The 252786-nt window shown below is 39.4% G+C and overlaps 1 protein-coding gene and 1 long non-coding RNA gene across 6 annotated transcripts; one reads left to right on the forward strand and one right to left on the reverse strand.

Annotated features, from left to right (window-relative positions):
* Positions 1-70803: 70803 nt before the first annotated feature.
* Positions 70804-235553, reverse strand: PTPN3 (protein tyrosine phosphatase non-receptor type 3). Of its 5 annotated transcripts, none has more exons than XM_069004158.1 (27): positions 235351-235553; positions 167016-167170; positions 155575-155682; positions 155374-155416; positions 154233-154311; positions 152800-152844; positions 151812-151864; positions 142809-142929; positions 138986-139073; positions 134134-134222; positions 128786-128849; positions 123520-123692; positions 118600-118734; positions 116928-117104; positions 106922-106945; positions 104834-105032; positions 103760-103837; positions 102720-102776; positions 96490-96646; positions 94621-94787; positions 91907-91997; positions 91585-91646; positions 90616-90762; positions 88391-88519; positions 82250-82395; positions 81433-81568; positions 70804-77543 (listed from the first exon to the last, which is right to left on the reverse strand). In XM_069004158.1, exons 1-27 carry the CDS (start codon positions 235475-235477, stop codon positions 77466-77468), a joined length of 2928 nt encoding a protein of 975 aa, XP_068860259.1. In that variant the 5' UTR covers positions 235478-235553; the 3' UTR covers positions 70804-77465. The 5 variants fall into 5 exon arrangements, with proteins under 5 accessions (XP_068860259.1, XP_068860258.1, XP_068860260.1 ...); XM_069004157.1 differs by having other exon boundaries at positions 155374-155431; XM_069004159.1 differs by lacking the exon at positions 235351-235553 and adding an exon at positions 196293-196444 and having other exon boundaries at positions 155374-155431.
* Positions 235554-235764: 211 nt separating this feature from the next.
* LOC138104880 (uncharacterized) lies at positions 235765-237552 on the forward strand. Its single transcript, XR_011148322.1, has 3 exons — positions 235765-236025; positions 237034-237129; positions 237289-237552. It is a non-coding gene; the product is annotated as an uncharacterized lncRNA (long non-coding RNA).
* The last annotated feature ends 15234 nt before the right edge of the window (positions 237553-252786 follow it).

The following is a 252786-nucleotide window of genomic DNA, read 5'->3' on the forward strand; positions in this document are numbered from 1 at the left end:
GATTGAAACAGGCACACATACCTAACATGTGCAATAGTGGCAAATGCCACAGTTTAATATTTAATTGTCCTATGATCAAACTGGTTTTATACATCATGGCATCAATTTATCACTCATTACGTTTTTATCTGACACCGAACACTGGGGGTTTATTTCAATACTAGTTGGTAGCGAGATGATGTCTGCCATTCTACTGCAGATGGGTAGCCATAATTTGGGTCAACCTTTAATGGCTGACAGAGATCAGCAGTCTGATACTTGAGAGATTTTGATACTGAACATAGAAGCAAAGTTCCACCAAACTCTCCTCAAGTGAAAAGGAAATTTTACCACTCTTATCTGGTCATCAACTGTGTGAACAAACCATCAACACGTGATGAAATATGATTTGGAACAGAAAAAACAAACATGAGAACATCTTTTTGTCCTAGTTTTTAGTGCTGGTTAGTCCTTTGCAAACTTATCTCCCATCAAGGCCTTGTATGAGGAAGCGTCTTCCCTGGAGTAAGTCTGCTGGAACTGTTCCCTGCTCCAGTGGACAATATGAGCAAGAAAAGGAGTGGAGATGGGGCATGTCCTGCCAGCCCACAGCAAGATTAAGAGCTCCCTGGATAAAGCATTCTTCTTGAAGACCTGAATTTTTTCTAAGTGTTGCATTTTTTGACAAGAAAATATGAAATCTTACCTTCTGTCAAAGTCACTTGTGAAATTCTGCAGCTCTGACTTGGCTGACACTGACTCGTTCAACCTTGCATTAATATCGCTTTGGAATACAGTGCTATTCTTGCCCAAAATATCACTAAGGCCAAAGGTGTGTGCACCTCAGTACATCCTCAAGAGCAGACTTTGTGTCTGAAGTATGGAAATAATCTAGAAATAAGCTTTTGGTTTGGTCACCTCTCCTCCACTACTTCTTCCATGATGGAGTTCTCTGTTCCACAGTTATCTTTGCTTTTTCTCACGAGCAGGCAAGTGTATGCAAAATCCAGTCCGAGCAAGATGTGATATTTGGACTGACTGAATATTTGCAAATGGACTGCAGAAGCAGAAGAATTGCTGCACACTGCCCCTTCGGATGTGATTTTGCCCCACAAGATGTGGCAAAATCACAGCTGAAGCCACAATTACAGCACAGAAAATACTGAGTCCACAATAAAGGCTATTCATGTTTCCAGGAAGCTGAGGAGAAAACCTTAGGTCCTGAGATGATGCACACTATTGGTGAGCATACTCACAGAAAGGGGGTATCAGACAGAGAAGGGGATTACATGGTGCAACCTGGAGCTTGCACTGAACACAGGTGTCTGAAACAAATTGCTCTGGAGGACCCAAATTCATCTCTCTACAGAAAAAATTTGGTATAGAAATTGTTCTCCCACCAAGGATGGCAGATGGGGTGAAATATGGATGTACTTGTATGATTTTAAGGAGGATCTGACAATTATTAATAGTTAGTCTTTAGATAGTACTTTACATTTACAAATCTCTGTACAAGCTGTAATTAATTAATGATAAGTCCTTAAATACACTGGAGTTGAACTAACACAGCTTAGAATGACTGATGCATGAAGACAGAGGAATCGTTAACCTTAATGAATCATGATTGGGACAGTGGATGGAATAAGTATTAGAAATAAACATGGACAGTGTGTGACAGGCTGACACAAGCTGTTTTGTAGTACTCCAGCTTCTGACTGCTTTTCTGGTGGATTGATAGCCATGGGGTGAGTTGAGGTTGCAGTGTGCAGCAATAAGAAGATACACAGTGCTTGGTCATGATGCCACAGGCACTGATTTTCTTTGTATACTGCCGGTGCTGCCAGGGCAGTTACTGATTCCTGAGGGTTTTAGCAGATGCAGAATCAAGTCTATGAGTAACTATTACATCACTGTTCCTGTCAGGCTTTTAGAAAGGGACATAATGTAGCACTACTAATTAATGTGTATAATTTTAACATCAGTAATGTCAACATAGCAGAACCTAAATGAAAGACCTGAATGAAGACCATCACCTGTTTGAGCAGATAACCGTGATGATTTTGTGGTATGAAATTACTTGAGATGAAACAGTTGCCTCCCCAGTCAGGCTGAGAGTGATTCTCCTCTGGGTAGAACAGCCCTTCAAAAGCTTTGATCATCCATTAGTTACAGGCACTGCATCCTCATAAAAACTCTGCAATTCACTGGCTCTGTGCCCTGTATTGCTTTTCGGAAATACCAGACACTATCTCAGTCTAATATATTTACAATTGCATTTTGAATATATCTAGAATGACTGGCAGACAGATCAATTTTTTTGATAAAAGTGACTTTTCCATATTAAAAAAAAAAGTCTGTCTAAGCAGTCTGCATTTAAATTTTTGTTTAATATATTTTTGTTAAACTTTTTGTGTCTGCTTCAGTGTTTATAAGTAACACCATTATTCCATGACCAGATAAGCACCCTTCATTTTCCATTAATTTTTCCCATCCTTAGTCCCTTCAATTGAGGCAAATGGCAGGCACATCTGATTCAGAGGTTGCTAGCAGAGGCTGCAGCTGAGTATCAAGTCATATGAACACTGATTACCCACCCTTGCACCCACAGGTGCCTGAAGGGCTCCTCCCAGCCTTGCTGCTTAAGCTTCCTTATCTCTACTGAGGCAAAAGCTGGGTTTGACTGACATCTGTAACCGACTTCAGAATTCTTGCAACAGCATGGAAGTCCTCAGGTTGTAAAAAAAAACCCTTTCCCAACTGCACAGTTGTTATTTAACTGTATAAAAAGCCATGGCCTACATCAGGACAGCAAGGTGCAGGTATAATCACACTGAATGCTGTGGTTAGGCATTCCTGTGTTTCAAACTTATATGCTATTACTATTAATATCATAAAGTATCTTGTATTATTCTCATTTCTTAAAGTGAGCTCCCACATTAAACAAATGTTTATTCTTTCAGTCATGTAAGATTCAGAGGCTTTGCTCCTTTGTGCTCACACAGATTAACTCCCCCCTGCAGAAGCAAACAAGAAGAGGACACAGCTCCTGCTATAAGTATAGGTAGCCTGGTAGCTATGGTAGCAAGACTTTGCTAGAGTGAGCCCTGCTTTGGAAATAACAGTGCACAGGTTACATGAAGTAAAATAAACACAGATTTGTTTACTAGTAAACTGCTGTGATAAATAGAAATGAAAAGGATTAGGTATTCCTTTGGGAAATGTGTCTCTTCTTCATATTAATTACACTGACAGTAGCTTATTAATGCTGTGTCAGCTTTTGTTTACAGTTTCTACAGAAAAAAAGAGAATTGCTACAACAGAATGTGAATATAGACATTTAATTGTTTGCTCGGTACATGTTTCAGTGATTATTTAAATAAACAAATGAAGATACCACCACCATTATGAGATAAAGCAGAAGAACTGAACTAAAATTATAACAGAAAACTGTCAAAGCTTCACATTTGGTGCTTGGGGAATGCATAATACATGTAAGATTTTCTTTGTGGAGTCAGAAAGTCATCTTACTCAGTTCACCTTTACTCTCATTTTCCCTGCTAAAGTTTGAACTTAAGTTTTTTGAGGGAACATGAAGAGCTCTACATCCTTGAGAAGCCACAGTTCTTGTTCTTTCGCTCAACTATAAAAATCATTTTAATATGTTATATTATAGGGATATAAAAAAATCTATATTGGTCCCCTATACGATATTTGTGTTCCATAGCCCCAGGGAAACACACATAACCTCCTGCCCTAACACAGGAGTAAAGGCCTGTACTAAGGTCATGCTGTAGCCCATATGGTCTGGCCAAAGTGAGCGAGAAACACAGAGGAAACTGCCTGGGTTTTATAAATAAAACAACTGCAATCTCTTTTGTTTAAGAGACTGAAATACCAAGGAGAGGGCTAAAGAAATGGGTTGTGTTTTAAACAAGAAAGAAACCTAATGTTTGATCAGATCTCTGTTCTAGTATATGTACAAAACTCTGCTCTTGCTTAATTTAGTGTGTAGCTGTATCAGCAGTTCCATCAGGACCCTCAAAAGAATAGTGGAAAAAGTTGATGTGCAAGTGTGTTACACCATAAAAACTTCCTTTCCAGTTGTTTTTCTGTTTCGTTGCTTAATTCTTATCAAAATTCCTCAACTTTTATTTTCTCTCTCAAGAGTTTGTTGCTTAGGTCAGTTGGTTAGAGCATGGTGCTAATAATGCCAGTGTTGTGGGTTTGATACCCTAATGGGCCATTCACTTCAGAACTGGACTTGATCCTTGTGGTTCTCTTCCAATTCAGTATAAATATTCTGTGATTCTGTGATCCTGCCTCAGTCCAGATGGGAATACCGGGGATCTCAGTGGCAGGTACTTCACTCACTAGACTGGGATCTTCAAACTGAACATGCAGTAATTTTATAGCAGCCTGCCCTGTCTGGGATATTAATCATGCATTGTTTCTAGGGGTTAGGTGCTTTGTCATGGAACAAAGTCTAAAAATATAAGTACCAGTAATAAAACCACTCTGGCTGGCTGGGACGTGCTGCTGAGGTTTACTGTTGGAGGTACAGGAAGAAGCTGCTGGGTCCAAAATCCATCACCCTGAGTTGTCCCTGGCATGTTTCCCCCAGTGCTCCCGGCATCACAGTGAGTCAGCCGCCGCTCCTCAATTGCCAAAGCTACGTCAGCCGCCTGGGGTTATTCTGAGAGGGACCAGGGGAGACGTCTGTCCCTCCCCACACAACTATCATTAAAAAGGCTGTGGCCCTGAATACAGAGTGGTGCTGCAGTGGAAAGGTGGCCAGGCCCTCAGGAGGCTCCAGGAGATGATGGTCCACAGCTTCATAGGACCTGCTTGTTCCTAATGGCCACCATCCTGTCTCCTGCCTGTGTCACAGGGTGTCCTGGTAACAGGACAGTGTCAGACATCTGGGGGTGCCATGGGAGGCACAAGATGAAGAAGGCATCATTCTTTGTCCAGGAATGGGCCAGTGTCCCAAGATCTGGGGTCCTGTGAAACCTTTGTGTTGTGCTGTCTGGCATGACACGGTGCACCTCCACCCCAGTAAGGCAGAGCACGTTGTGCTAACCACCATAAATAACTCACAGGCTGGTACCTCTGCTACCCAGGAGATTCAGGCTGATGCTTCAGAGGCTAGGGGGATGCCCACCTAAATCTCTGGAAGTCCAAGGGGCCTAAGTTTCATGAAGAAGTGGCCTTTCTCTAGAAACCCCCTTATACTGGTGAATACTCAGATACCTTTTGGAAAGGCTGTGAAAAGCAATAGAGGAGGGTGTGTGTTTGCACACATATACTAATAATGTAAAACAGATGTTCAAAACCCATTATTTTATCTCATGCAAACATTTATGATGTTCCCCTAGAAACAGGCAACCTTTTCCTCTTTGGCAATTAAATGCATGTTTGGCCGCATTCCTACACCTTGATAGCATCTATTGTTCATTACATAAACAACTGGGTTAAAGAAATAAATGAATTTAAATTGGAAATTATTTCTCAATTTTTCTTGTATTACTTGTCACATGCAGCAAGGAAACTTCCCAAAATCCTCTGTATGTTGCTGGTGTTGCATAATGTTTTGAGAGCCTTGTTATTTTAAGCACATACAGACATAAAATAGCAATATAGTGATATTGAATATTTACCATTTCTGTAGATGGTTTTATTTATAGAAGTCCAACTGCCTAATTTCTATTTTACTCATATTTGGGTGGATGTTCTGTCATAGATTAAAAAAAAAATGACCTGATTGTACGTCAAGCAGATGGCTTCAGTTCTTCTAGGTCTGGACTGACTTTTATTACTTATGGGAAATACAGCACGGGTTGTCAACAAGAGTTGGCTTGCCTTAAGTTGCCACACATATCCATAGCATATGGAAACAGGGAAAGAAAGGGATAATAAAGAATGCACACCAGAAAGTGAAAAAATATTAATCTAGCTAAAACCTCAGAAAAATCCAATCATTTTAAAGTATAAATCTTGACAAGTCAGATCCCTTCAATGCTAACATAACATCATCAATGACAACTGTGTCCTGAGTGGAGTCATTAAGGGGAATGCCCATAGAAGAATCCTTGTATTCTCCTTTCAGACACAGAACAATATGGTCATCAGGCAATAATCAGCCTGACAGTAATCACTCCAGCTACATGAGAGGACTTTTCACAGTGCAGTATGAAAAAGGCTGCCTTTTGATACTCAGTATCTAGCCTTGCTGTTGTCACGGTGACTGAAAAAGAGCTGTGCATAGAGAGGCATAAAAGAGAAGAAAAATGATAAAACTTTTTTTGAAGAAAAAAATCAGTTCTACAGAAAGAAAATACTGGTTTCAAATCATACCAATCATGCAAAAAAATTACTAGAACTGCTTGAAATAAAATGAAGTATTTGATTTTATCTGGTCCTGAAAGAACATAAAATTTAGGGCAAAGCTGAAGTCTGACATGACAAAATGTTTACAGAACAGTTTTCTTTATTCCAGTCAGCTTTAAATGAGAAAGTAAAGAAAATTACTTGAATTAAGGAAATGAGGGAAAATAACATGTAGTGACATTTTTGAGTGATTTATCAGCTGGGCCACTCCTCAGATCTCATAGCTCCTAGTCTGTAGAATTTCACTGTGTGACCAGCACGAGCAGGCCCTGTGCAGCAAGTTTCACAGGTATCCAGTTGTGAATCAGGTGCTACTGTGGTGCTACCTCATGGCTGGGTATCCTACCCTGTTACTGACCTAGTGCAGGATGATGCACTCGAAAAGCTGTAATGGCCCTACACCTTCCTAGAGAGGCATTTCCTTGGCTTCAGTTACTAACTTAGACTGAAGACATTGTGTTTAAGGCCAGTGCCGTGGCACGTGGATTTGAATGAGTCATGTGTGTGAGTAGGACCTTGTTTTATCCCTCAGCAGTGGTGAGGGGGAAGAGAAACAGCCTTGCATTTTCCCATTCATATTTTAAAAACCTAAGACACAATATAATAGACCTCATAGAATTAGGTAATAAATAAAAGGATAGAACTAATCTGTACATTAAAAAAAAAAGCTTTCAAAGTGAAATGCCAAACCTTATCTGTGCTAACACTGAAATCACCAAAGCAACTTAAAAGTATTCCACTTCTCTTTTAGGTACCATCTTGCTGATTTGTCTCTATCATATCTCATGTGTTTTTCAAAGAACTCTGCTCCAGGATGGACCAGTCTGTGGAGCTGCTGCTTTTAAAATGCAGCTTTTAATCTGTGATAAAAAACAGTTTGTGGGACACTGGAAAGCAAGCCATGCAGCAGGGAGAATGGTCCCCGCTGTCCCAGTCCATCTCAAGACCACAGTTCCTGAATAAAGTCCTCCAGGGCTGGTTTCTCTCCTTACATCTGCTGAAGAAGACAAGCCAAGATCTTTTTTAATGGCCCTGAACTGTGGAGTCACTACTGCCAGAGTGCATTCCCTCTCTGACTGAAGGAGTATGGAAAATAAAAGTGTTTGTCAAGTGCTGCATAAAGGCACACAAACCAAAAAATAACTCATTTCATGTACAGCACTTGGTAAATAGCCCATTAAACAATAAAAGAGCAACAAAAATTTATGTTTACTCATAAACTAGGTACCATCCACTTTGTGTGCCATCCACAGTTTCCTGGGAATAAAACTGTCATGCAACAAAAGGTTTTGTTATATGCATGGGGGGATGAGAGCCCTTCTCTTTCTAACATTGTGGTTCTTTACTTGGTGAGCATTGTTGAGGCCCTCCCCCTCCTCCATGTGGCCCTGGGAGAGGGGCCCTGGGGGGGAGGCACGGGGTTTCCCTGCCCCTGGTCAGCCTCGTTCCCCATGGGTTGGTTTGTGTTCCCCTGCAGGGGCAAGGACCCTCGGGTCCCGTGATTGAGCAGTTCCTCGGCAGAGCCCGGCCATGCGGCTGGAGAAATAAACATCTCTGAAACATCTAGCAAGAATCCGTGTATATATGTTTCTTTTCCACGGACCTCGTTGTCTGATACACGTGTTGAAATATCCCCGCTGTAACAAATGGTGGGGGAATCTGGGGAGAGCGATCCCCGATCCCTAAGGACAGCAACAGGATTTGTGAGTAAACTCTGGATTTCTCTTCTTGTTTTGTTTTGCTATTCCATTTCTAAACTATGGAGGAACCATGGAAAGACTCTTGGCTCTCAGAGCTGCATATGGACATTTATCTTCAACTTGAAAAGATTCTTGAACAACGATTTGTAAATTTTAGCTTAATTCAAGCTCAAAAGGAACTGAAACACTTCCTGGCATGGTTGTTTAAGAACTTTTTCTACGTTTCTTGGGATTTAATTCTTACAAAGACTTTTGGAAGATCGTTTGGACACAGTTAATTTCTGAGTCAAAATATATGCCGATGGAAGAATATTTTCTTGAATATTATTTAATTACCGAGACTGTTGAACAGTGTCAGCTGTGTCCTTGTGAAGTTAAAACTGCTTCAGGGACCGTGTGACCCAGGCCACGTGGACCGAGCTCTCTGCAAGCAGCAGTGAGGCAATTCCCGCGCACGGGCAGAGCGACGCGAGCTGCAGTCTTGGCAGCGGAGAGAGGTGCGGCAGGAGCGGGATGACCTGGCGGTGCCCGCCTGGCCCCACGCAGCGCGCGGTGGAGCCAGCCCTGTGAGAGGAGTGGCGTGTGGGTGGCGGCCAGCGGCGATGGGGGTGGAGCAGAGCCATGCCTAGCTGAAACATGCGCTGGAGCAGGGTGCGGAGGGGTCGTCGCTCGGGGGCCTGGCTGAGATGTGGGCGCGGCCCCAGGCAGCGGCAGCAAAGCTGAGAGCAGAGGAAGTGGCGGCGCACTGGGAGCTGAGTGGTGCGGCCCGGCCTGGCCCGTACGGCCCCGAATGCGACCCCAGGAAGAGCGCGCAGGCACGAACAGCCCCAACTGCCCCAGCAGCACTGACAACCCTGGCAGTTCCAACATGGAAGCGAGTGAAAGCAAAAGAGAAAGCATAAACACCGCGAGACAGAAAACAGCAGCCACTTGGAAAAAATCATCATAGCCAAGGTTTTAGGAATAGTAAAATGGTATAATGTTAAACAAAATTATGGTTTTATAACAAGATGTGACAACCAAGAAGACATATTCCTTCACAGAACTGCTATTAAAAAGAATAAACCTGAAAAATACATCCCAAGTTTAGGAGATAGAGAAGTAGTAGAGTTCAAAATTGTGCAAGGTAGAAAAGGGTTACAAGCAGCAGAGGTCACTGGGCCTGATGGTGTTTCTGTAAAGGGCAGTATATATGTTAAAAATCATAGTCATGTTAGACAATATCTCCATTATAAGCCTCCCCTACAGTCTCCCTTTCCTAATCCCACCTTTCCCTTTTACCCTATATCCTATTACCCCCAGTGTATTCCCAATCTGTTTTTTCACCCATGGTTTTCCTCACAAAACCATGCCTTTGCCAATTGTTTCCCCAAAAATCCCTTTCCAATGCTGAGTGGGGGATGAAGAGGGGGAGGGAAGAAATTAACTATTGTTGTTTAGAGTTCCCACAGGTACAAATGGAAGAAACCCTTCCCTGCCTCAGTTTCCCCACAAAGCATGCTCAGAGAGTCCTGTCTCCCTTCTGTCATCCTTAAGATGTTCCAGAGAATCTGTTTGGACATTTAAAAACTCAGGAGGGTGGCTTGTTTTGTTTTGAAACTGTTCTTGTTGTGTTTATCCAGTTGTTTTCAATGTTAAGTTTTAAATCTCTTTTTGTTAAAAATAAACGGGTGAAATGTTGGGGTCCCTCCCCCTGCCATGTAGCCCTGGGAGAGGGGCCCTGGGGGGAGGCACGGGGTTTCCCTGCCCCTGGTCAGCCTCGTTCCCCATTGGTTGGTTTGTGTTCCCCTGCGCGGGCAAAGCAGCTTGGGTCCCGTGATTGAGCAGTTCCTGGGCAGATCCCGGCCATGCGGCTGGAGAAATAAACATCTCTGAAACATCTAGCAAGAATCCGTCCATATAGATGTCTTTTCCACGGACCTCGTTGTCTGATACACGTGTTGCAGTATCCTCACTGTAACAGAGCGTCATGGCCCTTTAGCACTGCCTGCCATGCACAGTCACCTTATATATTGCCATTTTCTGACTCAGCACAGGACGTGCAGACAATGCGGCTCACTGAAGGAATAAATAATGTAAGAAGGTATTTTTCACCAAACTGAAAGGGAAATGGAAACAAGCACAGAGAAACAGTGCAAATTCACAGGGAACCTACATGTGACCATGGTCTTGCCAGGTGGCTGGCAATATTGTCCTCAGATAACCTGTGCTTAGTAGGGGCTGAAGCCATGTCCAGTTCCTTGGGAACTGAAATGATGTAAGGATGGATAAAGAGAACCGGAAAAGAGAGTCTAGTTTGATCAAAACAAACTCAGGTTACTTAAAGCACATGATTGGTTTTCATTTTTTGGCTGAAACAACTCACTGAAAATGTGTTATGTGATGACAGAAAGAGGGAAATTGCCATCTGCTGGTATCCAATACAGCCAACAATATTTTCCTATCCAAGCACCAAAACTGCTTTTGTGCCATATATGCTTGAGCAGCTGGCAATCGTAGCAGAGCAACAAGCTGCTTCAGTGCTTTGACACATGGTTAAATGAAAACAAAAGGAAAAGAAACAGTGAGAAGATATCGGTGAGTGGTTAGAAATTGGCAAGTTGTTGAGCACTGATCTGTGTCTAGACCCCAAATCCTTCATAGCAGTGGGTCAAGTGGATCTGTGGTTTGGTTTGCTCCTCTCAGAAATGCAAAATTCATCTTCCTTCCCATGCTGAAGGTATCCAGCTAATACACACTGGAATCACCTGCAACCCAACAGATACAGCACATCTTTATGCATATGTGTGCTTATGCTCCCAAGTGACTGGTATGAGGAATTGCAGCAATTTGCTGCTTAGCCCTGAAGAACATCTCCTCAGCTGCAGGGCAGGAGAACTGCAGTGTGCTCCTCACGGGAAACCATGACATTCACTGGTACTGTGACATTAGTTACTGAGAATGATCAGGAGGCCATGGATACCTCTGCAGTGTCATCTCTGTGTCTCCATTGGTGTTGGTTGTGAATGACATGCAGGAAGAAGGCAGAAGGAAACCCTGGAGAAGCAGCCTTTGCAAAGCCAATGGATAAGAAAAAGCCGTGTGGTTCTCACCTGGCACAGATGTTGGACCAGTAGATGACACCTAGTATGCCTTTCCTGTTTCAGAAACTTTTTTAATTTTTGGCCAATCTTTATAAGACAAACCTGCATGGTCTTGCTCTTTTTGATAAATGTTATAAATAGCATGTCTGGTTTTGTTTTCATTTTTAAACAATGCTTGTGGTTTTGCTAGCAAGCCTCTCTGAAGTTTTCTATTTGCCTCTGCTGCTGACATCTCATCTCAGCAGATCAAGAACCTGTGTCTGTGCCTGTGTTTTGGTATAACCAAAGTACGTATAACCTTCAAGTACAAGGTGAACTTCCAAAGCTGCTTCTTTCTCCAATTTTAGCTCTCTCATAATTTTTGTTTGTCTTTTATCCTTCTCTCAATTCCCCTTGTGACTTAATGTGAACTTTGAAATCACAGAATCACAGAACTGGTAGGGTTTGAAGAGACCTCTGGAGATCATTCAGTACAACCTCCGTGCCAAGGCAGGGCCACCTAGAGCAGGTTACACAGGAATGTGTCCAGGTGAGTTTTGCATATCTTCAAAGAGGGAGACTCCATAATCTTCCTGGGCAGCCTGTTCCAGTGCTCTTATACCCTCAACATAAAGCAGCTCTTCTTCATGTTGAGGTTGTGTTTTAGTTTATGGCCAGTGCTCCTCATCCTGTTGCTGAGCGCCACTGAAAAGAGTCTGACATTGTCCTCTTGACACCCACCTTTGAGATATTTACATGAATTAATGAGATCCCCTCTCAGTCTTCTCTTGTCCAGAGTAAACAACCCCAGCTCCTTCAGTCTCACCTCATTAAAGAGACGCTTCACACCCCTCATCATCTTTGTGGCCTCCACAGGACTCTCTCCAGTAGCTCCTCATCTTCCTTGTACAGAGGAGCCCAGAACGGGACACAGCTCTCCAGATGTGGCCCCCCTAGAGCTGAATAGAGGGGAAGGATCACCTCCCTCCACCTGCTGGCCACACTGTTCCCAGTGCACTGGCCCCCCTGGCCACAAGGGCCCTGCTGGCTCACTGTCAGCCTGTCATCCACCAAGACTCCAGGTGCTTCTCTGCAGAGCTGTTCTCCAGTAGGTCAGATCCCAGCCTGTGCTGGTACTTGGAGTTATTCCTCCCCAGGCGCAGAACCCTGCACTGGCCCTTACAGAACCTCATTGGGTTTCTCTCTGCCCAACTCTCCAGCCTAAAAATGGCAGCACAGCCTTCAAGTGTATCAGCCACTCCCCCCAGTTTCATATCAGCAGCAAATTTGCTCAGGGTACATTCTATTCATTTGTCCAGGTATCGATAAACAACTTGAATAAGACTGGAGTCAGTATTGGTCCCTGAGAAACACCACTAACTTCACCTCCAGCTGAATTCTGCTATGCTGATCATGACCCTCTGAGCTCTGCCATTCAGGCAGAGCTTGCTTATAAAATAATCTAAGCAAGTTTGGTCTCGGAAGAGACAAGCTACAAAAGGAGTGACCTGGAAAAAGAAACAACCACTTCTTTTTCTTGCATTTGAGAGAGGAAAACAGGGCCTGTTTTTAACTTCTTCAAAGGATGATACCACTTGTTGCTTCTTTTATGCTTTTGCAGGTTTCAGAATATATGGGGTTTGACTGTCACTGATCAAGAAGAAGAACAAGGTGTTAAGAAGGGTAGTTTCCCATATTCTTTTGTTCACTCTATCACATTTTCAGCATCCTGCTGCAATATGCCTTTTTCTGGCTGATGCATAGACACTGTTATGTACAGTTCTAAATTCCTTACTAAACATGAATAATACAAAGTGCAGCTATATCTGGGATTTCAATTACTACTGTGGAGAAATCTCCTATTGACACAGAAACTAAAGGGAAGCTCCCTGTGTCTAAAAAAATATTTCCATCTTCCTTGAAGAGCTGGAATAATAGAAGCCTTCAAAATACTCCATGGCCTGTCATTTGTGAGCCTCATCTGGGTCTGTGTTTCAAACACAGCTGGTGTATCTCCTCCTGTTCTACACTGCAGACTCCCAGAACTGTGGCTGTTGGAAAAGGGGTAGTTTGCTGATAGAATATACGGCAGAGGGGATTCAATTGCTTAAACATGGGCTCCTATTGCCTTTTTAGATGGTACAGAGGATCTTGGATAGAGATGGGACTAACCATGTTTCAGAGACAGGACTAGCAGGACATGACTCAAACCTCACAGGAGACCTCCACATGCCTGGGGAAACGACTGAGGACCAGGTAGGTTGTAATACCTAAAATGTTGCAGGATCTTTGTGAGGAGAATGGGGACAAGCCTTGTAGCCTGCACTATAGTCAGCCACTTGTTTCTTTCTTTCTAGAACTTACTTCCAATGTAGGTAGCAGGCAATGCTTTCTGTGTTACCCAAAGTATGTTTGTTTCCAGTAACTTTTTTTTCAGAAGCCTGTCTGTCATTTTGGGCTTCCCACTAGGACTTACAGATGTCTGAAATATCAGCATCTAACCCTAAATTACTTGCCCTGATCCCTGTAGCTCATATAGCCTATCTGTGCTCCACAAAGACAGGCACTGTCAGCTGCTTGAGACCAGAAGGAAGAATTGTTAACTGTAACTACCCAGCACTCTTCACCAGCTGTAGGAGAGAGAATTTGCTTAGACTAGACCCTCACTTCAGGAAGTTCAAAATTAAATTAAAGGTATCATCCAATTTGAATAAGACAAATATTACAAATAAACCCTTCTGTGTACCACTTTTATCCTGAATCCTGGTGTTTCCACAAGTTGCAACAGAAGTCTCACTCTTCAAAGGCAATCAAGCCCTCTCATTATACTTGGGGAAAGTCCAAAGTTCTTTGCCTTGCTAACTCCATTATAACCACTAATAGCAAATTTAGATACATCAGCATAAAACCTTCCAGCCCATTAGTTAAGGAAGATGCACTCACACCTCTGCAAACACAAATAACGCAACGCTGTCTCTGCAGGTGTTGATTAGACCTTGAATGAGGAAAACAAAATGGATCTTGGATTCCTGGAATGATATAAAGACCTTAATTAAAAAAAAACTCATCTATGAAGTGAAAGTTTACTTTTTATTTCTTGAGATGCAAATTACTTTTAGTGAGCCACAATAATGGCTGTTTATGTAAAGTGGTCATTTAGGCATGCTTCTTATGATTTTATGGTTTTCCAGACTATTGGAAGGTGACATAAGATATATGGAAGGTTGGGCAACTTTTAGTCTCCCATGTTTTTCTTTATTTACCAGTAGAGAAAGTGAAATTGTGAGAAGATCCTGAACAACAGGGGCTACTTTGAGAAGAGACACAGGGCTCAGATTCACGGTTAACCTCTACTGAATTAATACGTTTTACATCTGTTTGTTCCAGGCCAGGGAGGCACGTCCAGCTGGGCACAGTGGCTCAGCTCACACACTGGTGCCATCTGAATGCATATTTAAAGTCTCAGCCTCCCTGTATTGCAAGAGGCTGTGGGAATCAGCCGGATTCCTCATCAGCTGTGAGAGTGGGGCCTGGCATTCCAGTGTGGTGAGATGCCTTACACTACCCTTGATTGTTTAGGCATTTTACTTGAAAGAGAATTTGGGTTTTACACTTGTGAATAGATCTGGCCTACAGGGAACTTTTCTGCCACAAAATTATGATCCTGCCACAGAACTTCAATGCCTGTAGGAATCTCAGAATACTTTTCAGCCCATCTTTAAGCTATGAGGAAGGATCATAGAGCACTGCTGATAGATGTTGGTCTGCTAGATGATTCTCAGAGAAAATCAGTAAATAAAAATGTCCCGAGTAAAAATTCCAAATAATCATTGCTAAAATAAGAATAAGAAGGAATTAAGATGACATGATTATTCATAATGCATCATTTTTCAAAGAAAAGAATAAAAGTCTTTTGCCAAATATATCCCATTTCATGCAATGGATAAAATTCACACCTATACATTATATTATAAAAATTACCCACAGAAGTGACTTTGGCCCATCAGTTTGATCAAGGCTTTGGGTCACTCTAATAAGTAAATTTTAATTTAAATTTTTCACCAACCCTCTTCTTTTTTTTTCACATTAGTCTGCTGAAAGTTTCAATTTGAGTGATCCAGATGCTTGCATTTGCAGTAGGATGAAAAACAGCATGTGTAACAGAGACCTCCACCTGTCTGTGAAAAATCACCTGTACAAAAAGTCAACACACGTCTTATGCTGCACTTCTGTAGACTCCAGCTCCATAGGAGAAACTCTTAGCTATGGACAGGGAGATCTAAAGCTGAACAGAGTATACCCAAAAGAAGTGGGAAAGACTCTGTGGTGGGTGAAACACCATTCACTTCAGTAGCTCTGGATGGAGAAGTGAACATGCACAACTCAGTCAGAGGCGGAAGCACTTCACACTGCCAGATTATTTTTGAGAGAGGGTATTTTTATAGTACCTACCAAGTGAATTTGGCAGGATACAACACTGAACATGGCTCAATCACCTAGTTACCTGCCTAGCCTAACCATCTGGTCAGCTTTGTAATTTATATGTCACTAACTTTTAATCATAAAATATTTGTGCTAGGATGCAAAGGAAGAGAAGAAGCACATTGGTGCCCAGAGACCAATGGATGTGCCTCACCCATTTTTGGATTTAGTAGATAGAAACTCAATATGTTAACCCCTCTATAACCCCTCTCTCTAATAATAAAATTAATTATCCCTTGAGGTAAATATTAACCCAAGCTTTGTCCTATTCTTCTTCACTTCCTGGATGAGTACATCCTAATATTGCCCTTATTGTGTCATAGATTTGCCTGACACAGTCATTTATTTCTGAGGTAAGCCTCCTTAAAAACACACCATACACTTAAAAATAAGGCGCAGATTCCCGAGGGGGCTGGGCACATCCAGCACAGGCACCTCCACCGGCACGGCTGCAGTCATGCGCCCCTGGGATGGCCGCCACACGGTCTCGGCCACAGGATTATGGCCATCCTCTGCTCTAGGGGTAATGGGACCATACAAATGCTCCTCAAGAGCTTCACTGATTACAAGGGATGCACGGAGAGGTTCTATCACCAGTGCATGTTTGATCCTTTATCTCACACAAGATCTCGGACCAAAAACACCCATGAATAGTTCCAGGAGGATTAATATCAAAAAGTAAGTCTCAAGAAATATAAAAGAAAATTTTGAAAAGCCAGTTAAAAAAATGTTCTAGATCTCCCAGAACAAACACTTTCCTGTTTTGTTGTTCAAGGATTCCTTTAACTTCTAGATACATTTCTTTCTGTGACTCAGAGAGCCACATTTCTCACTATTCTTCCATAGCCCAGAGAGAATATCCAAACCAAGGTGAGAAGAGAGAGATCTAGAGTGGTTTTTACTCACAAATTTTCTGTCCTTAGGGATCGGTGTCTCGCCAGCATTTCACTACCATTTGTTACAGCGGGGATACTGCAACACGTGTATCAGACAATGAGGTCCGTGGAAAAGAAATATCTAAGGACGGATCCTTGCTAGATGTTTCAGAGATGTTTATTTCTCCAGCCGCATGGCCGGGCTCTGCCCAGGAACTGCTCAATCACGGGACCTGAGGGTCCTTGCCCACGCAGGGGAACACAAAACAACCAGTGGGGAACGAGGCTGAGCAGGGGCAGGGAAACCCCGTGCCTCCCCCCAGGGCCCCTCTCCCAGGACCACATGGAGAGGGGGGGAGACCCCAATAGTAATACCAAGCAGATAAGCAGCTGTGTCAAAATTATCCTCCTTCCCATGTATTTTTTTAAACACATATAGTACTCCCTACTATAATAAGTATTTACTCTCACAATATGGCACTGTGTCAATAAGACTTTACTGTACATCAGCTATGCTACCAAGTAAACAGGAACATGGAACTGAAGCCACCTGATAGCAGGCACTTACCTTTGTGCCAGCCACACGGAAAACATCTCCCCTAGCTGATGTGTATACTGTATCACTTTCTCCCCACCCCATTATGTTTCATGTGTCAGCTCTCAGCAGGCCCTTCCTAAATCCCACCCTTGCCACAGGCAGACCAGATTATTCCGCCTACCCATACAGTTCTGAGAAATCCAATTCCTCCTAGCTCAGAGGCAGCAGTGCTGAAAAACTGGCAGTGAAACAAGGGTAGAACATGAAGTATGGAATAGGGAGGCACTCGGTGTCAGGTGTAAGATTGGATGGAGAAGGGATCCAGTAAATAAACCACTTGGATATTCACTTATGTTCACCTTGGCCAGCACCCAGGAATCCACCCAGCAACTCTCTCGTTCCTTGTTCTCAACAGGGTCAGGGGAAAGAAAATGATGAAAATTCTTGTGGGTTGAGGTAAAGATAAGGAGATGGCTTGCCAATTGCCATCATAGACAAAGAAACCTAGGGATATTTAAGGTAATTTATTGCCAATTAAAATAGATTTGGTAGTGAGAAACAAAGAAAAAAAAAAATGAAAGCAACCCTTTCTTCCTATCCACACCCTGCTTTTTTCCCAGACTCAGCTTCCCTCCTTCATACCTGATTCCTCATTGTCCCGCCCCAAGCAGCGCAGAGGTGAGCTGTCCATGATATGCCCATCACTGGCTGATGGGCTCACCTGTGTGTGGGTCCAATGCAGACATAGCTGTGTCTGGCACAGGGCAGTCACTGGCTGCTTCTTACTGTGTTTTTAAGAAGATTTTGAACAGATAATACGCCCACCCTGTGTTGCTAACACCTTGGCACCTTACACCCAGTACACACTGCCATTGGTTTTACTTAGTGTTTTCAACAGCTGAAACCCAGCTTAACAAAGTAGGAAGTGGAAAGAAGTAGGGGATTGTATTGCATGGCTGTAACACAGTATTCTCTCTTTATGGACAATATTAGCTTATTCTGCCTTGCTGACCTTCACTGTCATTAATACCCATAATGCAAAACAGCCACTCAGCGGCCTCATACACACAACTCAGCTTAAAAAGAGTTTAGGAATTTGTCATCTGCTTTTTGATTAACCTTACTGCGCCTTTGCGATAAGACCTGTCATTACCATTACTGTTCCCTGGCACAGAACCCAAAGTGCCATTTGCAAAGATAGCTGTGTCTCAGTCAAGGCAGTGTGAAGCCAGAAAACAACACAAAACAACACTTACAAAGTGCTGAATTTGAGTTTATTATGTGCAACATATGCAGAATCCCCCTGAGTCCTGGAAGATGGAGTCCTCTTAAATCCCTTCTGATTTAGTGCCTCCGCCTCCAAGAGCAAATACAAATAACTATTACTTCTTAAATGAAACAGATGAGAATGTCTTGGCTTTAGGGATCCTGAAACACATACCCTAACTTTCCCAGTGGAATATCCACACTGGTTGGTTTTTTATTAAATGAGTGCAAACACCGTGATTTATATTTACAGCATCTGACTATGTAAATTTTTAAAATAAACATGTATTCAGTAGGAAAACAACACCTATCACTATTAATAGGTTTGCATGGTTGCAAAGCTTTCCGTCTAAGGACTTCAATCCTCTTTCATTTGCAGTCCTTATAGCTTATCCCTAGGGACCTTCCCCCTATGTAAACCTGAAGAAGGTTGGTGTTGGTCCATTTCCCCCTGCCACGTGGTCCTGGGAGAAGGGCCCTGGGGGGGAGACACGAGGTTTCCCTGCCCCTGGTCAGCCTCGTTCCCCATTGGTTGTTTTGTGTTCCCCTGCGCAGGCAAGGACCCTCGGGTCCCGTGATTGAGCAGTTCCTGGGCAGAGCCCCGGCCATGCAGCTGGAGAAATAAACATCTCTGAAACATCTAGCAAGAATCCGTCCTTATATATTTCTTTTCCATGGACCTCATTGTCTGATACACGTGTTGCAGTATCCGCACTGTAACAGGTTGGAGGCTTGGCTGGATTACCGTTGAGACTCATGGGCAAATGCAGTTAGGACTATGCCTGGATGATTTCGATTTACAAAACTAGGTTGGAAATATTCATCTGTCTCTGGAGGAGTGAACAGCAGCTTGTCACTGCTTTTAACATCCCCCTTTCTGCGTAGGGGGTAAATACATTACATTGGATGTTGCAAGGTGAGCATTTAGAGTGGGGAAATAGATTTTGTTTCTTTATAACATGTACATATCTGTACTCTTGCATGAGCTCCTGGGACAATGTTACTTAACTCTAGTGAAATATGTTTTCCATTTTTTTTCCCTTCTAGGTACATCCTAGATGTACGTTCACAAGTACTCCTTGTGTGTAGAATTTAGAAGTCTATGTACCCTATGCGCTGTGAGTTTCCTCTGTCCTTCTGGTGCTGTGGCTTTGAGTTGTAATCAAACAGTGCAACATGGGAGAGAGGATCTCACTTCCAGAGACAATGACTCCTGATTCCATCTAAATCCATCCTGTGTAGGCAATGCAGAGAAAGCATCCAGGCCTGACTGCAGATAATCACCCTCTAGCTTTCAGGAAATGGTCCTTGCAGAAGGAGGAGACTTCAGGATTTGTACACTTTCTACCATTCACACTGTGCTACCTCTCCTCTTCTTGCAACTCTCTCCAATGCAGATGGCTGTAAAAAACCCCACAGTTGCCCTTCTACTGAAATTTTACTAATTTGATGTCCTTCCCTGCTTTATTGGTGGTGGTCATAATGACTCATTTGCCATAGCACTGATATTAGAGATATCTGTTCCTAAAGAGAAGGAACTGCTTACTTGAGGCTTTTTAATTTTTCTGGCCCAGCTAAACCACCAAACTTGTTATAAAGCTTTCATGTAGATTATTACCAATAACATTAGCATATTAATTATTCCTCTGTGAATTCCCAAAATGTTAATTTGCCACATACTGCTAATTAAACAGGGCACGGCTATGAAACTAGGCAGAGACTACAGTCCCATATCCAACAGAGTTTTCTGTTACCTGACAAATAAATCAGCCTTCACTACTTTTTTGACACTGGACTTTTGAAAAGACTGCCTGCCTTTACTCACCAACACATAGTGGTTTGCTACAAATAGCTTGGCATCCTCAGGATTGTTCCTAGTTTTGCCCAATCAGTATGGGCTCCTGGATATCACTATATGCTCTTGTTTAACTCTTTCCAAAAATGGCTTGGTTTGGAATTAGGGAAGCAGGGAATATTATCCAGTTATATTATTTGGACAATGGATCGGACCATTAGTGATCAGGGATAAGCAATTGATTTGGACTTGACTTGTGTGTCGTGTTGCTTCCCAGTGCACTGGCCTCCAACTCAAAAGCCAGTTTCAGTTGAAGGTATGTTTGTGCCTCAGACTTCAATTTTATTTATAAATGTTTTATCAGTGAACTTGGGAGAAGAACCACTACTGCCATGATGCAGTGAGCTGGCATTGCCAAACCTCCCTTTTACCTTTCTGTGGAGGATGTGACTCAATGTCCAGTGGGACCAAGCATAATAGCTGGTGGCCTACAGAGCTTTGTACTTCAGAAGTGGGAAATTTCCACAGTCTATAACTGTCTGCATGTCCCTAAGTAATGTTTCAAGATCTGTGCTGGTCAGAAGGGTGAGAATCACACCTGAGGAGAGGCCCAGGCTCAGGTCTGAGACTCAGAGGTGCACATATAGCACAGTGTTCAGAGATTTTTGGTTCATGTGTTTTTAACTAATAGGTGCAGAAAATCCACACCTGCTTCTGATCTGATTCCCTTTTTTGGCTAATTACTATGATAGATTCATGTAAATATATCTCCTTAAGATTTGCTGGTTTACCACTCTATGTATCCAGCTAATTTACCAAATGAGCAAATTTTGTGACAAAAGCCCCAAACTGCTGTGAGTCTTTTCTGCAACATGCATTGCAGGAGATGGAAAGTTTGGTTACCAGCTCCATGTAGCAGAAGCTTGCACTGCATAACTTCTCACTCAAAATCTCAAAGCCTGATTAATCAGTCTGCAGTGGTAGGTGCATGTTAGAAGCTCTTCAAAGCCTGCTTTATCTCAAAAGATGGACTGACTAAGTTGAAAAATACCATTAATGGCAGCAAAGAAAGAAGATAACGTACTCATGAGAAGAGAATGTCACTGGGTAAACTTAAATGGCTAAAGTCTGCAGAACATAACTGAACAAACTCCTTGGCTTCCTGATCTTAGACAGATACAATTTTTCATAGAATCATACAGTCATTTAGATTGGAAACAACATTTAAAATCAGTGAGTTCAATCACAGATCAAGCACATGACACTAAACTGTGTCTCTCAGTGACATATCTACATGTCTTTTACAGACCTCCAGGGATGTTGACTCAATCTCTTCCCTGGGCAGCCTGTGACAAAGCTTGTAAACCCTTTCAGTGTAGAAATTTTTTCCCTAATATACAATTTAAACGTCTCCTGACACAATTTGAGGCCATTTTCTCTCCTCCTGTCACTTGTTACGTGAGAGGAGAGACCAAACCCTTCTTGTCTACAACCTCCTTTCATGTAGTTGTAGAGAACCGTCCTGAGCTTCCTTTTCTCCAGATTAAACAATTCCAGCTCCCTCAGGTGCCCCTCATTGGACTTGTGCTCCAGACCCTTCACCAGCTTCATTGCTCTTCACTAGACACACTAACCCAAAACTGAACACAAGATTCCAACTGCAGCCTCTCCTCATGCCGAGTACAGGGGCATGATAAGTGCCCTAGTTCTGCTGACCCCTCTATTTTTGATACAGACCAGGATGCCATTGACCTTCTTGGCCACCTGGACACATTCCTGGCTCATGTTCAGCTGCTGTTAACCAGCACCCCCAGGTTATTTTCTGCTGGGCAGCTTTCCAGCCACTCTGTCCCCAGCCTGTAGCACTGCATGGGTTCATTGTGACCCAAGGGCAGAACCCAGCAGCATTTGTTACACCACTGACCTCATTCCATTGACCCAGACTGTCCCATTGATACTGCAGATCCCTCTGCAGAGCCTTTCTGCATTCTAGCAGATAAACACTCCCACTCAGTTTAGTGTTGTCTGCAAACTGACTGAGGGTGCACTCGATCCCCTCATCCAGATCATGGATAAAGTTGTTGAACAGGTCCAGGCCCAACACTGAGTCCTAGGGAACAGCACTCATGACCCACTGATGTAACTCCATTCACCACCACTCTCTGGGCCTGGTCATCCAGACAGTTTTTAACCCAGAGAACAGTGCACCTGGCCAAGCCATGGACAGCCAGTTTCTCCAGGTCAATGCAGTGGGAAAGGGTGTCCAAGGCTTTAATAAAGTCCAGGTAAACAACATCCATAACCTTTCCATCGTCTGCTAGGTGAGTCACCTTATCATAGAAGGAGATCAGGTTGGTCAAGCAGGACCTGCCTTTGATAAATCCTTGTGGGCCGGGCCTCATCCCCTGGTTGTCTTGCACATGCCATGTGATGGCACTCAGGATTGTCTGCTCCATTACCTTCCCGAGCTGATAGGCTCGGAGTTCCCTGAATTCTGCTTTGAACCTTCTTGTAGAAGTCTGTCCCATTTGCTCCCATCCTGCAACAGGGACCTCACTGATTGGCCAGGACTGCTGGATGGGAACTGGCTCAGTGAGCACATCCACCAGCTCCCTCCACACCATCGAGTGGATCCCATCTGGCCCCATAGACTTGTGTGTGTGTAGGTATCATGGCAGGTAACTGATCATTTCTCCTTGGATTATGCTTCATTCTGCTCCCCATCCATCTCCCAGCTCAGGGGGCTGAGTATCCAGAGAACAATGGCCTAACTATTTAAGACAGAGGCAAAAAAGGGATAATGTATCTCAGCCTTTTCCTCAGCTTTTGTCACTATGTTTCCCCCCACATGCAAATTTTTCTTACTTTCTCTTTTTTTACTCAAGGTAATGTGAAGTTGTATTTAGACTTGCTGCTAAAGAGCTCTGGGATCCTCCAAAGAGAAGTGCTGTAAAAAGTTCAAGGCACTGTCAGACTGGGAATTATCTAAATCACGGGGAATTAACTAAAGAAGATAAAGCTATTAAACATTCCATAACCCAGTTGTTGCAGAGGAAATGCAGAGAGATAAGTATTAATGGGGTTTTTTAGAAGATAGGAGAGTGAAGAAATGAAATACTGATAATATGTCTTTTGTCCCTTAAATAAGAAAAATAGTGTGTCCAAAAAAAGCAGAATCCCTTTTTCTTAGAAATAAAATTGCAACAATTACAGAAAAAAATCCCCCACACATGTTGTTCTCTCATAATTCCTAATAGGACTTGAAAGCATGGTTTGAAATTCTGTATTTTTGGGAAAGATACAATAATCTTGACAAATTCATGGCAATGTTACATATTTGATGGAAGGATACCCAGACTTAGTATCATGAGCATATTGCTATGGCATATAGCTTTGCTTTGGCATAGCATGAGAAGTATTGCTTCCATTGGTCAAACACAGATGGTTTGATGAGAGCAATGGAAAAAAAAGACATGCACACCTAGCTCACATAAACTTTCTGTTGGTTGGCACACACAACTCTACTGAAAGAACAGAGAAGGACTCAGTGAGCAGAATGATATCTGAGCTAATCTGTCAAATAACAATAATTTTTATAAATCACCACAACAATACTGTATGTCCCAACTCCCTTATAAGTACCTTACCAGCAGAAAAACCAAGTAGAACAAAGCAAGCAAGCAGAACCCTCATGGCTCCATTACTGCTGCACCTGCTAAAGCCAATGCAGTCCTATTTTAAAAAGCATGTCTACTACAGTACTGGCTCACTTTAAATCAGTGTTCATATCCAGGTCTTCTTTTGGCTGCAGTCAGTATTTTACTGGCACCATAGAAATATACCTTTCCAACATAACCCTTACAGTTTGAAATGATGTAGAGAATCCTTATTAACACCTTATGTGCAAGATAATGGCAGTTCTTTGTTTAAGCCATTTATCTGAGCACCACGTTCCACTTCTTATGGGGGGATTTAGCCCCAAAGCTGCCTGAGTGCCTCTGTTTATCAATTCCAATATGTTTAAAAAAAAAGACAAAGAAAAAGTAGTGTATCTTTTCTCAGGTATACAACTGGTTTCAAGATCATAGCCAAAGGATATATTTTGAGTCAAAGCAGTGTGCGATCCTGCTGAAAGTCATAAACCTCCCTGGCTTTAAGGGTTCTGCCAGAGTACCCTTATTTAGCAACTATGAAAGCATAAGGTAAAGGCACTTATTGGGAAGCAAAGTTTATATCTGGCTCTGTTCAGCTGAAGTGAGCCCTTGGCTCAGCATGGCTAAATTGGTCTCTCTGCATGTCAGCCCCTCTCTGCCTGCTGGCACTGACATTGCTGTGCTCCTTAGTGCTGCTGCAGTTTTGCTGCTCATCCTTCCCCTCCTCCTCCTCATCTCCCTACAGCACGGGGAAGGCAGGAACATAGAGACTGTAACAGAGGAGATGTACAACTGCAAATGCCTCTAATCCAGGTTGTAAAAGGCACAGAGCAGCCCAAATCCAATTTAAGCACGATTCAGAATACAGGTCCTGGAGCAATTTGGAGTCTGTTTCCTTCTCTGCATTTGAAATCTCAACAGGCAACCAATTCACATTGGCATTAGCTGTAGCTTAGCTTGTAAACTGCCTGCTCAAGACAAAGGAGGAGCTGAATGAATTGTGGTCATGTAGTTGACGCACTAATAACTAGCATTTGGTATAGCCTGACAGTACATTTAGGGCCCCAGATTACCCTCTGGAGGTACCATACAAGGCTGCCAATACCAAACTTGCTGGCTGCACCTTGGCTTGGCCACAGCCCGTGAGCAAGCAGACTGTGTACAAGGAACTGACTGTACCTCTGGGATGCATGGTGCAGTCCTGATCCTTGTTTGTTCACACATGATGTAATCTGCTTTTTGGCCCTGCTCCCTGTGCTCCAGCTAGGGGGAAAAGCAGCTAGCAGAGTTTTACTTCTTGCCTTCTGATGCCTGAATGCAAGGTCTAAAGGCAAGCCATTCCCACAAGGCAGGGTTGGAGTGCTTCTTCCTGCAACCCTCTGTCACAGAATGGGGATGTCTCACTTTGAAAATAGTCCAGCCCTTGGAGCACATCTTTTCTGGAGCTACAGATGGAGGGAGAACAGCCTCAGCAGTTACAGAATGAATTTTTTTAATAATAAGTGAGAATATGTTAAGTTCTGGAATGGAGTTGGGGAATCTGATGACGAAGAGACAAAACTGACACAGAGGGAGAAGGATACAGCTAATGTATTCATAATGCAAGACTTAGCTGTCTCTCTTGGGACAAACTGAACATGAAACTACCCAAAGCAAAAGAAAGAAGCTCATTTGCATAGTAAGAATGGGAAGAGCTAAGTGTACAGTGGTGTGTCATACACTTTCAGGGCTCTGGTTGAAGTGTGGTGCTGTTTCCATTGGAAGTTGCCAATTTCAAGTTCTTTATGGAAGGGAAGAAAGAAAGAAGTGGCAAAAAGAGAGATATATCCAGGGTTTTTTATTGATTTCCCCCTCTACAGTCCTCAGCTTGCAGATGAGCTTCCTTCAGTGACATGTGCCTATTTCAAGCCTTACTTTTTGTCCAGGTTTGGAGTAACTTGGCAGCAGATGAAGCAATCAAGTGTACTTTCATTAATTCAGGGCTGAGCTGCCTTGCCATCGCCTCTAACCTTGTCCCCTGACACAGAAAAATTTTCCCCTCCCCACATGCCCTCAGTAGCACAAAAGCCTGCTGCTTGGCGCCAGGGAGGATTCATAAAATTAGAGTCTGTGTTCAATAAGCACAGTGGAATGGAAACAGCCTAGGTATATTAGTAACACTGCCAATATAGAACTCATGGAGAACAGCAGCTTTATCAACTTCGAAGCAAACAGCAAAAGCTGTCATCAGTGGAAAGGTCATCATGCTGTCTGCAGAGTGAGTGATGTGACAAGTCAAACAGTTTAGCATTTTGAGAATAGTGCCCAGGAGAAGACGATGTATCTGGTATCCAACAGTGCCGTTGTCGCTGTCTGTGGGCTTCCCACTGTGGAGCTGGCATCAATGACCCTCATTTTCCCGGGATGACACCACAAGAAGGGTTTGGAGAAGATGGTCAGTGACCAGGATAACACACTTGGGAGAGACACATCCCAGGCGAGCTTGCACATTGCAAAGCTGAGGGTATGTTGCTGTGGTAATCTGTAGGGACATCAGGAAGAGCTCACTTCGATGCAGTGCCTTTGCATGTGACAATAGAATCTTATGCCCACAAGATACTGTTTAGACCTACATTAGATCAGTTCATTACAAATTTCAATTCCAGCTGGGGCTGCAATCATGTAAATTGCTACAGATGGGTAATGCAGAGAGACTCTCCACAGGTCCATCTACACTGTGTGTCGACGGCAAGTTGACCATGAGTCAGCAGTGCCCTGGAAGCCAGGAGGGCCAAGTGTGTCCTGGGGGGCATCAGGCACAGCATCACCAGCCGGGCAAGGGAGGGGATTGTCCTGCTCTGCTCTGCACTGGGGCTGCCTCACCTCGAGTGCTGGGGGCAGTTTTGGGTGCCATGATATAAAAAAGACATTAAACTATTAGAGAGCATCCAAAGGATGCTACAAAGCTGGTGAAGAGTTTTGAGGGGAAACCGTATGAGGAACGGTTGAGGGCACTTGGTCTGTTCAGCCTGGAAAAGAGATTGAGGAGCGACCTCATTGCAGTTACAACTTCCTTGTGAGGGGAAGAGGAGGGGCAGGCACTGATCTCTTCTCTGTGGTGACCTGTGACAGGACAGGGAATGGCCTGAAGCTGAGTCAGGGGAGGTTTAGGTTGGATGTTAGAAAAGGTTCTTGACCCAGAGGATGGTTGGGCACTGGAACCAGACTCCTCAGGGAAGTGATCACAGCCCCAACCCGACAGAGTTCAGGAAGTGTTTGGACAGTGCTCTCAGGCACCTGGTGTGACCCTTGGGGTGTCCTGCACAGGGCCAGGAGTTGGACTCAATGATCCTGATGAGCCCCTTCCAACTAAGCGTATTCTATGATTCTGTGAGCTTTTCCACCTGTATAAAATGGACCCTTTCTGATCTGGTAAGATTGTACTCATCATTTGTGGGAGTACTCAGGACTATAGCAGACACCAGAGCAAGTCACAGAAGAATCTCTTTCTCTCTCTATGTGATTCAATTTTCCTCAGGTCATTCTCATTCTCATAAAATAGAATTCTGGTTTCTGTTCCACTTTAAAGAATCAAGCTAAATACTTCATGGCTCATGACACTCTGTGGCTTGTTTTCCAACTACTTGCTGTAACAAAAATAGGGATTTGTTTTGGGTGGGCTTTTTTTTGTAATTGTTGAAACCAACACGTCTAAAAAGTGGATAGACCAAAACATAAGTCTTGAAGTAATTATTGCCATAATAGCATTTGCAGTGTGCAGCAAACACCTCCCAGCTCTAGCCCATCTCTCCTGCTTGCATGCATGATTATTACTCTTAGCACTTTCAGGACCTTCTTCTTTTCAGCCTGGAGGGCACTGAAATACCCTGCCTTGGCACCATTTAGGTTTATTGATGTATTAGAAAATTGCAAAACATGTTATGGGGATCAATGAATGCATCTATTTCACATAGCCCATTTATTCTCTCCTAGCCAGTCCCCCACAGACTGTTCTCTCTGGAAATTATATTGCCAGTGAGGGCCACTATGCAATGCATCTGACGTACTGATAGTGCATACTCTCATTAGGCAAATCCCAAGGATAACTCAGAAGCTAATGAGAATGGTTACACATGCATTAACAAGGTCACTGATAAGAATATAGTCACAAATCACCTAATTAGGAGGGGGAAAAACTCCAAGCAAGCTCTTCTATATTTCGGTCTTACAAGCGACTCTCTGCAGCCAGCTGTTAGCTGTTGCTTCTCCTTCCCCTACCTGTACAGATGGCTGCCAAAATACCTCTCTCAGCCTTGAGGCCTGAGAAAAGAGGAAGCAGCAGAAACTCCTGAATTGTAGTATTTTGATCCAGTATGGAAAAACTAATCTGTGATTCTGAGAGTATCTCTCCAGGCCTGCTTCTTTTCTACCCTGAAAAGTTACTCACATCCACCCACTCCCCTGCCGAGTCAGTCTCATTCTGCACTCATTTTGTGTCAAAGGACATTGATGGGGGTGTGGCACTTGCTGCACTGAATGCAAACCCCACAGAAATTAAGAGAAATATTAATCAGGTTTTCATCAAATCAAACCTCATTATAAGAGAATTAAGGTCAGTGAAAATCAATTCTGGCACCATTAGGAAATTTTGATTTCTCCGGGTTCTGTTTGCTTGGCTAGAACCAGGACAGAAAAACAGACACCCTGGTATTCCCATGGGACGGAATTAAATTGCACTTAAATCTGATTAAGTGAATAGGATGGAACCTACAACTGACATTATACTGTCATTATACAGGAAATATAAAGTTGACATAATCCATTCCAATTTTATCAAATGCTCTACATTTCTATGAGGTCAAAATAAAACCCACATCAACTGCATGGAAACAAAACATTTCAATTTAACCAAGAGTTTTTAACGTAGCTGAATCAGCATCTTTTGAAATTAAAGAAAAAGAGTGCTTTTATAAAAGTTTTGGCTCACTAAAAAGTGATGAAAAATAACAAATGTTCTGCATCTGCAGCTGTGCTCTTAGTACTGCCTTACTGTTAATGGGCAGGAGATTTATTCTACTCCTAATAGTGAGAATTTACCTGTTAAAATATAAACTACTACAACCTTATTCTATTATGGGTTTATAATACAAATAATTTGTAAAATTGTGATAATGTAGTCTATATATAGGTACAATAATATGTATGTACAAATATAGAATACTATAAATACTGAACACACGTATTTATAATAGTTGTACAAAGCCTAGACCAAAATTCTTACACAAGTTATACTGGCTGTGTTTATATAAAAGCAGAATATATATGCTGACTGTAGGAAAGGACAAAGCCTTGAATGCAGAGGTATTATACAACCACAACATGGCCTTAAGATATAAATTTATTCCCCTCTCTATTAATTCACAAAATCCTGCTCACACTTGCTCAATACAGCAAATTTCCCTACTATCCCCCATATAGTGAGGCAACTTCATTCTCTTGCTGGCACTTTCAAGGTTACTCTCTGCCTGAACAAATGATACCCATGCTGTCTTTTCCTGACTTCGACAGAAATCATCTTGTCCTTCATGATCTGTGTGCAAATGTTTGTGCACTAATAAATAACAGCACTGCTCATTCAGACAGCGTCCTTCACAGGAGCGCTTTCCAACCCAGCAAAATTAACAACATCAAATGAAACCCCTGCCAACTGGGATATAAAACCTAAACCACACACTGACTGCCTGAGTAAGAAAAGAAATCAAGGTAAAGAGTAAACATGGAAAATTTATTCATACATTTCTGAGCAACTTAAGTGGAGATCTTTTGTAGCCTGGTAGCACACTGCATGGGGAGCCACGTTGAAATACAATCATTTTTGGGTGCCCTGGGTCAGATCCCCCTACCCACACAGGCACAGGACAACACATGTACTCTGGACTTATTGGTGGCAGGGATTTTCCCTGAGGGACAGAGGCTATTTCCTCCTGTGGGTAGTTAGGGACGCACAGACACTGTCCTGAAGTATTATGGTAAGTTTTGCTCTCAGGCAGCTTTTAAGCCCTGCCTGGAAGGCAGGCATGGGGGAAAGGAGGAGGGACAATGCCCAGAGCAGATGCATAAGGAGCCAGTTGCTGATTCTGCTCAGGTCCACAAGAGTGGTCTGGCAAGGCTTTCAACTCCTTCTGTAAAGTGACTGGGAGGGTGCTCAGCTTTGTATCGGTACCCCAGGGGCTGAGGCAGACAAGAGCCTTGAGGGTCTGTTAATGCACTCAGCAGCTCCTCCATAGTTTAGGTCTGACGCTGCTGCTGACTGCAACAAAGCCTTAAAACAATAGGAAAAGGAAGTTAAAAGCTAGCGAGAAGTTACCAATTCAGTGTTAGCACTATCCAACTGAAATCAAAATAAATCAGTAGTCTAAGAAGAGATTTGGGTATTTTCTTTTCCAATTTCAAAGATCTCTGTCTCTTGGATAACCAGTACCTTTAAACTACCAAGTACACAGGTTAGCTGGAAAATCTGTAGAACCAAAGATTACCTTTAGAAAAATGCCAAGTGCCACAGGTAGTGCTGCTCAGAGCTGCAGTGGATTGGTGGTGTCTCAGCAGCCAGAAGTCTCCACTGCAGCAAACAGCTGGGTGATAAACGAGTAAACAAGGCAGCCCGCACAAGACCCTGAGTGAAGCCCATCAAAAGGCAGTACTCAAAGGGAAACATGAACGACCAGCAGGTTGAGAAAGCCCAAAACAGAAAATAACAAACCACAGACAATCCTATTTCTGTGCCAGTACTTCGGTGCTAGTCTTGAATGCCCCTCTTTCCATTCCCACTGACATCAAAAAATGATACAAGATTTAAAATCTATAAAAAACACGTTCCCAACCTGTGACCCAGCTTTTCCAGCCACTGCCCCAGCCTCAGCAGCAGCTGCTGTCCAAGGGCATGCCCCCTTAGAGGCAAGGAGGGGAGGACAGAGGGATGGAGGAGGCAGCTGGAGGGGCCCTGCCATTTGCAGGGAATATGTCAGCAGCAGCTTGCTTGGCAGACTCTAAGACACCAGGCATATGCATACACAATTCTGCATATGATTACTTCTAGTTCAAATTAAAGATAAAATAAAGTAGGAAGTTCATCAGTGCAGAGTAGGACAAAGAGGGAGCAATCACGCCTGACAGCCACAGGTTTGTGGAAACTTCATGAACTGTTGCTCTGAGCTACTTGCAGAGGTTTGCACCCACGTCCCTTCATCACTACCATGCAGCTCCCATCTGACTTAATTTCTGGATGCCCCATTTATGCTCTGTAGTTTTAAAGAAAACAGAAGCATATTTAGGGGATAGGGTTCCTACTGATTTTGTTAAAAGACCAAACACTGTCTATTGGGGTTTGGAAAAAACACCGTTGTATGCTGGAAAATTCAGACTGTGATCTGTGTTCTTTCCTCTCATTATCAAAGTCAGTGTATGTGCCTTGGTGCTTTCTATAAGGGCTGCATAGTCAAAGCTTTTTGCCTGGTTTTAGAATACAGATGTCTAAGCCAAACAAAAAGTCTTCATGGTGCTTCTTTTTTTCTTTTTTTTGCTTTTCTTTTTTAACATAGATATTTTAAACAACATTACCTGCAAGACCAAAATAAGTAAGATGTCTCTCTTGCAGCTGGAATGCAATAGAAATTATAGATTCTGATTTAATCTGTTTGGCCAACTTGCCTGATTCTAGCTAATCAAGTAGAAAAAGACCATTAATAATAAAAAATTTGCAGCTAGAGCATCAGTCCTTCTAACTTACTATCTTCTCTTTTCCTAAAACAGTCACTTATTTATTCTGACATATATCCCACAGTTTGAAGGAAAAGATATTAATTGTTCCTGGTCCTGAAGGAAAATATATTGTAGACTGACAAACCCTTTGCCAGCAGGGACAAATTCAGACTGCACATTAACCCTAGGCCTGCAAAACACTGTTTAAAAAAGGGGATGTAATGTTCTTCATGTGTGAAAAACACCCTATTCTTCAAACTGAATCACATTTATTTTCACCGATGGGTCAATATTTTATCTTGATTTGCCATATTTAGTGCTCCCAGAATGAAAGTGGGTAAAATAGAAAATCTCCTAATTGTCACAGATTCTGTGTGAAGCCACAATGGCTGTGTGTCACCTTGATAAGCAGCTTATCCAGTATAAGAGACCTGCGTTCACAAATTAATGTAAATTATGTGAAAGCACCAAGAAGTGGAACACAGGGCTATTATTCACTGAAATGAGTGACTCACAGTATTGCCACTGGAGTAGAGCTCAGAAAAATCTCCCTACTCTTCAAAATCCCAGCTTTGGTTTCATTTTACAAAATACTGTAATTCCATTTTCTAAAGAAAGTAGATTTGGCCCTCAATTCATTGGTTTCACCATATTAAAAATGGATCAAATACAATTTAAATTAATATTTTATTCCCTTTTTTTCCCCATGGCCTTTCCTTTCTGGAGGTAGCTGCACTGGGGTGTCACTTGCAACAGCAGTGTCCTGCAGGCACTGACCCATCCAGGCTGCAGGAGAACCATCATGTGGTGGCAGAGCTCCTGCCAGCTGTGAGCGCTGTGGGAAGGGCCCCAAACCCATTGTATAATTCTGTGGCAGAACATGTGTGGCTTTGTCCTGATGTCATCTTGCCTGGCGGGTACAGTTTGTTGTGGGCTCCCTGCCCTGAGGAATACACAGTCTCCAGCCCACGAGGCATCTTACAGGTTTTTGGGCTAGCCTCTTTCACCCCAGTGCATGACAAAATGAGTATCCAGATGAGCTCAGCCAGGGGCTTCCCAGCATTGCACAGGACTTTGTCCACTGACCACCGAGCTCAAAGTTTGTCCAATACAAGCTGCACATTGGAAAAGCTCTTCCAAACACCAGGCCTCCAGCCAGACAGGTGCGAAATCCAGAGGATGAACCAAGGCTTCTTGTGTCTAACCCTGTACTAATTCCATATGGTACATATTTCCTGCCCCCCCCCAGATTAATTTTGCCTTTTCCCCTGAATTATAATCAGTAGGAAAATGCTCTGGTCACAGTAAAGTCGTATTTTGCAAATGTTCTGTTATTCATGTTCCACTGTCACTCATTAAAATCAAAATGCCTCGGAGCTTCACGAATGTACACAGCACTCAGAAGCTGCAGGCGGTTTTCTTCCCTCTTCTGTTTAGAAATTCACTAACAGCTGGTGAAGTCCCACCTTGAGTACTGTGTTCTTTGGGCCCCTCACTTCAAAAAGGACATTGATATGCTGGTCTGTGTCCAGAGAAGAGCAATGAAGCTGGGGAAGGTCTGGAGCACAAGTCCTATGAGGAGTGGCTGAGGGAGCTGGGGTTGTTTATCCTGGAGAAAAGGAGGCTCAGGAGAAACTGCATTGCCCTCTATAACTACCTGAAAGGAAGCTGTAGTGACATGAGGGTCTGGCTCTTCTGTCATGTCTCAAGTGGAAGAATGAGGGGAAATGGCCATAAGAGATGTCAGATTAGATATTAAGAATAAAAATACTCACTGAAAGAACAGTCAGGCATTGGAATAAGTTGCCGAGGGAGATGGTGGAGTCACGGTCTCTGGAACAGAAGAGGCATCTGGATGTGGCACTTGGAGATACGGTCTAGAGGTGATTGTGGTGGTGTTGGGTTGACAGTTGGACTAGATGATCTTGAAGGTTTTTTCCAACCTTGATGATTCTGTGAAAGACACACTCTTTTCTTTCAAGCTGGAGACAGAATTTAACTGCAAATTAGATAGTGTTTATTCAGCATGATTTGTCATGCTCTTGTGAAAAAAACCCAAGTTCTATATCAGCAAAAATTTAAACTCTATCCATATATGTAGCTTCTGCCTTCAATAAGAAACCTCTTCATGTTGCTCTCAGTCTTAAATGCTTCCACCCTTATTTTAGGATTCATATCCTAAGGCTATTCACAGCTTCTTCATGGAGTAGCTATAGATCAGCCTCTGACTTTACCTCCATTTTTTATTCCTCCACAGCAGGCCTTGCCTCTGTTCTTGCACTTGGACATGTCAGTTCTGGGTCAACAGGCTTCTTTTTCGTGGTTAATTCTTATCAACTGCACAGTGTTATTGTGCCTCCTCAGATCTTCCATCTGCCCCCCCTTTTAAATTTCTGTGTTATCATATTTAATTTTAACTTTATATGATTCAGCCATGAAAAAGAATTTTACAGTATAATCTATAAGACAGATATTTCACAAAATAAAAAGCTGAAATGCATTTCTCAGGAAACAAAAAAAAAATGTTCAAAGATGGTATGGTCTCTATTTAAGTTATTTGCCATTTTTAAAATGCTTTTTCCTCTGCGGCAAAAACTTCACCCACTCTTGTATTCCAGCCCACGGCCACTGTGAATAGTTTGGAGCACCCACACACATGTTCAACTTCCACAGGTCTAATCACAGAGTCCTTTTCACAGTGATTTTCAGATCAACATAGATGGAAAAAAATAACGAAAATTTAAAAATCAAGGTCAATTCCAAGTCCTGAAAATTTCCACATGGTTCTGCAGAAGTTGAGTCAGGCTCGACCATGAGATAAGTACTGTCACAGGGATGCTGTACTGTACCTGCCTCCCTGCCATCAGCTGATGGGACTTTCCAGTCTTTGATCTTTGTGCACAAATCCCTGTGATATTGCTGCAAACAGCTGACATCAACGAATCAGGCTTGCTATTTCTTTTTGATACCCTAAACTGTCTTATCTTTTTGCCAATGAATGTAATTTCAGACAAATCAGCTTAAAAAGTAATGGAAGTCACTCTCTTGCACAGTGGGAGGAGAAATGAAAGATAAGATCATTTTTCTCCTATCTGTCTTTATAATGACCATGAAAAAAAGCCTCTGAAATTAGTTGAATGAATCTTGGCACTTCTTTCTTGGCTGAGACCATAATTTCATGGTTAATTATTCTGTATCTAAATTCCCTTTGGTTGCAGCTTCCATGAACTTTTATTACTTTAACAATATTCCTGGTTATCAAAAGCCTCAGTTTCTGTTTACCAGGGCAGCAATACCCACACTCAGGATAATGCCTTGGCTTGACTTTGGACTGTCTAAGTTCAGGGTTTCTTTTATGTGTACAGCAAGTGGGGTTACATTTTCTTTCTGGTTGCATTGTAACTGTTGAGCAACATTAGTGTGGGAACCAAAGATTTTTTGTTTCTCTTAAGGGTACAGTAACTTAAAATTAAAATCCGAGGAACGAGTTTGGGAAGCGTCTGTCTCTTTGTCCATCACGCTCCCAGCTGGGCTTTGCCATTCCTAAAATTCCTTTTTCTCCTCTATTGGTGAGAGATGCAAATTCAGAATTTTGTGCAAAATAGAATTAAATACTCAATCTGGGAAAGTGAAAGTGTGGGTTTTCCCCTTTAATGTGTTTCAGATATATACAATTTGCAGCGGTATGGGGTTTTTTTAAATAAAAGTGCTTGGTAGACCTGTGATTTTAAGCTGTGTGTCTCTAAAACATTGCAAGGAGAAACATTTTCAGGTGAGTACTAATGAATAGATGTCAAAACCAACTTCCCTCAACAGCTAACAATACGAATGCTCCCCACCCAGATTGATTTTGTTTTTGAATTCAAGTTCAATGAACAAGAAATAAAATTTTAAAGTCCAGTAATTTTCCCTTTGCCTTATTCAGAAGTGCTTTTTCTCCTTGGCATTACCATTGACTGGGTTGTTTCAATGGGGAAAAAAGTAATTCTCAGGGTGGAGACAGTAATGTTGAGTAGCTGGGACATGATCTTGCTCTTGAATGTTGCTCAGGAAGGGCTCTTGCTGGTTTCAGATGGATTCAGCTCGTGGCTGAATGTGGATCTGGCTGAAGGCAGCTGCTGTCCTACAGCTCTTTTTGCATTTACAAGGAGCACCGATGAGTTGTCACATGCTGGTGTCCCCCCATCAGAGGTGGCTCCCATTTATCCATGACTTTGGAGGAAGCTGAGGGCACTCCATGCACTGTAGGTTCAGAGAGTTAATCAGCTTTCTGTGTGATTTACAAGAGAGTATGTTTATCAGCACTTGTCGCTGTCCCTACCGCGCACACTCCTGCAAGCATTTGTGTAAGAGCTCCTTGGTCGCTCATCAGGCGCCAGCAGAGATTGTTTTGACAACACAGCTATTCATGATGTTTCCTCCAAGTGGAAACATTTCACAGCAAAGTTATTCACGCTCTGGGTGAGATTTCTGAGCACAACCAGCGCGCCCAGTGGGTGCTACTTGAACCACTGAGAAGCTGCTCACTGACTGACAGTAAATGAGTAACTTGGGTTAAAGTGTGACACTGCAACAGGGCGGAGTAGAGAATTGAAGCTGGGCATTTTCCTCTTAGATGAGTTTTCTAACCATTGGAGAGCTGGCTAAGAAATATTTTCACTTTTTGGAGCTTAATTTTTCAGGTTTCTAGACAGGTAGAACAGGAAATATCTTGAAACTAACACAACTTTTTTTCATGGGATGAGGTAGCCTTTGTTCATCCAGTCTCTACATCAGAAAACTGCTTTTCAGGTGATCTTTTCAGGTGATAAGGAAACATACTGCATTGCTAATCTGACTGTGACAAAGACAGCCCAAGACTGATACAATAGCCTAGGAACACAAATATCAGTGTCCAGTGGACCAAACAAACGCATGCTGGGATGCACACATGCGCTTCCTGAGGATGCACCTTCTCACCAGTCTCTGTAAAAGTTTCTCTCTTTTGTCTCTATGCGAATATGATAGCTTTTTTAAGGTCATATGGTAGACCATGTGGTACTTTATAATCACAGGCATCTTCAGAGTGCAAATGGACATCAACAGCTCTATGCTCCACACTGAAAAACAAACAGACTCCAAGAGGAGAGAGCTAGCTAAAAATAGTTATAATAACAATAAAGTAGCCATAAATGAATGTTATGAAAACTAAAAGGAAATTATGGAAATCAAAAAGGCAAAATTCTGGAGCAGATCTGTAGAGATACTCATACTAGAGAAAAATTAAGCAAATGAACAAAAAAAAGCCCAGCGAAGCAAACGAATGTTAGGCTACTGAACTTCATAAAGTTAACAAACCATAGCCCTTAGTACCACAGAGCTCATCCTTTTGTTGGGTATACTGACCTGTTTTGACCAACATGCTTCACTGTCCTTGGAAACAAGCAAAATCCTCATTATTTCTCAATGTTATGTGCTTTTTGCTTATTTTTTTCTTTTTTACTATAGGCAATAAAAATGGGCAAATGAGTATTGCAGGCATCAAGTACAGGGATGGTGTTAAAAGTCAAGGCAATACAGAGAATGAACAATTTTAAGAGGCTGTCAAGAAAAATCATGCTTAGGAAAGGGAGGATGAGTATTTTAAACTAAAACTAAAACTAAAACTAAAACTAAAACTAAAACTAAAACTAAAACTAAAACTAAAACTAAAACTAAAATTAAAACTAAAACTTTTCTTTTTGACAAAGTTATATTGAAAATGGCTCTTTTTTTTTTTTTTTTTTTTTACTTTCTTCTCCTCAAAGATCCCTATGTTGGGGGCCCTACTGAGAATGAACTACTGGAGAAGACTCATCTAGGCTATTTTGGAATGGAGTGAGTGAAATGTTCCCAGTTCTGGAAGGTGTTTCCCCAAGGTATGGCCATGCAGGAGACCTTGCCAAGGAAGGTCCAAGTGAGCAGTTTTGGGGTTTGCAATGCTTTCCTAACCGGAGAGTAACTTGAGGAATCCCTACACAGCAAGGCAGACAGATGCAAAAAAGCTTTGCCATTGGTAGCATTCATGACCCTTGGGAGACAGAAAATAATATGTAGCAGAGAATGGTGGGCAATCCATAAATTTTCCTGTGTGTAGGGCTCCTGTTTAAGCAGCACTAAGCTGGATGGTGGGAACAGAACTAGAGAGGAGGTTGTTTTCAGTGCTGCAGAGTATCTGAGAGGATGCTGACTTGCTGAGTTGCTCAGCTAGTTCTTACAAATAGGAATTATTTTCCCATGTGTGCAGATTTCAGGCTCTTCTTTTCTTTCCTCATGAACACACAGACATACATATCATCATTGAAAGGCAACCAAGGAATGTGAGGTGAGAAAAATACTGCGATAACTTTTGGGTCTCTTCCCTTATTCTGTCAAAGGAAAAACTCACTCAGCCAAGAAAGGGAACTGATAAACCTTTGAGCCAGCCTAATTCATTCAGCCCATCAGAAAGCAAAGAGATATACACACACAGCCCCATTCATCCTGGTGCCCTCGCTGTACATTAAGAAGAGATGCATTCACTCTTTCAGGGGCTCTCAGTACATCCTTTCATTTCAGACAGTGCCTCATTCACCTTCCCCTGAAGTGGTTCTTTCCAGTAACATCAATCTAGGAGACCATCAGCCCTGCATACTTGTTAATTTCCAATTAAACAGCAACATCTGCATTGTATAGGAGGTAAAAATGCTGGAAGACTAAGGAGGCCAATTTCTAAGTTTAGCATTCAGAGGTGAATGTAACCTAATTTAAATGTGATGAAATTAGACCATTTGCCCTAATTTTCATGCATTTAGCATTATCTCTAGAATACTGATGAGGATAGAATGAACACCTGAGAGCAGCTGGCAGGCAGCATGGTCACTGTGCTGCATCACATTCAAGGTTTGATTTCAGATGAAAAGATAGAGTTATAAAAATGAGGGATAGAGGTGGGTTATCTGGCTCTCCAGCTTGTTTGGGAGCAGGAGAATGCCAGCATCCTCCCTTCAAAATCATATTGATTTCTTCTTTTGCTTCTGCTAGCCTGTTCTGGCTGGGTATTGAAATAAACTCAATACTGTTTATTGTTTTAGGGGAGAGGGTTGCTCTTTGAGAGGTGTTGGTGGGAAAATTGGGATGTGGGGGACTGTTTGCTTGCATTTTGCTTTTTAATTAAATGGAGGTAGGAAGAGGAAAGCATTGCTCTTTGAGTCAGTCCATAAGTAGCAAAGACACTACTACTTCCATCTATTGGTAGAAAAGTAAAAATTGTTCTACTTGCTTTCCAAAGACAGGAATTACAAGAATTTCTAGTGCCATCTATGAGTGAACATAGAGAATTGCCAGTATTCCTATCCCTTTATTTTACACACACACACACATATAAAATACAGAAATGCACATTGCTCATCTTGCCTTCTCCAAGTCCACACAAGATCTTTGTGAATAAAATCCTTTTGCAGCTATTTAATACACAGACTTGAATAAATCCAGTTGGAGCTAGTAAAACTTTAAAACTCATCCCCACAGTATGAGGTACCTTACAAACCAGCTGACATTCAATCTGTCATCACGATGCAAAGTTCTTAAAGGAAAGCCTAAAGGAGATACCTGAGCTCAAGTCTCTAAACTTCCTAAATGACAGCGATCCAGGGTCAAAATCTGCATTTGACCCATACCACACTGAAGAGGAACATTTTCCCACCACCCCTGCTATAGTTCAGGTTCTTTGAAACACATCCTAATTCAAAACCAGCTGAAAACAGCAAGATTCAAAATCCAGTTGTTGTCCTCCACTCACCCCTGGAAAGACAAGCACGATCCACCTGGAATTTCCCCCTGGATCTTACCGGCAAGCAATTTAAAACCTCAGAATGATAATTATCTTTTTCTGATTCTCTATAGGTTGAATTTAAAATGCCTTTGAATACTCATCATTAGAGACTGTCAGAAGCAGGGATGTGGGAAATCATATACTGTAATATTTCCTTTTTTGAGGTTCCGAAAACTATCAATATTAAAAAGTGCAACTTATGCCTGGGAGAGACTTTCTATTTTATTTCTCCTCACCCATATCTCAGTCTGTTTCCTGAGTTTTTCTCTCCAAAGAGGACAGTAGCAAAGAGAAGTGGCAATCTGGTAAATAAAGACTTGTTATATTGGATTCCATGAGAGAAAAACATTGAGAAAAGGACTACAACATATCTTGAAAAACCCATTACTTTCCCCTCGGGAGAAAGTTAGGAGTTCACATTTAGGCAGTATTCATTTGCAGAACTTTCTTAACAAAAATTTGCAACAGAAAGTATTGTAAATGTTGTCATAAAAAGTGCAACACCAAAAAAAATTTCCTGGTATTTTTTTCTACTATTGTTAAAAAAAAAAAAAAGGCAAGCAGAACAACAAGAAAACCAACACCAAAAGTGCCAGAGCCAGCAGTGTTTCCTAGGCTGAGTGCAATGGCACACAGGCACATGTGCTGTGGCTGTGGAAGGTCTGGCTGGGAATAGGAGTGACCCTGCAGCACACAGATGTCACTGCTGCCAGGGCACAGGGCCCCTTCCCACAGAGCGTGTTAGATCAGCTCCGTGCCACCGCTGCCTTCCAGCTCTCTGCAGGGATGCTGCTCATGCAGCAGCAGAGGCACTGGGGACCTTTTCACTGCCAGGTTTCACATCCACAGTGCCCTAGGTCAAGTGGGTACAGCCAGCCAGGCCAAGTGATGCCCTGGGCTTTCACATGGAAATAGACAGCATCTCATTACGCTCTGGAGACATGTACACAGCAGGAAAAATTGCAATGTCTGCTCTGGCTATGAAGTTATTTTTAGTTTTAGGGGAAGGTTCAAAGAAAAACCTTGTGGAGTATGACACAATTTCTATGCTAAACAGTAAAGTGTATTATTTGTTTTGTGCTTCTTTCAGTTTCTGTTGAAAGCAGAGGTCAAAGGAGACTTTCATTAGCTGGGGACTTGCATTTTCTTGATATCAGGTTAATGGTAAAAACGCAGCTAAATATGGATTTCCAAAGGAGCACTTAAACCAAAAAATGTCTCGCAGAAACAGAATCCCAGCAAGCAATGTACATAATAGTGCACTTCTCATCACTGGGAGGCATCCATGGAAAATGTGAGGGGACTAGAGGGGGATGTTACATCCATTGTATTTTCACCTAAGTCTTTTCTTCTGAATGAGAATATTTTATGTTAGTTTAAAAATGACATCTGGTTTCAGTCTGACCTGACTGAACTAGGGAGCATTTTCCAGAATCAAGCACAAAGGAGAGATAAAAATCTAACTACAGAATTTTCAAGGTAATACATTTTAGTTCAGAGAATGTGGATGTACAGAAACAAAAAGATATACATTTTGTTTTTTCAGTAACCAAATGCCAGCAAATTACTAAGAAGGGCATGGTACAGCAGAGTCCTGGACTCTGAGACCCGTGTTTCAAAGCAGGTGTAACACAGGTGGGTAAGGTTGTACTTTGTAAGGGTTCTACACAGGATTCTGGCACAGCCCTGTGAAACACACCCTGTCCTGCTCTCATCTTTTCCTTGTCCTTATAATCCTTCAAATTTCTGCGATGTGTGTCCAGAGTGTATGTACCTCGATTTTGTCTTTATTCCATCTCATGGAAGATCAGCTGGGAAAGTATGCAAGTATTTCTGTTATGGGCTTTCTACATATGCCCTAAGGCAAAAAAAAAAGTTCTTCTAACAAATCCATGTGTGTCAGTAATTAAAATATAACTGCAGAAGAGTATTTCCCCCACATAGAGACACTATTGCATACCTCATCTTTTTCTAAGCCATTTTTTACAAGACAGCAAAAAGTTTGATTTCCTTAGCCAGGATTTATCTATTTTTGCACCTCAAGAGTCTGTGTAGATACACAGTGAGAAGCAATGGCATAACTGCTTGTAAGTTTATCACAGGATGTGTTACTGAAACTTCAGCACATTTCCAAGCAATAATGATAAGTAGGTTTTTAACAAAGGTCCTTTATCTGGTCTGGTTGCCTGAGGAATTACCTTTCTTTCTGTAAGATACCACCATGAAAAAGACAAGGTCTGGTCCCTCAAGTGGAAGAGAACAAGAGCTTCAATTTTCTAATGTGCATTATTAGCCTAACATTTATTTTTCTAAATGTTGATAAGACTTCGTTGGGGTTTGGTTTATTTTGGTTTATTGCCTTTTTTTTTTTTTTTTTTTTTTTTGGTGGGCTTTGGTTTGGACTTTTCTTTTATTTTGTCTTGGTATTGGGATTTTTTGTGGGCTTCGGAGAAGAAGAAAGGTTGTACTTACTTTGGTATTAACAGGAGTTTGGCTATGTGGTTTTCATACAGCTGTTTGTGTGCATGTTAAACTGCATAAATAAAACCAATGAGAAAACAGTTGATTAAACAAAACAAAAAATAAAAAAACCATTTGAAAAAAGCCAGGAGAGGCCTTCAGAAAATACATTTTCAGGCAGTGGATTGTGAGTACCATGCACATTTCTTCGTGGGAACTGAGCTCAGAAGATGTCCTTTGGTTTTGTCCTTGAAAGTAGTGAGTCAAGGGAAGAAAATTTCAATTAACTAGAAAGCAGAAAGACAAGTTTTTAGAAAATTCTTCTGAGAGTTATGGAAATAGATCCTTATTTTTCTTTTCTTTAGTACTACACACTTTGTTATTGATGTAGACTTATAACAAAATTGACCAGAAACACAAATCTCTACTAAAAGAACCCAGAAATACAGAGCAAATCAAATTACCACCTTTAGCCAAAACCAAAGACATTAGGGGACCAGTTTGTTTTGGCTTTCTCAATAAAATTATAATAGTCCTTTCATATTTTTAATATGAAAATGAGTATTTTCACATTCATCTATAAATTAATGCAAGAACCCCCAAACTTTACAGATTTCATACAAAAGGCCTTCTTTGGGCTCAAACTGGTGTATTAACACAGTAAATATTACTGTATCCCGCAGCCTTAGGGAGGAGGAGAGAAATCCAGCAGGCAGGAATTGTGCAGCAAGATTGATTTATTTAATTATTTTGCAAACTCTTTTATAGACTTTTTTCTTCATAGTCTAATTGGACAAAGGATCAGCCACCCCTTGGGGTGATTGGCTGAAATCCTAAAACATCCATTGTCAAAATATTTTTCTACTATACCATAAACAAAGCTCTACAAGGTCGCAGGTGTTCATGGTTTAACCAACTTCTGCTAATCTCTTCATGAGAAAGAAAAGTATCCCATGGCTTAGAAAGCAGCAGAAAAATTCCTTGCTAACAGCATTTTTGTATCCACACTGGTGAGCTTTTTTCCCCCCTTCATTTTAAAGTAAGAAATCCCAACAAAACAAAAAGAAGATGCAAGAGAATTACTTTTCCCTCCAAATTTTTGGTGTAGATATCAATTTCATCCCCCTTCCCACTCAAGTTCCTTGATCAGCTCTACTTTTGACCTTTTATTTTTAAAACAAAGGGGAAAATAAGAAGAGAACTTGAAAATTCATGCAAAATAAATCTGCCTAATTTACTAATGCAAACACTGATATTCAGAATCCTGGAATTGACCAGCATATGAATTTGTTCCTGACATTGAAATTAGAATGTGAAAGAAGGGTACCTCCCCCACTTGATTGAGATTCAAATGTGTCATACCTCTGCACACGTCCTTCTCCTGCTCGGGCTGAGAAGGATGAGCAAGAGTAGTCCTATGAGTCAGAGTCTTCTCTGGAGAGCCTTCAACCACGGCATTACAAAGGCAGTGGTTTTGCTAATTCAATCGCATTGAGTGTTTGCCTTCAGCCACTAATGATGGCAGAACAAGTCATTCCTTTCATATTTTAGGAAATCCACCTTTCTCATCCTCAGTGGAGTCAGGCTGGGAAGGGGAGTTTGACCAACCTGTGCCAGTCTCTCCACAGTTTCATATCCTTGACTGCGCAGCTGTTTTGGCTCAGTCTCCTCCCACGGTGCAGAGCACTTCAGGGGGCTGCTGCTCTTGGCATGGGATAAAACCCTGGTAAATCACTGGTGCCTGGGCCAAGAACCTGCTGGCTCTTCTGTGGTATTTCCATGGCCCAGAGCAGTTTGTGTGGCAAGGGCTGAGTACAGCACAGGAGTACTCATGAGAGTACAGCTCACTGCCATGCTTGTGCCATGAAAATCTCTAAAAGTTAAGGTCCCTACACACATCTACAAATGGACTCATGACAGAAATGGATGAAACAAAGTCCTGCTGGTATAAATCAGAATGATCTTATTATTTTCACCAATACAGAGTTAATAATTATCATTTGCACAAGTTGCAAAACTGGCCTCTCGTGCAATTGATGACACAACACTGCTGCTGGGGAGGAAGAACACAAGTGTCCTCCCACTTCTTTATGAAGAAGCTCCATTCTTTAAAATGCTCAACAGATAGAGGTGACTCCTAGGAAGTCAACACTCATCATGTTCAAAGATCTCAGATATTCCACTGGTGGGTGATAGTTTTATTTCAGCTTCAGCTGTCAGTATTAGTCAATTGTAAAGCTAAGTAAGGTTGCATCACTTTCTCATAAGGAATGGGATGTTTTACACAGGTCTGCACTACTTTTTACTACAAGCTCTCCAGTAATTCTCAAGGTACACTTTGAATTTAAAAAGCTTCTCTACATCTGGGGTGGAGCGTGTTTCTCTTTGAATCAGGCTTGGCTTATTTCCAAGGCTGGTGCAGTTGAAAGAACAGAACCAGCAGCAAATAACTACATCCAGCTCAATTTGTTGTATATTAAAAGTTTGCTGGTTGTTTTCTCCCTGCAAACATATTCCAAACAGTCAAATAAAAGTTTTCAGGAAATAAGCCTTTTTATTGCTAGTAAAGCACATAGAAGTTGGAGTTGGATCTGTCTGCCATGAATGTCACCCCCAAGGCTATGAGAGCTGATTTTAAGAGATGTCTGGCACTCCTGCAACAGAAACTAATGCTGGGATGACTTCTTGGAGTCACCATCCTCAAATGTTTCCTTTCCACAACCCTTTACTGTGACAAAACAGGCAGCAAATCCTTTCATTTCAGCAACTTCTGGCTTCAGCACTGCTCTCTCAGCAGGATGTGAAGACAAGATAAAAAAGCCAGCAGTGACTTTGCCTGTAGATGGGTCAGAGAAATTTTTCATGAAAATGACTTTCATTTCATCTCTAAGATGAAGTTCAATGACTGCAACACAGTCAGGTCCCATGCTATTACACGTGTAAGTAAACAGCTCAAATATTAATATACAGCTGAGAAAAATCTCCTGTTTTTTTCCTTCTGTGGGTTTGGTTTGGTTTAGTTTGTTTTTTTGGTTGGGGTGGGCTTTTTTCTTTGGTTGGGTTTTTTTTTCCTGTTTTACTTATTTTATACTTTGTATTTAGCTGAAAAGGGACTCGTGAGTGTGTCTTCGCAGACACATGGCACTGGTTGCGCTGCTGCTCCAAGTACTGTACATTTTCCCTGTGATTTAATCCTCATAAGGGGCAGCCAAATAAGATTTCATATTTAGACTTTATAAGACCTGCCACCACTCTTTCATGGCCCATCCAGAAAAATTAGGGCACAGCAGCCAGCACTTCACTGAAGTAACACAGAGCAACACAGGACTGGCCCAGCCTTTCCCAAAGCAGCACAGTGTAGACCAAAGAACTTAACAGAAAAGCCATGTTTCAACAGAGGTAAGTTTCAGAAAACAAGCCTCAGATTAGATTAGCAAGTGCCCAGCTCTCAATAGCTGAAGGTGAAACACTCAGAGACTCAGGGGCTGAGCACTTGCTGAAACCATGGGGCAGCTGTGCCCAGACCATAATGGAAACCAGCAGAGGAGACAGCCGGCACTGCTGGATGAGCTGCCCGTGAGCAGCCCTGTTGAGCAGCCCAAGGAGAGAGGGGTGATTTATGGGTGCAATAATAGTGGTGCAGAGGGGTGAGCAATGTTTGCTGCCTGCCAAACTCCAGCAGGCAGCTTCCAGTGATCCAGAAGGCAACTGTTGGGGGTTTTCAGGGCATCTGCAGTATAAGTGCCCTGTGCCCAGGACTTCATATTCACAGCATAGAATGGACAGACTGCCCACTGTTTTCTGCCTGTGTTGAGCCCCCTGAGGATAGCTAACTGCATCAGAAGGAGACACAGATCATTTCCACCGGGCCAACTGTGAGCAGCAATGTGTGTTTGGAAAGGGATTTCAGATACAAGCTGCAGCAAAGGTGACCTTGCCCACTGTGCTGTCCAACATGTGGGAGCAGTCTCTGAAGAGCCCATCTGTAAAAGTGGCAGCCTGTGTCAGCCTCCTCACTCCTCCATGCCACAGCAGAACCATCGTGAGGATGCCCATTAGTTCAGGACAACATGCATTCATTGAGTATGTACGTACATTTTGCTTCAGTCAGGAAGGGCATTCGCTTTATACCAAACTGCTTTGTAACAGTAACTTGTACAGAACCAACCCACCTGCACTGAAAGGGATCTAGGAACGTGGAGATAAAGCTGAAAGGTCTCCTCTCAAAGACACAATGTCTGAAGAATGACAAAAGTATTTTTCTGGATCAGTGGAGTGGAGGTCATAGACTGGAGTGTTTTCCATCGGCAAAGTCTTCTCAGCCCACCAAAGAGCAGCATTTTTATACCTGTACCCAAATGCAAACAATGAAGTTGGGGAATTTTGACCTGAATGGATAGACCTGTTGCCAGTTTCTTCCCTACCATTATTAAGTGGCCAAGAAAATTGCTTCTTATCCATTTCTAGATGTAGATAGGAAGCATGATTCTGTCAGTGAACTTATTACCAAAAAAATAATTCCTTGTATTACACCACTATCTTGCAGATATCTCTGCTACAATCCTTTGTCATGTTTGTTTAAGTATTCGTAGCTAGCTCCCAGTTTGAGAACCATAGTAAGCTGCACAGTTATTAATTAATCAATATAAACAAACTGCTGCGTCTTGAATCCCTTAAGAGGAACAGAGGAAAAGAGATAGCAGCTATTTTTGCATCACAGTGACTCAGGGGTACTGCTCTACGTGCTGAGCAGTTTGTATTTTCCAGAGAACATCCACACCTTTTCATTTCAACAGTAAACTCCAGAGAAGTGCTCCTTCAATTGAGCACACACTCCACAAATTTCTCATGTAAACCTGAGAGAGGATATGTAAGAGTCACACACCTAAAATGTGCCTTGAATACTTGAAAAAGAGGGGTTTTGATGTGTGTCAAAATACAAGCTATTCAGCCAGGAATTGTCAAAGTGAGAGCTTAGATCTTACATGTTTAGCACTTCCACCTGGAAAGAGAAACACTAAAAGAAATTTGAAGACTGCCAGTAATGTGGAAAAAAACCCCTCTGAGCCAGTGTGGACAACCTGCAGTGGCTCAAGGAAAAGAGACATAACCTTATTTGAAGAAAAGGCTTCATGTGTTGGGAAGAGAATAAATTTGGACAGTACAGGGACAACAGCACTTTATTGCTGTGACTTCCAAAATTTGGAGAAATTACACAGGGGAGGCAAGCAGCAGGGGGCAGGGCTAGAGCTGCACACCTGCACGGTGAATCTCTTTGCTGAGGAGAACCCTGGAGGGACTGCAGCCCATGAAGGACCCACAACAGGATGAGGACCAGTGGGTGGCATGGATCAGCAGAGAAAAACCTGCTATGTGCTAGCCCAACTTCATGTGCCACCTGTCACTCCACCCAAAGGGACAGGGAGGGACTGAGTGCAACATGCAGGTAAGTAGGGACCAGGAATGGTGGAGAAGTGTTGGACTGAAAATCAGTTTGGGGAAAGGGGGAGAAAGACATTTCCCTCAGGGTTTGTTTTATCCATCAGCCCCTCATTTTTTCTCCTCAATAGCCAAAGTAATTATTAAAAGTTTCTGTTAATCAGAAATTAATTGAATTGAATTAAATTAAATTAAAATCCCTGAGTCAAGACTGCTTTGCAGTGAGGAGAGGTCTTAACTTACTTGGCATTTTCCCTCAGCCCTGGGCTGCTTTTTTCCTTTTTCCTTTTTTTTTTTTTTTTTTTTTTTTTTTTTGCAATCACCACAATGTGCTGATAGGGGGATATTTCTTCTTTAGGATAGGGGTGCTCAACATGCAACACATGATGCATATGGAAGGGGGCTGCAGGGCAATGAAAATGTTGGCCCTTCCTGGCCATCACTTCTTCTGAGGACACACTGCCCTTTCCCTGCCACAGCCCAGACCTACTTGAGGACAAGTGGCAAAGGCAGCTGTGCTCTAGTCTGTTTCTGAAAACAGAGTGTGAAAGGGGGCTGCCACCCTTGTTACTTCACAGTCTTGCACCTAGTTGGGAACAAACAGGGACTTACCTGTGCATACTCACCATCTTATCTGGCTGCACCACCCACACCTGGTGCGTGTGTATTTGGGAAATCCAGCCCCCTCAAGAGGCAATCATGAACCTTGCAATCACAGCAGGAGGCTGGGTGCATGTACAGCAGTGAGACCCTTTGCAGCCCATGAGGAGCAGCACTGTTGTAAAGCTGCAAGTGACAAACCCAGCCATCACCCACATGATAAGGCCCAAAGGGACTTCTGCCTCCTGAAAGAAAATGTACAGCTTTTGGTTCACAGAGAAAACACTACCCTTTCATATCTATAAACCATCATAGCTCAGGAGAAACTAATGCCTGCATAACAAAAGGATTACAGAGCATTCCTTATGAGGTCAGGAAAGTCCAGAGCATTTCAATCAGCTCTTTGATATTTGCAACCTAGGCAAAGTCCCAGGCCACTGGTTTAAGGATTAGAAAAAAAGTAACAGAAATATTTCTTAGACTGGTTTTGAAATCTGCAAGTGTTTTATGCAACAGAGAGATCAGGCTCCAGGACCAAGGCAGTGCCAGCAGCCTGTTCAGCAGCACAGGAGATGGTGTCTGCTCAAGAAATATTTGTATCTTTTGGGTGGGACCAGGGTTCCTGGATACAGAAGATAACAGAGCTGTGTGAGGCCTTCATAGCTTGCCATTAATACCTAAACACTGGCTTAAAAATGAAGCTGTATTGGTCTCAATTAAACATTACATGAGTGCTTAAAATAAAAGCAGACAGGAACACAGCGAGGTCCATAAACAGTTCTCCATTGTTTGAAATTCAGTTCCATTTCCAAGATTTGCTGATGACTCTGAGCTATTTTGGGTGCATTCCAGAGGAAACTGAAGGAAGGTGGAAAACCAGACAAAATGTTGTCACATTAAAGATACTGAATTAAGTACAACAATTCAGAAGAGACACCTCTGTATTTTAATAAAAAATTTAGTAACAATCTCTGGACAATCTGTCGGTGGCAAAAAAACAAACGAAAAAATCCAAAAGGAAACAAAATGTTACAGAAGATGGAAAGGCTTTCAACCAGCTCATCAGACAAGTGAGCTAGCATCTAGCTAATCATTCAAATTCTATATATTTTCTTTAGAGCAATATAGCTAAGGCAGAATTTGGAGATATCACAGGATAAGTGTATGAGTCCTACAAGAAGTTGGGCTGATTTAAACCACCTTTTTAAATAGGCTACTCCAGGACCTATTACATGAGGCTTTAAGTGTGACCATATAAAATAACAGCCTTGCTTGGGAGTGGTAGTTGTCAGCACACAATGAGAGATTTTTAAAGAAATCAAGTAATATGAGTAGTTGCAGCAAACTTTATGTCCCCAAGCAAAGCACCGAAATGCAGTTCTCTCTGTCTTCAGAGAAATGTAAGGCATCAGTGCTGCCTCAAGGTTTGCAATGCTAAGCTCTCTCTGACTCAGGAAGGTGCAGAGCACCCAGGATGCTTTTAGAGAGAAATTTAGTTTGTCATCTCTCACCCACAAAGGTAATGGCCATAGGGAAGGTTCAGCCATCTGCCTGGTAAAGTCCTTAGGTCATCTGGGATATGGCAAAGGCTCACAGGGAGGAGCACTCTTCAGGATGGGTCCCATTTAACTTCTGCATGAGTGACTGGAAAAGATGAATAACGTGCTCATAACATTTACAGATACTGATTAATTAGAAAATGAAGCAAAGAGATAATATGCAGCTGAAAGGCACTAAGAAAATAAAGTACTGGTGTGTGAGGCATACACACAGAGTCAATACACACACATTTATATCAATGTGTACATCAGCTTCCAAGCATAGTGAAGGGAATTATTTTCTGATTTACTGTTTTTATTGACATTAGATTCACTCTGTTGAATGGCTGAATGAAAACACTTTTCTATCAAATGCAACTATCTAATACCTTTCACTGCTGTGGAGAATACTGTTGATCTAGTTCTTTGCTTCCACAAAGGTGATTTCAGTCCAGATTCCTGATAATTTTTTTCTACATATCTTCTGTTTTACCTCTTGGATGTCTGTATTGTAAAAGCAGCATGTGAAAGCATTTCAGGTAAAGTCCAAAAGGGAAAGGGTAAAAGTACAAATTAAAACCTGTTAATTTTTACGTGAGAAATTGAAACTCTGGTTGAGATGTGTCCTGGGCATGACCTTGTGGTGAGAGGAAGAAGCAAAAGGGTGTGATTCCTGCAGGTGAACAGCACTTGCAGTGACTGTTGGAGCTGGATCTCTTTGCCAGACAAACACACCCAACGCTTTCATTTTCTGACTGGATTCCAGATGGGGCTGCCCGCTGGATGTGATAGCAGGGGAATTGCAGCCAAGGCATGAACACCTTCCCACCTGCTTAAGGCTGGCAGGATAGTTCTTTTCTTTGCAATTACTATGTGACCTGTGAAAGAAAAGCTTTTCATTTTACACGTCTGAACACTGGGAGTCAGGGCCGCTCACAGTCCATGCAAGGTCAAACTACTGAATTATTGCTTGTTTTCCATTGTTTCCTTCCTCTGGAAAAACAGCTCTGCTCCTTTTCATATACTACTTGAAAATCCCAGATTTGATCAGCTCTGCCAGGTATGTCTACACATGCACAAGGATGATGGTGTGAGGCAACAGGGTCACCTGCAAGCAGCAGGGAGAAGAACCAGAAACATTGATTTGTGCTGTGCACTCTCACTGACCACACACTTTACACTCTGGTACACTGGGCCAGGGAGGCCTCAGTGAGCTGAAAATATCTAACAGGTTTGAGTGGGGACAGATTTTTAGCTCTTGAATATTAAGGCTAACTGTGTTTAGGGTTGGAGGGTTTTTTTTCTTTTTTACATACACCAATCTGAAGAGCAAAGGCTCTTCAGGGAAAACCAGCAACCCTCACATACACGCACATATTCAGAATGGGTTGGACAAGTTGCTTCAAAGGGTTTATTTTCTTTGAACCTCTCTGCTGACAAACCCAGCCATGTATTCTATGTTAGCATTGCTCTGTGAAAAGTCATGTCCCAGTTTACTTGGGGCAGATTAATCACTCAGTCCTGCTAGGGCTGGGGCAGAAGCTCCCAGCAGCAGTAAGTGTGCTGCTGATCTCCTGCTTCTGCCCTGTTCCTCATCTGGGACATCACCCAAGTGACCTCTGTGCAATACAGCTCTGGTCCATCACAGGAAATGTAGGAACAGAAGATGCAGCTCTGCAATAGCCAGGTGACAAAGCCAGCTGACGTTGTATCCAGGGCAGCAGGTCAGATGGACTGTCAATGAAATGATACTGGTTTTTCTGGTGTGGCCTGCCCGGAGTCATTTAGCATATTGGGTGGCCTATAGCATGTCCTTTCCTACATCACAAGCCTGCTGTGCCATAAATGCAAAGAAGAGCCTGCAATTTCCCTGGCATCATTGCCACAGAAAAACCTCTGATGAAGTCAGATTTTTCTTAAATGGCATGTACAGCTTTACAAGAAAGCCTGACAATCTGACTATAAGAAGCAGAATTAGTGTGACTTTGTTAGCCTGTTTTTAAGGAGTCACAGCAACTGAAAGACATCAGCACGACACTCCTGTAACTCCTTGGGTGTCAAATCAAGATTCTTTCAGAAGGCAACATACAAGTACAAACCACCCTCCATTAGCAAAGAGAGCTTTGATAACATCTGTGTCTCTCCAATAGTTTCAGACTGTGGCAGGCAAAATCCCCAACCTTTGCTCTGACAGTAGGTGTAATTGCAGGAAAGCCTTTGTGTGTATCCATATTCAAGGCTTGGCCTTTCTGGCTGCTGGTGAAAGAACAGAAACAAGGTGAATGAATGGGCAGAAGCTCTGGGGAAAATCCACCTCAGCCAAGAGGAGTCGCTCTCCATTCCTGCCCACCTGCCTTCCCCTCACACCCAGCCAGGTGCCCAAGGACCTCTCTGTCCAGGTTTCAGGCATTGCTGGCTACTGATCTTGCTCCTTTATTGAGGTTATCAAGCACACCTGCAGCAGAGCAGGACACGTCCCTCAGCCCTTCCACTGGCATCCATAGCGTGGCATCTCACTGCAAGGCTGGTGCGCTGTTGTGACAGACACTGAGCAGCTGCCTGCTCTGAGAGAAAGGAAGGTGGTGTGTTTGAGTGAATAGATTTAAACCCAAACATTCAAGCCCAACTCCAGTAGCTCATTTCTGATACAATGGTGAGATGTCTCACAGGGATTCATGCTCCACTCTCCTCTGCCCCAGCCCATGATTCAGGGCAGTCTCTCCTGGTGCAGCCAGAGTTTAATTGTGGCAGCTGCAGCATTGCAGAACATCCCTGACCACTAAGGGTTTGGTTTTGTCTTGCCACATAAACAACAGCAGTCCAGGAGTGATATCTCCTATGACCACTGAAAAAAGCAGCAGTGATATTCGTGAATAAAACCACTGAAAGAAAAGTATTTCATGGCTAATTTGTAACACAAACAAAGGCCTTGTCTGCTTTGGAGTTTATAGGTCTTAACCACTGCTTGAACTCCATATGGACCTGGGAGATGCACAGGACCCCAGCAATGTGGTGGTACCCTACCTCTCACAGTTGTGACATGCCACATTTGCATCTTTCTTTCTGCAGGAGTGATTACAATCCATGCAACCCATTTACATTAGCCCCTTCAGGCTATGTGGAACTTGGTCAACTAAATATCAAATCCAGCTCTTGCAATTCTGCTTACCTAGAAGAAATAAAGCTGAATGAATGGAGGAAAAAGTAATCAGCTTATGTTGTTTTGATACAAAATATTTGAAGCTGATCTGAGATCACATATCTGGGTTACTACACTAGAATGTTGTGAATGTTGGGTATTGGGTGCCCCAGTAAAACCCTTAATAGGAAAAGTTGTGACTGCTGCTTGTTTTCAGCTGTGTGGCATCTGAAGTCTGAAGGTTCCTCTGCAGCACACCCTGGACAGGCTCAGGTAACTCTGAGATCCCAGTGCCCAGACCCAGCAGTTCCTACAGGCAAGAGACAGAAAAGAGAAGTATGCATCATACTTAATACAGCACATGCTGGACAACAGCTGGCCAGATGAATAATTTTCCAGAAATCATGGTAAATATTCTTTAGGAGGACTTGATGGGACTCGTACATGCCATGCACAATACAGAGTCTTGCTCCAGCTCCTAGAGCAGGCCACAGAGTCAGGGTCCTGGTCATTTGCCTGCCACTGCTGTTGAACCAGTCTTGGTCAAATCATCCATCTCTGCTGCTCCATTGTCCTACAAAACAGAGGGTCACTGTGCATTTTCTATGGCATTGGGAAACCGAAGGGATGTTATCATGTCTTTCTAGGACCAAAGCTCAGATTTAAAAAAAAAACAAACAAAAAAACCAACTCTTTAAAGATTTACTAGTGGAGATTTTGTTCTAAGTAATGAAAAATGTCTGATCAAACATAATATTCCTCTGCAAATATTAGTGTAATGAGGCAAAGAGAGCATGAAGTGAAACTGCTCATTTTTTGAGATTCTGCCTTCTTGTGGAGCAAGTGACTCTGAAGAGTTTAATTTCAATTTCCCCGTAATTAAAAGCATGTTCAAATAAAGCCCAGGACACATACATCTTTGCACTTGCAAATCTGTACAAGTTATGTGCAAATGTGACACACACAGACCTGTGCTATTATTTGAGCTGTGAGTCATAGAAGAAAGGAATGTAACAGCCAGCACAAGGACAGCTGAATGAATTTTCATCAGCATCCTTGATAATGATGTGATAAACTGTCAGCAGGGCTTCTTCCTGTTGCCCAAGAAAGCCCCCACGACCCACCAGAGCATCAGAAACCCCTGGCATAGCCCCTGCCAGGTCCCAGTGTAAGCACTGCCAGCCCTTGGTCGTGTTTGATGAAGGCAGCTTGCACATGAAGCGTGGGTTTCATCAGATGATCACTGAAACCAAATTTGCTCCTTGGAAAACATGCACACATTCCCACAGTCCCAGGAAACAGTGGGCTGCCAAAACAGATTGCCTTGGCTGACCTGGCCTAGCTTTCTCCTAGCAGAAAATACATCTTGAAGATCTCTTAGGCCAACTTGCCAACTTCTGCAAAGGTGAAAACCTCATGGCCTGTCCCCACCTAATCATTGAATGGGCTTACAACTGCCCTGCCACAAATGCTCATAGGGTGAGCAGCCAAGATGCTTTTACCTGTATTCCTGCAAAAGGTGACCACAGTGTCCAGCTACACAGCCCATGTGGGAGTTCCACAAGAAAACAGTGAATCTGCTCAATGTTTTAACTCTCTTGTCTCAAGGCTTTTTCTTGCTTCCTTGGGCATGAACCCTATCACAATTACAGTTTTATGAGTCAGGAGATGAAGTGCATCTGGCTGCTGGGGAATTGATAGGAGAAATAAAGGGCCTTCCTTGAAGCATAGCTAAGTGCCAAGCTTTTCATGCAAAGTTGCAGCCTGAAGTATGCTAACTACACTGCCCTTATAGGCACAGAGAAATCAGGCAGAAAAAAGACAATAAAGTGGTTATATGGTTTGCCAGATAGCCTTTTAAAAAAAGGGATAAAAGTATAAAAGCACCTAGGTTTTGTCACAGTTTTGCCACGGAACCATGTAGTAACCTTGCTTTCCAGAGAAGGTATTATCTTGAGATTTGGGAGATGGGTTCTGGTGCAGGCCGTTTCACAACACCCATGACTGGTTCCCTCCCTCTAGAAACAGCATTAGTCCATCCAGACCAGGTGTTCTACTTGAGCCTAGATGCTGTAAAGAGACCTGTGAGGCCAGGTTCTGATGGGGACCCCAGAGTGCCTGGGAACACAGGCACCAGCTTGTCTTTCTTGGCTCCTCCTAGCCTGCAGGCAGCAGATGGGTGATTAGGCTGGGATCTGCCATGGTCCTTGCTGTGCCTTGTCACTGGGGACATCACTAGGTGGCCCTGTTAGATTGTCTATTTCTAATGAGCAAGTTTTTAATCTTCAAAAAAATATTGTGCTGTTAGGGATTGCAGCTTTTAAATATTTTTTTCTTTCCTTATTTTTTTAATAAAGGACTTATTTTGAGAGAAGTCGCTACATGAATCTGGGAACTTGCTGGGAGGTTTATTCCCAGTATTTAGACAGAAAACCACAACTCTGGGCTCAAAGGAATGAACTTTCTTTCAGAACAGGGTTCCTTTGTACATGGTTTGAGACGACCTTTGCTCTAAAGTTAGTAAATGCATGTAAATAAAAGAAGATAGGCTTTGAGCAGCTGATAATCTGCTCTGCTTTAGTAGAAAGGTAAACCAGGGGTTTGCTACAGTTTGGCTCAGTGACAGGAGGAAAAGGACAAGGTTTTTTTTTCAAATGAAAAGGCTGGCACATTTGCAAGGACCCCTACCTTTACCTGGAATTGCACAAGGACAGTGTATCAGCTTTGCAATCCTGTCAAGTGTTACTTTTCCTCTAAAAGGTTATTTGTACTTCTGTGAAAGGCCATTGCTACACTGAGCTTTTCATTGCAATACTTTCCCTTTAGAAAAACCAAGAGTGTTTATACAGTGAAGCTTGTAACCACTTGTACAGCTGCAGCCTGAAGGCAGCTTGGGAGTGAAAGAGTTTGTAACTAGAAAAAATCCCACGATCACATTTCCCAGCACTGAGGAGCTGGACCGAGGTTCTGTGTTTCATTCCTTGTACAGCTGCTTGGCTACTCAACATTGTGAATTTTAAGGAGAGCACAGAATATCAGCACATTGTGCTGAGAACTTCTTTTGGGTCTGCTGGGAGAAGGGAGACATGAAAGGTCAGAAAAGAAGAAATGGTGCCTGGGAGAAATAATGGGAGCAGAGGAGGTGCTGCATGGAGAAGAGTGATGCAAGCTCTCAAAGGTTACTGATGAGTTATTTCCTGCAAGAAGCCACCTCTGCTACCAGAGTTGTTGGCGGCCCACCAGTTAAGGAAAACCCAAAGACCAGTTCAGCTTTTCAGCAGGGAGCTGACCTTCTTGCAGTCTGAACACCTGATAACTGCTGTAATTCAAGATTGTGCATGCTCCAGAAGACCAGCAGCCACAACAGAAGTCATGGAGATGAGAAAAAACAATGAGCAAAGAAGCCCACACCTCTTCAATTTATTCACCAGGCTAAACAGATCAAATCTTATCCCCAGCAAGGTGTCAGAGGAGAGGGGAGGGGAGGGAACAGAAAGCACATTTGTCTGGCTGGCACATTATAGCTAAAAAAAATTGTGCATTTTAAAATGCTCACTGTCTTTACATAGGACAAAAGAAAGCAATGGGTGGGTTTTCTCCACTAGCATCAAGTCAGCAAACTCACCAGTGACATTTGCCAATGTCAATGGAGGGGAATCTGTCCTGAACTGCAGAAATGGGGGTGACTGCTCCTTGGATACCTGTCATAGGTTAGCAAGCATAGTCCCGGAAGGGATATCCTTGCTAAGGGGTGCTTACAGCTTCCTCTGGGACCTGATAGAACCTATCAGCTGGCCAGTTTGAATATGGACAATTCTTTAAGCCACTTAAAGTTGTGACCGCCTCTGTGATACACACTTAAGAATAGACAAACTCCCCCCCAAGCTCTCTCTCGTTTCCGGCGCTGGCACAGGTGGCTGCAGGCCCCGTGCAGGGGCCAGCAGGCCCGGCCAGGCCCTGCTTGGGCCAGGCCGGACCGGGCCATGGCCAGCCTGGAGCCATGGGCCTGTTCCAGCTGTGGAACCCCCCCCCACTGCCTTGCCGTGGGCAGCCGGAGCGGCTCGGAACCCCCCCCTCCACTGCGGCGGAGATTCAGCAAAGCGGCACCTCTGTCCGGCAGAGGTCAGGTGACCAACTGCGATAAGCCACATTCCAGCTGCAAGGCTGAGGTGAGATTAACCCTTTCATTGCTGTGAAGAGCTGAAAACCTGAGGGAAGAGAGAGAGGAGATGCTTAAAGCTGAAAGTCTGTTGTGAAGCTATGATATATCAGAGTATCCTGTTGTAATTTCATGAAGATATGGGGGGTGGAGTGTTCAACTCATAAGCAGAAGCACCTGCGCTGAGATAGGCAGATGCTGACGCAGCTGTAATTTCATGAGAAGTTTGGACAGAGAGAGATGAACCAGATGAACCAGATGAGGACTTTTGCTCCAAAGAGGAAAGGAGAAAAACCTCAATTCCTAGAGATGCTTCCAGTGATAGTCTCAAAGATGAAGATGACCCTTTGCTCCCAGGGAAGGAGAAGGGCCTCTGTTTTTTTCTGAACAGCTCAACCTTAAAATTGTACCCCGAAAAACTTCAAGAGTGGACCCTCGAAAGCAGTTGCGGGAAAAGCTGCAAGTCGGGGGAAGGGACTCACATCGCAAGCAGAGAGACTCCTCTTCCTAAATGGACTGAACAATATTTGGAAGGGGGTGGCTGTCTCGGTGTGATACTGTTTTCATAGCACGAGCAAAAAGAGACTTCTCTTTCTAAATGGACTGAACAAGGTTATTATGGAAGTGGTAAACAGACTGAACATCTTAAGGGTTGTCTTTACATTGTCAGTGGGAGAAGGGAGGAAGGTGGGGGGAGGAGGAGAGTTCTAAAGGTGGTATAATTTTTTTTTCTTTTCTTCTTTTAGGTCTGTTAATAAACTTCTTTATATTCATTCAAGTTGGTGCCTGCTTTGCATTTCTCCTAATTCTTATCTCACAGAAGATAAACAGTAATGAGTATTTTAGACCAAACCACTACACTAAATTGGTGTTTCTGCCCGGTTACAAACCCAACCCGCGACAATACCAAAACAGCATCAGCCCCAGTAAGAGAACAAAGCCCAGGTTCTCAGAGCAGAACATTTCTGTTCTGAACATCCTGACTAACAAAAACATGAAAAATCTGGCTTAAGATCCAAAAAAACCTCTCCACTTTTTAGAGCTGGCCATTTGCAGGGCCTTCCAGGGGTTATTTGCTTGTTCTAGCCTTGCACTTGAATAAACTAAGCCATCACATCAAGTGGCAGAGAGTACAAAACATCTGTAAAACCTGCTGTCTGAGCTGTCTGAGAATCCCCTTTGCTTACCCTTTGGCCCAAGGAAGCTTTTGCAATTAGAAGTGGCAAGGCAATTTGGCACAACAAGAGGCATTTACCTCTTAGAAATTCTCATGATTACAGGGGATCAGGTGGTGTGTCCAGCCACACACAGGATGGTGACAGAGTTCCCTCTCAAGCACTACAGAAGCCACAGCAGTCACTAAAGCCAGCAGGTAGACTGGCTTGCAGCTGTAAGCTGTAGAGAGACATGTCACCTTTTAGCCACTGTTCTTAAACTTGAGCATGTGTCCCCTGTTACATGCCAAAATGTTACATGCAGCAGAAATAGAAATGAAAGGATACTGAATGCAGGAAAACCTCCCAGAGAAGAGGTTTCTGCTGCCTTTATCCCTTTCTTCAACCTCCCAGAGAAGAGGTTTCTGCTGCCTTTATCCCTTTCTTCAACAGTGGCACCTCTCATCCCAGGAATAAATTATCCACATATTTCTAAGCGCTGAGGCAAACACAAGGCCTTTTTACATCTCTCCCAGCCTTGCCTTCTCCATACAAGAGTTGTTTCCAATTACAGCCTGCTTCCATCAGCATCTCTCACTCTCCTTTCTTGCAGGAGACAAGTTAGATCCTGACTTTATATTTTCACCTTACTTGTTCTCTGGGCTGTGGGGGAGGAAAGGGAAAGAAAGAGAAAGTGAATGTAAGTGAATATCAAGAACCTGCCTTAGATAAAATATTCAAATCTTACAGTGAATAATACATGGGAATGGAAAACATTTTTCCAGCTACATGCAAGCCCAATGCACTGTAGCAGAATCTGTACCAACTTGGCTAGCAGCACCTTACAGAGGACTAAAGGAGGCAAAAAATTTTGCATAGACTCTGTTATTAACTAAATTCCCCTTCAACACCGCAGCAGCAGACACAGACACAGGCCATACATACACTCACAAACATGCACACACACACATTCTTTACACTTCTGCACCACCAGCATAGGTGCTGTGCTCACATGCAGCAAAACAACAGAACTTCCTCAGAGGTTTCAGCTGGAGGCTGGGCTGCTCTGTGCTGTGGATCAGCAGGAACGATCCCCAAGATGATTAATAGAGGTTTGCTTTGCAGCTGCCATATCACCACCACTCTGCACTCCTGTATGCCCCCCCTCTCCACTTTCCTGGTGGCCATAGCAACATCCCCAACACTGTCTTTGATGCCAGCTCTTCCCTCCTTTCAAGCAGCCTCCGCTCTAGGAAACGATCCTCGTGAGCAGCAAACCTGTGTTCTCCTCTCTCACAGCCTTTTTAATCTGTGACCATTGCCCAGCAGGATTCTGACATTCACCAGGTGCCAGTGGCCCTGCTCACCTCCTGCCTTCACCTGCACATCCCACCACTGACTGCTGCTGAGGAGCTTCCCAGGAGCGTAACACAGCACACACCAGGCTCAAAGCACTGCTGGCTTTACCTGCTGGCAGCATTTCGTAGGGACCCTCTTGGAGCCGCTTCTGCCCTTCTCACAGGGCATGTCCCTGGCCTTGCTGCAGCCCTGCTTGGTGCACTGGCCCAGAGTGTCTTGCCTCTCCTCTCTGTGATCCTCTCTAACCAGAGGGTTGCCTGCACTAAACACTGGCAAGTCCCTTCGTAAGAGCTGCTGAATTAACTTGGGCACCAGCTGCAGCTGGGAAAATGGCATCCCAATCCACTGGATGGGAAAATGCTTGTCTAAGGACATATTGTAACCTGGGCTGCCTGAGCATCCATTTAATGGGTGCCACACTGCTGTGGGAGCTGCTCATCTCCCAGTTGCAGATGTTTCCTTCAGTGTTATTCCCGTTTCAGACACAAAGTGCACAGAGACTGGAAAATAAGGAGCCCTAAGGGATTTTGTGAACCCCCCATGTGCTGCCTCAGGATATGCACGCAACCCAGCTGTCTCCAAGCACTGTGTGCATCTAGAAACCAGGGAAAGAAAGGGGGAAGGAGAAGGAACACAGAGCCTCTCCACTCCCACTCACAGGCTCTGGGGAACAACTCAGCACTTGCACAAACACAGGGACAAGAGCCTGCACTGCTCAGCAGTCAGTTCAGGTAATGGCCATGCCAGGCTGAAACTGCTGCTCTGGATCAGCTCTGTTCACAGCATTCCTCTTTCCAATGGCTGCTTGGACAAGTGTTCCAACAGGCTTAGCTTTCAAAGCACTTAACACTGTTTAAAAAACCAAAAAACCACAGACTGTCTCTAAGGCTTCCAGAAGCACACACACAGCTAGAAGGAAAGATTTTGTTTACTTTTTAAGCCCTACACTGCTTTAAGACATAATTCATTTATGCAAGGAGATAAAAATGCCCCTTATTGCAGGCCACCATATTTACAGACAGAACTAATCATCATTAGCCTTTCTGATTACTAAGTAAACAACTTGCTTAAGTATTGATCATAAATCTATGATATCGCTTGGATTCATTTTAACTCTGCACATTAATGTCAGCTGCTGTGAGATGCAAATACAATAGATTCACTTTCCAATTGCTTGTCAGAATATTGTACATGTGCTACTGCAGTATCCCAGGCTCAGATATTGCATTCCTCCCCTGAGGTCTAACAAACAAGAATTTCAAGAGGGCTGAAAATGAATTTCTAGCCTGAGGGAAAACATTTGATGAAAAAAGTCACATTGTTAATAGTTTTCATGGGAAATGAGATGAAAGTGCGGTTGAAAAAAAAATAATACTGGAGTGGTTTTAGCTGTAAGTGCCACTGAGGGCCAGATAAGAGCTGTACCTTGTCATTTTTTAGACTAGTCTCTTTTGCACACTGGGGCTCCCACTCAGGCTCACACAAAGAGTTCTTCACTGGGTCTAAGGTAGGAGGAAGACTGCTGCTCCCCGTGGGTAATGTCAGGAAAGAGAGCCTGCCTGGTAAAAGCTAAAATATAATTCAGGAAGCATTATGATATCTGGATTGACTAAAAATCGTTATTTTTATTGGAAGTATTCTTTCTCATGGTGAGAAGTTCTTTACTCCTGACAATAGCTAGCACTTTCCACAATAACTGTGAAAGTCCACTTTATCCAACAGAAATGTCAATGGAAGTCATTTGGGTCAGTTTTCAGAATACCACCTTGCACTTAAAAAGCAGCGAGCAAAGTAGTCTTCCTGTTTTATCCATCAGGAATCGATGGCAGACAGGCCAGGTGGGCTGGACTGCAAGTGGGTTTTAGTGCACAGAGCTGCTGCTCTGCTCATGGCTTCATCACCAGTTGAGGGAAAAGATGTATTGGGGCATTAAACAATCACTGCACACATTACCACATTGCCCCCTTGAAAGGGAGGCATGGTGGCTACAGAAATCCATCTCTGTGGTTCTTGGATTCATTAGGAGTAGTAAACTGATGTGCAAAAAAACCCCCAACAACACACCTTGTATAAAATCCAAGCAGCTCCAAAGTGCCAAGAGATTTCATAGGAGCCCCTGGTGAGGCAGAATACAGCTGAGGTAACCTGCTTCTCCAGCCTGCTAATTGCCTTGATCCATTTTCAAGGAAGAGGATAAAATGTCACGATGACATATTTTACTTGAGCTAATCAATGCCGTGGGCTGCAAAGCAAAAGAAAACAGCCCCATTAATTTACAATAACCTTCTTCTGAAACCTTTTGGGGTTTTATGCTCAGCTGCAGCTAAACAGAGGAAGTTAAATAACAAAAATGCAGAACCACTTGCTTTGCTTCTCAGCTCTGATGGGCGGCCTTCAGAGCAGGCACAGCTGCAGGCTAAATGCTGTGGTATGATCCAGACCAGACACAGCAGCTCCCTCAGGCTTCTCTGCCAGCTGCACTGTCAGTACCTGCATCAGTCACTGTTGGGCTTCCTCCTTCATCCTCAGGAAGCAGCAGCAGACCTGGTCCAAGGAGCAAGGGAGCCTCCTCAGTAATCTGCACTGAGCTAAAGCTGTGGCAGCGTTAGGGCTCAGGACAGCTGAAAATCTCAGGTGGTGAGCTGGACCTGTCAAGCCCTTTACTGTGTGTTTCTTCAAAGGCCTGGATGAATGAACCAAGTCAGAGCTCTTAATGTGGGCTGTTTTTTGTTAGTTAGTTTGTTTGGGGGGGTTGGTTTTTTTTTTGTTAAATAGGAACAGAGGTTAGGGTTATTCACAGAGGATGTCTTTTCCCCGCTTTCCCAGAACTGTCCTTTTGCCCTGACACAATGATGCTTTCCCTACCTCACTGCCACACTCAGAGGCTTCTCCCATCCCTTTGTATCAGGCTCCCTATGTGCTCCATAGCATCTGCACTGAGAGTGCAAAGAAAGCCAACAATTGCCTGGGATTCATATTTAGCAAAACTTACTACTTTTATTTTTTAAATTTATTTTAAAAATAAAAACACTCTGAGGAAAACTTCCCTTTAAAAAACAAACAGAGCAGTTGTAAAGGAGTTACGGCAATTGATTTCAAAGCAAATGGAATACCAAAAGCTTGATAGGTGATACCTGTGACTGGACTATTATGGAATAAGTCTATAGATGTTTAGAAAGGGCAAGCAAGAATAAAATAATTAGTTTGGTATGTCCATAAATAATTTTTTTAATATATATATATTGTTTTTATTTTGACAGGGCACAGGATAAACTTAGAAGTCTCTATTTAGTAAGGAAAATGAAAGAAGCAGACTGGGACACATGAGAGGTCAGCTACAGTTCATCTAACAAGCAGCATTGGGTATAGAGTTTTAATTTATTTTCTTAAAAAAAATAAAAAGCCGTTAGCTGAAGACTTTGGTAGCCTTTTCCTTTCCCAGCACAAAGCTATGAAACAGGCAAGAGATTCAAGAGCTACTTGGGATATGATGGGAATTATTTTCTGCAAAGTTAAAGTGAAGAGGGAGGTTCGGAGGATGGGTAGCTCTCTGAAGAAACAGTATTAAAAGCACACACACATGCTCTGCCAGTGCGGAGGAAGCATAGCAGGAGAGCAACTTGGCTCTGCTAGGAGCTATGAAACAGCCTGAAACTTGAGAAGAATAGAAAAATAGGACATAGAGTAAGTTATTCAGGAGAAGCGTGACGGAAGAGCATGAATTTATAAGGATAAAATCAAAGGCCAAAGACACAAAACAGGCCCAGAGAACGGCAATATTACCAGGAAAGTATGTAAATTAATACATTAGCAAGACCATAGAGATCACTTCTCACTGGGAAGGGAGCAGCTAGCCCTGAAGAACGGAGCAATTCATGCTACTTTGCACTGAAAAGGACACAGGTAGGACATGGATGGGCAGAAGAATAATACCCAGGGAAAGGGTAAAACAGCCAAGATGACACCAGAAGAGAACAAGCCATAGAGTACTCTGGAAAGGTAGAAAATGCCTGAAAGCTTGTTTAACTGGTTAGACCTGAGGAAATGCACTCAGAGTGCTCATCAGCCTATGGGAGAACATGTCAGAATGACCAGAAATTTTGGTTGAGCACTTGGAGAAAGAATGGCACTGGATAACGGGAAAACAGAAGACCAAAATGTTCCTTAAAAAAATTACTTAAATGTCCAATGATAACAGAGCAAGTGTCTTCAATTGTAATTCCTAGAAAAGCACTGGAACAAATGATCTATTTATATGTGAACATGCAGTAAGCAAACCTGTTACAAGCAACCAACTTCACCAACTCATTAATAAAACCCACATCAAACCAATCTAGTTTTTAACACATTGCCATACCAGAATATAAAATCTGAGAGAGGCTTGTGGGCTAGGTTTGTGGATTTTTTGTAATCCCCTACCCAGTATTTTGGGTTTGAGCTGGTTTGTTGTTTATTTTTTTCCACATCCAGTTAGGTTTGGAAAGGAGAAATAATTGGTCACTGAGTGAAACAGAGCAATCTCGGGGGACTTAGGTAATACAGGTGCTTAATAATGGGCCATGAAATGAGATCTCTTTAAATGTTTCTATTTATTTATGTATTTTTCATTCATTACTTTGTATGTCTGGCCATCCAGATCACTCGAGCTGCCTCCCCACCATGACACAGGTGCTACAAAGTATTTCTTTAAACAGCACAGTAAGGATAAGGTTTACAAGGAAACCTGGGTTCACAAATGCCAGATGAATGTAAATACACATTTCTGTGTGCACATGAAAGCATACTGCAGTGGCATTCCAGAGCTGTTTTAAAAATAATTATGTGCATTAGTCATGGGGTTGAGCAAGGAAAGGTTTTATAAAGGCAGAGTCGTCAGCCTCCATCCACACGCAGCCGAGTGTGGGGAGGTGCAGGCAGAGATCTAATATGTGAAGCCAGCTGATAAATACCTTACACCACTCAGCAAGAAAAATTAAGATGTGAACCATGCAACATACGTGAACTATCACTCCACATGGATAGGGGGGTCTCCAAGAACAGGGGCACAGCATGTCAGCTCCCCGGGCAGGGAGTGGTAAAGAGATTCTCAGTGCTGCAGCTGACTAAGGATGGACATGAAGGTCTAGGGAAGTTCTGGTGAGAGGCAGGAGACTGAGATTTCAGGGATCCACAGGAGAAACCTAGTGGGTGGCTGCAACTTTTTGCTGTGGGAGAAAGGGGCCAGCTTTCAGGCCGTGGTACCAGGCTGGGCAAGCATGGTACAAGTGGCAAATGACCTGAGTAGGGATCTTGATTGCAATAAGTGATTGGGACATAACAGAAGAAGATGGGAACACCTGGAAGTTGTGGACTGTGAATCAGAAATCTGGGTACTTGAAAGCTATCAAGACACAAAAAATTGTTGGTTAGATTCCTCTCCTCATTGGGTTACCTTGGCTCAATGAACGCCATCTAAATAAACCAAACAACTGTCAACCACTTTTTCACGGCCACTGAAAAAACCCAACAAACTAACCCCAACTCTCCAATTGTTCCAATCCCAATAAATAAGAGAAAAAGTAACCAACCTTTTCAATAAAAACTCTAAATTTTCCCCTTTTCCTTTAGCAACCTCCTACAACACATGAACATAACTAGTGGCTGCATTGCAGACACCATCTGTTCCAGCACAACAGCAACTCACCCACTTCTACCCACTCAGCATGACCAGAATTTAGCAGTGCATGCTGCATGTGCAGGGGAGGCACATGTGTTGTGAGTGGTGGAGGAGAGCAAACTAGGATAAGGAAGGGACAATCACTGCTATAAGGGGAGCAGAGTGCAGCTCTGCAATGAATCCTTTTTGAGAGGATAGTGACTTGGCCACTCTCAAGAAGGGTGAGAAGAATTCATCCTGGGAGAACCAAATGTTTCACCATCTTGTAAACTGCCTAGTCCTGATGCAGCCATCCAAGCCTATTGCTTCCTTGCCACCAGCCACAGCTAGCAATCCAATCATTTTTAGTGTGAAAATCTTCTAGTACAGTACTCCACAGAGTATTTTTCCACAGGTGGGGCATCCCATGGAATACGGGTAAATCATTCTGGTAGTCAGCCTGGGAATTCTGGCATCAGCCCTGGCATGGGCAGAGGACCAAAACTTGGCCCTCAAATTCTCTTCCTTCATCCAATAGTTTTGCTCTCTGGCCATTAGATTCTGCACCTAACCTTGGGAGAAAGATACAAATAACTGCATCTGACAGGACTGTAAAACAAACTTTGCTTGGCAACAAGAAACTTACAGTACCTTGTCTGTGGGGAACCACACAAAAATGTATCCTCTTCTGCTGAACTTCAGCTCTTGCTACTTCCCCCCACTGCCCCCAATATGGAATGTATGACATCTACCAAGACCTTTTTCTGCAAGAATTTTAAACAATTAGCACAATTCCATCAAAGAGCAATTTCTATGAAGCAACAGGAACACAGTGAGAGCAAGGTTTTGCCCAGGGTTTCAATTCTCTTTGCAGAAAGGGCTCTGAACTGTGGGCTTCCTCTCAAGGCACGTTGCCCATGCTGTACTTCCAGTTTCTGTGACCTTCTGCTTTCTTGCTTGCTATATTTGGATAATCCAGGTTCCATGCAGTATCATTCCCTTTGCACTTTGATGCTTTGGTAACTCCATCAGTTCATACAGCTCAATTTCTGCTCTTCAAATATCTGCTGGAACTATATCTGCTTCATTTCTGCTTCACTGAGAAGTTATTAAAGAAAGGTAGTTAATTTTTCCTGTATTTAACCCTTGTGGTAGGGGGATGTCACACCCCTATTTCCTTATATACCATCACTTGGTTGACTGCACATCTATAAATGGTTTTGCCTCTCAGCTGAACTAACCCAAAAGCTCACTGGAAATGAGATTGCATTTGATAGTTATTTGCTCAGCATCAAGCACCCCAAATGTATCAGATTATAAACTTGAATAATAATTGTCTTGATTAGGGCAAAAGGCATGATATATAAACCAGTGCTTGAATATACACAGAATGTAATCACTGCTACATAGAACATTTTATTTTCCTTATTCTCTGCCATCTAAACTCCCTAAAATACCAAGAAATCACTTTCCTAAGTCATTACCCTTAAAATAATCCTCAATCTACATTACCTTGTAATGACAAAAGAGTAAACAGTTTACACAGATGGCAATAAAGCAAGCAAGATTCAGTGTTACTTGAAGTAGTAAATTATGTATGTATTACAGAAATCTACAAAAGCAAAATCCTATGCATATAAATAACAAAACCAGGTTATATACAGATTTTTTTTCAATAGTTTGAATCAAGTTTTTACTTTAGTACAAAAACTACTCTGAGAGGAAAACCCCACTCCTTTTTTACATGTGATTTATATTACCTGTATTGCCAGCTTCTTTTCAGACTGACCCTTTTTATTACTGTTTATGGTTGAGATGTCAAACTGAATGTATGTGTTCTCTGCCTGTTTTTGGAGCTACTTGTATTATTCACTTAAATGTTCTCTTTTCTCTTTCTATATATGTGCTCACATACACGTCTCTCTCTCTCTATATACACCACCTTCCTATCCTGATAAAGAGATAATATTTGAAAGTAATGCCATTTAAACAAATCTTTAGGACTCCTGTAAGAGTACTTGCCAAGGTGGAGTTTCTTAGTTATACAGTTGAGGAGTTTTAAGCCAGGCCAGTTCTGAGCAGTTGTTGACATAGAAGGTGAAGTTGAATAACAGAGGCCAAACAGGAAAAAAACAGCATGACCTGCATCAGGCCATGAGAGAACAGATGACTTTGTAGGAGTGAAGAAACCTTCCCACTCCAAAGGGAGCTCAGACTGGCTGAGGCACTTCCTGCCACAGGGACTGAAGATGGAGAGTCTGTTTTCGTTAGTAAAAATCCAAGGGGAATGGGGAGGAGGAAGAAGCGTAGGAAGATCCTTGTAAATGGTTATCCTCCAGGCTTCTGCAGAAGGTCTAATAACACTTGGGTTCTGTAGGTTTTCTGCATAGCATCTAGGCTGTGTTCAGTCCTAACTTTCCTTCAGCTGGAAGTTCTATTTCTCCTCAGATCCTGCTTTACTTACCAAAGTATGGGAATTATTCACTGTATAAGAAAGAGTTCCTACAGAGGTGGCATTTTCCCAGCTGGGTGCCTTGAGACATTTGCCCATGCACTGACATCTCATTTGATAGAGCAGGCAGAGTTACTGAGGTAGCAGAGGTGCAATATCACAGTACTGTGAGCTGTTCTCACAGAGGACAAAACAACATACTCTATTCAAAATGCAAGTGTCCCCAGCAATACAATGTGAGGAGATTTTCTTGTAATAGTGTTTAAAAACTAAAAAAAACAAGCCCAAAACAAAAACCCCAAAACCAAAACACAAAAAACACCGCAAAACAAAAAAAATCAACCCAGCAGCACAGATGAAAATAATACAGCCCTAACTCTTCTGAAAAAAAAAAAAAAATTAACACAACCAGTCAGGAGACAACAACAAGTAACTTCATAAGCAAAAGGTATTTCATTTTTTGGCACGTAACCAGAAGGCTGGAGTCACCACATCCTTATACATAAGTATTATACATTGGCCCCATTTGAAGCCAGCGAGCTTATGCTAACTTGGAATCTGTAGAATTGAATGCAAAGCTAAAGAGCTACAGTACATTTCCATGACATTTGTATGAACATGCACGAGCAGAGTTATCCAGATCAGAGCTGAGGACTCTCATGCTCAAAAAGGACAAACTGCTTAGCAAGGAATAACATTCAGTATTTAAATGAGAATTTAACAGGTCTAAAAGAACAGGACATTTGTACTGACACAGAAAGCTCTGAGGGCCAAAATTACACTTAAGCAGGAGCAAACCCACTAACAATCAGTATTCCTATTCCCACAGCTACATCAGCTACTCTGGGCTACATCAAAGTATACTGTGAGGTTTGTCACACACGTTTCCATCTTGTTATTACCATCTGACACCCCAGTTCACACCATCATTTGTGCCAGTGCAACCTGACAGTCCCTGAACAATTAACCTTTGGGCTTGAGAGACAGCTAGTGCTGAGGAAACCTTTTCCTATCAGTGCCAATTATCTAATTTTTTAAACTGTAGCTGATGCATGGATGAACTTAAAGGTTCCTGTTATAAATAATGTTGCGTCTTTTGTGGGTGGGTGCTAAACTCAATGAAACAGGAGAAGTAAATCAGAGCACCTTTGCTTATAAATAGAGTGCTGCAGGTATTTGAGCTCCTCAGTAGCAGCGTCAGGCCACAAAAGGCCACACATGAGTGTACAGAGGAGTCTGGTCTTTTATCATGCTCCAGCAGAATACCAGTACCCCTTATCCCTGAGGGTGGACCTAGGAATCTGAACTGGCTCTGAACCCAGAGATCAGCAGCAGTGACCCCAGTCTCCCCAAATGCCTTTCAGTTATTCTCACAGGGTTCATTTCAACAAATTGTGAACTTTGAGTTTTGCCATTCAAAATGAAGGAACCAGTTTTCTTAGCAGATTGGCTTTTGGACATGCTACCTTTGCATATTTAATTTTTAGTACATGAAACCCAGTTCAATTACATTATACTAGGACTGACAAAAAAAAAGAACTTAATTCCAAATCAAGATTAAATCAGATATTGATAATTTTTATTATATTAGTTAAGATATTTTACTTTGTGTACTACAGGGAGGATAAACTAAACTGAGTCACTGCTTGATAATGTTTATATCACTGAACTATGGCATGAAAAAGCTATACATGAAAATTGTACATATACTGGTGAATACCGTTTGACATTTATAATCCCAATTGTTACAAATTCAAGCAAGACTGTTAAAAGTGAGGTTCTCTTGCCTGTGACTGCTCATTCAGAGTCTTTTGAGCTACATAAAGGCACTTCTTCCATACTCCTGGCTGCCTGGTGGAGAACCTCACTCCTCTGTGGGGTAGCCAGTACTATAAGAATTTTAAAGGATTGCCTTGTACAGAGGAATGGAACCCCTTGAAGCTTTGCATTAAGTCCAAAAACCACATGTAACACTCAGCAAGTTAAAGCCCTCTTCTCCCCCCTAGCAACCAGCTATTCAAGTCTTAACGATACAGCTACAAGCTTGGAGTTTACTTCTGCCTTATCTCCTCCAAAAGGCCCTTCTGCACCCTATCCTGCTATCAAGCTGTGAAGATACCAGTACATCTTTCCATAAAGTGCTTCATTTGGATTTCCAGCAAAACATTCCTCTCGATAGCTCTCTATGTACCTATAGGAGATTCTGCATGCATATCCCATGTCCGAGCTGTCCAGACAATTGGTTTGGCTTTGTGCTTCCTTTCACTGAGATTTCATTGAATTCATAACTTCGTCATAAAGGGTGATTGGCCTCAAGCTTAAAAAGACTAATCACTAGGCAGAGCCACGCCTTGTAAACAGCAAAAAGTGCTGGCTAACAACCATCCCAGTTCTTAACAAAATCCCAAATATATTTTCAGGTCAGTGCTCTATCCATCTGTTAGTGTTGCATTCAATGTGTTCTCTATTTTGAAACTTATAAACTTGCATTTTAATATGCATGCATACAGAAATAATTCAAGAACAGCATCACTGGGCTCCGATTTGTTGTGAAAACGTGACAACCACCATGGGGCAACAGACGGTGTAGAAGATTACTCAGACATGCCTGGTGAGTATCCTGAGAACACACGAAGTCCCAAAAGGAAGGATAGGCTGCAGATTTCATACATAAGAGCAAAGAAGAAAATCTGCACTCAAACAATTGGTTATGTGGTCTTGCATGACATGACTCCAAAGGTGTATTCACCTAATTAATCAAGATAATCCTCTTTCATAAAACTTGTTGCAAGTGAAATATTCCTAAGAATTTGTGACTTGTTTTATTTACTTTTTCTACTGTGGTATTTATGAAAAAAATTACACGCTGTATCTATATAGACCAGAAACTTCCCATGCAAGCTTGATTGCTTAGATAAAATTCAAGCTGCATCCACATGTGATTTCTTATATGATTTCTTTCCTATCAAAAAGATCAAAAATGTAATTCTTACTTTCTTTTTGAAGAAGCCACAGTAAAACCATATAGCCAAAAATCCTTTATTTCACCATTAGCCATATAACCAATACGCATAATGTGGTGGCTATATTTTTGTTCAAAACAGTTCCAAACCCCAAGAAACCTATACTGAAAACATTAATACTTTATTCCTATAAAAATAAAAAAGAAAAATTATACATTCAAGAGGTGTCTACACTTTTAAACAATAAATTAAACTTTGTAATATCAACATCAATTTACATTTCAAATGATTTAAAAGAAAAGTACAACGTAGGATACAAAATAATCTCTTTCCTTACCTTCCAAATACATCAAATACATTTTTTTATTCCTTAATGCACTGGCATCTAAGATCTTAGAAGAAAATATAGAATGCTACAGGAAAAGGAAAAAAAAAAACATTTAAGAAACCCCAGCCAGAGTCCCTGAATGGATATTACCTTCCAAGATTTTGCTGACAAAAATCACTGACAAAAATGCTAACTGAACTTATATGAAAATAAAAACTTAGTGACTAGAATAGTGAAATCTTCTTCAAAATTTGCAAAAAAACCCAAACAACTTCATCTTTCCCAACTGTTATGCAATTTATTCCAGTATTATAAACATATTTCCATCCATATTGCTTGTAATCAAGGCCAGTTTTAACCAATACATCATTTGTTAGAATGAACGGTGGGCAGATTTTTAAAGCTTTTATAGGACTGTCCCCATTATATACCTTGTGTCTCTCTATTAAGATTATACAATGAAGTGTGAAAACCTAAATAAATTATGTTTAATGCTCACTGCACAGGTCACTGGAACATAAGCATTGATACTTGGTATTTATTCTGCAAAATCTGGATTAGAATTAGACTTACATTTGCGTGCCTATACTAATTCCCCACCTACTTTCTACAGACAGTGATTTAATTCCTGTTAAACCCCAAGTTTTCAATCATGTATGCAAAGCTCTGAATGAGAAGGGCACTGATCAGGACTAACTCAAGTGCTGCTACACTCACCTGCTGCTTAGCTGAAGCAAATGAAGCCCACTGCAATTAACATTGCTACACTGAGCTTTTTTTTTTGGAATGAAGGGAAGGCTTTGATATTCCTGCAAACTCAAACAGATATGCCTGATCTCACTTTGCACTAGAATGCTCAAGTTATGTAATACAAGTACATCCCCACTAAGATCAATATAGGCTGTGGATTTACTCTGCAGGATTTCAGTCTCTTCTCTAAGGAAGGCAGCCCTTTCTCCTTACTCCTTGCAACCATCCCTTTCAAGAAAGTTGACAAACAATCAGGCACTTGGGCTCATGATGCACTTTGTGTGCTTTAGTGGCCATACTGCACACCAGCTGAGAGCCAATTTGCTTTATGACTAAATAAGATGCACCCACTTCTAGCAGCTAACCTTTTTATTTTTGCAGAAAAACTAATTTTTTTTTTCCTTTTAAAAGGTATGTTTTACACAGAACTTGGTAAATAGTCATTCCTTACTTTAAGATTCAGATTTTACCTGGAAGATGACTTCCTGATGCTTGGGAGAGCAAGCTCCAAGGACTATTTACAAAATGTTTATTCTGCAAAAGGCTAAAAGAAATATGATGCTACTCTGGCATAAGCTGGTAACTGATGTTAGGTCAGGGGTTTAATAGCTCTAACAAAGCATCTGCTTCCTCTTAAGCATTCAGGGTAACCTCACCAGTCACCCAGCCACATTTGGGTTTAATTTATGTCTCAGAAAAAGGCATCAAATGAAAACAGCCAAAATAGTTTTTAAAAGTAAAATATTTAAGAGTTTTTTAAAAATGTTGCTTAAGAGCACAAACCAATAAATGAGGAAAATGTTTAACTTAAAATTACTTTCTAGGTGGGTTTGACAAAAATTAAATCCCATGGCCAACAGTATGGCTCTTTACCAAAAAAATTGCTCCAAGAGAAATGATGTGTTTAAAACACAGAAGTGTTCTGCAAGAGGAAAAAATATCATACATTTCCCACCCCTACTTTATCTGTTAAAAGCATTTTCATATTCACAATGTTTGATATTTTTTTTTCTTTTAATTTTTCAGTTAAACCCAGGTCTTATCTGCCCTGAACATAACATTTCTTATATGCTTTTCCATATATCTTTATGATTTCTACCACTGCTAGCAGCAGTGTTTAAATTACTCAGAAAGGAGATCAGTTGAGACTGGTCTGAACAACATATTGTCCCTTCAGCAGGTGAAAAATAAACATCCTTTCTTAAGCAACCATAACATCACTTCACCTGTCTGAGACAAAGCCAATTTTACAGTTGTGGGAAAACTCAAAGTGATTTTATAAGGCAAAACAATGACATTGCAGGAAACAAAATCATGAAAGCCAAGTAAACAGAAGTTGAACAGTTAACAGTAACCTGAAGTGTTTCACTAATGTCTATTAAAATAAATTCTTTAATATTTTAAATATGACTTTAATTAAAGGTTAGCCTGCAGCTAAGCCCAAAATAACACACAAACTAAGAGCCTTATCCAAGTAGTCTGCAAGCAAATTAGGAGAGTCAATAAACTCACATTCTACTCTCCATTCCCACAGCCCTCTCTTGAGATGAATTTGACTTAAAAAAAAAAAAAAAAAAAAAAAAAAAGGACAATATTTCTTGGTCTCTTACAGTCCAAATAATCTGTTTTCTTCATAATATTATTGATCCTCCACATTTGCTCTTTATATGAGTGGTAAGAACTCTACTGCCACAGAGTTAGTCTGAGCTGAAAAATGGTTAAATCTATTGGTATTATGTGCTACTTCTTCCTTTTGATTCAGAAAAACTTACTTTTTTCTTTAGAATGACAGGTTTCAGTGACTGTAGATACTACTGTTTGAAGCTTGTACAGTGTTAAAGTACACTAAAACTAAATCATATTGCATTAGACTGCTATATTTAAACTGCTAATGCAAACTATGGTTAGACAGTCATTTGAGATGGCTTAGCACTATCAGTGTCAGAACTTAAATACAAGAAACCCATATAATCAAAACATTTTTTTATATAATGAATCATTCACTTGGCTTTCAACTGCCTTTGAACAAAATATTTAATGACAACTTTACCTTCTACACAGCTTCAATTAATAAATATTTTTAACCAAGTAGACTGGTTGCAGGTTACTAATCAAAATTCAAACATTTCCCAGCACATGTTCTCTGGAAAGGCTGGAAGAGTAAAATAAACTTGCACTTAAATGCTACATTTCAGGATAGAAAATAAAGCCATTATCAGTGAAATAACTATGTTTAAATTATAATTGACTGAATATGAACCACGTGCGTCTATTTTCAACATTTACGCATTTAGTCTGACACAAGAACACTCCCTACAGGGAAGGGCTTTTGTTGTAAAAGTGTCATACTCTACTTGTAATAAAGCCAATGCATAGTTCATCAGATAGTTCTGAACTAGAGTTCTTTTGAAATACATATATATTTAACCAAGTACTGCATAGTAGGAAATAGGAAGGAGAAAAGGAAAACCAACAGTTAAATAACTGAGTGTATACGAAGACTTATTGCTGAATTCATGGGTACATTTTGACTGCATATAATTTAGTATCAACACCTAAAAGACAGGATAATTAAAAGCAAACCCCTGGGGTTACAATTTTTTTTTTTCGGCAAAACACCACCACTCTTCAAGGTTTGGTTGTATTTTAATGATTTGTATTTCATACATCTGGTTACACAAAAGGCATTCATGGTTTAGGGCACTGTTTTTCTTATCTTTAATAAATAGCAAGATCTGTCCCTTTCACCTCTGTCGCAGAAGTGGTCCCCTGTGACATTTCTGAAGACACTCTGAATAGGCAGTTTAGTTACTTCCATATCAAATATAAAGCCACTAAGTTAAAATTTGTTTAATTCTGTAGTGTATTTCACAGTGATGAAAACCTCAAAGGTTTATTGCTCCCTCTTCATCCACCACCACACCACACATTTTGAATACTTATTTTCATGATAATGCCAGCACAGAGAAATCAAGGTTAAACTATGAAGGTTATACAGAAACTTGCCTTCACAGAATTTTCTGCCATTTGCCAATCACTTGATAATTAAAAACTTTGTGGTCACAAATTTTAACTCCCATCAAAACCCCCCCAAACTGATCAATTAAATCTACATTTTCATGATTTCTTAATTTTTGTGGAAACAAAAGCTGGCGTTGAGATGGGTTCATAATTATGCTTTCATTGCAAGATCAGATCTAAGGCATACTTCATTCAGTGCAAAGTCATCACACACTACAGAGAGAAGACAAAACCCCTTCAATTCTCCCCTATGGACCCTACAGGTACATGTGCAAAACCCAGCAAGACTGAAATAAAGATGGACACAATATACAAGATACTTATGTAGTTAATATTTCCTCTAGGTTAATTAAAAAAAAAATCTTATAGAGATTACTGTTTATACAGCTTTGAGTATGCTCTCCGTGGCCAGCAATTTCAAACAAGCTTTTAAAATCCAAGAGCTCCCCAATGGTATCACCAAACCCATCCTAGTTTACCAGAACAAGAGCAGCATTTGTTGTCACAATACGACCATCATCATTTAAATGCACACATACTAACCTAAGTCAAGCCTATACCATGTATCTTGAGACTGAAGTTATATGGGAAATACATTTACAGTGCTTTGATAAGTAGATACTCAACATGAAGAAACATAAATAGCAATTGGAATATAGGAATAACCTTGAACACAAGGAAACTCTGAGTACTTCCATGAAAGACACGGATGTCACAAACACACTCCAAATATTTTCTTGCAATTTATTTTCTTGCCTTTTTTCACTTCTTGACAAACAATTAAATGCAAGTCATGCCAACTGCAAGGGATGACTCTGAGACCTGGGCACAGGAAAACTTTAAAAAAAAAAAAAAAAGAGAGGTTTTAACAGACAGGTATGCACATAACAAAGAGGAGACTTTTGTTACCCTTCCAGAAAACATACATTCTTTACTGCCCACTACTTCTTTCATAAGAAAGAGCCATTAGATTTTCTTAGTGATCAATATTCTACCAGCAGCAACCAGCCTGCACTTGTGCAACACTTTTCCACACGGATTTTTCAAAGAAGCTTCCCAAGTAATAAGTGCATGTCCACTATCATTTTACATTTGGATTCACAGACAGATTGAGATACCTGATGCAATTTAGCAAGGTAAGAATGAACCAGAGGTACGGTCTTTTGCCTTCTAATCTATGCCCAATCAAGCAAGATGACAGTGATCCAAAATATTACAAAAAACTTCAGTCAAAGTGAAATTTGGAATGAAGTGTAAAAGGATGAGCACAAACCTATTCACCCTTCAACCTAACAAAGCCAAGAAGTTTTCCATGTTGCCAATTACCCTGCACATCCCAATTAAAACTCTTTTGATCAATAAATAGTAACCAGGCATCTTCTTCAGCTATAGCTAATAATGTAATCTTGGAGAAAGGACCAAGCCTGCAAAAGACAAGACAGAAATATAGCTCATCCTACATTCACTTTCTAGTTATTTCCTGGGGAAAAAATAATCTTCCAGTAACATGAGAGATGCACATTGTACAGCTGTGATAGTTTCTATAATGAAACTCCAGCTATAAATGATAATATCCACAATACAAACCATAATTCTAAAATACATCTGAATATGTGTGTGCATATATATCTCTCTGAAAAAAAAAATTATCTAATTTTCTCTTTTATACATATAAACATCTGGCTAATATGCCCCATAAAAGTCTTTCCTTATTTAGGACTAATTTTTTAAATAACAGAGTTTAAACAGTCCCTTAGAATATTTTTAAACACTATTAAAAAATTAATAACTATCTTAGGTTAATCAAAAAGCACACACAAAATAATTTAACATTATACAAACGTGGTTATATTGTTCAGAAATTCCAATTCTCCCATCTGAAATGAAATAGAGACCAGTGTACCTTAGGGTGAATTATTCATCAGTGTACAAATTCATTCTCTCTTTCCATGTAAATCTTCAGGTGAATTTAGCTGCATTTCTGTATAAGCAAGAAACACAGTAAATCTGCAGAACTCTTGCAAAAGGGAGTCGTGTTTTGCTGGATAAGAGTGCTTTTGCTGGAGGGCAGCAAGTCAACACTTTATCACCATCTGAACACTAGGAACACCTGTGCCCTTGTAAGCTTCACACCTTGAAATAGCAGCAACATATTTGATGGGTTCAGTAGTAATTTTTCTTCCAGTATTGGATTAGACTACTTTGCATATACAGTAATTCAAAAGTCTAGTACTTGTGTGCAACGTTAATCCACATTTACATCTGAGAACTCATAAATACACATGGAAACAAACATGACAGAGAATTAAACCTCGTTTTAAGTTAAAATGTTTTCAGTCCACATATAGAAACAACAGTGAAAAGTATAAAGGAGGTGGACAGCAGAAGAAAAAGGGTGCAATAACTAAAACTGTTACGAAGTAGGTCACTGTCAAAAGGGCAAGTTGCTACTAAAACTGATCAACAGAAGATGTAGACTGTACCATCTGCATAAAATGCCTAAATGCAGCATTATTTTCACATCACATAGAGTAGATGTGATTTCTAAGCAGCATATCATAACAGCTGGCATACTCACTAAAAGATTTACGGTAAGGGAATACTAAATTTCTCCAGCTCAATGTACAGTAGTTATGCATTAGCCTTTAAAGCTCTTTGTCAGCCTTTTAGTCAAGGTTACATTTCCATGGATATTTAGTATCCCAATAAGAACATTACCTTCAATAAGGATAAGAATATTCACCTTCAATGAACTTTTATACAATACAAGTATATTAAATACCTTCTTAAGCTGAATCATTTCAATAATAGGAGTTTTCTTTTTGCTATTTCAAAGGAAACACAAGGAACTTTGTAACTTCCAAAGTAAAGGGTGTTTTAAGGCAGTAAAAGATGTGTTAAGGTTTCCATGATTGTTTATGGTTGTCTATGTGAATAAAGCATATTACACACAATTGCTGTCATATATTTATCTATGTGACTTTGTTATACTGTACATGATTTAGCAATCTTCTTGAGAAATTTAAAGTGCCACAGTTCAAATGTGCTCATCTGTCTTTTCATGGGCTTCTAGTCCATTCCAGTTGCTTTCAGAAACGAGCCCTTGCTTTACTTAAAGAGCAGTTTTTTTCGGCAGAAAAAGAATTCATCCTTCACTGCTGTGCTAACTGGAATCCAGTGGTCGAACCAATCCCTCTTTGTAAACACGAAGAATAGCTTCACAAACAAATTTGTATTGACTCTGCATAGGAAAGAAAACACAAAAACATTTATGGATGTTCACTTAAACTGCTGATTAGACAGTACTGTTGAATTGGACTAACAGTCCCACAGCTTCCTTTTTTCCTGAGCAATGACAGGAGAGGAGATACAAGGATGGGAGGAGAAAATCCTACTCTCCTGTCTGTGTTCACAGTAAACAAAGCTGACATTTACTCTTCCTTAAAGGACAAGCATCAAAAATTACACACCAAGGAAAACAAAAAAGTCCCCAAAATTAAAAGAATATGTGCTTAATTTTCAGGGAAAGGAATTATTTATAAAAATTATGCGTCTCTTTCTGACTAAGTTTAACTTGATATTTACCTTCTTTATACATGTCATCTATTGCAGGGTTTTTTTGGTAGTTATCTGACTATTACGAGTATTCTGAGCTTGCCAATGCTGCAGTTACATATTACTGGGCACATTTAAGTTACGTGACCAAGACCTCATTTAAAGTTACCATATAGGATATACAGGGGCAGCTACCTAACTTTTTTTTCCAAACCATCTACAGTACTGTGGGCGGACTCACCTAATTTTCAATTTTTGATCAGACCACATATCTCCTTTTGTAAAAGAAGGGGATCAAATTAATATTTTTGAAGATCAGTACCCACATTAGTTCTTCTCTCCCCCAACATTTTTATCTCAATTAGATCTTAAAATCTTCACAAATTAGAGTTGCTCTTCTGCATTATACTATGACAAAGACTATGTCTTCCATGACCTTGTGATGCAACTATTTGTTAAGAACAATTAGCCTGCAAGCCTCTTCCTAAAAAGTGATACAAGGAGACATTATTAATAGAACTAGTGCAGAACTAAAAATCCTGGTAGCCTGAATAAATTTTTATGACTAACACAATCCTGAGAACACAAGATGATTGAAATTTAAAAGAACTTGCAAAGACCAAAGCATCCTCACTTCTTCTGTGAAAGTAATATTGTCAAAACCCCAAATGAACACTTTTCTCCAGAGTTCCATGTCATTTATTCAGATAAGCACAGCTTCACATTTTTTAAATCCCTTTTTCCATCTTTGAAATGTTCTCCCAGCTGCCCTTGTATTGTCAGCTCCGACCAACTCTTCAGAAGCATCTGGAAACATTCCCCCATTATCTCCCAAAGGGCAGGGCTAAAAGATAACATTTGGACTGTGAATGATCTTAGGTTGCCTTTAAAGACCAGGAGTTAGGAATGTTATTCTTGTCCATAACATAACACTTTTTCATTTAAGTACAGAAAAACTTGAAGGGAAACAGAAAGGTGGAAATGAGTTTTCTTCATCTCGATTTTCCTGGCTTTACTTTCAACCTTTCAGTCAATTACTCCCACCTTCAATATCACTTTGTTCTTATTTCTTAATTACCTTGACTTTTCATTGTTATTGTCATTTCCATATTTCTACTGCCTGAAAAAGCCAGATGTGGTATTTAGCTCTCTGTTCAATACTTCTGTTAACTTGTGTGATCAAGTTACCGAACAAATAAAAGAATGAGCACTTCAGCTTTGCTTCCTCTGACTCAATCTCTGACTACTTGTTTTCTCTGCTCTTATCTGTTCCATGTATTCTTACTGCTCACTCAGCTGGTAGCTAGTACTATTATGTACATCCTAAGCACTATTCTGCACTGTTTAGATACCTAATTTCTCTTTATTGGAACATAATGGTTAATCTTTCTTTTTTTAAAGAAAGGCCATACAGTTACACCAACTTTGTTCTAGCTTCATCATTTTGGTTGAAGCTTTTGTTTTGCTGTTCCTAGTAACCAAATTACTGGTCTTTGAGAAACTACAGCTTTCACATCATTAACAACAGACACTAAATTAACCAGGTAATAGCTCTGATGTGTCTATTCTTATTGAGTATGCCCTGCCTGATATTAACTCACAACATTCATCTGGTAAATTGTATCACCTTAGAATTGGAGCACACATACAATCCCCACAGGGCAGCTGAACAAGCTTTAGGCAAGGCTATTGAAACTGAACAATCCCCTTATTACAACTGAATAATCTCTAATGGCTTCTCCTAGAAACCCTAAGCGGGATACCAAAAATGAGCAGTGAGGCTAGCTGGAATTCAGGCATGGGAATGCGATAGACCACCCAGGATAGATGGAAATATTAACATTCAGCACCCTGGTATTCTGTTTTCTCACAGCTGAGTGCTTGCTTCTGTGTCTCATTTACAGGACAGTACGCCAATTTGCTCGCTGGCTTTTCACAACAGTATCTGCCTACTTCAGAAATAACAAGTGAATTTAGTTTCACAGTATTGCTGCTACAGATCATCCCTCTCCTGATTGTGCTGACAGCAAACTGTGTAACACAGCAAGCAAGGTAAAGAATCCTATTTTATATATTCGTTTTCCACACCAGGCGTCTGACCGTAGCTGTATTTCTTACTATTCTCTGTATTCTTCAGTTATGTCAAAATGTGGAGTGAAAGGAGAATTCTGGCTGATTTCTCTTGTAACAAAAGGGACTCGATCTTCTGGCAAACTGAAGTTTACTTCAGGTTTTTGCATCTGATTCTCAAGAAGAGGACCACCTCTAGAATGTTGAAGCTTGAACCTGCTTGGGTAATTATAGAAACTGAGGGGTGTAGGCAGGTGCAACTCCAGAAGTTAACACTCAGCTTCCTTAAACTTGAAGCTAGTATTCTTCATCTTATTACAACCTCTGTCATCAGCTCAGCTTCCACTTCAGCAAGGAACAGGCAGGGGACCACCCAAACAACTCCCTTGTCAACCATATAGTCCCGACCCTGTTCCAGAGAGTGCACTCCTGCTGCAATGGACACAAGTCCCAGCAGCATGCATGGACAAACTCTGCTCACTGAGTACTCTAATTGTACACAGGCAGCTGGAGGTCCTGATACTTTTATGCCCTTTGGTGATGCAAGATTTCCCCCACATCTAGTTATAATGCTCATTCCTGCAGTCATTAACCTGTTAATGAATAGAATTTGTCTTCTTAAGTTAACTTTTCTGTTATCAAATGGATTTGATTTCAATGCATTTCAGGCATTTTCTTTGGAAGATGAGACAGAAACTCCCAATTCAACTGTTTGCTTTCTGTGTCTAAACCCCCTTATTTTCATTTCTCATAGGGCATTTAGCTCTCCAAGATAACCCACACTTAGAATTCTTGTCATACAGTCTCTTCTAAAGAAAGATCAATCTCTCATCCTTCATCCTTGGTCTCTAATGTCAATAAGTTCATTTCCAAAGCTGACACAAAACTGCCCTCATGATCTCAAGTTATCTTTGAGCCCCTTTCATATTAAAATCACCATTTACATTCATGTTTCAGTTACAGATGCTACACAACTTGCCCTTTGTTTTTTCAAACTGGGTAGTGGCAAAATTAAAAAAAAATCCATAATAGGTTCTTACAGAATTTCTACTCTAAAGTGACCTATTGAAAAGCCACTTCCTGCTTTTCAAACCAGGCCGCAAACACTTTAATTTTACCTTCAGTTTAATAACTTCCTATAATGTTCTGTACTAGAATGAAAAGCAAAAATTTATTCTAGCTTCTTGCAGAGAATTTAGACAAAGGACTGCGAACAGATGATCAGTACAAATCTGACTTTGAGCATTCTAACTACTTGCTATGTATAGAAAACAATTACCTGTTCATGGCAACACAAGAAATATTTACAAATTAGGTAAGTACACACCTCACTAGCAAAGCAGCCTTTGCCACTATGCTACATTATGCTAACTTTATGAAGTTTGAAGTATAATGGCAACTGAAGATTCATTTTACTAGATCCTTTAAAAAAAATTTGGATCTGTTTTATAACTTGACAAGTGTGGTATATATACAGAAAATAATGCTTTCTCTCCATCACTTACTGATGTTTGCACCATCATGGCTCGCTGGTCTCGCATTTTCCGTACAATATCCAGTGGATAAACAGGTTGGTTCCTTTCAATTAAGCACATGGCTGTTTCCATAGTGACCAATACACCAGTGCGACCGATTCCTGCGCTGTGAAATGCAACAGGAAAATAGTCTATAAAATTAGGTTTTTGCAATGCACCAGATTCATATCACAGTCTTAATAGTAGGATGCTAAACAGCCTTGGAAAATACAGGAAGATCCTAGTAAAATTCAAAGAGAGTGCAAAGTTTATTTTTACAGCAACTTCAGAAATATTTTCTAGCAATTACTAAAAAGAAGTTTTTTTAATATAAATAAAACTGAAACCTCACTTAAAGTAAATGCATTTTTAAACAATTATAACTGCTCAAACTGTACTGGTTTGGTATTTTTGTCTTAAAAAAGGTAAGAGCTAAGTGACTGCTTTTATGACGCACACTTGAACAGCTGGAAAAAAAATTTTGCAGTAGCATTCAAAACGAGATTACAACAAAGATAGAGGATAAAAAACAGAGAACAAATTAAATTGCAGATTATCAGACCTGTGATAATTATGTGACTAAGCCATTTCACCTAAAGGTTGCAGGAGAAAGGGAGACAAAGTAAACTCTTCCTTTAGACATAACATCAGAGTTTCTGTCTTCAGCAGTAAAATTTACACCTAATTTTACAGTTTAAAATTTTTATCTAATTCAAGGAATCTTCTGTCTTGCAGATAAATGTTTCACATCAAATGCTTATTCTAAGGCTGAAGCATATCTATAATCAGAATTTTAAAACCCAAGTACCTGCAGTGTACAAGAACTGGCTCGTTCTTTATTCTCTTTGGCCTCATACAGGTCACGAACTCCAAGAAGTCCATGGAGTCATCAGGAACGCCATGATCAGGCCAAGCTACGTACTGGAGGTGGGTGACAGTGTGTTGTTGTTCTGTCTAAAATACAGTAAAGTTTTAAAAAAATGTCCAGTGTTATGACTCCTGTATTAATGTTTACTAGATACAAGTCATATTTTTCACAGCGAGTGTTTTCTGCAGATGTGGTAAGAGACAGATGGTATAGAAAATGTGATTTAAAAATTAAGTGTGAAGTATGGACATGTAACTCTTGAAAGAATTCATAAAACATAGCATTTTCTAAATAAATGAGGTATCAACTTTAACTTCTGCAATCTAAACATTTTAATTTTTTTTATTTATTGACTGTTGACCCATTATACTCTGACATCATTGATTCACCTGAGGTAAAATGCTACAAGACATAAGCATGATAGTAGTATACAATAGTTTAGAACTGGTTGGAAGAAACAACTGAGAACAGCAGAACTGTTGAGAATCATATCAATACAACAGGGGTTTAGGGCTCTACAATCTATTGTAAATGTCTGTGCGCACTTAGAGATTCAGGAATAATAAAGTTGCCTGCAACACTTGCTAAATCTGGTTTCTGTTAGAAAAAAAAAAAATATATATATATCATTCATACATACATGCTCATTGTACATATATGAATGACATCTGTACGATCCACAGGAGGATACATTTCTGTATGGAAGCAATATAATTAGTTAAAAGGTTCTGTTATACAAAGAGTTCTTTTTTTGAACCAATTATACATAAAACCCCCACGGTTTTAAGAAGTTCTTTCCGTTTAGCTTTTTGTTACCTTTGATTATGAAATCACTCAATCATCTTTGCAGTCAGATTGGGTTCAACTGATATGTTACAGATGTAACTAATGATTAGGGTGGGAAGGAAAAGTCCTAAGATGCTCGTGAGCTCTGCTGCATCACGCAGCGAGGATCTCACACTTTACAAACTGAGACAAGTCTTCACGTTCCTTTATTCCTTCCACGTTTTGCAATAGTTAAGCTGATACCTACATTTAATTTTTGTCCATTACCAGACTTAACATTTGACACCCTACTAAAATAAAACTCCTTTAGCACTGGATTAGTCTATCAAAGCTGGCCTTTCCCCAGTGGTGCACACAGGAATGTTTTTGTGATGCTAGTGACTTTAAATGGTTTTCCCCCTTTTCTCTTATGCTCACAACTGTTGAAATATAGGATTTGTTTTAAATGTCGTCAACTGCTTGTTTTCTCCTCCCACTTGAGGATGTTCCACTCCCAGGGAACAGGTTAGTAGGACACAAAAGATAGAATGAGTACTACCTATGTACTAAGTAGAGTCTTAGAAAATACATTTATTCCCTTCAAAGCAATTGCAGAAATTTACAATTGCCCACAGGGACAAAAAGAAAAACGACACAGCTCATACTTTGCTTCTTAAAGGCAGAGCCTGAGCAATCAACAATTAAAAGATCCAGCATAAGGCTCACATGGACAACATAATCTAACATTAATAACCAAGCTCACTGTAATACGAATTGCATTGGGATCTATCATCCATGTCATCAAAAGATGCACAATGACCAGGATCTCTGCAGGAAAAAGCATGCATGTCTTTTTGCTACCCAGCTCTGCTGAGCAGAAAAAGTTGACCTTGATCAAATGATTACTGTTCACATTTTTCTGAAATGCCACAGATTGAAAAAAATACAAAAACATGTCTAGAAAATGTCATTAAAAAGTCCTCCTTTGAAAATCTGCACATGCTTAATCAGAACCTCTTCAAAAGGGAAATGAGATAAAGCAGCAATTACAGGGAAGAGTTTAAGCTAATTCTCTTAAATCAGAGACGTTTGAATTACAACATCCTGGTGAAACAAAGACTTGATTAATTTGAAAGTTATCCAAGACTGAGGATCCAGTTGTCTTCCATGTGCTTCAAGAACTAAAACTATACAACCTGGACAAGTGCCGGTGGCACACCTGAGAAACACTTACAGTGATCTGTAGAAGCAACAAGTCATTTTACAAGCTCAGAACAAATGAAAGAATTAACTTAATTTTTACTTATCAGTACTTCAGGCTCAAATACAGCAAGCTGCATTAAGTTAAATAGTTTACAGACACTAGGTACAGAAAGCAGGTTACATAAGACTTATTCATAGTGAGAATACTTTAAGAACATGCACTTAGTTCTCAGAGCTGCTGCTTTTGCTGTAAGCATCTTCAATTTCTGTTATGTGCCCTAATCATCTTTAGAGACCAATATAGGTGTTAATTATTCCAGGTATGCCTCAAGATTCAGACTAGCTTTCTAATTATTTGTGGTTTAACATGATCAGTTTTGATTCTTTTATTGAGCTCTTCTGAAATGATTCAAAATGCTGAAACTTGACTATTCTGCCACTTGCTTTTCCAAAGGCACAAGTATTTTAAAATGCTTTATGTTTTATTAGCAATTTAAACCTAATGTAAACAGTAAATATATTAATTTATGTTAGAACTAGTTTTTCTATGTCTAAGCTTTTATGGCACATGCAGAAAATATCAAAGCAGTACTCTGATGAAGTCCAGATTTTTTAAAGCTATTTTTAGCAGGGTTTTTGGCTTTTTTTAAAACATAATATCTTGAAGTCTAGTAAAAGTCAGTTTTCAAATTCAGAAAATGTCAGCCAAACAACACCCCACATGGAAATAACTTACATTAAAAGACCATCACACCTACTAAAATCTAGCACTTATACATGAAAAAAATGCTAGAATTGTAGTTACTGTTCCACAGTTAGCCCTACAGTACATGTTCTGTTAGCAATACTTATTTTTAAACACTATTCCTCCCATATCCTGCTCCTTTGTACAAACCTGGTGAAGGAAAAGAAAGAGGTAACTTCTCATGATAGTCAAGTTACTCATCAAACCACTATTCTCTGCAACTCAGTTTAAATTTTTTCCACAAGTTTTCCCTTTGGCACTGAGGTTTTCAATGACAGTCATCCTAATGATGGATAAATGTATAATTTTTCTTCATAAAAATCAGACTTTATTAGTCCTGTTTTATGAGTCTTGGAGAAAGTGAGACAGCAAGAGCTGCTTATGGCTTGGCTGCTATTTTTGCGTAACTTGACCTTGTACACCTTGCTATTCCAAAATTATTATTATTTTTTTAAATTCATGTGGACTGATTTCAATGGAATTAATGTATTTGGCATTTCTCCAAATCAGTTTAAAAATTATGGATTCAAAAAAATTATCCCAAACAACAGACTCCAGTGACACTTCAGGATTATGTAACTTCCCCAGTTTACTGTCACCCCTTTGGCCAACATTTAGCTTCTTCATGGCATTGATCCACATTTACTTAATAAGGAGCTACAGAGGTCTAAGACATTATGTTTTTCCCCAGCTGTTTGTTATTGTGCTTCTGATAATGGTTATTGTCATTACAGCAAAGTTGTTCATCAAAAAAATCTCCAACAAAACTATGTACTTGTCCATACCCTTCCTGGGCAAGACATCTAACTGCAGCAGTAGCTTCATTGTCGTTAAGCTAACATCCTAGATTTTGCTCAGAAGCACATAATCTTTTCCAGTAAGTCTGTCCTTGGGGCTGAAACTCCTGACAAAGAATAGGCCTGTCACAGGTAATGCTTCAAACAGCTGCTCTAACACTTGTAATACAGCTGTACTGTCAAGACCTTCAGCCACAAAAATATCCATTGTTCATCCTTCTGCAGTTTGCAGCCTTGCTTATTATAATTACAGCAAAAGGCAAACTTCCTTGTTTCATTCTCCTTAAATGACAGACTCTCCCTGATTAATAAAAGATTTGTGTGCTCTCCAGAAAATCAACACACAGAGCTTATAATCATAATACTCATATAGAAAGAAGGAAATTTAAACTTGAAATGTCAACCTTAGTTCTTACTTTTCTTAAAAACCAAGCAATTGATTTTGCATTTCAATGTTTCAGTTAATGTCCTTTTTCACACAAGTTATAATATAATCTTCAATAATGAGATAAAAAAGATCACAATGTAGAACTACATTAACCCTGAAATGGTCTTTTTATCTTCTAAGCAGGAAAAGGTGTGCTCTTTGCCAGTATGCTTCACAAACATACCTTGAAAGCTGAGTCTTCGAGCTTTGAATGATCAGGGTTAAGGCCCTGTTTCTAAAGAGTAGATACTCTGGCAAGTGGCATTTGGCACTTCTTGGACAACTGGTTACACATTATTATGCTGCTGTACACAGTTGCCATAACACTTCTAACTTATTTTTGTTCTTTGGCTCTTTATGATTCAAAACCAGTGAGATTTAATGGCCAATCATACATTGCAAGGCATTTATCTTAAAGGAAGCTCAATGAAAATTTGTTTCAGGCTTCTTATGCTATTTTGCCAAGGATTATAAAGAAATATGTTATCTTGTTTTACAAAATAGTTCACTGTGTGATGAACTCTGCACGCAATTTCTTTCCTTTGGTCTGTTTGCTCTAGTCCTCAAAGTGTTCTGAAGCTTTTTTTAAAAAATAAAAAGCCTTAACCAACCTCCAAACCCCCCAGACTTAGTGCTACTATAGCTTTCATGCTAAATATGCTAGTATAGCTTTCAATCTTGGTCTTGAAAAGAAAAGGCAAGAAATTAAACCCTTCATTTTATGAGACTTAGAAAGGTTACAAATAATTTGAGTGACAGGCACCAACACTTTGTGTATATATAGTTGTAGTACTACTTTTATAAGCGTAATTTCTTCTGTGCTGCCATTCAAGTTTATCGCTTCCAGATTATTTGGCCAAAATACAGAAACAAGTATGCTGCTCCCTGACTGGGTGGTTTCTCATACCTTAGAAACAGAAATACTGTAAACTGTCTTAACTGAATGACCTTTAAGTACTGACATCTGACATCTCACATGTTTATGCCAGCAAAGGAAAACTTAATCATATTAAACCAAATTTGGATGCACTCTCAAGAGACTGTCAAGTTACAAAGGTATGAGACTAAAGGATTGGTTGTCTTGCTGTAAGAACATGAATTCAATGTTATATTTCAAAACAGATGATTCAATGTTATATTTCAAAACAGATACTGCCTTTTCCTTGCTTACTACTTAATATTACTACTAGCAATTCTGGTAACAGTAAAAGCTCCTTAACTATACAGAAGTTAAAAAGACTGACTACAAATTAGCCTTTGGTCCATATACAGTGATTTCTTACACATCTTATGATAGCACAAACCCTTTATCTTTTAAAAAAAATATCTCTGGCCATAGAATTTTGGAAAAGAGAGGAAGAAAGGAAACATATAAGAAATGCAGGTCAATTTAGAAACAAAAACCAAACTTCAAACCCTATCATTCAGGTTGTGGGAAGTCTAGATGTGACCTGAACACAGATTTCACAACACAACATGCTGTGTTTTGCCTTCTCTTTGCTTTTTAATTCACTAGACATTAGTATGAAAGTACTAGGAGCTATGGAATATATTATCTTTCATAAATTGAGCATATTTCAATTGACATACATATGGATTTTTTTCTTTTTTAAAATCTGACTAAGGACAATGAAAACGAACTGGTGAGATTCTGCATCTTCTCTCAAAACAACTTTATTATGCTTTACTTCTTTATTAGCTGTTCTAGCTGCATGTGCCATTAACCAAGTGACCCATAGTTCATCCTTGAAAGAGCAGATTTACTTAGGAAAACACTCTCATTATAAATTAAAGTACTTGTGAGGAGTCAGTGATTGCAAAACTATTTAGAGAAAAGCACTAAACTTCCTTATGATGCTTACTGCAGCACCTGTGCAGCATAATGTATTATAGAACTTCAAAAAGTGTGTCTTTGAAGAAGCTCTAAAGAAATAATCATGTTGATCCATATAATAGACACATATTCTATGTTAAAAAATATGTGTGTACATATAGACATACATGCATATTCACACACAGACATATACATTGTCAAAAACGAATCTATAAATAAAATAATAAATAAAATAAATATAATATCTACAACATCTATAAATGTATTCATTCAGCTCGTTTGGGGATAATTAAAGGCAAGGGGCATTTACCTCAACGTTTGTAATGACCATTTCTCTGACAACATAAGCAATCGTGCAGTCTTCAGAGTGGCATCTGACACGGAAGCAGCCATATTCCATTACATCTGGTGGATCAGGCCAATACTGGTGACATTTGGTCTGTAAAGAAAATTAGGCACACACCAAAACTGTTGTATACAAGCCCTTCTGTTTCAAGCCTTCCCTCCTATGTTGTGGTTCAGGGAATTCAAGGAGCAGTATAAATTCTGTTCTGGTTTGCTGGTGGAATATTTTTCATCCAAATTGAAAAATAACAGGACAAAATAGGGTAAATTCTCCATAAACTTCTGTTTTAGTGATTTATAATAAATATTCAGGTAAATTGGATGCACGATGCTTTGTCTGCTGCTTATCTGTAATTGCTAGAATGACTTCTCAAGGAATAATGTGGATCCAAAGATGGATTTATTCTGTCTTAAGAAAAGAAGTGCAGGGATTAAACTTGTAACTAACTTTAGCCATCTAATAGCAGGTTACAGCAAAGGCAGAGCCACACTTTTCTTGAAAATGAACAATGAGAGGACAAGAGGCAACTGTAAAGAAGCAACAAGGGAAATTCTGACTAGATGTTGGCAAAAAAAAATTCCACAAAGAAGGACAAGCAGAGAAACAAGAAGCCCTATGAGAATGTGGAATCTCCACCTGTGGAAATAATCAAAACTTTGATGTGACACTGCAACCTGCACAAAGTTCAAAGCTGTTTTTGTATGTAACTTCAATCACAGAGTAGCAAGAGCTGGAATTTTTGAAAAGTTAAAATTTCTTAATTTTACCTTTAATAGGGCTCAATTTTCAGAGGCTTAAAATCCAAATTATAACCATCGTGCCTGAAATTTTTACTGTGGTAATTTATCTTAAATACTTTCCCCTTCAAATTTAAGCCAAAATAATGTACTTATGTCTAAAAAAATGAACAGTACTATGCAGAAAAAAAATCCCATCATACAAATCTTAACACCATTGGAAAGAGATAGTCTGGAATGTAAAACCTCCAGGGACTGGGAAAAGGTTTGGCATTTGCCAATGGGGATATTCTTGACAAGAACATACATCTTTTTCTGTCTCTGAAAGTTCAGCTACAAACTGAGCAAATCTAAATAATTTCTGAAAGCAAACAAAGCTCATAAAAAGTGTCTGGTGTGCAAAGGTACCAGCAGGATGATTAGAAGATATCAACAATTGCCTTGAAGTTTCCAGCTCACTGGCTGAACTCCAGACTATTACTAATCTGTTTCTCCTCAATACAAGGACATGAATCCACCAATACAATCAAAAGATGAAGGGAGTATATTTATGTCAGGTGATGTTCAATGATGTCTGCTTCCATGAGCAGCTACATAACCTGACTGCAGTTAGAACCTATTGTTGCTTAACTGTCCTTCCTTACATCTCAATCTTTATGCTATTTAAGACCTCAAATACTCACTCCCTTGCTTTCTAAAAACTGGGTTTTGACTGGGGTGCCAGATAAACTTCACAGTGTAGGACAGATCACACAGGAAATACAGATAAAGGCTACAGTGAAGGCATACAGGAGTCATCACCTTCTCCACCTCTTAAAAAATCCAACTGTTGAGTTTTCAGCTTCTAAAACTTCAAAACCACTTCAAACCTTCCACGTAATCTAAAAACTTAATCTTAAAACTACAAAGGACATGTTAAATCAAAATACACCAGATTTTCACTATACTATTCCAAAATTCAAGGACAGACAGAATTTATCTAAACATAATTAGAAGAACTATCAGAGCAATTCTGGGAAAGAACCTGAGATGTAAATAAAAATAAGTAAGTTAAATTCTGATCTCTAGTAAATACCACAATGGCAGACTCCTTTTTACAGCTAGACTACAAGGTTTGCTCGACCCACTCAGTGCTTCCAGACATTTGCTGAATCTTTTGGAGAGAAACTGACACAGGGAGCCCAATACTCAGGGGGAAAAGTAACAGCACGTAGTACCTGTCTGATCAGCACAACAGAGTGAATGCAGACAGCTGGTTTGTTTGCAAAGCAGCATAACAAAAAGCAAAATGAGGACTAACTCTTCCCTCCAAGTAATTCAGAAAGCCTAGCCTTCAGAAGAATCATTCAACAGAGTAAGTTGGCCTCTTTTAGGGTTATTTAACCATAACAATGGAAAAAAGTTCAAAGGTACAGAACATTTCTTCAGCATACAAAGAACCCGGGCACTTACCCGTCCTCGTTCGGTGAGAGTTGTTAACATGATGATCAGTGACAATTTGTGGTCCCAGACTACTTGCCAGAAGTGTGCACATGTGTGTGGAAGAGGCCCCTGAGTAGCAATGTACCGGTTCACAATGCCAGCAGAAGGAATTTCCATCTACAGAGGGAAAGAAAAATCTTAAGTTTGCTCTCACTACTCAAGAACTATTTTAACTCAGCATTTCATTCAAACAGGAAGTTTTGAGGGACGATTAAGGCAAAAAGTAATAAGACAACCAAGATCACAATTAGTTTTGTGAAAAACTTTTAAATCATTAATTTAAAACAGACGTAAAGCACAGATTCTATAGTTCTAGATGCTGACCTATGAATAGAAGATTAATAGTGAAAATGTACTTGAAAACTTGAAACTGCAAAGTTTTCTAAATTTTCTTTAACATTTAGTAAGGAATGGGCAGGGTATATGCACCAAAGGTACACTAGCAAAAGCTGTTTATGCCTGATACTAAACACAGGAAGTTAATTGACTCTGTGATTTAGCTTATGTATCTGACACAAATATATACTCATTTTCCCCTCTTTTCCCTGACTCCCAGCCTACACTTGATTGATTAGGGAAGCCAAGGCTCTGGTTTATCTTCTGGATCCTTCATAGCATAGCTGATAGGCTGTAAGTGGTTCTAGAGGGAAAGAGGCTTACTTTTATGGAGACAACCTCAGCATTTGAAGTATATGGAAAAATAAAACAATTGTTACTGGTTAAAGACTCTGCACATTTCCACATGGTAGCACCCACTGTATGTTAGGATGGTCACTTGTTTCCCAACAAACACAATCTTTTACATTATGAAACTTTACATCTTTTACATTTCCAAATCCCCAAATTTAAAACAAAATATCCTTATTCCCTAAAAAACCCAAATTTAGTCTGCTTTAGTAATATAGTAAGTGAGTAGATGCAGGTCTCTGTATGACTTACATTCACGTAATTTGCATTAATGTAATCTTCATCTCCTTGCAGTATTATCCTTGTGGCATCATCTGCACACACACACACGCACACAAGAAAAAGGGAATAAAATTAGCAATTAAGGGACATGCTTCCCCTCTATTAAGCTAAAAAAAAAAGCTGAGGAATTGCAGAGACACAAACAGCAGAATACAAACCAGAATAAATTACCTTTTAGAAAAATAAAATGACCAATTACATGACTTCAATTATATAATGAAATCTTTAATCAGCAAGTTCAATACAGCAATTTTAAAAAGCAAAAGAGGCAGAAACTGTACTTAAGACTCACAAGGTAGAACATCTTTGTATCTGTTCTTGTCCATATTCTGAGGTACCTTTGCACATGTAACAGCCAATCCTGGTTTCTTTCTATAAAGTTGCTGCAAAGTAGAATGAAAAATTATAGATTTTGAGGATGTGATTATGCTATACACCTACGAATTACATTCACACAAATATATATAGACTGAAAAAAAATTCCTTATTTTCTTTAATATTTTTCCTATCCTTCTCCAGAATTCCCTTGAGAGGTTTTTGTATTTAACGTGACAAGAATTTCTATTATTGCTAGTCCATCAGGATAGCTAGAAGAATTTCTAGGAAAAAAACCAAAACCAAAAACAGCATGTGAGCATCATTGATAAAAACTGTTACTGTGCAAGTTTGCCTTTTGCTTATAAAACCGCAGACCAGAAGGACAACAACGGTTGAGGGTAGAACGAGGGACCAATGAATGGCATCAGAACAAAAAAATAGATGCAGACTTATTTTCTGAAATCAACTATGGTATAAAAATTTCAGAAAAAATTTTATTCTCTGGACTAAACCCATCCATTTCAATCCTGCAAGTGCCTAAAAAATCAAAACTTCAATTTATCGCAATCTCTTAACATTTGACTTCTTCATTTTTGGGCCAACCCTTATGTAGCAAACTTTAGCTGGAGTAAATGTGGACATATGAAATAGGGTATATACAATGTGTGTGCAACCAAAATTGTGAAGTTGGTGTTAGGCTAATTATTGGATTCTATGATCTTAGAGTTCTTTTCAAACCCTAATGATTTATGCTTCTAAGTACATCAAACAAGACAAAAAAAAGGTACAGAGAGGAAAAAACAACAACAACAAAACATTAAGAACTGTAATTATACAACTATAACTTTTGTATATATTAAATGTATAGAAAAGCACCTTAGAACTGAGTTATTAAGGTGGCTGTGCCAGAGTTTTACATCCTTCACTGAACACTTACCAAAGAGTCCACTATGTCTTATATGTTTAATGAAGATTTTGAATATTGTTCCATACATAAAATGGAATGAAACAAATAGGAGGCTAAAATCCCCTACTTTCTCATCGAGAGAAAAAGAGCAACACACAAAAATATTTATTCTACTGAGATTTACTGGACCATAAAACTCTGTGTCACAGCTCACTACATTTTTCAACTTATACAACATAAACAAGCCATGTGAGAAGAGAACTTGATAATATATGTAATGGAAAAGCTTCTGTTTGTTGTAAGTCAAGTTCCACTTTACTAGAGCCAGGTTGCAATTTCTGCCTTTTTCAGGAAGACAAGGAAGAATAATTTAAAGTCCTGTAACCATTCTTGAGCTTCATTGTTGCCTGGCAAACAGTCACTTGCTGTTGACAGACTCCTTAAATTCTGATTAAATGGAGGTAGATATCTGGAAAAACTTGATTATTCACAGTCTACTGGCTAATTAGTTACTGTTTTATTAAAATGAATGGAGAGTTTGAGAGTCACCAAAGCTGATGAGGAGACAATGCCATTACCTCTGGTTCTGAAGATCTCTAAACAATGAACTCGAAGCAAGAAGGCCACTAAGCTGTCCCCTAGTTTATTAGATGTCAAAAAGGTTTTGTGCTTTCTCTGTAATATCCTTTTATAAATAGTGCCATTAAAAAATGTTAAAATATAGGATCAAATATCATATGAATATCATAATATCATATATCAGAATATAATAAAGGATCAAATATCCTATGATGTTCACTACAGAAAATTTGTGCGCAAATTTAGTCAACAAATTTGACAATTAAGAAAGTATTGAAAGGTCAGTTCACATTTTTGAGTTACTGCTTCAATAGCCAACAGATTCATTGTAATTGCTGCATTGCATCCAGTGCTGTGGATTTTAGAAAGCAGTTATGAACCATTGTCTACAATTCCTTAAAAACAGGGGAATTTTAATTCTCAGAAATTGTGTAAAGAAGCAAACCTCATAAAAAGAGTGGTTTTGCAATAAACAATACCACGACTCTTCAACCATTACCATTAAATTCTACAGCTTTAAAAAAAGCAGTGAAGGAAAAAATATCAAAAGGGGAAAAATTTTATTGCTGTTCTACAAGTTTTCAATGACAGAAGGAGTTACTCCAGAACTGAATGCCAATTTTATAAATCATAATAAACTAGGGTTTATCCAGAGCTACTATAAATGTTTGAATCTACAACAGTAAAGCAACCACAAACATACATACACTGCACTCCCTTGCCATTAGAAAAGCAGATGAATTATCCTTTGGAATTTCTTACACTAACACTGAAAGAACTAGTTTAATAAAATATAAAACATTTTATTAGTTTTCTATGACATTCCTTGCTAACACATTGAAGAACCTAGAAAAAGAAATAAAGTACAAAACTGACCTCTGTCAAAATCCCACTATTCTACTCAATAAATTAACAACTGCAGAAAAAGTACTAATTTAGTGAACTTTGTGTACTTGAGCCAGATACACACTAATTCAAACACATTTTTCTCCGCAGATGGTCTTTTGTGTAAGACTGATAATTCATTCTTCCCTATTCTAAGTAGTGAAGTGTGAAACTGACGGGCAAGTCAAATTGTTGCTCTCTTGAGATAAGACTGATCAGGAACAATGAGATTTACAATTAATTAAAACCCCTATATTGCACACTGGCTACAGCAATTGGTCTATGCTAACAGCATTACAGAGTTGAGTATTACCTACCTCAAACTGAATAAGGACAGTGCCGCTTTCTAGCCCTCTTCTTAGCTGCTCCATAGACTCCTCCAGTGTATCACCACCAGATTCAGAACAGGCAGGAAGAATCGATTCTGGGACAGTGTGGAAATCAGCTTCATCTTCTGATTTGGGCTCCACAAACGGTTTCACTACTGAAAGATGTGTACAAAGTTATAATCCATTACATACAGCATTAATGTCTTTTTAACAGATATAAAAAATTACCAGCTTAAAATAACAATAGTTTGCAAAATCTCAGGAAAGCAAATAGCAACACATTTAATTGCATTTCTTTTTGTACTGTATTACTGTAGAAACTATAAAGAGTAAAATGTCCCTATGATCTTCTGAAAGAAAAATTCAAAATGCCTGTTTATGAAGGCAAAGAACTTGAATTCCAAGCACAAGGAGTTTTTTGCAACCTTGTCTTACAGAATGAACTGCTAGATAGGCCAATGAAACACAACATCCACCATGGTAAAAAACAAGGGAGTTTTACCTAAAAAAGTATAGGCCATAATTAATGGAATATCTCTACAAAAAACTTTTTTTATATGTTTGTACCTCCAACAGCAAAACAAATGCAAAAATCCTTACATCACACTCCTTTGCCATTAGAGAAGCCACAGAATTATCTTTTGCAATTTCTTATGCTAACATTGAAGGAACTAACTAAAGTTAAAAAAAATTATTAGTCTGTTTTCTACAACATTCCTTGCTAACACATTGCAAAACATGACAAACTTAATTGAAGTAATCTGCATGGCAGTTCTGTCCCTGTGAAAGGTATGGTATCACCAAACGTGTCCAACTGTGGTTATTCTCTGCAGTGATGGGAACAGTTCATATCTGCCAAACTTCAGAAAACGGGGAGCTGTTCATACTCATGCCTATACAAAATGACTGGTTTAGGGCCACAGGTTATCTTTAGATAAAAGCAGATTTCTCTTATCTGTAAGTTGGAAGGGAACTGGAAAAGTTAAGGGAAAAACTAAATGCTGCATAAAGCCTGTGGAAAACGAAATAAAGAGCCCATCTGTCTTTCTGGAAACACATTAAGTTTTAAATGAAGCCAGTGTTACAGAAGTACATATCACTTAGGCTGTTTCATTCACCCCTGTTTCCCAGTAATGCATAATCCCTTCAGATTAACTTCATGTAATCAGAAACTCTGTGTAATTGTGGGTGCTAATGTCTTACCATACCTCTTAAGGAAAGCAAATAATAAATTAAGTTTCACCGCATCTGAAAGCTCTTGGGATCTACAGGTCTTTAAATATGGAGTAAACAAAGCCAAGCTGGATGAGTTCCCCATTTTTAAACTCACAGGCTTAAGACCCTGCATATTTCAAAGATTGTCTCCTCTTTGCAGGCAGCAGTTCTGCAAGCAGCCAGCAAAGGTTTAACTCAGTATTGTCACAAAATGTCTACTGTAAGAATAAGGTGAGGAGCAGCTTATTTGACTTGTTTCATCTCATAATTGTGCAGAGGAACAGCCCTATTTTTGTGAACCTGCAATGGGGGGGGGGTCATAAAATTATCCTTTATTTTCAAAAAAAACCCAACACCCCACGTCACCAAAGAAACTCTTTCAAGGGACTATTTATTCTCATAGATTTTTAGACCAAAAGATAAGAAGAAATTCTAACTTGCTAGATTCTTTGTTGCAATGGTAAGAACCTATATAGTTTAAACTACTTGTACAACTAATTTGAATTTAGTGAGACCTACTTTTTCCACAGACCTATTCCAAGTGCACCGAGAACATGTTTATGCAAACAGAAGAGGGTATAACACAAGCATAAGAGAAACAGTCTCAAAAACATTAGAAGTGAATAAAATTAGCCCAGTTACCTTTCCTCCTGACCAAAAGTGCAAGCTCTCTTGTGTGAGATTCTCTGCTGGCTTTTATGAACATGACCACCTGGTCATGCGTGTGCTCTGAGATATCTCGGCCATTAATTAATACTATTTGATCACCTTCATTCAGCTTTGGTATGCATTTATCAGCCTGTTTCAAGACCAAAGAAACACATTAATGTCATCGCATCCAGTTGTGCAATCAGGAACGCATCAGGATATTAAGTACATCATGTAAGCAAAGTCTTCACAGTTCTCCTGACAAAGTTTCATATTCTGTATCAGAAGATCTATCAAAGGATTCAGCTCTAAAGCTTGCATGCCTCAAAGGCTCTCCATGACGATAAGGAACAGTTCGAACAGCATATTGATAGCTATAAAAGGAATTCACGTTAATCAAACAGCCATCATCAGATTGCTCTCAAAGATCTGTATTTCAGACTCCAAGCCTCAACAACCTCTGAATTTCTGGAGAAAGTGTTTTGAGCATATAAAATAGTTCAGTTCACTTTTTATGCAGTGAATACTAAGAAGCGCAAATATGATTTTCATGAACGTGATTTAAGTAACATGACATTCCCCAGGCATGCACTTTTTAAATTTCAAAGAAATCCTTACACATTTCATATCTTTGTTATTTTGTAGATTCTTGTTTATATTTAGATTAACTGTTGGACTCCAGGGTTTGCTTGGCTATTTTTCTGCCACACACCTCAGTATGCTTAGCCCTATGTCCAGCACAAAGCAATTAAAGCTATGGCCAGGATATGATGATGATGCTACAAAGATGACTAAGGGACTAGAGCAGCTCTTGCATGAAGGAAGGCTCAGAGAGCTGGGAGTATTTAGCATAGAGAAGAAAAGGCTCAAGGGGATCTTGCAATGTACATAAATACTTGAGGGCAAGGCACAGAGAAGATGAAGCCAAGCTCTCAGTGGTGCCAGTGACAGGATCAGAGGCCAAGGGCTCACACTGAAACACAAGTGGCTCCATATGAACATCAGGAAACAGTTCTGCTGCTATGGTGACTGAACACTCCAGCAGGCTGCCTGGAGATATTGTGGACTCTCCCACCTTGGAGCACTCAAAAGCCATTTGGATATGGTCCTGGGCAACTGACTCTAGGTGACTCTTGAGTGAAGGGGGTTGGACAAGATGATGTCCAGGTCTCTTCCAACCTTCTGTGATTCTCTAATACGAATGTGCAGGATTCTACAACCTTTGTGTGTAAAGTAATATAACAATTTTATTTCCATTGCTATCCTAATTTTATTTTGTCTAGGAAGTCTTCAGCTACACAAAAGTGATATACTTATATAAACTTCATTTATTTAGTGTATGAATGAGACACAGACCTTTATTGCTTTTATTGTTTGATAAATGTTCCCTGTATTTCCTTAACAGCCAGCACAGGTTCCCTGAGCTTTATTCATTCAATATAATTAGCCCTACCAAACAACCATCACCAAACCCTGAGTCTGAACAAGACATTAAAATTAGATCCAATCCTGATTATGCCTTGCACTGATGGCTCGTAACATATTGATATTACCAAATAATAAATAAGAGATGGAAAGGAGAAATGATAATGAAAAAAATCAACAAGAAGAAAAATGTAAAATTAAAAAAAAAATCAGGCAAGAATATGAAGAAAATAAATTGGGAGTCATTTGTGCCAAAGAACAAAGTAAAAGGAAAGAAAACTTAAGACCTGTCTTAGTGCCACAAAACAGACAAAGAAGAAGAGAAAGAAGCAAGAGAAAAGAAAGATGCATGCAGGAGGAAAACATCTCATGCAGAAAAGCTGACTAAAAATTTAAAGAAGAAATAGTTTTCCCCAACATTTTCCATAGAAATAAGGAAAAAAAATAGTGAAGGATAGGGAAGATTGAAAATGATTCATAAGAAATGTACACAGAAAAAGAATGGGAATTAGGAACAGCCATGATGATGTTCTTCAGCACTGATCTAACTAAGTATACACAGCTCCCCAAGAACACCCTTGCCATATATTGTACAATTTACAAAGGCAAGACTGAAGAATGTCACTATGAATGACCGTATAATTTAATCTCTCTCAAATAATATTAAGTTATTCCCTCTGAAATATAAATATGTGAAAAGATAGGTGATCTAAAGACCATATCTGGTCAAGTCTAGGAGAGTCAAAATGTCAACAAGAACTTCGAAGGAATGGTTTCCAAGCTCCTGTATTTGTCTCTCTTTTCAATTTCTTGGCTGGCTGCTATTAGTATTTATTACAGACGGAGACTAATATCTTTGCTCAAACAAACTTTGTAAATCATGTGATGTGTTAATGATTCAGCTTTCTTGTTTGAATCATCTAACTATATAAAATATATCTCAAAGGAGAATTAATTCCTCCTATGCAAACATAATTTGTAGATTTTTCAGACACTGAGCTTTTCCAGACAATTAATTATGTCAAAGCCTCCATGTCCTGTTGATACACCCAATGTGTCATTTTATGCTAATCACCTTCTATTGCTCCGAGAAGCATGCATGCTTTTTTTCCCATGAAAAGCTCTATTAAATAAAACCATAATGACCTCTTTAGCACTTTAGGACATTTTCACTGTTTGTAAAAAAAAAAAATCAGTATAGGACTTCTTAATTAAGAAAAAAAACAAAACAGCAAAACCAAACAGATGCAATAAATGGTTATTCCTTCACTAAAATGTGCTCTCACAACAATTTTGGCTAGTCTGTCCTACAATTTTCCCAGCATACTACATTGCAGCTTTACTAGAGAAGGTTTTTAAAAAGAACTTTAGGATGTGTAAAGGAAAATACTGCCTTATTTTGGGGAGTAGATTTGTTTCCTCTCCTATACAAGAAATGCCTATCATTTTGTAGGAAAGTGGGAGAAAGGTGACCTACAAACCTGAGAAATAATCTGAGCAAATAGTATTACCAAATAGTAGTGCTGAAGACAATTTACAGGGTAATGAGTGAATCTAGAGCAAATTAAAATAGTAGCAATGAAGGCAAGGCATAACTGAGCTAAAATAATATAAAAATGCATTCCATAGATGGTTAGATTTGAATTTGGAAATATCAGCCACATTTCATCAAACAGTAAAGAAATGGAGAAATTTTGTTTATGGAAAGCAGTATAATCAATGTTCATACTGCTATTATCTAAAAATAAGTATATTTTTTTCCTCTTGCTATAACATGACATGATTTCCCTAACACTGCTACTGAGTGTTATATTGGATAATTGTTTCAAATTTTTTCTGTGATCCTGGTAACTTACTCATTTCATGGTATACTAGCTTAGAGAGCTACTTGGTCACTCTTGTCCATGCCTATGACACCAAAGGGAGACACTTCAATTAAGTGTTTAAAGTTAGAAGTCCAGTCCTTTTCTAATCCAAGAGAAAAAAATACAGATCAATACTTTCCAGAAGACCATCTGAATCTGCCAAAGGAAACAACTGCTTCTGGAGAAACATCTTTCATTCTCTGGTTGGGGAATGAGCCTGTTTGCGCTATATAATTTCAGAATCTCAAATCACCCTTAAAATATTTGCTAGGTTGACCATGAAATGTCTTAAGGACTGTTTTATTTTCAACTCCTAGACTTAAGTTACAATTATAATTTTGTAGCAAACTTTTATTCAAATAATTATTATATTTTATAAAGGAGTACTATGAACTGTGTAAGTCTGGCCAAAAATCATAAATGTGACCAAAAAATCACTTCTCAAGTGTCATGGGTTAGCAAAGCATAGTCCCGGAAGTGATGTCCTTGCTAAGGGGTGCTTACAGCTTCCTCTGGGACCTGACAGAACCTATCAGTGGCCAGTTTGAATATGGACAATTCTTTGAGCCACTTAAAATTGTGACCACCTCTGTAATCCACACTAAAGAATAGGGAACTCTGAGGCAGAGTCTCTCTCTCTCATTTCCGGCGCTGGGACAGGTGGCTGCGGGCCCTGTGCGGGGGCCAGTGGGCCCGGCCCAGGCCCTGCTCAGGCCAGGCCAGGCCGGGCCACGGCCATCCTGGAGCTGATGGGCCCTGTGCCACCCACGGAACCCCCCCACAGCCCTGCTGTGGGCAGCCGGAGCAGCTCGGCTCCCCCCTCTCCAGTGCGGCCAAGATTCAGCTAAAGTGGCCCCGCTGTCCAGCAGAGATCATGTGAGCAACAGCGATAAGCCACATTCCAGCTGCAAGGCCTAGGTGAGATTAACCCAATTAATGCTGTGAAGAGCTGAAAACCTGAGGGAAGAGAAAGAGAAGATGCTTAAAGCTGAAATTCTGTTCTGAAGCTATGATATGTCAGAGTATCCTGTTGTAATTTCATGAAGGCATGGGGGGGTGGAGTGTTCAAATTGTACTTGTGAGCAAAAGCACCTGCACTGAGATAGGCAGATGCTGACGCAGCTGTAATTTCATGAGAAGTTTGAACAGGAAGAGATGGAAGCGATGAGGACTTTTGCTCCACACGGGAAAGGAGAAAACCTCAGTTCCTAGAAATGCTCCCAGAGATAGTCCCAAAGATGAAGATGAGGAAGACCCTTTGCTCCCACGGAAGGAGAAGGGCCTCTGTTCTTAGAGATGAAATGTTCCCAGAGATGGGTGAAAAGAACTTTTATTTCTGAATGGCTCAACCTTAAAATTGTACCCCAAAAACCTTCAAGAGTGAACCCTCAAAAGCAGTTGTGGGAAAAGCTGCAAGTTGGGGGGAAGGGACTCACATGCGAGCAGAGAGTCTCCTCTTCCTAAATGGACTGAACAAAGTTACTTTGAAGTGGGTGGCTGTCTCGTTGTGATAATGCTTTCATAGCATGGGCAAGAGAGACTCCTCTTCCTAAATGGACTGAACAAGGTTATTATGGAAGTGGTAAACAGACTGAACATCTCAAGGGTTGTCTTTTTACATTGTCAGTGGGAGAAGGGAGAAAGGTAGGGGGAGGAGAAGTGTTCTGAAGGTGTGGTATGATTTTTTTTTTCTCCTTTTAGGTCTGTTAATAAAATTCTTTATATTCTTTCAAGTTTAGTGCCTGCTTTGCGTTTCTCCTAATTCTTATCTCACAGAAGGTAAACAGTAAGTAACAGAAAGTAATGAGTAAGTAATGAGTATTTTGGACCAAACCACTACATCAAGCAATTTGTTTTAGCTTGATTTGCATAATGAAATTTAGATATCAGTCCTGTGACTGCTTATCAAATTTCAGAAGAGTCAGAAGATTCAGAGTGACTGTATTTTTAGGATTAAGTCAGTAATATTTCCTAACAAGTCTGCACTGAAATTATTTTATGAGAGTTAGGAAATATAGTTCAGAAAAAGGCAAGTGAAAAAAATCTGATATAACTATGTCTTAACAGATTTATGTAATAATTATTTAGAAAAAAGTTTAAAAAGATTTTATGTTCCTATTAGTATTTCACAATTCAATGGAAGAATTAAATGACTCTACTGATTCTTATAAACATTTCACCTAGTCTGTAAGTATTTCCATAAGCAAAAAATATATGGAAAACAGGAACAGAGCAAACATATGCTCCCTCTCTATGCTCCCTCTCTCCCACCGAGTACTCTCCCATCCTATAAATAATTTTAGCCCTAAGGATTTCTTCAGACTACTGTGGCTTGAATAGTCAATAACAGGTTTTCTCCCCCAAGTGTTTGTCCTTTCCTGACCACATACAAAATTGTTTTAACCACAGCATCCTTTGTCAAGGAGTTTCACAGGTCTACTATTATCTTCTGCACGAAGAACTACTTCACCAAACATGAAGAAGAACCTGACCTTCACAAACTTAATTCAGTAGCCTATATTTCTGATGGAATTCCCTTTTCACAGTGCTCCTAATCTTGCAGATCCCTACAACAACTCCCTCAAACCAGCTATTTTTTCTAGGGTGCAGGGACCCAAATTATTTACTTCTTCAGTAAATGGTGTTCCTTATCCTCAATCCTTGCCCCTCACCAAGAATTTTGCAGTTCAGGATGCACTTTTTGAGATGGCAGGAGAACACAAATATACTTTCTACTTGTATCTTGTTTGGCTAACACTTCCAGATCTTTTAATCTCTGGTTTAAGAAACAACTGGTTAAACCAATGCCTAAAGAGAATAGCTCTGCTGCTATCTCATCCTGGTTATAGGTGTGCAAATTTCTATGTGTACAGACCTTTGAGAGGTGAAAGGAGTAACAATAGAAGGGATTAAAGGCCTCAAAAATTTACTTACTGGTGATCCTGGAGTTATTCTTGATACCACCAGTGGCATTTTCTGATCTACTCCACCCTAGAGGAATGTCAAGTAAACAGCAACCATAAATATATCATTAAGCATAGGTAGCATTTAAAACAAGTAATCACTTCTTGTCCTTTCTATATAAAATTTTTATGCTGTGTCATCATAGACAGGGTTGGTAGGACTGAATTTTCATCAGTAAATGGAGAATTAGGGGGTGGGATGTGATGTCTTTAAGTGCACCAATTTCTAGTAAACTAGATTGGGTGTCTTTTTCTGGCCATACATTTTAATAGGCAATAGACAGATAAAATGAAACATTTATTGTAACCCTGTGCTTGAAGCAAGCCTAATTTAACACTTGAACTTGCAAGGCAGACAGTCTTCTTAGATGATGTGACAAGTGTGCAAGGAATCTGGTAGGATCAAAGTACCAAACAACTGTACTTCCTTATTTTCTTTGCATCACATTCTACTGCTGCCCCACCAATAAACAGCCAAGGGGAAAAGATCAAACTCTGCTCTAATTTTGATATTATGGCTAATTTACAATACACTGCTTAAATGGAAATTCAGTGAGGGAATCTAAAACATTTACAATACTCAATTATCAATAGTAATTTTCATTTTCTTCATATATTAATTTTCAACTTTCCATTGTGATTTCTAATGGATAAAATGAAACTATTTAAATTGTTTTATAATACAGAGGTCCAATTTTTCAAAAGCTGATGCCTTTAATTAGGCTTTTGAGTTCATATTTCAGCAGCCAAATAGGCAGTGTGCCTTGGATATATGCCATGCCCATAATATATGCAACTGAAAACCAGAGAACTATTAGATGCTATTTCTGTAAGTTTTGCTTTAGCATTTAAGGATTAGGCTGCCACGTCAAAAAACTCTCAGTCCATAAGAAATTCCTGTAAAATACAGTGTTTTCTCCAAATCATTATATTAAAACATAAAAATAAACATGAACTTATAACACTTTATCTATAAACCATTTAAAAATAACTAAAAGACAGCTGGTTTACCTTTAGATTAAATCCAAACTTCCCTTCTTCATCTGGTATGATACGCACCAAAAGTAAATCTCCCTCAATTAGATCATTCTGCAATATACAGAAGAAGAAAACAAGTCTTCTAATTTTTAAAATAAAGTATCAGCAAATTAGAAAACAGTGCATCCAAATTTAGATGAGCTGAACAAAAATATATAAATCCACCTTTAAAATAGGAAGCGGATATGGTTGTAGAATATACCTATGGTAGTAACCTTTCAAACAGTAAAAATAGCAACATACATCTCAGCAAACATGTTTTATGGTTGCTGTGTCCTAACATTGTTACTCTCATCTTAGCTTTCCTTCCCAATTTAGAAATGATATTAAAGTTTCAGCCTGTCGTCATTAAAAGCTTAGGTGAAGCACAAGTAGAATTGATTCTACTCTAAGAACTGTGAAGTAACTATTTTTTCCCCTCATTTTTCTCCTTTAAATAGGTGTGTTTTTATGCAACAGGTCCACAAGGTAGAAGAATTAAAAGGCTAATGGACATGTTGGAAATGATATAACTTTTCTAATTAATTTTAATTAGTTGTTTTAATTGATTTTAAGGGCCTACTTTTAGCCAGAACCCCTCTGGAGCAAACTGGGGAAGAATGATCCACTATCATAAGGTTAGCACAGAGCAGCTGCTCTCCAGCCAGGTCAGAACTTAAAAGGATGATGTTTAGTCATCCTTAAGAGATGCCTGGGATAAAGCAGAGTTGTGTCTGCTATTCAGACATATATCAACTTGAGTTAGCTGATCTTTATCCTCAGAAGAAACAAGATTTAATCATGTAAGGATTTGTATTTCACTAGGAACTTTCCCTGAAGCTTGTGGAATGCTGGACACTTCAGAAATCAATCCAGCTGGCAAGCTTTTCTATCATCTGTATCTCACAACCTTGGAAAAATGCAAGTAGTAACACAAGATCTTTTCTCATCACTGCCTAAAATATGCCCATCCTGAAATACAGCCACCACTTCTGTGCATTCTTAAACCACAGCTCAAAGTCACGCTCACTACTAGTTCGGACTTTAAAAGCACACAACTGAACATACCTTATCGCAGTAGTACTGACTGCAATCTTCCGTCAAGCTACTTTTTGCAACGTTGTCATATGTTTCTAAGAACTGCTTATCCACCCCTTCCAAGGGGTAAGAGCCAGAAATGCTGCCAACGCCATTGGGAGACTGAGCCAAGGCTTTAGGTGAGAGATGGGTCAGGGAACTCCGTGTCGGACTGTTTCCCAATACATTCCTTTATTGAAGAAGGATAAATATTACTAAGGTATGTTATCCAGATTTTTAAACTAAGAACTAAAAAGAGCAAATTTTAGGAGTTAAAAGATTTAATACCACTTTATAGTGGAAGCGCAGGGAAACAGGATTGGAGTTTAATCTAAGCCTATTATTTGATCAGAGGACATCTGGAAGAATGGACAAAAATTCTGGAATAGCAAAACCATTTTAAGCAAAATATTTGGATGTTAGCAGTGAAAGGCACTGTTGCAGTACTACAGGAATCCACAGTAACACATGGAGAGAGCAGCAAGGGAAATGCACTTCAGTTGCCAATTCTATCCATGAAAAATCTTTTGCTGTGATTCCTTTCTCATTCCTGCAAAGCATTTTTTTTTTTTTAATTCCTCCCTCTTATGAATGCCATCTCAACCTTAACCCTGTGGGAGAAGGCAGTTTGCAGAAAAGCCATGGTAAATTGTCAGAGAAACAAGAAATTAAGTGACAATGAAAGATTTAACTACAGTTAAAGTATTGTGTTATTGAGGTAGTTATAACCACATGATAGGACACAGAATTAACTTAGGATGTAGGTCTGGTGTTCAAGAACTTTAACATTCAATGATAACAAAAGTCAGTAACCAAAAACCTCAAATGCAGGAATTGGCCAAGTTGCCTGATGGTAATCTAGGACTTCACAAACATTCATTTAGCTACATTCCCTCTTATGAAAAGGATGACGTGCAGCTCTCTAACACAACCAAACTCCTTCTTTAAGTGGACCAAACTCATGGATGCCATACAGACTAACTGCTCCATCCTTACAAATACTATTTAATGTGAAAATATCTGCCTTGGGGAAAGCTCAGGTATAGCAACATCCAATTTTGAGTGTTAAAGCAGCAGAAGTACATCCAGTAAACCCTGGCAATAAAAATTGTAAATTCAAACATTTGCTTCTGCTTTGGTATTTTTCTATACCTGTGAGCTTTTTTGAACCATTTCCAGCAGCCATTTCTAGCTGTCAATGAAGAAGTAATTCTACAACACAAGGACTGTAGCTTAGGCTTTTAACGTACAGGACTTGCACTGCAGCGAACTTCAATACTGTGAACATTTATGTCTCGGCCTGTGAAAATCTGATTGGAACAAACACAAATGTCCTCAAAGATGCCAACAAGTAGATGAATTCTTGCCATAATACTTCTGACTTTCAGTTATACTATGTGTACTTGGCAATGACAGCGAGGTGTTTCATGCAATATTTGCAGAATTTTCAGTTACTACAGAAAATATTTTTTCAGTGTTTGGGACATCTTATTCAATTGGCACTGTTAATAGTTTCAGAATGCTTTGAAGTAGGGAACTATAATGACACTGTCAAAATCCTGGTTTTATCTGATAGCTTCCAAGACTTTTTATGTTTCCTATGAGGTCAATCTTAAGCAAGGAGGAACACTGTGTATGTATGTACATACATTCTAATAAGTTTTTCAGAACATAGTTCTTAAAAAACATTTCACTTACAAGTTAAAATTACAGCCAATAATAATTTTTCAACGTAGAAAAGAAATCTAACAATACCAGAAAAATACGATTATATATTTCAGCCAATGTCATCTGGCACTATAAAAAATTACCAGTGGATTTTTGCATCATTAAACTTTTGCAACAATTTCTAACTAACTTTTTTTGTTAATAGTGATGAGGGACCTATTAGAACTTAAGACTTTCCAAATCCTGACCCCAAAACTTATTCTTTTTTCACAAATATTTACAATCTTCATTGGCTTATACATTTGTGTCTTTTAATCATACAAAACCACTACTTTGAAAAATAAGTTTAAGTTATGTATTTCATTATTTATCTTAAAGCTAGAGATAGGAGAAAGTGTAAAGAAAACTCACTTTGGTGATTCTTGTTCAGACGACCTGGTAAAAAACACACAAACACAAAAACAACCTTAAATGAATATAAGTTAAATCTTCAAGAAAACAAGAACTAAATTCCAATTAAAAAAAAAGCCTGCATAGAAGACAAAAGGTGTGCTCATAATTAAAGAATACTTAACCCTATGATGAAAGTCTGAATGAGATAACTAGGGTGTTTATGAAACACTCAACAAAAATCCCAGGGCAACTTTGAACACTCACTTCCACTTTTGACACAAGCCCAACTACAGGCAGCACACATCTGCAACTGCAACCCAAACTATGCAGTTTACAGAGGCAATTAGCCAGACACAGTACATAATTTTAGAAAGTTTTAGGTGTGGATCATGACTACAGATGTCACCAGCTGTATTTTGTAAAAAGTCAAAATGTGGCAAGATCTTTATATTTAGGTAGCCAGAAATGAGCACAGGTGGCTTCAGAAGCTTGACATTTCCAATGCTTAATCTCATGATGTGAGAGCAGAGAAGGTGTTGACAGAAGCATTTGAGACAAAGCATAATGAAAGTGGTCACACCAATGAGAAGAATCTAGAATGGAAAAGAAATCAAAATTTGCAGTACGTAGTATTTTCCAATGCATTCAAGCAGCTTCATCAAAAATCACCTGAAACAGTGAGCTAAATGATATTACATCAATTAAAACAATAGCTGTGCTCCTAAGACAAATTTTAAAGCAAAAGTTACAAAAAATGTGCTTGCAAAGCACAGTTTAAGGCAGATGGAATAGCTTTACAAATTCAATTAAGCAGTGACCAAAAATCCTGGAGCAGTGTAAGTCCATTCTGGAAATATACAAACTTGAAGAAGTTCAGTTTCACTGTAGAATTGCTGAATTGCCAAGTTATAGGAGGCAATTCATAGCATACATTTAACTTTTCAACTCATGCTCTCTAAATCATCCTTGATACTAAGAATTATGTACTACATTTCATCAAAATTACAGTAAAAATAGCACCAGTATCAGTCTAGTTAAGTTCCCTTGCATGTAATTTGACAATATGAAGAAATTCTTCTTTGAGAGGCAGAGATGGTGATGCTTGATCCCTGAAGAATTTTGCAGGTTTGAGTTCTGTGTACTTTTAATACTTTTAAAACATTAAACTTCTTCCCCTTTTATTGCAGTCATACCTAACTTCTGACTCCACTGGCACCCACCCCCACTCACCCACTAATATCTCTGGTTCTGTTTGTCCACAATCCCCAGAGACTTTTTACCCCCCATGTGCAAGCAGATCCTATGGGAATGTAAACTCATTGCCTGACCAGCCCACATCTAAATGGGACAAACATTGAACTTGTACTTTAATTACTCACTGAGAGGAGAATGTCAGCTTAAAGTTTTAGGTTTTTTTCCTGCCTAGTCACTGACTTTCATTAATCTTGAGAAATTTTGCATCTTCAAAAACTCATCTCCTACACTACATTTGATTGCATTCTCCAAATAGTCTCAAGTGGAAACAGAAGCAGAGGGGTTGTACAATGACTTAAGCATTATTTCCTTAGGAAGTCACACTAAAAATAAAAAAACATTAAATTTATTCTTGTTAAGCTAATGGATTTCCTTGTGAGGCAAAGAACAATGAGACTGTACATATTTTCTACATTTTGCCACAAAAGAGCTATAGCTCTATTACCAAATTCTTTGCAGAATCAAAATTGCCGTGAGTTACCCACTTCAAGAGTCTTCCATCAAAAACTTACAGACATAGAATCGTGATGAAAATCAACACAGTGTTCTGATTTTAATATATTATCTCCCCTCTATCTTCCCAAGAGAAAGAGGCAGTTTGAGAAAGAAAAAAACCCAACTTGGGGTTTCATTCATAGACCTTCTGTAAACTTACAGGAAATTTTTTATTATCTCTACCTTTGAAGGCTTGAATGTGGGATATAAATTCTTAGTACTATTTGATGAAGATTTGTTAAATTATTGCACCTTAATTCAAACACATTAGCTCTAAAAGACTCACTGAAAATTCTGTAACCTTTTAAATTGGAAAGAAAGGTGATCAAATATTTGACTGAGAAAAGCAACCAAATTCAGTGTCTAAAAGAATTAATCAGACAGTGCAACTTTGTCTTCCTAAAGTCCTTAATAGGTCAGCATGCTAAAGCTGCAGAATTTTGCACCGTAACACAGTTAAATAGTATTTCTAACATTTAATTACTCAGCAACATGAAAAAATACCTTAAACATAAATAACTAAGTGATATTTTTTTGGCTACACAGTGTTTCACAGTTTACTAAGCCATCTTCCTCATTTCACAACATACAAGGACTGTATTTTAAGACAATGAAAGATAACACTCACCAGACCAGCCATTCAACTTTTTCCTCAAGGAAGAGAGCCCTTCCTTGCAAGGAGATTAAGCTTTCCATTGGTGCAGCAAACAAGCAAACACTTCAAAACTTCAGGTAATTTCTCTTCCTCACTTCACAATATAACTAAATTCATGCCATTTCAATCTTGCACTCAGTATGTGTTGATCTATTGGTAATTATCTTTTAAATAGAGGTCTTTGCCCTGAAAAGTCTAACTCTCCTCTTCTGTCAGAAGGACAGAATGGAAAGGTCTTAAGCAAAGACACCTCCTCCTCATTTTGGTGTGACCTACCAGGGAATTCTGCTATTCTGAGAATCGAGGATGATAAACTACAGCAGAATAAAACCCCGAGAGAAAAGGGTCAACTGAAACAATAGCACTGTAGCAAAACTCCCCCTTTACAAACAACTGAAGGAAACATCTGTAGGTTTTGCCCTTGTGCTGTTCTTGAAGTTCTTAAAGCTTCTTTTATTGTAACACCTGCAGGGCTGGGGAGACTGAGTGTGCCAGCACTTCCACTACCACCTCTTTTCTGAGGCCTCACCATTAAAACTGGGGTTTTTATTCATAAGCAAAATAAGTGGAAGATACTTGCAGCAACACCTTTCTGCTGCTTTTTAGAGAAATTTATACACAGAATATTCAGCATTTCTGTGAAGAGAGTGACTGTGTAAGTTGTCATAAGTTTTTTGTGGTGCATAATTGAGAGAACCAGCACAGAAAACTTGAGGACTTCATGGCATACACAAGCTTTTCAGCGATTTCCTGTGAATTCCAGTCATGCACATTTGTAAGGTGCTACCATCACCATTAAAGGGATACTTTGTTACTCTGCATTGCCTCTATTGACTGTATTCCAGTTTACTGGCCTGCCATGAAAGTTTCATGTATTTTGATACACAGCATATTCTTGGATTGCTGCAAGGTTTGCCTTATCATAGGTTTGCAATTCAACGTTGAGACTTTCCATTTGGATGCAAAATTATTGCTTTTTGAACTGGCAAGGAAAGTGTAGTACACTTGAATAAGGATATATATTTAAAAAGAAAAGTTTACATCTAAGCAAAATATACACATGTACTATTTTCATGTATGTTTGGGTGGAAAAGCACGTAAAACTCAAAGTCTATTAGTAGTAGCCTTAAAATTCTAATCTTAAATTGATTGAAACATTCTTAGATCTACTGTCTAGTATTAGGATATTTTCCTTGAGAAAGGCTGAAAGTACACAAACAAAGACAATAGAATTTTGTGAAATTCAACAGATTTTGTAAGAACAAAGAAATTATCATATCATATGATTAAGAACTAAGGATAAATAACAGTTTCAAATGTGGTTTGTTTTTTTTTTTTGAAACTCATTTGCAATTTTCTACCAAAAAGTAGCTACTGGGACTTGGCTGGATAGATCTGAAGGGTACTTTTATCAACAGTAAAGTTTTTAAAATTCTGCTCACATGAAAATTCATATTTTAGTTAAACTAATGATGTGTTCTCATAGCACATTCACCAAAGCTCACCATGCAGCCACAGTTTATTGTCTATCGAATGCTAAGCTAAAAGAATTGAACAAATGCAGCATCCGTTCAGGAAATCTATTTTCAGTCCAATACCTTCACCAGATGATGCATCACACTCACACCAGGAACGTATGTGCACTTCCAGAAATTCATAGCACAGTGCAAGTGAATTTCCTTTTTGTATACTAATTCATCATTTCATTTCCTTCCCCTCCAGATCTGGGGCTGTACACATTATTCCATCTGTATCACTAGCAAAAGATAGTTTTACAACGTAAGTTAAAAGATGTTTATAGCTTTGCAAGCATTTCAGAGAAAAGTTTATGAAGGGATATATTGCTTTTACAACAAGTAGAATTGTAGATTCAAAATAATTTATGTTGTAAGGGAACCTGAGAGGTCACTTAAACTCTTTTTCAAAGAACACATGCCAAAGCTAGATGAGAGTATTCGGGTCCTTGTCATGTTTTGAGGTTCTTCAAGGATGGAAATAACTCCACCTTTCTGCTGATGTGTACAAAGGCTTAAACAATCAAAATGTGATTCCCCCCCTCCCTCCTCCATTATCTTTTGAGCATTTCCCTAGCTATAACTTGCGTCCAACGCCCCACGTTTTTGCTCTGCATCTCCAAGAAGAGTTGGCTCTATATTCTTTATTATCCTCTTTTGGCAGAGCAAGGCAACAATGTGACCAACCCCTCCTCGACTCCCCCAGCCTTCTGGTTCTCCTCATGCATCATATGCTTGCACCTGTGAATAGCTCACCAGATTTATCTCATCTATCAATGTATGATTTTAAATACACGATCTATGTCATCTCACCTGTCAGGAAGCTTTTCTTGCTGACTGTTACTATACCTTATCACTTTAAAATATGTTTTACAATAATCTTCTTTCTGGTTAAACAGAAAATTTCATAGCTAATCTTTTCTGTTAGGCCAGTGAATCTATTCTAAAAAAGTACCAAAACACTTGCTCCTACGCAATCTGCTGTTCCAAACCAAACAGACATGTTTGGTTTATTTAATTACAAGGTGAACAGGAGAAACTGAATCCAGTTCAGGTAACAAGATCCTCCACACAGTTTATCAGGTTACATTTCCAAGCCAATAAGACAGTTATTTTTTCTTATTAGCACCTTGAATACTGTGCTGGTTTTGGATGAGGTAATTTTCTTCACAGTGTCTAGTATAGGGCCCTGTTTTGGATTTGTGCTGAACACCGGGTTGATAATATAGAGATCATTTGATTATTGCTGAGCAGGGCTTACACAGAGCAAAGGCCTTTTCTGCTTTTTGTACTGCCACGGCGGCGAGGAAGTTGTGGGAGGCTGGGAGGAGACACAGACCAGAGACGTGACCCCAACTGACCAAAGGGATATTCCAGACCATATGACATCATGCTCAGTATACAAAGTGGGGGGAAGAAGGAGGAAAATCTGGAGCATTGGCATTTGTCTTCCATGTCACTGTTACGTGTGATGGGACCCTGCTCTCCTGGAGATGGCTCAACACCAGCCTGCCTATGGGAAGCAGAGAATTAATTCCTTGTTTTGCTTTGCTTCTGTGTGTGGCTTTTTCTTTCCTTATTTAACTGTCTTTATCTCAGCCTGTGAGTTTTCTAGCTTTTACAATTCTGATTCTCTCTCCCTGATTCCATTGGTGGGGGAATGAGTGAGTGGCTATGTGGTGTTTGGTTGCTGGCTGGGGTTAAACCATTGCAAATTTATATATTCTTCCTAACAAGTACCCTTCCCATTCAGAAAAGTGTGTTCAAAAACATGAAAAAAGGCATTAAGAGGACAAACAACAGCTATATTAACACTTCAAACTATTTCACTGCTGATATAAAAATTTAAAAATATTTTAAAAAGCACAAGCCATTAAACCTGAATTTACAAGATCAAAAATAAGCTCTTCTCCTCATATAAAGGGGAAACGGGTCCTGTTCTGGTAATAGGACTAAGATTATCCTGAACTGCCAAAATAAATTACTGTTCGTTTCAGTAATCCTTTGCATGTATCACCTTCTTTCCAGAAAGAAACCCCAGCTTACTAACATTCAGTTAGGGGACAAGTGTGGGTGTTATCTGTTCTGAACTGGTGAGGCACAGCCATAAGCCATAAGAAAGTGTTGTACAATAGGGAAAGTAACCTATGAGACTTCAGAAGGCCAATGTGGGCTCCATGTCTGTGCTAGTGCTAATTTTTCAGTGGCAGTAGCAATGAGCTGAGATGCTCAGCAACAGGGTAACAAAGAGGAAGAAGAACTGATGGGGAGGCCTTCCTCACAAAGGCTGGGGGGCCCTGGGCCTAACAAAAGTCGTCTTGAAGTCCTCTTCAGCACTGTTTTTTCTGACAGGTTTTGTAAGCACAAGTGATTTGAGATATTTGGCTTAGATAGGCAAACCTATTCATGCCCTGCAGATGAAGTTCTGGATAATGTATGTTAATTTGGGATTAGAGCAGTCCATAATACAGATGTAATAGACAGCTCCAACCTTTTCTGCAGACACTAAACTGAGAGAAAAACTGCTTCTTTTCACCATGTCTGAGCCCGAAATGGTTCTTGAATGTGAAAGTGCCTTAGATAATCTGGGTAGCAGGAGCAACAAAGCTACACCTAACACCGTGCTCACAAGCTTGCCCTGGCTTTCTGTAGTTCACTCAGGTGCATAGTTTGTGCTATTTTCCAGTTTTCTGTTTTCCGGTAACGACCTGTGGGAAACACCTCAAATTTCAGTTAGAAGGCACAGTGTTCACACAAAGCACATTTTTAAAACAATGATTTTGTCCTTAAGAGAAACAACAAAAAAAATGACAAAACATTATCGAGCCTTATCTCCAGCATGTTCATTTAAAGGATTTTAACAGCAAACATAGTTCTGGATGATGACATGTTGAAACGGTAAAATATTTTCAAAGAAATTGAAGAAGAAATATTAACAAGTGCTATGTTTTATGGTCTCTAAACTAAGAGCTGCTCCACATAATTTGTTTTCTAAATTGTGTACTGTTTCATAAAAAGAAAGTAGAACTTGATTGATTCCTATGCGAGAGTAGACAGAGCAAGGAAGAAAACTGATTACTAAGAAAATAAATATACTTGGTATTGTCAGGAAGGAAAAGAAAACTGTTTAGGGAAATAAATGTACTTTTGCCAGCAGTGGCTGCTTCTACATTTCTGATACCCATCAAGGTTCCGAATGTGCCTTGGCAGGATTAGGTAAATAGCAAGGCTTGTACATGAGTTTTATCTGTGATTTGCCTCAAAAAGCACTCTATCATAACAGGTCAGTTTGAAGGTAGGTCTATCCTACCTTCAAACAACAAACCACTTGTCTTTTGATAAAAAAGTGAACAAGAGGGAAGACTATCACCCACTCCTGAAATGCTGATGGCAGCTGGAAAAATAAATGAAGAGCCATATTCCATGCTAACTGCAGCTTGCACAGTATTGCTTCAGAAATAGTAAATTAAATTGGTGTTTACAGAAATCGAGCTGTTGCAGGATTATTATTATTAATATTTGAAGTCACAGACATAACCATTCAGTGATTAAATTCCAGTATTTACTGCTGTTTGACAGCAGCTCTCCAAAAATGCTTCGGAAATTTTTCATGCCAAAGCTATTAGTTAGTTATAATTAGCATTAACTAACAGCTTTTTAACAGTGTCAGTGGGCCAGGCAGTAAAAAAAAGGCCCCCTAAAGACAATGTGTATTAGCATTAGTAACATGAGAAGCTACTCTTGGCTCTCCTCTAATGAAAAAGAAATACTGAAATTAGAAATCTGGGGTGTTTTCCATGTTTCCATGTTTCTATTATGTCAATTCAAATCTACTGAAGACCACCATGGCAAAAATGGGTAAGTTGGCTTTACAAAATCTATCAGTACACTAAAAGGTGTTTTATAGTTAATGCTTAAATATTGCCAACATGTGGCAAAAGCCCAGGGCAAGCATCTATATTTAATACTGATGATATGAAAAGTGAACTTTTTTCTACAAAACAGATTTAGCTGATAGCATAAGATTCCCTCTCTATCAATAAAGCATTCATGGAAAGAAAGATTTTACTATACATACATAATTTTACTTTACATCTTTCAACAAGGGAAGTGAAGCAAGTAATAACTATTGTAAGATTGCAAAAGGAAAAAAATGGAATGCGGGCTAACAAATTTCTGTGTAAAGAAAAGCTTTTTTTTTTTATTTGTATGGCTACTTTGTATTTTAACTCAATTGTTATAAAGGAAATTATTAATGACTGTTTTACTTCACAAAAGTCTAACAGTCAGTACACAACGAAGGATCATTTATTTCATTCTTCTTCCAAAACACACAACTTGAATTTAATTAATCAGATTTATGTAATCATTTTTTCATTTACCTGCAGAGTATCAAATATTATTATACCCAAAAAAATGATAACTCATTTGGGATAAGATGTAAGAAGAAAAGCCACGGTTTATATGAGCTAGTAACAGTAAAAATCTCCACAGTGAGTGATATTACTCAGATTCAGCACAGTCATTTAGGGCTCAGAAAATAAATGAATGCGCTATTTTCAAATTTAGAACATCCTTTTTTCACTGTCTGAGGAAAGGCATAAAGTCTGGCTTTTTCACTCCATTCTCAGTAGGTTTTAGATAACTGAAAGAGGAAGGAAAGAGGAAAAACTACAGGGGAAGAAAAGAAAAAGGAAAATAAAAACAATCTAACAATGTACTAGCTGGCAGGACGCAATTCACCAGTCACAAAACACAGCATGGCAGCTTCTACTCTCATCATCTCTTCTTACATCTGCCTCTCAGTATTCTTACTCAGAAAATACTTCTAAAAGTGTATTATCTGCTAACTTTAAAACATAGCACAGACGTGGTTTCCTATCCATGTCTATTCACATCTAGAGGCCTCACTTTTATTTATTATCATGGCTACTACTGCCATTGGTACTAATAAATAGTATTAAGGTTCAGCTGTCTTACATTCAGAAAAATAGAAAAATGAAGTGACAAACTTAAAATACTTAATACACTCAAAAGAGTGACAAACTCCAAATATGCATACATGTCAACTTTTCATTTATTTTATTGAAAACTCTCTGCTGTAATGTAGTAACAATATTATTATAGAATTTAAAGAAAACAGTTTAAATCCAGAATTCAAAGCTATATTTAGTAGCTGCACACTGTCACAGAGGCAGGCGAATCCTATCAGCTTCCATTAAGACATTGCTTCTCAAAATACACCTTGCCTTAAAGTTAGTAGGCATCACTAGAAACCATGTTTCTTTTGTAATGCTACAAAGGAACCTGCATTTTAATACATAGCGTTCTCCTCAGCTCCAAGTAGCTCTTTTCGTTTTGAGACTGAAAAATTAATGACTTTGTACATTATTTCTGAAGTTGATGTTGTGATAATCTGAAGCTACCCATTAAGAAATGAGTAGCCCCACATATGATGTAATACACGAGCAAACAAACAATCAGAGTGCCCAAAGACAGGTGCTTCACGTCCTGGAAGAAAACCCAGCAGTGGTTAAAGCACTGCAGAGAACAAAGGAATACAGGCAAAAAGCAGACACTGTGTTTAGACAAGCCATTGACAGTTCCTCTGAAGAAGAAAAAGATGGATGACCACTAGCATTATGATGTTCTTGTGTATACTCAAATGCAATACCTCTTTCAGCCTTTGACAAGGCTGAGCTGATGGTGTGGAACATGAGTGAACTATTAAAGGAGTTCACTAACTCTTTCTCCCCACAAAAAAGAGTTTTTGACAGGTAGAAAAGGGTTGCAAAAGCTGCTAGGGAACAGGATAATACAGATTTGAAGTGCCATGCTTTAATAGTTCCTCTAATTTTACTAATATCTCAACCACTGAGTCTTTTTTAGAGATGAAGGGTTGGTTTGCTTTTGAGTTGTCATTTTGTGTCATGGCATTTGCAGTATAGCAATTGGTCAAAATAAAGCTTATGCAAACACAAAACTGCTTGAACTCATTGTAATATTACAACTGACTGTGACTGCTTCACACTACAACACTTTGGTTTTTATTCAGTGCTTTTAAAAAAATCAAAATAGGTAGTGCATTGTTTGCAGAAGTCCTTACCTCCTCTGTGGACTACGGTTCTGAGAGAATTCTGAATCACTGTCCTTTGATGTTGGAGAGCCCTTATATGTGTAAAAAACATCCTCCGTTTCAGTAATATAACTAATCTCGTTTGTAAGGTTGTCTACAGATGAGTGTCGTGGTTTGCGGATTTCGTGACGTAGTCTAGGACTCCGCCTTAAAAATACAGAATACAAACACATGCAGGAAGATTAGAGTATTTCACAAGACTTTATAGAAGAAAAAATTTCTATCCTATTGCAGTTATGACTTGAATCTTCATAACAGGACCATAAGTCTCACTTTAAATAATCAATTTTTAAACATTTTGTATGGTATAGTAAGTAATCATACACTGCTAGGTTCAGTACACTGAACTGATTTGGTCTTTTCATCCCTGTAAAATGCAACTTTTAAAGTTTCAATCATAGGATAATTGGTTGGAAGGGACTTATGAGGGTCATCTAGTCCAACCTTCTGCTCAAGGGTCAACTAAGGCCAGAATAGGCTGCTTAAGGCTTTACCCACTCGTATCTCAAAAAATCTGAAGGATGGAGACCACACAGTTTCCCCAGGCAATGACTGTCCAAGTGGTGAAGCAGTTTTTCCATTATAGCCTGACAGAACCTCTCTTGTTACAACATATACTTGTTGCCTCATCTTCCCACCACGCAATGCTGAAGAACCCAGCCTCATCCTGTAGATGGCCTCCTCCTAAATAATTCCAGGCTGTTATTAGGCATCTAGGAAACCCTTGCTTCTCCAGGCTGAACAAGTGCCACTATGTCAGCCTCTCCTTACAGGGTAGGTGCTCCAGCCTCCTTAATACCTTAGAGCTCGTGGTCTTTGCTGAGCTTGCTCCAGTTTGTCCTGTATTTGCAGACAAAAAGGGCTGCAGCATTCTAATAAAATCTAGAGAATGCTGAGCAAAAGTGGGCTCTCACTTCCGCTGACCTTCCATCTATGATTCTGTTAATTCTGCCAGGTTGAAGTGGACTTCTTCGCTGTCAGAGCACACCAGATGGCTCATGTACCACTTCTGCCTGTAAAGATTATCTGGTGGTTTTCCAGAAAGCTGAACTGCAGACAATACTGTTACACTGGGGTCTTACTTCCCAGGATTCTGTGTTTGTTGAATTTCACACATTTCCTATTGGCTCATTTCTCCAGAGTATTGAGATCCCTTTGGAGAGCAGCCCTGCCCCCAGCCTTATTGATTCATCCCTCCAGTTTGGTGCCATCTGCAAACTTTATGATCAAGCACACCATTGCCTCCTCCATGTCATAAAGATGTTAAGCAGGGCAGGTCCCAAGAGAGACCTCTGTAGTCATCTACTTTTTGTTGTTGTCCAGGTAGAGTGTGACCCATTAACAACTCTCCTCTTAGTCCAGTCATCCAACCATTTTAATGTTTTTTTTTTTTTTAAACTACCCTGTTGTCCACTCATCCAGAAACATAATGTCTTAACCTGGGTATAAGATTTTGGCAGACAACATGAAAGCCTTGCTAAAGTTGAGGTAAGTGACATCCACCCTTCTGTTGTCATATATATTCTCAGAATAACAATGTTTAAATATATATGTACACACTACATAATTATCCTGCTAGAGTACATACAATTAGAAACGGTAGGAGGCTAGAAAGTGTGGAAAAGGCTGAAAATTGATTTACCAGTTGGGGGTAACAGGAGGTGATCGAGAAGGAAGGCTTTTGGTCTCTAAGTGCTCAACTGATAAGGATCGTCTCATAGCTGGGTTCCAAACCATCCCACCTATCACTTTTCTGCAGTACTGGTTGTTTACAGACCTGAAAAGAAATAAAATAACTATATGTGAGTTATTTTGCATAGAAAGCTTAAATGAAAAAAGGTATGCTTATGAAAGTCAACTTCATAATTTAAAGCATCCCCTGTGCTTACCCCTCCTTACTTCTGCATTTACATTCTCACAAAGACATTTGCTGTCCCTCACTTGTGACAATTAAAGTGATTGTTAATCCCTGCTACATTGCTAATCACAAGCCTGGGTAAAAATAACTTTTTCTGAGAATTATTTTTAACTCAATTGTGTTTAAGAAGACAGAGAGGAAAACAGGAAATTCAGTATGTCCTACTGGCACTGAACTGAGTGCCTGACAAAACACAGTTCAAATACAGGTAAAATGTTCTGGAAATTCCCTGTTAATACTCGTAAAGGGGTAACAATTCACCAAGAGCTTCACTGCACACAGGAAAACTTTACCCATCTATCTGCTACCTCATCAATTAAGAGCTACACCAGACAACACTCTATTTCCAGAAGGAAGCCACTTTTGAGTGATGTATTCCTTATAGAGATAAACCATTAAAGAAAAATCTGACATGAAAATAGGATCTCAGGTCTGGACTGCTTCTTATGACAAGAATCTGATGAGAAAAGGGCTGCATCAGGACCAGAAAGATAGCTAGGAAAGCAATAAAAGTATCTTACTAGTGAAATAACACAGCATAAAGAAAATCTTTAAATAGACTGAAATTGAGATAAACTAACTTTCATGCATCATTTTTTTCAGCATTTCACAAGTCAAGCTGAGAGATAAACTGCTCATCCTTGAGTTTACAGGCCTAGGATTTCTCATGGAAGAAACAATTTATTAGTTACGGAGAAAAACACCTTTGGGTCATTAAGCCCTGAGCTGTACATAATGGGCAGGTGGGATAGCAGACTATGTTAAGGACCTTACTATAGAGCTGAAAATTTTACATAGCATTTAAAAAAAAAAAAAAAAAAAAAAAAAAAGCCTTACTTAAGCTGTGGATATTATGCTAAAATCAAACCTTAAGCATGCTTTGCATTGTACTACTTTTTGCTTATATAGGTAAAAGAAAAAGCAACCCATAACTTTTTTTTCATATATACTGAAGTATTTCATATCTCTTGTTCCCCATTTTAAAGGAAATCAATTCCTTTGTCTTCTAAATGTACTTTAAAAGCTTCTCCCAGTAAAGAAAACAGAGGAAAAACTTAGTATGAAGCACCTACATACCAAAATCAGCTACCGATGTACGTTTTCATGCCTAGCAAACAAAGTCCATCAGCTCAGGAGAGGATTTTGCCTATACTACTCATTTTATTTTTCTAAGACTTTTGAATACAATGATAAGGCACCAACTACTCTGATCTTCTTCAGAAAGAGAGTTTTTCAGAGAAGACTTACACAGTTGGAGCAGAGGGAAAGACTGGTAAAAGAGGGTGCATTATGAAAAATGCATTGTGAAGAACTCCACATTAATCAGCTTTTCTTTTTTACAAGCGGCTGTTCGTGCATTTTCCAATACAAACAACTTGAAGTGCAACGTAACTCATGTGATGGAAGCCAGAACCCTAAACCCTAACTCTAATCTTAAATCCCTAATCCTAACCACAAAATCACTTATACAGTATGTTCTGTAGATGTTTCAGTTAAGGCACAGAAGATAAATAATCTCCTGAACTTCAAGTAGCTGCCCTTCAGATGCCAAATATCAGCATATTTCTCAGCAAACATTCTGGGAAGCTGCCAAAGCCTTTCTGGAATGGCCTGTACAATCTTGAATTGATGCTTCCTTTCTCCCATCTATTACTGAGGTTATCCTTGGTGAAAAATTCAGATACATTTTTAGCTTTTCAACAAGGAATGAGAATGCACCTAGGAGAGGTTATTCAGCCTTCAGTCCAGAATTTACCTCTCAGGATCCGGGAGATGTGATTCAGTCTGCTCCTAGAACAAGGTTTACAGGTGATTTATACAACTCAGCGGCCTAATTTAAATGGAATGCCACTAGCACCTTAAGCTAAGAGAATCAAGAAGGGCACAGGTATGTGCAAATAAGAAATTGTACTCAAGTACTGCAACTATTTGAACTGATGCAATAAATGCTAGGCTATCTGCCTTGCATAAGTGTAGAAGAACATAGTACAAGAAAGCCACAAATTACATAGGAAAACCTGTGATACTTAAGAGGGTAAAACCTTAATGTAGCACCCTTCAAAGCTGATGGAAGCATCATGAAAAGAATTATTGACCACGAGTCAATCTCAAAACCTCCAGGATTGCCTGATGTAGTGGGTGGAGTCTTTGTCTGCACACTTGGTTTTGTGGGTTGATTTGCCTGTTTGTGTTTGATTTATACAACACAAAAATTTGCTCTCTTTCACAGGGGAGAATGCAGAATCTCTTTTCTGGTTGTGTAGCTTCCACATGAGTTCAGAGCCATCCTTGAAAAGGAACATGGAAACTCTTACAACAGTCTACAATCATAAACAAGTAGAAAAGTGAAAATTTTCAATATGTGAAATATAACCTCAGAAGTGACTTTGTCATAATTTTTCTTAAATCTTATGAGAAAATAATTTGCTGAGTGACAATGACCAAGTTCATAGGAACTACTCAAAGTCTTTCAAAATTACTGTTGCTTCTTATGGACTTAAGCAGTCTTTCATAGCAATGGTTGCTGAGTTTCTTCTTCCTCATGTAGATCCTAAAATTCACATTTATTGCTGGTATAAATAAGGCCAAAGAATGCATTAGTACAGAGGTTATCATTAAGCTGATGGAAGGTATCACTATAACTGATTCTCCCCCTGGAGATTCCTTAAAAGTATAAGCAATTCAGCAGAGACAATGCCTCAGAGTACTGAAATTACTGAAAAGAATTCTTTCTTAGTAACTCAGATCAACAATGAGAACTGTCCTGTATGCTACAGACCATCAAGAAATTGTAACAGCAGATTTGTCAAAAATAAAATGTTTGGTAAAAATTGGAATGATACTAAACTGGCACCCTTTGGAACTCATACTGTTTTCTTTCTTAACATTACAAAGGCAGTGCAATGACTGTGTGTATATATCCATCTATAGGAGGATCAGGGTTTTGAATCTCTTTGCAAATTTGAAAGAAATAAAGGACTCTAGGACCTGACAATCCTGCAAACTTTGAGAGAGCCACCTCCTCAACTGGAAAAACAAGGTCACAGAACTCCATAAATGAGTTAATTCTAAAAATAGGGATCTGCAAAAGTTAGAAAATTAGAATACTGTTCATACAACTACTTGGTTTTCCATTATCTAGAAAACAGACCATCTAGATATGACCTAGTACTAGGTGAAAACATGGAATTACACTCCAGCATGAAACATAACATTTTATCAGACTTCCTACTGTTGGACAGCCCTCGTGGGTTAACTTCTTCATTTCCAAGAAATACCAGGGCACTTGGTATCAATTTCTGCTGTATCAAAAGAGACATCGGAGTGTGAAAAGCCAGATAACCACCAAAGTCTGAAAATCTATTTGAAGTATGTTGACATAATTCAGAAGTTGAAGCATATCCAAACAGAAGAGAGAGAATCAGTCTGGCAAATTAAATGTAAAGTTAAACTCTTAAGGGAATACAAAAAACTCACAAAAACACATTACCCATGAACAAAAAGAAACCAATAAAATACTTCTCCAAAAATCATGAGAAAAAGCAGGTTTCTAGAGAGTCTATAGATCATCAAAGGGTCAAAGAACCCCCCATAATCTCATATCTAGAGAAGATAATGGCACAAGACTTTCTTTTTCATTCACTATTAATATGAAATATTTTTTATGTTTCATTACAGAATGTTTTTTGGGGGTGGGGTGGGTGAATCGGGATGGGATATGGATGAGACAACAGGAGGACATGACACCTTTGTAGCTGAATTGCTGATAAATTTAACAACAGAACAAATCAACATAATGGAAGAAATCACTGTGATTGATAATTATCAAAAGAGTCCAAAAGCCCCTAAGATAAAAGAGCAGAACTACTCGAGTAAAATTTCCCACTTCAAAAGTCACACAGGACGGCCAAAATAAAGGCGAATTGCAAAGAAATGGAGAAGGACATTAAGATGCTAAGTGACTGGACAATAAACCGGCAACTTAAATTTAATGAAGATAGGACCCAGTTACTGCATATGGGGAGGAATAATCCCAGCTTCATATAGGAAAATTACAGGTTTAAAGAATTACTTCTGGGTAACTAGATCTTAGATAACACCAGGAAACTACCAGCTCTGTAACTAGAATCCAATGAGGAAAATAAAGGATTAGAAGTGACACAACAGGGGTATCTTGAATACCTGAATGGGAAAACGGTTTTCATCTTTATGTCAGTAATAAGTGGTTGGTATGATGCACTCCAGAAATTGCCCTAACATATTAAACAGAATGTGTACATGACACTAATGGCTAAACATTTCAAAACAAATCTGTTCTGCAAATTCTCTTACCGGATCATTAGCTACATGACATTTTTTCCTTTTCAGTGTTTTTACACTTCAGACTGAAGCAGCAAGTTGAAAAAATAAGAGTAAACCATATATTTGAACACCTTTTGAGGCAATTATAAGAAAAGTGCTATTGTAAGGAGACTACATTGCAGAAAGTGAAACCACAACTGTGTAACTTGTCAAATGGTTCATATGTAGACTGGGACAAAGCTATGGACAGGACTGAAATCTGCCACTCCAACTAGAGCTACCACTGACACAAATCCTCCCATTCCCATCATAGAGCAAAACATGCTTTCATACAATACTTACTTTGCTGGATTTCTAGAACCCAGAGTCCAATAATGTGATAATATCTTTTTTTCATGAGGTAGTGACTTCTTTGCCTGAAAAAATGTGTGATGCTCTACACAAGATTTCCAAAGATTTTTGCACGCTCTGTAATTTAACATGTTGAAGGCAACAATATGCTCTCTGGATTCATTCTGTAACAGTAGGGAACACCATGTTTCAACACATACAAGTAGATGAAACAGTAAACAAGGTTATAAAACAACAATAAAGTTATTTCAAGCTTAAACATGAAACATACATTGAGGAAAACAAACAAACAAACACACCAGCATATAGTAGATTTTGAGCTGGAGATGGCCAAAATACCGCAGTGACCATGTGAAATTCCAAACTGCAAAATGTGCACTTTAACAAGTTAATGAAATGTTAATGAAATATTTAAGTCTAGAGTGGTAAAGATTTTGTATATATGAGTTGTCATGTTATACCGATAAACATATTTCCAGGTTTCCAGTCAGATTTTGAGCTCCTAAGACAAACAAAATTCTTTAAAACATCCCATTAAGGGTGCAATGTAAAAAGGCAAAAAGCCCTCATTCTTTGAATTCAAACTCTTAACACAAGGCTTCAATTCAATAACGTTCTTTGAAGCACCATAGTATGCAAAAAGCATATTCTTGATAGTCTTTCAGAAGAAACTGAAGATGTTAACAGTGATCCTTCTTGGGGGAAAGAAAGTAGCTGTGATAGGACAGGAGCTGCTGGTACCTCTGTTCAAATCCACTCCTGCTTGGATGATGACATGAAGCCACAATGAGGAGGATCAGAAGGCAACAGAATACAAAACTTGTGTGTCTCGGTGCAAACTCTTACAAGTAGTGCCAAAGTGCCAGTGAAACATGAGTGCAACACAATTGTGTCACCCATGTTTTTCCCAAGATCTTGTACAAGAGAAAGCTTTGGTTAGTTAATCTAGTAATTGATGGGAAGATAGTGGAATGAGAGCAAAGCAAATAGAAGAAGATAACATGAGACCTTGAGTCAATTGCTATCACAGCGCAGCACCTCAGTGAAAAAAAGCAAGTTTTCGTCACTCATCTTTTCCAGCTCCTCTAAATTATGACTGATTTTGACATCTCAGCATATAATTAGACAGGCAACATTTCGCTTGTTCACAGCAACAGTCCTGTTGGGAAGTAACTACAGACCCTTTTGGCTGGAATAGTCAATCTGTTTTCCTTGTGTTCTTTTTATTTCTAGACAGCATTTTACAAATGCCATGTATCAGAGATCAATCCTGCGTTTTGCAAATCACTTCATGTCTAGTTCGGAGAATCTATGGCTTCAGACCCTCTTTTAGAAAACCAGTGAGACTCTCAAGAGAAAAAAAGTTTTGCCTCTTGATTTTAAGGAAGCACTGAAAAACATTTAACTGATTGCAATCTTTCAGGAATGTTTTCCCTATAAGTACTAAAGCATTTAAAAACTATTTTCTTTTTAAGATGTGGGTTTGTTATTTGAGTCTCTTGCATACTGGAACCAATTCATCTTCTGTCAGTTCACCACACTTGCTTCTAAGTAGTTATGTAAAATAAAGCAGGAAAGCATAGTGAAATCTTAACTCAGAATTTCTTGAAATATATAAAGCATATATCACAAGGATTTAATGATAAATGCCATGTCTGACACACTCCCTGTTGGTTGAACACCACTTCAGGGTTTTACTACTCCATCAGACAAATAAAAGGCAATGTACAGATATTTTTATTGGCCTGAAGCACTGGTCTTTCAATTGCCACAAAAATTATTTTATCCAAACTTCTCAATTATACTGAAAAGCCATAGTATAAAGATAAAGAATTAAGTACACCTAATAGTCTCTTTTTAAATTTAGACTGAAAACAGTAATGAATTTTACTTGTTACATCACATGTGTGCTTTTCTGTTGTCACAGAACCTTCTTAGCAACCTTTAAGTATGCTGGAAGTTTTAACATGGATTTAAGCTATGAAAAATATTTTGAGAAGTTTCATAAAAATTTATTCAATTTTTAGACTAACTTTTCAATTCAATTTTTAACATAATCTTTTGTTAATAAAAATATGCCTCACTAAGAGGCCACCTTGCAAGTCATGCTGTTAAATCTGTGTACTTTTTTAAAGGTGAGGAGAGTTCTAGTGGGATCCAAGGATCTAATGCCCATCATACTTCTCAGCTCAAATTCTAACAGGATGGCATTTTAATAATTATCAAGAAATAAGGATTAGAGAAATTGTGGCCATTATGGTAAAGGGAGCAATTTCACATAGCTAAAGTGTCTTGCTGGTTCAGTACAAGGAAGAACTTTTGCATTAGCTGTATGAGTATTCTATTCACAGAAAATGTGAAAATATCTACAGCATAGAAAGAAATATTTAGTATGCAGCAAATGAAGTTGTTTCTAAGCATTAGATAGGAACCTAGAAAACAAAATTCCATTTCTGAAAGGTACAAAATGTTGGCTGTAAACAGCATAGGTCCTATTCCTGCCTTAAATCCTGTACCTTTCATTAAGCCTACATGTCATGAGCTTCTATAGCATCAGGCATTCACTGATTCATCAGTCTTGCTTCCCAGTCCTTATGTAGTTCTTCAGTAGAAACAGAAGAAATACTGCATACTCCTAATCAAGTAGCTGATCAACAGACTGAAGCAGTGGGAGGGTAAAAGAGAAGGTGAGTAGCAGGGAAAGATATAAGGTAAGTTGATTTTTCAGAAAAGGCACGTAAGGAAAGAAAAATTGAGTAAAAGAAATAAGGAAAATAAATCAATTAAACATGGCACGCCCTAGAGGACTGCAAACTCATTGCCTTTGAGAACTTTCTGTAGATTTTTGTAAAGAATCTACATATGACATAAAAAATATAAAAGAAGTGCAAAAGCACTCTCATCATCTTAAGTCAAACCTTGCCTATGAATATACAGTATTGGCTCTGTTTTCCCCACATTGTTTCATCTTCCTTACTTTCAGATTCATTTACCTATTTGCTTCTGTATTTCCAAGCAAAAGAACTGCTCAATTCAAAGACTGACACCAACGCAATCATCTGCCCTCACACATCCCTCAAGCATCCCACTCTTCTGGTGAAACCCCTAGGACTCCACTGCCATCTCTCCTACTGCACGGCACCAGCAAGGTTTTCCAAGCAATACACTTGATGCCCTAAATTTCAAGCAAAGGGGGCTGACAAGGATGGATGCATCCACAGATTTAGGAGCACACCTGGTCTGCTTTTTCATATGTACTGAGAAGGAGTAAAAAGGCCATGCAGCTGGCCTTACTTTTCCTACAGTTCTGTAGCTCTTTAAGTGTGACACTGTGTGCATTACTGTCATCTCCATAGGTTATGAAACAAAGAACTATGATCACTTAAGAGCAGGTAAGCTAAAAGAATCAAGAGCCTTGAACTGTCATCATTTATCAAATGTTTAATTGAAAAAATTAAGATTGCTGCTCTCTTCAAAGGTGACACGGGTTTCCAGAGAGAAAAATTCTACTTTTGACAGCAGTCTTTATGTAATGAACACATATATTTTATATTAAGTCCGCAGATTGTTCTATATTGGCACTTTATTCTTCTATATTCTAAACCACTGTAAGCAGGCTCATTTTCAGAGAATCATAGAATGGTTTGGGTTGGAAGGGACCTTAAAATCATCTCATTCCAAGCCCTATTTTACTAATAATTTTTGGAGAGTTCTGTTACTACGTTTGTTCTCACAGATACATTTGGAAACTGCAGTCTGTAAGCCTGCCCTTATTCATATATTTGGAAATATTTAGATTTTAAAATTACTACTTATCAGTGAATTTTTAATCCTCAAACCCAAGAGAAGTTACTACTTGCAAGTGTTTACATTCATGAGGGAGTAGAATGGTTTATCAACCACTCATTTCTTCATGCAGTGAAATATACATGAACAGACTGTGACATGTCTGCATATAAACAATATATTTAGAATCTTACAGCCAGTAAAAAAAACTTAAGACCCCCCCCTACAGTGTATAAGGATATGCTCTGTGCATGCTTTGTGTGTGTGCAAGCATTAGTGCAGTAACACTGTCTCTAGGTACTAACTTTGAACATGAATCCTGAAGAGTAACATGCATACTTGCAGACGCCTCAAATTTCAAAGAACCCACCAAACTGGGAGAAAAGAAAGACACACAGAAAAGAAAAAAAGAAGAAAACATTTTCCTTTTGGGTAAAAAAGGCCTCCCTAGAAATCTGTGTTGAGCAGACCTTCTAATCCATGTGGGTCAAGAGGTGGTCTTGTAACACAGCACCTATCAATTTAAGAGCTCATTTACTACCAGAAAGAGCCTTCATGAAGTTTAGGTACAAGTTAACACTTATCTTTTACTATGTTCTCAAGTTTTGTCCTCAACTGAATTAAAATATTTATACATCTGCTGATCACTACTTTCTGAGAAGTTTTTTTCCATCCTATTAAATAATCTAAGCTCTTTGTAAAAAGATACCCTCTTTTATTTTTTTCATATTGTTGCAGCACCATAATAATAAGCAATCAGTATTTCCCTCTCCATTGAATAGACTAATATTTCAACTGTTCTGCAAAGAGCACAAAGCAACCAACAGAAGCTAACTCTTAACAGTAGAAAAATTTTACATTAGTTTTATCAGCTATCTTCACAGAATTTGCCAACTCCTAAAGCCCTCCATGTTACACATAGCAGGATGTGTGCTATTCCCCTTTTCAACCTCATGTTTTTCAGCTGCAAAGCTCTCTTTTCCTCCAGGAACCTTGCTTTCTTCCTGAGCTCTGAGCCCCATAAGCTGAAGGGATCTCGCATAGTCCCCCTAGACAGGATAAGCAGTTGTTTAGCAGATTCACTGCATTAAGGAACTCTACAGGGCAGGGAAAGCAACAAAGGGAAGGGCAGCAGATGCTGATGAAAAAAGGGAAATATGCTAAGTTAATAATTGGAGAAAGGATGGAGATCGGCATTTACCCAAAGTCTCCAAGGGAGAAGAAACCTCCATGAGAAAGATACAGTCCAACAGACTGAAAGGGGAGGGACTGAGCGTTGGAAAAAAAAAGAAAAAAAGGGAAAAAAGAGAGGGAATAAGCAGACCAGAACAGCAAGACCAAGTTAACAACACAGAGTTTCAAAGGCAAGTTACCACAACACAGCCTTTTGATCAGCAATTTGTAGGTTACATTCAATATAAAAATATTGAATATGACCACTTGAGCAAAACAAAATTAGAGGACTACTTACATGTTTTTGCCGTTGTTGTATAAAAAACTTTTTCCTTTTAAAGGAAATTTTTAATATGTTCACCCTAAAAGAAAGAAACAAGCCATGAAATACTGAACAATGTTTAGAAGCATAAAACAATGAAAAATAATACTGCATACAGTGAGCCTGAAAGATTATAGCTGTAAAATATTCAATGAATAATATGCAGCCATCTCATGTGTTGAGTGGCAAATAGATGTCCTCGTTTAATCTTTAAATAGTTCACAGCAGTTGTCTCCCACCAAATCTATTCTTGCAGCAAAAACTTGATGACATCTTCTACACTAAGCTGTACAAATGTTAAATGTGTCAAATTTTGTATAACTTCAGAGTCATATGACAACTGTGACTAAAGGAACAAAATTTAAGACCCTAATGACATGACAAGATTGGTCGTACAACAACTGAAACTTCACAGAGGCTTTGCAGAACTGGTTTAAGAATATGAAAAATATCATGTATTTGTGTTAATAACTAAACAAAACCTCTAGATAAAATCATAATTTTAGAAGGATGAAAACTGTAAGAATGAGTGTTAATATATTTTTCACTTCATTAACATTGCTATGTAATTTATGTGGTAATTTTAGAACCAAACACCTCTTTTTATATATACACAGTGTGAATACATATTCTCTAAAGTAAAGATTACAACTGGAATTGGTGCTCAAGCAATTTTCATTTTAATTATATGCTTATCAGTTTTGCTAAATTAAACAAACTTCTACCTACCCACACACCTTCCCACAGCAAAACAAGATTTGTCTAAAAGACCTAAATTTTCTCTGCAAGAGTTCTACTTCAGTAACTGAAAACCTGCATTTTTCAGACAAAGAAATCTCTGATCTGTGGTCAGCTGGAATCTTATTGATGGCTTAAGGAAAGCTATTTAAGGTCTGATCAAGTCATGTTTGCCTGAAAAAAAAATCATGAAAGGGTTTTGTAAGTTTTCTGCTAAGAGTCTCATAATATTTTTGTGCACTGATGCTTCACAGGGTATTAGATATCATCACATATGAACTATGTTGAAAGTCCTCTCAGTTCTGGCACAGTTTTTGCATCACTCTCATCAAGCGGGATGGCATAAAATTCATTCCCCATTGCTCATGGGAGGTGCACTTGAGTTATAGAGCAACATCCTTCATGGATACAGGAGAATATATTTGTGAGTTGCTAACAAGAATATTCATGGCATTACCTATCCTCCCTTCCTGCACAAGAGGTGGAAAACAGTGTGTGCCAATTTCAGTAAATGCTTTTCTCCATCAATTACAGAACCACAAAGAAACAGGTATTTCAAGACTATCCTTTGACAAGAAAATGATGTGAAAATTAATGGAAATTGAAATCATATCCAGTGCTCCTATTAGGCCAACTCTTTAAATACTTGAGTCATTTCTCTTGCTACCTCAAACAACAGTGATCTGTGTTGCTCATCTAAAAGTTCTGGATTCTGAACTCTCTGACAAGTCATATAAATTTTCAGTTGTATATACTGAGCTGCAACTCATTATATATTAATTCTTTCTTGATTCCTAGTACTGCTCTGCCTGAACTAGTACCACTCAAGTTTTGTGCTTCTGGTTCTTTCTTACCACATTTCTTGACTTAGATAAAAACTTCAACAAATAAGTTTTTGGAGTTATTCTCAACTTACACAGTTGCTGTCATGGTCTGCTCTTACCCCAACATAGTGCCAGCAAAAATGCAGGACACGGAAAAATAATCTTGCAGACTCAGCAAAAAAACTCCCACCCAACAAGAAAAGGGGAACCAGCATCCCAAAGTGCCAAAACTCTCTCAATCCCTCTCCTCTACACCCTACTTTTTTTTAATTAAAAAAACCCCCAAAAGTCAGAGAAAACAACAAAAAAACCCCACCAAACCAAAAAAGCAAAACCAAAAAAACCCAAAATCCCCCAAAACAAAAACCCAAACCCCATGATTCACTGCATGAGCATTTAATCACTTCAAGCCAAATCAGGGCTTTAAAGCTCCTTATTTTGACACTCTCCTAAATAGAGCACCCCTCTCAATTCCATTAATTCTTCTTAAAGTAGAACTAAACCTATTTAGTTCAGGCATGAAGAACACTTGCTACTCTGATATTTTTATTTAACAATAACTAAAAATCATTTGCAGTGCTATGCCTAAAAATTGAGTGAAGAGTCACATCTAGAAAAATCTACAAAAAGATCCAAGCAATTAAGGTGACAAAGGATTTAGACTTAACAAGTTCTTGAAGATGCCATACCCAAAAATTATAAGAATAGAATGCAGTTACTGTTATAACTGGTAGCTCAGTGGCCCTTCTCTCCCACCAATAATCTGTCCAGTGACTATGCAACATTCACAAATCATTAAATTTCATGGTTTACTTATAAAGAACTCACTTGTAGCATATTAAGAATGATGGATCCTTTGGGTCCCATCTTCCCATCATTCACAAGCATCAAAAAAGATTTGTCACTCCGTGGGCCACGGAATTGCTAATTTCTGATTAAATTGGCAGTCCTGTCCTAGCACTTAGTACTTACAGCTGGTACTTATGACTTGAAGCAAATAAAGTTTCTTTTCCTGTAAATCCTATACTTTGCCACTGAAAGATTCATCAAGAAAGGTTCTGTCCAATTTGCTATGTAAGATAGTTGTTTTCCATGTTTTAACTAGCAATGTATTATGCATTCCTCAAGCAGTTTCTCTGAAGTTTTCAAGGCAGTGGAACTGCATACACAAAATAGCATTTTATACCTAAGTTTAGTTGCTGCTGATATAGAGAGTATTCATAGGTTTTTGCCATTAATATTTTACATGCAAAATCAATTTGGAAATTACCACAGAACAGTTAAGCACCCCTGAGAATAACTCTGCAGAGTGTATAAAATACTGCATTAAATCCAAAGCTATTTTTTAAACCTATCTTGACTTCCACTGCTGCTGACTGATCAGTCAGCTCTTTAGGTAGGTTGCTTTGATTGAAAAGCCTTTTTTTGCCAAGGCAGAACTCTCTCACTGCCTGTGTTCCTGAAAACTTTTGGTCCCCTTTGACTACTACCATATGGCATAGTTGTATTGTTGTCATCCACTGCAGAGTATTTTACTTAAAATTTTGGAAGGAGTGCTCTGATGGTGTTTGCTGCCACCTTGAGTTCTACCTCGTTAATGGTGAAGTCTGCACAGTTGACAGGAAAAACCACTTGGTACGAATGGTGTTACATAAAAAGCCTAAATAAATACCACTTCAGGCATTACAGAAATATATCCTGCTTTGAGGTCTAAAATAAAAGTGAGAATCCATACTACAAATACATCCCAAGCAACTCTGCTCTGGTGGCTTTCAGTGTTTGCTTGGTTTGGTGGGGATCAGGGAATGGACACCATTCCCACACAAAGAATTATGATTACCTCATGCACGATGCCAGAAATAAAATATCAAAAAGTTAGTCCCTGTGTAGGTAGCTTTTGCTTTCAAGATGAAAAGAAATTTTTAGAGAGAGAGAGAGAGAGAGAGAGAGTAGGAAAGCTTGGAACAATTACATTAGCTTGTCAGCTGAAAATATTACTGCCTAAACCTCATATTTTAGAGTGGGAATTATTTGAACTGAAAAACCTGTGGGCTTTATTTCCCTCAATTTCTTTCTGTAAATGAGAATAGGCTTTTGTGAAAAATGTTTTAGTATCTGTGTTTTATTCCATGGTGCTCTCCAGGAACAAAAGTAGCACAGGAAGTTGTAGACTCCTCCTGTCTTGTGTGCTATAAACTATCTTTCCCTTCCTTAAAAAATTCATATAGTCACAGATTTTAAAATGCCATTGTTCTATGGTTTTCAGGACCAACTATTATCCATTCACACCTTACTTAGGTCAACTAAGTTGGCAGAACAAGACTGGCAGAAGACAGAAAATATGCCTCCAGCTGGCAGTTTTTAAAACCTGCAGAAGTTCAAAGAAGCTGAGAGGCTGATGTATGAAAGAGCAGCACTCAAGGCACAAAGATGAAAGATAAAAGTCTTTTATGCTTTAATGTGCATTAGAAATTGAAAAATACAAGTTTTCACTGTGCTGCTGTATGAGAACATTACTATTGACATACACTTACCTAGGATGATTGCAGTATATCCCAGGGAGTTGAAATGCAACTCACAGCAAAGAAAAAAAAAAAAATCCAGAGACTATGCAGTGTAATTTCCCCTAGAATTTTAATTGAAACTGATTTTATCGCTTTTTTATAGGAAATAGCTGTTTGGATGGGTTCATAAATGAAAGGATGGAATGACTCTAGTATTTAAAGAAAACAGCTAGGGAGATTTTTTCTTTTGTATAACTAAGGGCCAAAAAGCAAGTACAACCCATTGGAATGCATTTTTCTGTCATGATTAAGAACACTATACTATCTTATTAAAAAAGTTATTCAGAAAAATTTTTACAAATAAACAAAGAACTTATGTATAACATGACAAAACTATAATTTTATCAAGCACAAAAAACCAAGTTCATACTTCTTTTAAAAAAGAAAGACTGGAAAAAAATTCTTTCTGATCCCATCCAAAAACCTTAAGGAAATGCCCGGCCTCCGTATAATTTTTAATTCAGGTTGCAATTTTAAGTATGGTATAACTAATAAAGCCCAAAAGCACTTTTAAAAAAATTATAGCTTATGTAACTTCTCATGTCATTCACATTAGAGTTCTTCTGCACGTATTTCTTTGCAGAGGTTATTTTCTACAGCACTATCATGCATTCTAATGTTTTATGTATCCGAGAATAATGTAAAGGTCTCTCCTCTGCTGAGTCCAAACCTTGTTAATGTTATATACCCATATTTGATGACATTTTAAAAAGTCTAAATTATATTATCCTACTTCCTGTAAATCTGAAACTCCAAATAACTCATTTTACATTTCTACTCCAAGAAGCAAATATCTTCTTGCTGAACGCCATGTAAAAAAGTTCTGACTGTACTTAATTCAGACTGAATTAGATGCTGGGCTTTAATAGCAACACTGACTGGTTTTGTTTGTTCTTACAGAGACACATTATTGGGCATAACTGCAGCAAATCTCTAAGACCACAGGGTCCTCCTAATCATGTACTCATACCTGTATGCAAATTAACTCGATCAAGATTTCACACAGTGCAAGGACTTCAAAAGTCTTAGAGATTTAAAAGCCTAGGCAAGTTTTCATTTTTATCTGAACACAAGGAAATACCACAATATTCCACAAAGAACAAATATAAGTATTGTAGGTTTCTTTGGAATAAATGTGAAAGCAAATGCAAGTAAGATTGTAAAAACTGACATATTTCTTCACAATAAAGGAATTTACCAGGGATAGAAGCTTGTACAGATGAGTTTTCTATATACAGCAATTCCACCAGATGCAATCCCAATCATAAGATCTAGATTATGGAGATCCTGAAAAATAAAAACACTGTAAGAACACAGATGTAGTTTGTGTCATTTACATTTATCTACTAATAAGTTTATTTTCAAGCTTTCTATACTTAAATTGCTACGCTTGAGGAAAAAATTCAGTGATATTTTTGAGTATTGATTTTCATGCATGTCTTTCCTTTGATGTTATCTATTACATATTCTAAATATTATTCATTCATTAAAACAAGTTGTAATGTTCATCCTACTACCCTGGATATTCCTTAGGTCTGTATCAAGAGTAAAATTGCAAGTCTAGTCTTATTCATTTCAGGAAAGAAGTTGAAGTACTTCCCAAGATTAGTCAGGTAAATGTCACAGAATTTTGGGAACTCAACAAAAATTCCCTGATTATAAGCAGTTTAAAAAGAGACAGGAAATAATTCCTTACTTTTTCCTAAAAAGTCTTACCAAGAAAGAGTGCACAGGAGGTGATCACAATTTTGCATATGAGAGTATGTTGGAGAAAGACACGTGTACATGAATATTTGATATGCTAAATGAAATCCATTATTAACTAAATCAAAAGCTGTGCATTAGCTTAACACATGCAACTGTGGAAAAAAAAAATTATAAATTTACAATCCTTTCTAGATATTGAGATACTCAAGAGGAAATACATTCTTCCATATAAACAAACACTGAGTCAAAAAAACCAAAAAGGCAGGGAGGAGGATGCTGGATGGTCATTTTGAGCCTAAACCCAGACTGATGTTAGAGAAGTTAGAAATCTTGACTTCCCATTTCTTATGATCAAGACACACTAATATGTTATTACACAGATTTCTAAACAGAGATAAATGCATACATAAATCCACATGTAAGTGGAATCCACTGTTTAGAATACCAGGTTTGACTCAAAGGTAATTTCAGGCTGTTTTTTTAAAGGACAGCCAGTGGTACCAGACTCTTTTAAAGCCGTCAGTAGCACAGTTGGTCCTCTAGATGGTACTCTGGGCTCAATTAATAGATCGCTTTCCTCCATGTCCAATCCCAATTTCTTTATATTAATAAGGTACAGTAAAAACGGAACAGGTAGTACATGCTCTGACAATAGTGTGGAAAGCCTACAATAAATCCTTTAAAAATAGTTTAATAGAAGTGAGATACAGGCACATGAATTAGTGAAGTCCAACCTAATTTGCAAAGCACAATACAGGAATCCAGAATTGACATCCCTTTATTTTAATGTTTGGGAAGAACACTGAGGTATTCAGGAGATTAACTGCATGTAATTTAGCTTTTTCTGCCATGATATGGCCAACCTAAAGCAGAAAATTGTATTATTAGCACTTGGAACTTTTTCCAGGTTCCTGCTTTTAAAAATCAATACTGGGAACTAAAAACAGCTTTAAGAGTAAAGGCTGAAAATTGACATGATTAAGCAGAAATAAAGGATTATCTAAACACTTGATAGGGATTAATGAGGCTAAACTACTCTATTTTCTCCAGAAGCTTTGTCAGAACAAAGTTCATTCCTCACCCTTCACTGCACCAGTCCAAACCACTAATCTCCCATGTTACTTGTTACTATGAATTCTCTGTGTTAAGACTAAGAAACACAAAACCAAAATGTTGGAATAGCATAAAGAGAGGGTGTCTTATATGAAATATGATACTGATGCGCAGTTATCTCCCTTTCAAAACATTTATGCTGTTAAATTGAATGACAAAGAAATAACATGCATATATTTATAAAAAAAACCCCAGGTAACATGAAGAATAATAAAAAAGTTGCAAAGATAACAAATTATCATGCCAGGCACCTAGTTAGTTAAGAACTGATTCGCATTTGATTTAATTTACAATTACCATCTTGATTTTTGTAGATATGGAAATAATATTGATTCAACAAATTTCCTATCTTCAACTCTCTGAGTAAAAATGAAAGATGAGTTAACAGCAGATTAATTATTGAGCAGATGGGATAGTGGTCCAGAGTCAAAAGGAGATTAGGAATTCAAGAAATATCAATATACTTTTAAGATATTGAATTCACTCTCCTGAGTCTCCTAACACCATTGCATTTTTTAATATTTTAGCAGTTCAGATTTTTCATCAGAAAAAAAGCAGAAGTGTCTGCAGATGAAAACTGAGCTCAGATCAAAGTTGCATGTTTAGCAAGTTGCTAAAAAGAAAGCTCACCTATGTCAAATATTTAACTTTGCATCATAAAACAAAAAGATTAAGGAAACTATATATTCATCTGCTCTTCAAGAAACATTACCCAAAAGTATCGAACTCTCAACCACCAGTACAGGAGCACCAGCTTCTTTGGGCCATTAGTATAAAAGCCAGGTGTTACCTGGTTCTTCTGCCATACACAATCTAAGAGGAACAAGATCATCAGAATCCACAGAGACAAAGCCTCTCACAGAGACACAGTTTAATTAGCCCCTGATAAATCTGTTCAAGGCACTGGGATGTGACAAAACTGGAAGGATGATCTAAAAGCAGTACTGAGTAGAGGGAGGATATCAGGAAGCACTGTAAACATCCATGCCAAAGCAGGGGCATGACAGAGTAGCCTCTGTGAAGAAGCAGCTTATAACCTTCACTGCAAACTTTTCACAGGCCCCCAGGAGCAAAACCAACAATACCGTGTCGGCTGAGAGGTTTGCCTCATGGCATTCAACCCAAGCAATGACTTGTAACTGATGTTTTGGAAGTACAAAACTTCAGAGACAACCAACTACACCCCTACTAACAACTCCCCTTCTCAGCTTCTGGTCATTTACAGCTAGAGGATTTCCTGGTTTAGAAGCTTCTTTTATGTTTAATGGACTCCAGTGACTGCCTAACTGCTCCTGATAGCTATTTCACCTTGGGCATCCATTAAAATAGCAGTAATGCTTACAGTTCAGCTGCAGCCTTACAGACAAAATTCCTGTACTTAAACCTGTCTCTTTCTGGGTAGACTGAAGATCCTTAAATCTTTTATTACCAAAGCAAAAAAAAAAAGTAAAAAAAATTGTTGGCTATTCACATCCTCCATGCTGTTCACCTGCTACAGAAGGCTTTTCCTTAAAACATTTATGATTGTTATCCTTGTATGTTCTTTTCTTTTTCCATTACCCACTTTGAGATAAGGAAGGGAGACAAAGAATGAAGTTCAACATTCAAATGATATCGAAACTCAATTTGAAAGGTAGCATGGCATTTTCTGGTTTGCTTTCTATTTCCTTCCTAGCAGCTTCTAAATGTACAGATGTCTAATTCAACTTCTGGGAAAGACAGATCACTTCTAATATTTCATCCTTCAAAAAAACTGAATTGCAATAAAGCTATTATTTTGAATTGAAACAGAAGCAAGATGGTCTGCAGTGAAATTTCATTTTGCTGAAAATGTCTGAATCCAGTCTACCTTCACTACTTGGCACTGGTATGACTACTGCTGACATCCTGCATGCAGTTCAGTGGCCTGCAGCTCAGGGAGGATAATGGAAACTGGAAGAGCTTTCAGAAACAGCATCCCATTAATATTAAGAGACTAGACACATAGTGGAAGTCTTAGCACTCAAGCTGTCTTATCAAAATACTAGGCTATAATATAAGTTAAAAGGCAAATATCCAATCAAGCTAAGTGCATATAGTGAAATCTCAAGTGTAAATGTAAGAGCTTCTTCAATAAAGTAGAAAGGTGACAGATGACCCAATGGACAGACGGTGTACCTATACAAAGTCAGATTTAATAGGACAATTTCCTTTCCTTTCCACTTTTCTCCATTCTTAAAAAAAAAGCCTCTACCTTTTGAGCACTGCATTTCATGAATATGAATTTAATTACAGTGGCTTCATATAGATGTATTTTAGGAATTCCTAGAAATCCAATGCAACACTCACTTATTTGTGGAAGCATAAAGAAAAACAAGAAGAAAATATCATGCTGAAAGGAAGCAAATTACTCATTCTATTTCTTCCTTATCATTAGAGAAATTTAAGAATTTTTCATTATAACTCTCAGTTTCAGGATTATTAACAAAACTGGGAAAAATGTTAAAACTAGAAGTCATCTTCACCTAGGAAATCAATTACCTGTAGTACACTTCCCTTAGTTTTTACACTACAAGCCTTATACCAAAACAATTTACTATTGCATAGAAGCACAAATGGTAACTTGCACACTAGGATGCAAATAAAAAGGCATTTTGGGGATTGACTTCAGATGAATAGTGTAGTCAAAAAATTAAATAGCAGTAGCCAGAGAAATACTAGGACATGTTTCTTATCAATGCACACCCTGTATCTAAAAGATTTCAAATACATTTTTAGTAGTCATCTCTCAAGCTGTTAAATACTTCTCATATTTAGCTTGGAATCAGGGAATACAGGAATTTAAACAAAAAGAAATCAAAAACCCTCTATATTCTTAACATTTAAGAAATGAGTGCTAGAAATTCAGAGAAATTAAACTCTTAAAACACCTGCCAACTAATAGCACTAAACAGAGCATTCACTTTCATTCATGCTAAGACACTCAGAAACCTTAGAAAAATTATTAAATAAAATATATTGCAGTAATAAAAGATATCTTAAAAATACATTGTTACACTTTTGAGGAGCTCTAGGTTATTTGGTTGAAATTCCAGCACCTATGTTACACAGAAGTTATTGGAAAATTACCCACCTCTAATTAAAAATAAAATGTGATAAAGTCAATATGTAAATACTACTTTTTTTTACGGCTATTAACTCACATTAAAAAAAAATTACTTTCCAAGGGAAAAATTACAATGTAAACATACTCTACCACTGTGCAATTCCACTCCATAGAATTCAAGTGTTCGTGCTATATTTATATAGCAGGATTCTGCTTCAGATTGCTTGAGGCCACTAAAAGAAGGGGAAAAATAATAAATATGAACCACAGACAAGTCAAAAATAAAAGATACTATATTATATTTATTCCAAATGCATAAAACTAGAATAATGCCACAGTCCAGTGTCTGAGAAATAACCCCATATTCATTAAGTAGTGCCATGAATTCTCCACTAGTGAAAGCCCTGCTCAGTACTCTCAAAAAATTAAGTGAATTATACACAATTTTATTACCTTAGCCATTCTGGACTAGCTCTTTTTAGAAAAATCTTTTTTATCTGTTATGTTCAAAGGGATGAGGAAACTATTCCCCTATAAAATCTTTGTAGTAAGAAGCTGTATCTATAAATATTCTGTATTTCATAGTCTCTCAGAAGGAAGTCATTTAGAAGAAAGATTAGAAGCATGAATGTGCTAATAAAATAAAGGGGAGAGAGCAGATTAAAAGTTAAAGTTATGAAACTCACCAAGGAAAAGCCATCCAAGTTAACTAACCTACAATCTCTAAGTCCTAAAATACTTTTTTTGTCCTGCAGCTAAGACATACAAGAATTTGACTTTCTTATCTTCAAGAAAGCTTCTCCAAGTGCATGTTAAAACAACTCTTTGCTAGGTGAGCTTCCAAAACAACATGCATAAAATTACATTAATCAAATGCAATTTAGGTGCAGCCTGCAAAAAGCTAACATAACATTGATTTATGTTAAGAATTCCAGCATCTATTGCTTTCAATTAATATCCCTCCTTTTAAATGCAAAGCCATCAAAATACTATGCTGTGAAACAGCCATTCTAGGAAATACTACATCATGCTCCAGAAAACTGAAAGCTACCTTGAACTAGAAAGCCATGGTCAGTGTGGCTTGAGGATGTCATAATATTGGCAACAAAAGAGCAAAGACAAAAAAAGAGAGCAGTTTGTCACAATCCTGAGCTAAACTGGTTTCTCAGATCTACACATACACTGACTACTGTCACCTGACAAACTTTAATAGATCTTATATCTTTAACTGTGTCAGAAAATTACAAAAGCAAACCAATGCAAAATGGCCATTTTGTTATATAACAGGATGCTGAATATATTTGCAAGAATACATTACTGTCATTTTAAAAAATTCCATCAAGTACTTTGTTCAGAAAGTCTGCTGCACACCAACAGGATATACCTGCAAATTTTAATTCTCAACTTGCATACTCCATCTACACCAGATCTTGAAGGGCCAGCAAATATCACAGCACAGACTCAGGTTTTTTCACTTATTGTTGTTACACCCTCCTACTCAATTAGAGGTGAAATGAAACCTTCATATCCCCAAGCAGATGATAGTCATTCAGTGAGATACACAGGCAAGAGGAAACTGGTCTTGATTCCAATTTTTATAGTTGTTGATACACAAAGACTAAAGAACCTCATCTGAAATATAAGCATTCTATTTAGTTTCAAATGCATCCTTCTCTTCAAACGACAGCTGGATGTAGCAAGCACTGTGAAAATTTTACCAATCTGGACAATAACTGCATCCTAAGATCTCAGGCTGCTTATGTGACTAAGTAAAACACAGCAGGAAAACCACATTAAAACCAACTACATACAGAAAAATCCCCATATGGATTTAGGGACGAACACAGAAGGAAAATTTCTGAAGATATACCAGTTAAATATGACAATAGTTTCTTTCTTAACAGCTACATACTGAGCTAAACTGGTTAGTGTGTCGTGGACTTGTTCAGAGAATACTTCCTCAGATTTTGCAAACCAACATAAAACCTAGGTAACAGAAACCTTACAACGAGTTACAAAACATAACAACACAAGACATAACATCACTTCTCACTTCTGTATTTCAGCAATTCAAGCCTTTTTCTTTTCCTTTGTGAAAGTTTCCCAAAGGATAGACACTAAAGAATGAAAAAAGAATAGATGCTTATAGAGTTGGCTTTAAACCCCTGTAATCTAAGAATATTGATTTCAAAGCTATTATAATTTACAGATAACCTACATGGTTTACAGCAAATATTATTTACTCCAGATCAGCAGAACTCTCATTCCAAAGCAACAATGTTCTCTCAAAGGGTGAAAAAGTAAATTCTTCCTTTCCATCTTTCCTTCCCAGCAGCTCTGGTGAACACCAGAACCATTCTTGTCAAGTATGTTCTTGGCACTGATCTAGTCAAATTCGTGTCCCAGACATAAGTATTCTCTATGAATTCTAAAGGAGTATGCAGGAAATACTTCCAGGACAAAAATAATTTGTCTGCCTCTCCTTGCACTCTGAAGTAAATTGGTCTTAAGAGCCAAGTTTCAAAAAAGGTGTTAAAACAATAAAGAAACACTTTTTCCAGTCCAATCTACTCAGTATTTTTATTCAGACCTTCAATTACCAACACCTCTGATAATTCCAATACAGAAGTTAAACTTCTCAGTCATCAAGGCTTCACTCTACCAAAGACACTCAATGAAAGCATTGATTTCACTGAAAGGACCCAGAGAAGAAAGAAGCCTTTCCAACAGACCCCACCACATCTTAGTTGGGACCAATTGTAACTTCTGATCTTTCCTCTGCAGGACATAACCAGTTTTATATCTCCTGTTACCACAGCACTGAATACATGAGCTCAAACCAGCCACTCCAAGACTCTTCAGAAACTTCCCTCAGTGGTCTCCAAGATGACTACTTCCTAAAGACAAGCAGATTTCTTCACTCCTGTCTAAAAGTCCCCCTCAAAAAACTACTGAGCCTACTGGAAACTGCAAATTAATTCAGAAGGAGTAGAGGCATCAGCTATTGTGTCCAAACACGAACTGTTTGGATAGCAGTCCAGATTAGTACCTCCAACAGAAAGGACAGCTAGAGTCCAGAGTTCAGTGGTTATCTTCTTTTGCCCCATAAATGACAATGCATGCTCTCAACTGCGAGGGAGCACATGTGAAGTTCAGAACTACTCACTACACCCACTAGCAGTAAAGAAAATAGAGGGAAAAGTAAGAGTATTGAGAAAAAAAACCAGCTGAGGGACATTAGGAAGAGATGAAAATGGAAATATTTCAGGGTATAAATCAAAGAAACTAAGACAGCGGGGAATTAGCTCTGCTGCAGTTAACATACAAACAGAGAAAACAAGTCTACAGAGATTTGGATTTCATTTGCTCACAGACAATTTCTTAGATTGGCATATTTGCATTCAGCTTGCAAGTATCTGATCAACACCACTAATTCCAAAGCTGCAGTCTTACAAGAGACAAATCAGCAGGGTCAGAAAAAACAATTAGCAATGCACTGACTGGAATATTCTGTTACAGCCTTCATATTACACTCAGGAGAAGGGAGCAATAGCACAAATTTCATTGAGGTGTTTTATGGTTATGCTGTTTATTGGAGTTTTTTTCCACATATATAGACAAAAAAAATTACAGTATTTGAAAAATGATCAAATGTCCTTCACCCAGAAAACCCCTCAAACATCTAGTATAGTGTTCTAGATTGCTGCCTTTAACAATGTATAAGGCTAACTCATCTACTGGAGGTTATAACTAGAAATTTATTTAAATGTTTCAGCACATTAGCATCATATTCTGAATATAATTAATCTAGCACCTCTATGCTAAACCCAAGTATTTCATTTAACAGAAGCTATATGGAATACAACTGGCTGTTGTCATGAAAGTACTAAGAACTTGAGTCTTCCTTTTGACATCTTTTCTTTCTTTAAAAGCTCAAGAGGTGAGAGAGAACTAAAAGTTCATGTTACCTGTGTTGCTCATGTAGCGTTTCTACTTTGGTAAGAAAATCTTTGTTCTGCTCCGGTATAAAGTTGTAATTTGACAGATATCCTGAACAATGCACTGAAGCATTATAGTCTCCAAGTTGTGCTGTTAAGAAACAAGAAACAAGAAACACATATACAAAGTTTTCATAGTTAATTGGATTGTTGTTTAGAATAAATTCCTTCTCATTAAAACATGGACACATATGGGGAAATGCAGGAATTACCAATTATTTCCCAACATACACAGGGAACTGTATGACACCAGTGAAGAAAGGTTTTTTTCAAAATACACTAACCATAACTATAATCTCAGGTACTGAATGACTCAGTACTCTATTTAGTTACTTATATAGCCCCACTTTTGCACCATAAGCTGTAACAGCACCAGACAGACATCACGTGCCGAGCCAGCACAGACGTGCAGTACTGTAACATCAGAGAACACCAAATTGCTTCAGTAAGAGATGGCAAATGAAATCAATTTGACACATTTACTTGACTATAACATATTAGAAATCTTCAACAAGACCTGTCACTTAAAAAGCATCTCCTCTTCACAAATTCGGGTGGAAATCACTTTACTGCGAACTATGGCACTGTCCTAGAAATTCAGCTGTGAATTACTTAGGAGAACATGTGAAATAACTGCTGATTTACACATAACATTATCAAGCTGCTACAAAAGGTAAATAACTATAACCTGTACTAGTCTTCTTTTTTGTAAGGAGCATGAAATAGTGATTATAAAGCCTTAAAGTTTTCCAGAAGTTATTGGTATGGTTTGCAAATTAACACAAAAGAAGGTAACTGATAGGCTGCAAACAACTCAGCATAGAAAGCCCCTCAAGTAAATCAAAGTTCAAGAGCACACTTTTAGGATATACTATCATTAATACTACCAATATTTTCCAGAAAATATAAAACAAAAGTAAAAAAGAGATATTTAAATGATTCAAGTTGAGGGGCAGGAGAGGCACATCAGAAATAACTTACACCTGCAGTAATTATGTAGGATCTGTAATGCAGGGGATAACTAATATTCGCCACTTATATATTCAAACAGCGTGATTTATATGGCCCAGAAAATGGAACTACTATGATACAAGACAATTCCCAGACAAATGCAGTCAAAAGTTAATATTGTTATACAACTAATTGTTTGCACCAAGAGAAACATTTAAATAAAAAAGGGAAGGATAAAGAGTAACTAATTTACTTTGAATGCAGATGTTCTTGCATGCTTAGTTCTTTCTTTTCAAAGGTAGCATGAACTTTAAATTAGTTAGCAAAATGGCAGGCAAAGGACTAAATATTTACCATTAAAACCAAAACACATATTTGAACATTACTGTCAAATTATCTGAAGAAGAATACAAAAACAAGAAAGAGAAAAACCAAAACAAAACAAACAAAAAAGAAACCAAACCAAGCCAGAAGATGCAGAAGTATCACAAGACACTGAAATAATTTTTAGGAATATCCATATATCAACAAAAACCCAAGCCTGCCAAGGCTAAGACAAAAGCAACAATGATAAAAACAAAAATTGGGAACCTCTAGAACTAAGCAGAATGCTAATAACAGTGTAAAATAAAACCCACAATTTCACAGATTATAGTAGTTGATTGAGGATCCTTTCTTTTGCAAACCATTAACATAACCCATCTTTTCTATGAAACAACCTACATCATCACAGTTTGTTGCAGCCAGTTTGAATCCCAATCTTGCCAATGGGAAAAGACCAGATTGCCAGGAATAAGGCAACGTAATTTTCTAATTGAATTTTCTTTGCAATAGGAAAATATATTTTTACTGTATTTTTACCTTCTCTAAAGAGGACAACTGTTATTCCTTCATACATTTTGAGGTATAGTCTTCTTTCTAATCTTTGAAATAGGCTACTCTGGCTTTTTTTCCCCTATTCCTCCTAGCTACCTGAGGCCATGCCAACAAGGGGAGCAATTTAGCTTCACCAACTCCCTAGCCAGCTGTTACAGTAGAAGAGAAACATCTTGCAAGAATAATGATCTTAGGTAAGATTTATTTATCCAAGTAGGAAAAAAAAGTTAGGACATATCAAGATGCTGGCAAGAATATTAACCCATGACGCTTTGATCTCTTTGTTGGATTTCTCCAGAAGAGAAGGGCAGGAAATATTAAAAACCTACTTCTAAACTGAGTTTCTCCTGACATAGTTTCTGCTCTGATCACAAGTCAGCAGATACTGACTCAATGAAGATAAAGTTACAGTATAAAAATAAGCATATTTTTACCCTTATCCATTCTAGACCACTGTTGCTCTTTAGTTTATTATAACTGGCAAATGATATAAAGTGAGAGAAAATGGAACCAAGGATGAGTCAAAAAACAAAGAAACCCCTGATATTTGAATATCAGAATATTGTATTTTAGAGTTCTATATCTAACATGAAAGGCTTCAAAGACAGGAATATGATGGACCATTCATTTAGAAGGCCATATTCAACAAAAAGAGTACATTTATCTTTTTATTTCTAGTAAAAGAAGAATTCAATTGCCAAGTACCCATGCTGACATACCAAAACACTAGCTCTACAAACTTTCAATACAATAAGAGCTTATAAGTGTTTGAAACACAAGTCTTGAGATCATATATATTTTCATATATATTTACAGAGTATAGGATCTTTCTATGCCTTATTGAAGCCTAAACAAGCTATATATTCTTCATACTTTTTTCAAAAGTAATTTGTTCAGATATCCTTCAAGGTGCAGATGACATATTGTTCTTCAATTCTACAAACTTTGCTTGTAAATAATATTAAAAAAATTTGCATACAAAGTAATAGCACCAGAACCTATTTCTGCACATGGGCGTTTCAAGTAACTTCAGATATAAGAAGGGAAATGTATGAATGGCTCATGGCTAACCATGATGAGAAACCAGTCATAGATCATATGAACAAACTGTTCCAAAGGAATGCCTCTGAAAGCCAGTCTTTGAAAACTGGTTTAAACTTTCTATAGACCTGAGAAGTGGACTAGAAAAGAATCAAGCAGATTCATATTGAATTTGTAACATTTTTGCAAGTTTAATATTTTAGGTCACACGAATAAAGCACAAAAGTGAATTGAGTTGCCTGTTTTAAAAAAAAAAAAAAAGGTAACTACATATGAAGATCAGGTTCCCAGGGGAACAGAAAATAACCAAACAACAGGACAAGTCTAGTACATAAATTGTAAAAAACTTCAGGCATAAAACTGTAGTCCAGAATTAAAACACAGTTAGGATCACATGCCTGGCTCCAAATCAGGACACCAATAATGACTCACATGCTTGAGATGAGGGTGAAATGTAGTATTAAAGGCTAATGATTATCTTCATATGAGCCCTGAGGTACAAAAAGAAAATATCTTAATCTATACAGTTTAATCAGATTAGAAATTTTAAGTGATTGCTTTTTGGCACAAGAAGAGAACGGAAGAAAGGTGAACTTCCTTACATAAACTGTTTCTCAACAGTAACTACAAAGTATTCAAGTATTAAAATGTCTCTGGAATCAGAAAACAAGTTGCTACAGCAGAATTCAGTTTCAAAGAACCAACATAGAAATGTAAACACTTGTTAAAGACAGACTAAAAAGGTCCATTGGAATGAGCAAAAAGACACCATGCTGAAAAAGGTTTTCAGAGAGAAATTCCTAAAAGGACCAAAACCCTCAGAAGTGAATGTTGAGAGGAGGAAAGGTGTTTCAACAAGTGGAACCTGTATCCAAATAAGGATGAGAACACAAACACTAACCCACTCAGCCACTAAGTAATTGTGATGTCCCTACTGGACAAGTAGAACTAGCTATCATGTGAGTTAAAAGTAACTTGTTTTGTAAAAGGAAATAATGCTTCACACTCAAAAGCCCTTACAAAATGTTCAGCCTAGGCATGACTGTAAATAGCTGCTTATGACCACTTACAACAGCTAGCCATTTTGTGGTAAGACAGAATGAGAAATTAGGCATTAATAAAAACAAAGGAACATTTGTAGGGGGAAAAAAAAGAAAACTATGCACACACAATGGTAGTCTCCTAGTTATTTACCACTCCAGAATGAAAAATGAGCCAATCATTGTAATGCCTTTTATTAAAAGACTAAAAAATAAAAATCAGCAACTCAAAACCCAGACACAGTTAAACAACAACACAAAAGAATAGTCTCAAGGAAAAAACAAATTAGAAACTATAAATTATACTGAGTTGTTGCTTCTGCATTTCAAATACAACATGTACTTCAGAAACCATACAGACACAATCAAAAAAAGTATTGAGAAAAGCAAAGTGTAATCCAAAGTACAAAGAGTATTCATTTTGAGAAAGTTTTGGGATAAAAGACTTAAAGGAATAGTTACCAGTACTCCCAAAACATTGTGAGATTTTGCCAAACTAATACATCTGGTCCTCTGCCATATATGTTGTCTCTCAGAATTCACAACTACTCACTTGAGAATCACAAAACCATTTAGGCTGGACAAGACCTCTAAGATCCTAGAGTCCATCCCTTAACCCAGCACTGCTAAGACCACCACTAAAACATGTCCCTCAGTGCCACATCTACACATTTTTTAAATACCTCCTGGGATGATGACTCCACGACTTCCTTGAACAGCCTCTTCCAAAGCCTGACAACCCTTTTGGTGAAGAAATTTTTCCTAATACAGAGCCTAAACCTTCTGTAGTGCAACTTATGGCTGTTACCATGAGTACAATAGTGTGTTACCTGGACCTTGACCTTGGGAAACTCTTCTTTCCCCCTTTTTTGTTATGTTACACAAAAATACTTAATAGGCTCATCCAACTTAAAAATACAGAAGAATAGTATCAAGTCTATGAGGCACTGCAGAAAGTCAGCTCCTTCAGCTACAGCACTGGCCAATATCCCAATCTGGGGTTCTCCACTCTGGAGATTGTACCTTGTTTTGAAGTGTTACAGTTCAAAAAACTATTTGTGGCTTAATGGAAGACCATCACATAAACAACACTTGAAGCAATGATCTCCTGAAGTGGCCTCTGTATTGCCTAACACAACTGTAAAATATAATTAAGGAAAACCAGCCCAAAAGAGCTGGAAAGTTTCTGTATTTAAAGAATCAGAACACTCTTAGAAGATCTGCTGTACAGAGATGCTAGCAAGCTCAGGAGCAGCAATCTAGAATTCAGTGAACCATATGGAAGGGAAATGGGAATGTATTTCAATTAATCTCTCCAAGCTGATTCTTGTATTGTGAGTTTCATGACCATCACACATATAACACTGGCACTGCTGATGACGGGTGCCGTAAGATAGGATAAAAGGTACCTGTGACTGAACAGCACACATGCAGGCTTCAGAAGAACAGATGTGACATGCACACAGTCCTCAGGCTACCCAACACATCTAGTAAGTAATTTCAAATACTGGAAATTCAGCTCAAAGTTCTCTCTATTAATCCAGTCTGATTTTGATTCAAAGGCACAAGGGTTAAAGATGCCCTGGAAAGAGGCAGAAACCTGGCTGATCTGTAAGCAAATCTCTCAGCTTACATGTGATGTCCTTCTGAGCACTATTGCACTTCAAGAAAGCGTGGGTGGGGAGCACACACAGAGAAAAATCCCCAAATGCTAAACATGAAAAGAGAGAGGTCTCCATAAAGTAGGAAGTCTGAGGTTTCAATTTAATTTCTAATAAACTGAGGCAAAATTAAGGCAAGTTAGAAGAAAGAGTCAGGCCTCACTGTGGAGCTGCTGTTGCTATTTCTCTGAGTCTTATAGCCCTCTGGGATATCAGTCTTATGGCATTCCCAAAATTCTAACTCTCTTATTCCCAGTTCCTGAGAGGCTTTCACACTAAGCTCAGCTTTCCTTGACTCCTCATCCTCACTAGCCTTCCTTTCCTTAGAAGAGGTTAAAGTCCATTTGAATCGCTAGCAACCAGTCAATCTCTTTCTGAACAAACTCCCATAGACAGACAGCAGTGTGCTATAGATAATTCCTGGTTCTCAAAGCAGGGCCGAGAGGAGCAATAGCACCGGAAACAAGAGCAACTGATGCTCAGGAAAAAAACCAAGCTTAGAAGCATTCATAACATCTTTGTTGCCTTTATTGCTGGGCTTCAGATTCAAGGCGCAAGTCAGCAATGGATTTATTAACATAAGAGCATATTCTCAAGAAACCCATGGGACTTCTCACATACCAGCAGCTGGGCATTTAAACAATGGCCTGGAAATGGCAATTTGCCACCTGAAGTGATAAAAAACAAGTGGTGCTATCAGCTTTGTGACATTTGAAATAAAAAAAAAAGGAATAGATGTACTGTATAGGTTTCCTTATTTGGTTTTATAGATGGTACAACATTCCCATTTTACACTAGTAAAAACACATGATTTATCATTAAGATTTTTTGGTATGAGTGTATCCCTCCAACTTCACAATGATGAAATTATTTGAAATGCACCTTAAGAAGTTCTTCTTAAAAAAAAGATTTCAAAATCCACTGATCATTTTGTCACAAAGCACATTCCTGATAATACACCAACAACTTATTCTTGAAGTGTCTGAACTATGTCCGTAATCAGGTTCAGTCACATGTTATTTAGACACAGTATTCACACCCACTTGCATTCCCCTGTAACTTAGCACCAGCAGGCAATGCAGGGTGTGCTGCAGCAGGGCAGAGGGACGTGTCAGAGCTTTATTTCAGAACCACAGTGCTGAACCCAAATGCCTGCACAAAGGGCACCACAGAGAAGCAGCATTCCAGCAGCACAGCAGATACCACCAAAAACTGTCCCCTTGCAAAACTCATACAAAGCCTCTGAAGGCCAGCCATACAACCAGCACATGGAAAAACTGTAGTTTAGAAGCAAGAGCAGAAATATCAAACACCAGACTTCATACACTGTGAAAGAGATCTGCTTCAGCCCTCCCATCAGCAACAACTGCTACACCTTTTAAATAAACAACACACAGTGTTGTCAGACAACAAGGATTTCCCCTTCTGCATACAAGGAAAGCTACAGAAGGAGAGAGCAGCCTGAAAGCTGCCAAGAAGTGGCAGTAAACAGCTCAGGTAGAACTGATTCATGGCTACCTCAGGCAATGGATTTCTCATAAGCAGCTACCTCATACCCAAGAACTTCAGCTCTCCTTACTAAGTATGATTAGAAATTAAAACACTAATAGAAAGCTACTTAAAAGCATTTTCAGTTGACAGGAATCACAGCAAACATGAGTGAGTAAGGAGACCGAAACCCTCAGATTTCAAAAATGTCTTTCCTATGCCAATATCACCAGAAGCAAACAAAAAAAAAAAAAAAAAAGAAAACCTTGAGGGACTATGTCTTCCTATTAAACATTTCATTCTTTACCAATGAAGAGAATAAATATCAGTATCATACAAATAGCAACAGAAAGGACATCTGATAGAAAAGAAAAGGTTACTTTTGGGTTAGAGGTTTTATGTGTTTTGGCTTTTTTTTAATTAAAAAGGAAAAGAAGCCAAAAAAAAAAACCATCTGGTAAAAGCAGCACTATCAGGAGTGAGAAAAAACAAGCAAATAGCTCAATGGGAAATCCAGAATCCACCATGAAAGATTAAAACACACTAGCACCCTTTGACAATCTTCACTGTCCTATCATTTTCCTTTAATGCAGATAACTGCATTAGTAGGTATCCTATCCTAAAAGCACTAAAAAGGGAACAGTCATAAAACTGAAGGAGAAACAGGAGCTACTTGGGGATTTGGAGTACACTAGATATGGCATTATTAATTTCACTTTGTGATAAAACCTTTGCATTCTTCATTTTTGAGCATTAGCACAATTGAATCACCAATAGTTCATCTAGCAATCCTAATGGTGCCGAGTGTTTCAGCCTTCAAGTGTCCTTACTGGGCCTCAGGAACACCAGAGCAGGATGAACTTCATTTGGCTACAAAATTGGAACTGCCACCTACTATGGAAAATTTTTCTGGTTTCAACTGTTCTTACTGAAGCTTGAATCTGATTACAGTTTCATTTTATAAAAGGGTGCAACATATGATATGTTTAAACATAAAAGCAAATGTTTCAGAGATTTTTATGGCTTTGAGAGATACTAAGAGTTTATCACATTCTTCTTTGAAAACCACACTGTAATTACTTTAGCTTGGTCCTTATTTCAAACAAAAATTACTTCAATTGTTTCTGTGGGCCTTGTTAGCCTTTCCATAAAAGAAATGAGATTCAGCCAAATAATTACACAACTACTCTTGCATACTTTCCCCTGACTATTTTAACAAATATGCAAACTCCAATAAACCCTCAACATGATTTTTTTTCTTTATTTGTTTAATGAGAAAGGTCTTCCTCCAGCTGTTTTTCACTATCTGTTGAGGATGCTTGTGAGACATTGGATCAGACTCCAATTTGGTTTTTCCTACAGAAGATGTTTTTCTAGTATCATCATTTGAATTTTTTTTGCCAGTTGAAAGCAGATGAGAAGGATGTAAGTTCTTATATGTAGAGTCACCTTAAATGTATTGCAAAGGGACAGTTTTACACAACTAACAAACCAAATTCCATGAAACAAACATTATGTAAGAACACTGTAGCTTAATCATGAGTTTACCTTCCTCTTAACTGTTCTCTAGATGACCACTTATTCCCTTGGAATGCTTCCCCATAGCTATTGTAACACACAGTAAGTTTCACTGTTTCCACTGACAATGCAAACCTGACTTTTTGTCAGCAGTAGAGGCACACATAAATAACAGTATTACTCTTGTATCAACTTTTTTTCTCTGACAGGCCTAAAAAGTATGTTTTTTCTATTCAGGCTGTCTCTGGAGGCCGCTTTAATAACCTGCACCTGCATATTGAATACTCTGCACAAACAGATAAGGAAAGAAATCTCTCCTGACTTTTCACTGGTGAACAGCCAAGAAGGTAGTTGGTCAAATGAATTTATTAACAAAATAATGATTGGTTATTACTTACATTGTACTGCATATGATGCCAGGACAACAGCAGAATTAATGGGGCATGACAACCTGGAAAGGTTAGGAAATAATTTTATTTAGACATAGGCTGTACATACATCTTATTAAAAATGTCTCACAATTAGTTCAGTATGAGAAGAATAATTTAGCTTCAAAGAGTATCTGATGTTTTCTTACTAAGTTTGATTGTTACAGCACAGTACAAGTGGATATTAAACAGCTCCTTAAGTGAATGGTAGTAACTAAACAGAAAAGGACATGCTAAAATTCTTGCTGGATGCTTATTTGGGAAAGAAAAAGGAGAGGAGATTTTTATGGAGCTCTGGACATTACTTTAATAGCTGCATTCTGGTATATTTAAAACCAGACACAAACACTAAAATTAGCCAAATGCCAAGCACAAAGACAGCTCTGATCTTATGACCAAAACTGACTAAAAAACAAAAAAAGCCAACACCTATAGGCAATTGACATCTGACAGCAAGTACTTGGACCATGTTTTCCTTTCTATTTTTTTTAATGCACAAACAGACAGAAATGGCAGCCAAAGAAATCACTGGGTATGTGCCCACCATATAGGTTATAAAACCCTGAAATCATGAGAAACGATAGCGTGAACTGCCCTTTGATACTCCCTTGATTACTGCATTAGGCAGCAGGTCCCCAGGTTTGGAATTCCATGCCTGGCACACCAAGCCTTGCATAAATACCTCTGTGGCTAATATTGTGCCTATTGACATACATCATCTTCTACAGCTCATTCACAACAGACTTCTAAACTGTTCATAATAAGTGAGCTATGTGAAAATTTGTAACATTTCCTAGTGATGTGATTTTCCTTTAAAGCAATGTTTCACAAGGCATATTTTTGGGAAAATTGGGATAATCAGTTGGGATAATTTTACAGCAACAATATCCTCAGGTAAAAGGCTTTTTAATTTTATTTTAGCAATAATTACAGAGAAATTGAAGATTCTTCTTATTACCTTCCTTCTGCAATATCAGTCTTCAACTGCAGAAAGAATAAATGCCTAGAAAAGATTTTTTTGGAAAAGAAACAAATGTGCATTTATTTTTAAATTGTATGATTCAAATAGCTACATATATTAGTTTTGTATCATTAGATTTCCCAGCAAACGATACAAACAGATGAACAAATATTAGTGGCATTTACAAATATGCAATCATACACCCACTCACTCTCACAACATTTTTAAGGATTTTTGGCAGTCTCTACTGCAAATCCAGGGCCACAGTATGTATTAATGTCACAATTAACACTACAAAAACCAAACCACTACTAAACTGGGCTCTTTTTCTCCCTGGAATAGTCACTTTTAATGCAACTTTAAAAAAAATTTAAAAAAAAAAAAAAGGCAAAGCACCCCAAATCTCAATCAAGGTTGACTGTGACAGTCTATCTTGGAGCTACTCAGTGGAGGATGAGACATTTCTCTAGCAGCGCATGCTGACAAAAAGTTCTTAATTCTGCAAGAGCAGTGCAGTCTTCCTCTTATTAGTGTGTTTGACGATGTTAGTTTATAGTGATACTGAAGAGTGGGTAGGTGAAGAACCTTAAAGACCAGATCTTAGAAGAATTTCAATTTTAAACTGCAGAACAGCTTAAAACTGTGTGATTAACAAATACCAAAAGAGGTCAAAAGCTAAATTTTCTTCAAGAAATATAATTTCACATGTTGTACTATTTATATTCCCAAGTCACTGAAATTAATAAGCAATGAAAGTGCTACAGAAATGCCAGATTAATGGCCAGATTAATGTGTGCCTTCAAATTCTAAACACCAAATAACAGGCACTGAACAAAACAAGTATTCAATTAAAATCTTGTGATAAATTGATTGAAAATTGCTTATGATCCACGTATCGCACCACCCCAAAAACTCAGAGATGGGTTAAAAAAGAAAACTTTGGACGTCTACTGTAAACTGAAGCATTATTTATCTTTGCATGTTACAAGTAATGGGCAAACTAGAAAACAAGAATTGTTATCTGTTCTTGCCCAAAAAAAATAAACCCCACCCTCCCACACCCTCAGCATTAAATCTACCACACATGTTCAAAACTGACTCACTGTTGATACGAAACTTCTAAGATAGATAGACCTAGGGCATGCAGACTCAAAAAAATTTAAAAATTCAAGATGCAAATAAACATACTTTTAAAACCTATATCTTTGTATTAACTTATACTCCATCTGTATCTCAGAGTTGTAGGCTGTGTATACCAGAAACTACTCATCATGAGTATAACATCAAGCTATCCAATCCAAATGCATTCAATACCAAGAGTCATACAAAGTTATCTAGGTAATAAAGCATAGTTTGCCAAGCTGCAGATATAGAAAAGAAGGGATTTACACATTCCTAGTTCATGAAAGCAAAAATCAAACAGAAATTACCTGGTTTGTTCTTGCTGAAGTGTGTTAGGATCAGGTATAAAAAACCTTACGCGAAAATGAAGGGTGCAGGGAAAACCTCCTGCAATATTTTAGAAGAGCAAATAAATTTTTAGTTTAAAACTGAAAGAGCCTAATCTTTTCATTTCTGTATTTACAGAAAAAATATATGAACAACCACATAATATCTCAAGTATTTTTTTCAAGAAACTAAAAGAAACTATGAGAAGTCTCTCCTGATGCCCCAACACCAGCTTTAAGAAAATGCTCTCAAATGTTGTAGTGCTTTCATTTAAAGTACTTTGCATATGATACTTTGCATAAAAGGCATTATTGACCCACCTTTGCCTTCTGAGAATTAGAAGAGAGAAAAGCACTAAATATACTTGAGGTGTCTCTGCTGGGATAGTGCTCAGTTATATCTTACATATAAATACATGAAATTACAGAAGTTCATCATGCTAATTTTGTGTAGGAATTGACATAAAAATGTATGATCTGTAGCACAAGGTAGAAATGTGAGTGCTGAAAAACACAGCTCAAGTGTCACAGCACAAACTGGGACACTGTCACTCAGTCCTCCTAAGCTGCTCTCTGGCCAGGCTTACGCTGGCTGGCCTTTCTTGGTTAGCAATTCTGTGTTACCCAAAGCTGTACAAAACATGACATACTAGCAAAACAAATACATCTGAAAGAGTGTGGTGTTGGTTTTTTGGTTGCTTTTAATAAAAATGCATAAATTTGTTTTTTCTCACCTATGTGAGACAAGAAATTGCCAGAACCTATACATGAACCTGCCTATGCTTCCGTCATTTAAAACCCCCTCTTCCTCTGCTTCCCTCAGGAGGAATTTACTGGCACCACAATATGACTGCTGCTTTCACGGCCACCTAAGCATGTCTAACACTGTTCAGAAATCAGGTTTAGCTGCTATTATAGCATCAAAGTTAATGATCTACCAGGTCTTATTTCCACTCAGGTAGGAGTAAGGAGAAGTAGAAGGATCTGCTGAAAAGACTGGCAGACACAAGAATTACTCTTGAAGAAAATCTACCATCTGGACAACATGCATTTGTTTTAGTCATAAGAAAACAGAAAAACAGAACCACAAAGTTACAGTCAAGATAGGAAAATCAAGTCTTACCTTTTAACTGTTTTCTGATAGGTTTGCTTGGCTCAAGCCACCGCTGTGAAATGAAAAACTATTAGATGGATTAAAAATATTTACAGAAAAATAGTGGGTTTTTATGTGCATCTGTGTGCATGTATATGTGTGTACACATACATGTGTATGTATTTGTACACACATATACATGCACACGCATTTATTATTTACTATACTTACAGGTGAATCTACTGAAGTTTCATTTTGCTGTAAACCAAAATATTCCTTCTCCGTCACACCCAACTGGTTATAGGTCATATCCAACAAAATCTGTCCAGTGTCTTGTTTCTGAAAACAAGAAAAGTTTAGAAGTGAAACTCTGCAACACTTACACATTTTAAGATACAATTAATTGAAATAAATGGTTTTGGTTTTTTTCCTAATGTAACTCATGAATGAAAATAGCTGCTAATTCATCAGTCGAAAGCTTTTCAGCAATAAGGACTTTATCTTGATAAAGGTTGGGGTTTCTTTCCAAAATACACTAGGCATATGATATTTCCTAATATGAACAGACATGTATTCTAGCCCTTGATGTGAGTGCAGAAAATTAATTGTAAGCAGACCACCTCTCCCTTGCCCACAGTGGGAGCACTGCCCTTCTCCAGAGTGGCAGTCTGCAGGCACAGCTTGCAGACACGTGGGGCTGCTCTGGCCCCTGCTGTGACCACCGAAGCAGCATGCTGTGCTTCCACATCAGCTGATAAAAAGCAAAGTGAGTATACACTAGGAAGGGAAAAAAAAGGAGGAGGAAGCTGTGATCCAGCCATAAGTTCCCATACTTCAGCCTGCACTCTCACTTGCCCCTCAGTGTCCACAAGCTCAGCTGCCATTCAGCCACCCCATTTTCTGCCTAGATGTCCCTCATGACAGGAATCACAGAACTGGGGCAAAACAGTATCAAACAGGCAGAAGAGATCAGAAGTGTAAGGCTGGTATAATTTCCCCCAAATCAAACAAGAATATCCTTGCCATGGCACTGTGGAGAACAGATTAACCAACTTCTGCCAAGAAACACTGTGAACCAATTCTATTAAAAAAACCACCAAACACTAAATAAAATACAAAACCCCCTCAACAAGACTGCAATCCTAAAAATGCTAATAGGTAATAGATAGCTCACTGTATTTGGTTTGTGTGGCTAGATTTTGGTAGTGGGGAGGCACCAGAGCAGAGATTCCCCTGCAGCCTATGGTGCAGACCATGGTGAAGCAGCTGTGCCCCTGCAGGCCATGGAGTCCCACAAGAGAGCCAGAGATCCACCTGCAGCCTGTGGAGGATCCCACACCAGAGCAGATGGACACTTGAAAGGAGGCTGTGAACCCATGGGAAGCCAGCAGTGGAACAGGCTCCTGGCAGGGACCTGAAGACCCATGAAGAGAGGAACTCACACTGGAGCAGGTTTGCTGGTAGAACCTGTGACCCTGAAGGACTCCACCTCATGGAGGAGTGATCCATATTGCAGCAATTTGTGAAGAACTGTGGCCTGTGGGAAGCCTGTTGGAGAAGTTTGTGGAGAACTGTCTCCTGTGGGAGGGACCCCACACTGCAGCAGGGGAAGGACTCCTCTCCCTGAGCACTGGGAGAAACAACCTGTGGCAAACTGCCCGAAACCCCCATTCCCTGTCTCCCTGTGTCACTGCAGGGGAGGAGGTAGAGTCTGGGAAGGAGGGATAAGTGGCAGGAAGGTGTTTTTAAGATTTATTTTACTTCTCATCCTGCTCCGATTTTCTTTGTAATAAATTCAATGATTATCTCCAAGTTCAGTCTGTTTTGCCTGTGACAGTATTTGGTGAGTGCAAAGCTGTATTGCATCTTAGCTCTAGATTTTTATATACAGAATTGTTGGACAGAGCAAAAATTGGGCCAGTTTGCTTTTTTTCTAGCGAAAAAAAAGAAAATCAAAGAAAACGAAGTTTTCCAAATTTCTCTTTCCAAATTCCAAAGTTTAAGATTTTTCCAAGTGTCTCTCTTAAAAGCAGAAATAACCTGCCCAACCCTCTCAAAAAACCAAAGCTAAACAAACAAAATCTCAGAGGAAAATTATTGAACTCCAAAAAGCACTTTATTCTTGAACAAAAATTCAGCTCTGGTTTTATTAAGTTCTGATTTCTTAAACAATTTTTTTTTTATTTTTTAAAATAATCACTTGAAACAAAGGACATGTACAAGCATGATATTGACAACATTTCTGTGGCTGGCCCCAGTCTTGCTCAGTGTGTTCACTTACAAGCCAATGCAATTCTTTCCTTAAACCTTTTTTATAATACAACAGTCCAGTAAGTCCTGTTCAGAATAAAGACTTTTATTATTTTTAATAGGGTACAACACTGTTGTGATTGAGTGCTTTAAACAGCAACATATTCCACAGTCTTCCCTTATCTCATAGGAGCATTCTTCCTATTTAAAAAAGATGGGAAAAGAAAAACAAAATCTCAAGCAACAGACACGCACTTGGCCCATCTTATTTTGGAGGATGGAATTATTATTTTAGTTTTATTTTGGAGGATGGAATTATTATTATTATTATTGTTATTATTATTATTATTATTATTATTATTATCCAACACTTTCTACTGCTAGAGCAGAACTCCTAGCAGCTCATTTGTGACTTGAACGCTCAATGTTCACTGAGCAGTGTTACTGTGTTAGGCTGTTGGCCTCCTGTGAAAAGCTGCGCCCATTTTTCTGGAGTAAAGTCACATGTGGAGAAAACAATGTAACAACACCCAACTGTTGAGACTACCTTTTCTCCTCCAGCAGTCCCCACCTTATTTAACTTGCAGAGCAAACAGTTGAGGTCTCACAATAAATGTGAGTCCACACAGGCCTGTAAAGGCTGTATGGTCACTAAGAGCAGCAACATTGTCCCCTCCTTCTCTACCCCAGCTGTACATTCCCACTCCCCACCTTTCGAACAGGCTACCATTCCCTGGCATAGTCAAACCACAGCACTGATCAAATCCCACTTTTTTTCTGAAATAGCATAGGCCTAAAATCCAGCTTAGAAACTGAACTGTCAGTGATAGGTAAGGACCACATAACCATGCATTCCTTGTGACACAAAGCCATGGCACCATGTATCTAAGGCAGCTCTGTCCAGCACCATCAGTGACATTGCCTCCACCATGCAGACTGAGATTTGTCCACCAGAAAGTATCCATATATGTACACAAGAGGGCCCTATGGAAACAGCAGATGCCACTCTCTGAAATAATGGGCGTTTCCTGACACCAGCAAGTTCATCCTTAGCACTGACCATATTTATTTCCTCAGGGTTAGGTTTTTATAAGCAGAATGTTAAAACACTTTCAAGAGTCATCAGGACACCTGCACAACTCAGAAGGCTTAATTGCACACCTATGGTGCACACTTTTGACAGCACCTAAATGAGCTCCTAAAGTTATATTGTGACCAAAAGCAGTAATTACAGGGAATGGGACAGATACTTTGATGAAAGGAGTTCCGGAATATCAGGTTTCATTACAAATAGGGCAGGACAAGACCACAGAGGGTGAATTCTTCTGCTAATTTTTGGTTTGAATTTCAACACTTCTTCACAACAGCATTATCTCCTAATTCCTTTCTCAGTTTCCATGCTTCCAGTCTTTCATCCCAATCCAGATGCCTTCATCTTGCCTCTCCCCACCCCTTCACAATTGCATTCCTCCCTCTCCCCTAGCATATATGAATTGCTAAGCCTTCTCACTGCTTCCCTGTAAGGACAAGCAAGCTCCCTATGACATTCTTGCTCAGCAGTCACAGTTCTCTCTTTGCAATGTTCCCATGGGTCTCCCAACCCTAAACCCAGCTGTTCAGCCAGCACTAGCCTCATCCATCTACACATCTATTTACTTCTCTTCTGCCTCTCAACGTTTCCTAGAAAAAAATAATTTCCAGCACTACTTTTAAGTGGTTCCAGTCCTTGCCCTCTGATATTAAAAGCAGGTTTTTTCCCAGTGCCTAGATCAAGCACCCACTCCAGAAATCTAAGCTAAGTAAAAATGTTATTTTAAATTGTTCAAGTCTTCTTGTTAAAATTCCAAGTTATAAGGGGTTTTGTTGTTTTTCAAGGAAACGTTTATTTCCTTAACTTTGACATTGTTTCAAGAAACACTTGAATTCTTTTTCAGTCTATATGCCTAAAAATGACCACACAGCTCACACTGTACAATCTTCAATTTACTTTGTACATTAACAGTTTGGAGACCTAGGTGTAAAGTGAGGCAGACTAAGCATGTCACACCACTGCTTCTGAATTTTGACATCAATTCCAACACAATTCATAGCCACAGCATATTCAGATATTACAATGTGTCAGGTGCTTTACAACACATCCTATTTTTGCACCCCTGTGCCATAGGAGGAGGGCAAAACAACACGAACACTGCTCAGCTATACTGGATGCTCGAATCAAGTTCTCCTTAACCCTATCAAACATTAGGGCAAGTACTTAAGACATGCCTAATCAAGCTCTTACTTTTCTACAATGAAATTTAAAAAATTATGGATATTCCTTACTAGTCTGCACTTCTATAATAACACAAGCTCTTAAGATAACCTTAAGAATTTCAAAGTTTTTACTGAAAAGAAATATTTTCAAAAAGTTTGAGTGTTTCCACCCTGAAAAAAACTTTCCATTTATTTCACCTTCATGACATCTACCAATCCTTATTCTGAACTGTTAAAAGCTTTGCATCAACCACCTCATAACCACACACTATTCACCTCCATTTAAATCTGTCTTCAAATCAATTACACCTTATGTTGGATAGGGCAAGAATTAATACTTAAAGCAGTCAAATAATTAACACCTATTACATTCTACCCATGCCACAACAAGTTCCCACAACATTTAGGGGATTTAAATTAGTCAAATTCAATTTTTAGTAAGTTAAACAATTGTGAAGAGAAAATAGCCCTTCATTATTTTTTAATGTCAAATACTGCCTAGAATCTGGGATAATCAAGACTCAGTGCCCTAGGAACTGCATAAACTTAAGGTAAAATTGTTAGTTCCTTGGACTAAAGAGGTAAATATGCAAGTAAAGTTCTTCAGTTTGTTATCTTCTACAAGGTAAGTGGTACAGAGTGACAATTTAAGAGGACATATCTCCCTGTCCTCTGCAGAAGCTTTGCCCCCACTTTCTGGTGATGATAACCTCCCAGTTAAGCACCACCTAAGCTTTTGCAAATTCAGTCTCACTTCAGACACAATACCAACTGCCCCTCATGTGCTGTTTGAGGACCTTTCCTAATTTAGCCTGTAACACTAATTTGCAACCAAACAGCTTGTGTCCTTTGGTCCTAAAAGATGCATGAGCTTGAACACAGTGCTACCACTTTCTTTTAATTTCTGCAGTAATTTTACACACAGCTAATTAGCTCTTCTGCTAACTCTGTCCTTTTTTCTTCCTGGAATTTATTTACCCACCTGATGCTCTTATTTGATCTTGGAAGATTTTGTTCATCTAGAATAAACAGAACAGGCTCTTTCCTCTTTCCGGTCTTCTGCAGAGCATCCTAGTTGTACTTTCTATGCCTGCCTGACTGGAACTTTCCTCTTTTGTCTGCAAGTGGCCAGGATCCACATGTGACATTCCCTGGAGGGTTGCCTCAATGCCAAGACTAACATTGTTAATACTTCCTTGACACTGGCTGAAGATTCTTGCCTGGTGCATGAAAGCACTCACCTTTTTCAGAACAGTAACACATGAGCAGCTCAGTCTGCAAACTGTTGTTTGCAACTGAAAATTGAGCTTATAAAAACATTACCTCATCTCATAAAAGCTGTTAGTTTACACTACTGATTTCCCTCACTGCAATTACTCCTTATTCAAGATAACCAGCTACCTCATATTCCTGTATCTTTTTATTGTTAATAAGGCCTCAAACCTGATATTTTTGATTTTTTGAAAAAGTTTCAAGAGCAATAGGTTAATGAAATCTGACAGACAAGAATTCTCTTTATCTCCTTGCACTATTTAACTATTTATTTTCACCAAGATCTACTGCCACCTCCTCAGCCAACTCCCTGTCCATCCCGTAACGCTTCTAGATTCCATACACTTTAGCGCATATTTCCTGTATAAAGGTCATACAAAATATTTATCCAAGGACAGAGGTTTAACCCATTGCATTTCCTCTGCCTCACAAAATTATTTAAAACACACATGTATATAAGGTTAATCATTTCAGTTCTAACGTTGGAAAAATCTCCCCTCTGTTAATTCTTTCCTTCAGCATTTATTATGAAGTCATGCCTCACAAAGGGCTAAGACTAACAAGCCTGCTGCAGGGCAGATCATTTTCTCAGTGTCCTCAAAGGCATCATCAAATTTCATACTGTCTTACTGCTTTCCAGTTGAGTATACTGACCTGTCTCAATACAAAACTAAATATTTGCTGCCAGCCTGAAACTTCATACGGCAGTTCTTTCAACATGCAGGGACACAGAGCAGCATTAAACTGTCTTGTACTATCAAACAGTACTGATTAGGAAAATCTGGTGACAGAGATACAAAAATTCTGCGTATTGCATTTTTCTATGAGTGGTTTAAAATTATAAAACTCACACTCACAATCAAAAAGAACTTTTAAGACTTGTAACTCTGTGCATTATTTTAAATATACTGATAGTAATTGTAGGTGTTCATTTTAACAATCATATTCCTTCTCAAACACTGGAAGAAGAAACTTAACTGAGGTGGGAGGGAAGGAAAAAACATTCCTTATAATTTGAGCCTCAATTCATGCAACTTTTTGAATTATTACAGCCTCATCATCTTATTTCTAGAAGGAAACCCTATTACAAAAAGCCAACTAGCCTAAAAGCAGAAATCACAGGTAATAAGACAAAAACATTAACTTAGATAGACAGTGCAATTCAGAAGTGATCTGACCCTGTCAGTTTTATCCCTTCTCCAAAGTCAGTTTACTGGAATGACATCCTTCCCAAGTGGTCATTCCTGGTAAATGGGTCAAAGTAGAGAAAACCCAGAAAATTCCTGCATGTTTATATCAAAAGTTACAGAAAAATTTTCATTATTGCACTATGTAATATAATAATATAATAAATACCTATTAAACACACTCAAGCATGGTATGTGAACAAATTCTGTATGTATCAGAATGACAGCAAACATTTTCCCCAGGTGAAAAGCCTATGCATTATAGCCTTAGAACAAGACAGAGGTGACATCAGAGACAGAGGTGAGTTAACCTTATCACAAAACTGAAACACCTGAAGTTTTACTGGGAGCTTCACGAAAGCCTGGATATAATTAAACTCGAGTGCAACATTCAGTACTAAATGCAGTCAAGTCTTTGTCTCAAATGTAGTTTTGAAAGAACATTTCCAATTCTCGTCTTCCATGCACCTTCTATTCTTTTCCTGGACTTTGGACATGTTCCATCTAAGTACTGAAACACATAATGGTGGAACAAGAAAGGCCACTTCAGCCTTGCATAGTTAACATACATTTCCCTTTGGACTGTAAGCAGTGTAGTGGAATGTGTCTGTACTCCCATGTGAACTTTCTTGATAATGATGACCTAAAACCAGCACACATAAGTTATACTGATGAACTCTTTGTGATATCACGAATACAAAATTCAGGTTCACTGGAACTGTAGTATGAACACCTTTAAATAAAAACAATGAACAAAAAAGCCAATCACTTTGTTACTCTGACAAAGCAACAAATCCAGGAGAAAAATGGCACTGCTCTCTTGCAATTAAGTCTTTATTTACAGCTGGTTGGGATACCAATATTCTTTGGGATAAGTGACTAATAAGAACAAATTTTCAAAACGGAAATTACGTAGCTGTCTTCAGGTTTCTCAATAGATAGAAAGTTCCTCTGGTTATATCCATATGCAAAATCTACCTTCCTTCTTCCTTTTTCCATTTCTAGGATACTTGGGTTTTATTCACCCTGCTACAGACAGAACCACTGGGAAAACAAAGTACCATCTGAAGTAGCATTCATCAGAATGATAAAGAAGAAAGAAACAGATAAGTATAACTACAAAAGTGCCATGCAGTTTGTTAACAAAATTTGATGAAAATCAGCTCTGTGGGTTCTACAAAGATCCTGTTTCTAGGGAATGAAAAGAAAGTTTTATCTCTATTCTTCCTGTTCTCTTAAAGATGCAGTATTTTGAGATACCATGAATGTTCTACCATCATTTTAAAGATGTCAGTACTAGTTCAAAATTCCAAAATATATGTTGTTCCCAGTGTTGTAAGTTTAGACTATTTAATCTATTATCTTTCTATTAAATTTAAATCCACCCCATATTTCGTAGTCTTGAACACATTTGCATTGTCAACAAGATAAAAGAAATAACAACATAGGAATATCTATTTGTTTAAACTTATAGTAAATTTATCTTAAGTTTCTTCTCACCCACAATGTTTCTTTTCTTTAATGTTTTTTTTCTACATAATCTCCTTATGGCTTTGAAAGAAAGAACTCCTTTTACAGTAAGAATTCTGTGTTCAGAGAGCTGCTCCATGACAAAGCAATGCTCAGTTGTTTTCAGTCCATTGTCATTAGAATGAGAGAACTCTCCAATTCCACTTATGCTATTAAGTGGACAAAGGCCAAGCTGCAAGCATTCTGCTTTTCCACTTTTACTTTCCAGTATTTGTCGTTGAAAAACATAATCCTGTCAATGAACATAAAGCCTACTTATGCATATGTGAATATTAGCCTAATGTTAGCTCAAACCAGAACATCTATCCAAACTTTGAGCCTTCACAGATCAGAACCAGGTACCACTAGATCACAAACAACCCTTAAAAATTTCCAACCTTAATTTTCCACTGATAATCCTGAAGAGAAATGTTCAAAAGAAAACACTACACTTTATGCTTAGAAGAGGTGATCCTGTTCAGTTCCCATTCCCGAACTCCAACAGAGGAGAAAAATTCAACATATTTCAGCAATAATTGTAAAAGCTGAGAAAGTAAAAAAACTAGAAAACATATTTACAATATCCACAAGACATAGTAGGTCTTTTTATCCACGTATCTTGTATCTATGTCTAGTCACTTCAGAAAGCACCTTCATTTTAATAATGCAGTACTACATCATTTAATACATTTCTGCTAATTTGTCTTCTGAATAATCATGCCCTGTGATATGCATATTTAATTTATTTAAAATATGGAATTGTCAATTAACCTGTCATCCAGAAATGAATTAAATGTGGAGAAAAATATCTTGATACCAGAAACAGTTTCTCTAAAGCAGCACAGAAAGACTTCACCAGTGGGGAAAATCTGTTCAGAGCAAAACTTAGTGTCCTTCAGTACATGGCCAGCTGATTCCCAGACTGATCAAGGACCCAAGTTATTCTTTGCTCAAAGACATGAAACTGAATTATGTTGGCAATTAAAATAAACACACACACACACATAGAGTCAGGCAAAAACTTCACAAAGCTGAATTTTTCTGCTAATGTAAGCAGAACTTGGACACAAATTTTCGGCAGCTGGCTTCAAACCCTTTTGAAAAATGGACCTTATGACACTACCAGAGTGTGGCAAAGCCTATTCTTAGGCTGATATCAAGGTTAAATAATCAGGAAAGGCCATCCTCACTGAAAAGTGCAGCCTCCCTCATTACCAGTATGACAGCTCAGTACTCGAAGAACATAAATCTTCTGCGAAACCTCTTCCTTTTTGTAGTCCATAATACAGCGGGGTAGCCACACTCCCTGCTTGTTTTAACTAGAGCAATAATGAGTCCTACATCACTCCTATGCCGTTCAGCATCACAGCTGCAGTAAAGGAGGCCCTTAGAATTCCTGGATGAAGGAGGTAACCAGCAGTGATACCCTAGGGGTATTGCTGAAGGTAGGGAGAGAAATCAGTTGGGTTCAGAATTTTAAAAAATCATACAATGGTTTAGGTTGGAAGAAACCTTAAAGATCATCCAGTTCCAACTTCCCTGCCATGGACAGGGACACCTTACATGACACCCTAGGTTGCTCAAAACCCCATCCAACCTGTTCTTGAACACTTTCAAGGATGGGACATCCACAACTTCTCTGGGCAACCCATTCCAGTGCCTCACCACCCTCACAGCAAAGAATTTCTTCCTAATATCTAACCTAAATCTACCCTCTCTCAGTTGGAAGCTATTCCACTCTTGCTCTATCACTACATGCCTTTGTACAAAGTCACTCTACAGCTTTCTTTTAGGTACCAAAAGGCTGCTTTAAGGTCTACATAGTTCCTTCTCAATGGTACCCGTATTGCCCTCACTGCCTAAAGCAAATTTCACTTGTACAGTGCAGGACTTCAGGGCAAGCACTAAATGTAAAGCTGTGTAACCATCTGTTTACAAAGAACAAATATACTACTATGCATGGATTTAAAAACATTTTTAATTCCTCATTTTACACAGATCCTTGTGTGAAGCAGGGTGATGTGTTGCAATTATGCCAGCTCACTGACAGACAAGGCAATTCCTAGGGCATGCTGGAGACAAACAATGGAAATTGTATACTAACATGTTGCTCCTTCTCTTTCTGTCCTTCTACCCCACTCCCCAATATTACACACATATATGAATACATAGCATGCAAAATACATACTAAAATGAGACTAATGCTGTATCTACTACAGTGAAAATAACCTTTCTATACTATCAAATAATTTATATTTCAATTAATATCCAACAGACAAAGTTAAAAAAAAATCAGTCTGCAAAGAGAACTGTAATAAGACTTGGGATAATACAACTTTCGGGTGCAGTTCTGAATGTCCTGTTGGAAAGCACCGTGTACTCTAAGAAACATAAACATATGTAAACATTTTGCTTCCTCAGCAAAATGCTTCCTCTCAAATAAGGTAAATTGGATAAAATAAGTATCATATAAAGAAATACACACAATTCTACTTAAATTTATCCACAGTTTTTCTTCATGGTCAGATAATTCTATTGAAAGTTGATTGAGAAATGAAGCCATTTCCTTTGTTTCCATTAAAAAATAAAGTGATATTTTAATCAGTACCAAAGGTTATAAACCTTACAGAATAAAAATACAGAGTACAAACCTCCATTAATCTCCGTTCCCTGCCCACACCCAAATAAACAGACTCTATTGAAGTACAAAAGACTGAACAGAATAGTCCTACTGAGCCACAATGTCTTCACTGTTTACATCATCTTTGCATTTCAGAAAATATGTACTGACATCACTACAAGAATCTGTAAGGCCTCCTCCTTTCAGGAGGCGACCTTTTTACCTTTGAAGGGGGAGCACACCCCAATTCGAGAGTTCCCTTTACATATAAATTAGTTATTCATAGTTGATAATGATCACCAGATCAGTTTCTTCGTGGTTTGTATATCATATAGAAGACCTTTTTCCAGATACAATCTGCATGCCATGATTTTATGACATTGAAGTTGGTTGGCTTGAAAATAAATTAAAATAGCACATTATAAACTCACTTCATAATCAGTAATTCTGCAATTTGTTATGGCAAAGTTACATCTTCAACCTCCTTTGGAAATACCAAATACCTCAGGGTGGCATATTTCATCTGCAGCTTTCAAACAAATTTCTATGTATTTAAAAAGAAAGTGGTTTTCTGAACTTACGTTGACTTTGAAGCTTTGTACTGAGCCATCCAAAAAGTGGACGTTACAGATTATTTCTGATCGGGTTTTCTCTTTTGGTAGCTCTGATGCTCGTATGTTATTTATCCTCCCACCTAAGGCTCGTAAACGGGAGTTCATAACTATTGCTGAATAACCTATAAAACAAAAATTATGTTTAATGACAGTTCTTATAATTATCTACCTTTGCTTTTCAGAGTAACCTACAACATCATGAAGACCTCATTACACCCCAAGTTAACAAATGCTTCTTATGGAAAAGAATAAGTTGCAAAATTAGCTTGTTTTAAACCAGAACATAAATGCATACCTATAGAGGGGGCTCCCATGTTCTAAATGTGAACATTATCAAGAGAATCACAGGTAATCCCTGCAATGTATACCTTGGTTAGGCATGAGTCACTGCCTTAGTTTAAATCAGTAAAAAACTCAAACACCTACTATAAAGTAGGAAGGCAATGTCAAGACAGTTTTTTATCATCTGTAACTAGGAAACCCCTTACCCCCTTTTACATTTCCTACACATTTTTGCATTTACAATACAAGTTTCACTACAATAATTCTGTTTGCTCTCAACTGACAGAACAGTCTTGAGTTAATGCAAATCGGGTTCTATGAAGTAACACATTGTTTCAGGAATATATACACAAACACCATATGTAAGGCAAGCAGAATCTTAAAACATGTCAATATTTTACAGTCTAGCATACATAAATTCATGAAGCCAGAAATTCATATCAAAGAAGAACATGCCACAAGAAAAAAGTTATTTTGTTGTTTGGGCTTTTTTCTTTTAAAAAAAAAATCTTCATGAAAACCAAAACTCTCAAAACCAGTGTTTACAAATTAAAACAAACAAAAGAACATCCCATCAAACAGAAAAAGCCATTCATTGAAATAAGAGGTGAATTAAATTCAGACAAGCCTGTAAACATTTCAAGCCTCTCTTCACTGGATCAGTTTACCAATTAACATCACAGCGTTTAAAGCCAGTTGGCAATCGAAGCAGAGGATAGTTTTCCAGGTTAATTACCATAGCAATTACCAAACCATACCTCACTTATAAGGGGACAGCTACAAAGGGACTTGCATAATATGAGTGTCACATAGACTGCTGGCCAAGCTAGATAGGGCCTATATGAGTACTAATTTGCATCTCCCCTTTTTTGTGTATCTGCCTTAAAACACAGACTGGCTTTTCTTTTCCTCAGCTACAGAAATTGAATTTAGAAAAAAAAAATCCCACTTAAAATACTGAAGCATTGCAGCTACCACACATCTCTTCAAAAGGGTAACATGAAAAGCATGAAGAGCCATGACATGTAGAATCATATAAAGTGGGGTTTTTGGGGTTGCAAAGACAACAAAGCAGCGCAGTGATCCATCTTCACTCATCTATGTGTAATCTATACTCAGAAGCAGCTAAAACAATTGCCTTCTCATAGACAGCTCAGAAGTCAGACACACATAAGCATTCAACACTTCCAACAATACTCTCATAGGTTTTTTTGTCCGCCAATTGATAGTTCACCATTGTATATTTTCTAAAATCAAAACTGTAAGCTGTCAAGACTTGTTTCTCAGCCAGCATGCATTTTTTTTCCTAGGAAAAGGTGTGGTTTGGAGGTTTTAGCTGTTTGTTTTCTCTGGCTCTTTTCTTTTGTTTTGTTTTTAAAGAAGGAGATAAAAAGGAAGATGTAATCTTTAGGAGAATTATGAACAATATTTCCCTATAAACCAGCAAACACTCATACTGCTTTGCAATTTTTCTTGATATACAGTTTGCAGTTAATCACAGTATGTTAATTTTAATTTTTTTTATATCCAGAAAATAGGCTAATTCAGGAATGGTTGCTATTAAATAAAACATACAATTATCCAATTATCAAGAGTATACAAAAAGGTGATGACAAACTAGGACTGTAGAGGAAGCCTTCAATCTCACATTCTCTAATTTTCTAGCAGCTAAGTTTTAAACTACTTATTCAGCACTGTGTTCACCTTTCAGCAAAAAGTCAAGTAACTGCATGAATTATACTACAAAGTCTTTTCTCCACTGTCCACATCAGCTGGCAAAAAACCCCTTCTCACTCACAGAAATAGCTCTCTACCCACTTGTCCACTGATGGGTAAGAGGAAGGTTATCCTTCACTGTGGGCCAGACACCAGATGAGAATGTTTTTGGCAGCCAGATTCAAAGCTTCATCAGCCTGGCCTTCAGGGCTCAGTCTGCATTGTGACACCTAACGCTCCCAGCACACAGACTTCTCCACTCCTGGGGAAAAAAGGGTATTTGACCCTTTTGCTTATAATCCCCAACCTCTCTTACACTTCCACCATTCCCTTTCTCTGTGCCCTAATTATCTTCAAACTTTGTCAGGCTTCAGCAGCGAGCAACAATCACAGGAGTCTCCAGCACTCTGCTCCTGATCTACTCAGAGAAAGGAAGAAAATAGTGCACAGCCCCTGAAGCCTTAGTGCAAAACATGCTGCAAGTTAAGCTACACTTCGAGACCCTTCAGATGTTTTGATGCTTAACCCTAACCACTCTCCAGAAGAGCATTACTATTTTTTCAAGGAAATTATTTTTTACAGTTTAGCTAGATCTTGCTACTTCTTCAAACTTCAAATGCAGAAGCCAATACAATAGCATCAATAACATTCATATACATATACATGCTTGCTATCCAGAAAAACAACAAGAAAATATCACCAACCAAAAAAGAAAACTCTTACAACTGCAAGAAAATAAACCTGAGGAAACCAATTGATGATTTTTATTTAAGTGACTGTGCATAGTTGCACAAGAAATTACAGGTTCATTTCAAACCACGGTCCCTCTGTAGGAAGCCCAGCCTGTCTCCTAGACGTCCTAAGCTATCCAAGTACTAACAGTAACACATACATACTGCAGTTCATTAAAAAATAAGAGGTGCTTAGTTTGAAATTTATAGTCTTGTGCTTGATTTTCACAGTTACATTTGGTTTAACAACTTCAGGTGATCTGCTTGATGCTGGGTTATATGCCCAATGCCCCAGGTGAAGCAGTAAGTTGGAAATTCATCATGAGAAATTCAAACCTGCTAGTGAGACCAATTTGCATTGGGTTCACAAATGAAAACCTGCAATTCCTTTCTTTTTACAGTTTTATGTAAAATCACAGCAGCAACGCAGAGTTCATGGTTTATGTTTATGGCGTGCAAAGAGCCCCAGCTGGGGCTGTCCTTGACAAAGCCAGTTGACCACAGGAACTGTGCCAAGACAGGGACAAATGGCTGAGTGTTTGGACAACGCAGCCATCAGTCAACCGGAGCTCAAGGGGCCTAATCAAGCCTTAGGAAACTGTCACCAGCTGGAGTCCCCAGCAGAGAAAGCCACACCTTCTACTTCCCACCTCCATGGCCTTGAGCACCACTGTGCAGAAGTGAGCTCCTGAGGGAGCAGTGTTACAGGTGTCACACCGCAGGAACCTGCCCACACCACTTTTCATGTCCCACCTCAGCGTGCCGCATGCTCAGCAAGTCTGCAAGGAAACAACTTTGTGACTCCCTAGCCTAAAGAGCAAGGGAAGGAGAACAGGAGGCAGGTGAGCAGCGAATTGTTGGCATCTACTCCATGACTTTTCATCCATGTGCTTAAAGCTGTATTTTAAATAGGGCCAGATTGCTGGAATCCCAGTGGACCCCAGTGCAATATGTAGAAGCACATGAAGGAACCTGCAAGGGCAGCTGCTTTTGGGGAAGGCGGAGGGGCCACTGAGATCCCCAACAAGACCAGAAGCCAGCTCTTAAGCCTCAGCAATCACCTCCAGCCCTGAGCAACCAGAACCAGCCATTACATGCAAATCTCAGTTCCTGTTTGTAGCCTCAGGAAGGAGGCTGATTCACAAATGAATTCAAAGAAAAAAAACCTGTAAGACAATTTTGAACATTATCAACAAGTCAATACTTAAATACTTTTTCCCCTTTCCCTAAAATACACATGTCAAATCCAGGAAGTTGGGAGCTATATTTTAATTAAACAAACAAACAAAACCACCCCAAAACACAGTTATTTTCACAATTACAAAGTATAAAACAAACATGTGGAATTCTATCCCATAATGAAATAATGCAATAGGCTTACAGGAGAAAAAAATACAAATACAGCTACAGAAAGAAGTTAATGTTTTCCAAGTACATTAAACACATTTCTGGACAAGTTTGGTTATGCATGCCTTCTCCTACAGTAATGCTGCAGTCAAGCAGAACAAAAATAACATGTTTTCCTCATCTTTCGTATTGAAGACTGACTTTTAAAAATATTTTTTTCCATACTAGCATTTGATTTCTTTCCAACTTGCTTGGAAAATGTTGTTAGAAAAACTTAAGACTCCATTATCAGTATAACTACCATCAATTTCTTTTTTACCAAGGAATAAAATCAAGGGCAGATTTGCTGAGTATACATTCAAGGATCTTCTACACATATTCATACTCTGTATAACTGTGAATAGTTTTGTTGGATTTCTGGGGTTTTTTTTTAAATAAACCATTTATTACCTTCATTTCATTGGGTAAATGGGGATAATTTACTCCTGTAAGTGGTTGCACTCATATTTTTTCTAGGAAGAGACTACTGCACTAAGTTTTCTCTGTTTATTATAGTCTTGACTGAAAACATTGGCGTCTAAAAAATCATACATATTACAAAATCTGTGGGAATGCAATTTATGAAAGGATAGTGCTTTTAACCCACTTTCATTGTCTGAGTGATCATCCGTGACAAGGAAGGGGAAAACTGTAGCATTAAAGATATGCCCGAGTCTTGTACGTCCTTTAAACAACAGTTACATTTTCTGGTAATCTGTCCCTTTACTTAAAAGATACAAAATAAATTAAATGGGAATAGCAAGAGGTAGAACAAATTAAAGGTGTCTTTGTAACAATGTATATCCCTAAGACAACTGATACAAATGCTCTTTAGCATGCATTAGCCCATGTAGTTAAGAATTATTCACACATCTCAAAGCTTCATCTATCATCAGTGCATCTTGACGATGACTAAATTATTAAGCCAGATTTTCCAAATAGAAGAATTAGGTTTAACTCACTATCTATGAAAACCAGCTTCTGCTTTCACCGTCTGCAGAGGCAATACTTCATCTTTTCTACATTCCCAATGAGAAACTAGATGCCTCCCTATTAATAAGAAATTCAGTTCTTCTATTTCACAGGAAAATCCCAAGAGGTATTGACCACAATACAAATTACCAGGCTGCATAGCCTTACTTAGAACAAAAATAAAGGTTAATATCAATGTTGAAAGTTGGTGCATGTGTGTAGATACACAACTTCCAAAGCAGTAGCAGCAAGTTTTCAAACCACTGCTCTTTAAGAAAGGCAGCAATATCGTTATAATTGAGACTCTTCACACCAAGGTTAAAATCAACATCAATAAAATTAAAGATCTGGCTTTCTTATATTTGCTTCCAGTGGCTGACACCTGTGATATTTTCAAGCACAGCAAAATTATTTATCTATCATATAGGTAACCAATAGGTCTACCAAAGCATTCTAAGAATGTTATCAAAAATTGCACTAATAAGGCTTAAATCATTCTTGTTATCATCTTAAGTTTTCCAGAAAAATAGAGCCTATAGGCAGAGATTCTTCACAGAAAATCAGTCCATATAAGCAAAAAACCAGGCATTTTGAAGTTATACCTTAAACAGGTATAACATGTATTGCCAGCTCAATATTTACCAGAACTAGTACAGAACAGAGCAAAGAAAAAACATCCTTCCGCAGTAAAATATAATGATACCTCTTCTTCATTTAATAGCCCTTAATACTGGAGTTCACCCACAAATAAGCCTTCAGGGTAGACCATATATACTATGACACCTCTATTTGTTTATTTAGAATGTACTTCAAAGCATTTTAGTTTCAATGAAGGTCGTTACAAGGGAAAAGGGCTTGTTCTAAAAACAAAAACCAGACCACAAGTAATTGTGAATACTCTTTCCTCCTCTAATCTCCACAAAATTAGAATCTAGCTTCTTATTTCACTTTTAAAAGCCAAAAAGTAAATAAAGTAGATTTGTTCCTATGTCTAGAAATCAGGTTCCTACCTATCTACAGTAGTCATTGCCTCTTAGAAGAGAACCCAATATATGCAGTTGAATAAATTTTTAAAAATCTCCACACCACTACAAGATGTTAGATGTTTAATTAGTACCTAAAATGGAGCCCTTCCTGCACTTCATTCAGCTTTTCATTTTAACACAACCCTGGTAAATCCATTTTGCAAAGTGTTTTCATGGGAAATCCAGCAATTTTAAATTCTGGATTCAGCAAGTTCATGCATGAATGTCAAAGACAAACTGGAAGAGATGGATGGGAGAGGAAATATGCCTTTTAGTTCTAGCATTATAGTGTATCCTGACTGACATGTCACTGAGATCCCAATAAACCAATATAATACTGAAGGTAATGCAAGCAGTGTGAGCAGCTGCAGTACTTGGTGCAGATAAACCATGCACCACAGTAAGCCTCCCATTCTTATTCCAGTTCTGCTGCCTGGATCTACATACACTCATGCCACTGGATTGGGAACACCATTTCTGTTGGGGATCATCTTACAGTGACAGAGTAAAAACACTAAGTGAATGAATTATCCTTAAAAAGGGGAATAGTCACATCAAATGCTTTTTCTGTATATATATATTACATATATATTCATTCCAAGACAAGTTTTAGAGACAAAGATTCCATTTCAACTTTTTGGAGAACCTTCTTCCTCTCTCCCCTCCCTTTTTGACAAAGGTTTGCTTTACCTGCAAAGATTTACCAAAAAGATTTTTACCTGAAGAGTCTTAAAACATGCACAGCTTTAGGCATCCCAACAGTTCTTGCTGTTAAGACTGAAGCAGCAGAACAGGCTGCTATTACAGGTTAACAGAGATTATTTGACAAATACAATCATAGTCTTTACATAGTAATAGCCTTTACATGGGGGACTGGCGGTCAGAAGAATTATCCCAGCCTTTCAGCAACGTGTTCAGTAGCATGGAGTGGTTATCTGAAAACTTAATCTTGAAATCAGATAACCTAAAGGTAACTAAATTCTAGAAGAGCTTATTGGTGGAAAAACAATAGTGACCATCAATTTCAGTGTTGTTCAGAAGTTGTGTTCTTAACATCCTTTATTCCAACTTCTGAGGTAAATATTTTGGTCATATTTGCAAAGGATCAAACAAGATTGTACGAATAACTCCTCAAACTTCAAGGGTATAAATCTGGTCATGCCAACTTCACAAATCTTTTTTTACATACATAGAATAAAATCATGCAGGTAAGGCATTATAGGATCTAATGTGTCATTTCAAAGACCATGAAGCATTATTGCTAGACCTGAGACACAGGATTAGCACAAGTACAGAGATAGTATCTACTGCATGCAGAATGAGTGAGAGCAGAAAAAAAATAGTGGGAAGAAAAAGCATCTGCAGAGATCTGCTCCCTACACTATGAAATACAGATGAGAACAAGACACACTTTTAATGCTTTCACTTTTTTGCAGTTTTTATTGCTCACGTCACACATCTTTATAATGTTTATTTTTAAAAAACATGTATAAAATAACACTTTCAGCCAGTGTTGGGGGCAGTAAACAGCACCTGCTGCACTTCCTGCACTATGCCAATCAAAGCACTCAGGAACTCTATGGCTTCCTCTATTGCCTGCCTCAGCTTTAAGCAGACCACAGCACAAAAGAAAGCCATCTCACTGAAAAATGCAAGGGCTATCACTACTTTGTTTTCCAAATAATGCCTTCAAGAGGTAACTAACAATGTTGCATGAATTCAAAATAACTGCAGAATGAAAGCCAAAGTTCACCTTCCTCACCTTGGTAGAGTCTTACACTATCAACACTGACACACAAGAGTGGAAGAACATGAATGCTGAGTCAAAGTGAAAGCTGAGCACCGTAGTGCCCAGCTACCAAGATTTCCAATAAATATATTAGTTTACATAGAATGAATAATTTATGCCTTCAAATTTTCAAAACCAAGTAGGTAAGCATTCACCACTAAAATTTACAAAGCCAAGCAACTAAAATATTCTGAAACCTCAGTTCTCCAATTAATCACCATATGAAAACTGAAATACAAAAAAAACCTCATATTCTAAATAGCAGGCAATAAACTCTGTGTCCTGAAACTTTTGTATGACACATAACATGAAACAAGAACCATCATGTCAATTTTCCTGCCAAGTAAAGTTGTGATATTTAAGCAGAATTTTAATCACCTGCATGACAGATTCAGGAAGAGACGTAGAAAAATAACCTAAGCTCTAAGGATTAAAACATATTTCCAAACCGCACTTTTAGAGCGTAATTCCACTTTTTTACTATATCCATAGTATGATACTAATCAAACAGTCTAGAAACTACCTGTGCTACTTTTACTGGTTTTTAAAACACAAAAAACACCTTAAAGTAAAACAGGGATTATTCACACAAATCACACACTATCCAGTATGCTTGCAGGTTAATATTAATCTCTACCTCCTGTAGGGTAACATAAAAAAAACACATATAAATTTCACTTTTGAGAACGTTGCTGAGAATGTCAGAAGAGCATCAAGTGCCCATATAATGTTCCCTATGTGAGACATGCTCTTCTCCAATAGTAACTTTGAACTGTTGTCCTCCACCTATGACTACTGATATACATTGAAACATTCCATTTGCCAATGATGACGGCCTATTAAAAAAAACAAAAAAACAAAAAAAACCAAAACAAAACAAAAAACAACAAAACAAACAAAAAAAAAAACAACCCACAAATTGCAGGTAATGCCTCTTATGAGTACAGGTGTGTTAAAAAAAAAAAAAACAGCCAAACACCAGCTTTCCAAAACAAGCCTTTCCTCATATCTCAAATACATGTCTAAAGCAATTTTTTCATGTATAAATTAACCAGACAAATAAAAGAGATCTTTTTATAATTTTTGCCTCCAATTAACGGAGTACATTTTGCACATCAAAGCTACAGTTATCAAAGATTTCAGTCTTTTCAACAGGACTGATGTCATTGTACCTCAAATGTCATCCTCTTTCTTCAAAGCAAAAGAAATTTAAGCTGTTTTTTAAAGAGCAGGAAAGCAGCAGATTGTAGACAGAACAGAGTATAGACTGAACGCAAGACTGTGAATCTAAATGTTCACATTCTATTTCTGATGTTGTCACTATTGACATTTTGTGAAATGGTCGCTTTCCTCCTCCCCAAATTGAACATGGATCATGACGGAAATAATTGCCAAAGCATACTTTTCAAAACCTTGAAAAAGCAGGGGGTAGGTAACCAGATTGTGGATACACTTAAGAACTTGTTCTTCTACAAAAGGACTGAAGGGCCCTTAAATCTGTCAGCTCAGAAAGATGCTGCTGGCAGTGGTGACTGCCATTTGTTGCCAAAGGGGAAAGTAGGAGAGAAAACACCTTAATCCTGGCTGTGAGAGTATTAATGAGTACTAATGCCACAGAAAGCTAACTCCACTTTTAAAGAAAACAGAAATTCCACACAACATTCAGTGCTGGATTGTTACTAAACTTGAGAAATAGCCTGAAATTGCAGATGTCTGAAGTTTCCTTTGTGCGTGGACACAGCTGAGTAGCAGATCAAGACCTGCCACTATTACTTGGTGTTTTCCACTGTGCACAATACCCAATCTGCTTCTCAACACAACAGAGGACTGTGTACCATTCAAACTTGGGAAGAAAAAGTCCCATCACTGGCAACAAAAAAACCCAGTCCATACTTTTTGCAAGAAACATTCCAGATCTCAGAAGAAAGCCTGTCTTGTAAATTGTGTTAATGAACAAAAGACTCTTCATTTACTATGAATTATCTTTCTGAACCCAGGTATTTCTTTTAGACCTTAAAGCTTAAAACTTCACAGAATTGTTTTCTATACATTCCTGTTTCATCTATTTTATAATCCACATTCTGCCACAAGCCTTTGAAATATATTCCCTTAAGCATAACAGAAGATTTCTGTTATAAAACCTATGGCTTCAAAAAGTCCCCAAAGGGATTTGGAACACAAAATTGGCAATCTGCAGTTAACCACAGAATACTCTTGAAAAAGATAAAATGGTAAAATGACCAAATCACAGCAATTCTTCCTTTAAAAGAAAAAGGAAGGACACAATAGCAACCTGGAAATTGAAAGTTATGTTATGAAGGGAACTTCAAGCTCTACAGACAGAAAAAAGTATTTCTTTCAGAGACTACAACTCTATTATTCAATTTATCCTCCAGGACTGTCCAAAATTACCAAAGTTCAGGAGATTCTCAAGTCCCACGAAACTTGTTGTGTTGAAGGAATCACACAAAGTTCTACCTCATGACCTTCAGGAAAGAATTTGAAAATGTACTGCAAAAGCCTTGCACCTCAGAATCAAAACCTAAACAACATGATAAAATTAAAACACCTCCTGATACTTTGATCATAACTTCTTGTTGTTACATATCCAGAACAACAAAACTGAAGATGTTCATGTAAGAAGTTTACTTACCGTGTGAGGGGACTAAGGGAGAAGAACACCTCCAGAAAATTTATAACTTTTTACATGGATGTGTAGTGATAGGAAAAGGGGTAATGACTTTAAACTAAAAGAGAAATTTAGATTAGATATTGGGCACAAAATCTTCACTCTGAGGATGGTGAGGGTTGCCCAGACAAGTTGTGGATGTCCCATCCCTGGAAGTGTTCAAGGCCAGGCAGGAAGAAGCTTTGAGCAATCTGGTCTAGAAGGTATTCCTGCTCATGGTAGGTGGTCTAGAACTAGGTGATCTTTAAAGTCCCTCCCAATCCAACCCATCATATGATGATCTGTAAGTCAAGAAGAAAAAGCAAATACACACTGTGAAATGCCAGTCTGGGAACATCTGCACTTTGTAAACACTGGCCACAGATGAACAGTTTTCTGCCATTCTTTCCTATCTTCATCTCATCTTCCTCCCCCATTTATGACTAACAGACCAATTTGTATTTTACCAACGCACATCTCTTTCTTCCCTTTTCAGTTTGTTCCACAGACTTCAAAACATCTAGTGTCACAAGAACTTGTTATCAATAAGATCAAACTGTTCTCCAGGACCTGCAGTAGACCTGACTGCATTTCTGTAGCTTTTGCACAAGTCCTTCTCCTCCTGCACAAAGACAATAGTCAAACAAAAAAAAAGGTACACTGCCACCCAAACTAGCTAGTCATTTTTCCAATGCTTGCACGTGCTCGGATGTCCTCACTTTAAAAGAAAGTAATTCCTACACACAGTGCAGAAAAAAATAGAGTAAACATACTACAGAACAAGTCTTAGCTTGCAAACAATTTGTGCTTTCTGGTTTTCCATCTGTATTTAAACAGTGTATGTTTCAGACCAGCAAAATCTAAACATTTACATCTTTACATCCCTGTTAAGCAATTTTTTCACCACCCCACAAGATTAACATGCACCCTGTGACCATGGCACACCTCACCAGAAGCAGAGCACACCAAAAAGCATTCACCTAAAATAGATGCTCCTGCATCTTCCCTCCACTTCAAACCCAGTGGAAGCTATCTTTTGGTCATTTTCTTCCTTTCAACACATTAATTAACTTAAGCCCCCAAAGAGCCACAAAGCAACCTCGCAGTCAGGATTCAATGCTGCTTTGGTGCCAAGCTCAGCCAAAGGCTGCAGGCTGGCTGGACTGCGGTGTCCCTGGCAACCCAACACCTCCCTGGACCAGAGAAGGCAGAGCACCTCTCCACCATCATAGGGTGGGTGAGCATACTGGGCCAGCTTTAGACAAATACCTGCTAAAACTTCTGCCACAAGGCCACCAAAGTAGAGTGAGCAAGAGTCATGCAAACCACAGCTGGAATTTGGGGGAGTAAAATGGAATGGGTTAGAGTGAGATTTTGTAAAGGAGTCTGGTAGAGAACTGCTTGCTCTTGAGTGAAGTACTTCTTTGGGTTTATTGGGGAAGGTGGGGCGGTTGTTATAGCTTTTTTGGTGTTTTGTTTTTTCTTCTCCAACTCTTCTACTGACATATAGCACTTATACAAATAATTTAAGCCCACTTAGGTAGTTTTTGTTAATTTTTAACACAGTGATCCAACAAATGGGCATTGATAACAAAGCCTCCTGTTGCATCTGAAGTAATGCATGTCTCTTCAACCTTGTATTTACAAGGATATTAAAGCTCCCATGTACAGCCAAGATCACATAATTTACAGAATTGAACCATCTCATTTTTGAGAATGCGCCCCTATGTATCAACTGCTGCTATTTTTCGGAGTCTTTTACTCAGAGGCTAGTTTGGTTTTTAAGCTTCAAATCATTCAATGCACAAGACAATGCCAAGCATTTTCAAACACACACACCAAATTTTGCCAACTAGATCTGACATTCCCCAAGCCTTTCTATTTCAGTTTTTGTATTCCTGGCCGGCAGGTAGAATATTTATCTACTTCCCACAAAGCAATCTTAGCATGCTGTGGCAACCGATTACAGAGGAATGCAGGCACTAGGCCAGCACTGCTGGTTTATACTGAAACAGGAGCAAAAATGGAGAGCTCTGCTTACAGTGCTGAGATCCAGTATCTCTCCCAGTCTCCTCACGGCTCAGCACTTTTGCAAGGCAGAGGTAATGGGCAATGCCCTGCAACAAGCAAATTCCTCAAAACCTAATGTGGAAGGGCTGGGAGAGGTAGAAGGAGTTAACTGCAGCATCTCATCTGGTTAGAGCTGTGACAACAGAACAGCTGGAATGAAAAACAGAAGTCCACAACTACTAATGCTTTCTTGCCTTCGTGTTTCTTTCATAACCCTGCAATATACCAGAAATGCATTTTAAAGGAAAAGCACCAAAACAAGGACTACTTGAAAACACAGTACTATATTTCTAGTTTTGCCTAAGACTCATCAGTTGACCAAAAGTAAACAGTACAGCAAATCAATGACAAAACAGCCTTTTTTGCTGGAAATAACTGATCATCATGAGAGCTTTAAAGGAGAAATTAATTTGGAATGGATTCTTTGATGTCATCAAGCTTATTTTACCTTAGCAATTGAATAAAATAGATTAACAACTTGATTTTGAAAGCTATTAGCTAAACCTTTACATAGATCTCTAATATTTAAGCTTACGCTGTAATCAGTAACAAAGGTAATGACCCCTATTCCAGATTGCCTACCCTAAATTACACCTAAATAAAAATACTCATCTTAGCTTATTTAATCTTATTTGCTTTCCTAGTGCAAAATGTACCTTGACATGACCAAGTAAGTGGTCTGCTTGCCCACAAGAGCTTTCTGAATGTGACATCAATATTTACACATGCTGAATGCTCTCAACTGCCAACCAATCTTTGGAATCAAAGTACAAATTCCGACCTACACCACATACACTTTCCTACTATTAATAAAACCTAGAATTTCACCTAAGCAAGTTTGTCCCTTGCAAAAATGGGGTGGGGATTCAGCTTCAGCATGCACTGCAAATTAACTGCTAAATCTAGCCAAAACTTGCAAGGTATGTAACCTTCAACCAGGTTAAATTCATGCAGCAGTGTAGAGTCCCCCTCTTGAAGCAATGTGACAAGAACAGAAATTCTTTCAAAGTAAAGGCAATTTGCAAGACTAGAAAGAATAACTGGTAAGACAGTTTTGCTGGAGATTGAATGCAATGACAAGCTGGCTGCCTACCCTGAGCCAGCAAACACAAAGCAGCCAAAGTGAATCACAGAAGCATGTTTGGAAGGGAGGTCTAGGAGAACTTCATAGCAAAGCTCTGGCTGGGAAGCACTTCAAGACCTTGAGGAAAAATCAAAAAGGGAATGCCTCTTGGTTTATTTCTTATTGCATTCATGAAGAAAGATCTCCCCTTTCCATAAATTTTAAAAGCATTATATATTATATATCAGATGATGTTCAAATGTAAAAATAAATCAGAACTGATAAGACTAATTGAATCAGGAACTAGCACAGGCTCTGAAGAATATAGGGGGTATCAAGTAGAATAAGCAGAAGACCAGACATAAAAACATAATGGGATGGAACAAAGCAAATGGTAATGGGTATGACAACCATGTAGAGACTGAAGGAGAAATTAGATGAGACAGTAGAGGAGAATTACCTGGCATCTTTAAAACAATGAATGAAGTTTGCACCTGAAGAACTAGATCAGTGCCAGGCAAAAAAGAAAAAAACGTATTTAGGATTTCTACAAATTCCTACTACTACCATTAAAAGAAAAAAGAAAAGGAGAGGGGTTAAATCACTGATTATTGTGAAATAAAAGATGGTGTTTGGGGCATTTTTTTTTTTTTGTTTTGGGATTTTTTGGGGGATCATGGTTGCTTGGTTTTTTATATGCCCTTTGAAGTTTCAGTATCTTTTTTGGGTTTCCCTTCATTAATGCTAGCTAGTACAATTTCATGCAGAGTCTGAAGTGTTTCCTTGACAGCACCTCTTTTTGGTCTCAGCCAATCTCAAACAATGTTATCTGCACAGTTGGGTGAGGAGTCAGATGCATCTCATTCAACTATCTGGCATTCTCTTACTACTGAATTTGTCACCTTTTCCTCCAACATGACTCAAATTCTTTGTGTATGGACAGTTAACAGTGACCACATACACACATTAACTTCTGTGCTGGACATGCACTATTACACTTAATGCAGGTCTTAATTCTTGTTTTACAGATGGTTTGATCTGTCACAGTATAAAATATTTTGCCATCATTCATTTTTAATGCTGCAAGACCAACCCCTCAGCTCCCCCTTATCAATATCTCCAGGAGAGGGAAATGAAAACCTCAGAAGAACAAATATGACAACTCTTTCTGGTGGTAATATTACAACTATCATCACAGGCCATACTAATTACTTTCTTCTACCCCAAGCTTTCAGCATACAACAGTTTAACTGACTGCGACCTTCTTATCTCCAAGACCTTTTTGTTCAATGACCAATATTAAACTGTGAGGGTAAAAACTGGCAACATTGTCAAAGATGCACAAAATTAAACTAGTACTGTAGTGTACTAAGCTTGTAAGAAAGAAATGTGCATTCTTACTCATGTAGGTTGAACCAGAGGAATCATACTGTAATTTGCTCCAGAAAAAAACCCAAAACTGTTTTGATCAATTAATCAAACATTTGGAACGCAAAAATAGCAGAATATCAATGTAGTCGAAGTAAAATTAAATCCTTATGACGCTGTAGCATTTTTTTCCTAAATTTAGAAGTCCAGCTACTACCAAGTGTGACGCAACTTCAGAACTTCAGTATCAAAATACAACTCTCATTACAAATGCAGTACGAAAAGGATGAAAAAGTTCAAAAATACAGATTTCAGATGGTTACTTTCCTCCGGTTTTCAGCCATGCAAACCTCCAAAAGAGGAAAACAGCTTGGAAGAGAAGCCTGGCTGTGCTGGGCCCACTGCCACCCCCAAAAGCGTGGCTGCAGGGCCCCCAGCCCAGCACACCCTGCCCACTCTGCTACGGCGACACCGTCAGACCGCCTCGCTCTAGGAACACGGAGGTCCAAGCTACTCATTAACCAGGGCCGGGCAGGAGGCTCCCAAACCCCGCCTGGAGATGGGGGTGTTTCCAGAACACCTTTGAGCTGAGCCAACACAGCGGGCTCACCGCCCTCTCGCCCGGAACACAGCCCAGGGGCAGCCTGCGCTCTGCCTGCCTCGAGAAGTGCGCTCGTTGCTGCTAGCAGGCATTCAAAACCACCAGCTCCTCTATTCTAGCGCTAATCCACTTGAAGGTCTTTTCTCCCCTTCCTTCCCTGCCCTGTTAAGGGGAGCTGTCACCTAAATTATAATATCTGTAATTGTGCAAACAGTAGTTAATTATAAATCTAGCTATCCAGAGAAAGGTGACAGCACGCCAGTGCCTGGAGCAGCGCTATATGTTTGAACGCGGTCTGTGATGGCTGCAATTATGCTAAGGAGTCATGGAAGAATAAGAAACTTCTACATCAAACATCTCTTCTCAAAGGCAAGCACAGTGCAAGCACCTTGCTCCTGACTTCAAGAGCAGGTCCTAAAGTGGTAAGGTGCCAGAAAAAAAAAAAAAAAAAAAAAAAAAAAAAAAGGTAGGGTTGATCTAAATGCAAAGAAAATAAAGATATCAAATAATTTAAACAAGCAACAAAGAAAATAATTACTCATTAGAAACACTAGGTAAAAAACCACAAAGTTTTTATTTAGAGAAATGCTGACCTTGTAACTGTTTTTTCTCCCTGCTTCAAATGCTTTTATTAGCTTAATGAAAAAGAAAAAAACAAATTAAAAGAACCTGAGGAGTCATTATAAAACAGGCTTGTAAAGTATATCCATATATATAATACCGTTTCTATTGCAAAGTTAAGCACTGGAAACAGTATCTAAGAGTTGCTAGATAAACTCAAGCCAAATCAGTATTAAATCAAGTAGTCCCTACACCTAATTTTACTTGCAAATCAGTCACAAGTTAACATAAAAGGTTTTGAATATTTAAGCATACTTTCCCATGAAGTAGCTTACAGGATTTTGTTATCTCCAGTAAGAGATACTTAATTTCCATTCTGAAAGCCAGGTCTAAATTTTTAGGTCTTCTGCAGCACTGTACAGATTTCATATAGTATACACACAGACATCACCATGGATCTCAGGGTTATTTCCTGAACCAGCAGACAGCAGAATTACCTTGGCAAAATTTGAAAGGCTTAATTTGAAATGTCATACAGGGAATTTCAATAGATTACATTGACTTTGTAACAATTTCTACAATGAACTGCTGGGACAAAACCGAAAACACTTACACCAGGAAGGCCAACAACTACAGCTGGCCATTTTGGAAAACAGACAGACAAATTTTAAAAAAACTAAAACCCACCAACAAAAATACCCAGAAACCAACTACAAACAGGATATGCCTACTTCAAAGTGTTGTGAAACAAATACAGCTCCACCGTTAATAAGCTTAACATGCTCAATTTGTTCTGCAACAAACATATCAATATACATGTTATGTTCATACATATCCATATGCATACACAACATGTAGTCAGCTATAAAATCTTCATAAAGGTATTCATCATTTGCATATAACCAATAATAAAGGGAGAAAAGTATTTGCTACTAATAGTCAAATGCTTCCTGATGAGGTTTGAAACTAGGTTTTTAAACACTACTCAAACAGCATGGTGTGCATCAAGCAAAATCCTTATAGGATGCAAAAAGCTCTTTCTGCTCTCATAAAAGTAAAAATAACTGAGTTCTAGCATTATAGCTATTTCTCTAATATAGAACAATGTAAACTTTTAATAAGGCTATCATTGTGTACTGGCAACAGTATTACATTGGTGGACTGATTTCTCACATTTATTTTCAACAGGAAAGATATATTTTATTTTAACAAGATTAATGTAATTTTCATTACACTATCACCAATATTTTAGAAAAACATGGCTATATATGAAATAGATCACAGAATCATAGAAAAAATCTAGGTTGAAAAGGACCTCTGGAGATCATCTGGTCTAACTGTTCTTGATAGTAGGGCTTTAAAATAGATTTTCCAAGGTCCTATCAGGTCAAACCTTGAATACTGGCAGCAAGGAAGACTTTAATACTTCTCTACATAACCTATTCAGAGAGTTTAATAATTCTCAAAGTAAATATTATTTTTTCCCCTATTATCCAGGCATCTAATTAAAAAACAAAAACCACGAACAAAATGAAAAAAAACAGTAAACAACATAAGCTTCCTGCAAATAAAAGCATAATATTTGAAGTTAATGTCTGCAGAATATTTATTTCAAGTAACTACAGCTTTATAACAGGAGTAACTGGTCAAGTCCTATAACAACTTGGTAATATATCGGTGATCCCTTTTGGTGAGTAACTCTGGCACCATCCACTGTCCTAGAGTCACACAGGATGCCTCTGAACATGCACCTACTACTACTGTCATCTCTTAGGATTCCAAGCTGCCAATTCTCCAAGCGTGAGCCCTTCCCCTCTTCTCCCAGATCCCAAGCCTTTGTGAGTCCCACACATTCCTCCATACTGCCAGTCTTGCCCAGCTGTCAGACAGAGGATGTAGAGAGCACCATCGAGGTAGTGACTGAACATAAGTCAGGCTCACTCTCTGCCATGTGGGCAGAGCAATACAAACATCTGCAGAGCCTCACACAGAAGCCTCAGCCCTAGGGCAGGCAGTAACCTCTTTATATAGTTCGCAGCTTGATGTCTTTAACACATTATACCTATAAAACGTGTTGAAACTAACCAATAGAACTGGACATTACTGGTGCAGGGATGGACAACCACCACGCTTTTTAAACAGCAAAACTCAGGAGCTGAGTGTTTATTTGACCCAATGTTGCTTGAGGTCAGCTGACAGCACATCAAAGTTAAAAGTATGAAGACACAGAAATTTGCACCTCATTTACTTGTCACACATCAACTGCCAAAAGGGATCTCAACAGATGGAAAAGAAGGACATTAATAAAGCCAGGCTCCTCATGCTGTCTGACCTTATCTGCTGGCAAGAGGCACATTTGCTGATTGCCTTGAAGTTACCATCTAATCAATCCAGTAAAACAGGCTTTTTTTATTACCCAAGTTAAAAGTTCAACTTTGCCTTATAACATGCAGATGGTTGTAAAGCCAGTTTTTCTCCACACTGCCAGAAAAGCAAAGCAACCATGCTTTAAGGAGTGCTGTGAGCCATCTCTAACAAAGAGAGGCCATTTCACAGCTCCAGGTGCCGAGGACCACTGATACACGCAGGACTCCTGCAGTGCTGTGACCATCCACACAACCGAGATGACACCTACAGGAACACTTTCTTCAGAGTTTCTGCAACATTAGGCCTACAATCTACTTTTGTAAAAAAAGTTATAAGGATAAGCATAGTATCTTAGGGTTAGAAGTAATTTTACCTAATTAAATAAACTATGCCTTCTAGTCCCTAAAGGGGGACTACAAAAAAGCTGGAGAAGGAATCTTTTGCACAAGCATAGTGATAGGACAAAGGGGAATGGCTTTAAACTAGGAGAGAGTACATTCAGATCAGGTATCAGGACAAAATTCTTTCCTGTGGGGGTGGTGAGGCAGTGGACGCCTCATCCATGAAAGTGTTCAAGGCCAGGCCTGATGGGGATTTGAGCAACCTGGTCTCGCAGAAGGTGTCCCTGCACACCACACAGAGGTTGGGACTTGATGATCTTGAAGGTCCCTTCCAACCCAAACCATTCAATGATCCTATGATGATAAGCAGTGGAGGAGACGAAACCATGTTTGGTTTACATTAATGTGTTTACATTAATGTGTTCTTTTTATAAACCTCTGGGGGACAGAAGGCAGAGGCACGAACATGGGACAGAAAAAAAAATCTACTTTTTCCTTTGGCAAATGAGGTGATAACAAAGTTGCAGTGGTCGACGCTTGGGAGACTAAGCAACATTCAGATTTATTTCCTTCCTACCCAGTTAACACAGCTTGTAATTGTCTTTGGCTGCTTGCTTTGACACCTAAAAGAGAAATTTGAAGCCAGTTGTTTTATACTGGGAAAGATTTACTTCCTGGGTAATCAGTAAAAAAAAAAAAAAGCAAAACCAAACAATGATGACCGTAGTACAGAACACGACACTACTCCCGGTCAGTCCCACACAGCACGCACTGGTTAACAAGTAACAGAAGTTGTAACTGATAATAGTAACAAAATCGCCTGAGAGTACTCGGCGACTGAGCTAACTTTAGCCAACAGATTCTACAGGTTCCCTTTTAAGACCACATTAATTAATCTTTGCAAATTCTACTGTAAAAGGATATGATCCTTCAAAACTTTTCAACAAAGGGTCAGAATCCTCCTTCATAAGCTAAAGAAAATGGGTACCACATCACAAGAAAGATTCTATATAAAACAATCACAACTCCTCTGGAATCCTTTTGCTCCAAGAAGATGGAGGGTTTTTTTGAAGAAACATTATTTATATTGTGTTTTCAGAATCAAGAAGTCAACACAAATAACAAGAAGTTATTCTAGTGATGAATTATCTTTATCAAAATCATAGAATCACTTAGGCTGGAAAAGATCTCCAGGATCATCAAGTCCAGCCATTAGCCTAGCACTGACACCACTAATCCATGCCCCTAAGTGCCACATCTACATGTCTTTTAAATACCCCCAGGGATGGTGACTCCATCACTTCCCTGGACAGCCTGTTCCAGAGCTTGCTAATTCACTTGGTGAAGAAAATTTTCCTAATTCTGAACATGCCCAACTTCATATTCCACTGCATCATTGTTAGATTACCACAAGACCTTTGATGGCTCACAAGTCAGATAAATTTGTTTAGAAACCAAGAACAGTTAGATGAATGACATTCACAGTAAAATCAAACGTACTGCTATCTCAGGATCTAAAGCCGATATATGTTAACACCTAATAAACAGTTTACCAGTTTAGCACAGATTTTACACGTCTGTGTAACAGTGTTCTTCTGCTCATAGTGACAAGGAGAAATAGCTGTGATGTTGTAAACCTATGCAATCTGCTACAACAAAAGTGTGATCTTCCTGACTCATTCCAGGGAGACACTACCCGATACATGCAGTGCGCTGGCTAGAAGCAGAGCGCTCTGTAACTGAATAGTAACAGAACACTTACATGATCCATCAGTTATTTGGTACCTTTGGTCAAAGGCACCACATATCAGGACATGAATGAATCGAAAGATTAAATATTTATCTGAAAAATAATAAAGTGCTATCTGTTCAAAAGAGACATAAGACAAAAAAACACAAAACCCACAAAACACACAACCCACAACTCTTCCCAATATTAAACACTGAATCACTTCCTAGTTACCAAGAATCACTGTGCTCTCCTAAATCCTGGAGCCTTCTCAGCTACCAAGTGCCAAATCACCAGCTTGGTTTAGATAGGTATCTTTTTCTCCAGGTGTGCATTTTCAATATGAATAGGAAGCACACTAAACAAAGCTGGAGAATAAACTTAAAAACCATGGAATTTAATGCACAGAAAGCTACAATTAGGACAGCTGCTTTACTATAAGAGTCTTCCAGGGAGTTCTAAAATATGTCAGGGATTTTTATTTTCTTCTCATATCAGTAGTGCTCCCTGAATGGTGTGGTCCCACAGAAATTTTCCCCACTTATTAAACTTTCTGGCAACTACTTCAAAGAAAAACTGTGTTGCTAAAGTCAAACAAATCTGAAAGAAAGAAGAATAGAAAACCTCCCCACCGTGGCTGCAAATATAAAACCCTGCACCTACGTGGAGTCTTATTAAAAGCTGTTAATTTAATATACAAAGTACAGTATCAAGTATTTTCACAAATTAGGAGTTGCTTAATATTTGCAGATCTGAATTTTCTCTCAACCTCAAATTGCCTACACTTTTGGAGTAAAGTAGAAAGTATTGATTTCCCCCCACTCAAATTGTTCCCCACAATTATAAGTTATAAAAAAATATTTGTAATTTTATCACTGGCTTGCAACATTCTATGAAACAGCCATCAAATGCTGCATACCTTGACAAGCAGCCTATGCTGTCTTGTTCTACTATTCCATTTTTTAAATTGTTTTATTAAATACACAGAAAAATGAAGTTTTTTTAACGAAGCAGTCAAACTCATGCATGGCTAAATCCTTAGCAACATTTTCAGGCAACATGCAAAATAAACTACATTTACAGAATCTTGCTGTAAAGATAGAAAGGTTTATGACCATTAAAACAATAAGGTCTTTCTGTAAAAATACTCCCAAAAGACATGATCTCTTTTCAAACTAATTATTAAAAGAATAATGAACAAGATGATTTTTAGAGTGGCTTATGCTCTACCCAAAGTCGAGCTCACCAATGAGTTTCCATCAAGTGAAAATTGTGACATCTTTTTTGGGCATCTGAGAATGTCACAGATGAAAGTGGCAATGGGCAGAACAGATACTAAAATTGCAACCAGGTTACGCTATTATTAATACAAGGATTGTTCTGATAAATAACTGTACTGATTCACAAATGGAGACTTAAATTCACAAATTCAAGACTTAAAATTGAGTTAAGCATAGGAAAGGGTGGAAACCTTAATCAAACAGCAGTAGTCCAGGCAACTCTATGTGAAGGAGGAAACTATCAGAGTTCAATAATTTTATCCCCTTAAAGTCTTTTGATAATTAATACAATCCATTCACACACTGAACCCAAAAATAAGAAGCCAGGGACATGATAAAAGCTTGAACTATACCATAACTATGAACTTAATGCACTCAGTAGGTCAAGATGTTAAGCAAATGTTTTTAAAGAAGTTTCCAAAGTACTTTAATAAATCTGATATACAGATACATACCTATGGCTAGAAGCATGTGCAAAAACTAGAAATTATCTCATCCTACAACAACCTCTGAAACCCAATAAGGACAGCTTGTGCTCACTAGGTTGTTCAAAGATCCCTTTCTTTCCTCCAGTAAACACGGGCTCACATGTTCTGAAAGAACTATGTGAAGATAAGGCAAGCTGTACTTCAGCATGTGCTAGCTGATCTTCAACTTGACCAAAGTACAGTCTGCTTTATGTATAGGCTCTTAATGTGTTAGTTAGAATACAGTCAAGAAGATACCTTCTTCCAGACAAAGCACTAGCATTGAAACAACCATGAAAAAAAATACTTGCATGTCCTTAACTTCAGGTACATGTCCACATTTGCCTCAATCAAAAGCTGTGCCTCTATCTACACCATTACAGTTCCAGAAGCACAGTTCTTCCCCACCTATGTAGGAATGTGGAAAAAAAAACCCAAAATCACAAAAATTATGAAAAGCATTTAGATGACACCGATGTAGACAGAATACAACTGCACACACATCCAACATCTGGGATAAAAACTTTAAAAAAAAACCCCGCACCAAAACTGAGTGAAACAGCAGAGATCAGACCTCTGCATACTCAGGCCAATCCCTGGGGAACACCCGATGTTGAACAAGAGGATCCATAGTCACAGAACTGTAGGCAAACAACACTACAGTGCAAAATCCCACATGTATACCAGTCACAGCTCAGGCTCCCAGCTTTGATTCATAAAATGCGTCATTCCACAGAGCGTAACTGTATCACATAACTTGCTAGGGAAATAGCCATGGTTACTCATCATAGTTTGGTGTTATGAACCACTGGCTTTCCATAACACTGCACACACCAGATTAAAATCTCTCCGGGGGTGGAGGGAGAGGATAGCAGGAAATCAATGAACAAGATGTCAAATTGTAACTACTTTCATACTTTAAAGTGCAAATAAAACAGCATTTGACTCAGTAGTGAAATACTTCGCTGTTGATTTCAGCTGCTTACAGCTGCTCCTTCTCTAGAACTATTTTTTAAAGTCTTGCTCAGGCTAAGGAAGGAAAAAAGTCTGGTTCAGAGTAAATAATAAGTTATTTGAAAAGAAAAGAGGCTTTTTGCTTCTCACTATACAAAAACTTAAAATGTAGCTTTACTTTGTGCACATGCATGTTTAATTTGACCTTTAAACCATATTGTTCAGGCACAAGCCTTGGTTAGTACCACTGGCACCTGTCAGAATTACCAAAATTAGAGCTACCACCAAAACACTGCAACTGCATTTGTCAGCTACGAAGGCTAAAGCATTTTATGGTTTCACACCAATTTTACTATTATTTCTCTTTCAGAAAATATAAAAGTGAAGCATATTTTTTACTTTCCATCTTAACATTTCGGAAATAAAATATTTTAGCTTGTTTGAAAGGTTATGTGAACTGCAAGGAAGAGTACACAATTAGTTTTATATTACATTGCAATAGAAGATTAAAGAGTTGGAATCACTTTCTGTACACCCAATTTTCTTCTTGCAGAGAACTTAAAAATACTCTGATTTTATTTTCACTTTGAATAATGAAAAACTTCTTGAACTCCTTGTAAAACTTTACCTCTCACTAAGATAATACACATGCACAGGTTTGAACTGAGGACTGGCTTTTGCTTCATTCTTTATTAATTTCTATGAGCAACATCACTTAATGTTAGTGGGAAAGTTCTAAAAACGAAACCAGTGACTGAACCAAGAACCCTGTGACTAGTAAGTTACTACCTTAATACTACACAGTATTGATTGAGAATAATTACTGAACCAATTTCAGAGTGTACCAGCCACCAGATCGAATTAGTAAGATAAAAGCTGGTTGTTGACAAAGATGATAGAGTAGGTGGCTGTGACGAGGGTTACTACATTGCCTCTTGAAACATGCTCACCTAATTGGTCAATAGAAGCAAGCATGAAACATACTACCTTGGCTGTATTTCAACTCTGTGATGCAAGGAAGAGAACCCATTTCACTTTTGGCAAAACAACACCTTTCAGAAAGCCTAATACTCCTTCTGCTAAAAAGGGAATTGAGACCACTTATCTTGAAGAGTTCCTCTCAAGTCCAAATCCTGAAAAACAGTTTCCTCCACTGTTTTTAGTGAAAATTCAAAGCTTGGGACGCTCACTCTCTCCCCCTAACATATGTTGCTGTGCTTGTATCAAACCTAAGCTTGCCAAGAGAGGGAACTGATGGAATTACAGTTTCATCAGTTCCAATATGACAGATTAACATATGGTCATAGCATGCACAAGCTTCACTGATTCTGGGATTTGTGTTTTATCTGTAAAACTGCATTACTTGTCTAATGTTCTGTAATCTTCATATTAAGGAGACATTTGCAGAAGTTTAACAGAGGGAACCTAGTCAGAGAGATACATCAGACCAGACCACTCCTAATGATTTTCATTTCAAACAGAGGCCATTAGGATAATGTGCTGGTTCAGACTTAGGGACCTAGAGCCTGCCGAGATCCACCTTATGCAGTGATATGCTCTCCCGTTAAATCAATGGTGACAGTTCTTGGACAGAAGAACTGCATTTCTTAAAAGGAGAAGTATTGTTATAGAATGGAGACACATGCTGAGATGGGATAGTAAGACAATGTGAGACAAGAAGGGCCTCGAACCACAGAAGAGTGACAGACAAAGCCAGAGGAACTTTAAGACCAGTGAAGAGGCAGATAAAATTCTGCTTGTATCTTTTTCAACTTTTTTCTGAAACTGATTAAAAAATACCTCGCATCTTCCTGAGGAGTACCAGATGGATAATCTGTATTCCAAATGTATGCCCAGAACCCATATTTTGCTTGGACATCTCTAACTTGCAAGCCAAGAGCACGTGAGACTCACCAGGTGAACAACAGTACAGAAGTGCACCAAGAACCTACAAAGTTTTCAAGTCTCTCTTGATTCCTCCTGGCCCAGAAGATGGGAACCCTTTGTTACCATTACTCATGTGCAATGTTTGGAAACGTAAATCAAATTCTAGCAGACAGGCATGACCAGACTTCAGCATCACAGTGATTTCAGCACAACTCAAGCAACGAAATTATGTATGGAAGTATCAGTGTTTTCTGCAGGGAGAAGCCTCTTCAAGATTTTCAATGCAGTTTGACAATAGGAAGAAAAATTAAGACCAAAAAAAAAAGCTTTAAAAAGCAAGCTACTAGACAATGTTTTCTATAGTATCTGATTTTGTAGCATTTCATGAATGCAGGGATATGAAAAGAAGAAAGAAAAGGAACACAAAGTCCAAATACTGGACACATGACTAGGTTTCATATTACAATGCTAATAATAGAAATTAGAAATACTCAGTGACATTCAGTACATGCTAATTGAAGGCAATGGTATCAGAGTACAAAGAGATTTGAGTAAATTTTCTCAAGGTATGTCACGATGAAACTTGCAGCACATCTGTTACTCCACTCCAACTGTTTGTGTGCCTGCTCTCTTCCCTTAGTAAACACTTCAACAGAAGAATAACTTACTTCCCATTAATTCCCACTTGTCCTGGGGAAAGACCACATACACCTTCTGACTTTAAGGCATCGATAACAAGATAACGCTACAGTTCATGAAAAGCATCCAACTCCAAGACAAAACTGTGGCCAGAGCATTTCTAGTTGATACTGACACTTCCCTAGCCTTGATTAAGTTGCCTAAACTCTGCCTCTCCCGCAAGCTTAAGAGACGCCTCCAATTCAGAGTTACTTGATTGATTCCTATTCAAGTGAATCATCCCATGCTTCAGCCCAAAGTATACAATGCTTCCATCAGGGGCTATGCCAGACCTATGGGTTCTCACCACAAGACAGACACCCGCAAATTGGATGCACCAGTGCTCATCAATGTTGTGCCAAATCCCTCTTGCTGACGAACATCATGTGCTCAACACCACAGAATAAAATGTGCACTGCACTGCTACACATGGGTAGCCAGAAGAGAAACCAATGCTACAAACTAACACCAACTAACACAAGCAGGAAGCAAAATAAATAATTTTTGCTTAGTATACTCAAAGTTGTAGTTCAGGGAAAACAACAGAAAAATGTGGCTCTCTAGCTTTTGAACTTCTGCGCAAACTTTTCAGTAGATGAGTACACAGTGTTGCCTCTTACAGAAATCAGTTCTCAAGTTCACAATTAAGAAGCTTAAGGAATGTGTTTCTCATTCCAAAAACAAAACAAAAAACCAACAACCGAAACCAAACCCACACAAAGTTTCTATAAAACTTACAATGAACGTTTAGCACACTTAAAACAATGAGATTGGTAACTGTGGTCCTTATCACTACTAAACTGCATTTTACTTTTAACTGGTTGATTTTTAATGAACAAATACCCCTATGCATAGATGCCAGCATGGCAAATATTATTTGTGAACAAAGTGACAAAATAGAAGAACTGCTCTCTGTACTGGCTTTTAGTCCACCTTGGAGAATTTAACATTAATGACTTTGCGCACAAGACTTTTGGTGTGCCTCTTAAGGTTACTCTTTCAGTGTCTACGTAAAGCTATCACTTACTCATCAGTATAGAAAATGGGTCACAGCTCAGAAAAGTATGGACAGCTGTCTCTGCTATAATATGGACTATGAAAAAAAAGTCCACCCGGGATCTCTAGAAATCAGCTGATATTTTAGACTCCTGGATTGGATGAAAACAGGATTTATCATGTGATAAGTCATGAACATATGCAAGAAGATGATGATACTACCACTAGCTTTTTTGTTACTCCTTTTTTGTTGCTCCTGTCTACTGCTCTAAGCATATTACACCAATAATACAAAATGATTACTTGAGAAGCAGTTATGGAGCTTTGCAATTTAATAGCATATCACATAACTATAGTTTTATCAGCATCTTACTTTGTACCAAAAGTATTTTGGAAGAATGGAGGTAGAGAGTTAAGTATTTTACAGTACAACATATCCCTGTGATATTACCCAAATTTATGTCCTGAAATAATGAACTGTTCCAGTCTTAGAATATACAAAAAGTTGAAAATGGAAACATTAGAAATGCTTATTAAGTCAGAGAGAGAGATGACAAGTGTCAAGAGTTCTTCCAGGAATCCACTGCCAGCAATATTAGAGTGTTTAATGAAACAAAATTAATCTTATCATCACAAGGTGGTTCTTCAAATGAGCTGTTCTGTTAAGTGTACTTAGAACTATGTGGAACATTACATTTTTTCTTATGAACTAGAAAACAAAAATGTATTAGGTATTTGTCACCAGCCTGTCAAGACACTTTTGCCACAGGACAATGCCAGAGAATGTCACCATCATGGAAATTTAGCATTTGTATTGCATTAGCAAGCAAGCCTTTCTAGATACGGTAACTGAGCAGACCCTTCTTCCCCACAGTTCTGTTTGGTAACTGTTTCCCTTATCATCAAACACACTCAGGTAATAGGGACAATTTGCTTCTTGTACAACTAGTTTCAGAAAAACTTTTTTTTAAAAAAAGTGAAAGTGCAATTGTCCTCCAAAGCTAAGAAAGTATTTTACACATCTACATTCACTTGTTATAAATAATCTTTCAATGCAATACTGTGCAAAACTAATTCTTCAGTAATAGATGTATTTCTACTATAAAGACAGTTTGGGATTAACAGAGTAGCAGTACCAATATTTAATAGCATTAAAGCACTAACTTGCTCTGCTTTTTGTTACACAGGTATTAGAGCAGTAGCAATTTGTGTGACAGGCTGCAGAGAGCCACAAGGGAAGCAACCATCCTAGCAGGGAAAACAAAAAAATCCCAACTGTATCTTTGAAAGAGTGGAAAGCAAGGAGCAACAGAAGGAAAGACTGACTAATTACTTCGGGTAAGTTCAGTCAAGAGAGGAAACGAGAAATGCCGCAAGATGAATGAGAATTATATATTAAAAGAAGTATCCTATTTTACTGCTGTTGCATCTGTTCCATAACACCAATGAGGCAAATAGCTGTCACACTTCACATATATGGATATATTATATATATATCTTAGATAAATCACAGATACATCATATATTGGAGATTTTTCTATCTCCATAGGGCAAGTCAGCACCCAAAATGCTGAAAAGAAACCGCTGTGGAGCCCCGGCAGCCTTTGTGGTGGGGCAGCTGCTGCTAACTAGCCTGTGGTACTGTATCTCCGGGCTTTGGGGTTCTGATCCCTCAGCAAACCCCGTCCATCCCTCCGGGCAGGGGCACGGGCAGGGCCGCTCTACGCCCGCAGCTCGTCTCCTAAACACGCCCGAGGTACTCTGGGCTCGAGAAAACTCTCGGGTCAGGTGCTCTGCCAACGATTTGGGGGGAAAAAAACCGGGATTAGAGAAGGAGCCAAACTCGCCCTATAGTTACAGGCAGCAAAGGCGAGCGCAGGGGAGCAGGGGACGGGACGGGACCTTCGCCGTGCCCTCCCCCGGTGCCCCGCGCTAAACACACAAGGCGCGGAGCGGAACAGAAAACGGAGGGGCAACGCGGAGCGGAGCAGCGCCGCCCCCCGAGGGCACGGCTCGGCTCGACGGGCTGACACCCAGCCGGCACCGCCGCGCACCTTCCCGCTCGCTTCCCCCCGCGCCAGCCGCCGGGAGCAGCGCTCGCCCCCGCTCTCCCGCGGGGCCGGCGGACAGCCAGGCACCAGCGCGGGGCCGGCCAGCCGCCCGGGCACTCCGCCGCCCCGCCGAGGAGGAGGAGGAGGAGGAGGGAGGTGCGGGGGCGGCCCCGACGGCACCACCGCCCCCGCCTCCCGGAGGCGCCCCGGCGGCGCCAACTTTCCCCGCGCCCCGCGCCGCTCCCGCCGCCTCGCCCGGTACCTGCCGCGCCGCCCCGCGCCGCCGCCGCCGCCGCGCTCCCCCAGGGGGCGCAGAAGGCCGTCACGGCCGTCGCGGCCGCCGCCACCGTGCGGACCGAGGAGAGCAGGTGCGGAGCGGGGACCACGGAGCCGATCCCGCCGCCGGCTCCGGCTCCTGCGCCTGGGCTGGGCGGGCGGGGCGCGGCGGGGCGGGGCGGTGAGGAGCGCCCGCCGCCCGCGCTCGCCCCCTAGCGGAGGGAGCGACCGGCCGGGCCCGGCCCGGGTCCGCCCGCCCGCCCGGCCCGCCGCTGCTCTCTGCTCGGCTCCGCTCGGATCCCTTCGGCACTTTCCGCCGTTTCCCAGGGGGAGCGGGAGCGGGATCACCGCGGATGGCGGCGCTGGGGCTGTTTCCTCGCCTCCCTTCCCGCCCGCAGGCGCCCTGCTGGGGAGCGCCCCGCCGTCACCTGTGCCCCGCACGGCCGTGGTGGCCGCGGGCCCGCCCGAGTCCCTCCCTGCCCGCAGCTGCTCCCGGGCTGTGCCCGCTGGCAGCGGAGCGCGAGAAGTTGTAGTGGCTGGCTCCAGAGGCTGACAAGAGCTTGGCATGCCGCCGGCTGGCGGGCCCTGCCGGGGGACGAGGAACCAGGTGTCCTTCGTGCCATCTCTTGGGGTAGCAACGGGGCCGGCACGGGAGGTGAGAAGTGTCTCCAGCCCGCAGGTGGTGGCACAGCCCGATCGCCTCCCCCCGGGAGGAGGGCAGGTCTGGCTGCCCAAGGCGTGGGGATGCGTGTCGTGCCTCCCGCTTCCCTCTCGCTCCCCGCCGGGCACTGCGCTCCAGCGCCGTGCGGAGGGATTAGCTCAGGTCCTGCAAGCGGAGTAACTGTGTCAGAGCAACTCTACACCCATGCTAATTAGCTGAGCCTTTCAGCAGCGCTAATTAACTGAAGCAGAATACCTCAATGGCCAAGCAATCCGGTGGCATTTTCTCTCCAGTTTTAAAGAATTTTCCAGGTGCTTGGTACTGCCCTTGTGGCACAGCTGCGCTAATGCGACTGTACATGAGATCAATGAAACAGTCCGGGTTTTTATTCAGAAAAATTCTCCAAAACTGTGAAACTTGGATGGTGTTCTCCAGATCTGTTTTGGTCCCTGCCTTCAGACATCTCTGTTAACTCAAGTGCAGGGGTGGGAGCAGGGAAGAGTGAACGGATGCGCCAGAAGCTCTCTGCAAGACACTCAGATCCAGAAAAAACCTCCCAGAGACAAGCCCGAGAAAAGCATAGCAGACGATTCCTTGACATGGCTGTATTGTTTCAAATTCCAAATTGCCTTTCCAAGCTTAATTCAGGGACCTCTGTGCTGCATTGCACAGTATAAATATGCCTGCTGTGGAGATGGGGCATTCCAAAACACAACTTAGCTCTTGCCATCTGATTATCTGTACTGCTCTTCTAGTGAGCCATTTCTTGGTATGCCACGTTCTTGGTTGGTTTGGGGAAAGTAACATGAAGGCTGCAACTCCACTGAAGGCAGGAGAATGGGAGCCAGTTTGTGCATGTCTACACAGTACTGCCTATCTAAATTTGGGTACTGGGAGGAGCATAGCTATGTCACAGGTTTTCCCACCAGGTGCAGTGCCCAATGCTGCTCGGCACAGCTGATTCATAGGATTTTGCAGATTTCCTACAGGCTTCTCTGAATGGTTCTGTCTCACGCTCACGTTCACTAATATCTACCCTGAAAGTGGTCTATCCCAAATGTTTGAGGAAGCCATCTAATAATCTAATGTCCCATCATTCATTAAAGGAACATAAACTTAATCTTCTATACATTTAAATGCTAGTGGAATATTGACAAGCTTCATTCTGTTTAACTGTTTCTGAGACTCAAAGTGAGAATTAGTTCACTTGGTAATTACTCCAGAATGTAAGATAATTTAACTCTGGAACAACAAGAGTATTAAAAAGGGTTGGCATTGCCCTCCTGAATCACCCCATTAAGTCAGTGTGTTTCCACCAGAACCTCTCCTACTTAATAAGTGAGGATTAGACCTACCTAATAATTTGTGCTTCATGGAGGGAAGTTAAATTTTCTTTGAACTGACCCTCTGCATTTTCGAAAGTCCTTGGCAAGCAATGGTCATCATCTTTTCCTTTAGAGAGAATGCAGGAAAACATATCTGCTACATAACAGATACCCAAAGTGAACACACCACCAAGGGCCAAGCTACTTCTCCCCACACTGAGGGTTACTGCATCTTGCCCTTCACATAGTGTCATGTAATTCTGTAGGAGCCTTCATTCAGAAGCCTGATAGCCCATCCATTCCAATTAATCATAGTCAGGGCCTGATGACTTTAGAGATGAAATACGAGTGTATCAGGCTTTTGATTTAGTGGTACAGTTCCTGAACTCAGGACCAAATCTATGCAGCAGACAACTCTTTCTTTACAAACATCGAAAATCCTACTGCTGGACCTTGAAGGAAATATGTAATCCCAGTCTTCCCCTAAGTTAAAACTATTACTTATTGTTTCAAGTGCTATCAGTCATGGCAGTGAAGAAGAGTATCCCCCACTTTTGACTGGGAGTTGCAGATTTAATGGGAACAGACCACAGCTTTCGTTTGCACACAATTACTTTCAGCTCCAAAGTTCTGTTCTTGGAAAATATTTTCCCATACTCCCTGACTTTTTGGAAAGGCAGAGAATCCTGTAATGATTAAGAGCAGGAAGAGAAAAAGGAATTCAATACCGAGGATTGCCACACACGGGATACCATAGGAGCACTGTCTCTCACCAAGAGATGAATTTGTCCCCCCAAATGTGATATCAGCTTATAGCAAACACTTCTGTATGTGAATCCTCATCACCTACTTGTTAAAGTTGTGCTAAATTAGATAAATATTAATTAATTTTGTGTAATTTATTTTCCTATCACACAATCAAAAATGTGGACAAGATACTAATTCTATGAGAATAACAGCCTTAAGTTAAAAAGAAAAACCACCACTCCCCTCTAAAAAAAATGCCAACAAACCCCATAAAAACAACAGAATAAAGGTCATGTCTGTTATTTTCACCTTTTGTGGCTAAGACATTATTATTTTCTGTAATTTCACAAACACACTATCATTTTGCAGGATCATCTCCCATTCACTGCATGTTTCAACGGCTGCTTCACCCTTCACTGGGCATGTTAACCCCTACAGACTGGATGTCTGCTCTCATCCTGTTGAGTATCCAGCTGAAGACATCTAGGACACAGTTTTTCTACTAAATTCCTGAGTGTGTTTATTCACATCTCTGAGCACCTTTTTAAATTAAAAAAAAAAAAAATCACAACTTGAACCTCTGCTCAGTTTACTCAGAAAAAAAAAAAGTTCTCAGTTACTGATTGGAGGGAAGAAGTCCAGCTGGAGTAACTTCCTCATCATCACCCAGAAGTGCTGTCACAATAACAAACACCTCTGAGAGCAGTTTGAGCAGCCGAGTAGCCAGGGGTCAGGTACTGATTAAAACCAGATGAGGAAAAAACCTGTGAGTAGTGTTACTTTAAATACAGATAAGTTCTCCAGTTAGGTTGGCCTGTAGTGATTTGAAGAAAAGTGTGCAACTGTAAAAAGCTGTTGATGCCCTATCCCAGGAAAAGTTAAAAGCCAGGGTGGATGAATCTCTGAGCCACCTGGTCCAGTGGAAGGTGTCCCTGCCCATGGCAGGGTAGTTAGAAACAGATTTTTAAGGTCCCTTCCAACCCAAACCCTTCTATGATTCCATGAAATATGTGTGCACACACGCACATACAGATTTTCAGAAGTTAATCAGCCAAATTTAAGAGGAATTCCTTCATGTCAACAAAAGACTCCTTGCTGTCAAAATCACAGACATGCTAAAGCTTCTCAAAAGATAGTTGCAAATAGGGAGTTTGTGTGATTGTTTTTAGTTAGCAATTCCTTATCTTAGTTCTTCTTGAAAAGGCAAATTATGATCAGTTCAGCTGGAGGCAGAAACTCATGATGGGAAACTTCATCCCAAGTAATTACATTCTGGCACAGTTGTAACAGAAGCAGGATTTCTATAAGAAAGATATTTGGCAATCTGTGCTGTGGTCACTCTGCCTTATAGATAGATCTGCATATGCAAGCACAGAATAAGCTTCTCTCCACTTCCAGAGACGCTAAAGTTCTAACCACCATCCTTATCTCAAGTTCACAAGACACTTAAAAACATAAACCAACAGTGAATTTTCAAAACAACCCTACGTGGCTTAAAGTATGTTCACATTATCACAAAACACCAGTTTAAGTGAATGCAGACTGGGAGCGTGAATACACACAGGCAGTGAATGTTCCCAGCAGTTAGACAGTAAATTGTCTGGCCAAAGTAATTTATGTGCTTGCACAGTCTTCATGGATATTATCCTCCTCCCACACTTTGGCTGACATTTTTAAAGTGCTTTCATTTACTTACAAGCATGTATGAAGCAAGTCGTGCTGCTTCATGAACTGTGTATCATGAAATATCGGTTAAACAGAGTGGAAGGGTGCTGGAAAAAATTGACTCTGGGGATGTGCCTACAATGTTGCACTTTGACCTAAACAGTGAAAGTTGTACCAGGCTGTAAAAGAGTATTTCTGAGGGAAACAGTGAAAGTACAATCAACTCAGCCATTTAAACTTTGGTACATTAAAATATCTAGCTAGGACATTACTCTGTGTGTACATGTATAGAAAAAAAATTTAGTAAGAATTTTTATACCTACTTTGATTATCTGATGGGTAGTACACTGAATATGTATTTACATGAATATTGGCCCTTCTGTTACTGACAAGTGTTCATCTCAAATTATCGTTTTGGCTTAGTCTTCATTTACTGCCCCTTATGGCCACTCAACGGTTTCCTCTTACTAGTAATATATAATGATTGTAAATTATGAAAGAGGGAGACATATTGCTGTAACTCACATAAATTTTTTTAATTCACCTATAACAGTATTTCCCCACTCCAGGATATATCTTTTTCAATCTCAAAAAGCATGATTCATAGGAAAGAAGTGTCAAATAATTTTTGCTTTGTCTAAAATTTGCAATGTTTTACATTTAGCAATTAACCATGAAAAACATATTTAAATGGATCTTATTTAAATCGACCCAGCATATATATTTAATATAGCTGCACAAGAGAATCAGCATGGTACTATGCTAATTTTCTGTAAAACATTTTTTGTTCCTTTCAAAATTACCACTCCCTGAAGTAAAACAGGAGTCCATTTTAAGTTCTGCATCATTTGAATTTGAGATGGAGCATTGAAGAAAGCTGCTTTAATTGAAGCTTAAAAGATATGGAATTGAGCCTTTAGGGAGTGTTGGGTACTTTTCTTGTCATTCTGGTTGATTGATTTGCATGATGTGGGTGGGGAATGTTGTTGATCAGGCTGTCCATTTTAATTTTGTACTGGTTGTGTCAGCTTTAAAGTGAGGGGTGAGTATATAAGCTTTAGTACAGACACTGTGCTGCAGGCCAAAATAAGTAAAACAGCACTATATACACTCTTGAAAAGTGTGATATTTAAGTCAACTCAGAATATCATATGCTGCAATGCATTATTTTTAGTCTCGTATTGAGTAAGTGTCTTCTCTTTTTTCTTCTCCTGATTCACATGTATATAAACAAGGTGGAATAAAAGCCTTTAAACCTAACATGTCACTGTCCTGGTTCCTTGAGAAGTACTGCTCTGAATTTAGCAGAAAACCAACAAGCCTTAATGATGAGACTTGAGATGTCCCCTAAAGGAAAAAAATTCCTAAAACTTATTTTGCTCTTCTGATTTACTTTGCAGCGCGTGCCAGATTTGGCTGCCGTCAGATCTGTGTGTCTTACCACTGCCTGATATCCTATAAAATCACTCTACTTAAAAGGGGTTGGATCAGTCTCCTAATTTGTTGTTATATACACACCTATTGCAATCAGACTTCTTTTTTAAAAAGGCAGAACAACTCTGCACTTGCCAGTTTTTTGTGAACCATTTCTACCCAGAGTGTCTAACTGGGTAACTGTTCTTGCTGCATTGCCTGTGATGCTGCTATGATCATTGTGAAAATCAAAAGCGCCTTCCAACAGATGGCACACAGGCCAATTAATGACAGCCGTGCTTCTGTGTTACTTGGTGTCCTATAAAAATGGAACAAACAGCCTTCCCTTTTGCCTGTGTTATAATAAAACAGTGTTCATTACCACTCTCAAAAATGGGAAAAACACCCCCACCACCAAAAAAACAGGTCTCTCCACCCACTCCCCACCCCATGACAAGGAAACTATGTTTCAGGAGATGAGTAATAGAGCAGCTTTTTTTTCTGAAGGTTACAATCAATGCAAAAAATAAAACCTTAACTATACTTCTTTTAAGAGGTTCTTAATGAAATGTGCAAATGCCTCAGCATTTTTGTATTCAGCACAATTCAGTCCAGTAGCACATGGGGTTATAACGTACCTAAGGGGAGAAGACATAAAGAATTAGGTCTGGAGTCTGGGGAAGGCAAAAGCTTGACTAGACTAATTGGTTTCCAGACCGATGTTTTAAAAATCTATACAGTGAAAATACTAATGAGTTCCTTTTTTGGAGGAATGAGAAGAAGTTCTAAATTTAACTATGAACTTTCAGTAACTTTCAGTAACCATGAGGTCTTTTGCTCTGGTATTTAGGATACAAAGCAGCTGGAGAGGTTATCTTCCTATGAGCCCTACAAACTTGTCTCAGATATGTCTGGTGCTATTTGTTGTGATGGGCACAAAAAAGCAGTGTGCATCAAAGAACTTAAAAGCTGAATGTTGTAGCATTGAATTTATAGATGCCTGGCTCTGGAGTAAAATCCTACATTCAGCTCTTGGGCTGCTTCCACAGAATATGTAGGGATAGTTTTCCAGCTCATGTCGTGTTGGAGAACTGCCAACAGACTAAATCAGGAGTGCTTGGTCAACATCTTCAGCAGAGAGATGCCAGCGTCAGTGGTTGGGAGTGCTCTCTGCAGAGGTACCTGTTAAATCTCGCATCTCTGCCTCAGCTCCAGAGACACACCTCTGTTCACCTGGGATCTGTTTCCACAAGTGTGCTCTCGAGTGTAGGTAGGATTTATGTCCCTTATTTCTAGATGCTAATAAGGACCAGGTATTTTCCAAGTGGTGGTTTCACAGCCCTGTTACTGCAAATGTGAGTGTCTGCAGGAGTGGAACTCAAGGGACAGACTGCACACTGCCAACCCCAGCTGCAACCCCGAGGTCTGTGATTTGTTGCCCACTAAACACTAAAGGTTGTAATGCGGGAGTTTTAAACTTAATCCAAACCCCACTCTAGATTTTCTAAATACCCATGCTGTACCTGACTTTTCATGCTGTTCATACTTATGAACTAACTCTCACGAGAAATGATCTGGTGCTGTGGAAGGGCTGTCATCATTCCGTGGATTACACACATAGACAGAGAAGAATTGAAAGAAATCAATTGAAATGTGTTAAAATAATTCACACATTTATAATTCTGCCCTCCTGGCAAAGTCCTCAATTACAACATCCCATTTAATATTGGAATATTACATATTCCTTGTCACAAAGCTATCTTTTTGGAGGTTATTGAACCCTGTTAAAATATTGGCCACTTTTGAAAAGAAACATAACCTCCTGATTTTCTTTGGCTTTGCTGCAAAACCACTTCTTAAGTTCAACATGAGATCTCAAAAGTTAGACTTTGAGGCAGCACAAAGCTCTCCAGACAGTGGTGCTTAGTTTTCTTCTCCCCGAATCACCTTGTGATGGAATTTGCAGTGAAACTGTTGTCCTTGCAAGGCAAAAATAGGAAAACAGGCTCTTAGGTGCTTCTTTAGATACTTAGATTGACTCCAAAGTAAATAGAAACAAGATTTATTGTCCAGGTCCCAGCACTTCAGTCAAGTGCTCTAATTTCTAATTATTACAAGCAGAGTGAGACATGTTTTCCCCAGAGTGACCAGGTGCCTAAGCAACCCTTAGAATTGCTTTAGTTAGAGAAAGAAGTCTAATCATTATCTCCTACTTTCCTAGCAAAAAATGAACGCCAGCATTTCTAGATTAAACATGCAGTAAGAGTGGCATCTAATGGCTCTGAAACCCTCAGGATGGTGGAGGAGGACATGCTGATTTTTAAAGGGTCACATATAGGTGTTTTGCCATTTTATTAGGAACTGTAGGAACAAACTAAGGATTTTGGATTCCACCAGGCACCTAGTTCCACTGGGATCTGCAGTTTCTGATGCTCAGATACATGTGGATCCTGTGTGAAGCTAGTTTGCTGATGTGAAGAGTTTGTGTATTATTGGTTAGCTATCATCCCTATAAATAAACAAATATATACCACAATAGTTCTATAGAACTATAGTTCTTCCTTTCCTGCCTTCCACTCCATATGGAATTTTTATAATTCTTGAATTACAGCATGACATAATCACCAACATTTCCTCTGGCAACACTATATCTCTGTAAAGCCTGATAGCTAACAAGAACTGTTTTCAAAGCAGAGCTGATCTCATTGCTGATGCTTGTCCATAAAGATGTTTTGACATGATAAGATTCTGTATAAACTGATGTGTTTGTTATTGAAACAAAACTTAAGTTTTCATATCTATTCAAAAGGGAAAAGAAGAAAGATAGCAACTTCTTTACTGGATGGAAATGGCAAAGCAAAAGAATTAAGGTAATTCTCTAGCTGCTGAAAGACTCTTATAAGTACGGAAAGAAACAAGCTGATAAGAGTAGGGTATTTGGCCTTTATGCAAATGGTTCCTGATGCTTCTCCTCCAAACCTTTCTTTATGAGTCAATAGCTTCAAGTAGCACACACCAAACACTGCTGTAACCTGGTATGCTGCTATCTGGAAATTTCAGATTAGACTCTGTCAAAAAACTGTCAAAGAACAGACCATAAATTAAAGGGGGGTAGGGGTGGGGAAGGGAAGGGGAGGTGGCAGTGGTTGCTTACAGTGGCTTAGAGGCTGCTATTCTGGCCAGAGAATTATTTGGAGCAAAATAGCTGCAATTATAGGTGGGGAATATAAATGGGAATTTGAATGAAATATACACAGTTATATGACCCACTAATGACTCCAAAAAAGGGCATAAGATGAATGAGTCACCGAGTTTTAAATATAGGTCCCTGCTGCAATAGCTTTACCATCAAACAAGGCTCCACTTGAATTAAAGGGGAGTGAGGGCTATATGATGGGGTCCTACAGCTATGCCTCAGTGACAACAAAGGCAAAGGCTACACAAGTTGTTTCTATTATAAGCAATATAAGAGAGAAGCATTTGCAAAGGGATGACTCACGGATCAGAGGGCTTTCAGTTTGACTCTGATACAGCGGTTCAGATAAATGCGCTCATTATTTTCTATAGTCTGTGACCTTTCCCGATTCAGAAATAGTAACATTTATTTTTCTGCACAATATTTATTTTAACACTGTTACTATTGATTTCACTGTATTTCATCATTTGTTCCAATTGTATAGTTAGGCTCACTTGCTAATATAAGATCAGCAGCTTTCTAAAGGCAAAGAAAATAGCAAAGTCATGCTAGGATTTTAACAGCTGGGAACAGAAATAGCCTTTGACACAATGCTTTAAACTAATTTTTTTACTACAGGACACAATTTGTTTTTAAAGAACTGTGATGTCTCTTACAGACACATATAACAAGACATGGTCATTAGAGAGGTAAAACAAACAAAATGACCTCTGCTTTGCTGGCCACCAAAACTGCACAGGCAAGGAAGTGAAGAATTTACAAGGTCCTTTGGAAACATAAACCCAGAGACTATATTGCGAATGCTCTTCCTATCATTTGCAGTGCTGTCTCTGAAGGTCATTTCTAATTTCAGTCACAATTTGCATGAAGTGAAAAAGTAATTCAGATAGACTGCTAAAAGGTTTGGGGGTTTAAGGGACCATATATTGCTATAAGAAGCTTCTGAGTGCTTATATGCAAAAGCATGTCTCACAACTTCAAGAGATTTTCTTTGCATGTTTGAAAAAGTGAAAGGAAACTTCAAAATAATGATAAAAAAAGGTAACCTATTTTTTTCCCATTTCCCCTCTCCTGCATCACATATGCATACTTCTAAAGAGATAAGAAGAATCAACTTCATTGCCACTCTGCTGCAAATTTCTGTAGAGACAAACTTAAACAATGATTTATTTCTCAGAATAAATAAAACAAACAAGAGTTTTATTCCCCTGGAAATTTTGGCATCATTTACTGATATGAAACTGCAAAAGGCCTCTGGTATTTAAAAGTGATTAGGAACCCAATCCAGCCAGCCTTTCTCCTGTCCACAGCTCAAATGAATTAGCTTACTCTTAGGAGTGAATACAGGGTGAGAGCACAGGGTTTTTCCCTTGGCATGGGTGACTGCTGTGCACCAAGCTCATCCTGTCAGAGCAATAGAGCTCAGAGTTTAAGCTGCCCTTCAGTCCCTAGTTTAGCACAAGCTGTTTATAAGCTCTCTGGTAGCTTGTTAATGCAACAGTTTTCATTGATTATAATGACACAAAAGAAGTAATTAAGGGGGAATATTTTAGCTGTACCTGAATTTAACTTGTCCTCTGTTGCTATTCAGATTATCTGGTGCATATATAACCTCACCTTGAAAACATATATGTAAAGGTAGAACGTACAAGAAAAAAAAGAAAATAAAAGTAGTATGGAAATATAACAACATTATATATGAGAGTGTGCAGGTCTGGCTGATTTCCTCCTGTCAATACCAAGACAGCTCTTACATGCACAGAGTATCTTTGAGTTAGCATGTTGAATAAATTCAACCCTGGCAACTCTGCTGACAACCAGCATTACAGTTACAGACCATAAATCCATAAAAATATTTTCTCCCATCTATTGTGAAATTCTGGAAGTGCAGCTCAAAGAAATGGAAGAGATATAGCAGGCCTGAAGCAAATGCTGAAGAACTTGTGATCTCCCCGTGCTTATTTATGTGATGAGTCCTAATAACATCGGCATTTCCTGCAGGTCACGTTTGTCTGGGAGTCTTTGGAGATTTGTGGCAGAGAGGGTGATGCATCTTTTTGTCTGTAACCTGTGCATGCCTTTTAGAGGTTTCATAGGTCTATCCAGGGAACCCTTGCAGTTAAATATCTTAGTGTCTTTTCCACATATTGAGGTAATTGCCACAATGGAAGATGAGTGTGTTATATGCTTAGACATATATTCATGAAAAGTCTAGTATTTTTAAAGGCATGCACTTTCAAATAACCCACTTTCATAATGTTCATAATCTAGTGTAGAATTACATAAAATTTGTAGTCCATGCTAGAATAAGAGTATTTAGTACATAAACTATTTTGTGGGCTGCCAACTGTAGAATGCTATTGCCATTAACTTTGAAATATCAAACTTCGTGCAGAAGTTTGGTTGATACCCTCAGTACCAAGTGCCTGAATATTAATGGAACTAGCACAGATTTTCACATCAAAAGCATGCAAATGTTCAGAACTAGTTATTTACTTTTTATAGTTAAGACCTAGAAAAAGAGTCTTAAGTAAAATATTATAGCTCTAATTTTTTGATGGACTTATAGTAAGGAGCTTGGTAAGGTTTGTTAAAGAATTATTTGAAGAAATTGACAGTGGGAATCTATATAACACTGGAGAAAAACCTATGTCATTTTCATATGAAGGTAGATACTTTTGAAATATCTTTTGTGTATTTTATGTACCAAACAGAACTTGTTTCAGTACAATATTTAATGCTGAAAATAATATTCTGCCGGGGGTATAAAACATGAAGATTGATTTTCATTGAAATTTTCAGGCAGGCAGGCCTTGGTATATACTAAAAATCAATAACCACTTTAATATCTTTTAAATCTTATTATTTATTTCTATTCTAATAGAGGGTGGCAATAAGAAGCCCCCCTGGTGTCAAAACTAATATTTTTGTACAGAAATTGGTATTAAAAAATACATTTTGTACTTAGGGACTCTAAACTGCACACTCCTGGGTGCTTTATTCTGTGCCCATAAAGAGTCCCATGGAAACTGAAGAGGACTGTTCATATGCATGAAGTTAAAACCTATTCCTAAGCACTTGTAAGCTTAAGGGCTGGTTTAAAAAATGTGTTAAGGATCCATCATCTTATTGCCTTTATATTTCCAGTGAAAAGAGCATTTGGTATATTAAATAGTTTTTTTGTATCAGACAAAACTGCTCTGTAACCCTACACATCACAGGAGAGAAACGAAATGCAGGAAATAAAAATCACTGTCAGCCCAATTGTAGAAGTTTTCTATGGAACATGTTTTTTCAATATCTTAAAGCCACTCCTCCAGATTGTATTTCAGGGACAATATGAGAGTTTAGACTTAGAAAGTGACACCAGGGATCTAAGCACTGGAAAGCATTGCCTGTCAGTCACTTCTGAGGACAACTTGAAAAGGATTAATGCAACAAAATAAATTGAGCATGAACTCAAATTACTTGGTAAAGCTGAGTCATAGCAAAAAATTTCTGTGTCGCTGACTGTCTGAGAAACCAGGCCTTTCTGTTTCATAATGGCACAAACTACTTTTAAAAACAGTCAGTAGTGCTGTTTTCTGGTAATGCAAAAAATCTTTCTTTACGGAGAAGACTGAGACTTGTGATTTAGTCCACTTTAAGATGCGGGCGAAGGACCATACATGCCCACACACTGTATTTTTTATTTATTTTATCATTTGCAGAAATGCAACATTCCAAAGGAAATAGCCTGGAAGGAAAAAGACAATTGGGCCCATAGATGAGTGGGGTTCCCAGTGTAATTCTAGGGGGATTTTGCTGAAAGGAAATGACATTATAATTAATATAAGATGGCATGATCAATCAAATAAAACTTTCCATTCTGAAACTGCAACATGGGGTTTTTTGAGCATACGGAAGAGAGGAAAACACTTTGAGTATGGTCATACATTTAGCTGAAATTGAGCAAATAGATTATATTTAAAGAATGCTTTTTCTGGTGACTGGGAGCGCAGTTCAGAAACAAATCCCTTAAACTGCTATTATTAGCCATCTCAGAGGAGAGAGATATTTTATCTGATTCTGCCCCAGTTTGAAGACCTCTCAGTAATATGAAGAAATTGAAGTAAAACTATATGAAACTCATTTGTCCTAATTTCCAGGGCCTACTAAAGAGATCCATAATGCAAGTCTAATCTAAGGAATGATGCTTTAGAGGGCTAGTCCCCTACTCCGAAACATTAAGCTTCCTTCCCACCAGCTCTTCTCCTTTACACTAGAGAGGTTGTGATTTTATTTTATATTTCCAATTGAAATGAAACTCTATCATCTTAATAGAAGTTGGAAACATTTAAAATTCAAGATATAGTTTCTACATAATGGCAGAATTGTATTGAGGCACAATCTACAAGCACCATTTTCTTTTCTTGTATTAATTAATTTGGTGACAATCTATGTGTGGTCTCTTAGTTCAATTTATGTTCAATCAAATGACTAAAGAAAGAGCTGTCTTTTTTTTTTGAGGTGATAACCTTCCAGAAAATACGCTTCTTCAGAAAACTGCCTCCTACATTTTCATTACTCTGGCAAACTGATGGGAATTACCAGAAATGTGTGTCAATTAGAAATAAAAAAACAATTTAGGAAACCTGTGTGAAATCATATGATGGCACCATAAACTCAGGAAGATTTAGCGAAAAAACCTAAAATGAAACAAATTCCATGGTGTCCTGAGTGGTTTTGAAAGAGTTTGAGGCAGGAAAACCACTGTACTTTAACGGCCAAAAATAGTGTGGATTTCTGCCAACCTTGTCTTTCTAGGTTTGTGTCAGTTCATATTTTTCCTGTCTTTCTGTTGGCTACTTGCATTCTCAGTACTTTAACTAAAGGGTAAGGAATAAAGCTATACTTGGCCAGCAGGCCATACTGATGAGTCAATATATACTGTTTTCTTGGAGGCCAAAAATACCTTTCTTACGATGTAATCGTGGAATTTTATTTAAATTGAAAACTAATACCTATGGTAAGTGCCCATGCTAAAAACCAGTGGTCTGACACAGAGGAGACAGCAGAGCTCAGGCATTATGTCCAGTGACATCCAGTCAAATGGATACACTATCTAAGGTAGCCACAAAGTTTACAGGTTTCTACTGGATTTTGAAGCATAAAACTCAAGAAAGTAGACTTTGCAGAGAGAAGTAAAATTTCATTAGATGAGCTGATTAGATGAGCTCTGCTTGGTCATAGAATCTCTGTAGTATATACCAGCAATTTCTGTTGCATCTTTCTAAACAGAAAATACATCACTTTCATTTCTGCCTGCATTGTGGGGATTTTAACAGGTCGTTTACAGTGTTTGATGATTGACAAGAACAGTGTAAAGTTCCTACTCAGCCCTGCTCACTTTCTAGCACTACAAGTAAAGAACAGCACAATCTCACTTTGGATACAAAAGGAAATAACTGTTGAATAAAGTCAACACTTGAACTGGAGAGAGAGTGTGAACAATAGTAGACAGATACCTGTGAGTAATTTTGCTGGTTGTGAGAGAGGAGTGCTGCTTTGCAGGTGGGTAACTCATGGATGAGTCAGGAGCAACTCTGGTGACAAACCTGCAGGAAGTGTAATTCACATAAACCCTTCTCACTTAAACTGCCTTCATAAGTGTGTATGTCTGCAACACCAAATACTCTGACTATCCACAGCTAATAAAATCTTCACACATCAGAGAGCCGAGATCAGTCAGAGCACAAGAGCAAAGCCTGTTGCCTCACGTTACTAAAAGAAAGTCACAAACAAAATTATCATTCTCAGAAAGAGCTGGGAAACACTCCCACCTTCCCCCCCAAATTAAAAAATCCAAAAGAAAATACAAAAAAAACCCTTCTCAGGATCCTAGCACTTCTGAGAGTTCATAAGGTTATGGAAATGCTGCTGCAGGTTTTGTTTCCTTTTTTTTCCCCTCTAAAAGGGGAAGAGAGAATGACATAAACATAAAATTAGCTTTTAACCCTAAAAGAGCTAGATCACCAGTGTAACTCTGTCAGACAGCTCTCCCCGCTCTGTCGGAGGAAGATGCTGATGTGCTTCTGCACAAGTCCTGTGCCGCCCTCTGGTGCCCGCGCGCGTCTCCGCTTCCTCCGCCGGGAGCGGGGCAGGGCGGGGCGCACGGGAAACGGAGGGAAAATGCCATTGCCATAGAAAGCGCCGATCCTGCCCGTGCTGCTCTGCTCACCTTGGGTGGTACTTACGCCGGCTTGCACCTCCTGGGAAACGCATTCCTTCATTTGCTGGAGGTGTGCCCTTTACGTGAACCTGGACCTGGCTGTCCCCGGTAATCCCGCAGCTTCCTCTTTCCTGAGCAAAGCAGTTTTTATAAAGCTCCAGATTTGCAGCTCTCAAGCTCTCAGTAGAAATGCCCCAGACTTGAAGTTCTGAATCAAAGAAGAAACTGTAAACTGGAAGCCTGGAACTCTAAGCAAGCAGAGCCCTTTCTGCATCCAACAACGCCTTTGGAAGAGATCCACGCTGCTGTTTGCATTGCAGGGCAGCCGACCAGCCTTAGTCATGGGCCAGGAACCTGTTTACACTGGGCTTGCCGAGTGGTAATAACAATTTATGACTTCTGGAAATGAAGGGGTTTTGATTTGGGTGGCTTTTTGTTTTGTTTTAAACTATGTGACGACATTAGCTGTAAAGAAAACAGTGGAATTCCCAGCTGTATTAGCCCTGGTAAACTGGGCTGAGAGTTTGTTGTTGCTGATGCTCCTGTGGTTTCTGGTGTGTTGACACTGAAATCATGTTCAGTAATAGCCAAAATAGTTAAACACAAATTACAAATCCCCTAAGATTCTCATTCCATAACCCCGTTTTTCCTTTCACCTCAAATCCTTTCTGATGTGTATTGCAACCCTCCCACTGCACAGCTCTTTTTTGATGTTATTTTCTAGAATTTTACTTTTTTTTTTTTTTTCAGAAGGCAGCTTGCTATTTCCCAAGGATGTTCCTAAACACTCTGCTTCTATTTTGCTACTTATTTTTGTTATGATGATACACTTTTATAAGTGTTTGAGCCTTACAATGTAGATCAAATTAGATTCTCTGCAGAGAGGAAGCAATGTAAATTTATATAAGGGCTTGTGAGACATGTTGGCTGCTGGAAGTCCTTGGCTGTTCAGCAGCCAGCTGAGCTCAAAACTGAGACTGAACAGAGGAGATGAGTTATCATCAGAGAGGAGAGCCAATAGCTCTGAAAGAAAGAGGAGGAATAAGAGTGTGACCACTCCATCATGTGGCATGTTCCTGTCTGTGTCTGTCATGATGGGAGGAGGTGAGTTATTGAGCAAGCCACGCTTTTTCTTGCTGCCTATAATTACAGATACACCCATAACTGCACACACAAGCTTATCACAAAGAGGATTTCACCTCCCTTTGGACATGAGCAATGCTCCTATAGTTTCTGTCACAGGCAGTACCTTTGTGCAGGTGGAATTTGGTAGAATTCTCCAGAAAGCTGTAAAGCCTTAATTTTAGTTTTCAAGCTGCTGTGGTAATCTTGTCTAAATTATTCAGATATCAGTTCTGGGTCACCTCGTGTAATAGTGACTCTCTCCGCACTCAGGAATCCCACAATGATAGCAATAATTTTGGAAACCTACAGTCATAACAGGAGGTTATACATGCAGTAGTCCTGTCTCTATCTCACTACTGTTTGTACTCACAGAGTCTAAGGAAAACGAGCAGCTCATGGGCACATATAGATCACCTGTGTTTGGACAGTGCCACACAGCACCACATGCACAGGGACAGGAAGGCTAGCTGTCATTCCATCTACTTTGCTGGTAGGTCTGAGGATTTACCTCCCCTGCAACTCTAAGGGGGTTCAAATCCTAGATCCAAATAAGCTTTTTTTTGAAAAAAAAAAAACCCTGAACAAACATCCCTTCCTGTATAAGCTGACAGCAGAAACTTTAAGGCCTGCAAGTTATCACTGCTTATGACTTACTTCTGGCGAAGTCTGGACCTGTGTCCAGACAGTGTCCATGGCTGTCATTTTTCTAGCCAAGAGCTAGATTCCTAGCTTTCTCCAACTGCCAGCTCAGTCCTCGGACCTCCCCTTGGCATTTCCTACTCTGGTAACTATGGCTCCTTGATGAACCTGTCAATGTGCATAAGGACTTGCTGGACTGGGCACTTAGGGTTCAATCCATTTATTCACTGAACGTAAGAGGAAGCTTCTTCCTGACCTTGCTAGAAGTGCAAAGGGACTACATAGATACAACTACAGCAAAGTGAGGGAGACTACACCCCACATTTTCTTTCATAGCTTTTTTCCTCCCTGGCACTGGATAAAGAAGTAGTTCTCCTTCCTCACTGAGCATTAAAATCATCACAGCTGGGTAAAATTAATATTTTTTGTGACATTTAAGGAAACACAGATAGATCAGCAAACCATATCAACAGGCTTGATCAAACACTTATAATACTTACTGATATTTTCTAGTTTTATTTTCCTGTTTCCCTAAGATAATGAATGGGAACATGGTAAATGCACAAATTTTCAACTAAGCTGTGTTGCATTAGTTTATTATAAGTTTTAAACATTCTTTAATGAGCAGTTTGAGGGTTGCTACCCCACTGACTTCTAGATTTTAGACTCAAGATCAATTTTATGCTCTTCCAGTTTATTCTGAGGTAACAGCATTACTCCTATTTTTAGCAACTAACAGTTTTGAATTTAACATTTATTTGATGCTGAATCTTCCATTTGTTTCTAATATAGGAATAAGATTATCCCCACATACATTTGGCTGCATTAAACCTTAATAGGAAAAAGGAAAGAACAGATCTTTGAGAATTCAAGTTAACATTTGCTAGCACTTCATTAACTAATGCCAAATGCAGGAAGGAAGTAAACCTTCCATTCTTTAAGAAAATTAATTAGTGCATTATTATACGGAAAAAATAACATAGGAAATATTATCACAGGCAGAAAGTGTATTATTCCATTCAGATACCAGAGAAGGAGAGGGAAAGCAAACTGTAGCTAACTCCAGTTTTGACCAGCTCATACAGTTACCACTGTTGTTTTACAGTAAAATTTGCATTGTAGTTGTTTCCAACAACAAAAAAAAAATCTGGGTCTGGGTTTGCCCTTTGCTTTCCCTGGCTGTAGCATGCACTGCCCATGGTAGTGGTGACTTCAGCTCTGCCTGCTCCCACTGTGCTTGCAGAGCCAGGTGAGGTGCCGGGATGTGCCAGCTGGCCTGGCTGCACTGTTCTTATTGCTGCCACTGCTGCAGTTGAGCTCTGAGTGAGCTGCGTGGACACAGCCAGCCCTGGCTGCCCAGAGCTGAGATGTTTTTATCCACAGTGTCATCTAGAGAGTCCTGCTGCAGATAACCCAGTACTGGGAAGTGAGTGCCAGCCTCTGAATAGCTAGGATCTCCAGAGATAAAACCGAGCAGCCTTCCTCTGCTCCCAGTTATCCCTCTCAGCCAGCAACTAACTGGGACCCTTGTTGGCCACAACTGTGTTGAAATCCAATGTCAAGCACAGCTGTGATGGCTGTGCTTCCATGATGATCCCTGCCTTCCCACTGGGTGTAGGACTGGTGACGGGGCAGTGAACTGCCCTGCACACATGTAGAGCAACAATACACCCATATATCTCATCATCTGCATACAAGTGTTTGTAAAACTGAAACACTGATAGTCACACTATCCTAAACAGAACCACAATAAGTATCGAATGTATAATGTTTCTTGGGATAAATAAATCTTGTGAGTCACAGGGAGCTCCAACAGCAGAGACTATTAAGTTCAGAAAGGAACAAGGGTGTAAATGTCATAGCCTTTTAGGGACTACATACTTGAAGGAAGATGCCATCACAACATTCTGTCCTTTACCTCTTCTTTTAGAGCTTTCCTGAACCTCAATGCTTACGTGCTTAGCTGAAAGGGAAATCCACAAGAACATCATATACTGGGTTTCCCAGACTCATAAGGCTGTAATGCTCTCTGATTATGTTTTGGGATCAAAAGACAGGACCTTTTATCTCCTCACTGCAATATATGACCTGATGAGAGTAGGTGCAACTTCATTTCAAGGGCTTTAAATTTTCCTAGTTTGTTATGGTGCTAATATCTTTCAATCACAGCAATAAACAGAATGTCCAGCACCTTGTGATAACAAATCCCAACCCTACTGCTGTGGAAGTTGGACCTTCAAAATTAATCAGGGTAGGATTTCATTTATAATTGTATTTTTCATGCACAACTTTCAGTAATCTGCTGATATTTGTAATGGTATAAAAGCACTGGTAAGGAAACGTTCACAGTGTGCAGCTGCTCAGCTGGATTCCTACACAACCTTAAGAAAAACAAAAACTGGAGGCAATTAGTATCTATAAATATCTGATGTAGTTGGATCCAGGCTCTTCTTGGTGGTGCTGAGCAATAGGACAAGAGGCAATGGGCAGAATATGACACGCAGGAAATTCCACCTGAATAAGAGGAAGAACAGCTTTACTGTGTGGGTGACTGAGCACTGAACAGGTTGCCCAGAGCAGCTGTGGAGTCTCCCTCACTGCAGATATTCACAAACCATGTGGATGCAATTCTGGGCAATGTGCTGGAGCAGGCAGCTTGGGCCAGATGACCCACGGTGATCCCTGCCAACCTGAGCCATTCTGTGACTCTGTGAAATATCACCTGGGAAAGGCTGGTCACTGGAGAAATGCCTCTCTGCCTGGCTAATCTCTAACCTGTCTAGTGGAAATACTCGCACTAGGGAAGGTAGAGCATCACTGAATGCTGGGCTGCTGCTTCACTCACAGGCTTGTGGGCACTCCCAATGGTGACTGGAAGCTATGGCTTGGTGTGGACTTGCCCAATCCTCTGTATTATGGACACCTTCTCTTTAGGCTTGGGTGGGTCTCCTGAAGATTTACACTTGTTGCTAAGCAGTAATTACGTGAATTTCAAGAGTCTGTTTGGAGGAGAATGGTGATTTAGGTGCCATACAGAGATAGTGTAACCCTGTGGCTTTCTCATCCCTAAGACAACCGGAAAATACAAAGTGATTGCACAAGCAGGAGGAAACTGGTATTTAGCCCTGTACCAGATCCTGTCCTGGAAGAAAAAGGGCATTTCTAAAGGTATAAGCAGGGCCAAGTAGCAAGGAAGTCTGTAGTTTCCTCCTCCTGCTCTGCGCCAGCCTGGGCCCTGGTGCTGAAGGTAACAAGTGGGAAAGGGTGTATGAAGTGCACTCCACGGCATGATAGCTCTGAAACCTCCAGCATTTCTCCAGGAAAAGAGGGAAGGGAGGGGGGCTGAACACGCCTTCAGCTTTTACCTTTCTCAATATGCCTTGATCCACAGGATGAACTGATGTGCAATAGTAGGGTAGCCTTAAGAAAACAGCTACTATTTCTTTCAAAAAGAGATGTATTTATTTACACAATGAATACAAGACCAATTCAGTGACAACTGCAATATTACCAATTGTCCCAGAGGTAAAGCCATAGCTTAGATTGGATGTTCAGCTAACATTATCCATGAAAACTTTATTGAAACCAGTGCTAATTTACATGGCTTCATCTTGTATGATATGTGGAAAGAAAACCTAGTGGCAAAGCCACTGGGAAAGAAAGGGTAAAAGAAAATTAGTAACCTTCACTTTGAGGTTTAATTTATAATTGTATATTTATAAATTAAAAACTTTGAGGTTGGTTTTTTGTCTTTTTTTTTATTAGTTTTTGCAGGTTTCTGCCCCAAATTAAAATCAGTTAATGAAGTCCTTCAGTGTGAATACTAGGTCAATTACTGTAAGGATTACATTTGTCTTTAATGAAGTGAATCTTACTGCTATTGCTCCTGCTCAAGGATATTCTAATAAATTAAGTCTTGCATCCTAAGGAGTTTCAAGCATATTAGAAAATTGTGAATAAATAAAGAATCTAAAAATAATTTTTAATTATGCAGGGATTGTCCCCAAAAAGAATCCATCTCAGACAGGAAGGTGGCTTTAAATACCTGGTGGTTTAAGAAAAACAATTTCCAAAGGTAGTATTAGAAAATTAATCTTTACAGATGCAAAACTCTTGGCACCAATTAATTAATGAAGTTGGAAATCAGCATAACTTTAGTACAAAAGTAGATAAAAAGCTGCTAAAACACAAGCATCTAAAATAGAAATTCTGTTTTCTTTTCTTCTTGGTTATACCAGAGTAAAGTAGAAACTAGACTTTGGGTTATAAGAACTTCCTGAAAAACAATCTTTTCTATCTGCACAATTAAGACTGAGATGAAATATACCTTAGGCAAAACCCCCTTAGTTATTGTGAAGTATCAAATCATCACTGAAATGACTGGAGCTGTACTGATAAATCCCAGCAGAGCACCTGAGTCATCCAAGTTTCTGTGCAGAAGAGAGCTGCAGTTTGACACCTGCCTATTCTATGGATATTTCAAAATCCATGTGGCATCACCTGTTTATGAAATAAGCCAAATCCGAATTCATCGGACATTCTCATTGCTAACCTGCCAATTTCTGCTATCCTTTTCTCTGCTTCTGATTTTAAGCCTGATTTCTGCATTTAATAACAAGTCTAATCATCTCAGCTGAGTTGAATAGCTCGGGGGTTTTTGGTGCAGTAGCTAATCCATCTTTGTGCAGCCATGCAAAAGTATCACCCACAACCACCACAGAACTTCCACCTCAGCAACGAGCCAACTGGAGCTGTGTGAGTGGGTAAAGCACCGCTGAACTCATGTCCATAGGGCATAAATCCAAGCTGGAAAATCCAACCAGACTTCCATCTGAGTGGGAGGAGGCCTGGTTAATTTGATTAGAAAGTGGCTAAGGTGCCCACTCCTGCTACCCCTGCTAAAATAATAGCAGGTGAGGGCAAAAAATTGAGATGACACATTTTCAAACAATCTAAAAAGAAGCAGTCCCCAAATGTACCTGTTCCACAACCTTCCAATGCCTTTACAACAAGGGATGTGGGTTTTCTTATGACTGTTTCTCCAACAACAGAAAATGACTTGATGTCAACTTCTGTTTTTGAATGGCACGGACTGAGTTGGGTGGAGGAGGAAGGAACCAGCCAAGAGGAAATTTGAGGCTTTTTTGTTTCTCACTGTAAGCAGGTATGCATTGACTGTACTGCTTCCAAAGGCGTATGCTGCAACTCAGCATTAATAATAGCTCACAAAAATGTGGCTAAACCTGTATAATACACAAGATGTAGTCATAGCACCCTGTAGGACAGCACTCATTATAGTGCAACCTCAAGACATCTAAGTAGTAAATCCTCTGCCCTCTGCAAGTCCACCACATTTACAACCTATTTGTTCCTGAAGTCCTCTGTCTCAGAATGAACCTGTCTAATAAAAGCAGCAGAAATCAGGGTCATGGCGTTTTCCAATGTTTTTAACGGGAAATTCCATTTCTGATAACTAAAATGGTTCTCAAAAATGTAACTGTTAAAGAACAAGGAAACAAGACATCCTGAGAAGATACTCAGTGGGGTCTGGTGCTCCCATATCTTGTAATGCTTGTATTATTTGTGGGTTTTTCAGTCAGATTCCTGCACAGCTTTGCCACATGGAATAAAAAATAATCCCTAAGGTTCCTGAAGCAGAAACAAGGGTCTAGTAACCCTGAGGTTTTATCTTCCCTGAACCTTAGCTTTAGACTCTGCAATACGGAGCTGGAAAGCCTCAAATGCCAGTTAATTCAACCAGAGGTTTCCAGACATATCTGACAATTGGTCCCTCCTCTCACTGTATCTTAAAAGCCATGTGGCAGCCATGGAAAGTGAACTTTCAAGCTCAATTTTATTCCTAAACAAAAGATTTTAACTGTTTCCAAAAATTTGTTTTGGTTGGTTTGCTTTTTTTGGTGTTTTGGGTTTTTTTTTGTTTTGTTTTGGTTTTTTTTGTTTTGTTTCGGGTTTTTTTTGTTCTGCCACTGTGGAACATTTAGAACATTTTTTTCTCTATTTGTCCTTACTCAGAATCTTTGGATTCCCAATAAAAAGGAAAAGTAACCTCTTCACCAGCTTTAATCAAAGTCCAAAAATAGAAAGATAGAAGGAAAAAACTCCCAAACCTTTCCCTACTTGGGAAAGCTGTGGAGCTTTCCATCCTAACAGCGGAATTGCCTCATTGGTTAGAAAGAGTAACACTCAGAATGGTTTTGCATTGGAAATATAGATGAACGGAAGAGCTATGGTCTTTGTCATCATAATCAGAAAACTAAGAGTTGATCCTGTTAGTTATATAAGCTAAAATTTGTATTTCCCTGCTTTTCATTTAAGTGCTTTTTTTTTTTGAATCTTGGCTAGCGAATAAAAAATTAGTCAAGAGGCTTGAGCTGATGTGAAAAGAATGAAAAAAACACACTTTTTTTTATTCATTGAAATATTTTCATTCAACAAACTCTAATTTTGACATTTTATTCAGATTCACTAAATTTTTATTTTGGAATATTGTGGAGGAGGAGAAAGTTGTCTGTGATACACTTCGGTCTGGTGTCCCAAGAAAATAGGGATTACATTATCATGCTCGTGTGTCTCTGTGTGCCTGTCCTCCTTCATTCTTCCCACACCCCCAAAAGGTTTTGAATCCAGTTTTGATTAAATGTGTCAGAATGTTCTGCAATTCTTATCGTTTCAGCAAAGTAGGCTTGTGAGTAAAGTTGGAAAAGAAACTCTATTAATAGACCATCAGAGCAATGTCTTGGGGTGACTTTATGATGCTGTATCCCCTATCAAAGAACAAATATAAATCTTATTAAACATGGAAAAATCTGCACCAGAATTTCTCATTATGGTCCCACCACTTAAAAATCAGCTCATTACCAACATTGGGGAGTTCAGGTTGTCTGTGTGATGCTCTTCAGGCTGAATGCATAGGGCGAATCCAAAAGTTTTAAAGAAACAAGAAATAATAGAACAAAATAGAGACAAGGAAAAGAATCTGAAGAAAGAGCAGGGAAGACAAATATTAAGGAATTGCCTTCAGCTGGGAATGGTCTAAAAGGATGTTTTCTTCCCACATCTGATCGCAGTAAAAAAAATGAAAAAGAAAAAGAAAAAGAAAAAGAAAAAGAAAAAGAAAAAGAAAAAGAAAAAGAAAAAGAAAAAAGAGAAAAAGAGTCCAAACTATTGTTATTGAATCTAGAAAGCTACTGAGGCTGAATGATCTGTGAGAATTATGGAGAAGTTTAAAGTGCAAAAAGACAGGCCCTGAAAGAGAAGAAAAAGCTTTCTCATCAAACAGCACATTGCTCAGACACTGATGGAGATCTCGGTTGAAAAGAGCAAACATGCTTTCAAGGAAATATTCAGAGATAGAACACTGGACTCATTTCATTCTTTTTTATAATGTATTATGACTGTGAATAGAAGAATCAGTCATTTTTTGTAAAAACTCTTCACAGGTTATTAGTTAATCACTTATATATCTTCCACAGGGCTGGCCTTAAACTTCCAAGTGCAGCTGGGCTTTGCTGTCAACTAGACAGGGGATCCCACTAGGAGTGGTTGCACTAGGGGCTCCTACAGCCCCAAGGCAGAGGAAGAATGAAGATCACACTTGAGAAGGGTTGAAAGTATGGATTTTAAAAAACATAGGTAGCACTATAAGCCTGAGGGAAACATGGTGTAAACCCCAAAGCTATTTTGAAAGGAAAAAAAACCCAAATTGGAAAAACGGTCTTTGAATCATTGATAGAGGAAACAAGCCTTGTTTTGGAGCAGCTCCTGGTGAGTTCCCACTCCCCATTTTCTCTTCAAACCAAAACTCTCCATCGTAAGCAGCTCTTACCCAGGTTTGCTGCCTGGATGTATTAATCAGTGGGATTAGAGGATTGGGACAGAGCCAAGTGACAGTGTGATTGCCTGTGCAAGGCAACATAAACAGCCAGGGTGTATGACAGTGCTCCTTCATAGTAAGCCGAAGCAGGATAAACTGGTCTGCAATTACCAAGAGGGTTAATTCTCTCCTTTTAATATAAACATAGATCTAAAATGAGATTATATTACATCAGAAACAAGGCAAAGTTTGAAGATATTTGTTGAAAATTGGCCTAATGACTCTTTTGTCATTGTAATTCACGCCTTTCACCTTGCTAATATCCAGCAATTGCAAATTGGCATACTACCAGAAAATGCAAGTAGTGTCTTTCACCTGTCCTGTTTGCTTTATCTACCCTTTCCCCTTCTTTCTTATGTGCTCTTCAGACATGATGGACTTTCTTTTAAAAGCTGCCAGTCATTTCCAATTTGTAACCACTGTACAGCCAGCTGCCTGCTGTTTGTTTTTAAAACATGAGCCTATTTTTTTTTTTTTTGCTAAGCTAATGACATCAAAACATCTGTGCAACTCTGTGCATTTTACAGCACCTGTCTTGACAGCAAATTACACCAAAAAATGCCATGATTCCTTAATGTGTCCTATACCCACCCAGGACACATGGCCTACAAGCGTTTTGTTGAAGATAACAAAGAAACTCATGAGGGCTATTTCTGGAGGTATTGGACATTATCAAAGCTTTTGTAATGCTGACACAGAGCCAGTGGCCTGACCCTGTCTTTGTAGAGACTCAGAAGGGAGCCCAAGACATGAGCTGGTCTGCCCACGTATGGAACAAGGGGTCTCCAGCCATGAGCACCTCCACTGTGGGATGTGGGAGCACATAGTGGGCTGTAGGTGTGGTGATGTGGGGATGAAACCCTGGAGGGGTGAGGAAGGAAGGCAGCACAGGCTGTTTTGAAGGTGGTATCGCTGAGCTGGGCTGGGCCCCCACTGCTCTGCCTCCCCTCCCACAGCAGAGAACCCACAGCCCTGCAGAAGTTGTTATCATCCACTACCACCAATTATTTGCAGAAATTCTCCTCCCTTTAGTCCCCCAGCAGATGTCTTGTGGCTCAGATTCAGGAAAATCACTACACCCATCTTGGACACAGTAGATACATCTTTCAGTGGCACTAGAAGTGAGGAAGGAATTTGCCATGCCCTTATAAAGGCAAATTTTCCGTGTGTGCAGTCACATGGACTGCAGAGTTAGGAATTGCCCTGTTTCAATTAATACAGGCAGGCTGTGCTGCCGCTGTGCCCTGAGGTTGATGGTAACATCCCCTATACCTATATCTCTTTATATTCTATAGTTTGTTATTTACTAAGTATTTCTTTCCAGAAGAATCATCAGTACTAACCAGACCAGAGAGGAGTCCTCTCTGCCAGGAAGCTTCTCCTGTCAAGATTCCAGTTTCATGAATCAGATTTCTGTTTAACTCATTTTATCTGGCACAAAACACAATGGATTCATTCCATGCAGAGAAGCAACAGCAGAAAATGATGCAAGCATCTTTCAGGGGGGCACAAGCTGGTATATGAAGGGAAGAAGCCAGTGTATCAAATCCAATTTGATAACTGTCTTTGTTTCAAGCACACAGGACTTGCCAAGTAGATGCACTCTGCTGTCAGTCTTTAGCTTGCTTTCTCTTCCTTATCATTCTGTTAGGGATCAAAACTTATGTTTTGTTACCACCTGCACCCCAGTTTAGGAAAGAACTGTGGCTATGGGGGCAGCAGGAAGAATTCGCAAGAGTTTTTTTAAAGTGCTGACATGCTCTCAGCAGATATAGGGGTGTACCTCATTCAAACAATGTCTCATGGATCTGTTTTCGTCCTGTGGCTAAGCAAGATTTAATCTGTTAGAAGGTTTGGTAGATATCTTTAAAAAATATGTGGTATGAAAATACCAAATTTTGAGTCTGAGATTAAAATGCAGCCTTGCCTTTCCACTGACAGCATGAGGTACATGCTGTTTGCTTATTCATCACAGTAACCAGCCTGGTGCATCTTTCCAGGTTTTCAATATTAGATTATCTGAGGATATAAAATCAAGTTGGCAGAATGAGTCAGCTGATAGATTATTGCCTAGTAAAAAAAAAGGAATGTCATTATATTTGCCTACAAAGAACCACATGTATCTATGAGGTTGTAAAGATAATAAGCATGAACTCAATCATTGCTAATATGCTCTGCTTCATGTCTCAGATATTTCTTTTATACAATTTTTTGTTAATATCCTAGAGTTGACAAAATACTTCAGAGAAATTAAACTGATGAATACTGTTTCACTGGTCTCATTAAAAATTCAAGCAATACCACAATAGAAATAAAAGTTGTTGTTAAGAAAACAAACAGTTCCAGCTTAGTGGTATCAAATGCAATTAAGAAAATGGCATATTAACTCCAATGTTAATAGCAGTACAGTTCAGATTACTAAAATGCTTTTTTTCTATTTTGGACACCACACCTAATTCTCTCTTTTTGTAGAGCTGAAAAATAGTATTTAACTTTGCACATGAATGTTATCTATTCCCAGCTAGATCTGAGATAGATGATGGCTGTCTGGCAGTTGCTGCTGCTGCTAAGCCTTTACACAGCAGAAAAAACCCCAGCAGCAAAGCAAATGACAGTGGAATTCAATTAATAGTCCATTTGGAAGCTGGAAAGAGTTGTCTACTCTGCCACTGGGAGCCTGTACATTCTCCCAGTCTTTTTCCTGACATGCCTGTGGTATACCACCTTGCCAGCTCTCCACAAGTTTTCCCTCAGGTCCAGTTTGGCCGAGGGAACAGATATGGTGGCCTCACTTTGCTCCAAAGGAGCACTTCTCTGCCTGCTGTCCTGTGGGACAGGTGAGCTCAAGCTACAGTCAGTCATTCAAGAAGACACTTCAGGAGAAACCTGCTCATCTTTCTCCTGCATTGGCCAGGGCACTTTAGGTATAAATACCATAATAGCAGTGAGGTTCTTTAGGGAGAGTTGGAGGGAATCACACCATCAAGGGGGTCTGAGTAAAACTGCTGGACTGATGGAAAGTGTTACCTGAGTTTCACCAGGTAACAGAGACTGTATTTCCACACAGCTGTGGATTGAGCCCTCGCAGCCTTCAGCTGAGTCCACAGGCAGTGGGAAGGCCTGGCACACTTCCCCACCAGGAGGACTTTGGAGGTAAAAAGCATCTGTGGAAGGCTGACCCTACTGGAAACCAAGTGCTCATTAAAGCCAATATGAGTCCCTCCCACAGGATGTAGTTCTTCAGGCTGCTCCAGTGTGGGTCCCCCACAGGTCTCAAGTCCTGACAGCAAACCTGCTCCCATGTAGACTCCTCTCTCCATGGGGCCACAGATCCTGCCAGGAGCCTGCTCCAACCTGGTCTTCCTATGGGGTCCTTCAGGTACATCCACCTACTCTGGTGTGGGGTCCTCCATGCGCTTCAGGGTGGATCTGTGCTCCTCCATGGGCTGCAGAGGCACAGCTGCCTCACCATGGTCTGAACCATGGGCTGCAGGGGAACCACTGCTCCAGGGCCTGGAGTACCTCCTGCTCCTCTTTCTCCACTGACTTTGGGTCTTCAAGGCTATTCTTCTCACATATTCTCACTCCTCTCTCTGGCTGCAGTTGCTTTCACGCAGTAAGTTTTCCTCCTTCTTAAATATGTTATCCCAGAAGTCCTGCCACTGTTGCTGATGGGCTCAGCCTTGGCCAGCAGCAGGTCCATTTTGGAGCCAACTGGCACTGGCTCCATCAAACATGGGGGAAGCAACTTCTCACAGAATCCCTGCCGGTAGCCCTGTCTCCAGCTACCAAAACCTCACCATGCAAACCCAATACAGCATTCCACCCTTCTGGCCTCCCCAGGGGAAGGGCAGATATCTACACAGCTGGCTCATCCAAGGTCTTCCCCTCTCATAGTCAGGAGCAGAGCCCTCTCTGATCATCAGTGAGGGGAAGCTGGTATTGCAAAGGAAGAAAAGCTAACATGGAAGCAGCAAGGAAAAGCTGCACACTCTGATACTGAGGTGTGGATGGAAGACAGCTTGCCTGAGCCCTCTCTCAACATACAAACAAATGCCTCAGGCAAAATCTAAAATGGCAGAGCAGAACCCCAGTTTCCATAGGCTTTTCTGTCACAGAAGCCATGACTAGTAGCTATTAAACAGACTTAATGGTCAATAGCTTCCTGTCACCTCAGATAGTCACAAAACAAGAGGGACGCAGGTGCTGCCAGCCTGTCCTGTGTCATGACCATGGTGGCTGTCACTCTGCACACCTGGGGAATGCTGCAGCTCCAGAGAAGCAGGGGTCCTGCACTCCTCCTGAGGGTGATCTCCATGGTTAGGGCAGCACCTTCCTACAGCAACATGCTTTTTTCTTCCCCCTGGATAATTTCACTTTAGTGAAGTCAAGCAAAATTGCCCAGTATTGCTTTCTCTGAGCATGAACTACTTGTAGGATGGTTGGCTAACTCCTTCTTACAGCACTGTGGTGGGAGGAAAAGGCATGCCCTCTTTAATTTAATAAGTAAAATAAAATTGAATGAAAATGAAAAATATTCTTAATGAAAGGTGGTTGTTCTCTTTTTTTTCAATAAAGAAGAAAAATCCAATTAAGAATAGTGTCCCAAATAGCTCTGATAAACTTCGAAACTTCCACTCAAAGAAAAGGAGTTATTGGAAAACATTTCTGAGGCCAGAGAGAATTCTGTATTTATTAACAGGCAAAGTTCAAAAGATTAATAATACAGAGTCTTTGATATTTTATCTTGCAAAAGAATAATCCTGATAAGAAAAATGTTTTGGCAAGAGCACCCTCACTGTTGAACACATGATGGTTACTCTAGAAGAGGGAACAAGATCTAACTTGTTGAAATGGCACTGCAAATGCAGAAGAAAAGCAGGTTTTACTGAACACTCGTTCTAGACACTTCTTGGACTACCTCTGACACAGCACCAGTGGGAGGAATGAAAATAGAAAAGCCATCTTGTTCCTGCCATTTATTTTTCCTCTTTCTCATTCCTGCTGGTTTTAACATTGGGAAAGGAATCTCTAGGGGGATCATAAGGCCATTTGTCTCTGAACAATGAGAACAACAGGCAGCACAGTGAAAAACCACACTGGGGGAAAAGAAATCCAAACCACAAGCCATCAAGGTGAGTTAGTATTTCCACCCCTGGTTTTGCAAGGGATTAACTATTAATAAAGATTTAACTAATCTCTGCTTTGCCTGTATGACTGAAATATTAATAATGGTCATACATCCTGTCAATCTGTTGTATTTCCTCCATGGCAAGTCTGTAATAGTGAATATAGCTCCAGGCTCTTTCTATGTTACTGAAACTCACATCGTGGGGCTTTTCTGACCCTTTTACTCCATCATCAGTAAAAGAAAAAGGAAAAAGTGGTTTTTTCCATTCAGACTCTGCTGTCACTCTGCCCACCCACCACATATTATTTGCCTCCTTATTATCTCAGCCACAACAGTAAAAGTACAGAATGAAGCACTGAGAAAAAGCCTGGCACTATCTTAGAATGCCTGATGTCACAAGAATTACCTAACTAGCCAGCTTCCCATTTCAGTCAGATTTTGATGTGATACCATGGCTGGAAATCTGTAAAGTGTTTTTAGTTCTGACTTCTGCATCTGTCTCATTTACATATTTTTGTCATCTCTAGAAGCTTTGAGTTTTATTTGCTTCACTTTGACTTCACCAATATTCTTGTTCATGTTTTAGGTTGTATGAATGTCTGAGGTTTCTAGAACAGACTAAACCTTGGTTTTCAGGACAACCCACAACTTCTAGTGCTACATTAAAAGCCTTTCAGCCACAATCCATAAAACATGCATCAGTATGGAAAAGTTTATTGATAGTCTTTTTTCCTCTCCTGGTTAGCAGGTACCTCAAATTTCAGGACAACCAAATTTCTAGCCTAATAAAGGTTCCTAGTGCTATTAGCTCTAGCCCAGCTTCTTCCCTGTGTCTCCTCAGTGTGGGAAGCAGGGCAGGAAAGGTGGGCATCCATTACCTTCCTAACAACACCGAAGGAGCTGCGGGGACTTCAGTCACAGGTGCCTTGGAAACAGGCCAGCTACCGTATGTGGAAGCCAAGTGAAATGCATGTGGCAGTCTCGGTATTTTGAGCTCATAATATGACACCAAATTAGAAAAGAAAACAAACTACATCAGGTTTGACCTTTTCCAGTTCTGGACAAAATGTATTATCAAGGACGATTTTGGCTTTCATCTCTTTTCCATTAATATGTGCCTCCCTAGCAAATATTTTATGAATCCCATTGGTTTCTGTGCAGCAAAAACAAATGTTAAAAGAAACCAATCCAAAGGAAACGGTTTGGCTTTTGGAGTGTTGGGCCTTTTGGTTACATTTTTTTCCTTTGTCTTTTTTTTTTTTTTTTTTTTTTTTTTTTGATCTCTACTTTATTCTTTTGTCCAGAAATTACAAAATTGGTTCCTGACTTGGAATACAATTGTTTATAACTATAAATCAATTGACTTCACTGCTGCAGTGCCATCCAAAATGACTTTGTAATCTGGAAAAAAATAATTGTTCTGAGGAGAAAGGGAGCAGTGGACATTTCCCAGGCTTTTTTGACCTTCTGAGCAAGAATTGGAGCTTGCCTAGTGGTTTAGATGCTAATCTATCTACCCAGTGTGTGGGTGTGCTCTGAGTCACAGCCAACATGTGCACTCACTTCTAAAACAGGGCTTCCTAAATATTTTTGTAAGGGTAGCTTTTGTTTAACTTTCATTTGGCAGAGTCCCACATTGGGAATGGTTAAAAGCTCAGGAAGGACCATATGTTGCATGTAGAGCTGCTAAGAACAACTTTGAAAGTTTTCAAATCTTTTTCTCCCAAACTGAAGAAGAAAAGCCTCACCCTTCCCCTTAACATGATTCAAGATACTGCTTTTTTCTCACCCACTTGCCAGAAAACCACATCTGTCAGACTTCAAGTGTGCAACAACTGTCTGTCCACAGTGAAAATAAATGTCTTTTTGTCTGGGTTTGTTGTTGTTGTTGTTGTTGGGGTTTTTTTGTTTGTTTTGTTGTTTAGGTTTTTTAAGTATTTTGGGGTTTTTTTGTGTATTTGTTGTATTTGCTTTTTTTAACCCATGCCCAGTTACCAAAACTCAAGGGGCATTCTGCTGAGGATGTTCCAGGCAACTGTAACCATGTAAGTCTGAGCAAACAGGATACAGTGGCCATATACAGGCAGCGGTACCTAGAGGTTTCTGCGAGGAGAAGTATTTTTTTGATATTGTTCTCCCTATTACATAACTGGGAACGGGGATAATGAACATGTTTCAGTCAAAGCATCACAGGTGTTACAAATTGCTTTCTTTCTTGGAGGCCCTGTTATTAACCCAGTTACTGCTGGTAATAATAGCTGCTGCTCTGCAAATAAGCCTGAAAAATGCACTGGGGCCAGATTCAATAAAGGGCTTAGGTGACTCAGCGTTAAGTTGATGTAACACCTCGTATTTAAGATCTCAGGCCTTTGAGCGGAGTCTGAATCCTGAGCAATAGATCCATAAAGTGCACAAAGAGTGTTAGGAGCTTGCAATAACAACCCCAAGCAGCTTAGCATGTACCTGCTTAGACCTAGCCAATAAAACTGGCTGGGTGGGGAGAGAAGCCTTAAAACCCACCTGTCAGACCTGCAAGGAGATACTTGCATTTTGTTGGGATCTGCAAACTGGACCCCTTCCAAAATATAACTTTGTGGGTTTTTCCCCACCCTTTATTTATTTTTCTTTTTTTCTCCTTCCCTTCCAAGAACTGTGCAGGACTTACTCTTTTTAATGTTCCCTCTTTGCCACAGTTGCCACACAATCATAGAAGACCCTGCTGCTAAAGCAGTGACCTGGGAATCGGATGTCCTAAGTTTGGTTCCCTGCTTTGGCTGCACAGTGTGCGTGGGAAGGGGGCTTCATTTCCTGCCCACCCTCCTCCCCCCGAGCTGATGCCATTAGCAGCTCTAAAGTAGGTCAGTGTGAGTGGGCTGGAGGGATGTGCTCCTCATCCTCCATCTGCAACTGTGCAGGAAACATTTCAAGATACACTAGTCCATAAAGAGAAAGAGCATATTAGGCAACCAAGTCATGTCTCCTCATGCTCAGAACACTCACCTGGCATGAGGGCATCCAGGTTTCTGGCCCTTGTCTCTCCCCAGTTTTCTGTGTTTTAACCACTGCTGGTAGAATGTGAATGACAAGAAAAAGAAGTCCCAGCAGGGAAACTAAAACTCAGGCCTGTCCAGCTCTGTGTGGAGTGAGTAACCAGCACCAGGCAGGTGGTGTGGTTGAAGTGGGACTGCCTGCTGCCAGAGTAGCTTGGCATGGCTTTCTCTCAAGAGACTGGAGAGATTTGAACATTTCCTATTCAAATAGGGAACGAAAATCTCCAAGTCCTCTAAAGTAAATACTCAGTCTACTATGAAGTGCTCAGGTAGAGGAGAGGAATTTTGCATTTTGGCAGCAAAAAGCAAGAGTCACTGCACATAATAAGGTGAGAAATATCTCCCTGAAAGCTGAGTATGCTTAGAGTACACTTGTGGGACCAATTTTCCCTACAATAGTCTTAGTTAGGGATATGTACAAAGTGACCCTTGAATTACTCACTCAACTCCACTAAAATTGGGACATCTCAGGATACGTACAGCTCCAAGATCTTGGTAAACTGAAGAGCAAATAAGTTTTTGAACTTAATCACCACCAGATTTATTGGGATTTTAGTCTTAAATGTCTCAGCTGGGCCAAGTCCCACGTCAGGAAAATACCATCAAAATGCATCTGACACCTCTCTCCTTTTAAATGAGCAGCACGGGATAGAGTCTCCTGCAGACTGCAGTGCTCCAAACTCCATCCCTCGGGAAGGAAACACCATGTGAAATTTTGTCCTCAGTTACCTCATTACAACTTTGACAGCATAATAGGGTCAAAAATATGATAGCAGGATTGGTTTTGAGGGCTTCTTGTTTTGGTTTGGTTTTGTGTTTTGATTTTTTGTTTTGTTGTTTGGTGTTGGGCTTTTTTTGTTTGGTTGGTGTTTGGGGTTTTTTTTCTTGTTGTTTTGGGGTTTTGTTTGTTTTTTGTTTTATTTTTCATAGGCAAGGATGTGCTACGGTATGGCAAGAACTACAAGTAGACCCTTCACTACCAACAGCTCTATGTGGCCAATGCAGTAGAAATTCTACCTCTTAGGAATCCAGTACAGCAGAAACCTCACAAATGTGATTGAAGAAAAAAACCTCAAGAGCCAGAAACCTTCCCAGACCCAGGACTGCAGTGGGCTGTAGATGTGTGCACGATGCCTCTGAGATGTGACCTGTGTGCTGAGCGATATCGCAGATGAATTCTGAGTCCATTTTAAACGTGCTTCTGCTGTTTTCTCCGTGAACATTGTTTCCCTTTCTTGCAAAGTTAGCCTAGGCCAGCCTCCCACTGGCCCTCAGAGCCCATCTTCCTGCGGGGGGAGCTGAACGCCTGCAGCTGCTGGTAGCATTCCCACCCGCGTTACCACAGCAGCACAAACAGCAAAACATTAAACACAAGGACGCTGTGTGGGCAAAGGCCCTGCATCCTCGGGGTTCTTGAGCAGCCTTTATGCAGCTGCCAGGCCCCTGGAGGAGCCTGCAGAGTCCATGTGTTTGCTCCATCTCCTTTTCCAGCTAAGCCTGGCATTTTTATGGGACAACTAAGGTAACCTGAGCAAAATGAGTAGTCAGCACTGGTTACAGCAACTTTATGTGGAGAAGCTTTTTAGTGGCCAGTCTACTCAGAAGGAACATTAACTGTTTCCCCAAATATACTTCTCTGTAACCTTTGACAGGTGCATTTGTCCTTCTTATATACCTGCCTGGGCTCCACCCTTGCATAAGCCCTTCCTCCAAAGATAAGTCAACACAGAGGAATTCACATGGATATCTTTCAATGTGGCTCTGAGTGGAGGAGCATGTGAATAGCATGTGTATTACTTTTGTCTTGTTTTCAGTTTATTTTTTCTTCCTTTGGACATTTCTGATCTTCAGAGAAAGTCAGGAGTGATACAGACTTCATTTCCTATTAGCTGACTACAGCTATAGGTTGCATTGACATACACTGATGTATTAATTTGGCAAGATATCAAAAAATCAGAGCCAAAAAAGCTGACAGGCAGCACAGTTCCCTGGAAAACAAATTTCCTGAAATAAATCTTTTGTTTTGACAGTATGACAGCTCTGCTCAAGAACTGTATCTGTCTTGGAACAGTATATTTTGATTTTTCCAAGACATGCAATTTAACTGTGCGTGACATTTTGATTTAAGATGTGCATTTACTGGAACTTACAGAGAGTGTGCTGGATGGATTAGAAATTGATTCCCCATTAGGTTTTAAAAAGGTAGCTGTTCATCAGGAGATAACTAGGGCTGTTTTTCTTGTGATCCACCTGAGACCAGTTCTTAGTCTGATATGATTTAATGTGTTAATCCACAATCCAAACAAGACAAAGGAAAAGAAGTCTTTACTGGCAAATTTGAGAAGTGATTATAAAAGTGATATTGTTAACAGGGAATCATCTTGCTTTGAGGATGATCATTCACTTAAAAGTTTAAGTCTAAAAGAATGCATTCTGACATGATCAAACAAAAACTTTAGATATGAAAATTTTTAAAAATGAAAATAAAAAAATGAGACTGAGAATGAGCAAGTGTTTGGGAAAATTGTTTCAGATAAAGACTTTTTAAATACTCCTCCTAGGCAACCACCACATTTTTGTCTTCTCAAGACAGAGAGAGAACAGAAGTCTCCCACATCTTCTCATCAGCACACACATAATACCACAGTGCCGTTCTTAGACAGCAAGAATGAAATATATTAGTTGTACAATGTTTTTTCAAATCTGAAATCTAAGTAAGCCACCCTGAATTTGTGTTTGACATTTCATAGCTGAGAAACAGTCATCAAAAACAAGGAAACAAACAGAAAAATCCAACCCTCGCCCCAAACACAAATAATTTTTGGTTGAAATACCTTTTTTGGTTTTAACATAAAGGTGATTTGCTTTTGGAATAATTGAAAAAAAAAAAAAGTAGCTATTAACTGTGTGACAGAAGATTAAAGTACAAGCACAAAAGCATTGGAGTTTTTTTGAGGGATTTTTGTTTGTTTGTTGGTGAATTTTTGTTTCTTTTGGTTTGGTTTTTTGGTTGATTGGTTGTTTTTTGGGGTTTTTAAATAAAAGTTTAGACCACTGTATTTTTGTCATATGCTCTTCTAGAGTTAAAAAAAGAAAAAAAAAAAATCTATATTTGGGCTTTGGAAATGTACAAATATTACCTAAAGATGAAGCCTAACATAAGATATTCAAAATACATGAAAAAATATGAAACCATTATTAAAATAACTAATAACTCAAAGGGAGAAGTGCAAAAAGATAGTTTCTGTTATTTTCCTTGAAAATTTACATCTGCAAGCAGATATTTGGGAATACCTAGGACTATGCCACATAGTTTAGAACTGTTTATCGCTTTCTAGGAGGAACTACATATTTGATACACTTTTTGCTTTCTAAGAGGAGTAAAATCCATTGCAATGTCTAATTTACTATTTTTCCTTTGAAAGCTCCCTCTGCCAAGAGAATTTCTAATGGCTTCAACAAAATTTGCTCCAAATACCTGGTGAAATAGGGCTACAGACCACCAAAAACCCCAGCTCATATTCACAAGGGAAGAGAAAGTATATGCCTGTAGATAATAATAACCTGGCACTACAGCATGAGACCATCATGGTTCTATGAAAAACATGCCCCATAACTAACCACGGGCTAATTTTTCAGCGTTGTGACCATCCTGGTGTGTCTTGGAGGTCAAAAAAAAAAAAAAAACAAAAAAAAAAAAAAACAAAACCCAAACCACAAATATCTTAGTTTTTCCTCAAAAGACTTTTAGGGAGGCAAATGGCATTAAGCTGAGGGCACATGGAAATGAATCAACACAGACAGCTAGACCTTTGGTTCAGGTGTAAAGTTTTGAGTTTCTTGTTGACTTCACACAGCAACAGGTAGCAAACCAACAGCTCCCAACAAGTAGGTGCAGGCTTCCAAAGATGTACCATGCTCATTTTGCTTAGCAGAAAAAATTTCTTGAAAGATTTAGGTATTTATTTATAAGCAAAAATCTACAGCAGGTTGGCCTCTTGGATCAATCCAAGAAACCCCTTCATTTTGAGCTGAAAAGCATCACCCACTGAGGCATAATTTGACCCTTTACAGCTAGAATGAACCCATTCAGTGCTCTATTGGTGTTTTTAACATGTCAGATACACACCCTACCTGTTCTGGGCAAAGGCTTAATACTGTAAATGCAGTGAGGCTGGTCCTCCACATAGTCCTTTCTTAAGCCCATGGGGTAACTCAATTGGCTTCAGGGGGGTCACTGCTGATTCATGCCACCAGAAGGTGTAATTAGTGGACCCAGCTCATCCATCCTGAGGTATTACATGGCTTCCTTACTCCTATGGATTTAGCTCCTTTGGGCTTGATTTGAATTCTCTATGCAACTTTTTCAGCCCCTATAGTGCCTCATGTCACATTCCTGTGACTTTGACAGCCAAACTGAGACTGAGAAATCTCTCTCTCACACACACACAAATACAATGACACACAGTAAGAAGTTAAATTTCATATAAAAAAATGAGCAATTTGAGAGGTCCAGTGACCTTTTATGTCTTCCATAAAAGGCAATTGGATGATTTTAACACCCAAAGATTCCCATTTTCTATTTAACATTAAAGCGAACAACAGAAAGAAAAAAACCCTATCACTTATATTGCTGAGGTTACAGCAAAGCTAAAAATAAAGTATTGTCATCCTGCTTTTTAAAAACCTTTAGTAGGACACTAGGCAGCAGAAAGGAAAGTAGGGTTTGGTTGGGTTTTTTCAATAGCACAGATATTTTAACTCCAGGTTTCATTTAAGCTCTGTTGCAGTCCGTTGGTTATAAGCTTCTAAGGCAGCTCAACAGGACACTGTGGTAAGGATGATTTTTATCTCTCTTGCCTTTTGCATATACAAAGTAGGGAGTAGAAAACAAGACAAAACTGAAAACATCTCTCCACAGGTAAACTGCATCTTTGCTGACATCCCGATAACGAACACAAAGCTCTGTACAAAGTGATATTTTTACACACGGAACAAAGACAATCCTTCAGTCTGGAGTAAGTTTTAAATAACCTCCTCAGGAATTTGCCAAAGCAAGCTAGGCCATTCAAAAAGCAATATTTCTTGAGTTGAAAGGGAGGAGGAGGTTTTTTTGCACTGAATTTTGTTCTGGCAGTGCACTGAAGTGGCTTCAGGACATACCAGTTCCATTTCTACATTTGCTTAATATTTTGTTCAGACATGTCCAGTCCAGACTTAGTTACCCGACTTCATTGTAGTCAGCTACATTTCTGCCTTTCTGTCTTGCTTGTCTTTGGCATGCTGGAAGTCTGACTTGGTTTTTCACTAGTCTTTTGAAACATTCCCAGACATTTTATAAAACAGTATGTACAGACTTTATTTGGTTTGTTGCCTGTATTATATTTTCTGGTAATAAAAACAACATTTCTGGCTGGCAAAGAAGTTCTGTGACAGTGTGCTATCAGGAAGGAGGGATGGATTTGGGTATATTCCCACTGTACCCTAATCTCAGCTGACTTTTGGATAAAATATCAGAAAACGTGCTGGTGTCTTAGGAAAAAGAGGCATTGTATTGTTAACAAAGCCTAAAACATTAGTTTTAACCACACCATGTCTTTCTTGAAAACGCTTTCTTTGCACTCCAGTTTGCTCCTTAAGTTACTAAATCAAAGCTCATTGTTCACATTCCCCACCACACAAGGAGCTCCACGCCACAGCACTTTGCAAATACAAGCAGAAAGTCAAAGATTAAAGTAAGTTTCTTCAAGAAGCTTTTATATCAGAGTTGTGCATACCAGCATCCTTTCTTTTGCTTGCAAGTACACTAATCGTATTTCAATTGCATGCCTACAATATAAAGTTAATAGCTTCCTTATTTCCTTATTTTAGCATTTCCCCTCTACTCCCTCAGTCTTTTCAATTATACAACCTAGATAATTCCTTTCATTTCCTTCCTCCAGTGTCCTGTTTTCATTTCTCATACAAAATCATATTTGGTCACTTACACTTTTCTTGAGGATAGGCACATGACAGCAGCATCTCTTGCTCCACCATGGTGCTGTCTGTTGCAGGGGTCAGTGGTCCTTGGAATAGCGCTTTAAAAAAATATTTTGGAAAGCTAAGCTCACTCATGCACGCTTATGATCTTCTCCAGTACTCTTGGCTTCTGTGTGCTGTCACATGTTATCCTCCCTCCTGAGGAACCTGTGAAACGAGTCTGGCAACACACAACTTGTGTGTCAGAAGAGTTTTAATTGATTCATTGCAACAGATACCCACCCTCATTAAAAAAAAGCTGTTGAAAGGAGTAGTCTCTTAGCGCCTCATTTGAAATTACAGAACCTGCCCAATGTCACAGCTGGTGCATTTTAAAGGGAAACTACTCGCTGGGTTTGTGAATACACAGGAAATAATTTCAAATCAATCTTAACATGCCAAATAAACCACAAATAGCGGTAGAGTTCGGATGCTTCTGTGCTGTGGGAGAGCAGGAATCCTTCTGCTGTGCAACGAGGTGGTGAGGGCTGCCTCTGCAGCTCTCCAAGACACGATGTCCTGTGGGACAAAGCAGCTCCACATTGCTTTACAGAGGCCTCTGTCTCCATGATCAGCCACTCTGACTGCTACTGACGGGGAAAAATTTTGTCGACCCGATTTCTGAGGAATGCATCCTCAGGAAGGTGAGGTTATTAGTGCCTCAGTGCTTGCAGGGAGGATTCCTCCATGCAGCAGCCATGGAGGTTGGTCTGCCTTTCAGCAGCCCCTGTCTACCCACCCAAGGTTCAGTGAGGAGATCCCAGCACTGCAAGCCCCTCTCAGCTCGGCGAAGTTACCATTTACCTGTTACCCCTGTGACTAAGAAGGATTGCAGGTGGACCCTGAGTCTGATCCTGTATCAGCTTCACACCAGGTTGCATCTTGTAGTACTCCCACAACAGTTCCCTACTGCTTTTACAAGCTGATGATACCATCTCCAAGTGAGGCTGTGGTTAGCAAGGAAGCAAAAAGAGGAGACATGGGATTTATGCCTGACTGTCTCTAATTTGTCCTGTTACCTTGGGCATATTGCTTTACCTCTTGGTGTTTCTGTTTCCCCATCTATACCACGTGCATAATTACAGTTCACTTTCTTTGGGAAATGCTTTGAAATCTCTTTACAAAAGGCAGCATGAAAGAGGAAGCTATCATTATTGTACACTTCTAAAATATTAGGATGTGGCAGACAATAAACACCAAGCATATGAGATTTTATGCATATAAACTGTTTTGTTTTAAAAAGAACTTGACCTTATTGTAATAATGATTTTAAAAAAGAGATACTCCTACAGAGTTTGGCAAAAGCTCAGATTCTGTTTTCACAGTGGAATGATGAGAGAAAAATCTAAATCAATTCTCACTTCTAGGAACACTACGCCCTCCTGGAAATAGCAAGTCCACCAGAGGTTCCTCAGTGGAAAATGATATAATATGGGAATTTCCTGCTTTTCTCTCACCTAGGTTAATAAAATCTCTCATTTTACAGCCTGTGAGTACTTACATTATACTCAATAGGTCTAAACCCTTGCCTTCATTTTCTTTCTCTCTCTTTGAAAACAAGCTCAACAAAGCTTACAAAGATCAGTTTTGTTTCAGTTTATTCATGTGCAAGTAAGATTGAACAGATTGATGCAAAGTTCTTTTTTCCACAGGTTGAATTCACTCATATGGGAGCCTTGTACTTCTTTTAACACTTCAGTGAACAAAATGAAGGAGGCACCGAGAGAAGTTGTGGATGCTCCGTCATTGTAAGTGTCCAAGGTCAGACTGGTCAGTACTTTAAGGAACCTGGTCTAGTGAAAAATTTGCCTGCCCACGGCAGAGGGCTTGGATTAGATGATCTTTAAAGATCTCTTCCAGCCCAAACCAATTTGTTGTTCTGTGCATGTATTCATCCACTTCTGCAGTGTTGCTCATCAGGGAGCCTTCCTCAACGAGGAGGACTGTAAAGGGCACAACAGTGAACTAATTTTCCCCTGGAGTGTAGAGCAAATAATTTTTCACCTGCTCTACTTGGGAAGACATCAGTAGCTGGGCTGTGAGAAGAGCAGGAGGATCTGCCTTGGCTTTCCTGCCTCTGCTGCTGCTGCCACAATCCATGTACTTTCCCTGTGAGGCTGAAGGCATCTCAAATGATGGCAACACTCTTGAGATGATACACTGAGGACTCATATAAGCTTGAAAAATAAAACAAGCTTGCAAAATCTTTCAGGAATTATATTGTTTGTGTGGTCTTTGAAGAAGCAAAGTTACTGCTCTTTACCTTTGCATCCTCTTTCTGTAGGACGTTTCTCAATAGATATTTGTTTATCCACTGTCTTGCTTAGACTAATATCTTTAACATGGGTGATAGCCCAGAGATTAAGCAAGGTAAGTGGATGTGGAGAAATAGCTTTTTGTGAGATGCCTCCTGATTGCACATTAATACTGACACATTCTGAAAGCTTTCTTGAGTCTTGAAGCATAATTCTCTACATGACTTAACATGGCCAGCCAGCATTATTATAGACCAGGATAATAATGCATATAATAAATGCATAACCTACTTGCTTCTTACTCCATAATCCACTAACTTCAGAGTCGTGTTCTAGGATGTCCTAAGGTTACTGCACTGACAATTTCTAGTATGGGGTGAATCACTTAGAGCTTCAAGCTCAGAAACTCTTGCAAGTGCGTTTGCAGAAGAGTGTGTATTCATTTGCATTGTCTGAATACATATAGTTGCAGTAGGTGACTTCTCAATAATCACATTCTCAAATGAAGCACATTATTAAACTTATCTTGGGCATCAGATAAGCATAGTCCAATTTGAATTTCAATGGAAAGAACTGTTATAAAAAAAAAAGAAATGCTTTCTGCAGAGAGACAGTATACAAATTACACAAGCGATACTTTAATTTTTTTTTCTCTCTGTGTAATTCTGCCTGTGAATGGAAGAGGTAAGGAAATAAAACTGTTCCTCAGTCTTTGGAACTAAAAGGCACTGTGTGAATTGATTCCAACTTTTTACAGCACAGAAGTGAAAAGTATCAATTGAAGCTGTGCTGTTTGTTCGAGGTAACACTCGGATAAGGGAATGCATTTGATTAAACATCAAATCCTAAAAATCTGTAAACCTTCTAATAAGTTAAGTGAACCACTATTGTCAACTTCAGCCAAAACACCAGGAAGAGTCAAGTTTACATACAATAGCATTCTGTTGCAGTCATGACATTAAGAGTATGAAGAGGTATTGGCCATCTTTTCTTTGGACAGACTCCAAACACTCAAAGTGAAGCATACATTTGTATGTCAGTTACTGCAAAGAGTGCTCAAATGACAAACATCCCATAATTGTGGTCCTCAATCTCCCAAGAAGCTCCTATCTATAATTATAATCATTGTCTGGATAAAAAACAAAAACAAACAGTGCAGGTTTACAGTAACTGGACAATTGATGCTTGTCTCCACTTCTGTCACTGAAGTGACAAAATAACCAAGTCATGCTCTCATCTGCTGCCTTATAATGCTACATTTGCCCTCACCTCAAGATCTTGCTGTAACCTACAATTATGTGTCATTAACCTCCCGTGGAACTGACCAAATTCAAGGCTGATTTGGGAATATGCCAAAAGTCTGAGGGTGGACCCTAACTGGCATTCAATGGAACAGGTTTAAGCAACTGTTTCTTTAAACAGCACAGATTTTCCGCCATAGGTACAACTCTGTTAACCAGTGCTATGTGAAAATCAAGTCCTGAATACATTGGTGCAGAGAGGCATGTTATAGTGCCATCCAGACCATTTGGGTAATCTCTGTCTTTCTGCTCTAACTGAAGAACCTTACAATGATTAATTCAGTGGAATAGTGTTTGTTTGAAAAAGGCTTTCGGGTATTGCTGCACAGGTTACAGGACTGGGGCAAGGGGAGGAAAAGGAGCTAGAGCTCTGTTTCGAAGAGATGAAGCTCACTTGGTGAGAAACTGTGCTGAAACTGCTGCCTTGCCCTGGAAGCAGTGAGCCAAGAGGGTATGAAACGCAGGGATGCCAAGCACGGCATTAGGGGAACACACATCCGCAGCAGCTGCGTGCAGGTGGGAGGCACAACACACATTGGGCCCAGAGCTGCTGTGTGTAAAAGGAAGTGTTAGGAAGTGTTACATTGTTCCACCTGTATGTTTAGAGGAGAGGCTGTACTGAGTTCCAGACACCAGAGGTGTAGATCCCTGTGCGTGAGGTGGTCAGCGCAGGCTGTCTCTGCAGTCATGGAGAGAAGCAGGCACACTGAGGGCATAAGTTGTGTGGGCTGTTCCAGACATGTCCTTTAGGAGGAGGTGAGCCATGCCCTAGTTCCCTTTGTGCGCTGATTCATTCTCCGTTGCCTGTAAAGGGGACTCCCCCACGACCAGCTCTGAGGTGAATTTCTACAATTACTAAGATGAAGTCTGCTTTCCAGATGCTGCACAAAACCAAATAGGTTGCATTTGTTTTTCTAGCTGCACTTTTCTATTTATTTTCTCAGAGAAGGAGGTGAAGAGTTTCCACTAAGCTGTGCCCTGCAGACTCCAGGATGGTGCTGGAACCATGAAAGCAAGAGGAACACAAAGCAATATACAGCAATGGCAGTGCTGAACATGTCACTGCCTAGGAGTAAAATTAGGGGACCTGCATATACCACCTGAAATTTACCCTAAAACAAGATTGTCTGAACATGATACTAAACTGTTGAATTTTATTTTGTTAGGCTTTTTTTGGTTGGTTTGTTGGGTTTTTTTCATTTAAATGAAACAGCAACTCAATATTTTGATTTCTCAAGATCACAAACCGAATGCCATCACAAACTTTTAGCCAAAATCTAATTCAAGCATCCACTGACAGTGTAATTTCTGTGTGATATGTTTGCTGTCAGATACAAAGCAGATTTCTGAAGAGCAAAGAGTGGTAAGATAACTTGGTACACTGGCTACTTCATCTGGAGTAATTTCAAGGAATGCAACTTTAAATACCAGCCCATTCAACACTACCATCAAAGTTTTTCCTCCTAAACTTCCAGTTCCTGTAGATAAATGAGCAAATCCCATCAGGCTGAAAGGACCATGAGAATGAAGTCAGCCTGCTAAGCTGCTGCAGAAACCTGAAGGGCTCCAGGGATGAAAGGTTGGGAGGAAGTGATGTGCTTTCCCACTCTCTGTGAGGGTGATGCAATGTGTTGTTATCCAGCACTACTTTTTTTTTTTTTCCTATCTTCAGCTCAAGGGATCAACAAACACACCTGAAGGCAGAAGGGATGTGTTTAAACACAGGACATGTGAACAAATTCAAACCTCAGACTTAAAACAGGCAAGCAAAAAGACTGCATAAGGGAAAAAGGAGGCAGTTGTAGTAATTGCAAGGGCAAAACCATGCAGAATAATGAATCCAGCAATAAGTTGCTGCCAGCACACACAGATTTCCAGTTAAGTCTGTGGGCTGTTCCACTGCCAAGTCCTGCCTGTTGAGGGGGGCACAATCAGGTGGAACATTTTTTTAAGGATTAAGTTCTCTTTCCAACTTGTCTTCTCTCCATATTTGGTTATGCTGTGGTGTGAGTGTTTGGCTGCCTGGCTGGTGAGCCAAGAGGGCTGAGGCTTGAGTTTGCTTCTGCTGTACACTCCCACTTGCAGCAGTTCCCCTCACAGCCCCACTGACTGTGAAGATTTGAAGTTCGAAGATTTGAATTGCTCAGGTCTGTAGCTGTTTGTTTTGCCAGTAGTGACTCATGCTGCTCCAGTATAGATGAAATAAAGTCAGATGGAAACTGTGAAAGCTCCATGTTAAAGTCAAAATGTCATACTCCGGAGGTAAAGATTGTTCTTGCTGAAAAGAGGAAGAGGTAGATAGTCATGTATCAGCCCTGGAACTCTTTATAATGACAAATAAGAGCAATACATAATAAGTTCTCTTTTAATGCTCCTACACTAAACAGAAAAGGGAGGACTTTATTTGTTGTTTCCATTCAAAATGTTTTGGTAGAGAGCAAGGTGTCCACCACTGGTTGTGCTTGGACCCTTTTCCACAGTTAATCTCTGTGGATCACCCTAAAACAAAGGAGTCAAGACGCCCAATTAATGTAGCTCAGAAAGGGAGGCTAGCTGGAGAAAAGAAGGCATAGATAGATCCCTTGGTTGTGAAACCCTCAGTTGGGTGCCCCCCTCAGAGCCCATTTTCAGCTGCTCCCATCTCTTGGAGCATCTGAGTGTACTTCAGGGACCAGAAGCCTCCTTGAGCAGTATGGGGTTAGGCAAAAGCAAAGATGGCTAAACCCCCTGTTGGGCACATGCTCCTGCTTATAATTTTAAGTGATTGTCTGGAATTTAATCTATTTTTCAACTACAATTAGCATAAACTGGCACTTCCTCACCATTAGTGCTGAAACTTATTTTTGTCATGAATGAAAAACCAGAGAGGTATAATAACAAGAGGAAGAGGATAGTCTTGCCTATTAGTCAGTGCATGTAGCCAGGTTCTTTTAGAAAACAGTAATTAAGCATAAATAGATTTGATCATAGAATCACAGAATATCCTGAGTTGGAAGGGACCACAAGGATCATTGAAGTCCAACTCCTGCCCCTGCACAGGACACCCCAAGAGCCACACCCTGTGCCTGAGAGCAGTGTCCAAACTCTTCTTGAACTCTGTCAGCCTTGGTGCTGTGACCACTCCCCTGGGGAGCCTGTACCAGTGCCCAGCCATCTTCTGGGTAAAGAACCTTCCTCCTGATATCCAACCTAAACCTCCCCTGACACAGCTTCAGGCCATTCCCTCGGGTCCTGTCGTGGTCACCACAGAGAAGAGATCAGTGCCTGCCCCTCCTGTTCACCTCACGAGGAAGTTGTAACTGCAAGGAGGTCTCCCCCCAGCCTCCTCTTCTCCAGGCTGAACAGACCAAGTGACCTCAGCCACTCCTCATTCAGCTTCCCCTCAAGGCTCTTCACCATCTTTGTTGCCCTCCTTTGGATGCTCTCTAATACTTTAATGTCTTTCTTGTTATTGTGGTACCCAAAACTGCACACAATGTTCAAGGTGAGCCTGCCCCAGTGCAGAGCAGAGCGGGACAATCCCCTCCCTTGCCAGGCTGGTGATGCTGTGCCTGATGCCCCCCAGGACACACTTGGCTCTCCTGGCTGCCAGGGCACTGCTGACTCATGGTCAACTTTCCACTGACCAGGACTCCCAGGTCCCTTTCCATGGCACTGTTTTCCAGCATCTTGTTTCCCAGTTTGTATGTCTGGTTGTGCCATTCTGGGTGCAGAATCCAGCACCTGTCTTTGTTAAACGACATGTGGTTGGTAGATAATTCCAATCTTTGCTGGAAATGATAGGCAGGAACTAGAGGACACACTGAGAGTATTAAATGTACAGGAGATTCCTAGTATGATTTTGTATGTCAATTGAAAGAAGGGCATTATTCCAAGGGGAGGATAAAAATGCAACCACAAACATTCATTAAAAAAAATCAAAAAACTGATCATTATGGTGTAAGAGGCTGCTCAGAGTTAGCTGGAGGGTTTAATTACCCTGTATTTCTTGGATGAGTAAGCTTCTTGACTTCTTTTCAATGTGCTGACCAGAGGACATATGTAAGCTTCACTGTATTTAGTAAATACCTTAGGGTAGACGAATTCCAGGTGACATCCACATGGTTTCATGCAGCAAAACAGTGACATGTCATCACCATCAAGTTACCATCACACAAATTGTCAACATGGCCATGTTATTCACTAGTGAGTGTGACACCTTAATGACATGGAGTGACATTTTGCTCCTTTTCCACACCTATAAGTCTCAGAAGTGTGGCTCCTTCCTAACCTAGTTTTAAGTCCCATCACTTCTTTTTTTTTGACACACAAGCATGACTCTTGCACACACACTACAGAGCAAGCAGTCCCTATTAACTATATCTCCAAATTTTATAAAGGCCTAACACAGAAGGAGCTGGGTACCAAAGGATCCTGAACAGCAATAGGCCCTGCAGAGGTGGTCCAAATTTGGGCAATCTCTGATTAAAGCTTTAACCCTATTACATTACGCTGTGTTCAACAGCTGAAGTGAATTTGAAGCTCCAAATGCATTAAGCTTTACACTTAAGGAAGGAGCTAGAAATACTCCTGTACAATTCTCTCTGGGCTCTAGGGAGTCAGATGTGTCCATGCAGACCAGCAAAGAAAATGTCTCCCAGTCAGTCAGCAAGACAATTGGGCATCCTCTATTTACCCATCTCAGTAAGAACTGTGCAAACTATGGGTGAGGATTGAAAGTCAGGTAAGAGCTCAGCTAGAGATTTGTTATCCTTAGATGAAAGGAAGTGACATTTGGTACACATTAGCTTAGAGAACAACAGCAAGAAACTGTTTTTAACCTTGCACAGGACAGGTATTTCAAGAATACGAGTTTTAGAGGTTTGCTTGTTGAATTTAGTCAGTCTCCACTTATGCTCATTACATATAGATGTGCTTCATCTTCACGTAAGGCTCCAGATTTCTCACATCTGTGTGTGATATGCTCCATACCTTAGCACTTTGAAGTACTGTACCCATTGATGTCTTTGCAGCTATGCATAGACATACAATTTTAAGATTTCTTTTATATTTTCAAAAGCTCTCTGCACTAGGGGATCACATCTAGTTTATTATCCACTCGGCTACTGATTTCTTTGGTATCTGCGCTTTACTTGCTGGAGATCAGGAGAGTCAACCAAAGACATAAATAAAAAACCACAGTCTAGGTTTAAATTTATTTTCATTCAGGTAGCAAGCTAAATATGTTGTACAGTAGATGAGGTTGTTGGACAAAGTAAATGTAAGTGTCTAAAAGAGAATATTTTAATGCTTGATCTGACATTAACTTCCAAAACATGAAATACTTATTCACATAGCTATTCAATTTAACTTCACTAAAAAAATGGTTTCGACTCAGTTTCTTGCAATGATCATGCTGATTTTATGGTAACATCTGAAGGAAATAAGAAAAGTTAAAGCTCTGTTTCTTACACTATGTATATATACACTTCTATTATTATGCTTCAGCTTACCAAAAAGATACCCTCCTTTTGTGGCTTATAAAAGGAGGTCTGTGATAAAAAGCCAGCATATACCTCTCAGTATTTCTGCTGTTAACTGCCCTGACCTTATGAATCTGCAAGGATGCAATGACTAAAAATCTGAGTGTTCATCATGTAGGCACACAATCCAGCATGGAGATTGAAAGCATTATCTAGAGGGTCTTATAACTGTTTTATAAAAATCTGTGTGAGCAGTAAATATTCAGAGTTAATAGAATGCCCTTAGAGCAGAAGATGCTAACGCTTCCTGGGAAACAGATCAAACTTGTCTATTATCCACACAAAGATACCTCTGCCTATGAAGAAAGTGCCTCCAAAGGAAAGCACAAACATAATACTGAAGAGTTTGAAATGCATGGTCTTAAAGTGTTTTCTTACTCCTTTTGAACAGTATAGTTTTTAAGCCATACATTCTAACCAAAATAGCTGATAACACAAGTTAATCCATGAGCTGATGGAAGTGTTTCATTACTCTTTCTTTGATAACTCTCAGTGCCTTGTTCTTACACTGACAACGTCTATTTTCTTTTACTTGTGGCTTTTTTATTATTTGGGAGTTTATTATTTTTTTCTTATTGTATTTCTTAAATAATTTGTGGTTTGCAATCTGATCTTTTTTGACATGCTCCCTAGGACCAGGTACAGTTTTTAATTGAGTGAGTGAGAAAAACAGAAGTGAAATGATGGTCCACTGATAATTAAATAAATAAAGGAGATGAGGTAATTAACAGGAAACTGATTCTATTCTTGTTTGGCATATATTTTATGCCCTGAGAAAGAGGACTCTTTTTCTGTGTTTGCTGTTAGATGTAAATATCAGTGATCACTGCAGTCCAAATGCTGTGTAGCAAAGGGTTTGGAAAGAAGTGTGAGCTACCACTGTGTGTTGTGCATTTCTGCTTCACATTTCAGGCAAGATATCCTGTTTGGTGATTTACATCAAAGTAATATTTGTTCCATTAACTATATTTAGAGTGATACAAAACCAGATATAAAAATAATAGATAACATAGCTGATACCCTGTCTCTGAGCAAAGATCCACTAACCAAAAATCCCAACCCTTTTGCAGGATTTTTTGGATACCTTATTTCATCAGTCAGTGGTACCTCAGCAAATAATGTCTTTCAACAGCTAATGATGTAAGCAGGTGGGATTTCTTGCTGTGAGTCAGCTTCATATTCATGCACTTGCACTTTATTAGCATTTTAGTACAGGTGAGGAGGGAAGTGACTCTCCCAGTTCCTGTACTTAGCCTTGGCCTGAGAGAGCACCAGTTGGATCAAACTCCAGCCAAAAAAAGCATTCAGTCCATGGAGTAAAAGAATCCCTGAGGCAGGGATTTTGGGCATGTTCTGTAGAGCCCCTCCTCCTGCTCTGCACTGACTGCTAATGTAGACATGGCCTCAGAGTGCTCGGTGTTTCTACTTCAGTAAAATGCTCGTGGGTGTTTTGATGGCCAAAATACATCACCTCTGACAGTATAGGTTTCTTTAAAACAAAAGTGTTGGGGCAACAGACCATATTAATGGAGGGAAGTGTTGGCAGGATAATTGAAACAATTCAGTACTGGGGAACTGACTGGGGTGTGGAGGTTGGGGACTTTTTGATTGACTCAGTTCCAATTTCTTACAGGATTTTAGCTTTTTCTTTATATTAAGCTAAGAACTAAAGTGGTTTAACTTTAACAAAAACGTATTTTAAACTTATTATTCTGTTTCCAAATGAGAATATATTACCTCAAAAAAAAAAAAAAAAAAAAAAACAAACAACCCAAAAAACCAACAAAACAACCAACCAATGAACAAAAACAATTTATCATCTAAATCCATGAAAAAACATCTACGATTTTGAAATACCAGAGTTTCTTTCAGGACTAGATTTCATTTTCAAGGAAGCTCTTTTCTTAAATTATTTCTGAACTGGCACAACTATACCAGATATGGCCAAGTACATGTTTCAGAACAAAACCATACACTCCAATTCCTTTCAATAGCTGCTGCCACCTTGCAACCCCTCTATCTGCTGTGAGCTGTTATTTCCCAGGAAAAGGAGACAGAAAATTAACTTGTACATCCAGATTTGTGGCAAATGCCCAAGGACCCTCACCTTTGCTCCCATTAGCTTGTTCTCCTGCCAAAAAATTCAACAGTGCTCTGCATTCATGAGTTTTGTGCATTTGCGAAGAGTCAAAAGAAAACAAATTTCCTTCTAGTGGTGCAGGCTCTGCCCCTTCCAAGGAGGCACATTTCTGAGCAGGCAGAACAGCAAATATTCCCTTCCTTTCCTCATCTAATGCCCTGCCACCACCCACAACATTTGGACTCCTCCCAGGGTTGAAAATGACAGTTGTTTCTCTTCTCAACCTGAAAGATGTGGCATTAAAAACATTAACATGAAGGTGTGTGAATCTTGGAGAGCACAGAGCTCACCTGCCCTGCCAAGGCAGTGGAAAGATTTATAGTTTCTAATTTATTTGGGTTGCACCTCTTTTAATGTGGTAAAAATTATATTGCTTTTTAAAATCTTGCTACTGCTGTTCCCAGACAGGAATAAGGAGATGCTACAACGCAATTTTTCAGGGTAGTCACACAGCAGTGAGCACAGGGAATTTAGTGCTTTTACAACAGTTGGGCAGTTCTCATGGTACAAAATCTCTGTGCAAGGCTTTGGACATTCTGGTAGAATATCTCAGGTCAGGAATGGGCTTTGCATTTGACCCCAGTTATGGCCATTTGTCTGCAGGCATTCTGGTTTTATTGGGCAGTCTTACCTCAGTTTCTGTGCAACTTCTCCCTCTTGCCACCCAGCAGACAGGTTAACATTTCCAGTAGAACAAAACCCTCCTGTGATTTCAGCTGGGACACTGAGAAAGAGAGGGATCCCCTCAAGGAAGCAAGGACCAGAGGAGGGAAAGATGCTCAGAGTGGGGAAAGATCAGGGCAGTGGTGCTCAGCTGAAATGGTTCAGGCAAAGGCAACACAAGAGAAACCAGAGAATGTTTTTCATCATTATACCATGAGCGACGACAGCTGAGGCTTGATACCACGAATACATGAGAGACAGTGGGATGATTTGAGGCCTGACTCAACCTCCTGGTCAGCAGGGGTGGAAGTCCTGGGGCTGACCTGCCCTGGCCATTTGGGTAACCCAAAGGCAATAATCTCATTTGAGTAATTTCAAGGTTTTCAACAGTTTCTTAATCTGTGGGTAGCCACCCTGCTGTGTCATGCTTTTTAGGGAGAGAGAAGCATCTTCTCCAGGAATGGCCTGCTTCCTTTTCTCCTGGCTTAGTTTCAGTAGCTCCTTTTCCTGCCTTTGCTGGGGCATGGAGATAAAAAAGAATGATATATGTGTATATATATGTCTAAAGTTGCCGTTTATTCTGGAGAGAAAGGAGAAGGTTGATATATTAGCAAAAAATTAAAGAACTTCCTGAAGGTTGTATTAAGACATGCTTCCTGACACCAGCTTCTGTTAGTGAATGGACTCTCAGACTGCTTTGGAATTCTGCCCATGTCTAAGAGCTTTCTCTTAACCCTTGGCTGGACTAATTTTCAAAAATCAAATTGCAGACAAAAAAAATCAGTTTGCCAACATTGTGCACAAAGCACACATTGCTACTAACTCTTGCTAAAGAGCAGCCAATCACAATGTCCTGTGACTCAGTTATTCATAAACTGGTCTAATTTTCCTGTGAAAACTATAAAGAAACTTTCTAATTGCTCGTACACAAATGATTTTTGATCAGCTCAGCTCTATATTTGGAATGAGCTCTCATGAACCCGTTGGCAGTGAGTCCTTCTCATATTTATATTTTTCATTCTGTCTGAGTTTAGGGGAAATATGTGTCATTTATAAATTGGCTTATTATAGCTTTGAGTTGAGCTCATATGGGGAACACACTGATCTAAATTAGAGTCCTTCATTATTTTAAATTGTAGCCCCAACAGAGGAGCTAAATACACAATTATATACTCATAATAACATGACTCTGGCCGAAGGGCAGTGGGGAGGTGTAAGATGCTGAGTGAGCCAACTGGTCAAGCAACAACAGAAGTCCTTTGTACAGCCAGCCATTTTCCCCAGGGTGTCCTTGAAACCCAAAGAGCACTGTTTACATTAGAAAACCTTCCTACAGAGGAAGCCCAGGCTGGGTTTGAACACTGGCTAGCCTTACGTGGAGCCTTCTCCCTCCCTTCACAGCTCTGGTGATACCTGGCAGCCCTGGCTTGGCTCTGAATATTGGACTGGCCTTTAGATGTCAGCTCCAGTCCATAATGCCCACCTATCCCTGTGCACAGGAAAATAGCTGACTGTGACAGTGCATTACTGATGGATTTCCATCACAGTATTATGCTGGGTCTCTGGGACTTCGGGTTAAAATTTATGATGTTTTTAATGAGATCTGGGATGCTTCTGCTCTGGGGAGCTGGAAGCTGAGCACAAGCAGACAAAAGCACTTGATGCTTACTAGACACCCTGAAGGATAGGTCCTGCTTGGAAAAGTCTCATGAACTGAGAGTTAAGCATTCACAGAAAAAGAAGAAAGATAGCAACAAGATGTAGGTCATGCTCTGGAAGAGCAGATTAGGGATGGATCATTTGCAAATGCCATCCAGCTGGCAGCCAGTCTTGCCCTCCTGGTAATGAAATACATTCAGCATTTGCTATCAGTATGAACACAGTTTAAGATTATGTATAGACTGGACTTGCAAAGCATGACTTTTCCAAAGGCACAGAATTTTTTAGCTTGTCTTCCTCACACATTTAGAAGTATGATACACAGCCATCCATGCGTACTGCAGTGCAGGATAGGGTAAGATGTCTATCACATTAGTTATTGGGATAGGTAAAGAAATTCTTTATTCCAAAGCTCCATTTCATCAGCATTATGAGACATTTCTGATTTGTATCTCATAAGATACCTATACACATGCATTTATGGAATGTCCTTAAAATATATCTTATCAAAAAAGTTGATGAACCCAGCTCATGAAGTACTGCAAACCTCCACACTACTGCACATTTAATGAGGGACACAGCAGAACACTAGCTCAGATTTAACTCTGCTGTGCTTAAACTGCTTCTCAGTTAAAGCAATGCAAGGGAGATTAAAACAGGAGTCCAAATTGTTAGACTAATTGCCCACCGGAAGAGGAAGAAGGGGATTGCAACTTGCCCTCCTAATTCGTTTCTCCCTCTTCCTATCAGGCTGGACAACTTATCTATGTGAGTGCTTCTGCACCCCACAAAAGGATAACACAGCCTCCATGCACTGAGATCCTTGTGAGAGATCCTGTTCTCTGGGTCTGCTCCAGCCCCAGGGCATAGCCTGAAGCAAAGGATGTAGTGGTGTTTAATTTGCATGAGCTACTCCTTTGCAACTAGAAAACCAGGCCAAAAATAATTGCCTCGGGGTCTTTCCATTGATTCTTGCTTGAAGGTGCTGTAAAAATACAATACAAGATATATATTCAAGCACCACTCACAGATCCACTTCCAAATAGAGTGAAGAAGAGAGGAAAGGAAAGTGTCAAGAAAGTCAGGGCACCCATGATTACATGTGTATTCAAAGTATGAGTATTAAAAAAATAGGAAGGAAGAGGAGAGCTTAAGTTTGAGTAAAGCTCAGCTGCAATACACAGTAACCACATCATATATCACACACAAAAACAAGAGGAAATACATCTTCTCCTCAAATTCCCTAGCTGGCACATTGTCAGAGGCCACTGTTTCCTTCACAGCTTCTTCTACATAAGAGTCTGTAACATCACCATTTTTCTCAGCAGTTACACGCACTTATCTGATAAAGATTTTCCAGCGTTTATCTGGATACTTTGGGACGTTCTGACCTTGAACGAGAATGTTCTGCACTTCCTGTTAAGCCAGAGGCTTTTTTAAAGTGGGGTGAAAGGAATGCATGCTGTGGGAAAGCAGGCACTTCGGAAGTTGGTTATTCCTCCCTGCCATGAGATAAGACCAAGGACACCTTGTGCAAGAGCAGGGACCTGCGGGAGGTTCGGTGCCAGAGCACGGCTCTGTCTCACGCCGGGGAGAAGGGGTTAGCGCCGCATTTGTCAGCCCCGCTGAGCTGCCGAGAGCCAGAGGGCAGGGATTCCCACCAACCCGAGTCACTTCAAAGGGATATGCTAAATATATGCAAAGCCTGTGAAATCAGATGCAATAGGGAAAGGGAAGGCTGGTTATCTGTGCACCTTCTAGAAGGCTGTGCTGTGCCGTGTCCTCAGGGAGGAAGGAAAAGGCTCCTCGGGACACCACGTGCACTGGTTCATGCTTGCTGTGTCCTTGCTTCTAAGCAGAGCCAGTTAGCCTTTTTTTTTTTCCTTTAGCAGTAATATTAGGGGTAAAATCAAGAGAAAAGAAAGTCTGTTGGCTCAGATCAGGACGGATTAGTTGTCAGAGCTTTCTTGTCAAGACAGGGGGAAATAATTGTTGCAGACAATACAAGAATTCAATCATGCTTATGGATAGTAGGGGCCAGTATTATGTTGCCATGCATTTTATGCAAGGACATGGCACATTCTCCTGTTCATCATCAGTCAAAACTCTGATTCAATAAAAGATGAAAGAATTACATTAATCCACGTCCCCTGCTATTTTAGAGGACAGTTGATGTCTGATCGCAAAGTGCTCAGAGGTGCGTGGTGACCCTACACAGAGGAAATGGAGAAAACAGGTCTCCTGGTGCCCTGAGTGGAATAGTTATGCAAGAACGAGGCACAAACCACTTCATTATCTAGGGCAGGCACCCTCCCCAGGGAAGGGAAAGGCAGGGAGCTGGAGGCCAGAAGGAGAGGTGTTGTCAGGGACTGGAGCGTGCAATGCAACGTGGCAGCAAAAGACAGCGACCAGAGAGGCTTCTTGTCAGGGAGGAGAGATGAGTAACTCTGTCCAAGTGACTCGGCTGAGGTGTGACCAGCAAAACTGCACCGAGGTCTGGGTGCCCCTCTTCTAGAAAGCAAAGCCTGCTTTCTAGTTTCTGTCAAATCCCTGACCAGAGGGAGGTCAAGTGATGCCAGCAATGTTTTCTGAGCTGGGAAGACCAACTGGTCCAAGGTGGGAAAACGAACTTGAAGAAAATTAAGAGAGCTTGGGTAAGCTACAGGAAATTTCTGTGACAAGATTATTTGAAGGGTGGAAGTGAAAAAGGGAGATAGGTCATCTAAGGCAGAGCAAACACTATATTACGTATTTGTACAGCACTTAAAGAGTGATCAGACATTTTACAGAACAAATAAAAATCCATGGTCTGAGACCCTTATGCTCTAGTCAGAGGCACAGCAGGATGCACGACTGAGAGTGAAAGGCAAGAAAATGGAGATTGAGAGATATAATAACAAGTAATACACTGAAACTAAGACAGGACAAACTTAAATTGAAATTAAAGTTAAAATAAATCATTAGAGCCATTGCAAAATCATTCAAGAAAACTGCTTAAATATTCCATTTATCACACCTGAGCAAAGTGTCACCTGCAAAATGTATGAAATTATTTCTCCCTGGAGGAATTCACAAACTGTTTCACACAGGAGAAGGAACAGAGATGGGGTCTCAGCAAGGGGAATGCAGAAACAATGCAAACAGCAGAGCACTGGACACAAGCATTGGTCTCGATGGACATTGTCTCATTTGCCCACAGAAAATGCAGAACAACCACTGTCATATAAAGACCCATTACACAAGTGATATGTCACTCAACTGGGGTTCTCATAAATACCAAGAGTGTTTCTGGAAGCTCGCTCTGTTGTGTCAAGCATAAGGCCTGGGCCTGTATCCTGATTTCCAGAGAGATTTGGGCTTGATCCTTTGTCTTCTTGCTTCCCAGTAAATCATCTAATACCATGAAACCTGTAATACGATTGTGTGTTCCAACACTACCATCACACTTACTTTATAGCTGTTCAAAAGACAACCTAGGATGCAAAATAGCTGTTCTTTAGTAACATTTTTCTCTAATATTGAAATATTGGATGCACACAAGACCATCTTATAGGAATTTTATGCCAGGAAGTCCACTGGTGTAATTGCTAATTGCACAAGACCTAGATTGGGATCAGCTCTCAGGGCAATTTTATTGATTTCCTCATTCTATTTCTGATTTCTTACACTCATTCCTCACTGACTTAGCAGCAGTGAAAGTAATGATCAATGTTAATGCCTAGAAAAGTTGGGGCAGAGAGAGAAAGACTTCCCTCACATTCAGCACAGCAAAATACCTCTGGGAGTAAACTGGTCAACATCTTCGTCACTAGGTGAAGTAACTATGTTTGCAACATATGCCATCTTTCCAAAAAATTTTCATTGT

The sequence above is a fragment of the Aphelocoma coerulescens genome, chromosome 2 (assembly GCF_041296385.1).
Source record: "Aphelocoma coerulescens isolate FSJ_1873_10779 chromosome 2, UR_Acoe_1.0, whole genome shotgun sequence".
Lineage (NCBI taxonomy): Eukaryota > Metazoa > Chordata > Aves > Passeriformes > Corvidae > Aphelocoma > Aphelocoma coerulescens.

Coding starts and splice junctions, on each gene's coding strand:
- PTPN3 (XM_069004157.1), bottom strand. CDS start 235,477: ATGAGTGAGCTTAGCTTTCCAAAATATTTTTTTAAAGCGCTATTCCAA. Junction 106,946..116,927: donor AACCGTAGTCCACAGAGGAG/GTAAGGACTTCT, acceptor GTTTTTTACCAG/GTCGTCTGAACAAGAATCAC. Junction 96,647..102,719: donor GAATAACTCCAGGATCACCA/GTAAGTAAATTT, acceptor GTCTTGAAACAG/GCTGATAAATGCATACCAAA.